The sequence below is a fragment of the Solea senegalensis genome, linkage group LG12 (assembly GCF_019176455.1).
Source record: "Solea senegalensis isolate Sse05_10M linkage group LG12, IFAPA_SoseM_1, whole genome shotgun sequence".
NCBI lineage: Eukaryota > Metazoa > Chordata > Actinopteri > Pleuronectiformes > Soleidae > Solea > Solea senegalensis.
Window position 1 is genome coordinate 10341220 of NC_058032.1, and position 243793 is coordinate 10585012.

The 243793-nt window shown below is 41.3% G+C and overlaps 24 protein-coding genes and 2 pseudogenes across 36 annotated transcripts; 1 reads left to right on the forward strand and 25 right to left on the reverse strand.

The window, feature by feature from the left end:
* Positions 1-27245: 27245 nt before the first annotated feature.
* pcdh11 (protocadherin 11) lies at positions 27246-49700 on the forward strand. Its single transcript, XM_044040312.1, has 4 exons — positions 27246-27969; positions 33830-34410; positions 40872-43379; positions 47689-49700. The coding sequence occupies exons 2-4, from the start codon at positions 33871-33873 to the stop codon at positions 47770-47772; spliced, it is 3132 nt and encodes a 1043-aa protein (XP_043896247.1). The 5' UTR covers positions 27246-27969; positions 33830-33870; the 3' UTR covers positions 47773-49700.
* A 52003-nt stretch (positions 49701-101703) lies between these two features.
* LOC122778183 (protocadherin gamma-C5-like) lies at positions 101704-104514 on the reverse strand. Its single transcript, XM_044039811.1, has one exon. The coding sequence runs from the start codon at positions 104203-104205 to the stop codon at positions 101719-101721; it is 2487 nt and encodes an 828-aa protein (XP_043895746.1). The 5' UTR covers positions 104206-104514; the 3' UTR covers positions 101704-101718.
* A 224-nt stretch (positions 104515-104738) lies between these two features.
* Positions 104739-107757, reverse strand: LOC122778036 (protocadherin gamma-C5-like). Its single transcript, XM_044039587.1, has one exon. It carries the CDS (start codon positions 107364-107366, stop codon positions 104856-104858), a length of 2511 nt encoding a protein of 836 aa, XP_043895522.1. The 5' UTR covers positions 107367-107757; the 3' UTR covers positions 104739-104855.
* Positions 107758-120531: 12774 nt separating this feature from the next.
* On the reverse strand, positions 120532-148514 carry LOC122778039 (protocadherin beta-16-like). Of its 8 annotated transcripts, none has more exons than XM_044039597.1 (2): positions 134266-136282; positions 120532-121966 (listed from the first exon to the last, which is right to left on the reverse strand). In XM_044039597.1, exons 1-2 carry the CDS (start codon positions 135850-135852, stop codon positions 121136-121138), a joined length of 2418 nt encoding a protein of 805 aa, XP_043895532.1. In that variant the 5' UTR covers positions 135853-136282; the 3' UTR covers positions 120532-121135. The 8 variants fall into 8 exon arrangements, with proteins under 8 accessions (XP_043895532.1, XP_043895538.1, XP_043895533.1 ...); XM_044039603.1 differs by lacking the exon at positions 134266-136282 and adding an exon at positions 128117-130277; XM_044039598.1 differs by lacking the exons at positions 120532-121966; positions 134266-136282 and adding exons at positions 123573-124371; positions 146019-148514.
* On the reverse strand, positions 136451-138886 carry LOC122778060 (protocadherin beta-16-like). The gene has a single exon (XM_044039627.1). It carries the CDS (start codon positions 138869-138871, stop codon positions 136466-136468), a length of 2406 nt encoding a protein of 801 aa, XP_043895562.1. The 5' UTR covers positions 138872-138886; the 3' UTR covers positions 136451-136465.
* Positions 142646-145193, reverse strand: LOC122778367 (protocadherin gamma-A2-like). The gene has a single exon (XM_044040171.1). It carries the CDS (start codon positions 145052-145054, stop codon positions 142646-142648), a length of 2409 nt encoding a protein of 802 aa, XP_043896106.1. The 5' UTR covers positions 145055-145193.
* A 1001-nt stretch (positions 148515-149515) lies between the features above and the next one.
* Positions 149516-161561, reverse strand: LOC122778052 (protocadherin beta-16-like). 4 transcript variants are annotated; one of them, XM_044039617.1, is made up of 2 exons: positions 159066-161561; positions 149516-149648 (listed from the first exon to the last, which is right to left on the reverse strand). In XM_044039617.1, exons 1-2 carry the CDS (start codon positions 161391-161393, stop codon positions 149556-149558), a joined length of 2421 nt encoding a protein of 806 aa, XP_043895552.1. In that variant the 5' UTR covers positions 161394-161561; the 3' UTR covers positions 149516-149555. The 4 variants fall into 4 exon arrangements, with proteins under 4 accessions (XP_043895552.1, XP_043895553.1, XP_043895555.1 ...); XM_044039618.1 differs by lacking the exon at positions 149516-149648 and adding an exon at positions 152153-152783; XM_044039620.1 differs by lacking the exon at positions 149516-149648 and adding an exon at positions 152153-152770 and having other exon boundaries at positions 159053-161561.
* LOC122778058 (protocadherin gamma-A2-like) lies at positions 155678-158323 on the reverse strand. Its single transcript, XM_044039626.1, has one exon. It carries the CDS (start codon positions 158099-158101, stop codon positions 155693-155695), a length of 2409 nt encoding a protein of 802 aa, XP_043895561.1. The 5' UTR covers positions 158102-158323; the 3' UTR covers positions 155678-155692.
* A 596-nt stretch (positions 161562-162157) lies between the features above and the next one.
* Positions 162158-178451, reverse strand: LOC122778062 (protocadherin gamma-A5-like). The gene is made up of 2 exons (XM_044039629.1): positions 175905-178451; positions 162158-162624 (listed from the first exon to the last, which is right to left on the reverse strand). Exons 1-2 carry the CDS (start codon positions 178287-178289, stop codon positions 162607-162609), a joined length of 2403 nt encoding a protein of 800 aa, XP_043895564.1. The 5' UTR covers positions 178290-178451; the 3' UTR covers positions 162158-162606.
* LOC122778054 (protocadherin gamma-A2-like) lies at positions 165026-168877 on the reverse strand. Its single transcript, XM_044039622.1, has one exon. The coding sequence runs from the start codon at positions 168215-168217 to the stop codon at positions 165803-165805; it is 2415 nt and encodes an 804-aa protein (XP_043895557.1). The 5' UTR covers positions 168218-168877; the 3' UTR covers positions 165026-165802.
* Positions 168938-171768, reverse strand: LOC122778066 (protocadherin gamma-A5-like). The gene has a single exon (XM_044039633.1). It carries the CDS (start codon positions 171577-171579, stop codon positions 169186-169188), a length of 2394 nt encoding a protein of 797 aa, XP_043895568.1. The 5' UTR covers positions 171580-171768; the 3' UTR covers positions 168938-169185.
* LOC122778065 (protocadherin gamma-A2-like) lies at positions 172555-175869 on the reverse strand. The gene has a single exon (XM_044039632.1). The coding sequence runs from the start codon at positions 174958-174960 to the stop codon at positions 172567-172569; it is 2394 nt and encodes a 797-aa protein (XP_043895567.1). The 5' UTR covers positions 174961-175869; the 3' UTR covers positions 172555-172566.
* A 1819-nt stretch (positions 178452-180270) lies between the features above and the next one.
* LOC122778043 (protocadherin beta-16-like) lies at positions 180271-186444 on the reverse strand. Its single transcript, XM_044039605.1, has 2 exons — positions 183831-186444; positions 180271-180409 (listed from the first exon to the last, which is right to left on the reverse strand). Exons 1-2 carry the CDS (start codon positions 186216-186218, stop codon positions 180356-180358), a joined length of 2442 nt encoding a protein of 813 aa, XP_043895540.1. The 5' UTR covers positions 186219-186444; the 3' UTR covers positions 180271-180355.
* A 2867-nt stretch (positions 186445-189311) lies between these two features.
* On the reverse strand, positions 189312-193084 carry LOC122778034 (protocadherin beta-16-like). The gene is made up of 2 exons (XM_044039585.1): positions 190324-193084; positions 189312-189442 (listed from the first exon to the last, which is right to left on the reverse strand). The coding sequence occupies exons 1-2, from the start codon at positions 192757-192759 to the stop codon at positions 189386-189388; spliced, it is 2493 nt and encodes an 830-aa protein (XP_043895520.1). The 5' UTR covers positions 192760-193084; the 3' UTR covers positions 189312-189385.
* Positions 193085-193490: 406 nt separating this feature from the next.
* On the reverse strand, positions 193491-202690 carry LOC122778044 (protocadherin gamma-A6-like). 3 transcript variants are annotated; one of them, XM_044039608.1, is made up of 2 exons: positions 197595-199640; positions 193491-194255 (listed from the first exon to the last, which is right to left on the reverse strand). In XM_044039608.1, the coding sequence occupies exons 1-2, from the start codon at positions 199281-199283 to the stop codon at positions 193506-193508; spliced, it is 2439 nt and encodes an 812-aa protein (XP_043895543.1). In that variant the 5' UTR covers positions 199284-199640; the 3' UTR covers positions 193491-193505. The 3 variants fall into 3 exon arrangements, with proteins under 3 accessions (XP_043895543.1, XP_043895542.1, XP_043895544.1); XM_044039607.1 differs by lacking the exons at positions 193491-194255; positions 197595-199640 and adding exons at positions 196441-196979; positions 200145-202690; XM_044039609.1 differs by lacking the exon at positions 193491-194255 and having other exon boundaries at positions 196448-199640.
* Positions 202691-203174: 484 nt separating this feature from the next.
* On the reverse strand, positions 203175-205695 carry LOC122778047 (protocadherin gamma-A5-like). Its single transcript, XM_044039612.1, has one exon. It carries the CDS (start codon positions 205645-205647, stop codon positions 203212-203214), a length of 2436 nt encoding a protein of 811 aa, XP_043895547.1. The 5' UTR covers positions 205648-205695; the 3' UTR covers positions 203175-203211.
* Positions 205696-206212: 517 nt separating this feature from the next.
* Positions 206213-209017, reverse strand: LOC122778049 (protocadherin gamma-A10-like). The gene has a single exon (XM_044039614.1). It carries the CDS (start codon positions 208878-208880, stop codon positions 206445-206447), a length of 2436 nt encoding a protein of 811 aa, XP_043895549.1. The 5' UTR covers positions 208881-209017; the 3' UTR covers positions 206213-206444.
* Positions 209018-209620: 603 nt separating this feature from the next.
* Positions 209621-212288, reverse strand: LOC122778041 (annotated as a pseudogene).
* A 617-nt stretch (positions 212289-212905) lies between these two features.
* On the reverse strand, positions 212906-216009 carry LOC122778048 (protocadherin gamma-A10-like). Its single transcript, XM_044039613.1, has one exon. The coding sequence runs from the start codon at positions 215450-215452 to the stop codon at positions 213017-213019; it is 2436 nt and encodes an 811-aa protein (XP_043895548.1). The 5' UTR covers positions 215453-216009; the 3' UTR covers positions 212906-213016.
* Positions 216010-216192: 183 nt separating this feature from the next.
* On the reverse strand, positions 216193-219336 carry LOC122778046 (protocadherin gamma-A10-like). Its single transcript, XM_044039611.1, has one exon. The coding sequence runs from the start codon at positions 218653-218655 to the stop codon at positions 216220-216222; it is 2436 nt and encodes an 811-aa protein (XP_043895546.1). The 5' UTR covers positions 218656-219336; the 3' UTR covers positions 216193-216219.
* Positions 219337-219451: 115 nt separating this feature from the next.
* Positions 219452-222018, reverse strand: LOC122778053 (protocadherin gamma-A10-like). Its single transcript, XM_044039621.1, has one exon. The coding sequence runs from the start codon at positions 221873-221875 to the stop codon at positions 219452-219454; it is 2424 nt and encodes an 807-aa protein (XP_043895556.1). The 5' UTR covers positions 221876-222018.
* A 618-nt stretch (positions 222019-222636) lies between these two features.
* LOC122778057 (protocadherin beta-16-like) lies at positions 222637-227987 on the reverse strand. The gene is made up of 2 exons (XM_044039625.1): positions 225424-227987; positions 222637-222694 (listed from the first exon to the last, which is right to left on the reverse strand). Exons 1-2 carry the CDS (start codon positions 227815-227817, stop codon positions 222680-222682), a joined length of 2409 nt encoding a protein of 802 aa, XP_043895560.1. The 5' UTR covers positions 227818-227987; the 3' UTR covers positions 222637-222679.
* A 969-nt stretch (positions 227988-228956) lies between these two features.
* LOC122778766 (protocadherin beta-15-like) lies at positions 228957-231523 on the reverse strand. The gene has a single exon (XM_044040863.1). It carries the CDS (start codon positions 231444-231446, stop codon positions 228957-228959), a length of 2490 nt encoding a protein of 829 aa, XP_043896798.1. The 5' UTR covers positions 231447-231523.
* Positions 231524-233312: 1789 nt separating this feature from the next.
* Positions 233313-235718, reverse strand: LOC122778767 (protocadherin gamma-A12-like). The gene has a single exon (XM_044040864.1). It carries the CDS (start codon positions 235716-235718, stop codon positions 233313-233315), a length of 2406 nt encoding a protein of 801 aa, XP_043896799.1.
* An 818-nt stretch (positions 235719-236536) lies between these two features.
* On the reverse strand, positions 236537-239131 carry LOC122778768 (annotated as a pseudogene).
* Positions 239132-240708: 1577 nt separating this feature from the next.
* On the reverse strand, positions 240709-243381 carry LOC122778770 (putative protocadherin beta-18). The gene is made up of 2 exons (XM_044040869.1): positions 240900-243381; positions 240709-240785 (listed from the first exon to the last, which is right to left on the reverse strand). The coding sequence occupies exons 1-2, from the start codon at positions 243307-243309 to the stop codon at positions 240709-240711; spliced, it is 2487 nt and encodes an 828-aa protein (XP_043896804.1). The 5' UTR covers positions 243310-243381.
* Positions 243382-243793: the final 412 nt, after the last annotated feature.

Here is a 243793-nt window from a genome sequence, read left to right on the forward strand (position 1 = left end):
ACTTAAATGATGATACCGATAACAAATGCACACACTTTTTTCGGTGTGCGTGTTTGTTTGAAAACTAGGCAGTTGTCTAGGGCTCTGAGTTGGAATTAAAATAAAATAAAATGAAATAAAAACATGTTTTTAGTAACCTAAAAGGTCACTCGGCCAAGAAACCCAACCACATTCTTGCATGAAGTAACCTTTAGAGCATTTCCAGCTGTTTAAAATATGCAACACTTTATTTTGGCACCATATTCTCACAACATATTCCTCACACACATAAGCCCAACAGCACCAATGCAATGTTGCAGCATGGGTCATTACATTAGAATTATCAGATAAAGTAGTCCCATCAGTAGTTTCCATCAGTTCAGGCAGCGGAGTCAGGGTGGGCACTTGTTGCTGTGGAAACCACACAAATCGAGAGGCTCAGAGGATGTGCCAGGAAAGAAAAGTCTTTCATTTCATTTCAATTCAATTTATGGCAATGTAAAAGGATGTGCATATTCAATACAGCATCAGCTGCTTCTCGAGGTTACAGGGCATTTGTCAGAGGCTAAACCATATGTGGATGAGCCATGTCCAGTGCACTCTATACGAGATGTATGCTTAAAAGAACACATAGGTGCGCCTGTCATGTTCTGCAGCCCATTATATCCCATGCTATGTCAATAGTCAGTTTCCTGTAGGGAACGCACTGTTTCATTAGCAAAGAAAGAGATTACAATACATTGGCATCAGAGGCAATATTTTGCTGTGTGTGCTTTTAATTCCTTCAAGATGTACTGTAGCCTTACCACATTAATGTACAAATTGGGTTATCCTTCTTTCAAGGTCCCCAGCCTAAAATTAATATGACATCTTTGGCAAGGAAACCAGAATGGCTTTTAAAAGAATTTAATAAAATCACTGATGAAATTAGCTAATGCCCACTGACATTTTATCCTGAGCATTATAAGAATAACTAAATCGAGTGATCATATTTCTTGTGGCCCCTGATGCTACTGTCTGATAGATTTCAATTCAATTTGAAAAGTGAAAAGTTAGTCTTAAGGTCAGGTGTGGCACCAATGTTTATTCTGAGCCAATGGATTGATAGTGCATGTGAAAGGAAAAAGGAATTTAATAATTTGGGACAATATTCTTTCATAATATTGTTCCTACCGACTTGAAATATTGATAGCAATTAGATTTACTATGTGAATAAAATGATTTGAAATGTGTTGTTTTTATTATGTATTCTCTGTGCACCTGATAAGCACACATGCATATTGACACACACACACACACATGCATATACATCACCTGTAAGCTCTAATTATGGAAGCCCACATAGAGCGCTCCAACAGACAGGAAAAACAGAAAAACCACAAAAGCAAGTCTTTACTTTTATGTCCTTTTTGAAATCTTTCAAACTGGTTGTTGGTAACGTTGAAAGTAAAATTGCCATTAAAATGGCATGAACTGAAGTTGTTTGGTCTCTGAATCCCTCTGAAGAAATCCCGTTAGTGTCTAATGGTCGGAATTGTAGTCCCCTTTTTAAGTGCAGTTCTGCCTCTAATAGATAAATGATGCAGGATTTTTAAAATGTGGTTTATTTATACATTTATCTCCTCCTGATTTTATTATCCAACCATTTTTACACAATTTAATCATTCAAAGGCACTATTTGTGGCGATCGGACTACATAATGTCATGATGACATACTCTCTGTGTATGTAACATACTGATATGATGAATACCATGGCCTGTAAAAATGTGTCTTGGGTGTGTTGTCGTTTTGAGGCACGTCCAAACTAAACTGAAAGCCGCACACACACACACACACACACACACCGAGCACCTTTGCTAGTTTCAGACAGATGCTATTGTCATTTTCCTGAGTAGCACCCACAATGTTGTAAATAGCAAATGCACTTTGGTCCAGCTGAGTGCCCTTGGGCGTTTGGGTTTTAAAATGAGGTGAAGCACAATGCTATCTCGAGGCACTGGAAATCGATTGGGATTTTGATTAAAGAAATCCTTGTTGAATATCAGTGGCACAATATTTGACTGTTATTTTCGGGGGAATAATATTATCAATAAAGTAATATTCTGCACTCTATACAACACTTTACACAAATGCAAATGCGTTTTCTTCACGGAGAAGACTTTTGTTGAACCAGTGGGTAAATACACTCTTATTATACCAATTTACCAACAGCCCCTGGCTTTTAAAGGGCAATGGGAGATGGGGAACTGATGTTTAGTATTGCATGTTACTCCCAACACACAGAATATAGTAATAATAGTATTAACTAGTTGATATTGACATCCCTGCAAATTGCCTCTGCTATGTATTTTAACAAAGAATGATGTGAATACTTTTTCTTCATAAAACTAAAATTGTGGTTAACTCTTCACCCGAGTAACACTTATTTCTTTAGCTTCTAAGTAAAGTATTGAAAGAAAAATAATGTCTCAGTGCCGTCATAAAAGTAGCACCATGAATTATTGACCAATAAGAGCAAATAGCAGCGCTTTGTTTTTTTATTTTTCATTTTCCAAACCAAAAAAAAGGATTAGAAATTGTTATCTATGCAGCAAACCCGGCCACCTGTGGCTTTTAAACAGCAGTTATGCCGTGCGGTGACATTCACGAGAACCAGGAGTGGCAATTCCTTTGAAACACATATTGTAATATAAATGAAAATAAACGAATGAATGAATGAGAGTCAGCAGCCACTCTGACTTTTAACTAACCATCTTAGTTTTTATTGTGTGATCCAGGTGTTATTTCCGGAGAAACTGAGTGTGGTTGGAGTGGTAAAGGAAGTGAATAAAGGATTCCTGGTTCTGCTAATGCCACATCCCTCCACCAGCTTTGCTGTGTATCAGTGTGTCACTGCTTTGTCAGAAGAAACATATGCTGTAACAACATAATCTCCTTGGCAAAGGTGATTCACACGGAATCTTCAGGTGAGCCAAAAGTCAGTTGTGGATACTTGAAGCTTGAAAAGTTCATTTAATGCCATTTTCATTGCCATCTGTGTTGTATCATGGCTACACCTACGCCGTGCTAGATTGAAATCAATTTTTGGTATTTCGGTTGCTTCAATAAATAAAACTTGTAATCTGTTTTTCCAAAAATGTGGGACATACTGTATATGTAATATTTAGCTTTACATCTACTGTATATGGAAAGCACAATCATTCAGGAGCTTATTGTAACAACACTCTGGAACAAGAAAACATCTTATTATCATTATTATTATTATCATTTATAATCATCATCATCATCATCATCATCATCTTTTATGCATTTCCTCTTTTTTAACTTCTTTATTCTCAGTCTGTATCAGTCATCGTTCATCATTTCAACACAATATGAACAGGACTGAGATACAATTCTTAGGTTGTTATTTGAGTTTCTCCATATGCGGCTCAGATTCACTCCTAATTGCCCATCCGCCTGTTCATATTATTAGATGTATATGCTCTCCCTCTGCCCAGTACATGCTTCTCCACTCCAGACCCTGAATTAGAATGAATGTGTTAGGACATATGGGACATGATGGTGTCTATTAGTGCTTGAATTAAGAACTGTATAAAGGAGTGTTTGAGCAGTGGACACAGCGGTTTCTCCATTATTATTCCGCATTATTCATATATCACTCTTTTCCTTTTCCCTGTCCCAATTAATACCACATGTTTCTTGTTTATATACGCAACATTCAGTTCTCAAACGTCTTACAAATCTTAAAAAGAACAACACACTGAATGGAATGATGTGCAGTGGCTGTAGCAGTGAAACCGTTGCAGAACATTGTACATATGTCACAAATATAGTACCCATATGCATCATAGAGCTTGAGGTCATCCTTCATTTAACGCATCTTGGCCTGGTTTCTACAAAAAAAAAACGACTTTCGAATCTGCAGAAAGATAGCAGGTGTGGAGGCCGTGGTAGATTGTGGTAGAGCATCAAATACAAAAAAAAAAAAAAAATGTCACAAAAAAGAGAGAAAAAAAGGAAAAAAAGAAAGAAAAAAGCCTCTGGGCAAATGTGTGTTTTACACAGACTGAGCCTCTGAGTCGCTGCTGGCAAGATTCTCGATAAATGACAGTACTTGGTTGGTTGTTTTAAGACTTTGAGGCAGTTTGCCTTCATCTGACAGGCGCGTATCCCTCTACATGTTCTCAAGAATAGTTTAACTATAAAATCCATTTGCTTCATATTCCGTTTAAGTTTGCTGAGAGATTTTCAATGTTTTAACACCACAGGTAATACTCAATACATTCACTAATAAAGAGACCCGACACTCAACCTCCCCATCTGGTAAAGGTTTGTAACTGAAAAATGCTGAATTATAAATCTAACACTCCAACGGGAACAATTCATTTGCTTTTGACAAATGCCCCCCTGAGGCATTATTTTCATCACCAACTGAGGAACAGATGCCCATGCAAGGCCATCACCATCATGTTTTAGTTGCTTTCCTTAACACCACAAAATCCTGCATAAAAAGACAACACATATGGTGTCATGAAGAATCGCAAATGATGCATGGGACGGCGTGCACAAAACCGAGCCAAATGCAAAAAAAAAAAAAAAATTTAAAAAAATAACAGAAGCTCTTATATGGAATGTGGAGGCAGCAACAGTGACTCTCCGCCACAAAAAAAAAAAACAAACATGGAATCAGTGAGGTATTTTTCCTCAGAGACACTCTCTCTCTGTGCTTCTCTGCTCCTCTGCTTCTGTGTTTCTGTGGACAAACACTAGATTTTATGACCTGGCAAGGGTTCTGCAAATACCCGCTCTCTAGTGACTTACTTAGACCCATGCTGTCTGCAATAAACGCGATAAACAACATCTTGTAGCATGGTAGTATTTGCAACAGCATAGTAGTGTATATGATTTGTACTAATTGGTTGTAATCATAAAAAAAATGTGCAATGATTAAGGGCTCTGGCATATAAACGAGCGTGTGTATTGTGAAAACAAACAAAATGTGAGGTATTGTATATCTCTTCACTTGGTAGTGATTTTATTTTTTTAATTCGACATTTAAAATCATCCTGAGTTAAAAATTGCATATCATTTTAAAAGCAGCCTCATCACTATAGCAACATATTGGTTGGTGAGTCACAGACAGGAGTGATTAGTGAGATTAGTGCGTGCATTCATTTCTACACCATCATAGCTGCATAACTCGCTGACGCCAAATTGAGAATCCATCAGGTTCACAGTGTCTCTCACACTCTAGTCTTGCAGTGGGGATGATGTGCCCTCTCTATCTGCTGTGCTCCTCAGATCTCTATCCTCCTACATGCATATTATGTCCATAAAGCTGACGCACACGCATGAGCGCTCCAGGCTGCCTTTCGCACATCTGTATGCAAATCAGCAGGGAAGGGCTTGGATGTGTATATCGGGCAGACGCACTGTAGTCACTGTCACAGCTGTAGGCGGAGTCCCTAAGGGACTGCTCCACTAGCCACCCTGTAGAAAAGTGCCAGAACACATCTGGATCCCAGCAGGTGCTCTGCAGTCCCATGATAGATGATTGTTTGCTTCTAAGCCTTTGGACTGGTGTTCTGTGAATCTTTGCATTCAGTTTTAGAATACACCTCATGTTTCAGGTATAGGGGGGGGAACGTATAAAAGGAGGAAAATATTTTGGCAATGATAATGTGAATGGGACTGTGATGTCAGTGACAACTGCACGGTGTCTTTTTCTCTTTTTTTTCCCCTCACGATTAAATAATCAAATGTGGCGTGCTGTCGCCCACCATCCATCTATGCACATTATGATACTGTCGTGTCATGAGTTTTGCACCTTTAAGGACAAACTGTAAACTTTGTTTACACTTTTATTGAACGGGGGGGGGGAAAGGACAAAACAAGGATAGCTAAAAGTCATCTTGTCTCATCGTTATTCAGTGCTACCGTGTGCCAATATCTTCAGAGATAAGCAAGGTGCAGAGTGATTGCAAAGCTAACTTTTCATTTAGGGAAGCTCCAGTACTGTAGTGCTTAATTGTGGATGCTCTCCGCAGGATGCCGTGACCTTCGTGTTCCATATTGTGTATCAGCAAAACCATCGAAACGATGTTTGACAATATTATCTGCAAGACACAGTGACAAATGATTGACTCCGGTGTCACACACACTAATTACTTTCTGCGAGAGGAAACGCATACCTCACTGCTGCGGCGAACAATCCACCTTTTCTCCAACTGTGTTAATAAACTCGATGACTGATTATTCTTAGAATTTTAAGGTTATTAGATATTTCATCAGTGTGGTTCTACAGTAACTGTCTGTGTTTAATGTTTTTAAAACAGTATCTATCTATCTATCTATCTATCTATCTATCTATCTATCTATCTATCTATCTATCTATCACAACTTCTCTGCAGACCTCCTGTTTTGTACCGATGTCAGAGACACTGCACCGTAAAGACCTTAGCAGCTACAGGACTACAAGACCCTGGAGCAGCTGGTTTTGGTTCATCTTCACCTCTTGGTGAGACTAGCAATGGACCCGCTGCGGTTCACCTATGAGCCTGGCAATGGGATGGATGATGCTGTCATCTATCTGCAGCAAAGAACTCTTTCTCCTGCAGAAGCCTGGGAGCACGATGAGGATATTTTTCTGATTTATCCAAGTGTTTCACCATCATACAGCCGGCAATGCTGAAGGACAAACTGAAGTATGTCAGAGTGGATCTTCACCTCACATCCTGGATTGTGGATTATCTGACCATGGCTGTCTGCAGGTTAGAGGCCCCACACGGAACAGTCCCGGCTCTGTTCCTCTTCACCCTGTACACTGCAGACTTCGCTCTCAGCTCCCCCTCCTGCCACCAGCAGAAGTTCCCTGACAACTCCGCAATTGTTGGACTCATCACAGGTGAAGAGGACAGGGAGTACAGATTACTAATCCAGGACTCTGTGGACAGGTGTTGTCTCCACATCAATGCTCGGGAAAACTAAGGAACTCTTAGTGGATGTGCAGGCGCTGACACTCCCCCCAAATCAGTGACAGTGACATTGTGACATCTTATAAGCACCTAGATGTTCACCTGAACAATAAATAGGACTGGGCTGACCATGCCGATGCCCTCTACAGGAAGGGTCAGAGCAGACTCTCTCTGTTAAGAAGACTGAGGTCTTTTGGAGTGCAAAGGGCACTCCTCAAGTCTTTCTATGACTCTTTGGTGGTAACAGCCATCTTTTCTTTTTGGAGTGGTCTACTGAGGCAGTGGCATCTCGTTCCTCCCTGCTGCAGTTAGTCTGTACAACAAGCACTGCTCTCCATAGATCACATGAAACTCATCCTATGTTGATCCAATGTTGTACAATTCCACTACTGTTATTCATATAACTGCAATAGCTCATTATGTGCAACCCTAAATATTAAGCTCAAGCTGTACATATATTCTGGTTTCGCACTGTCTGTGCTGAATATAATATAATATAATATAATTGGTGATTTTTGGTTTATATTTAGCAGTGGGGAACCTTCAGGGCCTTCTACACCTTCGAGGCCCAACATTAATTTTGGGCCAAAAAATATGAGTAATAAATAATATATATATATACGTATATATGTGTATATATATATATATATATATATATATATATATATCCGTATATATGTGTATATATATACGTATATATGTATATATATAAAAATCTATGTCATTTAATGTCATTTAATTTAATACAATACGGTTAATAAATGTTCTCTCATCTATGTTCTAAAGTTAAGTTTATTGTAAAGTTCCCATCAGCAATGAAAGGGTTACTGTTCTGAAACATGTTATCCAATCAGAATCGACTTCTCAAATCCCGGAAAAAGCCAAGCTCAGTGTTTTGGTTCGGAGAGTGATGGGCAAACTGTCCAATCACGGTTTGATTTTAAGTGGGCGGGTCAAAAACAAAAGATCGTAGGCCTTCGCGAAGTCCGAATAGCGCAGGTCTAACTGCAGACCACGCCCCCCAGAGTGCTGAGAGAGGTTTAGAGCGCGGTGTTGTGGCTAGCTTGATTTTCACAGAAAAGCTTCAAGTAATAAAAAAATGGAAGTCCAACTCCAGAACTGGAATTATAAGAAAAGGTTATGAAAGTGTAAAGGCATTCCAAGACCGAAAATTCTTATTAGTTGTGCGCACAGCGTACCGGAAGCTGCACAGTGAAAACTACGGGCTGCACTTTGACTTCCCCAGGCTCAAGATTGAACTGACAGTCATGTACAAACTTTGGCAAAGTTTGAGGCAAGGAGCCCATCAGACCTGCTGCACTTTCTGACACTTAACGAAACAGTACTGGACATGATCGCGTGGGAGCTTTGGTACTGATGTCCATAGAGAAAGGACTTCTTTTGGAGCTCAAGTCAACGGACAAACGTTACTACGCTGCCATCGCCCACTTCACAAGGAAAGACCGACGAACGGATTTCGTTTTCATGTAAGGTAGGCCTATGTCACTTTGTTTATAAAAGTGCTGGGGACAATAACCATAGCTGAAGTGTGGTTTGAAAAGTGCTGGGTACTTCATCCGTTTGACGTTTCATTACTATATGCACTGGATTACAGTGTATTGAGTGTCTCTGACACTCCTATTAGGGAAAAGGAAAAAAAAAATAATACATACACATGCAACACTGAGAATGTGCGGAAGAATCCCCTCGCGGGTCCTCTCCCCGGCCACCGGTGGACTGTGCCGCTCGGCGAACGTGAGGGCCGAAACGCGCCGGCCGAGGTGGGATCGCGGAGGGGCCGGGCGCACCGCACTTCATAGTCTTTGTATTACCAGCTTGTGAATTTGAAACTTTATTGTAGTTTGAGGATGCTCATAAACGTATTTCTCAATGTGTGTATGGTTTGTTGTGCGCCGTGATTTCATGGCGCTGTCCATGGTGATGAAATGAGCCTCGGTGTCAGTGTCAGCAGCGTCACGGGGTGACCTCAATTTATATTTCCAGATTTTGGCTGTGTTTGCACTGAGTGTGTTTATTTAACTTCACCTATGCAAACATAATGGTCTACAGTTTTATGAAGTTAGTGTTGGGAATGTGTCTTATCATTGATGTTATGGTCTATTTGTTTACATCCTTGCCATCGTTGTTTAACACTTTCAATTCATCGTGCTCTTTACTGTTTATTTCCTCGGCAATGATGGCTGAGGTGAAGGCCCAACTGTAGTTCTCACGGTTTAGTATTGTTTCTATATTTTAAATATAGAAACTATAATTTCTCCACTGTGGGACTTATAAATACTAAAAATACTATCTTATCTTATCTTATCATATCTTATAATAAAATAACAAAAAAAAATGGATGTCTTTCAAAGTCCCTTGATGAAAACTTTCCTTTCATTCAGACTGTCACACTTTTTGGTTTTTAAATCACATCTACTGTATATCTAAGGACCACCAAACGGATAACTTGGGTTTAAACTTGGTGAGGGTCTGTTCTCTGTGTCTGAGTTATAAAGAAATAATAAAAAAAAGACAGTACAAAAACTGAGAACATACCCAAGTTTGAAAATAGCTAAGTGGATTTTGATTTGAGCTGCACTCTTCCACCTCTTTGTCTGAGAAAAACAGTGTTTGTGCATCTGAATCCTCTCCCCTTCAACTTGTCTGGGCTTTGATTTCTTGACATATTCCCTTGTTGCGTTTTTGCTTCAATGCGCTGTGTTGTCTCCCATCTTCTTGTATCCATCTCCTATCTCATACCACATGTGCTTTCAGGCACCACAAAGGCTCACATCCTGCTTTCCATAAAGATAACACTGTGAGTTAAACAGATGAAGAATAAATGTTCTCTCGGTGGTACGTATTTACCCAGATACACTAAAAGATTGGAAATATTAGCCGCGTAATTTTAAATTCTCAAAAGAAACACACAATCCTCAGTACTGGACATGTGCACAAAGCATTTAAAGTCTTGCCCAAATAAGAGAACACCATGTTCTCGCAAACGCATGTATGTGCATTTGTAAAGCTGCATGACATTTTGGTGTCAGATTGACTGGACGTTCTGAAAATGAATATAGATTGAAGTAAAGAATATTTCTGATGTGCAGGCTGTTTGTTTCACTTATGGGATTTTGGTATTTAAAAAATAATTGTGGATAATGTAAATAGATACATTTAATTTCGGTCCTTTTATTAATTAGAATAAGTCGATGCAAAAATGTATTTTTCTCATATGTGTACATAACATTTTTGTAGTGGTTCTCTGTGATTTTTCTAAGAAGTTTTGTTTTGCATTTCAATATCTATAAAACTTCCTTATTCCTGCACTGTAATCCACGGCTTTAGAAACGTAATCTCTGCTGCAACACACAGATAAAAACAGGCTGTGCTCAGACAGTTTGTATACACTGGGCAAAGGCCACGAGATCCACCTGTCCTTTACCTAAATCTCTGCTGTGGTGGCATTTTTATTTCACTCTGGTAGCTGCAACTTAATTCTAAGTGTTACTGAACTCCTTGTCAGACATTGTGTGTTGATAAATCTCCCAGTTATGCTTAAATCAATACAAGGGGGCAAGATGGTGGGTGAAAAAACCTTTATAATCCTTGCCCTCAGCAATTCTTCGCACGCAGGCCAATTTCAGTCTGGTTTTATCATTTGAACCTGACACTTTGTGGTATCTTGGTTGGACCCAATCCATACTGTTTGATACCACACTTGGCCCACACCCATAAAGTATTCCGATCAAAATTGCTGGAATGTGATTATAATGTCACAGGAAACCATCGTTTGTTTATGCGCTTGTAAGACTTCTACATAAAATATCAATGTGGGATGCAATTGACCAAGTACTAATCAATTTCTACCCACATAAAAAAAATGTTACGGCGCTCAAAATAATGACAGGAAATATGATTACATTCTTAATGTTGATTATTTAATTAAATGGAGACAGATCGTTGCGAAGAAGACATGAGCATGAAAAATGAGCGTGATTTATTGTTTTTGCCGTCACTGCATTCATGCTGGAGCTTTCTTAAGCATCTAGTATGTTTGGTTTTACTTTTCACGCGTGGATGTAGCACTTCTCTAATACACTTTTGTGCTTTTCTTAGTGCCTCATTATTAAGCATCACTTTTGTCACAATAACTAGTGCGGAAGAAAATTACACAGACTATAAATACTCCGGTGAATCATTTCATTTTAGCAGGTAAGATTAATGTTTGTACTAGATTATATAAAGTCCCGCGATCATTGTTCCTTCCTATGCATCCATTATTCTAAATTGGTAAAGGTTTGCAGAGCATCCAGCCACCACATAACCACATTCTTCACAGTTTTGTTGTCAAAGAACTGAAAATGTCTAGTTTACTGTAAAAAACATGGTTGGGTAAGTTTAAGAATAAAAAGAATCCCAGTTTCATTTCATATTGCCTATGCTGAAATAGGCCTTTGAATTATTTTTGAGGGACGCAATAAGAAGATCAGCAGCAAACAAAAGCAGCAGCAGTGGTTGGGCATAAACAATGTTGTTTTACATAAAACAAACTTGTTTTTTTCCTCAACCTGGGTTCTGTGCTTATGAATGGGATGGTGTCAATGAATGGTTATCACAAATGTGTTTGGAACTTGTGGCTGGAGGGGCAACAGTCACAGCCCACAAAGCATCTATTAAACCCGCTACTGTATTTATTTATTTTTTTTCTTTAGCAATAAAAGCCTCATAATGATACAAATGCAAATGCCTTGTTAAACAAGAAGTCAAGAAGAGCTCGTATAAACTTGAAGAGCAAAGGAACACAGCGGAAATCAGAGGAAGGAGAAGTGATGCATGGTTGTTGTAGAGCCCTAGAAACCAGTGGTGTCCCAGTAGGTGCTCTGGCTCTATATATGGCCGCAGAGGAATTTGAGCCTTTTTTTAGATCACAGTTGCCCATTAAGATTACATTTGAGCCACTGCTGCCCACATTAACATATGCGCCAGGTTGAAAAATACAGGAATTCCCCTTAAAATGTAATAAGGTCAGTGAGTCAGGTATGTCATGGGGCTATAAGCCATTCAAATGATCTGCATATAACATGACAGCACTCTTCCATTCGGGGCAGTTGTTATCATGAGCATGCAAACAGAATGTTAGTGTTTGTGGGTTCTTTAGAGGATTCACATGCGCATGTTTTGTGCTCCTCTTCTAGCACACAACACATTCAGTGACAAACAAGGCAACACTTTAAGCACAGGTGTCAGCTTCAGATGAAACTCCATCTCTGTTGCTCTGTTCTCATGCAGATTGTTTACCGTTTGGCAGGCAGGCTTGCGCGTCTTCAAGATGCGATATTGAACATCATTGGGGCATCTTGTTAGGATTTGTCCAATTGAGGCCCACCTCACTGGCTGCAGGAGACAGAAACAATCTTGAAAAGCTCCTCCTAGGCTGCATGAAGCAGCATCAAATGAGTGAAGGGTCAGCACACCGACAGTTTGAGGGAAGCCTCAGGGACATGTATAAAATTGGATCTGCCATTTTCTGAAAAATGTGCTGTTGATTTGATACTTTGCGGGTCCAGGTTTTGTTCCTGAGGACGTCTATAATAGTTGATGAAGACAAATTACAGATGCTTGCCTCTAAAGGAAAAAGAAAGGAAGAGAAAGCAGTTCTCAGGAGAGGTCTCTCTCATCGTCATGCATTCACAGAAGACTCTCCACGTTCGGTGCCCACAGAGAATTAGTGCATTAACACTGAATAGTGTAAAAAAAAAGAAAAGGTTGTTAAAAGGTAATACTAGATATTTTAAGTATTCATAGATTATTTCATGGTCCCGAGACAGTCCGGGCAATGTCTGAACTTGCATCAGTCTTTCCTAAAGCTAGACATCAGAGGCAGAAACCTTGAATTTGTGATGTCACTGGCATGCAAAAGCAAGGGCTGCTGATTTGCGAGTACATCCAGATGCAGCCCTAAAGGGCAAACGTAAGTTGGAGCAATTTAGGACCAGAGGCTGATGTAGGCATGGTTTGGACTATCTAATAAATGACTGCTGCAAATGATAATGGGCATATTTAAGAGAGGTTTTTCTGGTCTGCGAGGCTGTAGATTAAAATTCTTACACTGCGGAGAAGAATGGAAACCTCATATGGGTGCAAAATCGCATGTACAAAGTCAGCATCGCATTCAAAAGAAGACTTCTAACTTTACTGTCCAAGGGCAAAATAATAACACAGTTTGTAGAATTCCACTTTGAAAATCAGAAGCATAAAATTAGTTTGTTAGCTGTTGTGCACAGTTGAGAAGATTTATTTTTTATTTTTTTTTAAATCCTTTAAACCGACCCGTTCCAGGTCGATAAGTGTTAAACTGGAGATAGGTGATACTCAAATGATACCACAAGCTCAGAGTGAGTTTTCCTTCAATAAGGGATTCATAAATGCACACGTCTCTGCTTGTGCGTGACTGTATGTTGTGTCATTTCCAACAATGGTATGTTGTGAGTGAGATTCTGTATTGGAACATAGTGGTGGCTGACAGCCTCGTTGGCATTTTCTATGGTGATTTCCAAGAGCTTACTCTATTAGAATCACAGAGGGTTTCCATCTAGTCCACAGCAGCCTGCATGCAAAAGAAGTGTCCCTGGAGCCTCTGTTTACTAAGCAAGTCGGATTTGCTGCACTCAAACGCAGCCAGGGTGAAGCTGAGCTACCCAGCAGCCCCCCAACCCCCCCCGCCCTTGACACAAACACCCCCATATACCGCACAATACACCCCATGCTTATATCCCCAACCCACCAGTCCTTGAGGCTTTCATTTTGTCCCTCATCCTCAGTCTACTTTTTACCAGAATGTGTTTGAAACTTTCCAGACTGCAGGCTTTTTATGTAAATCTCGTGGCACATAAACGTGAAGTCATGGTTGCAAGTCAAATCCACATCTTAAAAAAAGAAAAAAAAAAAAAAAAAAAAGGGGAGAGAGAGAGAGAGAGAGAGACACTTCAAACAAAATTGTTTAAGTCTCTCAACGACAAAATTGAAGTGTTGTGGCTTTGACAAAATGAACGAGGGACCTCAAGAGCTTGTTAATAAACATTGAACAGAACCCTTTACTGCCCGAGTACAAATATATTTTCCATCTGCTTAAATCGAAAATAAATATGTTTAAGTTATTTCTGCATGTTTGAAGAGCCTGAGCATTTTTTTTTTTTTTTCATGTGCTCTTATAGCGTTCTGTACTTTTGTTTTAGAGACACTTTGATATCCCAAAACAAAATCTCTCACAGTGGGTGAGTGAGAAATTGATAGTTGTCGAGAAACTGCTTCACGATGATAAAGGAAACAAGCCGACGACAGAGAAATGTGTTTATCTCGTCCGCGCAGCTCTTCAGGGAAACTGATGAACTTAGTACAACAATGCAGCACTTCTGCCGATGTTTAAAAAAAAAACCAATGTGCTACATTTTGTTTTACACACACATTTGTTATTTTTATTTTATTTGATTATTTATTTCTTTTTAAATAGAAGCTGTTTTATGTGTGTGACGATGTGAATATTTCAGGCAACAGAGACAAATCCCAGCATGCTGGCTCAAATGAATTCAACATATCACAATAAACTTCATTCATCAGTTCTTCTTGGCAGCCTTGATATTTAGCCTATAAGGCGGAGACACACATTTGGCTGTGTTCTTTTTTTAAACGTTCAGGCTTCTCTGTTTGCCTCGGAAGGTCTGACCTCCCAACACATACAACATATAAACAGTATACTGTTGCGCAACAGGGATGGCAGCGTGCCAAACATGATCAGCGCCTTAAGTGTATTATTCTTATTTTTTTTATTTTTGTCCCTGTTTCTCTTGGTGAGAAAGTAGATGTGCATTTACACAGAGCTGTTCTTTTGGGGTCCACAGTTGGCAGACTGCCACAAACCTGGCATAAAATTGTCATTCTTTTTACCAAAAAGTAAGCTCCAAGATGGTCGTGAGTTAAGCTGTAGTTGGCACTCGCTGTTTGCGCGACACTGTCAACAAGGAAACGATCTTCCCGTCTTTACGATATCCATCTGCTTGATAATTTCTCACTGCACATACGAGGCTGTTTCTCTTTCTGCTTTTGTCTGTCACCAGAACACAGCTGACTCACTGACTGTCACTTCCAACTGCAGCCTCTCCAGACATGAAATCAATACTCGCCATTTTCCTCCTGATGGACACATACTGGGGACAGACAGATTCCCCTTTACCAAGACTGCACTTGATTGAGGCCCACTTAGATTGCTAATGTGACTGATGGACTGACACAGACAGCTCGGCAGGAAGTTAGCGTGTGATCTCTGTGACAATCTTTTTGCTGACAGCAAGGAGGTGTATTCGTACAAAATTGTGCTGTTGTCGTTGACTGTTAAGCGCCGTTTGCTTTGGCGCTGCCTTTCTTTTCAGAGACCCACATCATTTTAATATTGTACCTTTGGTAACGTGAGTTCGACAACGAATAAGTGGACACAACAGCTTGTAAACAGCACCGGTGTTCATTAAAAACAATAACAACGTTTCTATTCACTAAAAAATGAGCATGCGATATTAACCAAAGCATCTGGCAGTGTGGGATGAGGCCACGATTACGATAAGCACGTCTTAAAGTTGTTTGCGCACCACTTTCAAATGTTTTTGAAAAGAGCAGTGGGCTTTGTGAGTATTTGGTTGTGGAAAAAAATACAATATTGTGGGGCGCTCATTTTTTCATCTTTGCACACTTTGTACAATTTTCATGGGTACAAACAAATATTAAAACCACTTGTTTCAGACTTCAGGGGGAAAAAAAAAAACAATCCCTTTGCTAACTTTTATGAGACAATTTTATGTTTTGTCCTTGAATTTTTGCCATGTTTGTCTTTCACACATTCATTTAGCTGCTGTAAAACACACAGAAAAGATTTAATTAAGTGGAGATTAACACAGCAAGGATAATATGAGAATCAAGCCATGTTTACTTTATCATCTGCTCGCCTCTCTATATGGCAATGTGCACACTCAAACTTTCATAACTTACTTCGGGTCAAGGATAACCTTGTCTCACCCTTATGCTGTTTGAAGCTGCCCCTCTCGTCCTGGTACGATATTGACAGGTAATTTTCGGCTTATCTCTAACATCTGCCTCAGCGGCTGCTGCTCTAAAAGTGCACACCAAAGGTGTGTAATCTGCCATTTTTAGATGTAGCTCTCACACAGATTAAATACATCTGTGTGCACAAATGTATTTAATAATGCTTCTTTAATCTTATGCTTTAATAAGTGAGTGAGTTGTGATTGTGGAGTGAAGCTGCAGTGTTATGGTCCTGTTAGTTTCAGCTAGAGATGTAACGATATGAACATTTTGAAAAGTTTTATTTTAAAAAATATATTTTATATTATATGATGATTATTATTATTATTATTTTTGTTATTAATTATCATCTGACTGACTGACACGCGCGCACACACACACACAGGTCCTCACTCTGTCGGATAATAATTAAGTAGCAGCGGTCGTACACAGCATGAAAATAAAATAAAAAACACAGAAACAAACATATTTTGCTCTGCTACGGTACGTGTCGTCTGCACACACTACTCGCTTTCGCTGATAGCGCCCAATAACATGTATTTTTACAGGAGTAACGTTAGGTAACACTTAACTTAGGTTTCCTTTATTGAGAAAATAGGAACGTTTTACAGACAAACCATGACATTTCCCACTATTCCGAAATCCCGTTTTTGTTGACTTACTTTACACTCGCTGAAACGTTGTGGGTGGTGGTCACGGAAGTGTTACCCCCCTTCGCGGAGTTTTTTTTTTTGTCTTCAATTATTTTACCGTCAACATCATTTAAAAATGCAAAATATGCCCAGACTTCTGATCTTGTTTTTTTACTGGGGGGGAAATCTCTGGAGCGCAGGTGGCTTCAGCCGTGTTGTCACAGGACAGTGGAAACTGCGCATGTGCGCCCGCTTCTGAGCGAGTGCCGTTCAGGTGCCGCTGCTTCTTCAGGAAATGAGCAGTATCACTGAGTTTTCCGGTCATCAGTTGCGGTAATCAATCGCGGTTTTAACGATAATTAAAATTTGAAACGGTAGTACTAACCGTCGGGAATTTTACCTCGGTTTATCATCATACCTGTAATCGTTACATCCCTAGTTTCAGCTGTCAGTGACATCGAAAACTAATCCAAAAACAAGGTGACTGGAAAATTTTAATCTGAGAAAAGATCATTGAAAAATACATAAACTTTGAATGGGGAAGAAACAAATGTTTTACTTTTTTTTTTTTTGGCCCATGTACCAGAAAAGGAGAAGGCAAAGTTTATGACCTATACAGCAGCCTGCCACAAGGGGGCTGACCATCTGGCTTCACTTTTGGGAAGCTGTCATGTCATCCATCTTTATATATGGTTCACAGAAGGTACTGAGAATCTTGGGAGATCTAAAACTCAAACCTCAGGCAGTAGAAACAGCCGAAACTCAGACGCATGGACAGCAAACAACAGGGGGCAGAGCAGGAACAAAACAGATGAGCAGACACAGAGTGAGGAGCACAGACTACTTGCACAAAGGGAGGCAGAGATGTTGGGCACAGGTGAAACACATTAGAGCAGGGAACACAGTCATAGAATTGTTTTTTATTTGTACTTTAATCTCATTTTTGCAATTATGTCACTTTTGTCTCCACTCTGTGATATTATCAGTCTGGGACTGGCTGTCCCTCATTGGTAGTCTAATGGGTTTCAGTCATCGTTTAAAGCAAAGACATCCAAACCCATCAGTGATAAGAAGAAGTGCATGCCAACGCATGTGACCCCCCAGCTTTAATAGGCTTCAACTTTGTTTGACTGCTTTTTTTGGTTTTGTCACTCTCATTCATGGGAAGTTAGAGTCGGAGTAATGGTGGCGAGTACCTTCATTTCCCTGCAGTAAATACTGGGCTGTCTGTTCAGTAACCTTCTCTTGTACATCCTTAGCTAGACTGTGTGTCAGCCAAGTTCCTCAGTTGTGTCTTTAATAAATTTGATTTTGCCAATAAACCTGTGTCTTGCACACTCTGTAGAATTGTAACATTGTGTAGAGCCTCTTGCTCCCTGTCCATTCTCAAAATGTAATGTAATGTAATGACATGTCATGAAATAGCGATGGAGACCGAACGTTATTGTTGTTGAAGAGATGAACATCATTCGGACTACTTGTGCTGTGTATTTTCTTTATTTTCTTATGCAGAGTTAAGAGATAATCTACACTGAATGTATAAATTAAATTCTTGTGAGGTGAAAGAGATGCTTCTGCTACAGCAATCAGGTGCTTATTTATCATTGTTTCTCATGGGAGCTGTCCATGAACCTTAACAAAACAATTGTCAGTGCTTTACACAAGAGAAGGACGCGCTCAGGTTGATAAAATATGGACAATACCATTTTCTTCTTTATGTGTTGGACTGGTCAAGGTTGGAGTTGCAGAATTGTGTTTTCTTCTGTTTGCAACGCTGAGACCAAGTGGTTTCTACACCCACATGTCAGACAAGCTATTATCCAACTTGTATGTCTTATATCACGGCTCAAAGTGCCAAGTGTCAATCTTACCCATTGGATTTTACTGTAAGCAAAACCAAGAGAAATACAGGACAGAGCACACACACCATGTACAGTGTAGAACTGGGGTCATTAGAGAATAATGGGCACATTCTAAAGCCCTGATTTAACCTGTACTGATTCAGCTGTACAATTTGAGTCACTTCAATGCATTTCATGTCAAAATTTCTATAGTCAAATGTTGAAAAGGGTACCGAAATAACTCATTCATACTGTCCCAGTTTTTGGCACCCTTGGGTTACCAAGCAGAGTGGCTCTGTTCCTAAAGGGTGGATTACAATACGCTACAATTCATTGACTGGTCGACAGATAGTCATCATTTACGTGTGATGGTAGAGAAAAATGGCAATGTTTTTCCGTGCAGCTTCCAGCTTCACTTCTTCTTGTGATAAAAAACACATGCCAAGAAAAAAAAATGCTGGATGTCCTCCATTCTTGCCCTTTGTGTCGGGTTTTTTTGTCTTTGTGGAATTTATCGGTGAGCTACACTGTGCCACGCTGGCGTGATAGGCTACAGTTACATGGGGATGCAGCTGCATAAGTAGGTTCGTCATTTACAAATACAGCCCTCACACCCCGCGGTAGAAACGCAAGCCAGATCAGGGTGTACCGTTCCAAACTGCACCATGGCAAGTTGAACTGCACCGTATCAGTTGGTGGTAAACGAGGCTTGCGGTATGGTTTAAATGCGGCATCTGCACTCCTAGAACACTGTGTAACTGTGTGCAATTGCAGGAGGAAATGTTTTTATTTACTAAGGCAAGTGTCTATGACTTTCATAAACATGGGGGTAAATAAATGCACTCCTTGCCTAATGGATGCCTAAGTAAATTTAATGATGCCTATTAAAAGGTTTTTTTCTTGAAAATGTTATGCACAGTTTGAATCATTTAACAATCTCCATTCCCGTAAAACACAGATTACTCATGTATTACATCAAAATGCAAGCACTAAGGTTATATTTCCCCCCATCATTTCACTCCACCTCAAATTGAACATTAATCATGGATCATCATTCTGCTCATTTCAGCTTTTCTTCTTCCTTGCGCGAGTGATTTTGTTGCATTGAGTAATCCAACGTTAAAGTGTTATAATAAAGGTAAAATGAGTCCTCTCTTTTATACTCCACCCAAACAAACATTGTAAAATGGCTTAGACTGATGATTAATCATGGTGATTTTCTCTTAACCACTTTGACCGGCAGACGAGCCTTCCTCAGCAGCGCTTTGCTGTTACTTTGAATTTCTGCTCCACCAGTGTGATGTATGAAGTATATGCAAACTGTTAAAATTCTCAATAGGAGAGGGACTGTTATGGCCTAAGTTACAGCTGTGGTATCACTCTCACGATTGGACCAGGTATTGGACTACAGCTTGTTACAGAACCCTTGCTTTTCACATTAACATGAACAATTTGACAGATTTAGACCGTTCTCCAGAGAAAGAGCTAGAATAACAGGTTGCTACAGGTAGAGGCTTCAAAATGGCTATTACAGGCAAATGTTAGTATTTAGGCTGACTTTCCTTGGTACATACTGAACTAATTTCAGGAGACTGTCTTGATGTTTTCTTGAGTAATCATTTGATATATTATACATGACTTACCTTGGCAGGTCCCAGAGTTCCTCTTCAGATTTAGGCTGTCTTATATTTTTTTTCTCTGTCCAAGTGATCCCATACACCCTGAATAATATTCAAGATTTGGTCTCTGTGGAGGCCACTGTCAGTTTTTTAAGCAGTTTTTTTTTTTTTTCTTCTCCAAACCTGCATGAGCAGGGTGCTTGGGAATGTTGATATGCTGAAAAGTAAAACCATACCCAATACAATGCTTTCCAGAAGGAATGGCAGAAAACTATGTAAAACTGTTTGAATACCACATCTTGATGATCAAGTTTGCTTGCTGATTTTCCTTTGTGGGTGACCTTGGTTGATGCTGAATTGTGACTTTATGCCTCTGCAATGTCTGTGATCTTTGGCATTTTAATGGAATACTGTGATTGAAAGCTGGTGTTAAATACAAGTAAGCTTCTAATGAGTTAGACGTGTACAACATGTGTAGGTAAGAGTAATAGATGAATAACATTACCAATGACATTAGGCTCCCATTCCATTTACTTTTTTGTGAGGCCGCTATTGTGCAAATGTAAAGGGAGGTCACAATAAATACTTGGCACAAAATACTTTAATTACTGCATACATATTAGCTGTATTTTTGAGGTATTGTAATAAAGACGTTGAGAAATAATACGATTATATATGGACTTTATAGCATTGCTAGAATTACAAATCTCATGGTTATGAGATTTGAGATTGAGCCCATGAGTTATGCAAAGAACGACACACTTGTGCATGTGTTTTTTAGTTCTATGATTTAGAGTACTTAATTTAAAATTAGCCTAGTTTTACAGATTCTCTCCTGGAGCAAAAGACAATTAAAAGATGGATTTGTTTGTGGAGAGAGCTCAAAATTCAGCGTCTTTGTAATATCAAGGTCAATATGTCTGTTTTTATGCAAGTTTTCACTTGCATAAAATTTTTACTCAAAAACAACTCAAAAACAACCACAAATGGTCTGTCCTTACTCAAGACACACCAAGTACTTGCAGATACAACGACAAAATTAAAAACTATATGGGTAAAATGTAAAATATTTTCTATCTATGTGGAAATGTCCAAGGTAGGATTACCTTGTTTACTGTTCACTGTCAATTCAAATTTATGGATGAACTAAAATGGCAACCAATCCATTACTTATTAGAGTAGTTAAATATAAATCATTTATTTATTTGTTTGGTTTGTTTTTTTAAAAGAAAAGCATATCATGGTGAAGCTGTACATGTCCTTTTTAACATACACAGTTTAGTCTCTCATGTAATTTCACAATTACAAATATGGGTTAGGGTAAAATTAAGAAATAACATGGCATAAAATAAGATAGTGTATAGCGAAGGCATGTGGAATTACTTACAATTTTGTTATTAATATGCCATTTGATCATATCAGGATGTCCTTTCTCAAACCTCAAGGTAGGAGCATGAAGAATCTCAAGAGTGTAAAAGAGATGCCTGCACGCTGCCTTTGCTATGCCATGTCTTTGACAAGGGGCATCCATAGTTTACAAGCCTTGCCTTCAATTTTACTCATCAAACAATGGTTGTGTGCACAGCCCATTCAAGGCAGGAAAAATACAACACAACGTGACAAGAACATCAAGCATTCGGCCATCTGGGAAGGAGGAGTGCCAAATAACGACTCCTCAGTGATTATGGAAGCACAATTCTTTTTCTCTCCTGTCACACCACCAAAAATAGTGGATGTTGAAGAAATAGGTGTGAGCGTTGATCTTATCATGTGCTGCTGCAACTTTGGTCAGATCTTCTTTTCCTGTGAGCGAAAGAGAAACGGTGACATACAAATTGTGACCTTTAGGGGAGAAAAAAACTGCCAGTCCAAAGATGTTGATTGATTTAAAAAGGCTCCTCCCACTCTTAACTCACTTCGATGCAATTTATTTTCCGCTTGCTTTTGTTGCCACCAGGGCCGGTCTAGTTCTTGACCTCACAAAGGGTCGTCATTAAGATTGAAATCTTCACCACATAAATTTTGATTTGAAATCAATTCAGTGACCTTCACTGTGTAAAGGCAAACACATTTTCAAGCCCCTTGCAATTCGAGGCACTGTGTTAAACAAGTGTTGCATATCTTTATTCATCAGGCCTCTGCGAGTCAAATTAAAGAGGTTAAAACTTCATCATGTTATTTTATTTCACTTTTAAAGACACATGCTAACCTATGCAAGGGGGGATTCTGATTAAAGGGTTTTTAATATTGTGAGAATGGATGAATGCACAACTGCCCAAGAATGCAGGGTAGGACTTTATTCAACAGAATGTGCAGTGTAACAGCCAGGCACACTGTTCTTGTCTCACAGAGTTGCCCCAGGCTCCATTTCACAGTAGACAGATGGAGGGAAACGTCACCACACTGTGTACAATTGCATTCATCAAACAACACACAAAGGAGTTATTAAACAGTTGCTTGTTGAGAAAGAGAGAGCCATCTGAGAAAGGAGAATTGAAATGACTCAAATATACATCTTGAAGAGTGAAAAACTGTCATATTGATATCTGGTGATGTTTCTGCTTGTGTTGTGCGCATTTGTATTATTTGGGTTTATTTTGAGCAAAAAAGTGACAGATAAAAGTGAGTAAGTGACACGTCTTTTCTTCTTTTGCACTACAAATCCATCTCCCCACTGGGTTACAGAAAGCAGGTGTGTGATGTGCATGATACAGAGCAAAACTGCAACATACGCCTGCTGTTTTACAATATTCACCCTTTTTTTTAACATAGTTTATAACAAAACCCCAAACAAGCAAGTACAACAGATTATTTCAGTTCTGTAAATGGGTCAGTCTGTCTGTCTGTCTGTCTGTCTATCTATCTATCTATCTATCTATCTATCTATCTATCTCTTTATGACGGAAGCCTATCAATAAGAACTGCAGTTTACTGCAAAATTGTTAGTTTAAAGAACATTATTTCATATATAATACAACTACACTTTAGAAAACTGGTCAAAAAGAACACAGACATTCTAAGAGAAGTAGTCAAATCATTAGTTTACTAAACTGCATCCAACCTTAACCATCACAAATAAATGCCTAACCTGAACCTTATATTAACCCTAACCCTAAAAACCAAGTCTTAAGCCTCAAAAAGGGGTTGAGAGGTGACAAGTGTCCTCACTCCCAATTGATAAGTTGTCGGTCCTCACAAAGACAACCATACAAGAACACACACACACACACACATTTCCCATGGAACATTTGATGGGAACATGTCAACTTACAAAAACAAGGCTGTATTGGCTGTAGTCTAATTGTGTGTCGCAGATGCATGTCACTCAATGTTAGAACATTCATTAGTCTCAAGAGCGCTGTGTTTTGTGATGAATTGTGTCTCATCGTGCTAAAGCCATATACTTCAACTTGGCAGAATATTATTGGCATGTCGTTTTCACAACAAATAAAAAAATCACCTTTTTTAAAAAATATATTTTAGAAAGGCTGTGTCCGGCAACTGCTGACTGACACTAGGAGTTCTTATAGGTCTTAATACTTAATTGGTAAAAAAAAAACAAAAAAACCTCCAATGCTTTCTCCTTGTCCCCATGTCAGTTCAAATAACCCTTTTTTGCTTTTTGAAAAAAAAAAAAAGTATGCATGAATACAAAGCAGAAAGAAGTATTTTTTTAGGGTGAAGCTAAAATACTGTTGGTTCTTCTAAGCACAAATGTAAAGCATATATAAAAAGATAAGTGACACTATTCAAAGCAATAGTTTGATACCAATGACCCTCTGGTGCCTTTATTTTGCGCCACACATGACAGACTGTAATTAGCTTACGCGAAGGCTTTTTCTTCTTACTACCCATTGTGCTCCATAGCCATGCATGCTGAATATTCATACTGTGTGGAAAAAAATCAAATATTTTTCCACTGAGGGTGTACTTTTCTTTCTCTTGGGTCTCTACACCCTTTCTGTGAAATTCTACCTCTGTTGCCAATAAGGTAAAGGCAAATATTGAATTGTCTTCGCTCTGTCCACACCATCTTTCTCAAGTTTTTTTTTTCTTTCTTTCTCCAGAGATCCTTGACAAAGTGTGAGGGTGTGAAAGAGAAGATGGAGGCAATACAGATTTCAACTCACTGTGGTAAATCTCAGTGCTTTTTGAAAGTTTCCATGGACACAAGCCCAACCTGTATAACTGGATGGAAAAGAAAGAAAGAAAGGACAATTCAGCCTCAATGCTTAATACAGGTTTACGCATACGATGGGACAGCAGCTACTCCGTGGTCTCTTTGGACAAGTTATGCTGTTTAAGCTGAAAACATCATACAGACACCACAGAGTGGCATTGAAACTAATGCGATCTAGAAGTCTGAATGTGAATGCACAGCGGCCTTGCAGGAGTTTAGCTCTGCATCCCCTTCCTTTCCATGCACTTGCAGGGCTGTCCCTGGCTGATAAGGTATATCATGTGAATGTTCTCTTGCTGCCAATTATTTCTCTTACATGTGATTCAGGTTAGCATAGTTAGCTTGTAACGGCAATGTTACATATTCTAAACAATGTTTCAGGCCATAAGGGATGTATGCTATGTTTCATGTGACAATGCAAGCAATGTAAACAGACACGACCAGCGACTCCTTCGCTACGTGTGCAGAGCTGGCTCAAGGCAAGGGGGCCCCATGACCCCTAAGGGGTCTTTTTCTTTGTCTTAATTCAAGACTAAAGTCATGTCATTGTCATGGTTACAGTAAATGTGCTGTCTATTTTTATTGACACCATATTCACCTCTTAGTACTGAGCCATTATGAATACTAAGTGAAGACCATTCTTCTGAGATTGCTACGATTAAAGCCAATTTAAGGGTAGGAACATGTCAGGCTGACATTGGGATGATGCAAGCAACACAGCTACAAATGTGCAGAATTTCCCCAGAAGTATTACGTAATTAACTTCTTTATTATTGGTGTGGATAAAGGGTCCCAGAATCAGATGTCACTTCGGGCCCCATGAAGGCTTTGGCCGGCTGTGACCAAAACAGCTAGAATGAAGTAACAGACACATTTTAGAAGTAAGCAGTGAAACCTCCCTGTCCAGCTTAAGCCAATCCTTCCTTTGTCTGCACTTCAACACTCTCTCACTCACTCTGGTTGCACACATACAGGGGTTTTGCTCCTCTTTATGATATATCTTCGGGATGTTGGAAGATTGTCACCGCTGACTCGCTTTCATGTCACGCAAATGGTCCCGCTCAAACTCAAATATTTCGACGAGAAGGAATGAAACGGAAATTCGCGATTTTTGCATTGATACCGTATGCAATCTCATCGCACGGGCACCATATTCAATGTTTTATAACATCCTGCGGGGGCCATATTAAATTACTGAACACATGTCACACAAACCTCTTTAATGCGATGACTGCAGCTGCTGCTCTCTGGCAAGGGGTTTGATGTCAGATGAAGGTGATAATGACAAAAATTAGAAATTCCATGGGGTGTCCTGTGGTGTTATATTTCCTTTATCTCTGACAATATTAATCTTTTCCGCAAAATTTGTTTGAGATAAATTGACACTTACTAACCTGTTTTGGTTCAGCTAGCTTTGCAGCAGCAACAGCTCCTTCCGAACAAAGATGCAGATTCTTACCGACTCACCACAACACATGCCTGCGTACTATTGTCTCTGTACATTGTAGTCTTCTGTACGCAGCTTGTTTGACACCCTCGCTCTGTGGAAGGAATTTCACTTTATTTTCCATTGTATTTTATCCAGTTATGCTGCATGTTTTCAGCTGTAAAGACACTTGACATCGGCCCCCTTTTCATCAGTCTAAATGCAGCCCAAGCATGCACTCTTTAAAAGTGTAGCTTTTACTTTTCTTTTCCTGACAGTCGTCACGATACTTGACAGTGCCGACGAGTAACCTGCGACATGCGTTTGGTTCACCCTGACTGTGACCTGACACAAACACCCAGAGGAGACCACCCCAGAGAACATGTAAGTATTCTGTTTTATGTTATATTCTTTTTTTTTTTATAAGAAACACAATCTGTCATGAGTCTTTTTTTTTTTGTATTTCTTTCTGAGTTTCCTCTTTGTATTTATGAATTGTCCCTTGGGCTGCATATGGCTTGAAGGCTAGAGGTTCTCACCCCTGCTACTTTCCCTTTCTTCGGGGATGAGCAGTGTGACATGAAATAATGTGGAGGGACATGGTGAACAGGTGAAGAATGTTGTTTATGAAACCTTGCCAGAGGCTAAGCTTGTTAAAATGCAAAGTTGCAGCTATTTGTTGTATGAGGTGGTGGCAAGTGGATAGGGGTAATTAACTGTAACATGATCGAGTTGATGGTTTGACCTTTGCGTGTGACCATAACCCTTTATGACCCCAATAAAAGAACCTGTTAGAATCTACTTTATGGCATTTGGAGCGAGACGCTGTAGCAGGAAAGTGACAACTTGGTGATTTGCGATCGGGAAATCAATATGTCACACTGATGCTGGATTACTGAATATCTTATTCATATATCATATATGATTTTAGGAGCAATTTTACTTGTTTAATATCATTTCCCCAAATGTCCGAGGAATCACTTGCTACCGTTTTGTCAAAGTCTTCACAATATTACGCTGAACGACGCTCCGCTCATACGCCACGAGAAATATTGAACACCATTTTATACATGGGTGCTATGGAAACTGTGAACAAACCCATTATCGGGTTAATTTATTTTATCACGCCTGAGATTAGCTTTGCCCTGGCCTGTTGACACTCTCTGGAATGTCTGGGGAATTTGAGCCTCATCATCAATTTTAAGAGTTACTGCTGATGCAGTAAACCTCAACACAGAAACAAGGCTCGGCATTAAAAGTGAACAGTGCCCCCCTGTTGTTTTCAGGCGGATTTCTGGAGCTGTCTGGCTAATGTAAACAGCAGTGGTCCACACATACCCAGCCATTCACCAACGTCTCAGAGAAAGCATCTCGACAACGCAGTGCGGCTTTAAGAGGACCGGGGCTCTTAAATCTGTGCTTGGCTCCTCCTTCCGCCATGATGTCAGTCGGAGGAAGAGCGAGAGGGAGAGAGGTGGGCAGTATTCAGGAACGGAGTTCATACAATACTACTGAGACATCTACAGCTTAGCAGACAGATACGGTGATCCGCCTTTCCCAGCTCCTGTAAGTGATGCTGCACTGAGGCACACTTTGATCTAACTCCACTGAGGGGGGGCGATGCGCTCTGCATCCCTCCATTAGTTTTTTTTGGGGGGAGCGTGCACCACCTCGAATCACACTAAACAAGTTATTTGAAAATGATGTAGGTTTAAGCTTTCGTTCACAATTTTTTGCAGTTCTTGGATGGAAGTTTTACGCACGGGTCAAGGCGCGTTCAAACCACATGTGTCGCGTGGGTGCCGGCGATTTTTTTTCCCCCTCTCCTGGCAAAATAAAGTAGCACGTTTGAGGTAGACTGAAGGGTAGGGAGACAAAGTTTATCAAAAACAAGCTTGGATCAATGCGTTTCTTGCCCCGTGGGATTGCGAGCCCAAGACATCCGAGGAGGAATTACAGCGTCTCCCTTTCAAAGTTGATCGCTGTACATGATTTTTTTCTTCTTCTTCTTTTTTTTTTTTTTTTGCTCACGAGGATGCCGATTTTTTAGCGCATGGATAAGTTTTTATAGTGGATACCATTTTGCTGCTTCTAACGAGGATCGTCTCCCATTTCTTTCCTCTACTTCAGCTTAATTCATGGCACTTCTTTTTTGAAAACCAGTGATGTTTCGACGCGGCGGTACATGCGGCTGATTTGTCCTCCTGTTCGAGCGGAGAAGGTAAGCTTTGGTCTTATTCATCACTTCACTGTTCTATCAAAATGGTTGTTTACTTTCGAGCTCTCTCTCGGAGCGTGTGTGCACCTGACTTGTCTGTCTCCCGAGTGCACACGAGCGCCCAACAATCTTATTTATGTGTGTCGTGTAAAACCAAACTGATTTCCCAGCACCGGCGAGAACCTGAGCTATTTTTCCATCACTGAGGAGTGAGGACAACACAAGCCGGGCGAACATGTAGACATGGCCTACGTGGTACTTGTCTTAATGTGTGCGTTTCGACCATGGATTATGTTGGTGTTCCGCGCGTTCCCTAAAGCGGTTCCAAAGATGTAAGTGGCGGCGCCGCGAACCTGATATAAATACAAATTATCCGTGGACACGGTGCGTCGTGGAGAAGCCGCGTTGTCGCATTACGAATTGACTATGCACCGCGCGGTTGGTCGCGACGTCGGGCATTAATCACTCTAACTGAACACTGATCTCGAGATGGATGGGGCCCCTTTCAAAGACAATCCACCCGTGGGGACTTTAAAGCGCATGTTATTCAGCAGCCAGCTCGGTGCCAGTGTGCGCGGCAACAGTGCGCTCCTGGCGCTAAGGGTCTGCTGTTCCGGACCGTGTAACCTCAGGGGCCATCAGGATCATGATCATCAAAAAATGGATTTATTTGCTATTGGGGGAAAAAAAACAAAAAAACAAAAAAAAAAAACGCTTCAAAAAGTCACGATTCAAAGACTTAGTTGATCAGAGCATCCGTCGCTTTGCCTCCTGTACAATTTAGTACTTGCTCAATATTTTTTTAAGGACTCCCTCAAGGCCAAGCTAATCATCTCAATATTTGATCGACAATTCAATCAAATGGTAACGTGAGCCTCCCCAAGGCGAGCTGTATTTTGGCTGAGGACTGAGACACACGATGAAGCAGTGATTAAAAAGGTGCAGCCTGAGTATTTGTTTAATTTGTCAACGGCAATAAAATCATCTCATCACACACATTCTGAACTCACCAGTATACTTCCTGAACAATTTTGAATTATCCCTCCATGCTGCACCAATAACCTAAAATGTCCCCAATGCCTCTGTGTAGATTTCAGAATATTATTTGCAGAGTGGTGTGTTTCAGAGTCGTAACTTGGAAGTCTGTCAAATGCTGCGATCATTGCCATTTAGATGATATGATGTGACTCAAAGTTGGTGTTATATATTAACAAGTTAAACTCATACAACATGTGTGTGTGTATAATGGTCAAGCATGTCATGAATAAACCTGCTGTGAGAGACCTTTTTTTTACACAGCCGATATTTCTCGGCATGAAATAGTAAGACAAACACAGGTTTTACCATTAATAAGTGAGTCGATTCATTAATTAGGGTTGTGCTGTAAGGGTAGGTCACATCAACATGTAGAAGAACTTTTCCCCCCCCCTCGAAAACTGGTATTTTAAAAGTGCATGCCATTTTAAAATACATTTTTGTCCTCCGTATTTTCCGGACTTGTCTGGACAAATTTGTACAGCATCGCTCAAACAACACATCTGACGGTGGCCTCAGACTTTTTCCACAGTTTTGTTCGTCTGTGAAATAGTTAGAGGTGTAACCTGTAGCCCAGGTGTCAGCAGCGTTGTCTCTTTGCTTTGCTTATTATCTTAAGGTGACATAAACATCTGCCTCCGTGGCATAAACATCTGCTACCCTAGCATGTGCTATAGTTTTAGAGAATATATGACAAACCACAGTGAAATCTCTCAATATTTTCCTGCAGCACAATTTTCACTTGAACCGTGGCTACTTCAGTATATATATATATATATACATATACATATATATATATATGTGTATATGTATATAATTATGTTCCCCTGTATTATTCATAGACAAATATCTGACTTAAGTTATTGTTCTTAATATTTATACATTCAGGCTACAGTTCATTGGTATTCATTATTTATTTTTTATTATTATTAGTTTAGATTAATTGCAGTTTCTCTGAAAATATATTCACCTGTATGAAACCTGTTGCTAAATTCAGAATTGTAATTCAACATGGCATAAGGCACGGCAATTATAATAACTCTATTTAATAGTAGGGTTGCATTTTTATATATGGACTGCCCTCTTGAGGTCGATGGTTACAACATTGTATTTACATTTCTTTATACAGGGAGTGACACATGTTACCCAGCTGCCATTTTCCCACTCCAAAGAATCGGTCATTATTCCAAGTCTGTCAAATAAGTTTAGAAAATTATAGTAATGGAAATATGTGCTGAATTATTAAAACCAAAGACCAAAGAGAAAAGTGTGGTGTTCTTGAATATACATGCAGTATTTGATCTTGAATATACATCTCTAATGAAACTATTATTAACATTGCCATTGCAGACATTCATGTCAAGCATCATTCTTTCACACTTTCTCATTTTCCAGCATGAGGTTGTGTAGTTGTTGTTCAAGATTCCCTTGAGAAAACAAGTTTTATTTTTTCCACTGTGTGAGGAAAATTGTTCTGGCTGTGTTGACTGAAAAGGAACTGATTGATCTTGACAGAATCCTGGTCTGTCAGGCTGTCAGTGATCCTTAAAGCTGTTAAAAGAGAGAAAGCCCAAGACAATCAACTGTATTAAATCCGATGATGCCCTCTTTGAAAAAAAAAAAAAAGAAGAAAAAATCTCTTTGGATGCGGGATAGATAGATAGATAGATAGATAGAGAGATAAAATTTTGAACTCTTAATATCTAAAACGGTCTCCTAATATCTTGAGTCCAAAGTTTCTCTGGAGATCTCTGGAGTAAGGTTTAGTGGTGACGAATGGTGTATGACTCTCCTCTCACGACTCCCCTTCAGCAGATGCAAGGAAAGCATGTCCATCACATTGTCGTGTAAAGTGATCCAGGGCCGCTGCTGTTCCTCTTCACTCTATGTCTCTCAAGAGGGAGGCTTGAGTTTGCCTACTGGATTCAACCTGCTGTCTGGGGCTCAAAATAGCATTTCAGGAGACTAGTGAAATGTAAGCAAAGGAGACACTCTGACTGACACCTTGGATTTCTCTCTCCCTCCCTCTTACTATCCCCCCCCCTCCAGCATAACTCCTTCTATCACCTTGTCTGTCTCTCATAGACAGGTTTATGAAGAGTTTTGACTTGATCAAATGTATGACAAATAACAGAAATTCATCATCAAAAAGAGATGACCCACACTAAAAAAAAAAGACAAGTAAACAAGTTTGGATATCAGTATGTCATTTTATTAGCATTCAAATTTAACGTAGAAAGATAAAAAAAAAAAGGTCTTAATATCTATTTACTATATACATCCTATACACAATTTTGCCCCTATTGACACAGCAGTGTTGACAAAGTTCCCATTCTGTTGCACTTGTAGCGCACTCCTGGATGTGCTTACAGTCAAAAACCATGCAATACCCCCTTGATCCGGTGTAGCATTATTGTCACTTACAAGGGAAAGGAAAATCGAGAATATGCTTTTATTTATTTATTTTTTTTTTCCACTGCGGCGAATCACATCCCATTTAAGGATGTAATTTAAACTTCATTATGCGTTGTGTGAGCTCAGCTGTGGAGTGCCCGGCAATCATCACAGTAAGGCGGTTGCTGCTCACTCTCTACCCTCAGAAAGATGCACACTTCAAAGTAAAGTGTGTCACAGTCACCAATAGGATATCGCGCGTCGTTATTTTGACATGACGGGACCATGCTGCCTGTGCTATGTACAGATTTAATAACCTGCAAAATGATCAATGTCAGCTATATTTTTTCCTCTGCCCAGCTGTCTTTAATGAGTCTCATGTGACTACTTTAGGACATGTGTGAAATGTAATCTTTCTTTATATGCCGCATGAATGCCTTGCGATTGTTGCTTATTCAAAACTGGCCTAATTAAATTCTTATTTTTAATCAATTCCCCTTTGTCAGGAGGCCCAGAAGCTCTAGTGGCTATGAATGGGGTTGCCTTGCCAATTTAGAGGTCCCCTGTAGTGCTGTTTAGGTTGACACATACCTTTTCTACTGGAAATGATTTAAGTCATATAAACGGATGGACATACTGTGTCATAAAGTAGGAAATATCATCATTCCCAAGGAGATATTCATGGTCCCGTGTGACTGCAGGTATGGATGAATTTCCAGCACCAGCTTGTATGATCACTGTCGCACTATTTTGTCATACTTGAAAGGAAATGGACGTTTGATATCAAGGCAGCTGCCTTATGAATACGAACCAATATCTTGAGGAAAATCATATGAGGTTAATAAACACTCGTGGGGCTGGTAGACCTAAACACACAGTGGGGTATGAGCTATGAAATTATATTAGTTGTTAAATATATTGCTCGAGAATACACTTTGGGAGCCAGTTATATTATGAGAAGCAAGCATAGCTGCGCATTGGTAGTTTCGTCCAGATATGTCATTGCACACTCAAATAAATGTGAAGACCAGCAATGTTTTACAGCAAACATCTGCCCAACAAATATATACTTTTCTAATTACACTGCTTTAGCACTGTAATATAAAGGGAAAAAAAAAAGTTCATTAAAACCAGTGCGGTCTGGCCTTGATAGAGAGCAGCGTGATTGTACTTGAAATAATGGAAATCCATTTATTAAAGATTTCCACAAATGGATTAAATAAACAAATAAGTCAACATTAGAGCTAACAAACCCCAGCAAGTGACTCTTGTAATAAATTAGCAAGTAGCCTACCGATCAATTAGCGGAAGGCAGTCAATATTTCATGACAACATACACTGGCAATGAAGGCATTGCAGAGTAGATCTCTCTCGTCGACTTTCAATGACCTACTCGGGTTTAGGCAGTTGGCGTTCTTACCCTTTAGCAAAGTGAAAACAGCAACGTTTAATAAACTGACAGTTAACACAAGGAAACTTGTACATTAGTTATGTCCAGTGATGGCTCATTCATCTTTACTGATTTTCTTTTTAGTGTGTGTTTATCATGGGCATCATTCAGTATGAACTAAGGTGGACGCTGTTCAAATTTGTTGTGGGAGAAAGCACATTAATCAGGATGTAATGAAGTTATGATTAAATTTCACTAATTTGATTGATGGCAGCTCTCATGATAAATAATCGTCGTATTGTTCTGCACCTCCGCCACAGCTGCATACAACAGTGCCCTTATCATTCTGTGTATGTTTATACACACGGGCGTTCCTAAAATGTTTGCAATCCCAATTGTTTACATTCAGAGCAAATGAGGCTCTCCATTAACAGTTGCCGCCAAGCGTTCCAACTGCATGTGTGCGTTGACGCGTGAAGGCGCTGGCGCTCAGGGCTCCGTTATGCTGCTTCCACGTCAGCTGAAGTCTGGATGTGAGGTGCAGTTCACGAGGACACCGTCGCAAAGTATTGACAATAAATAAATCCAATGGGAATGAATCGAGGTTTTTTTTCTCTGTGCCCCGTTTTTTTTTTCAGCCCCATCCACAGTGGTTTTTGAACAAGCTTGCATAGCCAACTATTATATCGCTATTACCAGCAGTGGAATCAACTGCTTTCATATTTCTCAATAAAAGTATGAAACGGTTCATTACTGCCATGAAATGGATTGATGGAATACGTTAACCACTAACCTTTATGTGTCTGCTTGTTCAGTGGATGTCGTACAAGGTTAATTGTGTAAACCCAATGTTAATTTGCTCTCGAAGACATTGGGGGAATCTGGGCTCATCACTAGTTAGGATGAATAGGTCAAGTTGAAAACTCTCCATGAGGAAAGGTAGTACTAATTACAGCAGACCTGGAATGCCATGTAATTTTGTGCACTGACACTGTGTGTTCTCGTTTTCTCTCTTTTTTCTGCCTTGCATCTCCCTTGTGACAGAATTGCTGCAGTACACGTGAAGCTCCCATCCACTCTTGAGTATGGATTTAGCAAGTCAGGCTCATGCGCTGGTGGTCTTACTCACCTGTGTGGTCTTGCTATGCCGGGCCCAGGAGAGGGACTACACAGTTAAGGAGGAGCAGCCAGAGAACGTCCGCATCGGCAACCTGCGGAAGGACCTGGACCTCAATCTAGACCCCACCATTAGGCTGTCCTCACCACTGCAGTTCAAGCCTGTGTACAAGACAGGTGACGTGCCTTTGGTGAGAGTAGAGGCCAACACGGGCGAGATCTTTACCACCAATCACAGAATCGACCGGGAGAAGCTGTGCTCCGGGGTCTTTGCCGAGAAACGCTGCTATTATGAAATCGAGGTGGCCGTGCTGCCTGACGAGATATTCCGACTGGTCAAGATCCGCTTCCTGATTGAGGATGTGAATGACAACGCACCCCTTTTCCAGTCCACTGTAATAAACATCTCGATTCCGGAGAACACGGCAATCAACACTCGATACCCGGTGCCCTCGGCGTTTGACCCTGACGTGGGGATCAATGGGATTCAACATTATGAACTGGTGAAGGTGAGACATCGCTTGCATCTACTTCATGTATGACAATCACATGCGAATGTACACGTGTTATTTTTTTTTCCAACAGATTTAGAACATTTACTATCACAGTTGTGAGGGGATCTGCTTTGGGCTACAGTACTGGACATATTGGAGTCCGTGATCAGTTTAATGATTATTCAAGTGGAGCTTTTATTTATTTATTTGTTAATCTGTTTATTAAGGGGTTTAGAAAAAAACAACACACAACACAAACATAACCCAAATACAGTAACTGCGTTTTAATATAATATACGTAAACTACAACGTCATCTTCTTTAATAACAGTATGACAGAGGCTTGTATATAAACTTTCTTTCTCTCAAGAGCAAAATTCAGTCACCGTTTAAAACTCCCGTACGTCCCGATTTTTTTCATTTTTTATGTGATCTGCTAAAGTGGTAGCTGTCACTGTATAATAAATAGTTAAAAGCACCCATGTATCCAAAGCTGAGTTTCCATGCAACGCCTCTTAAACACTCACTTCACTAAAACGAAGTTAATAAGAGGCTATTACTGTATGTCTACAATATCACATCTAAATAAAAGCCCATCTTGTGCAAATTAATTTAGCCCAATGGTGAGTGAGTGAGTGAGTGAGTGAGTGAGTGAGTAAGTAGATATTGATTTAAAAGCTATGGACCTGAAGTCTTGTAATAATGGAACAAGCCTCATATTGGTAGCATCAACATTTACACGCATATATTCAATCAGCATATGTGTTATTCAAGCACATGGTGCAGCATGTCACATCAGGTCTGAATAGTCATTTTTAATTGCTTCATGGTTTTTAGGTGACGTGATCCAGTTTTCTGGATAACAACTTCATGCTGTCCTGGTATGGCGCTGCTAATTTTGAGTGCATTGAAAATATGGCCTACTTTTTTTGTTAAAGTGGAAAATGACGTACAGGTACATTGTTATGTGCCAGCTATTAATATTTTCACATCTTCCATTTTATTACAAAAAAAAAAGAAAGGGTGTGAAAAGGGAGGTTTTCACAGTAGTTACAGTAAAAACCAGTGGAAAGTGCAGACACAGCATCGTCTTGAATGTCCATTTGCAGCAACAGGTTATATGTGCCGAGCACAGTAATGGGAATGAATATCCTTCTCCATATTACGCTAATAGTAGAGCTAGGGCTGATGCACTATTAAACGGTGCAATATATTGTGATGCCTAATGAATTTGTCCATAAACTCGGAAATGTAGGATAATGTCACGCATTGGTCATTGATAGTCTAGACAAAACCCCAAGCTTTGTGGACGGATTAATATTTGAGGTGACAACATGAACGTGGAATTAAAGTGAGAAATGCAAAAAGTAAACATGTACAGAGAAGATATGGGATTGGTGCAAGACAAGTCTACCGTGGTGTTGTAGACAAAGCAAAATCGCACTGTTAAAAAAAATACAATTGTGGAATAAGACCGTGACCAAAACGGTAAACATTTTTGCTTCTTCACATGTTAGTTAAACAAGTGGTTTGATACCAAAGCGTTTACTTTTATATTCCGTGCAACTACTGGCAAACGGTGACATTCAGCTGCTTTGGTCCCCACTACAGTGTGTGTGGCACAGCTCCTCCAGGGGATACACACACACACACACACACACTTATATGATTTAGTAGAGCTCAAAGCAGGTGAACGTCGCCTCTCCTCATGCCAGAGATCTTCACAAGTCATTTTTTGCAATTCCAACTCAAGTCTCAAGTCTCTGGTTGAAATGAGCATTCTCCCATTCCATCTGTTCTGTCGCTAACACTGCATCGATAATTCTTATGAATTCCAAACGTGCACTGTACTATCACTCATATAGTACAGTATTAAGATTCATCACTTGTAGGTCCACTTGAAAAAAAGACTACTGCAATGAAGAAACACACAATAAATGTTTGTATATTTTGCAAGATTTTGGTTTTAGTGGTATTTTCATCCAACACTGGGCTGTAAAACATCTGTACTAAGTAAACACACCATGGTGCAAACATATGAGGACTGACCTTTCTTATTGTTATTGAACAATAATAAAAAACCTACAGCTATTATATACCTATATAAACACATACTCTGCACAAACACTGACGAACAGCAAATGTTCAGCTGCTTTGGTTCCCACTAAAGCGTATGCACGTATGTGTTCCACTCCCCCAGTGGATACACCCCCAGCTCTCAGAGCAGAGAAGGTTGCTGAATTTTACATGATTTGAAAAACACATTTTTAAACAGTTAATCATTCAAATGTGGCAAGGTGGTTAGCGATGCATTTTCCTGTGGGGTGACAAAGTCAGAAGAGATATTTACACGCACTTTAACATGGGCGCGTAATGAACAGAATCACTGCTGTCTGTGTCTGCCTTGAATAATGATTTGCATTTTTAAAGAGTCCCCCCGTCAAGGCCTCACCAGCGCAATGTTGTGAATTGTTCATGCCTGGAAAATCACCAACCAAATGTTCTGCTCATTATGATGATCATCTGCAATCATTTTTCTTGCCCTTTTCACAATATGCAGCTCCCAAAAATGCTTGCTTAGGCCGGTGCTTGCATTATCCTTTTGTAGGAAATTTCTTTTTAGGCCGTCCTTGGCACAGTGTCTCTTACTCACTTTCCCGCATTATATTCTCATTGTGCCCAAGATTAATTTTCCTTGTGTTCCAGGTTACAACATGAGCAAAGCACAAGGAGAGGCGTTAAAGAAACTAGTCAAATTTTCACCCTGGTATATTTTTTATTTCAGAAGTGCAGGAGAAATTAATCCAAGGTTTAGTGGGGAGGGAATTTGCAAGCATTTCCTTGAATAACTTTTGGCTGTTAAGCCACCTTTGTACTCTCCTGAGAGATTTCTCTCAGCTCTCTGATAATGCTAGTTTGCCCAGTTGTCTTCTGTTGTGCAGAGAACATAGTGCTGAAATTGCTACCAGTGTGGCACGGTGAACCACATTCAATGGGTCTTAAACATACAGAACAAAAAGAAAACTGGTGGCCTACCTTTGGACTTTTCTGTCCCTTTCTAACACTTAGAGCGAGAACAGGTAATTTCCCACAGTTTCACACAGTGCTCCACCACCACATGTAATGGTTGGTAATTACACTTTGAGAGAAACTCTGCCATCAATGCTGTGCAGCGATGTGTTACGTCATCTGAGCCGCAGAGAAGCAGTCAAAGAAATGGCCAAGGTCAGAGAAAGCAATCACATGCATGGATGGAGGAGGATCTCCCATGAAAGCAGATCTGATCACTTTACATATTCACAGGAGATCTCAAAGTCCAACGCGGAAACATGACTGGAAGAGTGAGGAGAGTGTGCGCCTCTGTGCACATGCATCAAGTTACACGTTACAATCGTCCAAATTAAGTCAGCAACTCATCATGTGTGCAGAATAGTGTGGGTTACTGTATTTTGAACTGACAATTTATTCACTCCAATATTTAACAATCAATTGTCCTCCAGTTTATGATCGAATGGGGTGTTCTGTCAGAACTCAAAGTTTGAGCTAGAATCATTTTATTTTTAATCTGGCTCTAACCTTTTTTATCTACTGTATTTATGCCAAATGTATTCAAGTAGTCTTTTCTCAAGTAGCTAGGAAAATATGATTAATGCATTGCTTACTGCCTATAGGCAGAGAATAGGATTTTTTGGGCAGAGAGCTCACTGTCAAGCATTTCCAGCTCTCATTAGCATTCTACTTTGACATATTATCCACTTCTAGGTGTGACAAAAAACACAAACAATTCCCAGCTTCTTTTGTCTTAATTATATGCATGAGATCATGGCCAGGGGCAAAAGTGTGAATGAGAGAGATGGAGGGGAAAAAGTACCAAGAGAAAAAAAAGAATAGAGAGAGAGTTTCTATCAGCATTATAAAGAGCTGCTATAGCTTGTGATGAATAGCTGTCCCCGGTTAGCCTCTTCTATGGGCATCGCCGTGACTGCTTTCTTCCCGATATATTCACAGCCCAATCTCAGTCTCCTCTGAGTTTTAATAAGGTCATCAACTTGACTGAAAGATGCATCCACTGATAATCTGAGGCAGTGTCTTCAAAATGGGGTTCAGAGTCATCTTTCTGTCATCAACAGCCACCCCTGCTTCTGACAGTGTCCCTCAGTCATTTCTTTTTCAATTATCCAACTTTGATTAGATCGTATACCACACACATCCCACGCGCAGTGCCATAATAAACACGGAGGAAACCTTTTGACTATGTAATGTGGAGTGAATGGCGAGTCATCAAAGTTCCTAAAGACACGTACCTGTACTATATTTGTGGTTGAAGAGTGCACACGCTGTTTAGAGATCTGAGTCATCCTCTCTCAGCCTTAGGGTCTCCAGTGAGTGATTCATGCTAGTAGTTGGCCTTTTCTTAGCCTGTCCTAGATTTGATCACAATCCACTAATTCTGTATTCAGGAGGATGCACGGCCTGAGAGATAGCGCTCTTAAACTTATTGAAATGCACTGAGCACTGTCTTGTCAGTTGTAACATTGTGTGAAACCGAGAAAAAGGCATATAGAAAATGCTGGCTCATAAATCACCGTGCAGCATTCTCTTTGACACATCCGAACCCAACATCCCACCATTAACATCACGCTTTGCCAAATATGACTGTGCATATGCTCAGCAACTGTGCGGAATCTGCAAACAACCGAGAATTGAAGAGCTCTGTGCTGATGGAGTAGTGCTTAATAGAAGAGCCCCGAGAATGTTGTATTGGACAGGACACGGTCAAAGTGTCCACAGTGCATCAAAAAAGGCATTTTCTCAACATGTCCTTACATAGTTTTAAATGACATGTCTTTTTATCCCTATATGGGTTTTGCTTGCCACAGGGATCACAAAATAAGGTCTGAGGCATCACTGCTGTGGTGTTGGCTGTTTTAAGTAGTTCTGTCAATCACTGACATGTTGACAACGTTCCCTCTGCAAGCAATTTCTCAGAGTACACAATAATTTACATGCTGCGGTTGCACGTTTCCTTCTGTCGTTTACAACACTATGTTGGCACGCGGAGAGTTCTAGATTCTCAAGCCCACTGAAGACTCTTGTGCTCACATTTTTTTTTTTTTTGTTAAAATGTTCCTCGCTTGAACGAGGTAAACGTATATATCTTAATCTCATTTGATAGCTGTGCCTAGACAGAGTAATCTTTTTCAACATCATGTGCAGCATGAAGCTTATCGCCTTAAATAGGATGCTTTTTCTTGTTTTACCATGAAACTGCTTCTGACTGAAAGAGCTTCAAAGGGTGTCTTTGTTTCATAATGTGCATGCAGCTCATTCATGGGCTTGATCTTCTTATTTCCTCCCCCTACTCTCTCTTTCTCTCTGTTTGTGCCGCGTGTCTCCCTTTCTCTTCCTTCATTTACTTCCCTTCTCTTCTGCTCTGAAATGTGTACACATCCATGCCATATTCTTTCTGAAATTGTAAATATTAGTGCTAGTTTTTCTTGCACGGAAGGCAATTGTTCACAACAGCCACTGCCAGTTCCTCTAGTTTCTATTGAGGATTACTTAAGCATTTGTTTTCATTTTCCCTCAGCTTTACTTTTGGCTAGATTTAGCCTGTTTTGAGGAAAAAGCTGTTTAATAGGCAGGATTTTTCACTCTCCTCTTAATCTATGGTTATCTGGTCTTCCAGTGTATATAAATGGGAGCATTTTAGGATGTCTCTGCCTATAACTGTCTCTTTCCCGGATAATGAAGTTGAATTGTTGCAATGTTGCCTGCCTTGTTTGGATATCAAGCATTAAAAGAGAGTGCTGTTTAGTGTTTTTTAGGGAAATCTGAAGCGAAAACTTGAAGCAAATTAATCCTAATTCCAGTATTCATGCAGTATACAGCCTTTGCAGAATATTTGCACGTTTTAAAATTGCATTTTTTTCTGTTTATAAAGAGCTATTGTGCATTACATCTAGGAAATTAAACCTCTGTAATAAGGTGTTGTTCAGCATTTTTGAAAATGCTTTTGATTTATGACCAAGCTGAGATGAGCAGCGCAAAGCCAAAAACCACCTGCCCTGTTTAAGAATGTCCTGAGCTGTTTAATTTGCTCTTGACATTCATCACCGACTAAAGGCCTGGTCCAGAGAAGGACTGCAAATGAACCTGGGTACCCTTAGGGAAAATCTAGACACACAGTTTTGCTCTCTAAAACTACTAAAAGGCTACAGCCAAGAACAAAATATAAAGGACAGAATTTATTAAGATAGCTTTTGTTGTTGTTCCCTTTTGTCACTTTACATATTCAACTGATTTAGATTGTGGTTATATTGAGAAGGGCTTAATGTTTGTTCTTTAGAGTGTGGAAAAAAAATGAATAAATGGGAAAGTGTAACATGGTGTTTATATGAGTGTCTTTGTAAAATATATTGCATGATGTGCTCAAAACAGAGCCAGGCTAAACAAACCTGTGTTTTGTCTTTGCAGAGTGTCAGTGAGTTTGGCTTAGACATCATTGAGACTCCTGAAGGAGACAAGTGGCCACAGCTTATTGTTCAGCAGAACCTGGATCGTGAGCAGAAGGACACTTTTGTGATGAAGATCAAGGTGGAAGATGGCGGCAACCCTCCCAAGTCCAGCACCGCCATTCTCCAAGTCACCATTTCTGATGTCAACGACAATCGCCCCATCTTTAAGGACAGCGAGCTGGAGGTCACAGTGCCAGAGAATGCACCCACGGGGACGTCGGTCGCTCAGCTTCATGCCACCGACGCAGACCTGGGTTCCAACGCACAGATTCACTTCGCTTTCAGCAACCAGATCTCTGCTGCCATCAAGCGCCACTTTGCCATTGACAGTTCCACAGGACTGATAACTGTGAAGCAGCCACTGGACAGGGAGGTGACTCCTGTTCATAAACTCATCGTCCTGGCCAGCGATGGCAGCTCCACCCCTTCCAGAGCCACAGTGACTGTTAATGTAACAGATGTTAATGACAATGTTCCCTCTATAGACACTCGCTACATTATCAACCTGGTTAATGGGACTGTTCTGCTGTCTGAGAATGCACCTCTTAACACCAAAATAGCCCTAATTACTGTTACTGACAAGGATGCAGATCTCTATGGCAAAGTAGCTTGCTACACCGACCACGATGTTCCATTTCGGTTGAAGCCTGTCTTTAATGATCAGTTCTTATTAGAGACAGCTGCCCCACTAGATTATGAGACGACTCGAGAATATGCAATTAAGATAGTGGCCTCGGATAGGGGGACGCCTCCTTTGAACACTTCAGCTATGGTTTTAATTAAAATCAAGGATGAGAATGACAATGCACCCATTTTCCCCCAGCCAGAAATCCAACTTTCCATACCGGAGAACAATGACCCTTCTACACAGTTAATAAAAATAAGTGCCACAGATGCAGACAGTGGACATAATGCCGAGATTATTTATAGTCTCGGCCCTGACGCACCTGATGGGTTTAACATAGACAGACGGTCAGGAATACTTTCTGTTGGCAAGCGACTGGACAGAGAGAAGCAGGAGAGGTACTCATTCACTGTCATAGCTAGGGACAACGGCTCCACGTCCCTACAGAGCAATGTCACAGTCAGGCTAATCGTCCAGGACCTTAATGACAACAGCCCAGCTTTCACACACCCCGAGTACAACTTCTATGTGCCTGAGAACCTGCCTCTCTATGGAACTGTGGGCTTAATCACAGTTACGGATGCAGATGCAGGAGATAATGCTGTTATAACCTTGTCCATTTTGAACGGGAAAGATAATTTCATCATTGACCCTCAAACTGGTGTGATCAAACCCAATATTACCTTCGATAGGGAGCAGCAAAGCTCCTACACATTTATGGTCAAGGCAATTGACGGAGGACATCCTCCAAGCTCCTCGTATGCCAAGGTCACGATCAACGTGGTCGATGTAAATGACAACCGTCCTGTGTTTGTCATCCCGTCCTCCAATTACTCATATGACCTAGTGCGGACCCCCACTGTCCCTGGTGCTGTGGTCACCAGAGTGTTTGCCATTGACAATGACACTGGTATGAATGCTGAGCTGCAGTACAGTATTCTTAGCAGCATCATCATCACATCGAGGGTCTCCCCGCGAGGTCTCTTTGCCATCGACAAATCAACCGGTAACATAACACTGCAGGAGAAAATAGTAGCAGCTGATCACGGGCTTCATAGGCTTGTAGTCAAGGTGAAGGATCTAGGCCAGCCTGAGTCATTACACGCAATAGCACTTATTCACTTGTTTGTCAATGACACTGTGTCAAATGCTACCTTTATTCAAGAGCAGCTGCGAAAAAGTATGGAGACACCCTTGGACCGTAACATAGGGGACAGCGAGGTAACGCCTCAAGCCAACGGATATGTGATTGTTGTCATAGCTATCATAGCAGGGACCATGACTGTCATCTTAGTGGTATTTGTGACTGCCTTGGTGCGCTGCCGGCAGACACCCAGACACAAGGTGGTGCAGAAGGGCAAGCAGAGTGGTGAGTGGGTGTCGCCCAACCAAGAGAACCGTCAGATCAAGAAGAAGAAGAGGAGAAAGAAGCGATCCCCCAAGAACCTCCTCCTGAACTTTGTGACCATCGATGAGTCCAAGCCTGATAACCCTACCCACGACCATGTTAACGGTACACTGGATCTCCCTGTGGAACTTGAGGAGCAAACCATGGGGAAGTACAACTGGGCCACCACGCCCACCACCTTCAAACCTGACAGCCCAGACTTAGCCAAGCATTACAAGTCAGCGTCCCCTCAACCCACATTTCAAATCAAACCGGAGACGCCAGTGGCCCCAAAGAAACACCACGTGATCCAGGAGCTCCCCTTGGACAACACATTTGTGGTGGGGTGTGACTCACTCTCCAAGTGCTCATCGACTAGCTCCGACCCATACAGTGTCTCAGAGTGCAGCTGTCAGGGGGGATTCAAGACTGCGGGGCAAATCACCACCCGACAGGTAATTCATGACTTCCTTTTTAAACCCACCCACACTAGTCCCCACTCACACTTCCCTTGCTGTCCCATAGTATATGATGTGAAGGGGGAGGGTGGCAGCCTCAAGCCCAGGGGATTTTCCCTCACTGACCACAACCATGTCTACATGAATGCCATTTGTAATTGACAGTGTACTGAAGACTAGCAACACACGCACAGTGAAAGAATGAGATCAATCATTTCTCACAATTAGTAAAGGCAAACCACTCTACTGTTATTAACAGTCAAACAATCATTTTTACAAGCAACCTTGATTGAAGCATAATTTCCAAATTTGTTTCATATTCAAATACTTGGTAAAGCTATCAGTGGAATTTTGATGGCTAGATATTTTAAGCTTCGGTATGAGTGGTTGGTGACCTAAAAGCCTGGGGTAGTGCAGCAATGTTTGAACTCCATACTGATGTATTTGAGGTCAAAGGTGAATTACGCCGTGTGCTAATATATAATTTCACTCACACATTTAAAACTAGCCTTGCAAAAACATAAAATAAATATGACAGCCAGGGTGACAAGGGCTACTCAACTTATCAGGTATATATTTCGGCAGTAAAGGTGTTCAGGGAAAAAAAAACAAACAAACAACAAAACAACAAAACAAAAGTGTTAAAACATGTTAATAAACCATCTCAAGTTCTGTTGCTTCTGTCCTCACAATATTAACTGGCTGCCATGTGCCAGTGATGCTTTGTGGGAGAGAAGCTTGTGTGAATGCCAAGGTACAGCAAAGGGCTCATGATTCCCTACGAGATATGTGCCAAATGCGAAGTGCCCCAATAAATAAAAGCTGGTGAGGGAAATAAATGTAAATCAGAGGTAAGGAGAGGTGGCCTTGCTCATTGCTGACAGCTAGAGCAGAGCGCTGTGGGGAAGACAGAGTACTGCTTTGGGCGGGGGAGGGGGTCACAGGGATCAAGGTGATGCAAAGCCTTGAGACCAATATACTTAAACACCAAGGGAGCAGCAGTCCATAAAAAAAGCTGGCTAGGGCGACGTTGCATTTAGCCCATAAACGCTCCACTTTAATGACCCCAATTATTTTTTATAAACGACGTACACAGACACACATTCCTTACATTCTTGGAATTAGCTCACACAAGAGGACACGTTACGTCTGCGTCCGTCACGTGTTGTAGTTCGAAATAGAGAGGAGGACGTAGAATAGTGTAATCGTTGCATCCTAAAGTGCATGACAGAGTGCATACATGTTGATGTTTGATCCGCTATCACCAGCACAACTGATTAAATCATGGCTGACTAGTCAGCGCACACAATACTAATGTTGTTCTTTTCACTCCGTGTCAGACATCCAGTTGATTTTGCTGGCTTTTGCAACACATTCTTTTACTTTGTCATTCTGTTTGTGGGGCTTGGTTGCAGTGGCTTTCATTTGTGTTACTCTTTTTGATCATACTTATCACGACTGTCATTCATCCGGTTCTGGGTCAATTTCATGATATTGCATCAATAATTGATTTGGTTTGATGAGGTACTTACTTTTGTTTGCGTCTGTAGCCTCATATTGCGCACAGTCTTCCGATCTTTGCTTCATTTCTGCCTCCTTGCTTCAGTTACCTGTCGGCGTGACATCTAGCAAATGTCCAATTTCCTCAGAGCATTTTGGTAAATGACTCTTGATCTAAAGAATTGTGCTTGTGGATAATTTATGAAGACACCCACACAGAGATGCCATTCAATCCCTTAATCCACCTTTTATTTAAAACCCTGGTTTAAAGCTGTGCTCCGCCATGGTATGTTATGCATAAGCCTAGTAGATGTCTTTGCTACAGAAGATTTAATTCATAATGTGTTTGTACGACACACTGACGAGTTGTCACAATGATTTCCCCCCTCTCACTGCTAGTAATTACCCAGAAACACAAAGTCTGCTCAGTCTGGGATCTACAATTCTGAAATAATATCTGTCATATATTTTATGCATTGAGTATTTAAATTGATTTTCACTTATATTGCTAATTAGAGTGGAGTGTTTTGGAATGAGGAATTCAAAATCAATGAATATAGATTAGTAAACATAATTTCCACTAGTAAGTTTTGCAATATCAGGCAATGTCTGTATCTGACAGTTTTGCGCTGTACGTTTATCCGTCGCTATTAAAAGGGTTAGGGGTTATATTTTCATATTTTAGTGTATCTATAATTAATAATTGGATCTACTCATCCACCGTCTCGTCACTGATGTGAAGCTGATAGTACATCAAAAAATGATTTCCCCTTGAGCAACTGACAAGTGATGCCTCCCACTTTAGACATTAGATTTCCCTCTAGTTTTATGTGTGCTTATTTAAAGCATGTGTCTTTGAAAAAAATTGCATGAAGCTTTGCCTGATGAGAGTTGGTGGCTGCAAAGGTTAATTAAATGCACTAAAGGGTTAATCACTCATAATACCGTATGAGTAAAATCACTGTAATTAGGTTTCGAATGAGGGCGATAAGAGAGAAGAAAAAAGGCAGCCGTCCTTTAAGATGATCACTGATGTCAGGTACAATCGTTGGGCGAATCACATTCTCAGGATCGCGGTGATGTGACAATAGTTTTCCAGCCATCCAGTTTTTGAGGCCCATTTATAATCTCACATGCTCGATTCATCTTTACGTCTCTTTAAAGAAAACATCATTTCAACGTCAAAAGAAGAGCACTTTGCAGTTGCTTTCTTTCCCGAGGACGTAGAGAGAAGAGAACTCTTGAATTTGTGCAGATCATTTCAAGTGTGGCTGTTAGAATAAAAGCTGCATTTAGCCTGTCAGTCCCAGCTGTTTGAGTCTCTCTTTCTTGAGCCTAACCTAATACAGGAAGTCCAAAAGCAAAGATCATAGGCAGGTTACTGTGTTTTGCTTTTTTTGTTCTTCACAGTGACAGCCACTGCTTTAGTGCCTCCCTTCCTACACCCTTCCACATGCGTCAAGTAACGGAAACAAAATGATAAACAACAAAAAGCCCGCCCATGGATTATTAATGGGGAGGGTGCACAAGAGGAGGTGATCCTGGCTGAAGGTCACAGGAAATGTTCTCAGGGACCTTACAGATGTAGCTGTTAAAGAGTAAAGCTTGTAAAAGAAATACTTCAGAGACTATTGGTGTGTGTCACCATATGGCTTCATTATACAACAAGAGCCATGTTTGCAAATGAAAACCTCCTCCCATCCCTCCCTTCTCGTCTCAATGTGTACGCATCACATCATTTTCTTTAAACCCACACCCCCATGACATTAGAGGTCAGTCTGTCTCCAGTGATGAGGCACTCTTGTGAGAGAATGTGTTTTGGCCGAGGAAGATCAAACGAGTCTCCACCTGACATCTCTATGAATATGCAGGGCTTAAAAGGGGTAGTACGTTCTCTGTGTCGCACCACAAACGCAAGCAGTCATATTTGATTAAATACCGGTGTTTCTTTTCCTGATTTATGAAGCATTTATGGCGCTGTCATTTTTAAAAACAAAAAATATAATATAATACAAAAGCACTGGATGGGTGATGGCATGGGGCTTGTTTACTAGCCGCCCATGGTGTGATGACAAATTGTTTGTGCTGACTCCTAATGGGTGCACAGACATGGGGTAAAAAGCCATGATTTTAAAACGCTACCAAGATTTGTTAATCAAATAAAATGGCAGAATGAAATCCTAGCAACTTAAATATCATCGTTTCATGGTTTCTTTTCTTTTGTTTTTCCCTCGTTCTATGGTTTTTTGAATCATTGCATCTGTAATCATCATGTGCCTTGCTAATGTAAGCTCTGTATGGTCAGATCTTTGATTCCAATGCTGGCAGACCCTGATAAACCTTCAGAAATGTGATATTCTGTACATATCAGAGGACCCACTGGCAAGGGTCCGAAATAAAGAGTGGGCCTAAATTGAACAAAATGCCTTTTTGAGAGGAAACCAAAGAGTGCTGCACTAGTGTGGTGGGAGACACGGGAAAAAAAAAAAACACAAAAAAAAAAAAAACACAAATTTGAAATTACAATTGGGTAAGATTGCATGCTCTGATAAGTACAGGAAAAAATGCACAAACTTGTGACACCTGTAGCATTCTTCAAGGAAACCTGACAAGATAATGACTTGATTGCCAGCCGTGCCTTGAAGAATGCTTTTGTAATCTTCTACATTCTCTTTAGATACATCTTTTTTTTTTATTTAGTGTTCCAGGTAGCCTCCCAAGGATAAGGCTACAGCTTAGACTGCTCAGGGCTCAATGATATTGTAACGACAATCTCCCTATATCTGTCTGTCTCTCTATATTTCAGGAGATGGCACTGAAAACACCACACTATGGCACACTCTGTGGCACAGGTACAACTCGCTCCCACAGGATTAAAATCAATCTCTAGCTCCCACTACCTTAAGAGAGAAAAAGAGAGAAAGGGGAGAGAAAAGGGCAGAGGGAGGAAAGGAGAAAGGCGATAACTGAAGAGGTGAAACAAGTACTTTACTGTCTCTACAGCCTCAAACCCAACCTCTTCATACAATCCAGAGAAAAGATGAACTTGTGTGGGGGGATGGGGATCTCAGAAAAAGACAGACACGTCATGTTGCCTGCGTGGAATTTGACAAAGTTCCTCCTGTGAGTCTTTTGGAAGTTTGAAATACTTTTGAGTCTCATGCTACTTACCTGTGTCGGTGAGGATGACGCTGTATGCCCCGAACACTCCAGCAGCCTCTCTGTAAAATAGGTGTCAAATACAGTCAGTAGATCTGTAAAGTATGTTTATATGTATGTATGTATATCTATCACAGAGTTGATGGTGTTTATATTTATTGATTCTCTTTCTTTGCCTTGTTTTCAAAACTGCCCGGTGGCCATTTTCATTTCTCAGTTTGACTTTTGTGTCATTCGACGTTGCTCCTTCTGGACTTGCTCGTGGAACTCATGACTTCTAATGTATTTATGCTGCAAGGTCTACGCCGCGTGGGCTTTACATTAGTGCAGTGTACCTTTTTATGTCAACGTTCACCTCTTTCTGTCACACTTTTGAAGCCACTGTTAGTGACGAGTGTGGCTCCTGTAAAGAAACATGCATGGCCCCACAATGTGACCACATTTGTAGTGCTACTGATTGCCATGCCGTTATTACTGGGAGGAATGATAGGACAAGTTTAATACTTTGAGCTTAGCCACAATCACAGGGGACTAACTCCTGGGGTTATAATCAAAAGCTGATTATGTAGGGCAGATTTTCGGAGCACTAAGCCTAACCTTTTGTGCATCGCCTTCAATTCCTAAGTCGGAAGTGATTTAACCTCTAAGATCCATATTAAAATGACTCCAGATGGTAAAAAAAAAAAAAAGAGCACCAATAATCCTCAGGCAGTCTTTAATATGGGCTGGTTGGCGAAAGAAAAAAAAAAAGACTTGATTTTGTGCACTTATTTATGCTATTTTCTTCTTTTTTTTTGAACGCCAAAATGAAAAGGTAATCCAGGCTCCAGTTTAAAAGCAGCAATAAGTTTGACAGAAATGACTGCTTCTTATGTCTTTTGTTCAGAGCATCATTTTTCTTCTCCTTTTTTTTTCTATAATGATAGAATCATCATGGTTTTCAGTATCAATAGAGTCATTTCTACAGTATACACCAGTAATTGGCTTGATGGGTTAGCAGCGTCGTTGTCCGATTGTACTGTTAATTGGTGAGCTAAAGACTGCTTTGATAGGTAAAGCATAAAAGGCATCTGCAGTACATGTAACATGGAATTAGAGTCGTTAAAATGGACATACCCTGTGTTGTCAATTTGAAATGTCCAGATGGACTGGACTAAGACTGTTTCCCGTCTTGTGAGAGACTGTATTTAATCAAATGTTCTGCACAGACCAGGAAACAGACAACATTTTAGATTTCCATGGTCACAGATCAACAGGCTATGTCTAATTTAAAGCTTTTAATTCCATGTGTGTTGCCTCCTTGTGAGACAGGTTGTGATTATTAAAGGAGGTATATCAATGTAATTATGGTATCAAATGTATTCAATACTGAGTAGGAGCCACAGTATTAAGTATACATAGCATCCTAGCACTGTGTAATGATTAGATTTGCCTGATCTTTGGGTAAAGGAAAAAAAAAAAAACTTATACATGGGGAGGGCTTTTTGTCCTTGTACAAGATACAAACAACCTCACTTTTATTAAATGTGAATTACAATATGCACCTTACATGATCTTTGTAATTGACTTTGATTTGCCAGTGTGGAGAAAACTGTAAATGTTTTGTTTATGTATGTGTGCGCTTCTGAAATTTATTAAAGTCTTTTGCATTGTATTGAATATTTTGACGACTCTTATTCATTATTTAAAGCCAAGTTAGTCTGCAACAATTTTTAGTGCAGTAATACCTCATATATATATATATATATATATGTATATATATATATATATATATATATACTGTATTTGCTGTGAGACTGAAACAAAGAAAAACACGTTTTCGACACATGTTGCAGAATAATACTCTGCTTTTCTTAGCTACATATAACTAGCAGCATATGCAATAGGTCAAACAAGCTGTGGCCCCCAAACACATGTGGCTATGTAGGGTTGGACACCGTTAATTGGCTCATTTCAGCCACACAAAACATCTCTTTCAATTGACAACGGTGCAACACATGAATAGGAGAAAGAATTGAGATAATGGTTTATATATACATTGCTCATTAGGAACAGATTACCGATAAAAAGTTATGGAAATTTGGTGGGAGCACATCCTTTGAAGTGTGCAGACATAAAACAGCAGGGCGGAAGCGTTTTCTTTTTTTTTTTTCTTTGGAGCAACACAATTTTCTTCTTTTTTGTACTCTGCGAGAGCTGATAATGATCATTTGATAACAATAACCCCGCTATTATGATGTACAGTAGTGCAAAAAAACAGGGTTTTTTTACACATCTGAGAGGAAGATTGATCTAGAAGGCACAATAACTGCTGCTCTAACATGTTCTTCCGTGTTTATGTGGATTTGATCCAAAAATATGAACTTGAAAGCAATCAAACAAAGCCAAATGAGAGAAAACAGGAAATGTTTAATTGCTCTTCAAAGTTACTTTAGCTTTTTTTTTTTAAACTGAGAGAGAACTAATCCATTCCCTGGGGGAAAGTGTCCTTGGTGATTTGAGGAAAGTGGTGCACAGTCAAGGAGAGCATTCATATACAGTGAGTGCATAAATGTCAGTTTTCTATTAATAGATAAATGTAAACCAGCTAAATGCCTCCTTCCTACTTGAAAACAGAGCTCGGGGTAGATCATAAGGCTCTTGTATCTCTTTGAGCTAGATACATTATGGTTACATTTTTCATGTTCTGCATAATTAGGATATTGAACGGTTTTAAATGAGCCATATATAAATAAAAAAAACATACCTTTAATGAGTCCTAACATCTGCACATGAAGATAGAGTAGGCAATAAATTGATATATATATATATATATATATATATATATATATATATATATATATATATATATATATATATATATATATATGTTTTTGTTTTTTTTCTTTTTTCTTTCCCATCTTTGCGTTGCAAAGATAAAGATGTGAAAAAAAGGAGGAAAGGATGTAGGGGAAGCAGGAGTTCCTGGTCTGGTACTTCTTTTTTTTCCTCATAGAATTGTGCAGTTGTTATGGGTGATTTAGGTCAGCACACATGAAATGCCTTCCCTCAGACTTTTTTGTATCATTCATAAAATGACATTTAAATGTTGTATTACAGTAGGACAACACACTTCATTTGCCAACATATCGATTCATGATTTATGAGGATGCAGCAGCATCAGTTTAATTGAACAGGCCAGAGAGCTAGTAACAGGAAGTAAGTTTGGTCATGCAATGATGTGTCTGCAGATGGATGACTATACAGACCCCCCCACACACAACAGCTTATTTACTGTACGCACACAGCAATTCATTTTTGCTGTGGCGTGAGGCTATCCATATGGCGTTCATTAATTATATTTTCTTTCTTCTTTTTCCTATTCTTTTCATCCTATCTTTCTTGTTTTGCCTAAGGCTTTTTTTTTTCTTTTTTTTCTCAGAAGCGCTTGCAGTTTCCTGTAACATGAAACCTCTGGATGCACTGCAATTATCGAGTACACTTGGTTATCAGTTTCAAAACCACCGAGATCAATTAGAAACCACATATAAAGTTTTCCAGTCTGAAATTAAAAAGTGGGCATGGCTGGTCCAGTGATTTTCCATAACCTTGAGAAAGCAATCAGCACTGCCTCTCCCATGTCATCAGTTTGTTCCCTCTGATATGTGTAACATGAGACCAGAGTATATTCTTTATTTATCACAATGGCATTGTGAGATAGCAAAAGCCTTTTATTATGATTGACATGATGTTAGAAGTCTCTGCTGAGACAGATGTAGAATGACAATGCGTGGAGAGAGATCTTTTTTACTAAACCATTGCTGCAATTGCTTTCTACGCACCTTTAAAATGCTACATGCATTAAGTAATCAGAGCATTATTTAATTTATACAACGTCACTTGAACGTCCATGTGGATTTGTTTCTCCCTGGTTTTATGAGTTGCAAATTTGTGAAGGATTATTTTGGTTTTTCACCATATCTGTGATATTTTAGTGGTGATATTACAACTATAAAGGTGTCATGAACACGGTGCCTATTGGATGTATCTCTATTTTTAATCATGAATATTACAAATGCATGCATTTTCGACTATTAATATTAAGTGAGTCCATGGGGGGCTGTGAGGTGTAGGTCAATTAGCCAACCTCTAGGCACGTTCACAGTATGATGTGAAGTTGTCCCGAAGCAGCACTCACCGTTTTTGCAGGGGCTATTTAAGCTTGTGCTGTGCAGTGGTGCAGGAAACAAGAAGATGCTGTCTTTCTGTTGCACTCCACTCAAGGCAACACTCCACACAATTGCTGCCAAATCTCTGCCAAACTGAATAATTCAATCATCCCCCCCCCCATAGCTGCGGTGGTCTAGCTACCTTTGTGTGTGCAACAATCAAATCAGTGTGCAAGCCTGCCGAGTGGTTCTTTCTGAGACACTGAGTAGCTCTACAGCCCGGAGATTGTTTTCATTGAAAACAATTCTGTTGATTAAACGAGGTGTGACTGTGGAGCGGGGATCTGAGGAACATCGATTGCTTGTACAATTGTTTGTTCCTTGTTAAAAGTGTGATCTAAAGCAGTGTGCAAGGCGCATATGGTTTGCCGGTGTGCACGCAAGGCAGTTACTGTTCCTCCGTCTTCCTTAAAATAACTCAGGTAGAGAAATTCACAGTGATCTTCCATGCTGGATTAATAATACCCTCAGTCACACAAAAAGCTTTTGATATGAAGTTGCTAATACTTTGGCGTGGTTTTGTGAGTGCTTGATTGTTCTGCTCAGTGTTACAAGAGGATAAATCAGCTTTACAAGCATTCTTTGGGAAACACTGCCATCACCCCCTCCCCCCCACCACCTCTTTTAAATAATCACATGGTTGTGACCTTAGTTTTGCCCATGTAGATTTATCACTAATCCATCGGCTGGCAAATACAATGAAGATAAGGCAAAATAGAATTTTGCAAAGTTGTGTTTTTGTGTGTGTGTGTGTTTGAGAGATAGAGACCTAGTAGGTCATTGGTGGTGTCAGAGGTGGAGCGATGTAGCAGTTGTTTGCATTTAAATGTGTCTCTTATTTTACCCTCTTTCAAGCATACAGTGGAAAACCTAACCAGCTATCCATCTATCACGCTGCTCTGGCTAATAAATGCTGTTTTCTAACCTAGCCATGTCCCACTGTGGGTCAGTGTTCAACACTATGGGATGTTGTCCATTTTGTGTAAAGCCGATGTTGTTTTTTCTTGAGGTCTAACACAGTTTAGTTTCCAATGGGCATGATTGAATGTGTTTGAACACTATTGTGCTGTATTAAATGTTCTGTTTGGGAGCATGTTAATAATTTCCTAGACTTTGTCACGACAACAACTGTTTCTGGAAGTGAATAAAGGACACAGTTGTTGCATGTTTGCAAGCAGAAGGTGGCCAGAATAAAAGGCAACAACTTAAGACATTGTCCAAGGACAGCCATGTCTGTGTTCCCCTTAATCCCGGTAATCCTCGTGCAGAATTCTTGATTTGCTTTTGTAAAAGAGATTGGGGGCTGATAAGATACATGCTCGCCTCCTTAGAATAGCTGATAATCTGGTTTGAACAGAGGACTCAGGCGGTATTTAGCCAGCCTTAACATTTGCCTAAGCAGATGGCTACACGCCCCACTGCAGGGTCCAAAAAGAACAGTGGGATGATAATCAATGTTGTATATTTTGCTGCTTGACTCTTTAAGTACTTTCAGCCAGATTACGGTCTTTTGCAGCGGGTAATCGGGAGAGCGCAGACAATTGCCTTTTTCCACCCTGACAGTATTCCCTTACCAATGTGTAAAGAAAGCAATTTAAAGTAGATGCCGACTCTTAATTCCCGATTAGTCCCATTGAATATCCTGTTAAAATGAACTGGACACTGCACTAATCACTGCATTTCAAACACCCCGTGTTCTGGCACAGTGGACAAACCACATCCAGCTCTGAGAGGACATCCCATGAGTGATAACTCCATGCTTGTAAGTACTTGTGTTTGAAGCTCCCTGTTACTTAATGTGATGACACACACACACACACACACACACACACTCTTTGAACCCAGAAATCTACTCCAGGGTAACTGCAACACTCCAGCGCTTGTTTCAGCTCTTGTTTCAGTTAGCTAACCTCTTCTGACTATGCAGATAGAGGCAAGCCCCGCCTCCTCATGTGAAGTGAGAAAACTAAAAATATGTTGATTAAGAACGTAGAAGAGAGTTCAAAACTCATCATTTCAATGTTGTATTCTGTCTTTTTACTGACCATAGCGATGCAATAGCACTGTGTATGTGCAAGGTGTATAAGCGTGACTGCTTATAAGCCATTAAGTCGTTTATATTCGTTATCTAAGCTCACCCTTCTAACATTATAGGCCTCTGGCAATCTTCTCAGCTTGGACTGGACACCTGCAACCAAAGCAGTTTAATAATGAGATTAGTCCATTGGCTAAATACAGTTTTGCGTGGCCTAAGTGGGATTACTGTGTAAAGTGTAGCATGTATAGGGAGCCCCGTTAAACCAAAGTGTGTGGTGCTTCTTCATCTTTCCTTGTGCAGCTTTGTGTTCTGTAACGAGATATTGTGCGTGGCTGTCAGGCTCAATCTGGGCCAGAAACACAAAAGACAAGCAGAGGCCCCAAATGCATCTCGCTCAAACATGCACGCACTAAAAAAGTGAATCCACACATACACAATAACATATTGATTTCCTTTGTGCGATCTCACTCTATCCAGTGACAGGAAAAAAAAAGGGAGATGAAAGTGAATGTTTGGGAAACAAAACTTTTGAATTTGAGGAGAAAAATGCAAATATCCGATTACAGTCAACGCACTGTGTATGAAACCCAGACACCATATAAGATACACTCAAACTGCATTAGCAGCTTGATATATCTGTGTCATTAACGCAGTATTTACAGTGCATTGCTTGGCATTTGTGCTGAGCTTTTCAAGTGCTCCTATTTAGTATTAAAGCGCAGCACAATGTGCATCAAATCGGGACGCATATCAGTGAGAGGTATGCATCAAGCCATTAGCACGGAATAACAAATGGCCAACCACAAAAAGCTGATGCTCGAGAGTGGCTCGGATCTTAACCCGCAGGTTCCGTTATCTCTTTGAGTCAAGACCACATTAACTTGCACGATAACAAACCTCTAAGATTTGGACCTAATCAACCTCTTCTTCATCAGATGCAGCTGTGCTTTATGAAAAAGTTTTAGGGCGAATAACGTGAAATATTTAATATGCAGCAGGTATTGATGTGAAATAGGCTTTTGTTGTTGTATTGTCAGCAATGCACTGAAGGGTTAAGCTGAGCTTGAAACATGGAAGTATAATGTGGAGGAGTCTTTTTAAATAACGTGTGATATTTGCTGATGGCCATTAAGAATTTTTATGCTTGCAATCTTCAGAAAGAACAGCAACTCCTCCTTCGATCAGTCAAGCGGATTGTTATATGTCATTTTTTTTGTGACAGAGGTCTGCGTTGCGTGAGATACAGCTTCATGCCACACATTTAGTGAAAACTGTGTGCTTGTCATACCCCTGATGCCTCTTTTATAACCTTTTGTGGTTATGACTTGGTTACATTTTTTTATATTGACTTAAAAAAATGTACTCTCTTCATTTGCAATTTCCCCCTGAAGAATATTACTTTCTCTAACATTTTTCAAATGAAATCACCAAAACAAGTATTGAACTGCTTTCACAATTACTTTTTCCATCCGACGTGTGAGAGACCATGTAAACAGACTATACGATGGAATTTCCACAATTTTCTCTCCAAATCAGTTTTTCCTCTGCCTCTGCTTTGCGATGATTGGGGTCTCTTGCTTACAGCAAAAGAGAAATAGCCAAGCAAGTAGGTGAATTGTTCACATATTACAAAGAGTTTGCTCTACATTTGAACCTGGGTGCCACACGTATACTGTTTGTGATGGAGCGCACGTGTTCAAGCCCAGAGGTAATGGACAATACTTCAGTGAATTGTGCCGACCTTATGGTATTGTGTGGATGATTGTGTTATGCTCCCCTAGATAATGACTGTGCCCTACTTTGACTTTGAGGCAGTGACCTGAAATAAGGCACACGAGCCTGGATGAACCTGGAAGTGATTAAGGTCACCACCCCCCACCCCCACCCCCCCACAGTGCCTCACATCGAATATGTCCAAATCCTTTGGGAGTCTTTTGTGGGATTCCTCCTCAGTGCAAACATTAGCCATTGATAACTGTTTGAGAAGAGTGTCGGGATGATTAAATGAACCTACGTGAACAGGCGGAGATTTCTTTGGTAGCCTATTGTCCCGGGAGGTGCAAGAACACGTGTTCCCTTCTTTATCGGACATGCGTTCTTTCTGTAAGATTCCTTTTGACCAATAAAAGTGCCACTCTCTAACCAATTACTGGTTGCAACCAGCGTCCACTAATATATGCTCCAAGATGTATTTTTACACTTCAGTCACTTTTCTCTTCCTTATTATAATGGACAAGTATGCAAGACAATCAATAAGTGGTGTACTTGCAATGCACGCGGTCTATATTGCTGTGCACTTGCCAATGACGCTGAATGCACAAAGGGAGAGCCTCTGTGGTCACAGTTCAGTTCAACAACTATCACTGCAGAGGCAGTAGCTCAGTGCAATAAGATGAATAAAGAATTATGCATACACTGGTTCTTTGGGAATATGCAAATGCGTTGCTTAAGTATGCATCACATATAAAGAAAATAAAGGATCAAGTGAGTGCATCAAGATAGATGACGTAACGGTGAATACTGGATTTGTCTCAGATTAAGCTCCGCTCGGGTCATGGCTTGATACATTATTTAACACTGTGACTGAGTTGGCTGGTTCCTAGTACAGGTTTCACTGACATGAGGCATACTCTACATGCCTTAATGCTTGAAGGAAAACAAGGATTACATGAGATCATGTCTGCCTCTTGAGGGTGGGATGCGATGAGTGGATATCTGGCTTGTTTTTGTCTTGGTACTCTGCTGGGGATCAGTACACGTCTCCCTGCCACAGCCATGATGCTCAGATAAAAATGACTCTTCCTCTGGTGTGCATGTAAATCAGAGTGAAGGGATATATAATGAAATAATGAGGTGTGCCTCTGCTTTTTTTCCCTTTCCGAGAGAGGCCGTTGGGACCCACTATTTTTAGACACAACAAAGAGAGTGCCAGGGGTGTCCAGTCTCCCCGGTTAAGTTGTGGAGTTGTATCCACTTGTCAACGTACAAGTGTTTGTCTCATGGTTTGGACACATGCTGGGATGAAATGGAGGGCAGTTTTTTTTTTTTTTTCCCTCAAGACAATGTCACTTAAGCCTCTGTGGGATTCCGTGGAAGTATGTGTTCATGGATGTTCATGATAGATGAGGGATATCACCGATAGGAGCAAGAGAGATGATTTTGAATTATGTTCAGTGCATATTACCTGATGACCACATGCATGGTCACCCTGTAAAATGACCCCTGCTGCCAGCAGGAGATGCGTTGTCACTCAACACCAATGTGGCAGATGAATACTCAGCATGATCCTGGGGTATTTGTCATCTGGTGTTCTCTTACTAATAGGTTTACTGCTGATTAACCAGGTCAGAGAAGGACACCGTGCTCCACACCAGAAGTTAAGAACAGATTTCTTTAAAGAGATCACACGGCAAATCTATACCTCTTAACATAATCCACGAGTCTTAATGTAAATATTCTTATCACTGTACCTTTGACGTTAACTCATAGCAAATCTTATTCCTTTTCTTCATGAGACTCTGTTGTTCCCATCATTTATTGTAAAAACATTATCTCCCACATATTTGATACGTCATTTGACCTTGAACATGTTCATTTGCAGATACAGGGAGACTGGATCTTAGCAAGGTCAGATTATCTGGCATCCTTGATGAAGTGATTTACCTATGCTGGGGCAACTAGAGTTAAAAAAAAATGGGCATACAACTGGTTTCTGTCTAGAGGCAATCTGAGAAGAAAATAAGGCTGTTGAGAGATGGCTAAATGAAACAAGTAGAGCAAAATGAAATTCAAGAGAAAAAGCAGGGAGATGGGGAAGGTGAAGTGAAATTGGTATGTTTGGGGGTGAAACCAGTGAAACACAGAGAATATAATTCAATTAGACTAACTTTGCCGCCTTATACAACTGGAGGATCGGCCTAGCCACTAAAATACATTCAAATTAATGATAAATTGAGGAGTGAGCGGAAAGTGGAAAGTTCGATACATTTTTAAAGCATTATATGTACAAATTGAAAATAGAAATGACAAAGAAATTACAAGATATTAGTTTACCTTAAATTGAAAACTAATTTAATCATGTTACCTATTGAGCAACTAAACTTCTTCAGCTTGGAAACACAGCCGAGGTCTCTGTACGTGAAAAACCATTTCCACAATGTACAATTAGGAAATACAAGGGCTTTACTCCTTTGGCAGGCTGCAAAATTCTTAACTTCAATTTGTAATCCTGTACAGATTCACGAAGGCTTTTGCGGTGGAATAACGTCTCATGAAGAACACACACACAGCCAATTGTTTGTAACCAGATGAATCACAAGCAAATCCTGTGACTGACTTATATCCATTCACAATAAAAATAAGTATTTTATCAATTGTGCTAAACGAGATGTACAATAGGCAGAACAGAGAGCATTGTGTATCTGGGATAATCCCTTAGAAGATTTATCCTGACGTTGCCTTGAGGGGAATAGTGGGAGCAAGACGCTGATCTCATTCCCTCCCTGCTCTGTCTCTCTATCTTTTTCAGGACATAGTGACTATCACAGATCCCGATCAGTCCTGTTTAGATGTATTCTTTTGTGTACTTTGAAATTCCTGTTAATCCGTCAATGGAAGCGATTTAGCTCGAGATTACTGTGATTCAGTGAACAATTCTGATGAAACACTAAACATGTCGGTGGCCCTGAGGCATTTCTCCCGACGCACTTTACAGTATACACGTCTGTACTGTATGTGTGTGTTTGTGTGTTGAGAAAGTTGGTTGTCTTCATCTTATGTGTGGGCGACTCTGAGCGTTACAACACAGTGAGCACTGCCACCGATGGTCTGACAGCCCCTCAGCTTCCCTCAAGCTATGCTCAGGAGTGACTGAAGGCGGTTTGTATTCTAAGTATGAATGGCAGCGTCTCAAAGAGCCTAATTTTTTTTTTAATGCTGTTTTAAACTACAAAACACACCATGTGCAGACTCAGCAATGGGAGACAATGAATGCCAACAGAGTTAGATGATTGGCACTAATTGCAGATTCAGGCCAAATAACATCCAGCAAACTGTGAGCTGATTTATTTTACTGTGGTTTGGGTCATGAACCTGGCGACTTCGTGTATAGGCAGCGCTCAACAAAAAAACACTACAATTTTACAATGCATAATTTCAACTCAAGGTGAGGCGTGTTGCCTGGCAACAAAGCAAACACTGCAGCCTACTTGGACAACATCTGGTTTTGTTTTCTGGGAGCTTTCTGTGCGCGCAATTACTCGAACCAATCGCATGCAAATGCTTGTGTGTCTCCTTGAGTGCTGTCACTAGTTATTACAGCGCGTGCTATTTAGCAAAAGTGCATTTGCAGTTTGAAAAGCATCCCGAGATATTAGTGGCATCTAATTGCATTACCTGGAGGAGACTGATGGCGCCAGTTAAAATGGCTGGCCCCAGTTCAGACTGTGTTGAAGGCAAGTGCTTCTTTACAGGTCATACGTCATGTTTCTGACTGGAATCTTTTGTCGACTAAGTGATTTTCTGACAGCTTTAAGCTTCCCTCGCCTCAACAAATACCCCTATTCCCCAAGCCGTCGTACGTCTTTTCATTAATCCACTTTCATCCATATGAAACTAAAACAATGACAGGATGATAGTGGCAGCTAATGCGGCACATTTTGATTGCAGGGGTCAAATTTGATCCCATTTACCTGGCTCTGAATTGATTCATGCAGTCGTGCTTGTTTATAGTGTAACATGTCCCTCCTCATGAAACCAGTCTAGCCAGCGCTTAAGCCCTTTTATCTTAACATAACCAAATAGCATAGGTCGTTTTTTCATGGTCTTTCACCAGTCCAATACAAAGAGGTTCTTCATGCTCAGGGTTACAAAAAAATTACACTTTAAAATTTACAGAGTCCATAAAAATTAAACCTCATGGGCAGTTCAACGTCATTTTCCTAAAGCCACGGGCAAATCTCAGCGACTGAGAAGACAATAAGGCGAAAACTACCTTACAGGATATGTGTCTATGATTTCCTGTCTCCCACTTCTTGATTTAGTAGACACTGGAGGGATTTTCACCTCACAGTCCCCACATACTCAAGTGAGACTCCCATCTTGGGAATTGCCAGTTTTATTGAGCAAGAAGAGGCAGGGCTCCTCGAAAGACACCTCAGTGTTTTCCATAGAACACTGCAGAGAGAAAGAGGCTAGATATTCTCTTTTTTAATATTAGTAACAGACAGAATAATCATGGAAAATAGACATGTATCCTTGTTGTTTTATTCTTTACTTTTTTTTATATCTTGTCCATCCCCTCTTCTTCTTTGCACCGCTACCCCGCCTACACATTCCTCGTTTCCCTTTACCCCCCTCCCTTACTAATTCCCCAACCTCTAACTCCTTTTTTTTTTTCTGCCTCACTTCCTGTGGCGAGTGAACGCGAGTGTCTATGGGCATTTATAGTCACATTAATATAAGCAAAGGATGTGAGGTAATAAATCGCTTTCTTTCTCCCAATGAGCCATAAGAAGTGGTGATAAAAACAACTTTTCCGTTGTTGTGCACTTTTGTCTTGTGAAGTGAAAAAGAAAAAGAAAGAAAAAAAAAACTGTGTGTTTGATGTTCACATTAGTCTTCAGGGAGTCCCACCTATTGGGACTGTTAACCTTTAGCCGTTCAGCTATAAAGCAAGTGAGTTCCATTAAAATACATAATGCATGAAGTGCCGAGATTGCATGTCATTGATCAGCACTTGAATAAATTGGGTTGAAATCCTATTAACATAACCAGTTACACATAAAGTGAGATGAATAAGTGCAGTATAACACCTGCAGAAATTAGCCACCATCAGCCGCGGTTTTGTGATGGTTGAAGTGGTCAGGCTAACTGAAGGTAATTTAAAAATAAATGGTAATGAACTCTAATTCCAGCTATTTGTTCAATTAAAACATACCCTGCCTTTTGTTGTATTTCTACAGGCATTTTCTTTAGATTTTTCCACAATACACATTTGTGATTTCTTTTATATATACTACACCCTCAAGCCATTAAATACACATCTTATGATGTCTTCAATTTAATAAAAGGAAAACAAAATTACATGTTAGGACACGGCATAACAGTGAATATTCACTCCCATAGTTTTTTGTTTGCTCCGTATCAGTCGAAATCTTTGTTTAACCATTCGCTTAAGTAAGAAAATTGATAGGCGAGACACATTCGTGTTTTGCACCGTGCAGTGTGGACTACGCGGCAGCTCCTCGATTCATAGCGCCGCTCTGCTTCAAGTGCGTGTGTGTGTGGGTAGGAGTGGGGGTGGGTGCATGTCTGTGTTAACAAAGATGACCCCGCTGCCCCCAGTAACCACACTCCACACTTCAGCATAAAGCACGTCCATGCACCCGCCTTTTCAAGCAATGAAGGGCCGCCCAGTCATCCTGACAGGTAGCTTTCTTCTCCCCAAATGTGCTCGTGTCACTACAAGACGTACTCGTATTATTACTAAAACGCCATCATTATTCATGTATGTGTTTCTTTCTTTCTCCACCTCCCCCTCCTTTCTGTATGAGGAATAATTAGGGCAATTAGTTCAGGTGGGTGCCCAGTACAATGTATGTGTTTTTAGATCACATGCAGAGGAGGCACTGTCAGCCGACCCCGGGCAGACTGGGTGATGACTCAAATGAAAGCATGTTTCCTCGCCACCCACCCACCCCGCACCACTTTATTCTTCTGACGTACCCTTACACCCCCCACCTCTACTGTCGTGTCAGCCTCCACACAAGCATATCAGAGAATGCCTGCCAACGGCTGCTGCTCCTTAATGAAATAGTATTGTGATTGTGACTTGCATCTATCACTTGCGCTCCCGTCGCGTTTCATCGCACCATTCAGAGATGACGAGTCCACAGAACTTCAGCACTATTTTTATTGATTCTCAGTGTCAGTGCTTTGCATAATCCACGATTGCTTTAGCAAGTCCACTGCCTTATTGTTTAATATCCTCGGAAATGTGTGTAACGTTAAGTAAATCTCGTGCACAAGCAGAATTTCACTTGCTATACAAATGAATGAGATGCATGCAGGTGTAGAATATTCCCAAAAGATGGCGCGCGGTACGGTTTCTGTGTGTATCATTTATTTCACTGCCGTCTATGGCCTTGCAATGTATGCTCCATTACGGGACGCAGGGGCCCAGACTGCTGACCAATCCCATCTAATGAAAACAAATGCACTGACAGGCCGAAGAAAAGAAATCCACTACACTGCAGTTCACGCGCCCATGTCATTTGGTATGATTGTGAGTGTGGCTGGTTTATGCAGAGAGGCAGGCTTAACAGTCTAAGTGTGTCATTATGTACTGGCAGGGGAAAGGGAAAGCCAAAATGTCCAGTAGTGACTCCACAGTCACAGACAGTAAAGAATAAAGAAAATCTACTGTATCTATTTATCTCTGTTTGTCTGAGAAAGCATTACCATTTCTCCTACTCTTCTTTAGGTGTTCAGTAGAAGCGTCTTTTATACCTTTTTCATCAGCACTCAAATGAGATCAGGACAATTATTTTCAAAGTGCTCCTGCTGATCCAACACCACTTTCAGCTTTAGATTATGCCAAAAATTGAAGACAAACAAGGACATATTTAGTGATCCCAAATCAGCACACCTCCTCTGAGAGGAGTTTGATGAACACGGCTCCAGATTAGATTAGAGGCCTCATGCTGATGAACGTAATCCATCATCGTGTAAGCAGTGGAAATTTATGACAATTTAGATTCAGCGACTGTCATAAGCCTTTAGCTTTTAGTTTCCAGAGTTCCATAACAACAAAGGGAATAAAGAAATAGGGATGAAGGCTCGTGGGGGTAACATGCCTCATGAAACTTGGGGGATTTGGAATTGTGACCATGACAGATGTTGAAAAAAACATGGTCCCTCTATGCTGAAAGTGCCTATTTTTTTCCTATTCGCTGTTTTTTTTTTTCTTTGTTTCACCTTTTGCCTTTCCACTTCAGGCAAAACAAAATGTGTGGTGGTTCCATTTCATCGACTAAGCCCAGAGATGAAACACACATAAAACCACTTTATTCCAGTTTGTGAGACGACTTCTTTGAACTTGAGCCTCCTCGCCACCACGCCTAACCCCCCCATGGTGTAGCAACCGTGTTGCCCAAGAAACAAGTTTGCTTGCAGGGCACCGAGGGAATGAGCTGATCAGCTTTTCAACAGAAATCCTTTTTTTTGTTGTTGTTTTCCTTCTGCATGCCATACATGTTGACAGGTGTGGCAGCTCGTCAACAATGAAATGAGGCCATGTTCCGTGATTAGCGACACAACGCTTCAGATATTCATGTGATGATAATTGTTAATTATGTCAAAAAAAACAAACCCAGACGTGTTATGTTACTATTTCATCGGGGGAACCTTTCACCAAAACAACAACACAAACCAAATGCAGTCACAGAAATGGTTTATGCATGCCGCGCAGGTTGGAACCATGAATTTTAGAAAACCAGTTTATAAGTGGGCGTGTGAATTTAATTGGGGCTGAATCTGCAGGCTTACATGACAGAGGGATGTGGGCAGGGAGGTTTAGCTGCTAATGATGTTTAAGCTTTTTTTTTGGGCTGTAGAATCCCTAATTCCCATTAAGTGACATGAAATGTAATTTGACAGAAAAATAACAATTTAAGTATATTGAATACCCTGTTTTCCCCCTGCAGTGTACTTATGCTGGATATTCATCACAATACCACAATCATTGTGGAAAAGGTTAAGAAACATTTAGTATGGAGCCTGTGGCAGCTCATCTATAAGTGCCCCTAATGCCCCTTTAGTTTCATGTTGTACAGATAAGTTTGACTTTGATGTCTCATTTAGTTATCCAGTCTGTTAGAAGATGTATTTATTCCTTTCGGGTGTCCAGTTTCAAGTGTATGACGAGAAAGTAAGTGTGCACACTTGTTCTGATACATGGTTTAATTGGTGCTTGTTGTGTCGGGGGTGATGTTGTCTATGTTGTGCTGTTTGGACCGTGAAATCACAAGTATTGTGTGTTTCACATTGGGCATCATTTTTAAATGCGTATGTGTGACACCGCCAAGGCAACGCCACTGCATTGCCTAATGATTGGACATATTACATTTCTTATGCTCAGCGGGGTCGCACAGTGGCGTAGTGGTTAGCACTAATACCTGTCCAAACAAGGGCCTTTCTGCGTCACGTTCGCATGTTCTCCCCGTGTGTGCACAGGTTTTTCGCCAGACACTCCGGTTTTCTCCCACGATTAATTAGAAACTCTGAATTTATCGTAGGTGTGAGAGTGGGAATGAATGGATATTTGACTGTGTATGTTGGCCCTGCAATTGATTGATAACCTGTCCAGGGTGCATGTCAATAGGGATTGGCACCAGCAGCCCCTGTGACCCTGAAACGGAGGATGAAGTGGAATGGCGCTCTAAATGACTGATGCTGAGGTTTAAACTATTTGCTGTATCTGTTGATATGTGAGGGTATTGATGTCTACGAGGGGGTATTTTATGTTTATGTTGGGTTTTTCTCTTCTTTCCATTTGCCTAAGAAACAAAAAAACATTTGTGTTGTTAGACTGCTGTCACTCCTGAGCAGAGAATAATTACGCTGGACAACTAGCTACAGAAGACATACTCCACCTCCTTAATTGCTGCATTCTGACAGATGTGCTGACCTTTTTAGTGGAAAAAACAAACAAACCTAAAAGAGCCTCCTAATTCACAACCTAAACAGCAATCACGTATCATATCGGGATAAGTCGCCTGGATGCGATGTTAATAAGTGTCATCTCAAGCATGTCACATACAGTGTCATTTAAAAATAAACCGAGCCACATATCCATTCAAGCACTTCAAAACATGGAGTGCAGATTTTGGATGAACTCTTTGTATGCTGACTGCACAGGCAACAGCTTGACAGTCGGTTTCAAAGAACATCTCAGCACCTGAAGGGAGGTGTGCAAGGCAGGAGAGAATCACAAAAGTGGTTCAGTCATGCACATCACATTTGTTCCTGTATTTATTAATCCCTACTGTACATCTCTGCAACACTTTAAAACAGACTCCGACGAGCTCCCTTTAATTCACAACAAAGTCCTCACTTGACTGTTTGACAAAATGAGAAATAGACAACTGTCTATATAAATAAATACACTTCTTATTATGCAGAACCAGGAAACATTAGCATTCTTCCCAGCAATGGGTGTTGCTGGTTTCACATCGGGTTAAGTGATGGAGAGAGTGAAGACAACCTAACACTGAAATAATGTTATTTAATCTACATGTTTGGTCTTATGTCGGCATTTAAACCTGATTGCATTACCTCTATCGATAATGACGTGAAGGGACCTGTCTGAGACCTTTATTTTACTATATATTGTGCGGGGGAGTTTGTATGCAATTCAAAAAATATGTCACGCCGTCTCGTAACGTGTTCCTGTGAGTCATATTTATCATGTTTATTGTATGTCACATTAAAACTTAATTAACGCTCCATCCACCGCGATGAGAGGTGTGACATGCGTCGAATCCGCGCCGCAGGTAGCGCTCCGTGGAGCACAACATGCTAAAATCACACTCATTTAAATAATTGACATGATACGTGCCGCGTTGAATACATAATTAAATAAATAAATAAATAAATAAATAAATAACTAAATAAATAAATAGCTCCCCTGGATCATAGCTCGAGCTCCTCATTAAAATGCAGGCCGGGAAACTGTGCGCGCGTCAGAAACGAAAGTCAAGTGAAGCAATTGCAATTATTTCAGCGGCAAGGAAGACTGTCGGAAGGGTTGGGGGGCTTAACAGAAGGAAACGAGGAAGGAGGTGCTGACTATCTACAGGTGCCTCTGATTAAGGGTAATCTGAGCAGTCCTCCCCTTTATTTTCTCTCCAACGAGTCCCGCTGCCCCTGGGTGCCTTGAGCTCCTCGGCTGCCTGGCGTAATGAGCTCCACAGCCATATAGGGAATGCCCTGCAGGACAGTCCCTACAGAGATATAATGAGCATTCCAGTGTACCAACTCATGCTCCACACCAAGTGGTCCCACAAGTCTGCCTCTCCTCAGACATGGGTGGGCACAACTTATTGGCCAGTCCTTCCACAGCCACCCGCCACTTGAACTCCCCCTTTTGAGGAAATATCATCCGCTTTGGGCTCACCGTGAAGTCCCGCCGCATGCGCGCGTGGTGGGCCCACAGCACACAGCTTGGCATCAATCACTTTGCATTGAAAGTAAGGCCAGAGGCAGGGGTGGCAATAGGGGATGGAGTCGCGGCAAGGATAGAGGAGAGGACAACAGGGATGGCGTGTGCTAGGTGAAGAGCGAGGGCAGATGAAGGAGATGGAGGTAGAAGTAAAAAAAAAAAAAAAAAAAAGGTAAATGATGGTTGAAGGATGGAGAGAGGGTGAGGTAACTGACAGACAGAGTCAGTGTGGGAGAAGGAGTAAAAGATAAATGAGAGCACTGCAGAGTTTGGGGGTTGGTGAAAGAGAGAGAGAGAGGGGGTATAACAAGGTCTGTGCAGGAAGGTGGGTAATGAGGGGAGGGTCCAAGAGACCATGAGTGCAAGGTGGAGAGAGAGAGAGAGAGAGAGAGAGAGAGAGGCTCTTTTGCCAAACAGCAATCTCTCCTTTGGTGCTGGTGTGGATCTGTGTGTTTAAGAAACTGCACTGCTGTGCTTTTGCTCTCTTAAACAACCAGGAGGTGGGTGAGAGGATCGACAGGCCTGACCACAGAGCAGGGCTTTGAAGCTGCCTCATGCTGCGAGAAACTGTATTGGATTTAGAAAGACTGCCTTTCAGAAAAGAAAAAAGGGTCGGCGAATGCAATAGAATGAAAGACAAAAAAAAAAAAAAAAATGCAGAACAAAAATAAAGAAAGAAAAGCATCCATACTGTAAGCTGGAAATGTCTCATACATTCATACATGATCGTTTCCTCATTTACATTTTTCACCCTTTAAAAGATTAGCATAACAATTAATATTTTCCATGAGCTCTTCTACAGATAGAAAGATAGAGATCAGAAGCGTGGTGTAGCATTCATTAGGATTATTCACCATCATTAACTGAACAAATGCCACGGTTAGGGATGAGTCCATCTGTTTCTCTTTTGCATTGGAAAGGGAAAACATGAAGGAACATTTTTACATGGATTTTACATGTCAATGTTGTTTAATTATTGTGTTAAAATCAGTTGATTCTGTACTGCTTTATTCTATCGCAGCACTGCAGCAGCTGTTGCAGTCATATTCCTTTTTGTGTTTTTTTTTCTCTCTCTCTCTCTTGAATCTTGTAAACTTAAATGTTTAGCTGCTTGGATCAGCAGTTGCACCTATAGACAGAAAATAATACATTTTTCATTCTATGAAGAAATACATGAGGGATACAGTACGGTGTGGTGTGCAGCATTATGCATTGATACACAATAGACATACACATACAGTACAAGGGAAGTGTTTTGCACTACAATAGCAGAAAGGATTAGTGTGGTGGTTATTGAGCAGCATGTGTCTTAATTTAATTGTTGTTTAATTCAAATACTGTAACATCCCATTGCTCTTCTTCAATAGGTCCTTCATGGGGCCAACAACCTGGATTATGGATTAAATTAACATTTCAATTTCAGTCACAGATTTCAAAAGAAAGTATCAGAACATGTGACTGGAACTTTTTTTTTTCATATACATTTGTCACATAAATCAAGCCTATATCAGAAATACAAGGGTATCAAACGAGGGAAAAAAACATGAGTTGTAGCTCGACTACACGTTACGTGGGTCAGGGTTAACAGAGACAACTCTTCCATCTTCATTTAGAGCGAAACTTCCTCAAAATTCAAGTTGTGCTAAAGCGAAAACTATTACTATAGCATCGGATATGCGACCCTTAGACCTTTAGATTTAAGCATTTACTGTAACATTCATAGAGTTAATAACATTACAATGACATTATGTCAGCCATGACACCATGTAGACAATCGAAATAGGATTTAAAACAATGAAATGAGTTATCATGATGATCCTGGACTAAACTAAACCAAGTCTAAAAAAGGCAGACCCATCTGCAGTGCAAGAGAGAGAGAAAAAAAGATTGGAAATCGAATTGTGACCTTACAATTGAAAATCAAATCAAGGATTTGGAGAATCGGGACACCCCTAATATATATATATATATATATATATATATATATATATATATATATATATATGTATATATATATATATATACATATACAAAAATGTTATCCCATGTCCTATTTCAATGTCAAAGGAATATACTATATTAAAACCCTGTAGACTGAGAATGAAATTCAGTGGCATCATTACTTGTTTTCACATGTGCCACTTGGCTTCAGTGCAGCACAAACAGAGAGGACACCAACAAAGCGCTGCCCACAGCCACAGTTGACCTTCGGCGTTCTGATCTCTTAATGTGTTTCCCTGTGTTGGTGCTGATAAAACCTTTTTCTTGCCGCCGTCCAAATCTATGAAGCCTTTCCAAAGACGCGGGTAATGTGGAGTGTGGGACACAAATATCCTCCATCCATTCCCTGGTCATAACTTCTGCCTCTGCTCTCATTAGCTCTAATAGGTGTCTAAAAGATCCTCTTTGTCCTCTCTCAGTTTAGGGAATATGGGGCTAAAGCTAGTTGACGCTAAAGCATTTAACACTATATTTTCATAATTCTAAAATGTCTATGAGATGCCACGTGGAGGGGGATTGTTTGTTATTCATGTGGCTTAGGAGTAGCAATTTTTGTTCATTAAAAAAATAGTTAAAAAAACTTAAATGTCCTCCTAAAGTTAAGTTCAGTTTAAAAACTGTAGCCTATATGGTGGCTTACTTAATTATTTTTGCACTGCATCATGGCATATGTGTGATTTTCTTCCTTAAAACAGCTATATATATGCATATTTTTTGCAGTTGCCGTAAGAGTTGTTTACTTATCAATCTAGCACAAACGCTGCAAGTTCAGCATCAAACCCCATTCCTTTTCTTGCCAAGAGCTGACTCCAGCAGCGAAAAGCAACAGCAAAGTTAAGTAGCACTGCTCAGAGGGTGTATTATAACCTCTCGAGTTGTAAACACAACGATGACTGAAGCTCTTGGCAAGCGACCATCTCCACCACCCGCTCTCAGCAAGGAACCATGTTCAATGGATGAGAGAACGGACATATAGCATCGTTATGAGATCCTTGCCATGAATTATGAATTCATATATAATGGGTGTTCTGTGTGCTGAAAGCTGTATTCATGTGAATGACAGTTTAAATTCCGTGCATATGAATATCATTGCGTAACTGTATTGGACTGAATTGAATTTCTATATTTATTTTTGGAGGACGACAAAAGTGTGAGACTTTTCAAGGGAAAAAAAAACATCATCAGCATCGCCAACCAATGAATCCACAAACCACTATGAATGGTATAATGTAATTTCCAAAGACATGAATGTCTTTGGAATGAAAGTTTATGGTGTTCATCTTTTATTAATTCTACATTTGGCTCATTTCCTGTGTTTATCATATTTCATTTAAGTTTCATTTCCTGTGACACTGATTATGTTTAATTCAATACCTGTATAGCTAATGATGTTATTCCATAATCAGACAAGTATGGTGATGTTCCTTACCTCCTGCCTTGCTCCTGCATTTCACACTGGGCTTCAGCAGCCAACACTGCTTGGACAGAATAACTCTCCACTGAGGTTTTAACGCAACCAATGCGATTAATTCTGCTTGCATAGCATAGCAGTCTTTGAAAACAATTTGTATTGCTAAAACCCCAACCTGCCCACACATCCTAGCTCATGTGTGGCCATAAGTCCCCAGACTGGGGATCTGGTTGAGGCCTCTATGCCTGCTAGTAGTTTGGAACACATGCCTGGCACCACCAATACCGTGGGGAGAATGGCACACAGCTGGTTTGATTGGGCTCTGGCTTTAATCGCCCGTGTCTCTGCCATCAGCGCTCAAGGAGCAGTCACACACATGTTGACTGTGCTCATACAAGGGAAACTGATTGGAGCCTTCCATATTCATTCCCAATCAAACGCTGAACCTCGCTCAGACAGATGAAAGGCTGGTGTTGTTTTGTGAGATTGTTATCAACATCTAACAAGAAGACTTAAGCTAGACATCCCGCAAGCTACGACGACTGTCCATTCAAAGACAAATGGACGTTTATTTTCACACCGTGTGGCCGACGACGGTCCATGCACTAAAAATCTTGTCCTGTGATAACGCATTAGCCATACCTTGATCTCAAACAAAAGACTGAAACATAAACACGGAGGTGTCTGATGTCGAGCACCATTGAGATTAGACTGCTAATCAAAGCAGAGCAGCTGTAATTTCACAGAACTTGATTACCCATTGACCAGATTACGTTACCCTCTTTTTTCCCTCTAATGCCATAGAAGCAACAAAATCAACGCTACCCTAATATCAGTCATTATAAATGTGCCAAAAACTAAGTAAAATGACCATGGAGATGGTATCTATTTGAGTTGATCAAAAATAGCCCAATAAGCAAATCAGTGATATCACATATTCAGTATATTAAAGCCTTTGCTCACTAAATACATTTGTAAATTAGTTTCTGATGAGGGACCACACGATGGGTGTAGTGGTTAACACTCTTGCCTTTGCAGTAAGAAGGTCAGAACAAGGTCCTTTCTGCATGGAGCATATTCTCCCCGTGTGTGTGGGTTTTCTCTTGGTTCTCCGGTTTTCTCCCACAGTCCAAAAACATTAGGCAAATTGGACACTCTAAATGTGTGAATGGTTGGTTGTCTCTATGTGGCCCTGTGATGGACTGGCAACCTGTCCAGGGTGTACCCCGCCTTTCGCCTTATGTCAGTTGGGACTGGCACCAGCGCCCCCCTGTGACCCTCATGTAGAAGATGGGCGAGTGAGTGTTTCTCATGAACTTGCCTGCTAAATGGCATCCAATCATTGAAATGAGGGCATTAATGGCGGCTGAAGTGACTTTTAAAGGATATCAACAGAGAACAAGTTCTGTGGATTTAAAAAAAAAAATAATTGAAAAAGAAAAATGCTTAGCCTCATTTCAGTCTAATTGTGTCTTTGTATAGAAAGCAGATTTGCACACTCTCTCATTCATGCACACACTGATATATTCAACCATGCACAAACACTCATGTGGATACACACAGACACAGAGAGACCTCTCTGAAATCTTTCTAACACACACATGGGCATGCTCATGCATGATAAGTTTACACACAAAATACACAAACGGGCACAAATGCAATGCACAAACACAAAACAAAATATCCCTACAAAGTAGATGAGCTCCATTCTGTGTCGAATTGAAAGCATCTGCAAAGCCAGTTCCTCTCGGCCGTGGAGGCGTGCATCAGCCGGCAGAAGCCCGTGTTTGGTGTCCCAGGGAGGCTCGCGTAACACTTGGCCTGCTCCCTTGCCACTGCCTGGATCAGAGAGGCCCTCTGCTATCATCACGGCGCTGGCAGCGGCACAGCTAGGCTTAGAATGACAAATTGGTTAGAGGGAGTGAGTGATGAGAGCAGGCCAAGAAATATCATTTGAAGAAAGAAATGTTTTCCGGGGTTGTGACAAGCATGCCACATTATACGGTCAAGTGTACAAGTCTGACTCCCGCCATGCAGATTGATCCAGATCCCAAAGACACTTAAACAAAGTAAGGCGCTCTCAACGAGACAATGCCAAAGTATAAATCTTATAAAGGCACCCGAACTATTACTGGATAAAAGAGATTTTCAGCAGACACTGTCTCATCTCAAGACCTCCTCTCCTGACTATGTCAGCATCAATGATTTTGCAATGGTTGCTTTGGAGCGCATGTTTTAGAAACTATTCGCAACTTGAAGAACACCCATGCATATCAAACTTAATCCAAAGAGGCTTATCTCAGGTACATTTATTCATTTGAGACCATCTTTGTCTTTACAAAACGGTCATTTTCACTCATAAGAAATTTATAAACTGAAAATATTCAAATCCCCATATGTAATTTACAGCCAGATTAATAAATAAGTTACATTTTGTGCATTTTTGGATCTCGACATGCCGTGTTTCTCAGAGGCCACGTGTGAAAAGAAAAAAATAAAATAAATAACAACAACAATAACACATCAAGTCCAGGAGGTCATGGGTTGTTCTGTGTGCGACTTGTGTTGTTTGAAGACACGATGAGCATCCCTGATGCAACGGCGTTTGGTGAACCGCTAAATATGCAACGCATGAACTGTGATACACAGCAGCTCTCAATTTGAAATAGCATCAGTGTGTGAAATGTTCTTGTCTCCCTTCTCTGTAGGTATCAGTTTCCTGAAAACATAGGCTTTGAATGCAAATTCATTGCAGTTGCCGGCAATAAAAAAAAAACTATATAAAGCTTCCTTGATAAATTTCAGATTACCATAAGCCTGTGTGTGCTAGTAAACTCTTCTAGTAAATCAACAGTGATATTGCACGTGTTAAAACAATCTGTATCATCAATACAGTTGAACATTAAAGCACATCAAATGAAAACAACCACACCATACTGTCTGAAATAGTCAGCCAGAGCAAGAAATGCAGTATTGAACCACTTATAGATTTTGTGCCCCCCCACTGGCCCTGTGACATTTTGCAGAAAGCATACAGCTTTAAAATAATCTATACTATCAATCCAAAAGACACAGACATTTATATTTGGATTCAAGTAAAGAGGGAATATTAAAAGACAAAATCTTAATTTTCTTTATTTTTTTGCCATTCTCAGTAGGAAGTAGACCTATGTGGCCCTGCTGCATTAAGACTGAGCTTGTTCTGAACACAACAGCTTTGTAAGTTGTAATTACAATGTTTTTCTGCAGGCATGTTGGCACCTTGGTCAAAGGCAAGCTCCTGTGTGCCTCCAGCACTCCCTCTCATGTAAATTAGGCCCCCTTCCCTTGCCAAAGCAATCATGACATTGCACTGGTTCAATGCTAGGTCTGCAAATAAGCCATGTCAGAACCACACACAAAAAGACACCGGATGTAACCTCTGTTGGATTCCCTCCCTCAGCACACTGCGGAGCAGCACCACTTGGCATCTCTAGAATTTGTTTTGAAGTAGTTGAGTATTTTACTTTTGTTGTCAAATTGCTTTGCAAATGAGGCCTATCCTGGCACTATTTCAAAGAGTTTGTGCTATATGTGCAGCTTCCTCCAGGCATTAGTTTCTGAACCTTCATCGCTCTGTATGCATATGCACAGTCGTGCACTAAGCTCGCATGGAAGACGAGATAAACATACCAAACAGGGCAAAGGACGGGAGGCAGCGTGCTTATGTTTTGTCTGCCTCACTACGTTGTTGCTGCGGTCGTCAGCTTGACTGACGCGCTCGATCAAACAACATGACAGGTAGACAGTCGGAACGCCTTGTAGGTTTTCATCTATTAGAATGATATTCAATCATTTCTTGATGGGCTTTCTTTGCCCGAAACCACGCCTTTTATGATGCAAGGTTTGAGTGTCATTCACACTGAAATGTTTTGTTGGTTGAAGTCGCATCACAATAATTGTCTTGATTTGCCTAGATTTCGTCTTTGCAGTGACATTAATAGGGGGTGATGGCACAATGAGGATGACAATTTCTTCTTTTTTTTTCAGCCACAGACATCCTGGCACAAACCGACGCAATTCTTGGTCTGGACATTATGAAAAATGCATAGCTTTGTGATTCAAGTGAGGCACGTATTGTGTATCCCTTTGATTGCATGTCCAAGTCAGCCGCTAAACGGCAATTATGCAGTGATTGAAAAAATAGCCCAAGGCTCAAAATATGATAATGAACAGCAGCAGAGAGCACATATAGCCATGTCTTCATTGCTGTTGTATACTCACAACATTTGCATGAGTTCGAAACTGCTCAGTGAGAAAAGCACATGAGAGTCATTTCCCGCATCTGACAAATACTCCTATTATTCAAGTCATTAAACGTGTTGATCAGCAGCACTTATGTATGTCACCTCTGAAAAGCGCCACGATCACGATCTCCGTCATCACCGCATTACAAATATATGTGTTTTATGCTCGTTACGTTCTCCTTTTTCATTCCCTGTCAAGAGATCTTCTCACACTGCAGAGAACCATCAAGCAGGGGGAAATCCATGGAGAGGGATAGAGACAGAAGGAAGTAAAAAGAGAATATATTCGGTGCTATGTGCTGCAGATCAAAAACATGGCAGTCACATGATCAAAGGCATTTGATAATCCTTGAACTACATTTCTCTTTTAATCCTCTAGTGAGAGAAATATATTTTATTGGGCGCACCAATGTCAGAGTGGCAAACGGGGCTAGAAAAGCAGTATCTGGCTGCATGAAATGCAGTTTACTTAGAGTATAGCGTGGCACTTTTGAGGGATCCTAAAAAGACGACAGCATAAAGCCTCCTTATGTGTGTGGAGAATGGAGGCTGAGCTGATGGGGGCTAGAATGTGCCACAAGTCCCTGTCCACTCAGCACTGAATCGCTCTCTTGTTCTCTTCATGGCGCTTGTTGGGGAAGTTGGCTTGTTGAATGTGACCAGACTGCTATATAGTACATCCATGGGGTTTCGGTCCTATCGTTATTAAAGAGCGTTGCCTTCCACTTTGAGATTATTTCTTCATTTCCCGCTCAGATTTTGCAATGCCTCCCCTGTGCTCGCTCTCAAATAGCCCCTGTGGTAGCACAAATATGTTCCCCCAGGTATGAAATTGACCAATGAAATCACTGCCTCATGAGTCCATTTACTTTAACATCTTTTAAGTTGCCACTGTTTAACTTGATTCATCCTCTCCAGGGCCTCATTATATGTATTTTACTGGTTTTCTTCTAGAACGTTTGGAGTTAATACACCCAATGCCCAGTTTTTGTTATGCTCTAATCACTACATAGGGGTACAACTGTAGCCCTTCATAGACTTGTGTCTGACTGTGTCTTTATTGAGCCTCAGAGGGGAACATCCGTTTAATTTATTGACATACTATATGATGTTAATAGTAAAATTAACACCAGTGTAAAAATGCCTTTATACAATTGATGCATGAAACATTCTTACCTCAATATTAATGACACCTTATAATTAGAACTCTTTACACTTTACAGATCATATCAGTTTCTGGGTAAAGGCAAGACTTGGACTGAAGGGGTAAAACCACAGCAGACATAAGTGTTGCCAAATCAGTATGTCTCCAACAAATCAGACAAAGAAACATCATGTTTCACTTATCAGAAAATACATTTGGTTACATAGCATACCGCAGTCTTTTCTGGGCCTCGTCAAGTTTCAGTAACCTCCCCAAAAGACAAAAACGTCAATATGTGGTGTAATCCAAGGACCTCTGTCACAAGCCTTGTCAATACTGTTTCCCTATCAGATGTAAAATGTCCCAGACCAAAGGTGAGTTGAAAAATGACAGGCTCTTTTTTCCCCCCACCCTCTTTTATATGTTTTGCTATCCATCATTTCTTTCCTATCATCATCATCATCACATTTGTGTTCCGTTTAATCACAAATATGAGTTATTGCTCACGTTGTTTCTGCGCTCATTAAACTTTAATGATCGGCATTACCGTTTGCATTTGTGAATTACGCTGTATCGTGTGACAAAGGGACAGAACATGCATGCACAATGAAGTCAGTGATTTGTTCTACTCAAAGACTTGAACAAAATAGCAGCAAAAATAAAATAGAACAACATTAATTATAGCCGGGGGAGCTCTTGTATTGTGTTTGTGTGTCCCAGAGAGCGAGCAGGGTTTAGATTATCTATGGTGCGTATCAAGCTTGAACATTATACATTATTATACATGTAAATATTTATTTCTTTATTATCATAAGAAAACATCCCATTTTCTTGGTAAATCTGTTGACACAGATTTGTTTTCACTTCACTAAATGTTTTGATTTGAGGTTTTTAATCTTTCCACTTTCTTGTGTCTCACTTCTTGGCATAATATGCAAAATCATCTTCATAGCATAGCTCATGTTATAATTAGCCAGACCAAGAGTTGCTCTTTGTTGTGTTGTATACACAGCGGAAATAAAGTCAATATTATGACCGTAATTACATCATAAATCACAAGTCATAAGTTGTGACAGCGCCATCGAGAACCGTGGCCGCGTTGTTCTCCCCTATGGAAACAATGCCATCAACATAAACGCACATTTTGCGTGCTCGCACACAGAACACACATGACAGCAAATTATATCCCTGTCCCCAAAGAAAGTAGTTCATACATATTGGTCACATCAATTAAGATATGATGATTATATACTCGATCTGTAGGGAAAATTGCATCTACGAATTCCATCATCTCATCAAGACCCATTTATGCATCAATATTTCATGTCGCAGCGTTTATGCTACAGTGAATGCTGGGCCTCTTTTCTTTTCTTTTTTTTTTTGGGCGAGGTGTTCTCCTTCTGCCATGAAATATAGATGTTAAGAGTCTGGAGAGTTCAGTGTCTCATCTGTCCTGGTGATACCATAAGGCAGCCATTAATTGTGTCAGGGAGCATCAGACTTACCACCGGCACATAATTGGATGTGAGGACATAACTGAAGGCACCTGCTTGGAAATGAACACGGCCTTCCCAGGAGGGAGCCCCATCGTAGTTTACCAAGAAGTTTTCTACCTCCCTGCTGTGTTTGCCTCACCCATGGCTGTTTTGATTTGTCACTAAGGTCAACTCAAGATGGTGTCTTGATTCCCTTTTTTTTTTTGTTTTTGTAAATGGAAGAATTGTGAGTATGCAAATGCTTTGGATCTTTGCATAATCACAAGCAGTGCAACCATCTGTTGTTGGCTTGTTGACATACCTTGTGTGTCCTTTTTAATGGTGTTTTCTTGTTTCTGAGTGATGTATTGGTGCATTAACAACGTGGTAATCATTTAACTACAAAACAAAACAAAAAAGCCCCCCACACAATCAGACATGTACACACAAGTCCCAACATATGGTCAGTGAAATCTTCTGACAAAGAGGGATTTATAATCTTTGCAGATGCAGACATGGAAGGGAGAAACTGGATGACCAAAACAAAACTCATCACGGCATACCCTCCCATGTTGTTAGATATTGTCCCACGGAAGATTTAAAATATGACTAAACACCGAAGCTGTGGTTTTTGGATTAGTGGTCAGCAAAGATGGTGGTGGTTGAGTGCGGCACTTAACCCCCTTATTACAAAATTGCTAATGGCACAGACCAGGAAATAAGCTGCAACTTCTGTCACAGAACATTTGCTGGAAGACTTTCCTCTCCTGAAAACCTGATCCTGATAATGTGTTTTTGTTTGCAGAATCTGAGCCAGACGCCGGAGACGTCTTTTAACCCAGCGCCCCCCATGTGTCCTCATAAGGTAAGCTCATAAGTTTGTTTTCATCATGTCGACGAACAACATTATGTGAAATAATTGCAGATCATTTAAGCTTTTCATGGTGTTCTTAAGGTTGTTTTTGTTTTGCTGAGAAAATGCATATTCGTAAATTAGCGCTGTATGATGTCAAGTCCTGCCTCATTTGATTACATTTCACTTTTCAATTCACCATATGTTTTTTTTTCAGAGCATATGCAAGTCAATGCATCAATGAATCCAAAATGGAAATATTTAAATCTCTGAAAGAAGTTTTCTTTTAATTGTTTTCTTTGTGTCCCTGCTCTCTGTGTCTCACTCAGTTCTGCTATGATTCAATATTCATTTGACATGAGGTGAGAAGGGCAGATTTATTCAATGCTAATTAGTCCCGTACATGCACAGTAAAAGACATCGGTTTCTCTGATGCTCTCAAGTCATCTCCATATTCTGAAGTAACTCTCCCCTCTAACCCCTGCATGCCTTTTGCAAAATGTGATAATGTGCTAGGGAGTGAAATTCACACAATTTCAGTTCACTTAGCACCAAACGTGTCAAAAATGCCCTTTTCTGGATGAATGGCTGGTGTGATGGAGAGTGCCTTATTGCAAAAGTGAACCTTAGTGAAAGGAGTGCAGTGGAAGGAAGCTGTCAGACAGCCTGTCATAAACTGTTCCAAGCCCAACACCACTCTACATTTCTAATGCACCAAAAGTTATCCACAATGACTTTGGTGACACTGAAAGCTGTAGACGGTAGTTGGGACAGTAATTAATAATAAAATATAACACTCCGCCCCCAACTCTCGTGTCAAAGCCAATCAGCCTTTGTTCGTTGGACTGTCAATGCAAAAGTGCACTGTGTGACTTTGACCCCTATAACCTTAGATACCCTTAATCACAGATTAGTTCACAATAGGATGTTGCAGACGTTTTTAGTCACTGCGTGTCTCTTTAAATCGTGTAATTTATGGCTGCCACATTTCCGCCTTATTCTCTGACTCTCTGATTCACTGCACTTCCACACAGCTGATCAGTGCTGATGTAACGGGGAACACCATGGGTTTGCAGATCATGTTATTCACGTTTTAGCTGTTAGCAGCGGAACATAATCTCCCTCTAGTCAGCTCACATTAGTTTTCATGATCCGCACCACCCCAATATGTGCAGCGAATGCATTGGGCCAGCTGGGGTAATTTAGTATGTCAGTCAGCTCAGGAGGCTGGTAAAATGAGTAAATGGCTGAATGTGATTTATATGAAAAGAATATTCTGATTATAATGGCTCTTAGAATAGAATATCCTCTGTCTTTTTACACTTCTCTTCATCTGCATTGTGCACATCCCCCAGACAGATAGTGCAATGAACAGAGGGCTTTTAAACTGACTGCTCTGTGATTATATTAAGAGTGTGAGAGCGAGGAAAGAGAGGGGAGGGAGGAGATTGGGTGCCCAGGCACTAAGTATATATAATTGCTTCTTGACACATTGGCCAAATTCTGCAGTGCCAGGATCTGAGCGAAGATGATTAACGGCTGTCCGAGTGGGTGGGCACTGCAGGTTGTTTAGGGCCTTTGGTTTCCATAGTAATCCTACTCTTAAGGCCATATATTGCATACTGGAAATCCCAAAGGTCCACACATTGTTAAACCACAATTATTACTCACATGGTGAGAGCATTGTCTGTCCAAAGCAAACTCTCTTATTCACCCACCAAGCAGCTTTTCTCTCTTTTTTCTCTTTATTTTTCCTCTATCCTTTCTTAAATTGTCCCCTTTTTGCTGGCAAGGAGACAAAGGGTGAAATCCTTGTATTCTGTGAATAATTGATGAGTGGGCTCACCTCAGAGCGTGATTACAGTACAGCAGTCAGGGTAAGAGGTGAGGGCAGGATCACATTTCTGACACTTAGCTTTAGGTGGTAGAAAATGTGTGTGTGTTTTTCCGTCAGAATGTACCTCATGAATAAGAGCAGTTCATTATTGCACTACAAGACAGGAATTAATGTGAACAAAGATGTGAGTAGTGTGTACACATGCATATTTATGTTAGGAACATTATGTAGAAATGTGTTCCGCAGGTGGCAAATAACAACTTTTAATATATTTTTGTAAAGCACATTTATTCAATATTATTAATATATATATATATATATATATTTGGTTGTGGGCTCTTTAATATTGTGTAGAGTGGATGTTGTTCTGCATGTGTACATGTGCATGCATGCCTAAGTACAAGTATGTCATGAACAATGCAACCTAGTGAGGTGACAGATGGAGAGGGCAATGGGTGGGGGTGGGGATCAAGGACCTCTGATCATATGTGGCCTGCACTTTATGTTTTTTTTTTTGTTTTTTTTCTCTCAGCTCTGAAATTGCTAAGATAAACCTAAACTATTAAACTCCAGGTTGCCATTTCACAGCCTTATATTCCATGTCGAATACTTATTTAAAGATTGAACGACACCATGCCTCTTGGAGCACATTTTACCTTCTGAAGTTCAACTAGAAAACAATTGCAAACACATTGCCACAGGTAAAAACCCAAAGATATCAATCAGATTTATTTATTTGATTCATTTAATAAACTAAGGAATGCTACGGAATAAGTAAATCTTAATGATGTATAACAAAAGAAAACCCCTCCGGCATCCAAACAAGAGGCTGGTCATGCAGCAATTAAGTGTAGTTAAAGGCATCGAGCAGAGTGTGGGTGTTTAGCGAGGCATCTTTCCTGGAAATGTGCTTTCACATGCACATGGTTGCATATGCAAGAGCACAGGCACACACATTCACTCACTCTGCCCTTCTCACATAAATATACACACGTTGTGTTTGAGGTAAATGTGATCAGAGAAGACAAGCAGCGACAACCGACGGCTCCATCAGGTTGCCCCGGGTTGCAATGATGGCCATCATCAAACAAGTAATCCTTTGTGACTGAAAAAAAAGACAACCCAAAAGGTCATTTGTGACCTCTGGGACCAGTAGTGTGCAGCATCTGTCACTACCAAACACCACATGTCTGTGTCAAATGGCAAAAGGTATATGCAGCGGAGCCAGCCTGCCGCGTTGTAAAGGCAAGGGGCTTACGTCCACGTAGGTAGCATCACTGTCACATTTGCACAAACAGGGCTCCACAGTTTCCTGGTTTATATACAGAATAACCCACATGCCATGTTGTATACGAGGTTTAAATATGGTTTAATAACTTCAAGGACTGATCACAGTATGGCTTATATTTTTCAATACAATTCCAGTACTTTTAAAGGCCACATGTGGATGTCGTTTGTCAGGGAAATGCAATCTTTATCCAATGCAAATAGTAGAGTATGTTCTATCCTTTCAGATAACATATTTATCAAAACATTAGGGATGAGAGATTATATTGTAAGCATTCTGCATGTCATTCAATAAGTTCACTGTGCAACACTCCTCCTATAACATTTTACGGTTATGAAATAATCCTCACAGGAACCTCTACAACAAATGGCCCCAATATTTGATATAAGACAAACCCCTTGTCACACAACTCCCACAGCAAGGGTTAATGGCCTGAGAAATTCAGGGAAAATTGATGAGGGAATGTCGGTGCTCCCTCTCAGTCAGCTCCCCGTGCTCATATGTCTGCATCAGAGCACACCTCCACGTGGAACAAATCAATAATATTCCATTTCTAACCAACTTCTCCTTTTCTGAATGGCGCAATCTAATCTTCATGGACACCGTAACAAATTGGATATCCTGACAGCTGCATTAGCAAAGCAAAACACAAACGTGTTATGATGGGATACGACATGGGGTGTTCCGTAAAAAGAAAAAAGATAGATATTTACACATATCCTGACTGCTGTATGTAGAAATTGCACAACTGAATAAACTTTCATTCAGAATTCTCTCAAAGTGGAAATGAGGCAGATATGTGTAGTATTTCCCACGTCTCCTACACGGCTTTCTCTCCCTCCCTCTCTCTCTTCTTCACACTTGCTGTCCTTTCCTCTCACTTGCCACAGCCTATCATTCCACTACACCCAGCTAAACCAATCAGGGATTTGAGGGCCTCACTTTCAATCAATTACCACCCAAATCAGAGCAGAGGCCTTTGATATAGAATCATTTGTCAAATCAGTGCAGATGGCTGGGGGCAGGTACCCCTGTGCCATGGGCCACATCCACAAGGAAATCTCTGCTTGAGGTGGGCTCCCCGCATGTTCCCCAACCTATTAATGCAAAGTCACTGTGTGCTCCAGGACTGCAGTCCAGCTGCCTGGGCCCCTGCATCACTAATGCATAAGCATCTTAACCCTGACCAGTGAATATTATCAGGTAATGATCAAAACTTTATTTTTTTGCAGACTTTAGTTGCTCTTACTTGATCTGTTTGCACAAAATGTGCACTTTCAAAATGCAATATAGCGAATTCCCTGCTGCAACAGTGACAGAAAACCCAGCCGTACCCATTAGGAATCCTGCCATCAAAAACGCACTCATGTAAAAGAAATAGTATAAACATAGTAGGTACACTATAAGGAGTGGCTATCACAGTGGCATGTGTGATAATAGGTGCATGCGTGGGTGCTAACTGCGTGTGAATTCCATTTTTTTTCACATCATAATTAATGAAATGCTACTGCAGATCAACATCAAGCAAGTGTACATATTACATGGAAATTAAAGATAGGTGAGTGACAGATATAATATAAATGATGCTGTCAACAACTAAGTACCTTGTGAAGAAAAGTATTCTGAGATATAAAAAAAAGCAAGAAACAACGCAAAAGTAATTATTATTGCACATGAATGTATTTGTAAAATGCTTATATCGGCGCCGTTAAGTGTAAATGAACTGCACACAATGGTTAAATGTTGCAGCTAAATTTGGAGCCGTATATATGTTCTACATGTTGACATCTACTGTGTCACAATGTACAGTGTGTTGTACTGCTGTGGAAATGTCACCCATAACAATTCTTCCCTGCCTCTATGTTCTAGTGCATGATAACTCTGTGAATAGTGACAATGTTTGTCTTAAATTCATTTTAAAGGCTTAGGAGAAAAACTGTTTCCTGCTGCTGAGTTAGTGTTGGAGATGTTATACCTTAAGTCTGGCAAACACTGAACTATTTGATCCAAATTAAAGAGAGAAAAGTGAATTGCTTGCATGTCAGTACTGTGAATGCATGAAATATAGTCCTTGCACTGCAATTCATTAGGGTTTCTCGTGTGGATTTTTCTTTCTTTCTTTTTTTTTGATGCATCCAATATACTGTGGCGTCGGTTCCATTTCACAGCAATTACCAAACCCAGCCTCACGTTTTAGGTCAAGGTCTGTTATATTTATATTATTTCTATATTTTTATTTATTGAATTCATTTATTTATTTAATTTGCTCGGGCTCTGCTGCTCTGTGGAATTCGTTTACTGATCATTATTGATTTGCTGACATTACAAAGAGTACTTATAGTGCTTATTTTATTTATTTATTTTTTGTTTTGTCTGAATGAAAGACAGTCAGGAATAAAGCTTTTAGAGTTAGCTTTTCACATACAGTATGTACTCAAGTGCATTCAATACAGCAGGTAACCAGTAGTATGTGTGTGTTATCTTAATTTGAAAGTCATGTGCATTATCTTAGCGTTAAAACTCTTATGAGGTTTAAAAACTCTGAACCACACAGTTTCCAAGACATGGGATCAATGCTAAGGATAAACTTTTGTGTTCCACATTTCTCACCCGAAATCACCCGAAAGGAAACTTAACAAAATGTTAATGTTGCTAATTCTAATGCAGAATGAGACACACCCATATAACATGTTTCAGCAAAGGTGGCAAAAACTAATTGATATAGTCGTCAGGTATTTGAAGGTGCAGGGACTGGTGTCATCTGTGCATATATTGGCAAATCAGCATGTTTTAACTGGCTGCATTTAACAGTGTTACAGAGTATTTTTCTTTTCTTTTTTTTTCGCAATTTGGCGAATTACCAGTCAAGCATTTCTAACACTTGGACAATAAGTAAATTATTTTCACTGCCATTGATTTTCCTGGCCATGCTGTTGACATGTAATTGTTTGCCATTAGCAGAAAATTGTGCCGTTAGATTTCCATGTTTAATGACTTAAACAAAGCCTTTGAGGCATCATTAGTTTGCACAATGATGCAGCCCGAAAGAGATTGTCTTTGTAAAAGATCTTCAAAGTTAAGGCAAACAGAACTTGTGTCCTCAGGTGATCTGGCCTGTCAAAACCAGAATACAATCACAAATAAGTTGGTGTACATATATATGTATATATATATATATATATATATATATGTGTGTGTGTGTACATGTATACACATATAAATGTTCCAAAACCCAAAAGCTTCAATTTATAGAGCATTAATCATAAAATGTGTGGGATTCATGGTTACGCCTTAGTTGTGGAAGAGCTTCTTTTAATGATTTTATTCATGAGTAAAATATTATTCAGTGCCTTCATATTTCAATGATGCGTCCTGGGCTCTTATTTTTTCTTTTTCCTGCAAACTATTATAAATCAATGCCGTGCTGTGGGACGACATGAATACCAGCCCTCAGTTCTCTGCGTAAGTTGTCTGTGGTGTTTGATACACATTATTTTAGAACCTCTTTTCAGATCAGTGTGGCAAAACTCTGTCAGAATATAAAGGTGCCCAAATTAGAAATGAAAAAAAAAAATAAAAAATCTCCCAAACCTCCCAAGGAATCAGTGACTGCAAGCACACTAACTCAAACAACCTGAGGGGACAGTTGATATCTGCAAACACACCTAAAGCCCCATTTTGGAACATATTCTTCAGCAAGCTGCACTCATCTGTTCTCCGTTTTCTCCACATTTATAGACATCATATAAGCTGAATGCTGCTCAAACTGCATTTTTTAATTCGGGATACATAGGTGTTATTTTAACGCCACACGTGCACACATTGGTTGTATTCAGCACAAATGTGTCTTGTCAAGAATACATTGTGATTTTAGAGCTGCTTTTAACTCTAAAAAGAGAGAACATGGTGAAAAAGGTCAAAAGAACAGTGGTGCTGCCACCCACATCTTCCTGTGCAATTACTGAGGCACAAAGACTGTTAATTAATATGCAAAGTCTCTATAACTAACGTGCAATATTTTGTTCTCACTGCATGTGCAATGTTTATTTTTTCATGATACCTTACACAATTTCACTTGTTACTTTTATAAGTGTGTTGCCGCTTGGTTAATACGCTGCTGAGCTCTAATTCAGACATTTGCTCCTTGGTTCTTTTTTAGAGTCCATTTTAAGATTTTACTTTTTGATTTTAAAGCCATTAACGGCGAGATTTTTTAACGATAATGTGATAATGAGTTTTCGTCAGCGGCTACTGTCTGGCCCCAGGTCAAGACACAAACGGTGGGGTGACTGTTCCTTTAGAACAGGATTTGTGTTCCATCACTGACCAGGGAGTTTTTAAAAGTAAACTCAAATCAAAACACATTTATTTACAATGACTTTTAAAATCCACGAGCAGGGTGACACTTTCCCTCTGTTCTTAATTGTACATTTTCTAATTGTATTCATTTGTATTTTGGTTTCCTCACTGTTTAATTGAGTACTCCTGATAATTTGTTGAGTGTTTTTTTAATTATTCCTTCTTTGTTGAAGCACCTTGCGTACCTTGCAGATATTGTAAAGTGCTACATAAATAAACATCGATTGATTGAGTAAACAATGACGATAAATATCTACTAGTACGTGCACCGACGGCTGGACATTGTGCTGCAATTGTGCAGAGGTGCTGTATTTACTGTGTCCTGGATAATGCATTGCAACAGAGTGAGCATGTCAATTATGTCTCTAATGTGATGGATGCAGAACTGGGAAAATCCAAGCGTTTCAAAAAAGCCAGTAAATATTAACCTTGTAGATCAGGCGGTAGCTTCTTCTTCCCACCATATTTAATGTGCAGCAAACACAAACACAGTGCTTGGCTGCAGCAGAATATATATATATATATATATATATATATATATATATATATATGTACATCATGTATAGCCTCCTGCATACTGCAGCTCGGCACCACCCCTCACCTGACCCAGACAATCTCCCACTGCATGTGTCATATGCAAGGTAAACTCTGGAATGAGAATGTCTTGTCTCAATGCACTCCATCGTCAGTCGGCTTTGTAAACTACTCTGTATTTTGTACATCATTGCCAAAAGACTGTTCAGACAACAGTCAATGCCATCTTGTTATTTTGCTAAGGATTGCCACTAAGAAAAGACACAATTCCATGACACCGATTTGAAGATCTGTGAAATGCCTCTATTACTTTAGACACACATTTAAAATAATAATAAGGCAGTTTAGCAGTGATTACAAGCATGCAAACTCTTCAGGCAAGAGCATGCTGCATTACTCAGGATGTGTTTTCTTTCTCACCCTCTTCCTTTGCATATTTCACACCGGTGTAGTCTTTGGAGACGTAAGTCATACTGAGAGAATTTGAGAAAAAGCACCAGATGACCTTATTATGTGTACCATCCAGTAGCAATATTGCCTTTATTTGTCATTATTACCATCCGCCATTGCTGTGAGAGGGGGAGGAATATCAATTCAAGGAGAACCTCTGACAAAATGTCATGTGAGAAACATCCCTGCCCCTCTGAGTGGGTGGATATGTCTGTATTTGACTGCTTATGGATATTCAGTGGAAGAGTACTGAGCATGTCTTATTGTAATAAGGCATTTACCAATGCAGAGTAGCACTATGCGTAGTGAGAACATATGTTATTGCTCTTCACTGTGGCCAGAGAAACAGCAAGAGGTTTGGGGAAAAGCAAATGGGGCTGGCCTCCCGCTGCACATATTTGTCGTCTACAAAGATATTATTATGACTGCTGCTCAGTGGTGGAAGAGGAGGAAAAATTACCCCGGCAGTGAGGAGAAGGTTGGTTTTGGTGCTGGTGATGGACCCCAGTTGGTTGAGGCAGACTGTGAAAGAGAGACAGCTCTGTGCTCAGTGGCATTTGAATCACATCAATGACACACTTTTAACAGACTGTGCTGCCAGAAAAACTGACATCAACATATTTGAGGAGGACATGCATGAAGTAAATGGGGACGTGATTGTGAGCCTTTGTCTCTGCACTTCATCAATGTTTTACCCAGACTTTTTCTTTGAGCTGGCAGTAAGAGAAACAGGTCCTCAATAGTACAATATGTGTAATAACCCGGGCTGTATGTTATACATAGCATTTAAAATTGTTCATAAATAGTAAAGATTGGTAAGGTCGAACCTGCAGTTTAATTTTTTATCTTGTATATATGTATATATATATATATATACCATTTTTATATAATTTCCTGCAAACCAAGAGGGTGAATAACCATCTTGCCCAGCTCTCACATCCATATGTATTACCTGAGAAAATATTCATGGCGTTGACATTGGTCTCACTGGAGAAAGTGGTAAAAGTAATGTCTCTTCCTGAATATTGACTGTGTTTACTGTTAATATTTCATTGGTCCCAGCAGTGTTCAAAGTACTTATTTTGCCCTCTGTGCATTGGATGTTACTGGCATTAACCATCCCTGTCTCTGCATACGCAGTGACCAATATGTGTGTATATACTGTATATATATAAATATAACCCTAACCCTACACACTACAGCTTTAAACTAGACTCTTTAAGGACAATCAAATGCAAAATATACTGTATTTTGATTTTTCTAAAGGAGGAAGTTTTCTTTTTTTATTCTGAGATACAGTCGTATTTGTGAGACAGGCAGAGGCGATGACACAACTGTTTGATTTACAACCAGCAGTAAATGTTGTCCACACATTCCAGTTTTCCCTCATAAATGTGATCTCTAAATGTATGCATTGATTTATGCATCGCGATCGGATTACATAAAGCCTACACATGCAGTCTTATTGAAGTGTTAGAGCTATCAACACTGCAGTATAATGTTTTAATACTGAAATATTAATATCGCGTATACACTGTAAATATCACGGCACAGCACAGTTTTTTTTTTTTCTTTTTTCAGAATCTTCTTTGAGAAATCCACATGGTTGTGAATGCACTTTAAGACTGAGGTGAAATCAGCTGAATGACATAACGGCGAACCACTTGGCTCTCAGCTGCATGTTTAAATTCAAGTCAGAAGCCCTTCGTTTCCAGGCGCTCCTTTCCATGAATGATCTGCGAATCATTAATCTGCATCATCATAGTGCTTCTGTGTTTGTCAGTGAATGACAATGATCCGGGCTCTTCGCTTCAAACACGAGCCTGTGGTACAGTATGTCATTGCACATCACAATCTTTGGACAATGCCTCTGCCAGTCTCAATGAAAGAACTGTCAGGCTTTTCAGTGGAAGAAGATCCATGCACACTATTAGGAAATCGTGATAAATTGAAGTTTTGACACATCAAGGGGCTGCCCATTCTTTTTTCCAGCATGTTCTCTCTTTGACAGTACACTTAATGGTCACTTCATTATTCGCACCTTCTCGGTAATGCAGCAGCCTCTGCCTTCAAGACAATGACTAAATCCATTGTGAGTCTTTTCGCAAGCGGAGAAGACAACCAACGAGCTGTCCAGTTAAACCTGGCAGCTTCTGGCATCTGTCGTCATCCTATCAAACACTTCCCCCCGTTTTTACTTGGCTGATTTTGATCCAAGGTGTCCTAATCAGTACAACCAGCATACTTTGACAGCTGGAGGGTGCCCACTGGACAAAATGTTGATTTAAAATATTGCAGAAGCTTGGGTAGAGATTCAATCCACCATTAAAACTAGAACTCTGAGAAACAAGGACATATCAACTCTCATAAATGATGCAGATGATCACAATTTTATGTGAACATCAGCAGCAAAGGGGCTTGTATTCTAAAAGCCACAGCCTACTTTAAAGATTACTCCAGTGCTTTTTTCAACCCTGGTTGAAATGATCAATACATAGATGTAAACCAAGTTTAATCATATACAAAGTGGCATTGAAACTACGTAAATGCAACTTTCTTCCCCCGGATGGGTAAAGCCAAGGTTTTTTGTCTTTTCTTTTCTGCAGCTAAACTATGACAGTACACATTAGACAAATTCAAATGCTTTTTTTTAATGTTGCGAGGCAAACATACTGAATCACGTACTCTCTTCCTGTATCCTTGAGGTTTATCCTTGAGCTAGCAGCAACATCTAATCAGTGCAGCCAATCTCCCCTGCTTGTAGCCGCACTTTAACAGAACCAAATCGCACCAAAAACATATGGACTATAACATAGTATATAAAGGCTGATAATGAGTGCTGCAGCTGGGACTTTGTTGTGTCCCATCAAAGAATATATCTGCTTTGTCTAGCTGGGGCCAAACAGGACAACACATTTTGTGTTTATAATGTGTTCACTTTATAGGTCTGGATATTGTTATGCATTTAAAATGTCATCATCATCACGTGTGACAGCTGCACCTGATGTTCTTTTACCCAACAAGAATGTTTCTCAAAATGACTCATGTTTTATTATTGGTCGACCGCTAGGGGTCATAGTAATGGGAAAAAGGAGGAAGTCAAGAGATTTATTATAGAGACCAACAAGGTCTTTAGTTTGTTTTGCAAGACTGGTCGACAAAAAACACGGGGTTGACACAGGATACTTTGTTTTCCCCCATTTGAAACCAATTGTCATATAGTTCTCGTGTTTATGGCCGTTTTGCACATTTGTCATTGTAACCATGAAACAGAAAGTCCTCTAACCTTTAGATAATTAACCCAGTATGAACCTTTCCACGAAATTAACCATGATTTAAAGTTGGCCAAGCCTTGTCTGTTCATTAAGTTTACCCTTGTGTTTGTGATGGTGACAACACAGGTTTAAGGCTGACACCGTCGGTGTACCATGGAGATATCCCTCTGTGTCACATAAGAGTGGAAAGGGGTAAATCACTTGAAGTCATTTAGATTGGAGTGGCACAAACAAGTTGCAGTGTGGTTGTATGTTGTCACAGTTTAGACAAACCCAAAGCAAAAAAAGAAAAGAAAAGAAAAACAATTGTTTGGTAAAGCCTGGCTACACGGTGGGGTAGTGGCTAGCCCTATATCCTCCCAGCAATTTCTGTATGGAGTTTGGATTCTTCTGGGTACTCTTGTGTACCCTGCCTTTTCACCCTATGTCAGTTGGGATTGGCTCCAGCTCCCCTGTGACCCTCATGTGGATGACAGAGATTGTTTTGCAGGAAATAACCCAATGACTGCCAGACCTTTGAGTCTTCATGGGTTTTTTTTGCCTCTAAAAAATAAAACCAGTATTGTTGCTGACCACTGGCGCCCTTTATTTTTTACAGAGTACTGATTTTCAACTATGTTGCCCTTTTATTTTTAGCACAATAATGTATCATTACCTCCTCAAGATAGTTCCTGGAAATTACATCAATGATCTGCACACTCTCCAGACCACAGCCGTATAAAACACAATGAGGGACATTGGGGACAGTGTGATGTTCACAGCACTCGCACCACTGCGAAACTGCAAAAACTACGCTGTCAAGTGAGTGTAGATCAAAATGTAATGTAATATTTCTGCCACCTTGTTGAATCGATGCTTCACACAAAGGTTGTTTCTGAGGGTCGAATATGGCCCGCACAGTATAACCAAGGCGTGCTCCATAATACATTGTCAACGAGTATATTTACAGCACGGCTAAAGAACTGCACTTTAGTCTGATACCTCCGGTTCAAATATCCTTCCTGGCGTCTTAGTATAGATGCCGTGACATCCTGATTTTGCATAGCAGTAAAGATTAATGTAGCTCTTAGAGGCTGCCACTTTCAAAACAGCTTCCCTTTTTCCCTTGGTGCAGGCTGGCGCAAAAGGAGGTGAGCAGGCAATGAGTGATGTGGGTAAAGGAAGCCACACTCTTCCTGAGCTGTAGTCAACCTCCAATATTTTGTCATGTATCTTCACTTAGAAAAGTGTGTGCAACCTTCTTAACATCACTTCTGAATCAAGATCGGTTTGATGCTGTTTGATGTCACCATGTCTTGTCTTCAAATGGCACTGCATTTTTGTCCCCTTTTTCTATCGTCATCTTTTGGCGTATGAATGATCAGTTGTAAGTGATAATTATTGAGTTATATGTCACAGCATTGTGAAGGATGTCCTTCAACCCACGTCCGCTTCCAAGGGACAGCTTGACAAAACTCACTTTGAATTTGGTTGAAAGCATGTCTAATTGAATTTTGATACGTAATTAAATCAAGCAATAAATCAGCCTAGATCCCACTGCAACTGACAATTCAACACTCCTGAGCGCCACGAGCTAATTATGATGAAGTTATTATCCCAGCCAAAGGGAGTAGTACTATGAAGCTCCTTCTGCATCGTCTAGAATGTGTTCAACTAGAATTTGCTCAACCTTGAGGAAAGGACATCTCTCATATTAAGGATCCACAAGATCCGATAAATGTCACTTGCTCAGTTGGTAACGTATCCATGTTGAAACATTGTCCCACTTTAACTGAGGTGATTACTCGGAGCATTCATAGCAGTGACTCTCTTGTATGCATAAGCACACCAAGCCAGAAATTGTCTGCTGTGATATAAGTCACCAATTACCGATGCTAGTCATTTCTGTCAATAATCCCTCGATGTGTAGGAAGTGGCTATATTGATTTAACATGGATTCAGAACACCATCCTCATCATGTGGTTCCAAGTCTCATACGCTTAATCAATTACACCCCTGAGATTTAAGTATGCTTTAGATGGCACTGTGCATGTAATCTCAAGAAATAAGGTGTTAAATTAAGTCTAATTATAACTTTGCAGCTATGTGTCATATCGTACTCATTTAATACCTTCACTAAGAATACAAATTGGTGTGTCAGTCAAGACGGGCACTGGGTCTTAATTCCAAGTTGTAAAAAATTCAGAAGGTAGTTACGACTGCCACATGATCCTTGTGAACAGATATGTTGAAACTAACTCAACTACTTTTAATCATCAGACTGCATGGAAATGGGAAACATTTGACAAACGCATAAGTAAATGAGAAATGGCAAATTTCTCCCCAACTTCCCAGATGATATGAGATCTACTGTATGGTTTTCATGAGTCAATTTTCTGTTACAATTACTGGAATGGCCTCCTACTGTATAATTTGATGAGCAAAGAGAACAGTGGTGAAGTTTTTTAATTATTATGCCACTTGGGGATTCTGTCGAATTGACACAGAGAGGGAGGGGGGTCCACACTACAGCTGCCTTCCCCCTTTCTATTTTTTTTTCCTCTTTCCCCACAATCCACCTAATTTATCAGACCAAATGGAACAGCAAAAGGTTATAGTGTGGAGTAATTAACAGCAGCTAGCCTAATGAAATCAGGAGGGGCTACTACACTGGGATAATCAATACCTCACTAAGAGTGAAGCAAGGTGTGGAGGAGGGGTTGTCCAGGGAGAACACAGAGATACGGACCACTTAATAATAATAAGCTGATGAAAAGGCAACATGTTGTCCGCTTGTAAATCAAACTTGGTTCGAACACATGGTGACATTATTGCTGTCTAGTAATTGTGTTAGTGGAAAGTTGCTCCTTGTGCACACTCGAGAAGTGTGCAGGATTTACACCAATGTGTGGTTTGCAAAGAGGGTTTCCCTTTATTGAATGTCAATAAATTCATCAATACACTTTGGACAACTGAACACCGGTGCAGAGGGAAATGGGAATTCTATTTATCTATAGCTTCACTTAAGTATATTGAAGACTTTATTAGCCCCTTTTGATGAGGAGGTGTTTTGTTTGCAACAGTTTCATCACACTGTCCAAGACACGGTCTGTTTGCCAGAAATATAAGGGATGTATACGATACACATATTATGTGAACTCTGCCCACTGACTCTGGGTTGAGATGCTTGCGTCTCTTGCGCCTGCACACATGAGCATATGGTATTCACTTCCAAGTTTTCTACTGTGGATGTTTTCACTACACAAGCATATGCCTGCATGTGTGCAATTGTGACACGACCTCCTGACAAAGCATTCATTGCTTTACTATTGATGGATGAGGGCACATTAATCTCATGTGGATGGCCACTTGGTAGCAGGCCACATGCTTTTCTTACTTTCCTACCCTCTCCAAACAAGTTAATCCATAGACCGCGATGCTATGCTGACATTTATGGAATACAGAGCAACACAGACAAGTCCATCTTGACCATTATTTTCACCAACTTCTTCCACAGAGACTAGTTAAATTGAAATGGAGCACTTTGGTGAGCCTCACCAATGAACCCAGTGTCAGAGTCATAACAAATGTGAAATACGCAAGGGTGAGCTTTGGCAGCTCGAGAGACTGTGGCTATGGTTGGCATGCTTCCTGTATCTTTGCCCCACTGGCTGTCCCTCGCCACATTCAAAAGGTATTTACATTACAAAATATATTACTTTATCGGAGGTTGCAGAGACAGGAGCAGCATATCTTATCAGAGTTAAACTATTAGGAACACAAGGGCCCAGGAGATGTAGAGTTTAACTTTCAGAGTTCAGATATATACTAAATGCAGTATAACTAGTGGAATATTGTAGCTTTAAGTACAATTGAATGTCTATTCTGTTTCTTGCAAGCTGACTTCAGTATCATCAAGTTCACGGGAACATGTCTCATCAAATAAACATACAAACATGATTTTTTTTTTGGCAATGTGTTTTGCGTGCTCTTAGTTATTATTACACATGGGTTGTCCAGATACAATGGTAGTACCTCGTGTCCTTTGTGTTTTCATTTATTTAGAGGTTGTATCTTGGTTGTGAATAATCAATAACCAGTAATTATTCATTTGCTATGATACATACTTCTGAACATAAGTTTTTGCTTGTTCCAGAAAAAAAGATTGCAAGGGAACTTTGTTATAGATGCAAGGTTAATAATCCCCTAAGAGCAAGGCCGTTACAGTAATGATTAAATATCTAGTTCTCTAGTAGATGCAACTGGAATAGTAGTTAAGATTCACCTTTATACTCTAAATGTAAATGTATATGGACAGAGGGAGGTAGATTAACTAGCCTTGTGTACAAAAGATGATGGAAAACTAGCCTATTAATATCCATGATATGTCCACAGTGAGATTTCTTTCTTCCTTCCTCCTGCACACTACAGGCTTCGTTTTAACTGAGGATGTAATTTTAGCTACCCTCCAGTCACCTACGCACAGCGAGAAAGAACTCTTACCCTCTGAATATGCCTTTGGATTACAACCCTACCCTTCTATCTCTGCGCCAACCTGCCACGACACTGCTTGGAGGGAGAGGTTACTGCAGCACTTCAACCTGCCTCCAGTTCAAAAAGGAGCTCAGCCCTACGTGAAACCAAAATATCGTTCTGTAGTTTACGCGTTGCTTCATGTACCACGCTACAATATGTAATACACTGTGTCTTCCCTCACTACATTTACGGTTTATTGCAGCCACCATGTCTAATCATCGGGATACATTTGGATACAGAAACAGAGCATAATAATGGCTGGCATTTTTAATCAATTATTTATCCAATATTTTAATGATTAGAGTGCCTGGGGTGATCAAAGGCTTGGTTCGAGCTCTGCTGCCTTTGCTCGCTAAGACATCCTTCTGTACTTTGATGTGGTTCACCAACAAATGCACTTATCTTAAGCATAACTCTCTCCTGTGCTTGAATGTGGGTGCTTTGAAACAGCTAGTTTGAGCGGCATACGGGCACAAAGAAGGTCACTGACCAATCCATACTGAGCACAAAAAAAAAAAAAGGACACAACCCCCTCGTTTGTATGTCTACTACAATCAAACGTACAACTGCGATGTCGGATATCATCTACGTGTGAGACAACATAGGTCACCTTGCTCACATCCCTCATGTACATTATCATATATTTAATTGGTTGTCAAGGTATCTAATTTGAGGTTTGTGTCACAAGATGTTGAATAAAACATTACGTGGAGAAGAAACAACTGCCTTATGGCAGCCACAAGTTAAATCCTGCTTTAAATGACCAGTCAGTGGATGCAAATTAGTTGCTGCTCAAACACGCCTGCCTTGTGTTGGTGTGCTCAAAAATGCAAAAGGGGAGAAAAAATAGGTTAGCGCTACGGCAGCAGTATCAGTCTGACAGTGACAGGTGAAGTATACAGTTGTAGAACAGTATAAGTTAACTTATGCATAATATAATATTATCTATCTTACTGACTTGCTTATATTTCAAGGAAATTAGATAAAGTAGCGGTTCTCTACATGAATGAAGACACAACAAACACAACACATGTTAGATAATTGTGTACAGATGTTTTTCATATTGTTTTTTTTTTTGATTCAGGTACTTGTCCACCATAAAGACTTCTTCTGTTGTAGATGAATACTTTGCTCTTGCTAAATCAGTGTCCCTGGGTGAGCAATTAGGGCGGGATAATCTGTTGACTTGAACTTGTTTCCCGTTCATTGTTTTACTGTTCCACCCTGGTAGTCCTCTCTGCTGCTCCTCTAAGTGGCTCCTCACTGCCAGAATTCTTCCCATTTTCTTTGCAAATCAAGTCATGTACTAAGATTATTATACACAGAACAAAGAAAACAAAATCGGTGATTAAAAATTAAATACTCTTATCTCTCTGAGAGTTATCTCAGTCCCCAGAGAGAGGATGCTGTTTTGCAGGCTTACGGGTGTCTTTTGTTCCCAATTTAGAAGCTTGTCACTGTTTATTGTTAATTTTTGATGCATCATTTGATATTCTGTTCAGTTTCTTCCCTGACATGCAGAGAAAACCTCTTTATCAAAGTGTCAGTTGTATGGCTTGCGTTGTCAGGGTGTCAAGTTTGCCCTATTATTTACATTTCTGTGGCGAGGGTGTGTACTCTGCAGCCTGGTTTTGATGGTGTGCCAGCAGAGCTCGGAAATGTGCTGTACAAACTGTGTCTGAGTAAAAAAAGAAAAGAAAAATCTATATGTTCTTCAATCTTAAATGCAACTTAATCGAAAAGACATTTAAACTCCAAAATCCACAAAGTTGTCAATGGTGAACTCTGACTGACTTTAAAAAGTTATTCTGACGTGCGGATGTGAAATGACTGTTGTTCTGTCCTTGCAGGAGGCCTGTCAACTTGGCAAGATAACGTCTGTGAGTGTAAGTCTTATTCAGTTCTTTGCTTGCTCTTGCATGCACATGAACATCATACATGTCACTTTCACATGTTTGATTCTGTGGAACAAATTAAGTGTTTAAGATATTGGAAATCATGCAACCATAAGGATTATGAAAACCTTGCAAGATCCAACCAGATAAAACATTATGTGCGTGAACCCAAAGCGATACAAACAAATAGCACACAAGTGAGGCAAATCCTTTAGCCATCCTTACTTTTCACATTTCTGTAAGATGCAATGAGACTGAGTGCATGAATTATAAGGGCTCGTTGTGTGTAATAAAAGAGAAAAAGAACAGAAAACCTTTCTTTATTTAGGAGCTTAATTAAACTCTGTTGAACAGCTTCAGAATGTAACTACTATAGCACTGCTGTTGGAAGGTTCCCTTCATTCACAGTTTTACTCTGTTGGATATTATATTTTATGCCACGTCATCAATGGCGCACATGCACTTTGAAAAAAAAAAGAAAAAAGAAGCACATTAAAGTGAAAATTAAATGAAATAAGAGCCCCACGTCCAGCGTGGCTCAGCAAAACTCCTGATAAAATTTACTGTGTTCTATTCAATATACAGAACTTATCCTGTCAGGCTATTGCTCACACTTAAAGGGCTATACTCATAGAATCTGAACATTCTTTACCATGCACGCTCACTCCAAAAGCAATAGGGTTATGCCTATAGCCTACTGGCAGAATGTGGATCTACAATGCATAAATAATGTAACACTTGTAGAATATCACTGACAAATTGTGAGAGTGGTTTTAAGGTGCTTGAGGTGTGTTTGTTCACATTGTATCTTAACTCAAATCTCAAATAATGCATCTGCTATGAAATCCAGGAAATCAGTTGTTGGTTTTGTCCTAATTGTACATTTCCCAAAATGGTTTTAATTTGTTTTAATGTAGATGTGCAGTTTAGCACTAATATTGTATGTGAGTTACTTACAGTATTTAGCTATTGTACTAGTTACATTTACTGTACGTAGGTTTAACATAGCTGGTGTTGCAGCGAGTCAGCTAATGACTCAATAACATATGAATGTGATAAAGATTCATTAGATCACCCACTAATCTCTCAACCCACTTGCTATTATCACCTCCCTCTAGCATGTTCCTGCTAACTCTCCATCTCACACACAGTGGCATATTCACCTCACACATCAAAGGCTGCTCTAGAACAGAATGTCCACAAAGACAGGAAACACGCACAATGTAACAATGTGACTGTTGCACAACGTCTCTCTTCGCTTTTTTTTTTTGCTAATTTTCTCTCAATCTTCTTTCTTGCAACTTGACAAATCAGCATCTCCTCTGATCAGATTCGTGCAGGTCTAGATTTGCTCACGGGTTCATCCGAAATGGCACACCCGATCTCCCCCTGATTCACTCCTAAGTGGTTCTCGTTTATAACTCAAAATGAGGCAGTTGTCAGCTCAGTCCTTCTCACTTGGCCTTACTTTATTTTTTTAGCTATTCCTCGAGAGCGGTTGCTGGATAAAACGTATACAATTATAAAATAGACATTTGCCAAGGTATTCCAAAGGGCAAGGAGGAAGCTACTTAGCCTCCCCTCATCTCAGCCTGTTATCATTCCAAGAGTGTCACATACTGCGGCGCTGTCACGTCCCTCGGCATCGCCTTACAGGCGCACAGGGTATCCTTCCGCGTCTGAATGAGAAGCACTGGGCCGCACATTTAGATGCTCAGAGCAGCTGCCGTAAGAGTCCATCCACACTTGTGAGCATCAAGCCGGTATACTAAGCAGTGACTGGCAAGGAAAACATATACTGTTATTTATAATGATGTATGATTTATTATTGATAGTGGAAATGTAAAAGTAAAAGTATGTTTGAGTGTGAGGTAACAGTAAATATCCACTAAGCCTAACCTGGATATTTATCCTAATTTATCCAGTCCTTTTCGTGGCCCTAACTTTACGCTCAGTCCTGGTCCCCCTATCCTGGTCCCTAACCCAAACCACATACTCTTACTTTTATACTGTCGCTCTGCTCTGAGCATCTAAATGTGGCACCAGTGGGTTTGCAGTGGAGTCAATTGAAAGCCTGGTGCATCTCATTCAGACACGGAAGGGTACCTTTTGCCGACGCCGAGGGATGTGACAGAGCGGCGCTATAAGGATGGGTTGCTCGTCTCCCCTTATATTTTCTAAATATAAGGGTCCTCTAATCTGGTAACCACTGAATCCAACCCCATCTGCCTATTTTCTGGGTGGTTACCAAACTGGGTTGGGGGGTTGGATTTGTTGGCCTGTTGTACGGTAGAACTTGGCATGCATCTCTCCTGCTCATTTTATCTCTGTGTAAATACTTCTCAAGGCAGTGTTTTATCTGGCTGAACGGGCTTTGTTTGGTCTTGATATCTCTTACTGCAGCTTGTCTTTGCTTTATGGATTTCTGGCAGCTTCTTTAAATATGTGATAAAGCTTAGCAAAGCACTCACCTTGACTCCTCGGTGAATGTTTGTTTTTGTTTGTCACGTTTGTTTTCCCAGCGTTAATGTTTTATTCACATGTCATTTCCACCTTTATTTATTTATTTATTTAATGCACATTATTGGCATTTAATAGTAATTAGTATTGTAGCTAAACAACTTAGTGTTGAGTGTATCGTGAAATCAAATTACGGCTTTCTTAACATCTGGCACCAACTTGAATGGGCTTGAATAAACGGAAGCCTAAAATTAAGACACTCCCTTATGCAAAATGATTATGTTCTAATTGTCACGGACAGCTGTTTGTTCTAATAGATTCTGGATGCCATTGTTGGAGCAAGTTTCCAATAATTAGAATCATGTGGAGAGGAAGCATGCTTTGTTGTAGAGCTGCCAACCCTCTGTAAGTGGGCTTTCTCTTTTGCTGGAACCTGGACCTTGCTTTTGCGTGCATCCTGCTGTAATTTAAGAAACAGCTGCCAACGCTGTTTGAGAACAAGTAGATATTTACACTATACAAGCGTGGGCAAACGTGGCAGATAGAACAATATGATTTTGCCAATGAGGTTCCGTCTCTCCGTTGGCTTAGCAGATGAATAAAATCATAGGAAAATAAAAAATGTTCACTGAACTTTAGAAACACACCTCATTGTTTGGGAGCAGAACAGCACGCCGTAAAGGCCAAATTAATTTTAATCTGCAGTATTTATGTATGTGGTTCAGCGTGTGAACATGCACCGCACTATTTGCTTTTGCTAATAGCAACAAGGGCAAAGAAAAGCTTCCATCTCTGAGTTATTTTTCTCGGCAGCTGAAGGTTTCTTTGGCTCCTTGCCTCATTTCATCTGTCTTTTTCTCACTACTTTGTCTTCTTTTCTTACTAGTGTGTGTGTGTGTGCGCATACACACAAACAGAGTGATTTGTGCCCTCAGGATCTTGATGAATCAAGTAAATAGAATATGTAACTAGCTTATTTCACAATCACTGCATTGAAAACCACTCAGTTGTGCTTTTGGGGTGCTAATTGTGTGGATTTAGGTTAGTCTGCCCTCTCTGATAGTTTTTAAATGAAGCTTTTGTGCACTTGGTTTTTGGCAGTTTCTCCTTCATTAGTGCCAGACTTTATTTCACTCCCTCTCTCCCTGCTCTATTTTCCTACCCTTATCTAATCTTATCAAGCAACAATAAGTCCTTTATCTATGCAATATAGTGGATAAAGAAAAATATGTTTGCAGATACACATTACCTCCTCCTGAGCTTGAAGAGCATGTGTTAATGATGTTTTTAATTCAGGACTTGCATATTGGTTTTGTTGCTGTGAAGAGCAAAATCAAGATAGTCATTTTGGCACCAGTTGCAGTTGCTCTTGGAGAGAAAAAAAAGAAAATCTTATCAATTTGAATAATGAGGGGAATAAAATTCCCTGCAATAACCAAAGCTGAGGGCGTAATTATTGTTGTGTATTTTACACTCCTATACAGTACGATGCAGTGTGATGTTACAAAAAGAATCATAAAGACATAAATTCAAGCCACCATTTTCACCTCAACATCAGATCATCAGATTTTTCTTTTTCCCTTTTTGTTGAACTCGCTGGAATAGATATGAAGAGCAAAAGAATAAAAAATGAAGATTGAAATCAGCAGTGTCTACAAAATACCCACTGTCCATCACAGTATGAATGACTGCAACACTGAGCTTTATTGAGAGGAATTGCTACCATGTTGGCTGACATCAACGTATACAAAACAGAAAGGTCACAACATGAACTTCCATGATCCTCGGGAGAAATCAAAGAGACTTGAACCTTTTAGAAAGAGATGCACACAGGCCTGCGATCCCTTACACTGAGAAATCAAAGTGTCCACGTACATGTCTACTTCTTGTGTGTCTAAAATGGGTGAGAAGGAAAACTAGGACATAACCTGCTAATACACGCTCCATCTAGTATCGAGTTGAGAAGCCTCAGCTGTAAATCTCACCGTCGGTTTAATATCTAGAGAAGTAATCCACTAGACTCGGGTTATGAGGTCACTATTTCAATTAGTCTCACTGGTGACAGGATTCAATGATGGCATGTTTTCCAAATAAAATCAGGTAAAGATGATTGATGCAGTACCGAACAGGTAATAACAACACTTGATATGATTAGGCAAGGATTTCCCTCATAAATACTTCCTCACAGTACTCACTCACCCACGAACAAGCACCGCTGTCACCACTCACTGATGACATTATTAATCTTTGTTTGTGAGTGGTGGAGCAAGAAAAATAAGGATACATTAATACCAAACTGCATGCATGCTTGGAATGATAGTGAGTTAAAAAAACATTTCTCCCTGGGTTACATAAAAGCATGCAATATTTATTATTTTACTGACTAAACTTTCACCCAAATAATGACGATATAACAAAAACATCCTATTTAGTGCCTGCTGCTGCAAGGCATTCTATTGCGCCTTCAGCGCAAGCATCTATTGTAATACTACAGCGCATATTCTGCTTAATATTAATATTCTCCCATTTTTCGCCACGGACGACATACTATACTATGACTTTTTTTGGTGATTTTGGACGACATACTTTACTATGACTTTTTAGACCAATTTTGGACGACATACTATACTATGACTTTTTGACCGACATTATTATGACTTTTGATATTTTGACGACATACTATACTATGACTTTTTTGAGTGATTTTGGACGACATACTATACTATGACTTTTTTTGAGAGGATTTTGGACGACATACCTTACTATGACTTTTCTTGGTGATTTTGGACGACATACTAATAGTATGTCGTCCAAAATCAGTCGAAAAAGTCATAGTATAGTATGTGGTCCAAAATATGTCAAAAAACTCATAGTATGGTATGTCGTCCAAAATCAGTCAAAAATCTCATAGTATAGTATGTTGTCCAAAATTTGAAAAAAAAGTGAAAAAAGGTGTGAACTGACCATTGACCTTCGAACATCTTCACATTATCAAATCCGGCCCTCATTAAGAATAGTCTGAAAACCCCAAGCTTCAAGTTTTAAAGGTTCAATCTAACCAAAATCGACAGCAAGAAGCAGGCACGATCGAAATTTCGCAGCAGAATTTTCTGGTTGTTGGTTTTGACAGCATCTAATTGTCGCTGTCCGCTGCCGTAGTGCTGAATCGTATGTTTAACACTGAGTTGTTTTATTGCTGTTTCCAACATTTGTGAAATATTAATGCATTCCATTTGGCCTTTTCCCAGTTAAAATAATATATCATGAGACAATGAGAAAGGTCTGTGACACTTGACAACAATGATGAAAATATATGTAGATAGATTTGTTTCGACATACTTTCATGAAACACTCCACACCACGCATATATCAAACTGCATGGGCTTTAGCAAAAGCAGAACATTTATTTTTCAGTATTGGAATTCATCTCATTTGCCTACCTGCTGGCTCTCAAAGGTCCAGGTGCTGTCAGGTAAAGATGCATCCAGGACACTGATCACCTCCTTAAAGTCAGTGGTGCTGCTGGGCTTAATCAAAGTGAAATCACTGTACTCTGACATTGGAGACATACAGGACCTGAAGGAGTGACTCTGAGACAACATGTCTCCTCCCAGCACCTCCACGTACTTTATGGGTCCATCAGCGTTGAGCTGAATCTGCAGGTTTCTGTTGGGGTTCTTGTAATCATCACAGTCGCTCCGTCTCATGCAGCAACTACCGCTGCTTCTGCTGTTCCTGATGCATTTAACCGCTAAGATGAGAAAAGTCAACAGAGACAGCACGGACACCGAGGCCAGAGAGAGAATCAGATAAAGGGCGATTCTCCCGTTTTTCTTGCTGGGCTCTGCTACCTTCTGTCGCAGGTCTAAGATGGGCTCATGGAGACCGTCCTCCAGCAGGATGGACACCGTGACGGTGGAGGACTGGGCCGGTTCCCCGTCGTCTCTGATCTCTATAAGCAGCCTCTGAGAGGAGTCGTCCTGCTCGGACACAGCGCGTTTAGTCCTCACCTCCCCTGTGTACAGGTTGACAGTGAACAGAGACGCGTCTGTGGCCTCCGTCAGTTTGTAGGAGATCCAGGCGTTATGGCCCGAGTCAGCGTCCACAGCTGTCACCTTGGTAACCAGGTGACCCGCTTTAGCGGGACGGGGCATCCTCTGATGAGAGAGGGAGCCCATTGCAGCGGAGGAGGGGTAAATAACAGCGGGTGCGTTGTCGTTCTGGTCCAGGATAAAAACATGGACAGTAGCGTTGCTGCTGAGAGACGGAGAGCCCTGATCCTTTGCCAGAACCTGAATCTGAAACACCTTGAGTTTCTCATAGTCAAACGAGTGCATGCTGTAGATGCTTCCGTTATCTGAGTTAATGTAAACATACGATGAGACAGAAACGTCCTGCACTTTAGAGTCCAGTATAGAGTAAGAGATTTTAGCATTTTCTCCAAAATCCAGGTCAGAGGCTGATACTGAGTATAGTATAGATCCTGGAACTCCATTCTCTTTTAAATATACATTATAGGAGGACTGAGTGAATACAGGAGGGTTGTCATTCACATCAGTGATAATGACAGGTATGATTGTCTGACTTGATAGAGGAGGAGAGCCCGAATCAGTGGCTGTGATCTCAATGTTTAATTCAGAGACACTTTCTCGGTCTAGAATACCACTAGTAACTAGTGCGTAATTTTGGTTAAACGAGGGTCTTAGTGAAAATCGAGATTTCTTTTGGAGCTGTAATGTTACTTTACCGTTATCGCCAGAGTCCAGATCTCGGGCACTGATCAGAGCTACTACAGTGCCATCGGGTGCATTTTCGGGCACTGGCTTTGGGTGAGAGGTGACTATTATTTCGGGAGCATTATCATTCACATCTAACACCTCAACGTGGACAGTGCAGTGTCCCTCCATTCTCGGACTTCCTTTGTCTTTCGCACATATGTCTATTTCATAATTTGGAGTTAATTCGAAGTCTAGTTTTCCCTGGAGAGATATTGTCCCTGATACACTATCAACATTAAAGATAGAGAGAACAGATTCTGATGTGTGCGCTCCAAAAGTATATTCTATTTCTCCATTTAGACCATCATCCATATCCGTCGCTTTTGTCTGTACTATCATTGCACCCTCTACAGCATTCTCGTTAATAGAAACCTTATACAGGGGTTTCTCAAAAGCTGGGACGTTATCGTTGATATCGAGGACATTAATAGATATTTGAGAGGTTCCTGATCTCAGTGGGTTACCCCCATCTAAAGCTGTCAACAAAAGCTTATGAACAGCTTTTTTCTCTCGATCTAATATTTTTGCTAAAACCAATTCAGGAACTTTTCTTCCACCTGCAACTTCTTTAATTCGAATATTAAAACATTCGTCTTTACTGAGCGTGTATGATTTCAACGAATTACTGCCAACATCGGGGTCTATGGCGCTTTCTAAAGGGAATCGAACCCCTACAACTGTGGACTCCGCAATATCTAACGTGACATCATTTGATGGGAATTTCGGCGAATTGTCATTGATGTCTAATATTTCAACCTCAACACGAAAAAGTTGCAATGGATCTTCAATTACAACCTGCAGAGGCAAAACACAGCTCGCGCTTTGTCCACATAAAACCTCTCTGTCTATTCTGTCATTCACCACCAGCTCGCCCTTCCCCGCATCCACAGTGAAATACTGCTTATCAGCCTCAGAGGCGACACGCAGTTTACGGTCAAAAATCTCAGAAAGTCCTAAATCAAGATCTTTGGCCAGATTTCCTACCACATAGCCCTGCTTCAGTTCCTCTGGGATGCTATAACGCGTCTGTCCGTGTATTATACTCCACAAGAGGAAGAAAATATGCCACCAAAGCGCCTGCCACCTCCAGTCTCTGTATCCCATTCTCGTTGTCATCCTTCGTCTGCTACAACACATACAATCCAACCGAAATGGTGTGTAGAAAAATCCTGAACTCGATCATCGCAGTCTTTATTCCAGTTGAGCATTTTAACGTATTGCTGAGCATGGCTGTAAACTCAAACGTGTAGATTTCATATTCTATATTCAAGAGCTCATTGCTCCGTCTTCTGTCTCTTTGCAGTCTATTCGTGTTATAATGCCGAGCCTGCATGGGGGCAGGGACTAGATTTCTTTGTACAGCTCTGAATCCTATTGGTGCAGAGCATCCATTTACACCATCCAATGATAGAAGGGCAAATCAACAGTCTTAAAGACACAGCATTCATTTGTTTGTGACGCTTCACCTCAAAAAGACAAATATTATGACAGGAGTGGGGCGTAAATATGTAAGAATAAGTACATACATATATATATATATATATATATATATATATATATATATATATATATATATATATATATACATATATATGAATGTATAGATTTAATGAAACAAAAGAATAACAAACTAACGGACAAACACACCCACTGAGCCGTAAACAGCCCTTCTTCACCCAGCGTCGCTGTCCACTAACATGGTGCTGAAATACTAGGAATGGGTGACTGTCAGATGTGTTGGATGAAAATAATGTGACAGAATATTTCTTGTAATCAACAGGATGTGTTCATTTCTCAATGACATAGATGAGTAGTTGTTTTCTGCTCACCTGCTGGCTCTCAAAGGTCCAGGTGCTGTCAGGTAAAGACGCATCCAGGACACTGATCACCTCCTTAAAGTCAGTGGTGCTGCTGGGCTTAATCAAAGTGAAATCACTGTACTCTGACATAGGAGACATACAGGACCTGAAGGAGTGACTCTGAGACAACATGTCTCCTCCCAGCACCTCCACGTACTTTATGGGTCCATCAGAGTTGAGCTGAATCTGCAGGTTTCTGTTGGGGTTCTTGTAATCATCACAGTCGCTCCGTCTCATGCAGCAACTACTGCTGCTTCTGTTGTTCCTGATGCATTTAACCGCTAAGATGAGAAAAGTCAACAGAGACAGCACGGACACCGAGGCCAGAGAGAGAATCAGATAAAGGGCGATTCTCCCGTTTTTCTTGCTGGGCTCTGCTACCTTCTGTCGCAGGTCTAAGATGGGCTCATGGAGACCGTCCTCCAGCAGGATGGACACCGTGACGGTGGAGGACTGGGCCGGTTCCCCGTCGTCTCTGATCTCTATAAGCAGCCTCTGAGAGGAGTCGTCCTGATCGGACACAGCACGTTTAGTCCTCACCTCCCCTGTGTACAGGTTGACAGTGAACAGAGACGCGTCTGTAGCCTCCGTCAGTTTGTAGGAGATCCAGGCGTTATGGCCCGAGTCAGCGTCCACAGCTGTCACCTTGGTAACCAGGTGACCCGCTTTAGCGAAGCGGGGCATCCTCTGATGAGAGAGGGAGCCCATGGCAGCGGAGGAAGGGTAAATAACAGCGGGTGCGTTGTCGTTCTGATCCAGGATAAAAACATGGACAGTAACGTTGCTGCTGAGAGACGGAAAGCCCTGATCCTTTGCCTGAACCTGAATCTGAAACACCTTGAGTTTCTCATAGTCAAACGAGTGCATGCTGTAGATGCTTCCGTTATCTGAGTTAATGTAAACATACGATGAGACAGAAACGTCCTGCACTTTAGAGTCCAGTATAGAGTAAGAGATTTTAGCATTTTCTCCAAAATCCAGGTCAGAGGCTGATACTGAGTACAGGATTTTACCAGGAGGATGGTTCTCCTTTACATAGACGACATAAGAAGGCAGGGAGAAAACTGGTGGGTTGTCATTTACATCTAATAATTCAACGAGTATTATCTTTTCACTCATTAATACAGGTTTTCCAGAATCAACGGCACTTATCTTGACACTATATTGGTGATTATTTTCACGGTCAAGTGGCCCATTCGTTACTAATGAATAATGGTTTGAGACCGACGGATTTAACTTGAAGGGGAACTTTGACGACAAAGTTAAAGTAACCTTGCCGTTGTCACCTGAATCAGGGTCTTTTGCGCTTAATAACGCAATAACTGTACCGACTGCAGAATCTTCTGGAACAGGTGTTGTTAATGACGTCACAATTATTTCAGGAATATTATCATTGATGTCCACTACTTTAATTTCGACGCCACAATGTCCGTCCATTTTAGGGTTGCCTTTGTCCATTGCTATTACATCAAATCTGTGCACAGAGTTTGTTTCATGGTCTAACGCTCCCTTGACTACAATAATCCCAGTAGAAGATTCAATATCAAATAATGATAAAATAATATCTGTAGTTTGTTCTGCAAAAAAATATTCAATTACTCCATTCAGTCCTTCGTCTGCATCTGTGGCCTTAACCTGCAATACTTCCGTTCCTGGTATTGCCACCTCACTGACATTTGCCTCATATATCTGCCTCTCAAATTGTGGGGCATTATCATTATTGTCAAGCACTATAACTGTTATTTCAGATGTTCCTGAGCGCACAGGGTCTCCGCCGTCAACAGCGGTCAGAATAAGATTATGCACAGGCAGCTTTTCCCGATCCAGAGGTTTTTCGAGAACTAGTTCAGGGATTTTCCTTCCATCTTTATGGTTTTTAACAGTCAGTTTGAAATTGTCGTTCTTACTAATGAGGTATGAGCGCACAGAATTAGCACCTACATCTGGGTCGTGTGCATTTTCTAAAGGAAATCGCGCGCCAGGATTCACCAGCTCTGCAATTTTCAACACTTTTCCTTTAGTAAGAAAGTCAGGCGAATTATCGTTTGTATCCTGTATATCAATTTCGACTCTGTGCAGCTGCAGGGGGTTATCTATTACTAGTTCTAAAGGCAACAGACATGACGGTCTTTGTCCACACAGTTCCTCCCTGTCTATCCTATCAATGACCACCAGTTCTCCCTTCCCCAAGTCAACACTGAAATACTGTCTACCAGCTTCCGACGTTATCCGCAATTTACGTCTATACAATTCAGATACAACCAAACCCAAATCTTTGGCGAGATTTCCTACCACGGTGCCCTGTTTCACTTCCTCCGGGATGCTGTAGCGAGTCTGTCCATCTATTGTACTCCACAACAGAGAGAAATTGTGCCACCATAAAAAAATCTGCCATGCAGACAGTTTGTTCCACATCATTCCTCGTTGCATTAATCCCATATTTCAATGATTTAGCCGAAAATATGTATACTCCAATGTAAGGGCGTCCTCATCATTCTTTGTGTCTGCATTATTCCTCCTCTATTGTGCAGAGCGTTGCAATGATTACAACGCTGAAGCTACTCGGTGAGACTGAGTAGATCTCTTTGTACAGCTCTGGATGTCATTGGTGGAGAGAGTACACTTGGTCCCACCAATCACAGTACAGTGAACATGAACACTACCAGTGACGTAAATATGGTAATCCACATGAAAATATAATCTGGTTTCAGTTATTTAAACAAAACAAAAAAAATAACACAAAACAACAACATTGTTTGCTATTCCTTAGAGGTAATTTGCCATCTAATAAAACGGATTTAAGATTGTGAACATGAGGAGAATATAAAAGTATTATTATTGATACTTAAATTAAATTATTATAGCATGAGTTTTAAAACACAACATAGAGACTATCCTAAATTATAAATACAAACCAATGAATAATGAGTGAAACTAATGAATACCATTTATTTATTTACTTCTCATCTGTTCAATAGAGGCTTCACAGATAAATATAATACAATAAACAACATTTTATTTTAAATAGAGAAGGCATTACTTAGCCATGCTTTTATTGGTATAGGAACAGTTTCCTAAATTCATAAACTATAATTATTATTAGATTAATGCTCTGTCTTCATTCATGTGTCATCTCGCCTGATGTGTGAACCTACATGCACACACACACACCTTTGTGGCTGACAAGGCTCTTCGTTGCCTTCCTGTGGCCAGAGAAAGCCAGTGCAGCCTGAGCACGTTATGACGTGGCTTTTAACAAGCCTCAGAGAAATGACTCTGGCTGCAGCGAACGTAAAATACCCGTATGGAGGTTTGTAGAACAAATGGAAAGGGAGGGGGAGCCCAGATGGCTCTCGTTCTCTCCATTGCTGCCTCATTCGCTCTCATACACACAACAGAATGTACCACAGTATCCACCACAACATGTACATTTAAGCGACACATTTGCCTGTATTACATGTTCCTCAGATCATTCTAAAACATATGCACTGCAATCATGCAATATCTGTATGCCAACATTTAAAATTCAAAACTATAAATTCAGTTCTGAACTGTAAGACTAATTTAATTACTTCATTTAATTGATATGAAAAGCAAGCGCAAAAAACATCTACTATATTTGCTAAAGTCGTGTGCTATGAATGGGGATAGGTGACAGAAGGAGATGCAGCCAGAGAGGCTGCCAGAGAGGCTTAGCGAGAGACCGGGAGGGGAAGGGCGCAGGATCTGCTTTCAGCACCACGGAGGTGGACAGCGCCATCCAGGCGGCCAACTGCTGCCTCTGCATATTGCAGGAGAAAACAGCAGTTCTTACAGGCTCACACTGAAAACAGCAGGCAGCTTACAAAGTAAAAGTCATCAGTGCTGTTTTATGAAGGAATACAGGACTGCAGCCTTTCAGAACACATGACATATCTTAACCTTATGTTAAGGGGAAGGAATTGTAACATTCACAGATGTTTGATAATGATTCTGTCAGCCAGTGCTTATCCATTACATCCATATTTATTGATTTATTTTTTTTTGCAAATAGTGCTGGGATGCTTTCAAAATTCAGAACATTCAGAACTTTACTGATACCTTAGTGACCTCATCTCACAGTCAGAGGAAACATTATCACTGTGACACTGTACCAACACAAACCTGCAGCTGCACAATCTGAATCCACCAGGTGTCAGTCTCAACAATGTGCTTCATACTGAAAATACTGCACATGTACATGACAATGCAATAACTCCATGTTTTCATACTTGGTGCATACTTCATAATACTAAGTGACTTGAAATAATTGTGTGAATATGAAGAGTTTACAGTATCACATCAGAGTTTGTTGTCACTATTATATGAGATTATTGTGTGATAAATCAGTTGTGTGGTATATTACAGTATGTTAGGCTGTGATTTTTAAAGCTGCAGTGTGCAATGTTAGTTTTGTCTCTAATACCGCAGCAGTGTCTTGATGTCGTTCAACAAGCATTTCTGATATTTTGTCGGTGTTGCATCGCTGAAGGTTACTATAAAGCAAACACGTCTGTGTTCAGCAAAATAAAGATGAACTACTCTTTGATGCATGATTGCTCAGTTCAATTAAAAACGGTTTTGATTTTTTTTAAATAACATCCACGGATGTTAAACATTATTGAATGTTTCTTTACACTGTTTTACTTTGTGATGCAGAGTTAAATGACATGATAACTGTTTTATTTAATGACTGAAATGTCATGCTCTCTGTTTACCTGTATAACATATACATTGACCATGGGCTGTAATGTAATACACAATGCTGGACAGTATATTTACTGCAACTAAATTCTGGTCTTGCTGGTCCCTGCTAGTATTTAAACCTTGTAAGCATGGTAGTAGGGATAACCACCTGTGTGTAAGTGTAATGACATACCTTTTCAGCAACCTGAAAAAAGTACATGTACAAAGAAGCTAAACTTCTCACTCAAAATATTCTCAATATGAAGCTGTCATTCAGAAAGATTAACTTGTCATGTTTCACCCGGACAGTTGATAGTGACTGCAATGAGAGTAGCACCTGAAATCCTCCATCTTCATATTTTGAGAATTAGGGCATGCACATGGTCTCTCATGATTTGCTCTCAACAAATGCCTCATCATCAAAGCCTCATAGATGGAAGAAGGAAGGCATGTTGATACATGTGTGAGTGCAAATATGATTCACTGCTTTACTCAGAGCCAGCTTGTGATGTTCGCACACCATAAAATGAGTCAGTGCTAAAGTCTGTGTTTGGATTCTCTCACTGTAGAGCGTGATATTCAGTTGTCAGTGAATCAGTAATCTGTACTTCTGATCAGTTTGCGTGACTGTAAGTGTGACATTCATGTTCAAAATGTGGATGAAAACTAGTTCTTACCTTATGAGTCAAGATTCAACATGAGGCAGGGACAAAACAAGAACAGCAGCAGACATGGAGGGAGGAGGAGCGTCACATGAAAGAGAAATGGGAGAGAGAAACATGTCAGTTAGACTGGTGGTCAGAAAACAACAGTCTGGCTTTGGGAAGTACAGCAACCAAACATACTTACCACGAGTTTCACATCAATCATTGTCAATGCACAAAATGTGTCATTTCGCTTTATTTGAATGTTAATAAATTAACATTACATAAACAGTCTGCTGTGTGTGTGTAAGGCATGTGAGTGTGTGTTTGTGAATAGATAGATAGATAGATATATACATAGATAGATAGATAGATAGATAGATAGATAGATAGATAGATAGATACACAGACAGACAGATAGATGGGCTCGTGGGACATTTTGTGAAAAGGATCATTCTGAACAACAATAATAAAAAGCTAAATGCTAAAAGTAGTCCATGAAGCCGATAATGACTGGGAGAGACGGGCATAACAGATCATTGTTACAGACCACTGTATGTTGCTTTAACGGAAACATATGGAAATAATAATAATAAGAACAAAAATAAAGTTAGAAAAAAAAATAAAAATCACAATAATCTGCATTAATTGATAAATGAATAATGTTTGCCACACACCTCTCAAATGTTCCTTCCAAGAGACACACACTTTGTAACACTGCAGCCACTTCAGACTAAGACACAACACTGCACTGCTGCAAATCAGTACCCTCATAGTGACAGCAGAGGGCCTCAAGGCGATGGCCACAGACAAATGCATTTATTAATGAGACTCTTTGCTCTGTGACCCAGTGTCTGCCACAGCTGATGCCTCTTTGTGAAAGCAAATTAAGGCTTTGACAAAGCAAAATATTACCTGCTTTTAGATTGTTGTATGGCATTTTAAATGAAAAATATACACAGCATATTTTGTATTCATGTAAATAAATGAAGTTTAAATAATAAAGTAAGATCATTGCCCTAAAACAGGCATATAAATTGAACAAGTCACTCTGTATAGGAAGGAACAAAGATACAAACAAAGAATCACAGAGACACAGTTTCTTTCTAATCATATAAGAGAGAAAGAAAAAAGGAATTTAATAAGACATGTAAGTCTTGTTGATATAGTCACTGTGGACATTCTTGCTGAAACAAGGGAAGGTGAAAACAAACAGCACAGCACTGATGTGAAAAAAATATATCAAGCCGCCATGATCTCCCCTCCCCCCTCCCTTCTCTCTATCATCAGCACCCCAGGTTTTAGGCTGCTGCACCAATTTCTCTCAAACAGGGGTGCTTCCTGTCCACACAGTAGCAAGAAATACATGGAACCTTCAGTAACTAGAGGCTGCCTCGATTGCTGCCTCGATTGCTGAACCCCTGTGGCTCAATGAAAATGGTACAGCCCTGCCAGTGAGTCAGCTTGTTGCTATGGTAACACATCCTACCTCTTACTTACATCCCACCCAGCTTCCTGGCAAATGAGGCAAAAAAAAAAAAGAGCTACAAAAACAACATGGATGACAAAGAAGAAGACAGAGGACAAACGCAGAAATTATATTGTATTAATTATATCATTTTGAATAAACCTTCAAAATGATTCCATGTTCTATAAATCCAACACATGTTTAACAATATTACAGAAGCTCCTGGCAAATGGTGTAGAAATAATAGATAGGTGATGTTTCATCTCATCGTGAATATGGGGACTTTATCAGAGACGGAATGATGTCATGTGACTTTTAATGTCTTTTTATAGACAGAACAAAATGCCCTGTACTGAGCTATCATCTCCCTTTCTCTCCATCTATTCACTCTGCAGCAGAGTGGTGCAGCTGGAGAGGGGGAGGGGAGGGATGCAGAAAATGAGAACAGGATGAGGAGAGGAGGACTAGTGAAAAATCAAGAGAGACTCCAGGTTCACACACAGTTAACCACAGTGACAATCTTTTGCAGGGTCATTGTAATAACAAAATAAGGATCTAATAATTAGCAAAAACATTATATTCCACAATAACATGTAAGCCATAACATGCAGCTACATGAAATAGTATAATAATAACAATGCCACTCAGCTACAAAGCCAGACATACAGCGACATTCAGCCTTGTCCTGGATCTACATGTATACATGCTGAATTAAAAATACACTTTGATAAAGCCTATGACGACATTCATCACAGTCTTTATCAGATTGACACAACTTGGCCATTGCCCTAGTTTACACTGTTCTAGGTAATCCCTATTCTAATCCCTCCCAGAATCACTGCGGACTATAATAGTTCCACCTCCAGGACGCCGATATACATCAAAAGACATCCGCTGTAGACTTACAGTGTGTCTGGTTTATCTGAATTCTTGCAAATGAAACTCCTTGTACATTGCAGCATCTGTCCTGTCATCTCATTTGTCTGATGCACATAACATTCAAGTTAGCACTGCTAACTAAAGGGTGATCAAAATCCCACTTTCATATTAGTCGTATGAGTGTGCTGGAGAAACAATCCTTTAAGGCATGAAAAACAACTTTACAATGCATGAAATATTCATATTAGATCCTTAAATCCATCTCTACAACTGACTGGACCAGCATATCTATTCTGGTGTCCATGTCCTGACACCCCAGAGACAGTCACACCCCCTAACCAGCTGCTTTCACCTATTTACAATAGCTGTTATCAGTAAACATGTAATACTGTCTATGAAGACATTAACCTCCTCTTACTCTTTTTTTTTTAAATTTTCTTCGTTGTGAAATTTCAGCAGAATGGAATGCAGGATTATAAAAAGCAACAAAAACAGCAGTCGTGTATGAAACACATGCCCCAGGAGTCATCAGCTGAAAAGAGAGGTGCAAAAGCTATATACATATTCATTTTTTTCTGTTAATATCATGCCAAGTGTTAGAGGGCATTAAATATCTTCTGTGGAAATGAAGTCTCACCCAAGGGTCCCTGAATACCACAAAGGTTTATTGTTTAAAGTCTGGCCAGAGCCCGCCACTTTCACACAGTGTACAGTGTGTTGATGTGCCACATCATCGGCATACACATGAATACACAGCTGCTCAACAGACAGCTGGGCTGAGATACTTAAACCAGAGCTCAGGTCTGTGCACCAGAAGCTTGTGCGGGTGATTATAGTTTTGTGCTCTGTAAGAAGTTTGATCAACTACTGATGGGGATATTTATAAGATCTAACAGTGTCCATGACACATTCAAGGGAGACTACAAAGACAGAAAGATAAAACAGCAACATGCTGGAAAGATGCAGCACATAGATTAACCCTGGCTTTCTCAAAACTGGAGTGGAACACTAATTCATGCTGCTGGTAAATCCTGTGTTTACGATGAAACATATCTTCTGTGGAAAAGGTCTATTATGCCAGATTTATTCACAACATGCCTGAACATTGCATGCACATATTGTATGCACCTTTAGCCACATCATTCCAATCCAAATGCCAATGATCACAGAAACTGACAGACATAAAAACAACAAAGCTGGAGGAGCCCGAAGACATGTGGACACTGTAAAAAAAAAACACTGAAATGTGTACCCGTTTGCACACTCTTTCTGTCAGTTTGACCCCAATGGAGGCACTGCAGGTCAGATTTTATGGTGCTCTGTAAAACTGTTCACCACTATAAATTTGAGGAAATTAGACATGATAGTTTAAATGCAGCCGAAAAGAGGCAAAGTGGGCACAGATGTGGGGTGATAATTATGACAGGCTGCTTCCAGTGGGTACAGGGGTTAAAACACTTAAACTGCTTTGAAGTTCGTTAACTATGTTTCTTGTTTGTTTTCACATGCACACACGCTGAGCACCATGTGGACTTCACTGCTAACACACACACATACCTCTGAGTGATTGAACCAGGCATACAAGAAAACTGCCGTCACCTCTGAAACTATACAAAACACACACAGTAAATGTACTGTAGACCGTCCTCAGCCACAGCATACAAGCATTTAGTTGTCACACATGGACATAGATAGTTTAAATGAAGATTGATTTCCACAAATCGAAAGACAAATATCTGTTATGTCTTATTACCCATCAACATTTAATAGAGGGAGGTGCACATCATGCAGCTTTCTTAACAACAAGCAGTTTGAAATGAGTATCTGTTATCAGACATTCACACCATTTTTACCAAACAACAAAGGGTGACAATAAATATCATGTAAACCATCACAGGGGGCGAATCCCACGGGAAATCACATCAGCAGGATGGACGTTACAGATCTGCTATTGTAAGAGACATACAGGCTGAAGATGAGCAGCACGGTGTGTTAGAGTGTGTGTGTGTGTTGCAGAGGGCATGGTTCACCTGGGAGTGGGCGTGTGCACGGTGCGGAAGTGTGTGTGCGTAAAGGTGGGCACTCACCGGTGACGCAGAGAGAGAGAGAGAGAGTCAGGGTTGGGAGTAGCCGTAATTTTTGTTGACCGCTACCGCTACTCATTCATTCATTTATCACCCTTTTTTCCTGTTTAATCCGCCAGTCTCATTTTTATGTTTATCCATCCTTGCTGCGCTGTTTTGTTACAATAAATGCACCTAAGCATATTTGGATCTCAGCGTATCTTTATCATAATCTACTATAGCGCGTTACAAATCTACGTACCTGAGGACCCAAACCTCATAGACTCTCAGCGGCTAAAAGGTTTGTGTTTGGAAGCCGCAACATTTGTCAACAAAAAATCTTGGCGTTTAATGAAAATCATCAAGCCGCATCAAAGAACCAAGTCGTCCCGCACCGACTAGCCCGAGAACAAAGGAGCCACAGCTAAGTGCCACACCACGCCAAACATTTACCTGGGAACAGGTAGGCCTGAACCTGTTAATGTTTGTGGATTAAGGAATCCGCTTCGATTGGAATGCATTGAGTCAAATGAGGACAATGTATTAAATGGATACGCTGGTTGCATTGGCGCATTGATGGTGGCGCATATTCTCCGTGCTTTAATGGATTGTGATGTCGGGACTTTGTGGCATGTGGCGGCTGATGTTGTTTAAAGACCTACTGCTTGTTGAAATGCTTGGATCGAATCCGCTCTGTCAATGAATTTAAATACCACGTCTATGGATGGATTTGAATACGCTCTTGAATGAAATGTGATTGTGTTGTTTCATACAAAAATACAATCTAACGAAAATGAGTCAAATAAACGCTGATGCTGAATGTTCAAACATGGAACGTGAAAAGAGGGAAATCAAACTGACGGCCAAAGCAATGGAAAATAAAATTGAACGGTCGCAGCATGAGCGCAAAGGTGCCGTTAATAAAATCAAAGAGCTTATTCCGCAAATAAAAACGCACATGAAATCAAAAGAAAATGTAACTGAAATCCCCTCACAACTGAATAACTTGAATGCACTGTGTAAAAAGGCCACTGACCTGCACAACGAAGTATTGCAACTTCTTCCTGATGATGAACATAAAAAACAAAAAGAGTGGTTTTCTAGCATTATGGATTACAGTGATGCATTCAAGGAACAAGTGGAAAAATGGATAAAGGAAAATCCGCATGAAAACTCAAATGAATTACCACTACAGACAAATACTTCTGAGCAACCAACAAAGGAAATAAATTATGCAGAACAAATTCCTGTCGAAAAAAGTAAGGATTTGTCTGTTGCTGACCCTCCAGTATCTGTTTCCACTGGACAAGATCCTCAGGATGAACTACAGCCCTGTGACAGCATCTCAAATGCAACCAAGAAATCACGCTCACATCATTCCTCATCCTTGGCTTCACGCTCATCTGCTCGCTTAAAAACTGAAACAAATCTTGCAATTTTGGCAATAAAACAAAAGGCATTAAAGGAAAAACATGCATTGGATGAAGAGGAGTTAAAGCTACGCAAAAGAAGAGAACAGCTTTTACTGGAGAATGAAATCACTGAGGAAATGGCAAAACTAAGTGTTATAAAATCACAAAGCAGTGTTGGCAGTAAATCAAAGTCAAAGGTTTCAGATGGGATGAACTCATACTATGAAAAGACATGCTCAAAACAACAACTTAACAAAAATGCTATGGAATTTGTCCCATCACTGCCAGTTAAACTAAAATCCAACGCAATTGAAACCACACAGACAGTTGTGAAGCCTAAAGTCACTCACTTACCTGACATAAAACATCTCCCAGGTCCTTCTTACATGCTCCAACGTTATCTAACCATTCCTGAAGATCCTGTGACCAATGTTACACAAACTGATGCATCACAAAATGACAGTGTGCTGGACATAATGAGAAAACAAAATGAAATTTCAACATTCTTGATGCAACAACAATGCCTCTCAGCACTCCCAAAAAGGGAAATTCCCATTTTCGATGGTAACCCACTCAAATACCATTCGTTTATTAAAGCATTTGAAAATGGAGTTGAGCGAAACACCAGTAACAACTGTGACAGACTCTACTTCCTTGAACAATACACCAAAGGGCATGCAAAGGGACTAGTGAGGAGCTGTCAGCACATTGAGTCGAGTAGAGGATATGTGAAGGCGAAGGCTCTATTGAAAGAGCACTATGGCAATGAGCAAAAGGTGGCAGCAGCATACATGGAGAGAGCTTTGTCATGGCCCACTATTAAAACAGAAGATGTGAAAGCCCTCCAGGAGTACAGCCTCTTTCTGCGTGGATGCTGCAACGCTTTGGAGGATGTGCAGTATTTAAGTGATCTGGACACACCCACAAACATGGTGGAAATCATTAAAAAACTGCCGTACAAACTCCGAGACCGCTGGAGGTGCGACGCATGTGACCTGCAGGAAAGGTACAATAGGAGAGCAAGGTTTGTGGATATTGCCAACTTTGTTGAAAAACAGGTAAAAATCTTGACAGACCCTGTGTTTGGAAACATTCAGGACACTGTTATAACAACTAAACAAATGAAACACAAACCTCCCCCTCGCTCCAGCATCAGAGGAACCAGCTTCGCTACCACAGTGAATCGTGTGGAGAGAACAGCTCAACCTGTGAAAGCTACATACATAAAACCACCAGCCAAGAAGATCTGTCCCTGCTGCACCGGAGGACACACATTGGATGTGTGTGCGCGGTTGGAAAAAATGGCACACAAAGAGAAAATTGACTTCCTGAAGGAAAATGGTGCTTGTTTTCGCTGCCTGTGTATAGGACACATAAGCAAAAATTGCCAAAGGAAGATTTCCTGCTCAAAGTGTGGCCTAAGACATCCAACTGTGCTCCATAAGGATAGTGTGGCAACGGCAGAACCAGCTGAGAGAAGCATCCAGGTTACAGTGGACGACACCTTGGTTTCCAGTGGGCTTACAGGGGCTGGTGAGATGGATTGCAAGCTTCCTATCGTGCCGATCCAAGTGAAGGCGAAGAAGGGCAATAAAATCATTCTGACATACGCCTTTTTGGACCAGGGAAGTACTGCGGTGTTCTGTACTGAGAGTCTGAAGCAGAAGCTCAATCTGTCTGGGAAGAGAGCCAACATTCTTCTCAGGACCATGGGGCAGGAGAAGGTGGTCAGTAGCTACATTGTGCCAGAGCTGGAGGTGGCAGCACTTGAAGATGACAGCTTCATTGAGTTGCCAAAAGCGTATACTCAGTTGTCAATGCCAGTCCACAAAGCAAACATACCCACAAATAAGGATCTGACAAGGTGGCCATATTTAAAACACATCTCCTTACCACAGATTGAGGCTGGAATTGAGTTGCTGATTGGAACGAATGTTCCACGAGCCATGGAACCGCTGGAAGTTATCCGCAGTGAGCACAATGGACCCTACGCTATAAGGACGGCGCTGGGCTGGACGGTAAATGGACCACTGACAGGAAACGGTGGAGAGGCCAATTACTGTGAGCAGCCAGTAACTGTGAACCGTGTGTCCATTGTAAATTTGGATGAACTGTGGCAACAGCAATTTAAGATGGACTTTCCAGAATCTGCTGTGGAGGAACAAGTGGGTCTGTCCAGGGAAGATCTGAGGTTCATGGACATGGTCACAAAGTCAGCCAAACATGTCAATGGTCACTACCAGGTCGCCCTGCCTTTGAAAAATCCAAACGTCAGCATGCCAAATAACAGGAAAGTGGTGGAACAGCGTCAAACCCATCTGAAGAGGAGGCTCCAGAGGGATCCAGTGTTTTACAGGGAGTATAACACCTTTTTTAACGATCTACTTGGTAAAGGTTATGCTGAAAAGGTTCCTGATGCAGAGCTGGAAAGAAGTGATGGCAGGGTCTGGTACATACCGCACCATGGTGTCTACCACCCGACAAAGGGAAAGCTCAGAGTTGTTTTTGATTGTGGTGCCAGTTACAAAGGACAATCTCTGAATGAAGAGCTGTTGCAAGGGCCCGATCTAACCAGCTCACTGATTGGAGTTGTGACCAGGTTCAGGAGGGAACCTGTGGTCATCATATCTGATCTGTTCTGGAAGCGCTGGACAAAGGAGTACCTGCCTCTGTTACAGGAACGACAGAGATGGACTGGAGTCCAGAGAAACCTTGTCGCAGGAGATCTAGTTTTGCTAATGGACAGTACTGCACCTCGTAATTCTTGGATTATGGGACGTGTCTTGCAAACTTTTCCAGATCGCAAGGGATTTGTGCGTCAAATTCGGATTAAGACAAGAACCAGTTGCTTGGACAGACCCATATCCAAGGTGTGTTTGTTGCTGGAGAAGGAGGAGGCAGCATGAGGACGTTGCTGACCTCTATATGGACTTTGTGTTTTCGGACGTCAGATGGACTTTGCACTAATCGGTCATGACGCCCAGAAGAAGGACTATTCGTTGTAATGACTTCATGGACTTGAGCAATTTATTAGACATTTTTGCATTATCATTGAAATTGATATGATGATTTATTATGTCTCCTATTGTGTTTTGAAATGTGAATTATTATGTGAGACCTAATAATTAGGGGCTGGTGTGTAAGAGACATACAGGCTGAAGATGAGCAGCACGGTGTGTTAGAGTGTGTGTGTGTGTTGCAGAGGGCGTGGTTCACCTGGGAGTGGGCGTGTGCACGGTGCGGAAGTGTGTGTGCGTAAAGGTGGGCACTCACCGGTGACGCAGAGAGAGAGAGAGAGTCAGGGTTGGGAGTAGCCGTAATTTTTGTTGACCGCTACCGCTACTCATTCATTCATTTATCACCCTTTTTTCCTGTTTAATCCGCCAGTCTCATTTTTATGTTTATCCATCCTTGCTGCGCTGTTTGTTACAATAAATGCACCTAAGCATATTTGGATCTCAGCGTATCTTTATCATAATCTACTATAGCGCGTTACAAATCTACGTACCTGAGGACCCAAACCTCATAGACTCTCAGCGGCTAAAAGGTTTGTGTTTGGAAGCCGCAACAGCTATATTCTTCTGTGAACACACATTTAGCCTCTGCCCTAATTTCCTTGCCATTGGTTATACAATGTATGTTGCCGTGTTTCCCTCTCCCTCCCCCTTTCTTCTCTTCCATTCCTTGACATTTTATCACAACAATTCACTCTCCCCGAGTACCTAACAACGCAGCCAGCAGCCTGGTATAACTGTCTTACGTGTACCACCTCTTGTAGCCCTATACTTGGATAGACAAAGGGAGCTGCAGATCAAAATGGCTGCCTTGCATCACCAGCACAAACTCTGCACAGGGATGCTGGAGACTGTGCGAGTGAACACGTGCCTTTTCCCCTCCCCCACTGCCTCACACTCTGCTCCTGCCTCACATCACTGCTGCCTGTTCTCAATCTCTCCAGCATCAGTAACAGTTTCCTCCCATCACATTTGAGACTCGTTTCCCATAATATTTTGTCATCCTTTGCATTTAATGAATTGATTTTTCATCCACCACCTTTGTTACATATTGCCTGCATCTGTCTCTGCTCATTTCCTCTGTATCTGAAGCCAGTAGAAAGCACAATGTTGTGAAAGGAACTAGGTCACAGAAGACGTAGCACACGACAAGGCTACATGTGGCAAAGCTTCAGCAGTCATGAGGTCAAGGTTGTATTTCTTTGATCTCTCACCTCTACAGGTCACGACATTATTACATTTCAGTTTATTAAACCGGAAAGGGTTGTAAACAGAAGAAACCAAATATATTGTTACTTGATTAAAATGGTGTATCAGTGTAAAATTTTGAATACTATTGCCAGCAGCACTGATATATATGTATATATAAAACAAGCTATATATCAAGTAGTAAAAAGCAAAATTAGAATATCTGATCTAATAAAAAGAAGCATCACACAAACAAATCGTCTCCACAATAACCGACAGTTTTGCATTAATTGGACATTATGGAGGCTTACATGGGTCTTAAAAAAGTAGATTAAACCCCTCACTGTCTATAATACACTCTATACTGTACATCATTCATGCTCTGCACTTCACCCTTTTTATCACAATAAAAATATGCCATTGTGCTATAAACAACAACAATCATGATTTATAATAGTCAGGGTCACACAATCAAGGTTTTCATTTAGAGTCTCTGACGTGTTTTACTCTTCGAACTATGCAGTTTGCTGTGAAAAAAAGAGTCACTATATTTCACCCATTTTCAAACCTTGCAAACACACAACAATAGTATTCACACATTTTCAAAACTCATAAGAAACTGTAGGGACCCTGTCTTCAAAAAATGATCAAATCTGGATGAGGAGATTAAGAGTTTATTTCGCATTAACGAAAAACTCTCCCACTTAGAATACCAATGCCAAGGAGGTGAGCCCAGATCAAAAGTCCAAATGAGCAATAAGAGTGAGCAGTAGATGAACTGAAACATCCTCACGTTCAAACACACAAGCCAACATAAAGACATGGGAACACGGGTTTTATGGAAGCGAGAAACGTGCTGCTCTCACCTCAACGAACATATGCTCTGAGTGTGTTTTATGTCTTGGAACTGTCCTGGCAGCACAATGATCGACATTCAGGGTGCTCTCACTGAAGGGATGGGGGGACTTCAGATCACTCTTCCGGGAGTCGGTCGTTCCGTATACCTCATAACTCAAGGCCTGCTTCAAAGTGCCAGTGCCTCCTACGTCTGCGTAAAGGGGCGGGTAATACGGAATAACAGGAAGATTCCCATTGGATTGGTAAAACATGCGCTCGCGTCTCCATCTGTAGATTTTCACTGAGATAATAACCACTAAACACGTGATGAAGAGGAAGGAAACTACAGCCAGAGCCAACACTAAGTAAAAAGTCAGGTTGTCATTGTACTCCTTGTCGTGCGTAAAGTCAGTGAACTCCGACATCACTTCAGAGAAACTGTCCGCCACCGCCACGTTAACAATGACTGTAGCTGAACGAGAGGGCTGTCCGTTGTCCTCCACTATAACAGTCAGTTTTTGGTTAACAGGATCTTTATCAGTCACTTGGCGGATAGTTCTTATTTCTCCATTCTGTAAGCCCACTTCAAACAGCGCCCTGTCTGTGGCTTTCTGGAGTTTATAGGAGAGCCAGGCATTCTGTCCAGAGTCCACATCAACAGCCACCACTTTAGAGACCAGATAGCCCACATCTGCTGAACGAGGCACCATCTCACCCACCACGGAGCCACCAGTCTGGACTGGGTAAAGAACCTGAGGGGGGTTGTCGTTCTGGTCCTGGATCAGTATTTTCACAGTCACATTACTACTGAGTGGAGGAGAACCTCCATCCTGAGCTTTGACGTGAATATGAAACTCTTTTGTTTGCTCATAGTCGAAAGAGCGCACTGCAAGTATCTCTCCACTCTGTGCATTCACTGAAAAATACGCCGAGGCTGACCTCCCATTCAGCTGGCTATCTTCAAGGAAGTATGAAATGCGCGCATTGTTCCCCGAGTCTTGGTCACTGGCTTTGACAGACAGGAGTGACATGCCAGGTGGATTATTTTCAGGGATGAAAGCATTCACTAATGATTGTGGGAACACTGGGGCGTGGTCGTTTACGTCTGACAGTCTTAAATGAATGGTCTTATTTGTGGAGAAAGGTGGTGAGCCATCGTCAGTTGCTGTTATTGTTATATTATATTCTGGCATAATTTCCCGGTCTAATACATCGTCCGACATCAGGCTATAAAAATTAGTCGATGATGATTTGATTTTGAAAGGTAAATCTCTGGTAATGAAACACTTAATCTGCCCATTTCTACCCGAGTCCAGGTCTTTAATATTGAGCATGGCTATAACAGTATCTGGAGCCGAATCCTCCGGTATTGGATTAGAGAGGGAAATGATGCTTATGACAGGGGCATTGTCATTTTGGTCTGTCACTTCAATTAGCAGCTTGCTCGTGTCTGCCAACCCTCCTTTGTCCGTAGCTTCAATATCTATTTCATAGTTTTTCGCTTTTTCGTAATCTAAGACACTGATTACTGTTATTTCCCCGGTATGAGTATCAATTTTGAACAGGGATGCTGCAGCATCGGTGTGATGGGAGAACGAATACATTACTTCTTCGTTTGCTCCTTTATCATCATCTGTTGCAGTGACTCTTAAAACAACAGTGCCCTTTGATGCGTTTTCAGGAACCGATGCTCTGTAAACAGACTGACTGAATACTGGAGCATTGTCATTTGCATCTAAAACAACGACATTTATTTTGACAGATCCAGATTTTTGAGGATTTCCACCGTCAAATGCTGTCAGTGATAATGTATGTTCCTCTTGTTTTTCTCTGTCGAGTGATGTGTGAAGAACCATTTCAATGTATTTTGTTCCGTCAGAGCGAGAAACAACATTCAATTTGAAATTATCTGGAGGGTTAAGCTTGTATGTTTGAATTGTGTTGTGCGCAACGTCGGGATCTTTGGCACTGTGAAGTGAATAGCGAGCGCCTGGTGAGGCAGATTCACTAACCTGGAAATTGTATTCTTTTTTCGAAAAGAAAGGGGCATTATCGTTAATATCTGTAATCTCTACATCAATACGATGCAACTCCATTGGATTGTCTAAGATAATTTGGAAATGAAGAGAGCAGGGAGACAGTTGCTGGCACAATTCCTCTCTGTCTATCCGTTTCGCCACAACCAAAGTCCCCATTTCTGCATTTAGACCAATGTACTCACTGCCGTCCTCGGTAAATATCCTAGCCCGCCCAGATCTCAGCCTCTTAACTTCCAAGCCAAGGTCCTGAATGATATTTCCGACAACGGAGCCTGTCGCCATTTCCTCGGGTACAGAGTAACGGACCTGTCCGCAAACCATTTCTGCGACACACACGATGAGAAGCAGCAGCCTCCAGACGAATGATGTTTTTCCATCCACACAACAAAGAACGCCCATCATGAACAGAGCTCTCGCAAAAACGACTGAAAAAACAAAATCGCAGTGTCGAGACCGGACCACACCTGTGACTGCTTGTGGAGAGAAATATGCTTTGTCGGGCTACATTTCCGATGAAAAAAATGAAGGTCTAACGCATGAGACATTCGAAGGAGGATTTCAGTCCAGGGAGGGGACTTACTTTACTCATACTAACCAACAGCGGCACCTAGGGACGTAAAGACATATTACAGCAGCTAAACTATTCATACGGACCTACAGATGTTTACAAACTACACAATATACCGTGGTCTGTTTCACGAAGACTTAACCACTGGATAATTGTCAAGTTTAGTCTAAATTCGCTGCATTGCCATCGTCAAACATAATCTTATGTTCACAGGACAGTTAAATACACACACGATCAGAAAACAAAAAAGTAATTTGGAAATGTGATGTGCAAGTGAAAGATGTAAATTAAATGAGGTAAGAAACCAGTTTGAACTGAAGAGTCAACTGTGAAAATGTCATTTCTGAATAAAGATTAATGTCGCTCTCCGTGGTCCTGAAATCAGCACTGAATTACGGTGAAAATGTTTTAATTTATTTCTCACACGTTGTATTCAGATTAGTAAATGTGGTCGTTGTTCTATATTGCACTGAAGCTAGTTGTCCCTCACTTGTTAGTCAAGATGAGTGTGATGTGAATAGTTAATGAGAACAGATAGCTAGAACATTCTAACCTCTAGAGGAGAGTCTGGTTCATCCAAGATGTTCTTTTCACTCTGTATCCGCTGCATCGTCCCTGTAGAACTGGGGTCCATTATCAGCACGTTCTGACTACCAGCTCTGCCAAACTTACAGTCACTCTTTCTGGAGTCAGTCGTCCTGCACACCTCGTAATTGTACACGTGTTGGAGAGTCCCTGTTCCACCCAAAGTGTCTGAGTAACGTGGTGGATAATATGGAATCACGGGGAGATTGGAGTGATACAGGACACGAGACTGTCTCCATCTGTAGATTTTCACTGAAATAATAACCACTAAACACGTGATGAAGAGGAAGGAAACTACAGCCAGAGCCAACACTAAGTAAAAAGTCAGGTTGTCATTGTACTCCTTGTCCTGTTTAAAGTCAGTGAACTCCGACATCACTTCAGAGAAGCTGTCCGCCACCGCCACGTTAACAACGACTGTAGCTGAACGAGAGGGCTGTCCGTTGTCCTCCACTATAACAGTAAGTTTTTGATTTACAGGATCTTTATCAGTCACTTGGCGGATAGTTCTTATTTCTCCATTCTGTAAGCCCACTTCAAACAGCGCCCTGTCTGTGGCTTTCTGGAGTTTATAGGAGAGCCAGGCATTCTGTCCAGAGTCCACATCAACAGCCACCACTTTAGAGACCAGATAGCCCACATCTGCTGAACGAGGCACCATCTCACCCACCACAGAGCCACCAGTCTGGACTGGGTAAAGAACCTGAGGAGGGTTGTCGTTCTGGTCCTGGATCAGGATTGTCACAGTCACATTACTACTGAGTGGAGGAGAACCTCCATCCTGAGCTTTGACGCTGAAGTGGAAATGTTTGATCTGCTCGTAGTCAAAAGAGCGCATTGCTTGTATGACTCCACTATCAGCACTAACGGACACATATGAGGAGACTGGCACTCCGTTAACAGAGGAGTCCTCCAGTATGTAAGAAACACGGGCATTCTGGTTCCAGTCAGCGTCTCTGGCTTTCACTGTGAATATAGAGAGACCTGGTGTGTTGTTTTCTACAATGTAGGCCTCATATGAGCTCCTCTCAAAGACAGGCGCGTTGTCATTTACATCAGAGATCTGTAAGGTGAGAGTGACGCTGCTGGAGAGAGAGGGCACGCCCTCATCAGAGCACATCACTGTTATATTATACTCAGATGTCATCTCTCTGTCTAATTCACTATCTGTTACTAAACTATAGAAATCATTGTTTGTTGACTTCATAACAAAAGGAATATTATTATTCAAAGTACAGTGGACTTTGCCATTCTCACCCGAATCAGCGTCCTTAATATTTATCATCGTCACAACAGTACCAGGCTTGGCATTTTCTGATATCACGTTTGATTTTGACATTATATAGATATCGGGTTCATTGTCATTCATGTCAGTGACGTCTATCATCACTTTACAGGAGTCTACTAGCCCTCCATCATCACTTGCACGGACGTTTATTTGAAAAGTCCGAGCTTTTTCATAATCAATATTTCCTTTTAGACCAATTTCACCACTTTCATCATTCATTTCAAATACCCCACGGGCATTATCTGATATGCTTGAAATCGAATACGTTATTTTGCCATTATTTCCATCATCTGCATCTGATGCAGCAACTCTAATAACAACTGTACCTATTGGAGAATTCTCTTTAATTGATGCTTTATAAACGGGCTGTGTAAAAACAGGAGCATTGTCATTAGCGTCTAAAACTGTGATTAGAATCTGCATCGTTCCTGTCATCTGCGGCTCTCCCCCATCCACCGCCGTCAGAACCAAAGACAATTGTTCATGCTTTTCTCTATCAAGTGGTTTCTCTAAAACCATTTCAACATTTTTCGTCCCATCTGCTTGATCGTGTAGTTTAATGATGAAATTATTCCTCGGCTCGAGTTTATACGTTTGCAGTCCATTTGAGCCCACATCAGGATCGATGGCACGATCCAATATAAATTTAGCTCCGCTTGCAGCTGATTCACTGATTTTAAATCTGACTTCGTTCTTTTCGAAGGATGGAGGGTTATCGTTAACATCCGTGATTTCAATAGTTACGCTGTAAAATTCCATCGGGTTGTCTAAGATGATCTGAAAATGCAAAGCACAAGGCGTCGTCTGTCCACAGAGCGCTTCTCTGTCGATTCTGTTTTTGATGAGGAGGACTCCTCTTTCATTATTCAGCTCAATGTATTCCTCACTGTCTGGGGTAAATATGCGAGCTTTACCAGATTTAAGTCTTTTAACATCCAAACCAAAATCCTTTGCCATGTTTCCAACGAGCGAACCTCTGGGCATTTCCTCGGGAATGGAATAGCTGACCTGCCCGAGCGCCGAGCCGAGAGAGAGAACCAACAAAAGCAGCAGTACTTGCCCTCGCATTGTTCCGTCGGACATTGTCATCGTTTGAAGCATCAACACCTTCTGGACCTTAATCCTGCTCAATTTAAACGTCAACGCGGATTTGTATTCCCAGCATATGCTTGTATGTCCTGTATCTCCTGTGAATTCCAGACGGCGCGTGTTTGCTTTCGTCTATTTCTCGCTCTAAAATAAAGACGTAATGGGAGGTACAAAGAGTCAGTGGCAAATCTGATACAAACTAGCCAACAGCGGCACCACGAGTGCATCAAGTCAAATTACAGCTGAAATGAGCAGAGTGGGGATGTTCCAGTTATACAACAACCATAAAGACAACTTTTGAGGGGAAAATGACATATATATGTAAGATTTTAAGCAGACATGGTAAAACAAATACATAGCAATACGTAGACCTGTGTCTCTCTCCAAGGTGCTGAAACCAGGACTTACAATGTGGTACGTTTTCACCTCATTGTCCACGTTCTTTCTAATCAACACCATTATTATACTATTGTTCAAACTGTCAAAACAGATTGCACCTTACTTCTAGGTCACACTAGATTAAAAAGTGTTTGCCAGGTGAGGAATGCATTAAAAATAGTGACTTCAACGTGGGAATATGTAGCTAGAAAATTCAAACCTCTAGTGGAGAGTCTGGTTCATCCAGGATGCTCTTTTCACTCTGCATCCGTTGCATCGTCGCTGTAGAACTGGGGTCCATTATCAGCACGTTCTGACTACCAGCTCTGCCGAACTTACAGTCACTCTTTCTGGAGTCAGTCGTCCTGCACACCTCGTAATTGTACACGTGTTGGAGAGTCCCTGTTCCACCCAAAGTGTCCGAGTAACGTGGTGGATAATATGGAATCACAGGGAGATTGGAGTGATACAGGACGCGAGACTGTCTCCATCTGTATATTTTCACTGAGATAATAACCACTAAACACGTGATGAAGAGAAAGGAAACTACAGCCAGAGCCAACACTAAGTAAAAAGTCAGGTTGTCATTGTATTCCTTGTCCTGTTTAAAGTCCGTGAACTCCGACAACACTTCAGAGAAGCTGTCCGCCACCGCCACGTTAACAATGACTGTAGCTGAACGAGAGGGCTGTCCGTTGTCCTCCACTATAACAGTCAGTTTTTGGTTAACTGGATCTTTATCAGTCACTTGGCGGATAGTTCTTATTTCTCCATTCTGTAAGCCCACTTCAAACAGCGCCCTGTCTGTGGCTTTCTGGAGTTTATAGGAGAGCCAGGCATTCTGTCCAGAGTCCACATCAACAGCCACCACTTTAGAGACCAGATAGCCCACATCTGCTGAACGAGGCACCATCTCACCCACCACAGAGCCACCAGTCTGGACCGGGTACAGAACCTGTGGAGGGTTGTCGTTCTGGTCCTGGATCAGTATTTTCACAGTCACATTACTACTGAGTGGAGGAGAACCTCCATCCTGAGCTTTGACGCAGAAGTGGAAATCTTTGATCTGCTCGTAGTCAAAAGAGCGCACTGCATGTATGACTCCACTATCAGCACTAACGGACACATATGAGGAGACTGGCACTCCGTTAACAGAGGAGTCTTCCAGTATGTAAGAAACACGGGCATTCTGGTTCCAGTCAGCGTCTCTGGCTTTCACTGTGAATATAGAGAGACCTGGTGTGTTGTTTTCTACAATGTAGGCCTCATATGAGCTCCTCTCAAAGACAGGCGCGTTGTCATTCACATCAGAGATCTGTAAGGTGAGAGTGACGCTGCTGGAGAGGGAGGGCACTCCCTCATCAGAACACGTCACTGTTATATTGTACTCTGAGGCTTTCTCTCTGTCTAATTCACTGTCTGTCATGAGACTGTAGAATTTATCTGATGTTGACTTTAAGATGAAATTGTTATTGTCATCAATGGAACAATGCACTTTCCCATTTTCAGCAGAATCTGCATCTTCCACATTAATCATTGTCACAACAGTGTTAGATTTTGCGTCTTCCGATATCACATTTGATTTGGACATTATGTGGATATCAGGGCGGTTGTCATTAATATCTAATATGTCGACTAATAGTTTGCAAGAACCAGTCAGACCACCGTGATCAATAGCGCGAATATTAACCTCAAAACTTCTCGACTTCTCATAATCAAGTGTTCCGGTTAATGAGACATCTCCTGTTTCCTTGTTTATTTCAAACATACCAGGAGTATATTCGAGCATATTTGAAATAGAATATGTTATTTTACTATTAGATCCGTAATCTGCGTCGGTTGCAGTGACACTCACAACCACCGTCCCTACTGCTGCATTTTCTTTTACAGAGGCTTTATAGACAGACTGAATGAAAACAGGAGCATTGTCATTGGCGTCTAAAACGGTTATGTGAATCTGCATCGTTCCTGTCATTTGCGGTTGGCCACCATCAATCGCAGTCAGAACTAAATGTAGGTGTTCATTTTTTTCTCTGTCCAGCGGTGAATTCAAAACCATCTCGACATTTTTCCTACCGTTTCCTTGATTGTTTATTTTAAGAGAAAACATATCAGTGGGTTTCAAGACATAGGTTTTTAATCCATTTTCACCCACATCAAGATCAGTCGCTCTGTCTAAAGTAAATATAGTGCCACTAAGCGCAGACTCGCTAATATTAAAATGAGCTTCGCTCGTCATGAAAGTCGGAGGGTTATCATTTATGTCCGTGATTTCAACAGTAACACTGAAGAATTCCATTGGATTTTCTAATAAAATCTGAAAATGCAAAGCGCAGGGCGTCGATGGTCCACAGAGCGCTTCTCTGTCTATTCGCTCTTTAATAAGGAGTACTCCCTTTTCTCTGTGTAGCTCGATGTATGCTGTGGTGTCTCTTGTGAAAACGCGAGCCTTTCCAGATTGTAGTCTTTTGACATCTAAACCCAAATCCTGACCGATGTTGCCAACAAAAGAGCCTTTGGGCATTTCCTCAGGAATGGCGTAGCTGACCTGGCCAAGCACTGGGTTGAAGGAGAGGACCGACATAAACAGCAGTACTTGCCACTTCATTGTTAATGTCCGTCGTCGTCTTTGCGGGAAATCTTTGTGTAAACCTTCCACTCGCCCTTTACATTTGCATATCCGGAATCTTCTATTACATCCCAGTCTTAATCCACCGAGAGAAAACAAAACAAATACAGTATTCCCGTTAAAACGTCCGCGTTTGATTAGATCGTCCTGTGTGTTTCGTGGTATCACCCGGACTGGCTCTTTCTCAAATATACAGCGATGACGGGAGGAACCGTCACATAGCTGCTGCAAAACTGATACACATTGGTCAACAGCGTCCCTCAGAGTTCGAAGTCAACATTACATGAAACATGTTTGCACAAACTCTGAGTGAAGGTGGACAGACATAAATAAATCCCTGTAAAATGACTTGAGTAAGTGTTACTTTCTAGACACTATGGTGCGGATATTAAACACAACTCATACCAGAGAGCGCTAGGACGATGATGTTGAAAAAACATATTAACGTTTGAAGCATTCAAAACTGAGCATGGGAGAAGCACCTGAAAATTAGATCGAAAGCAGTGCCGCTGTCCTTGGTGCTGATTGCCGGTCCGCAGATCATTATTAACGGCAAGGTTTAACAACTTCACACATTGCAGGTTAAACATATTTTAGCAATATACTATAAACATTAACCCCACATAACCCACCTCTAGAGGGGAGTCTGGTTCATCCAGGATACTCTTTTCACTCTGTATCCGCTGCATCGTCGCTGTAGAACTGGGGTCCATTATCAGCACGTTCTGACTACCAGCTCTGCCGAACTTACAGTCACTCTTTCTGGAGTCAGTCGTCCTGCACACCTCGTAATTGTACACGTGTTGGAGAGTCCCTGTCCCCCCCAAAGTGTCCGAGTAACGTGGTGGATAATATGGAATAACAGGGAGATTGGAGTGATACAGGACGCGAGACTGTCTCCATCTGTAGATTTTCACTGAGATAATAACCACTAAACACGTGATGAAGAGGAAGGAAACTACAGCCAGAGCCAACACTAAGTAAAAAGTCAGGTTGTCATTGTACTCCTTGTCCTGTTTAAAGTCAGTGAACTCCGATAGCACTTCAGAGAAGCTGTCCGCCACCGCCACGTTAACAATGACTGTAGCTGAACGAGAGGGCTGTCCGTTGTCCTCCACTATGACAGTCAGTTTTTGATTGACAGGATCTTTATCAGTCACTTGGCGGATAGTTCTTATTTCTCCATTCTGTAAGCCCACTTCAAACAGCGCCCTGTCTGTGGCTTTCTGGAGTTTATAGGAGAGCCAGGCATTCTGTCCAGAGTCCACATCAACAGCCACCACTTTAGAGACCAGATAGCCCACATCTGCTGAACGAGGCACCATCTCACCCACCACAGAGCCACCAGTCTGCACTGGGTACAGAACCTGTGGAGGGTTATCGTTCTGGTCCTGGATCAGTATTTTCACAGTCACATTACTACTGAGTGGAGGAGAACCTCCATCCTGAGCTTTGACGCGGAAGTGGAAATCTTTGATCTGCTCGTAGTCAAAAGAGCGCACTGCATGTATGACTCCACTATCAGCACTAACGGACACATATGAGGAGACTGGCACTCCGTTAACAGAGGAGTCCTCCAGTATGTAAGAAACACGGGCATTCTGGTTCCAGTCAGCGTCTCTGGCTTTCACTGTGAATATAGAGAGACCTGGTGTGTTGTTTTCTACAATGTAGGCCTCATATGAGCTCCTCTCAAAGACAGGCGCGTTGTCATTCACATCAGAGATCTGTAAGGTGAGAGTGACGCTGCTGGAGAGGGAGGGCACTCCCTCATCAGAGCACGTCACTGTAATATTATACTCAGAGGCTCTCTCTCTGTCTAATTCACTGTCTGTTACTAGACTATAGAAATTAGTTGACGTCGATTTCAGTAAGAATGGGATATTATCATTTATTAAACACTGAACTTTGCCGTTTTCACCCGAATCTGGGTCTTGAATATTGATCATTGTGACCACTGTATTGGGCTCCGCATTCTCTGATATCATAGTTGACTTTGACATTATTTTAATCGTTGGTTCGTTGTCATTTATGTCACCAACATCCACAGTCACTTTGCAAGAATCTGTTAACCCGCCATTATCTCTCGCGCGTACATTGATCTGAAAATGTTTTTTCTTTTCATAATCCAAAGGACCAACCAGTCTAACCTCTCCGTTGTCCTCATTTACCTCAAACACATGTCTTACGTCACCCAGAGTATTTGTGATTGAATAATATATTTTACCATGTAAACCCTGATCAGCATCCGAAGCACTAACAGTAGTCACAATCGTGTCTTTTGCAGCATTTTCAGCTACTGTAGCTTTGTATATTTTCTGTGTAAAAACCGGAGCATTATCATTGACATCTAGCACAGTGATGAATATTTGCATTGTTCCTGACAGCCGTGGTGCTCCTCCATCTACAGCCGTTAACACCAAAGATATACGCTCATTTTTCTCTCTGTCCAGTGGTTTTTGTAAGACCATTTCGACATTTTTTGTACCATCTGCTTGGCTGTGCAGGTTGAGTAAAAAATTATCACTTAAATTCAGTGTGTAACTCTGAAGACTATTTGTACCGACATCTAAATCGACGGCTCTTTCCAAATCAAATTTTGCCCCTACAACTGCAGACTCGCTAATTACGAATTTTATTTCATTCTTTTCGAAGGTCGGCGCGTTATCGTTAATATCTGTAATTTCAACTGTTACACTGTAAAACTCCATCGGATTTTGTAAAACGATCTGAAAATGTACAGCACACGGTGTCGTGTCGCCACACAACGCCTCTCTGTCTATTCTCTCTTTGATAAGGAGGACTCCTCTGTCATTGTTCAGCTCGATGTACTCTTTGCTATCACCAGAATAAACATGAGCGTTGCCCAACTTCAGACGTTTGACGTCCAAACCTAAATCCTGCCCGAGATTACCGACCAAAGAGCCCTTAGCCATTTCCTCCGAAATGGAATAGGTAACCTGTGCGATGACTGACCGAAGACAGACGATCGAAATGAAACAGAGTACTTGCCGTCTCATTGTTTGAAATTATGTTGGCGAGAAAAAAACAATAACCTCACAACATCCGTTAGGAGTATTCCACAAGCCCAAAAATACAAAATGATAAGTGGTCCACAAATTGTGAAAAATAAAGATAGTCCCGGTTCGTAATTCTGTCACTCTGCGGTGAAGAAAATGCAGTCTGTGTCTGTCCTTTCTACTGAATACATCGAAACGAAGAGGCGGAACTGCTGTAAATATGCGTCAGCTGCAACAGACAGGCAACAGCGGCCCGCTGAGTTCAGAAAGCAAAACTGCAAAGAAAACTATAACATACACAGTAGATGTGGGAAAACAGACAGAATAATGTATAAAAGCTGGGATTTAATGGTCGCACTATCCTGACTGCAGGTGTATTAAATAAAATACAGGAGGAATGAGTATAGAATATAAATACATTTAAAGATATGTTATCTGTGAAAGTGTCAATGCCAATATTCGGACACGAACGCACACAGTGCTGCTCTCCAGGGTGCTGAAAAGGAAGGACCCAAACTGATTTCTTTAAATGGGCCAAAATTTGAGTGAATGATGGAAATAATTTTAGCTGCTAATGTAAGGGGAATTAAATGAAAACAACACAGGAGAGAGGGAAAGGGAACATATACCATGCTCATATTATTTAATTGTGCCTGACACATTAAAACAACTTATTCTCAAACTGCAAGCAAAACAGTTTATAAAACTAAACAACAAATGACCAACCTCTAGAGGAGAGTCTGGTTCATCCAGGATGCTCTTTTCAGTCTGCATCCGCTGCATCGTCGAACTGGGGTCCATTATCAGCACGTTCTGACTACCAGCTCTGCCGAACTTACAGTCACTCTTTCTGGAGTCAGTCGTCCTGCACACCTCGTAATTGTACACGTGTTGGAGAGTCCCTGATCCACCCAAAGTGTCCGAGTAACGTGGTGGATAATATGGAATCACAGGGAGATTGGAGTGATACAGGACGCGAGACTGTCTCCATCTGTATATTTTCACTGAGATAATAACCACTAAACACGTGATGAAGAGGAAGGAAACTACAGCCAGAGCCAACACTAAGTAAAAAGTCAGGTTGTCATTGTACTCCTTGTCCTGTGAAAAGTCAGTGAACTCCGACATCACTTCAGAGAAGCTGTCCGCCACCGCCACGTTAACAATGACTGTAGCTGAACGAGAGGGCTGTCCGTTGTCCTCCACTATAACAGTCAGTTTTTGATTGACAGGATCTTTATCAGTCACTTGGCGGATAGTTCTTATTTCTCCATTCTGTAAGCCCACTTCAAACAGCGCCCTGTCTGTGGCTTTCTGGAGTTTATAGGAGAGCCAGGCATTCTGTCCAGAGTCCACATCAACAGCCACCACTTTAGAGACCAGATAGCCCACATCTGCTGAACGAGGCACCATCTCACCCACCACAGAGCCACCAGTCTGGACTGGATACAGAACCTGAGGGGGGTTATCGTTCTGGTCCTGGATCAGTATCTTCACAGTCACATTACTACTGAGTGGAGGAGAACCTCCATCCTGAGCTTTGACGCGGAAGTGGAAATCTTTGATCTGCTCGTAGTCAAAAGAGCGCACTGCATGTATGACTCCACTATCAGCACTAACGGACACATATGAGGAGACTGGCACTCCGTTAACAGAGGAGTCCTCCAGTATGTAAGAAACACGGGCATTCTGGTTCCAGTCAGCGTCTCTGGCTTTCACTGTGAATATAGAGAGACCTGGTGTGTTGTTTTCTACAATGTAGGCCTCATATAAGCTCCTCTCAAAGACAGGCGCGTTGTCATTCACATCAGAGATGTGTAAGGTCAGAGTGACGCTGCTGGAGAGGGAGGGCACTCCCTCATCAGAGCACGTCACTGTTATATTATACTCAGAGGCTCTCTCTCTGTCTAATTCACTATTTGTTACAATGCTATATAAATTACCGGCTGTAGAAGTTATATCGAATGGTATGTTTTTATTAATAACACACATGACCTTTCCATTTTCTTCAGAATCAGGATCATTTACGCTCATTACAGCTAATACGGTGTTAAGACGTGAGTCTTCGCCAACTGAATTTGATGATGAAATCATATTTATCACAGGACTGTTGTCATTAATATCACCTACTTCAATGCTGACCTTGCATGAATCTGATAAACCCCCTCTGTCAACTGCTTCTATGTCAATTTCATAATTTCTGGCTTTCTCGAAGTCAATAGGTCCATTTAACAAAACGTGACCGTCTTCCGTGATGTGGAATAAATTTAAAGCGTCTATATTACCAATTATATAACTAACTTCTCCATTTGAGCCTTTGTCCGCGTCAGAGGCACTCACTTTGGTAATGACTGTTCCTTTGATTGAATTTTCTTCGACACTTGCTTTGTATACTGTCTGCGTAAACACAGGAGCATTGTCATTAACGTCTAAGACTGTGATATGAATCTGCATTGTCCCAGACCGTTGCGGTTCGCCCCCATCTACGGCGGTCAACCATAATGATGCAAACTCCTGCTTCTCTCGATCCAGATGTTTCTGTAAAATCATCTCTACCTTCTTAACACCATTAGATTGACTATGTAATTTCAGTATAAAATGATCAGTGGGCTTCAGTGTATAGCTCTGAAGACCATTCAGCCCGATATCGAGATCTACTGCCTTTTCTAGCATGAATTTAGATCCTATGACTGCGGACTCGCTGATTTCAATGTTTTTTTCGTCCTTTTGAAATGCGGGAGCGTTGTCATTGATATCGATTATTTCGACAGTAATCGGAAATATTTCTATCGGGTTTTCCAAGGCAATCTGAAAATGCAAAGCGCAAGGCGTTGTCTGGCCACAGAGAGCTTCGCGGTCTATTCTCTCCTTGATGATGAGGAGTCCCCTTTCCTTGTTCAGCTGAATGCACTCCGCACTGTCTCCTGTGTGAATGCGAGCTTTTCGCGCTTGCAGTTTTTTAACATCCAGACCTAAATCTTGTGCTATGTTACCAACGATTGAGCCTTTGGCCATTTCCTCTGGGATAGAATAGCTGACCTGGCCGAGCACTAAACTGAGACAGAGGAGCCAGAAAAACATCAGTACTTGCCGTATCATTGTTCTTTCATACATCCCCATCGAAAAAACAAACAAAAGAATCCCCTCCTTTGGATTTCAGCGTTACTGGTGCAAACCAAAACCACAGGAGCGTCAGTTTAATCAACAACTGACAGTGAAAATGCTCCAGCTTGATATTCCACGTTTAGCGATTCCTCCACCGTCGACTGAGCGTTCATGTTCCGGCGTTACTTACTCTTGTGAGAGGACTAGAGATGTCCTTGTGTAAATATACGATTTTAAAATCCAAGAAGGTGGTCAACAGCGGCCCACTGAGTTCAAAACACGAAACTACAGGAGTAAAACAAAATATAAGGGAACAACGTGAAAGCCTTAGAATAAAGGACAATCCAAGAGACACAACTGTTTCTCACTGCAAACATTAAGTGGTTATAAACAACAAAACGTTGGTGCAACAATATTTGTTCAAATTTAGATAGGAATAAATAGAAAAAAAGATAGTGGGAGAGGGAGGGAGAAAGAGAGAGAGAGGAGGAGTGTGCGAGAGAGAGAAACCGACAAATGGAAAGACACAGAAAGAGACGGATAAGTGCAGGTTTAACTTTCGCTGTCCAAGGTACTGAAATTGTGTCGACTAAACATCACCTTTGAATATGAAAAGCATGCGTTTGAATTAGATAACTGCAAGTCTAACCTCTAGAGGAGAGTCTGGTTCATCCAGGATGCTCTTTTCACTCTGTATCCGCTGCATCGTCGCTGTAGAACTGGGGTCCATTATCAGCACGTTCTGACTACCAGCTCTGCCGAACTTACAGTCACTCTTTCTGGAGTCAGTCGTCCTGCACACCTCGTAATTGTACACGTGTTGGAGAGTCCCTGTTCCACCCAAAGTGTCCGAGTAACGTGGTGGATAATATGGAATCACAGGGAGATTGGAGTGATACAGGACGCGAGACTGTCTCCATCTGTAGATTTTCACTGAGATAATAACCACTAAACACGTGATGAAGAGGAAGGAAACTACAGCCAGAGCCAACACTAAGTAAAAAGTCAGGTTGTCATTGTACTCCTTGTCCTGTTTAAAGTCAGTGAACTCCGACATCACTTCAGAGAAGCTGTCCGCCACCGCCACGTTAACAATGACTGTAGCTGAACGAGAGGGCTGTCCGTTGTCCTCCACTATAACAGTCAGTTTTTGATTGACAGGATCTTTATCAGTCACTTGGCGGATAGTTCTTATTTCTCCATTCTGTAAGCCCACTTCAAACAGCGCCCTGTCTGCGGCTTTCTGGAGTTTATAGGAGAGCCAGGCATTCTGTCCAGAGTCCACATCAACAGCCACCACTTTAGAGACCAGATAGCCCACATCTGCTGAACGAGGCACCATCTCACCCACCACAGAGCCACCAGTCTGGACTGGGTACAGCACCTGAGGTGGGTTGTCGTTCTGGTCCTGGATCAGTATTTTCACAGTCACATTACTACTGAGTGGAGGAGAACCTCCATCCTGAGCTTTTACGCGGAAGTGAAAGTCTTTGATCTGCTCGTAGTCAAAAGAGCGCACTGCATGTATGACTCCACTATCAGCACTAACGGACACATATGAGGAGACTGGCACTCCGTTAACAGAGGAGTCCTCCAGTATGTAAGAAACACGGGCATTCTGGTTCCAGTCAGCGTCTATGGCTTTCACTGTGAATATAGAGAGACCTGGTGTGTTGTTTTCTACAATGTAGGCCTCATATGAGCTCCTCTCAAACACAGGCGCGTTGTCATTCACATCAGAGATCTGTAAGGTGAGAGTGACGCTGCTGGAGAGAGAGGGCACTCCCTCATCAGAGCACGTCACGGTAATAGTATACTCAGAGGCTCTCTCTCTGTCTAATTCACTATTTGTTAGTATGCTATAGAAATTATTCGAGGTAAACTTAATTTCAAATGGCAGGTTTTCATTTATCACACAATTGACTTTCCCATTGTTTTCAGAATCTGGGTCATTTACACTCATTAAAGCTACTACTGTATTTTGGGCTGAAGACTCCGGTATTGAGCCTGATGTGGATATCATATTTACTACAGGACTATTATCATTCACGTCAATTACGTCAATAATTATCTTACTGGAGTCCGAGAGTCCACCTTGATCAACGGCCTCTATATCGACGTGATAGTGTTTTTCTTTTTCGTAGTCTATTGTACCATCTAGTATCACCTCACCTTGACTATTAATGTGAAATAATTTTGAAACCGTGTCCATGCTATTCCCAATTACGTAGGTCACTTTTCCATTTGAGCCTTTGTCTGCATCAGAAGCACTGACCACAGTGACGACGGTTCCGTTTACGGAGTTTTCAGTAATGGTTGCTTTGTAAACGGGTTTACTAAAAACTGGTGCATTGTCGTTGGCATCCAACACAGTCACATGAATCAGCATTGTTCCAGTCATTTGTGGTTCTCCTCCATCCTCCGCGGTCAAAACTAACGATATGTGTTCCAGCTCCTCTCGGTCCAAGGGTTTTTGTAAAATCATCTCTACCTTTTTGCTCCCATCTGACTGAGAATGAAGTTTAAGCAAAAAATGATCGCTCGGCTTTAGACTGTATGTCTGAAGTCCATTCTTTTCAATATCGGGATCAAACGCTTTCTCTAGCAAGAACTTGGAGCCGATGACTGCAGACTCGCTTATTTCAAATCTTCTTTCCTCCTTTTGGAATACCGGGGCGTTGTCGTTAATGTCGGTTATTTCTACAGTGACTGGGAATAACTCTAATGGGTTTTCTAGAGTAATTTGAAAATGCAAAGCACAAGGCGTTGTCTGTCTGCACAGCGACTCGCGGTCAATCTTTCCTTTGACAAGGAGGACTCCCCTTTCTCTGTTGAGCTCAATATACTGAGCACTGTCTCCGGTATAAATACGAGCTTTACCCGACTTCAGTCGTCTGGGGTCTAAACCTAAATCTTGTACTACGTTAGAGACCAGAGATCCTTTCATCATTTCCTCCGGAATCGAGTAAGTAACCTGTCCGTTCACAGGGCTCAGGCAGAAAATGGAGATAAACAACAGTACTTGCCGCTTCATTGTTCGCTCTGACGCTTCTTTTGCACAGCAGATAGAGCGTGTTATTCCGTTTCGAGTACGATCCCACTAATTGTAAAAAAAAGTGAAGAGAAAAATAGACGAAAACCAAACAAAGAAAAATAGCAATCCGACTGAAGAGAACTATAAATGGCACTGATCGCCGAAATGTACATTCTCCATCTGAGCGTGTGCCTCAGCATTATGCCAGAACGATGACCGGGGAGGATCTGTTACAAAAGCAACTCTCCACTTCAACACGCTGGGCAACAGCGGCCCAATGAGTTCAAATTGCGAAGGTGCATGGGAAAAGAAACAGCATTATCATTCAAATTAGTATGCTACAATAAGAGAAAAATTACTACCACAAATAGCCTATATGCAAAATATGTGAATATAATATTTATAATTTAAGTCTGATTACCCTAATTCTTGGTTATTTTATGTGTGTATACAGTACATATATATATATGTGTGTGTATGTGCGTGTGTGCAATAATTTACACGGATGCCAGAAGCTACAACAGACCAGGGAAACACATTCAAGGTAGAGTGGAAAAGGAAAACAAAGAAAAAAAACGTGGTTTTACTGTCGCTGTCCTTGGTGCTGAATGTATACCGGCTTGACTGCTTTCAACAACTTATGGGTCTCACACTGCGCAAAAACTCTTATAGAGCTTAACTCTCAACCTCCAGAGCAGAGTCTGATAAATCGTAAACAAGGGACACTTAAAATAATTTCGATTAACAAACCTCTAGAGGAGAGTCTGGTTCATCCAAGATGTTCTTTTCACTCTGCATCCGCTGCATCGTCGCTGTAGAACTGGGGTCCATTATCAGCACGTTCTGACTACCAGCTCTGCCGAACTTACAGTCACTCTTTCTGGAGTCAGTCGTCCTGCACACCTCGTAATTGTACACGTGTTGGAGAGTCCCTGTCCCACCCAAAGTGTCTGAGTAACGCGGTGGATAATATGGAATCACAGGGAGATTGGAGTGATACAGGACGCGAGACTGTCTCCATCTGTAGATTTTCACTGAGATAATAACCACTAAACACGTGATGAAGAGGAAGGAAACTACAGCCAGAGCCAACACTAAGTAAAAAGTCAGGTTGTCATTGTACTCCTTGTCCTGTTTAAAGTCAGTGAACTCCGACATCACTTCAGAGAAGCTGTCCGCCACCGCCACGTTAACAATGACTGTAGCTGAACGAGAGGGCTGTCCGTTGTCCTCCACTATGACTGTCAGTTTTTGATTCACAGGATCTTTATCAGTCACTTGGCGGATAGTTCTTATTTCTCCATTCTGTAAGCCCACTTCAAACAGCGCCCTGTCTGTCGCTTTCTGGAGTTTATAGGAGAGCCAGGCATTCTGTCCAGAGTCCACATCAACAGCCACCACTTTAGAGACCAGATAGCCCACATCTGCTGAACGAGGCACCATCTCACCCACCACAGAGCCACCAGTCTGGACTGGGTACAGAACCTGAGGGGGGTTATCGTTCTGGTCCTGGATCAGTATCTTCACAGTCACATTACTACTGAGTGGAGGAGAACCTCCATCCTGAGCTTTGACGCTGAAGTGGAAATGTTTGATCTGCTCGTAGTCAAAAGAGCGCACTGCATGTATGACTCCACTATCAGCACTAACGGACACATATGAGGAGACTGGCACTCCGTTAACAGAGGAGTCCTCCAGTATGTAAGAAACACGGGCATTCTGGTTCCAGTCAGCGTCTCTGGCTTTCACTGTGAATATAGAGAGACCTGGTGTGTTGTTTTCTACAATGTAGGCCTCATATGAGCTCCTCTCAAAGACAGGCGCGTTGTCATTCACATCAGAGATGTGTAAGTTGAGAGTGACGCTGCTGGAGAGGGAGGGCACGCCCTCATCAGAACACGTCACTGTTATATTATATTGGGACGCGGCCTCTCTGTCCAAAGCTACCTCTGTAACTATACTATAAAACCCATTCATTGTGTTTTGTATTTTAAAAGGAATGTCATCATTAATATGACACTTCACCTCTCCATTTCTGTCAGAGTCCGGGTCATTTACGCTTAGCATAGCAGTAACAGTATTGTCAAGAGAGTCTTCTAAAATGGTGTCCGATTTGGATAATATTTTTATCTGAGGACTGTTGTCATTAACATCAATAATATCTACCAATATTTTACTGGAATCAGACAGTCCACCATTATCTATAGCCTCGATGTCAATTTGGAAGAGTTTAGCTTTTTCATAATCGATTTCACCGATCAAAATAACCTTTCCAGTATTTCTGTCAATGTGAAACAGATCAGATAAACGCCGCTTGCTGTTTGATATTGCGTATGATATTTCTCCATTGGAGCCTCCATCTTTGTCAGACGCACTAACAGTAAGAACACTCGTTCCCTTTGGTGCATTTTCAGTTATTGTTGCTTTGTATAGTGACTTGGTGAAGACCGGAGCGTTGTCGTTTGCATCTAAGACATTAACTGTGATCTGCATTGTCCCTGACATACGCGGCTGTCCGCCATCTAGAGCAGTTAATAACAGTGATATTTGCTCCTGCTGCTCTCGATCTAATGGCTTCTGTAGAACCATTTCGACCTTTTTACTCCCGTCTGCTTGATTCTCTAGTTTCAATGCGAAGTTGTTTGTTGGTTTAAGTGAATAGCTTTGCAGGCCATTTTCACCAATATCAGCGTCGATGGCTTTCTCCAGGACAAATTTAGAGCCAATAACAGCAGACTCGCTGATTTCAAAACGTTTCTCGCTTGAAGCAAAGCTGGGTGCGTTGTCATTCATATCAGTGATTTCTATCGTTATGCGAAACAGTTCCATCGGATTTTCCACTATCATTTGTAAATGTAAAGCGCAGGGCGTCGTCTCACCACACAAAGTCTCTCTGTCTATCCTCTCTTTGATCAGGAGGACACCTCTGTCTCTGTTCAGCTCGACATATTCTGCACTGTCTCCCGAATGAATACGAGCTCTCCCCGATTTGAGTCTTTTCAGATCTACACCTAAATCCTGAGCTACATTGCAGACTAAGGAGCCTTTCTCCATTTCTTCGGGAATCGAGTAGCTGACCTGCCCGAACACCACGGTAGCACACGTAATCAGGATGAACAATAGCACTTGCCGTCTCATCATTTTCTGCGAGTATTCCTGAGTCATATGAAAACACAGCGATCCATACAAATATCCGTAAATTGTCCGAAATAACTCCAAGAAATCAGAAGCAAAAATCTCCGCTTTTCATGTCCACTAACAATTGTCTATATGCAGAGGGTTGGAGTCTGTTGTATTGTCGAACGTTACACAGTCAAAGGGGGAGGTACAGTTCCAAGCCCTGTCAAAGACTGCCACACTCTGGCCAATAGCGGCCCTTTCTGTTCAATACACCAAACAGCAAAAAAGGGGACAGAGATGATATGATGAAGTTGCAATAGAAAAACAGACCATTCGATTAATTATCATAATTATCATAATCACTATTATTATTAGTATAATTACTATTATATTTATTGTTATTATTATCTTTATTGTTATTAGTGCTTGTAGTGGTAGGATAACGTCCGTGATGATTGTGTAAGCACTAAGAATTACTGGTTGCGAATTCAATGAGGATGAACTGAGATGATGAAGAGTGAAACAAATCATTTCAGACAAACAAAGTCTTATAACTATTTGCCCACAGTCATACCATAATAATTATATTAATATCTATTTGCCCACAGTCATACCATAATAATTATATTAATATTCCAAAAACACAAAGATTTTTTATAAACACTGAATTCCAACCTCTAGTGGAGAGTCTGGTTCATCCAGGATGCTCTTTTCACTCTGTATCCGCTGCATCGTCGCTGTAGAACTGGGGTCCATTATCAGCACATTCTGACTACCAGCTCTGCCGAACTTACAGTCACTCTTTCTGGAGTCAGTCGTCCTGCACACCTCGTAATTGTACACGTGTTGGAGAGTCCCTGTTCCACCCAAAGTGTCTGAGTAACGTGGTGGATAATATGGAATCACAGGGAGATTGGAGTGATACAGGACGCGAGACTGTCTCCACCTGTAGATTTTCACTGAGATAATAACCACTAAACACGTGATGAAGAGGAAGGAAACTACAGCCAGAGCCAACACTAAGTAAAAAGTCAGGTTGTCATTGTACTCCTTGTCCTGTTTAAAGTCAGTGAACTCCGACAGCACTTCAGAGAAGCTGTCCGCCACCGCCACGTTAACAATGACTGTAGCTGAATGAGACGGCTGTCCGTTGTCCTCCACTATAACAGTCAGTTTTTGGTTAACAGGATCTTTATCAGTCACTTGGCGGATAGTTCTTATTTCTCCATTCTGTAAGCCCACTTCAAACAGCGCCCTGTCTGTGGCTTTCTGGAGTTTATAGGAGAGCCAGGCATTCTGTCCAGAGTCCACATCAACAGCCACCACTTTAGAGACCAGATAGCCCACATCTGCTGAACGAGGCACCATCTCACCCACCACAGAGCCACCAGTCTGTACTGGATAAAGAACCTGAGGAGGGTTGTCGTTCTGGTCCTGGATCAGTATCTTCACAGTCACATTACTACTGAGTGGAGGAGAACCTCCATCCTGAGCTTTGACGCTGAAGTGGAAATCTTTGATCTGCTCGTAGTCAAACGAGCGCACTGCATGTATGACTCCACTATCAGCACTAACGGACACATATGAGGAGACTGGCACTCCATTAACAGAGGAGTCCTCCAGTATGTAAGAAACACGGGCATTCTGGTTCCAGTCAGCGTCTCTGGCTTTCACTGTGAATATAGAGAGACCTGGTGTGTTGTTTTCTACAATGTAGGCCTCATATGAGCTCCTCTCAAAGACAGGCGCGTTGTCATTCACATCAGAGATCTGTAAGGTGAGAGTGACGCTGCTGGAGAGGGAGGGCACTCCCTCATCAGAGCACGTCACTGTTATGTTGTATCGAGCAGCGAGTTCTCTGTCTAGAGCGATCTCTGTAATTAAAGTATAAAACCCACTTAATGTTGTCTGTATTTTGAAGGGAATATTACTTTCAATGTTGCACTCTACTTTCCCATTATTCTCTGAATCTGGATCGCTTATGCTTAGCATTGCAATAACAGTGTTTGGTGGCGAGTCCTCAAGTATGGATTCAGATTTAGAAACAATGTTTATATGAGGATTATTGTCATTTATATCAATGACATCAACTATGACCTTAGTGGAATCAGAGAGCCCCCCGCTGTCAATAACTTCAATATCGATCTGATAAGCGTTTGCTTTCTCATAATCTATTTCTCCTATGAGAATGATTTCACCACTTTTCGAGTCAATTTTAAACAGTTCATTTAAAAGACGTTTGCTAGGAGCTATCAGATACGATACTTCTCCGTTTGAGCCAATGTCTTTATCAGATGCACTTACAGTCGTTATACTGGTGCCCTTTGGAGAATTTTCCAGTATTTTTGCTCTGTACAGCGGTTTAGCGAATGTAGGTGCATTGTCATTCGCATCTAGTACGCTAATGAATATCTGCATCGTCCCCGACATTTGTGGCTCCCCTCCATCTAAAGCAGTCAGTAACAGTGAAATATAATTCTGTTTTTCTCGATCTAGTGACTTCTGCAGCACCAACTCTGCCTTTTTATTTCCATCTGCCTGATTTTCTAGTTTTAATACAAAGTTATCCACCGGAGTGAGTGAGTATTGCTGTAAGCCATTCGTCCCAATATCCGAATCAATTGCTTTCTCTAACATAAATTTCGATCCTATAACAGCGGACTCACTAATTTCAAAACGCTTCTCTGCGTTTGTAAAACTGGGAGCATTGTCGTTTATATCGGTAATCTCCACAGTAACACGAAACAACTCCATTGGATTTTCCAGAATTAACTGGAAATGTAAAGCACAAGGCGTCATCTCTCCGCATAGAGCCTCTCTGTCTATTCTCTCTTGGATAAGGAGTACTCCCCTTTCTTTATTCAGCCCGATGTATTCTGCACTGCCTCCCGTGTAGACACGAGCTTTACCAGATCGTATTCTTTTAAGATCCAATCCTAAATCATGAGCGATGTTCCCGACGACTGAGCCTTTGGCCATTTCTTCGGGAATCGAGTAACTGACCTGCCCGATCACGTAGCCGAGGCATAGAGCCGAAAGAAACAACAGTACTTGCCGTCTCATTGTTCTGTCCGACAACAGTCCGTTTCTTAATCCAACAAATGAAAATATCTCCCCTTGTAGTCAATGCGCACTTAATCAGCAAATGTAAAAAACGAAAGATGTGCGAAATCCAAAAAAAGAAAGCTACATAATATCACATTTCCACGCAGTGCTGCTTATAAGCACGGACTGTACATGTCTGCCTTTCTCTGATTGTGTCCAACAAATCGACTCGAAGGGGCAGGGCATGACAGAAAAAAAAAGAAGAAAAACAACATCTAGATACATCGCAACTCGCTTGCCAACAGCGACCCTTTGAGTTGACAGAACAAATTACACATACTACAAAAGAATATATGTTCAGAGCAAAGTAACACTGTTCAAACGAAAATAAAACCAGAGTAAATGTGACCGTCGATTAAATATTGTAATGCTTCTAACACACTGAGATTATGACTTTTAATACGTGTTTTAAGAGCCTGCTTGGATACTAAAATTACAGATGAGTTGACTTTATTCATTCAAAGCTAATACGAAAAAAGATAAAGGCAATACGCACAATGGGGAGATGTTGCTGTCCATGGTGCTGAACCAAAACAATGTAAAACGCTGGCTTTTAAACCTGGTCTAGCATCCTACTCAAATCAACAAATCAGTGCAACAATACCATGAGCTCGGTAAGAATAGAATTGTAATGTGTCTGTTAAAAGTGTACACGTGAAACGTACTCACTACTTAAGGCATTATGTAATGAATATAACGTCAAGCGGAAGTGCATCGAGGATTTGAGAGAGCGAGAGAAAGAGATAGGAAAGAACAAGGAACATGCACTGCCTCTGTCCATGGTCCTGATATTTGTGAGCAGTGAGCAGACACAAACACGTGAATCTGATAAGAACAATTCGTTTTTTCTAACCTCTAGAGGGGAGTCTGGTTCATCCAGGATGCTCTTTTCGCTCCGCTGCATCGTCCCTGTAGAACTGGGGTCCATTATCAGCACGTTCTGACTACCAGCTCTGCCGAACTTACAGTCACTCTTTCTGGAGTCAGTCGTCCTGCACACCTCGTAATTGTACACGTGTTGGAGAGTTCCTGTCCCCCCCAAAGTGTCCGAGTAACGTGGTGGATAATATGGAATCACAGGGAGATTGGAGTGATACAGGACACGAGACTGTCTCCATCTGTAGATTTTCACTGAGATAATAACCACTAAACACGTGATGAAGAGGAAGGAAACTACAGCCAGAGCCAACACTAAGTAAAAAGTCAGGTTGTCATTGTACTCCTTGTCCTGTTTAAAGTCAGTGAACTCCGACATCACTTCAGAGAAGCTGTCCGCCACCGCCACGTTAACAATGACTGTAGCTGAACGAGAGGGCTGTCCGTTGTCCTCCACTATAACAGTCAGTTTTTGATTGACAGGATCTTTATCAGTCACTTGCCGGATGGTTCTTATTTCTCCATTCTGTAAGCCCACTTCAAACAGCGCCCTGTCTGTGGCTTTCTGGAGTTTATAGGAGAGCCAGGCATTCTGTCCAGAGTCCACATCAACAGCCACCACTTTAGAGACCAGATAGCCCACATCTGCTGAACGAGGCACCATCTCACCCACCACAGAGCCACCAGTCTGTACTGGGTACAGAACCTGAGGGGGGTTGTCGTTCTGATCCTGGATCAGTATCTTCACAGTCACATTACTACTGAGTGGAGGAGAACCTCCATCCTGAGCTTTGACGCAGAAGTGGAAATCTTTGATCTGCTCGTAGTCAAAAGAGCGCACTGCATGTATGACTCCACTATCAGCACTAACGGACACATATGAGGAGACTGGCACTCCGTTAACAGAGGAGTCCTCCAGTATGTAAGAAACACGGGCATTCTGGTTCCAGTCAGCGTCTCTGGCTTTCACTGTGAATATAGAGAGACCTGGTGTGTTGTTTTCTACAATGTAGGCCTCATATGAGCTCCTCTCAAAGACAGGCGCGTTGTCATTCACATCAGAGATGTGTAAGTTGAGAGTGACGCTGCTGGAGAGGGAGGGCACTCCCTCATCAGAGCACGTCACTGTTATATTATACTCAGAGGCTCTCTCTCTGTCTAATTCACTGTCGGTTACTAAACTAAAGAATTTTTTCGACGTTGTTTTCATCTGAAAGGGCACGTGTTCGTCGATATTACATGCAACTTTTCCATTTTCTCCAGAGTCAGGATCTTGAACATTAAATATAGTCACTACAGTTCCCACGTTCGAATTTTCTGAGATCGAATTTGTTCTAGACATTATGTTAATAGACGGAGGATTGTCGTTCGTATCAGTCACGTCAACTATAATCTTACATGATTCTGTTAGTCCTCCATCATCACTAGCTTGTACGTGTATTTCATAGTGCTTTGCCTTTTCATAATCCAGGATTTGAGTTAAAGATACCACACCACTATCTTCGTCAATTCTAAACATAACGGGTACATCATCCAACGTATTTGTTATCGAATATGTCACTTTTCCATTGGAACCTTCATCTGCATCTAGAGCACTAACGGTCGCCAAAACTGTGCCCTTTGAAGCAGTCTCCATTATAACAACCTTATATACTTCCTGTGTAAATACTGGGGCATTATCGTTGGCGTCTAGCACTGAAATGTGTATCTGCATTGTTCCCGACAGCTGAGGATCACCGCCATCAGTGGCAGTGAGCGTTAACGAGAGGTGCTGTTGAGTCTCTCTGTCTAGTTGTTTTTGCAAAACCATTTCCACCTTTTTGCTGCCATCTTGCTGATTTTGCAGTTTCAAATGAAAGTTATCTGTAGGTTTTAACGCATAACTCTGCAGCCCGTTTACACCGACGTCAAGATCCATAGCTCTTTCAAGCACAAATTTCGCTCCAATCACAGCCGACTCACTAATCCTGAATTTCATCTCTTGCTTTTTGAAGCTGGGTGCATTATCGTTAATGTCATTAATTTCGACTGTAACGGTGAAAAATTCAATCGGGTCCTCCAATGTAATCTGAAGATGTAAAGCACAAGGTGTAGTCTGCCCGCATAGCGCCTCTCTGTCGATCCTCTCTTTCACAAGCAGAACTCCTCTGTCTTTATTCAGCTCAATGTAGGCTGCGTTGTCCTCCGTATAGATGCGAGCTTTACCCGACCTCAGCCTTTTTAAGTCGACCCCTAAATCTTGCGCGATGTTACCAACGAGAGATCCTTTTGACATTTCCTCGGGAATGGAATATGTGACCTGGCCAAACACGGAGCCGAGAAAAAGCATCAAGGCAAACAACAGTACTTGCCGTCTCATTGTTCTATTCCACATGTGATCATCGACGAGTCCTGTAGATGAAAAGATTGTTGTAGTCCGAAGCAAACACGTACTTCTGAATTGTTGGAGACGAAAATATATCCGTGTTTCTCGTATTCGAAATAACTGAATAACAGTGCCAAAATGTCCGGGCTTCTTCGACGACGCCTGTGTGCTGTATGTGTCTCTTTCTCTGCTTAATATCACAAAATGAAGGAGAAGGCTCTACGCTGGTCAACAGCGGCCCTGAGAGTCCAAACACCTGCACTGCAGGAAACTACAATGCAGTAGCATGTTCAATATGAAGAAACAACCCGAAATGCAGTTTTTACAAAACTAATAGGCCAGGTCGCGCCTCCTTTTCTAATTTCAAGACCACACAAAATGAAATGTGTAGTATCAATGCATTATTTAAAAACCTCTTTCCACATATGATGATTCAATGAGGTCTAGAATAAAAACAGTCATTAGACGATCATTCAGGAGATCAATAGATTTCCAGCTGGAAAATCAATTACACAAACAAGTTTGATGAAACTTAATCACAACAAAGGTGAACAAAGAAGCGATTTGTCACAATATGGACGTACACATATTCTAATATCATTTGATTTATGTCCTCAGAATTCACTACGAAATTAAAAAAGGTGTATGTCGATTATTTTCAATGTAACACATACATTGACGGCAATTCAAAGTGACTCAATAAACATTTAAAACGGTTTAAGTTTGTGCTTTAGAAAAAAAAACAACACATTTCTTTAGACATCATCAGAGCAACAACTCAGTGACTTTATTCAGCCACAATATGTAAACATAATCACGTGAAAAGCACAGCAAATCTCAGTAAGGCAATAGCTCTCAAGTTGCGTGTCACTAAGCGATGATCACCAATCCGTAATGCAGACAACATGAAGCAATCCACTCCACCCGGTATTTTGATAAAATGTATTTGTTGACTGGTTGAGTATTTGTTAATAAGTCATACGGGATACATGGAAACAATAAGCACGTGTAAAAAAATATTAAAAAGCACACTGATAGAGAGGATGTTTTTTTTTTTCTGAAATGTGCAACGCAAGCATGCCTTTGACGGAGAAAACCTGCATACGACTTCAGATATGTTTTAACAACCCAACACATCCTTGAAAATTGTTAAACACAAAATATAAATACCTGCCAAAAATAAAAAGTACCATCAAAAGTGTAATGCAACATTTTGTGTCATTCAAGGAGACGAACCTCTAGAGGAGAGTCTGGCTCATCCAGGATGTTCTTTTCACTCTGTATCCGCTGCATCGTCCCTGTAGAACTGGGGTCCATTATCAGCACGTTCTGACTACCAGCTCTGCCGAACTTACAGTCACTCTTTCTGGAGTCAGTCGTCCTGCACACCTCGTAATTGTACACGTGTTGGAGAGTCCCTGTCCCCCCCAAAGTGTCCGAGTAACGTGGTGGATAATATGGAATAACAGGGAGATTGGAGTGATACAGGACGCGAGACTGTCTCCATCTGTAGATTTTCACTGAGATAATAACCACTAAACACGTGATGAAGAGGAAGGAAACTACAGCCAGAGCCAACACTAAGTAAAAAGTCAGGTTGTCATTGTACTCCTTGTCCTGTTTAAAGTCAGTGAACTCCGACATCACTTCAGAGAAGCTGTCCGCCACCGCCACGTTAACAATGACTGTAGCTGAACGAGAGGGCTGTCCGTTGTCCTCCACTATAACAGTCAGTTTTTGATTGACAGGATCTTTATCAGTCACTTGGCGGATAGTTCTTATTTCTCCATTCTGTAAGCCCACTTCAAACAGCGCCCTGTCTGTGGCTTTCTGGAGTTTATAGGAGAGCCAGGCATTCTGTCCAGAGTCCACATCAACAGCCACCACTTTAGAGACCAGATAGCCCACATCTGCTGAACGAGGCACCATCTCACCCATTACAGAGCCACCAGTCTGGACTGGGTACAGCACCTGAGGGGGGTTGTCGTTCTGGTCCTGGATCAGTATCTTCACAGTCACATTACTACTGAGTGGAGGAGAACCTCCATCCTGAGCTTTTACGCGGAAGTGAAAGTCTTTGATCTGCTCGTAGTCAAAAGAGCGCACTGCATGTATGACTCCACTATCAGCACTAACGGACACATACGAGGAGACTGGCACTCCGTTAACAGAGGAGTCCTCCAGTATGTAAGAAACACGGGCATTCTGGTTCCAGTCAGCGTCTCTGGCTTTCACTGTGAATATAGAGAGACCTGGTGTGTTGTTTTCTACAATGTAGGCCTCATATGAGCTCCTCTCAAACACAGGCGCGTTGTCATTCACATCAGAGATCTGTAAGGTGAGAGTGACGCTGCTGGAGAGAGAGGGCACTCCCTCATCAGAGCACGTCACGGTAATAGTATACTCAGAGGCTCTCTCTCTGTCTAATTCACTATTTGTTAGTATGCTATAGAAATTATTCGAGGTAAACTTAATTTCAAATGGCAGGTTTTCATTTATCACACAATTGACTTTCCCATTGTTTTCAGAATCTGGGTCATTTACACTCATTAAAGCTACTACTGTATTTTGGGCTGAAGATTCCGGTATTGAGCCTGATGTGGATATCATATTTACTACAGGACTATTATCATTCACGTCAATTACGTCAATAATTATCTTACTGGAGTCCGAGAGTCCACCTTGATCAACGGCCTCTATATCGACGTGATAGTGTTTTTCTTTTTCGTAGTCTATTGTACCATCTAGTATCACCTCACCCTGACTATTAATGTGAAATAATTTTGAAACCGTGTCCATGCTATTCCCAATTACGTAGGTCACTTTTCCATTTGAGCCTTTGTCTGCATCAGAAGCACTGACCACAGTGACGACGGTTCCGTTTACGGAGTTTTCAGTAATGGTTGCTTTGTAAACGGGTTTACTAAAAACTGGGGCATTGTCGTTTATATCCAACACAGTTACACGAATCTGCATTGTTCCAGTCATTTGTGGTTCTCCTCCATCCTCCGCGGTCAAAACTAACGATATGTGTTCCTGCTCCTCTCGGTCCAAGGGTTTTTGTAAAATCATCTCTACCTTTTTGCTCCCATCTGACTGAGAATGAAGTTTAAGCAAAAAATGATCGCTCGGCTTTAGACTGTATGTCTGAAGTCCATTCTTTTCAATATCGGGATCAAACGCTTTCTCTAGCAAGAACTTGGAGCCGATGACTGCAGACTCGCTTATTTCAAATCTTCTTTCCTCCTTTTGGAATACCGGGGCGTTGTCGTTAATGTCGGTTATTTCTACAGTGACTGGGAATAACTCTAATGGGTTTTCTAGAGTAATTTGAAAATGCAAAGCACAAGGCGTTGTCTGTCTGCACAGCGACTCGCGGTCAATCTTTTCTTTGACAAGGAGGACTCCCCTTTCTCTGTTGAGCTCAATATACTGAGCACTGTCTCCGGTATAAATACGAGCTTTACCCGACTTCAGTCGTCTGGGGTCTAAACCTAAATCTTGTACTACGTTAGAGACCAGAGATCCTTTCATCATTTCCTCCGGAATCGAGTAAGTAACCTGTCCGTTCACAGGGCTCAGGCAGAAAATGGAGATAAACAACAGTACTTGCCGCTTCATTGTTCGCTCTGACGCTTCTTTTGCACAGCAGATAGAGCGTGTTATTCCGTTTCGAGTACGATCCCACTAATTGTAAAAAAAAGTGAAGAGAAAAATAGACGAAAACCAAACAAAGAAAAATAGCAATCCGACTGAAGAGAACTATAAATGGCACTTATCGCCGAAATGTACATTCTCCATCTGAGCGTGTGCCTCAGCATTATGCCAGAACGATGACCGGGGAGGATCTGTTACAAAAGCAACTCTCCACTTCAACACGCTGGGCAACAGCGGCCCAATGAGTTCAAATTGCGAAGGTGCATGGGAAAAGAAACAGCATTATCATTCAAATTAGTATGCTAGAATAAGAGAAAAATTACTACCACAAATAGCCTATATGCAAAATATGTGAATATAATATTTATAATTTAAGTCTGATTACCCTAATTCTTGGTTATTTTATGTGTGTATACAGTACATATATATATATGTGTGTGTATGTGCGTGTGTGCAATAATTTACACGGATGCCAGAAGCTACAACAGACCAGGGAAACACATTCAAGGTAGAGTGGAAAAGGAAAACAAAGAAAAAAAACGTGGTTTTACTGTCGCTGTCCTTGGTGCTGAATGTATACCGGCTTGACTGCTTTCAACAACTTATGGGTCTCACACTGCGCAAAAACTCTTATAGAGCTTAACTCTCAACCTCCAGAGCAGAGTCTGATAAATCGTAAACAAGGGACACTTAAAATAATTTCGATTAACAAACCTCTAGAGGAGAGTCTGGTTCATCCAAGATGTTCTTTTCACTCTGCATCCGCTGCATCGTCGCTGTAGAACTGGGGTCCATTATCAGCACGTTCTGACTACCAGCTCTGCCGAACTTACAGTCACTCTTTCTGGAGTCAGTCGTCCTGCACACCTCGTAATTGTACACGTGTTGGAGAGTCCCTGTCCCACCCAAAGTGTCTGAGTAACGCGGTGGATAATATGGAATCACAGGGAGATTGGAGTGATACAGGACGCGAGACTGTCTCCATCTGTAGATTTTCACTGAGATAATAACCACTAAACACGTGATGAAGAGGAAGGAAACTACAGCCAGAGCCAACACTAAGTAAAAAGTCAGGTTGTCATTGTACTCCTTGTCCTGTTTAAAGTCAGTGAACTCCGACATCACTTCAGAGAAGCTGTCCGCCACCGCCACGTTAACAATGACTGTAGCTGAACGAGAGGGCTGTCCGTTGTCCTCCACTATGACTGTCAGTTTTTGATTCACAGCATCTTTATCAGTCACTTGGCGGATAGTTCTTATTTCTCCATTCTGTAAGCCCACTTCAAACAGCGCCCTGTCTGTCGCTTTCTGGAGTTTATAGGAGAGCCAGGCATTCTGTCCAGAGTCCACATCAACAGCCACCACTTTAGAGACCAGATAGCCCACATCTGCTGAACGAGGCACCATCTCACCCACCACAGAGCCACCAGTCTGGACTGGGTACAGAACCTGAGGGGGGTTGTCGTTCTGGTCCTGGATCAGTATTTTCACAGTCACATTACTACTGAGTGGAGGAGAACCTCCATCCTGAGCTTTGACGCTGAAGTGGAAATGTTTGATCTGCTCGTAGTCAAAAGAGCGCACTGCATGTATGACTCCACTATCAGCACTAACGGACACATATGAGGAGACTGGCACTCCGTTAACAGAGGAGTCCTCCAGTATGTAAGAAACACGGGCATTCTGGTTCCAGTCAGCGTCTCTGGCTTTCACTGTGAATATAGAGAGACCTGGTGTGTTGTTTTCTACAATGTAGGCCTCATATGAGCTCCTCTCAAAGACAGGCGCGTTGTCATTCACATCAGAGATGTGTAAGGTGAGAGTGACGCTGCTGGAGAGGGAGGGCACTCCCTCATCAGAGCACGTCACTGTTATATTATATTGGGACGCGGCCTCTCTGTCCAAAGCTACCTCTGTAACTATACTATAAAACCCATTCATTGTGTTTTGTATTTTAAAAGGAATGTCATCATTAATATGACACTTCACCTCTCCATTTCTGTCAGAGTCCGGGTCATTTACGCTTAGCATAGCAGTAACAGTATTGTCAAGAGAGTCTTCTAAAATGGTGTCCGATTTGGATAGTATTTTTATCTGAGGACTGTTGTCATTAACATCAATAATATCTACCAATATTTTACTGGAATCAGACAGTCCACCATTATCTATAGCCTCGATGTCAATTTGGAAGAGTTTAGCTTTTTCATAATCGATTTCACCGATCAAAATAACCTTTCCAGTATTTCTGTCAATGTGAAACAGATCAGATAAACGCCGCTTGCTGTTTGATATTGCGTATGATATTTCTCCATTGGAGCCTCCATCTTTGTCAGACGCACTAACAATAAGAACACTCGTTCCCTTTGGTGCATTTTCAGTTATTGTTGCTTTGTATAGTGACTTGGTGAAGACCGGAGCGTTGTCGTTTGCATCTAAGACATTAACTGTGATCTGCATTGTCCCTGACATACGTGGCTGTCCGCCATCTAGAGCAGTTAATAACAGTGATATTTGCTCCTGCTGCTCTCGATCTAATGGCTTCTGTAGAACCATTTCGACCTTTTTACTCCCGTCTGCTTGATTCTCTAGTTTCAATGCGAAGTTGTTTGTTGGTTTAAGCGAATAGCTTTGCAGGCCATTTTCACCAATATCAGCGTCGATGGCTTTTTCCAGGACAAATTTAGAGCCAATAACAGTAGACTCGCTGATTTCAAAACGTTTCTCGCTTGAAGCAAAGCTGGGTGCGTTGTCATTCATATCAGTGATTTCTATCGTTATGCGAAACAGTTCCATCGGATTTTCCACTATCATTTGTAAATGTAAAGCGCAGGGCGTCGTCTCACCACACAAAGTCTCTCTGTCTATCCTCTCTTTGATCAGGAGGACACCTCTGTCTCTGTTCAGCTCGACATATTCTGCACTGTCTCCCGAATGAATACGAGCTCTCCCCGATTTGAGTCTTTTCAGATCTACACCTAAATCCTGAGCTACATTGCAGACTAAGGAGCCTTTCTCCATTTCTTCGGGAATCGAGTAGCTGACCTGCCCGAACACCACGGTAGCACACGTAATCAGGATGAACAATAGCACTTGCCGTCTCATAATTTTCTGCGAGTATTCCTGAGTCATATGAAAACACAGCGATCCATACAAATATCCGTAAATTGTCCGAAATAACTCCAAGAAATCAGAAGCAAAAATCTCCGCTTTTCATGTCCACTAACAATTGTCTATATGCAGAGGGTTGGAGTCTGTTGTATTGTCGAACGTTACACAGTCAAAGGGGGAGGTACAGTTCCAAGCCCTGTCAAAGACTGCCACACTCTGGCCAATAGCGGCCCTTTCTGTTCAATACACCAAACAGCAAAAAAGGGGACAGAGATGATATGATGAAGTTGCTATAGAAAAACAGACCATTCGATTAATTATCATAATTATCATAATCACTATTATTATTAGTATAATTACTATTATATTTATTGTTATTATTATCTTTATTGTTATTAGTGCTTGTAGTGGTAGGATAACGTCCGTGATGATTGTGTAATCACTAAGAATTACTGGTTGCGAATTCAATGAGGATGAACTGAGATGATGAAGAGTGAAACAAATAATTTCAGACAAACAAAGTCTTATATCTATTTGCCCACAGTCATACCATAATAATTATATTAATATTCCAAAAACACAAAGATTTTTTATAAACACTGAATTCCAACCTCTAGTGGAGAGTCTGGTTCATCCAGGATGCTCTTTTCACTCTGTATCCGCTGCATCGTCGCTGTAGAACTGGGGTCCATTATTAGCACGTTCTGACTACCAGCTCTGCCGAACTTACAGTCACTCTTTCTGGAGTCAGTCGTCCTGCACACCTCGTAATTGTACACGTGTTGGAGAGTCCCTGTTCCACCCAAAGTGTCTGAGTAACGTGGTGGATAATATGGAATCACAGGGAGATTGGAGTGATACAGGACACGAGACTGTCTCCATCTGTAGATTTTCACTGAGATAATAACCACTAAACACGTGATGAAGAGGAAGGAAACTACAGCCAGAGCCAACACTAAGTAAAAAGTCAGGTTGTCATTGTACTCCTTGTCCTGTTTAAAGTCAGTGAACTCCGACAGCACTTCAGAGAAGCTGTCCGCCACCGCCACGTTAACAATGACTGTAGCTGAACGAGAGGGCTGTCCGTTGTCCTCCACTATAACAGTCAGTTTTTGATTGACAGGATCTTTATCAGTCACTTGGCGGATAGTTCTTATTTCTCCATTCTGTAAGCCCACTTCAAACAGCGCCCTGTCTGTGGCTTTCTGGAGTTTATAGGAGAGCCAGGCATTCTGTCCAGAGTCCACATCAACAGCCACCACTTTAGAGACCAGATAGCCCACATCTGCTGAACGAGGCACCATCTCACCCACCACAGAGCCACCAGTCTGGACTGGGTAAAGAACCTGAGGAGGGTTATCGTTCTGGTCCTGGATCAGTATTTTCACAGTCACATTACTACTGAGTGGAGGAGAACCTCCATCCTGAGCTTTGACGTGGACGTGGAAATCTTTGATCTGCTCGTAGTCAAAAGAGCGCACTGCATGTATGACTCCACTATCAGCACTAACGGACACATATGAGGAGACTGGCACTCCATTAACAGAGGAGTCCTCCAGTATGTAAGAAACACGTGCATTCTGGTTCCAGTCAGCGTCTCTGGCTTTCACTGTGAATATAGAGAGACCTGGTGTGTTGTTTTCTACAATGTAGGCCTCATATGAGCTCCTTTCAAAGACAGGCGCGTTGTCATTCACATCAGAGATCTGTAAGGTGAGAGTGACGCTGCTGGAGAGGGAGGGCACGCCCTCATCATTGCACGTCACTGTTATGTTGTATCGAGCAGCGAGCTCTCTGTCTAGAGCGATCTCTGTAATTAAAGTATAAAACCCACTTAATGTTGTCTGTATTTTGAAGGGAATATTACTGTCAATGTTGCACTCTACTTTCCCATTATTCTCTGAATCTGGATCGCTTATGCTTAGCATTGCAATAACAGTGTTTGGTGGTGAGTCCTCAAGTATGGATTCAGATTTAGAAACAATGTTTATATGAGGATTATTGTCATTTATATCAATGACATCAACTATGACCTTAGTGGAATCAGAGAGCCCCCCGCTGTCAATAACTTCAATATCGATCTGATAAGCGTTTGCTTTCTCATAATCTATTTCTCCGATGAGAATGATTTCACCACTTTTCGAGTCAATTTTAAACAGTTCATTTAAAAGACGTTTGCTAGGAGCTATCAGATACGATACTTCTCCGTTTGAGCCAATGTCTTTATCAGATGCACTTACAGTCGTTATACTGGTGCCTTTAGGAGAATTTTCCAGTATTTTTGCTCTGTACAGCGGTTTAGCGAATGTCGGTGCATTGTCATTCACATCTAGTACGCTAATGAATATCTGCATCGTCCCCGACATTTGTGGCTCCCCTCCATCTAAAGCAGTCAGTAACAGTGAAATATAATTCTGTTTTTCTCGATCTAGTGGCTTCTGCAGCACCAACTCTGCCTTTTTATTTCCATCTGCCTGATTTTCTAGTTTTAATACAAAGTTATCCACCGGAGTGAGTGAGTATTGCTGTAAGCCATTCGTCCCAATATCCGAATCAATTGCTTTCTCTAACATAAATTTCGATCCTATAACAGCGGACTCACTAATTTCAAAACGCTTCTCTGCGTTTGTAAAACTGGGAGCATTGTCGTTTATATCGGTAATCTCCACAGTAACACGAAACAACTCCATTGGATTTTCCAGAATTAACTGGAAATGTAAAGCACAAGGCGTCATCTCTCCGCATAGAGCCTCTCTGTCTATTCTCTCTTGGATAAGGAGTACTCCCCTTTCTTTATTCAGCCCGATGTATTCTGCACTGCCTCCCGTGTAGACACGAGCTTTACCAGATCGTATTCTTTTAAGATCCAATCCTAAATCATGAGCGATGTTCCCGACGACTGATCCTTTGGCCATTTCTTCGGGAATCGAGTAACTGACCTGCCCGATCACGTAGCCGAGGCATAGAGCCGAAAGAAACAACAGTACTTGCCGTCTCATTGTTCTGTCCGACAACAGTCCGTTTCTTAATCCAACAAATGAAAATATCTCCCCTTGTAGTCAATGCGCACTTAATCAGCAAATGTAAAAAACGAAAGATGTGCGAAATCCAAAAAAAGAAAGCTACATAATATCACATTTCCACGCAGTGCTGCTTGTAAGCACGGACTGTACATGTCTGCCTTTCTCTGATTGTGTCCAACAAATCGACTCGAAGGGGCAGGGCATGACAGAAAAAAAAAGAAGAAAAACAACATCTAGATGCATCGCAACTCGCTTGCCAACAGCGACACTTTGAGTTGACAGAACAAATTACACATACTACAAAAGAATATATGTTCAGAGCAAAGTAACACTGTTCAAACGAAAATAAAACCAGAGTAAATGTGACCGTCGATTAAATATTGTAATGCTTCTAACACACTGAGATTATGACTTTTAATACGTGTTTTAAGAGCCTGCTTGGATACTAAAATTACAGATGAGTTGACTTTATTCATTCAAAGCTAATACGAAAAAAGATAAAGGCAATACGCACAATGGGGAGATGTTGCTGTCCATGGTGCTGAACCAAAACAATGTAAAACGCTGGCTTTTAAACCTGGTCTAGCATCCTACTCAAATCAACAAATCAGTGCAACAATACCATGAGCTCGGTAAGAATAGAATTATAATGTGTCTGTTAAAAGTGTACACGTGAAACGTACTCACTACTTAAGGCATTATGTAATGAATATAACGTCAAGCGGAAGTGCATCGATGATTTGAGAGAGCGAGAGAGAGAGATAGGAAAGAAAAAGGAACATGCACTGCCTCTGTCCATGGTCCTGATATTTGTGAGCAGTGAGCAGACACAAACACGTGAATCTGATAAGAACAATTCGTTTTTTCTAACCTCTAGAGGGGAGTCTGGTTCATCCAGGATGCTCTTTTCACTCCGCTGCATCGTCCCTGTAGAACTGGGGTCCATTATCAGCACGTTCTGACTACCAGCTCTGCCGAACTTACAGTCACTCTTTCTGGAGTCAGTCGTCCTGCACACCTCGTAATTGTACACGTGTTGGAGAGTCCCTGTTCCACCCAAAGTGTCCGAGTAACGTGGTGGATAATATGGAATCACAGGGAGATTGGAGTGATACAGGACGCGAGACTGTCTCCATCTGTAGATTTTCACTGAGATAATAACCACTAAACACGTGATGAAGAGGAAGGAAACTACAGCCAGAGCCAACACTAAGTAAAACGTCAGGTTGTCATTGTACTCCTTGTCCTGTTTAAAGTCAGTGAACTCCGACATCACTTCAGAGAAGCTGTCCGCCACCGCCACGTTAACAATGACTGTAGCTGAACGAGAGGGCTGTCCGTTGTCCTCCACTATAACAGTCAGTTTTTGATTGACAGGATCTTTATCAGTCACTTGCCGGATGGTTCTTATTTCTCCATTCTGTAAGCCCACTTCAAACAGCGCCCTGTCTGTGGCTTTCTGGAGTTTATAGGAGAGCCAGGCATTCTGTCCAGAGTCCACATCAACAGCCACCACTTTAGAGACCAGATAGCCCACATCTGCTGAACGAGGCACCATCTCACCCACCACAGAGCCACCAGTCTGTACTGGGTACAGAACCTGAGGGGGGTTGTCGTTCTGATCCTGGATCAGTATTTTCACCGTTACATTACTACTGAGTGGAGGAGAACCTCCATCCTGAGCTTTGACGCGGAAGTGGAAATCTTTGATCTGCTCGTAGTCAAAAGAGCGCACTGCATGTATGACTCCACTATCAGCACTAACGGACACATATGAGGAGACTGGCACTCCGTTAACAGAGGAGTCCTCCAGTATGTAAGAAACACGGGCATTCTGGTTCCAGTCAGCGTCTCTGGCTTTCACTGTGAATATAGAGAGACCTGGTGTGTTGTTTTCTACAATGTAGGCCTCATATGAGCTCCTCTCAAAGGCAGGCGCGTTGTCATTCACATCAGAGATCTGTAAGGTGAGAGTGACGCTGCTGGAGAGGGAGGGCACTCCCTCATCAGAGCACGTCACTGTTATATTATACTCAGAGGCTCTCTCTCTGTCTAATTCACTGTCGGTTACTAAACTAAAGAATTTTTTCGACGTTGTTTTCATCTGAAAGGGCACGTGTTCGTCGATATTACATGCAACTTTTCCATTTTCCCCAGAGTCAGGATCTTGAACATTAAATATAGTCACTACAGTTCCCACGTTCGAATTTTCTGAGATCGAATTTGTTCTAGACATTATGTTAATAGACGGAGGATTGTCGTTCGTATCAGTCACGTCAACTATAATCTTACATGATTCTGTTAGTCCTCCATCATCACTAGCTTGTACGTGTATTTCATAGTGCTTTGCCTTTTCATAATCCAGGATTTGAGTTAAAGATACCACACCACTATCTTCGTCAATTCTAAACATAACGGGTACATCATCCAACGTATTTGTTATCGAATATGTAACTTTTCCATTGGAACCTTCATCTGCATCTAGAGCACTAACGGTCGCCAAAACTGTGCCCTTTGAAGCAGTCTCCATTATAACAACCTTATATACTTCCTGTGTAAATACTGGGGCATTATCGTTGACGTCTAGCACTGAAATGTGTATCTGCATTGTTCCCGACAGCTGAGGATCACCGCCATCAGTGGCAGTGAGCGTTAACGAGAGGTGCTGTTGCGTCTCTCTGTCTAGTTGTTTTTGCAAAACCATTTCCACCTTTTTGCTGCCATCTTGCTGATTTTGCAGTTTCAAATGAAAGTTATCTGTAGGTTTTAACGCATAACTCTGCAGCCCGTTTACACCGACGTCAAGATCCATAGCTCTTTCAAGCACAAATTTCGCTCCAATCACAGCCGACTCACTAATCCTGAATTTCATCTCTTGCTTTTTGAAGCTGGGTGCATTATCGTTAATGTCATTAATTTCGACTGTAACGGTGAAAAATTCAATCGGGTCCTCCAATGTTATCTGAAGATGTAAAGCACAAGGTGTAGTCTGCCCGCATAGCGCCTCTCTGTCGATCCTCTCTTTCACAAGCAGAACTCCTCTGTCTTTATTCAGCTCAATGTAGGCTGCGTTGTCCTCCGTATAGATGCGAGCTTTACCCGACCTCAGCCTTTTTAAGTCGACCCCTAAATCTTGCGCGATGTTACCAACGAGAGATCCTTTTGACATTTCCTCGGGAATGGAATATGTGACCTGGCCAAACACGGAGCCGAGAAAAAGCATCAAGGCAAACAACAGTACTTGCCGTCTCATTGTTCTATTCCACATGTGATCATCGACGAGTCCTGTAGATGAAAAGATTGTTGTAGTCCGAAGCAAACACGTACTTCTGAATTGTTGGAGACGAAAATATATCCGTGTTTCTCGTATTCGAAATAACTGAATAACAGTGCCAAAATGTCCGGGCTTCTTCGACGACGCCTGTGTGCTGTATGTGTCTCTTTCTCTGCTTAATATCACAAAATGAAGGAGAAGGCTCTACGCTGGTCAACAGCGGCCCTGAGAGTCCAAACACCTGCACTGCAGGAAACTACAATGCAGTAGCATGTTCAATATGAAGAAACAACCCGAAATGCAGTTTTTACAAAACTAATAGGCCAGGTCGCGCCTCCTTTTCTAATTTCCAGACCACACAAAATGAAATGTGTAGTATCAATGCATTATTTAAAAACCTCTTTCCACATATGATGATTCAATGAGGTCTAGAATAAAAACAGTCATTAGACGATCATTCAGGAGATCAATAGATTTCCAGCTGGAAAATCAATTACACAAACAAGTTTGATGAAACTTAATCACAACAAAGGTGAACAAAGAAGCGATTTGTCACAATATGGACGTACACATATTCTAATATCATTTGATTTATGTCCTCAGAATTCACTACGAAATTAAAAAAGGTGTATGTCGATTATTTTCAATGTAACACATACATTGACGGCAATTCAAAGTGACTCAATAAACATTTAAAACGGTTTACGTTTGTGCTTTAGAAAAAAAAACAACACATTTCTTTAGACATCATCAGAGCAACAACTCAGTGACTTTATTCAGCCACAATATGTAAACATAATCACGTGAAAAGCACAGCAAATCTCAGTAAGGCAATAGCTCTCAAGTTGCGTGTCACTAAGCGATGATCACCAATCCGTAATGCAGACAACATGAAGCAATCCACTCCACCCGGTATTTTGATAAAATGTATTTGTTGACTGGTTGAGTATTTGTTAATAAGTCATACGGGATACATGGAAACAATAAGCACGTGTAAAAAAATATTAAAAAGCACACTGATAGAGAGGATGGTTTTTTTTTTTTTCTGAAATGTGCAACGCAAGCATGCCTTTGACGGAGAAAACCTGCATACGACTTCATATGTTTTAACAACCCAACACATCCTTGAAAATTGGTGTTAAACACAAAATATAAATACCTGCCAAAAATCAAAAGTACCATCAAAAGTGTAATGCAACATTTTGTGTCATTCAAGGAGACGAACCTCTAGAGGAGAGTCTGGTTCATCCAGGATGTTCTTTTCACTCTGTATCCGCTGCATCGTCCCTGTAGAACTGGGGTCCATTATCAGCACGTTGTGACTACCAGCTCTGCCGAACTTACAGTCACTCTTTCTGGAGTCAGTCGTCCTGCACACCTCGTAATTGTACACGTGTTGGAGAGTCCCTGTGCCGCCCAAAGTGTCTGAGTAACGTGGTGGATAATATGGAATCACAGGGAGATTGGAGTGATACAGGACACGAGACTGTCTCCATCTGTAGATTTTCACTGAGATAATAACCACTAAACACGTGATGAAGAGGAAGGAAACTACAGCCAGAGCCAACACTAAGTAAAAAGTCAGGTTGTCATTGTACTCCTTGTCCTGTTTAAAGTCAGTGAACTCCGACATCACTTCAGAGAAGCTGTCCGCAACAGCCACGTTAACAATGACTGTAGCTGAACGAGAGGGCTGTCCGTTGTCCTCCACTATAACGGTCAGTTTTTGATTGACAGGATCTTTATCAGTCACTTGGCGGATAGTTCTTATTTCTCCATTCTGTAAGCCCACTTCAAACAGCGCCCTGTCTGTGGCTTTCTGGAGTTTATAGGAGAGCCAGGCATTCTGTCCAGAGTCCACATCAACAGCCACCACTTTAGAGACCAGATAGCCCACATCTGCTGAACGAGGCACCATCTCACCCACCACAGAGCCACCAGTCTGCACTGGGTACAGAACCTGAGGGGGGTTGTCGTTCTGGTCCTGGATCAGTATTTTCACAGTCACATTACTACTGAGTGGAGGAGAACCTCCATCCTGAGCCTTGACGCGGAAGTGGAAATTTTTGATCTGCTCGTAGTCAAAAGAGCGCACTGCATGTATGACTCCACTATCAGCACTAACGGACACATATGAGGAGACTGGCACTCCGTTAACAGAGGAGTCCTCCAGTATGTAAGAAACACGGGCATTCTGGTTCCAGTCAGCGTCTCTGGCTTTCACTGTGAATATAGAGAGACCTGGTGTGTTGTTTTCTACAATGTAGGCCTCATATGAGCTCCTCTCAAAGACAGGCGCGTTGTCATTCACATCAGATATCTGTAAGGTGAGAGTGACGCTGCTGGAGAGGGAGGGCACTCCCTCATCAGAACACGTCACTGTTATATTATACTCTGAGGCTCTCTCTCTGTCTAATTCACTGTCTGTAACTAAACTATAGAAACCATTCGATGTGTTTTCAATAATAAGCGGTAAACTGTCACCAAGAAAACATTTAACCGCTCCGTTATTATCCGAGTCAGCATCATGCACGTTCATCACCGCGACAACTGTCTTTAACATAGAATTTTCCGGTATAGATTGGGTAGTTGACATCATATCTATTACTGGAGCATTGTCGTTGACGTCAATAATGTCAAATATTATTTTGCATGAGTCGGTGAGTCCACCTTGATCTCTTGCTTTTACCTGCAGCTGATAATGTTTTGATGTTTCGTAATCTAATGTTCCAATCAAACGAATCTCTCCGTTTGTACCATGTATTTCAAATAAATCCAATATTCCTTCAGTGTTACTTGATAAAGAGTATGTTAATAAAGCGTTTGTTCCTTGATCTAGATCTGTAGCAGCCACGGTCAGTAATGAAGTTCCCTTCGAAGTATTTTCAGCTAAACTGGCTTTGTATGTCGTCTGCGTAAACACTGGAGCATTATCATTTACATCTAATACAGTTATATGAATTTGCACTGTCCCAGACAGTTGGGGTTCACCTCCATCGAAGGCACTTAATGTTAAAGTCAGATGTTCTTGTTTCTCACGATCAAGGGGTTTCTCCAAGACCATCTCTACCTCCCTTTCTCCTGCACCGTCACTGAGCTTTAAAACGAAGTTGTTTGTTGGGTTAAGGGAGTAGCGCTTGAGTCCGTTCATTCCAACATCAAAATCGAATGCTTTTTCTAATACAAATCGGGCTCCTCTGACAGCCGACTCGCTTATCTCAAACAACATATTATTCATTTTGAATGCAGGCGCATTGTCGTTTATATCTGTTATTTCAACGGTAACACGATAGAACTCGATGGGATTTTCCAAAATTATTTGAAAATGTAAAGCGCACGGAGTCGTCTGTTTGCATAACGCCTCCCTGTCTATTCTCTCTTTGATGAGAAGGACGCCCTTCTCTTTATTCAGCTCGATGTACTCAGCACTGTTTCCAACATGCAAACGAGCTTTCCCTGTTTTTAAACGTTTTAAATCTAGACCTAAATCTTGTGCGATATTTCCGACCAGTGAGCCCCTTGACATTTCCTCGGGGATAGAATAGCTGACCTGCCCAAGCACGAAAGACAGAGAGAGCAACGAGAAAAACAATAGCACTTGCCGTTTCATTGTTTCGTTCGACGATTTTCAACCATCACAGAAAATTAGAAAGCAATCCAAAGAAACACAATATTCCACACAGGGCAACGCTAAAATAAAAACCAGAGGCAATGGATGCCGATAAAAAAAAATACGTCCACCACCTTGGTCGAGAGTGCACTGTTCGTGGTACCTCAGATTGTGTATTGTACTGACCTCGCTTCCTACTCATCTAAATGATCTGGGAGGTGCTGCTGAGATCTGCAATGAAGCTATCACACACTGGCCAACAGCGTCGCTAAGAGTGCACAACACGAAATTACACCATGCAGCTGCTTCAAAAGGACAAGTCATTGTATATTCAGACCTCATTTCGATGTCATTTCACAGTCATAAAATATATGTTCTTATTCCGAAAATTGTTTACATCACAAGACGTAACAACACATAAAATCTTAAAAGGAGGAAGGGAGAGTCTAAAGAAGGCCACTGTATGTAATTAAACGCGTAAGTGCATCACCGCTGCCAAGACACGTTAAAGGAAATATATTGAAAAAATCCAGACAAAGGAGAACAAAGTAACACCCATAGAAACACACATGCACGCGCACTCCCAATTAACGGCTTGCATTGAAGAGTTAGTCACTATGAAGAAGACAATGAGAAAAAAGAGTGGTGTCGACAACAATCCTGCGTCAACCTGTGAAGGGGATCTTGTAGCGCTGTCCTTGGTGCTGAACTATTAACTAAATCTTAGAAGTTCAGCTGCAACGATTAACACAGAGTGATTTTTCTTTGATATATTTCTACCCCAAACGAAACATTATAGCGTTTGAATTGTAAAAGGCCTCACCTCTAGAGGAGAGTCTGGTTCATCCAAGATGTTCTTTTCACTCTGCATCCGCTGCATCGTCGCTGTAGAACTGGGGTCCATTATCAGCACGTTCTGACTACCAGCTCTGCCGAACTTACAGTCACTCTTTCTGGAGTCAGTCGTCCTGCACACCTCGTAATTGTACACGTGTTGGAGAGTCCCTGTCCCACCCAAAGTGTCTGAGTAACGTGGTGGATAATATGGAATCACGGGGAGATTGGAGTGATACAGGACACGAGACTGTCTCCATCTGTAGATTTTCACTGAGATAATAACCACTAAACACGTGATGAAGAGGAAGGAAACTACAGCCAGAGCCAACACTAAGTAAAAAGTCAGGTTGTCATTGTACTCCTTGTCCTGTTTAAAGTCAGTGAACTCCGACATCACTTCAGAGAAGCTGTCCGCCACCGCCACGTTAACAATGACTGTAGCTGAACGAGAGGGCTGTCCGTTGTCCTCCACTATAACAGTCAGTTTTTGATTGACGGGATCTTTATCAGTCACTTGGCGGATAGTTCTTATTTCTCCATTCTGTAAGCCCACTTCAAACAGCGCCCTGTCTGTGGCTTTCTGGAGTTTATAGGAGAGCCAGGCATTCTGTCCAGAGTCCACATCAACAGCCACCACTTTAGAGACCAGATAGCCCACATCTGCTGAACGAGGCACCATCTCACCCACCACAGAACCACCCGTCTGGACTGGGTACAGAACCTGAGGGGGGTTGTCGTTCTGGTCCTGGATCAGTACTTTCACAGTCACATTACTGCTGAGTGGAGGAGAACCTCCATCTTGGGCTTTGACGAGGAAGTGGAAATCTTTGATCTGCTCGTAGTCAAAAGAGCGCACTGCATGTATGACTCCACTATCAGCACTAACTGACACATATGAGGAGACTGGCACTCCGTTAACAGAGGAGTCCTCCAGTATGTAAGAAACACGGGCATTCTGGTTCCAGTCAGGGTCTCTGGCTTTCACTGTGAATATAGAGAGACCTGGTGTGTTGTTTTCTACAATGTAGGCCTCATATAAGCTCCTCTCAAAGACAGGCGCGTTGTCATTCACATCAGAGATCTGTAAGGTGAGAGTGACGCTGCTGGAGAGGGAGGGCACTCCCTCATCAGAACACGTCACTGTTATATTATACTCTGAGGCTCTCTCTCTGTCTAATTCACTGTCTGTGACTAAACTATAGAAATTATTAGTTGATGTTTGCAAAATGAATGGCACGTTTTCGTCGATAAAACATTGAACTTTTCCATTTTCTCCAGAATCCCTGTCCTCAATGTTGATCATTGTAACGACCGTATTAACTTTGGCATCCTCTGAAATAACGTTTGACTTTGACATTATATTAATTTCAGGCTTGTTGTCATTTACATCTTGTACATCGACAATTAATTTGCAAGTCTCTGTAAGTCCTCCGTGGTCAGTAGCCAATACATTTATTTCGAAGTTTCTTGACTTCTCGAAGTCAATATTTGCAATTAAGATAATTTCCCCGTTTTCCTGATTTACCTCAAACATTTTCCTTATGTTTTCCAATCTATTTGCAATTGAATATGTTATTTTAGCATTAGAGCCTTGATCAGCATCGGTGGCAGTAACAGTGGCCACAACTGTCCCTTTAGGTGAATTCTCAGTAACTGTAGCCTTGTATGTAGACTGTGTAAAAACAGGGGCATTATCATTTATGTCTAATACTGTAATAACAATCAGCATTGTTCCTGACATCTGCGGTTCTCCTCCATCTACAGCTGTTAACACGAGAGATATCTGCTCTTCCTCCTCTCTGTCTAGAGGTTTCTGTAGCACCATCTCTACATTTTTGTTTCCATCAGCGTTATTGTGTACTTTGAGAGCAAAATTATCTGTTGGTTTTATTTCGTATTTATGAACTCCATTAATTCCTACATCAAGATCCACAGCCCTTTCCAGTAGAAATTTCGCTCCTGAAATGGCTGACTCGCTAATTTTAAAGGTAATTTCTCTTTGTTCAAATGTCGGTGCATTGTCATTGACATCTGTGATCTGGACTGTAACACTGTAAAATTCCATCGGATTCTCTAAAAGTATCTGAAAATGTAAAGCACAAAGCGTCGTCTCTGTACACAGCGCCTCCCTGTCGATTCTTTCTTTGACGAGGAGGACTCCTCTTTCTCTGTTCAGCTCGATGTACTCGTCGGTGTTCCTCGTATAGATTTTAGCTTTACCCGATATCAAACGCTTTATCTCCAAACCCAGATCTTGTGCTATATTTCCCACCAGAGATCCTTTTGTCATTTCCTCGGGAATCGTGTAGCTGATCTGACCGACCACCGAGTGGAGAACATGGAGACAGATAAACAGTACTTGCCGATTCATTGTTCAATCCGCCTTTTCCTCTGTGACGCTGCACAGTCTGATAATATTCCACAAAACAGATCACTCTTAGACTCCAATGACAAACTCTAAATCATCAACAATATAAACAATCTGGAAGCAATAATTTCGGGTGAAAATCTCTCTTTCAGTATATATCCACAACAGCGATTGTCCGTTTGTTGCCCGTCGTGTTCTCTCTGAATGATGTCGACGTTACATGGGAGGTGCTGCTGCAGCCCAGTTCTAAGTCATCAACACTGTGGTCAACAGCGTCACTAAGAGTTCATACTATAACACTACACAATACCAACGACAATCAAAGTGGGGGAAATGAATGTAAAACCAATGGACATTTAGGTTCAAAAAACAAACATATTTCACTCAGATTATTCAAACTGCTGCATCTAGATATGTATCAGGTCGAGATAACATTTATCAAAACATGAGGTTGTCAGAATGGATACAAGGGGTAAAACAGTTACATTTGACTGGAAGGCAGAGCCATAGCAAACAATGTTTACCACAAACGCACAGTGGAGAACATAACTGGGTAATCATCGACAAACAAGACACTCCAGAGAAACAAAACCTCCACCACAAGTTGATCAAGTGCCAAGTCCATGTCCACTTTGACTGTATCTCTTAATTCCTGCTGTTACGACGTTTATATTGTAATTGAGCGATATAATCACACACAGAGCACACAGTGCAGTACAGGATAATGGCTACAATATAAGAGGCTACAATATCTTAAGAGGAGAGCCTGATTCATCCAGGATGATATTCATTCAAAAACAAATATCGGGAGCTTTGACATAATAAAGTTTGGTGAACCTCAAAGAATTACAGAATCTCTTAATTGAACTGCGGGTTTTGGGTTGCTGTCCAAGGTGCTGGAATTTGAACATGAAATCGAGCAGTGTGCTACATATAATGGATTAACATGTAATCATTGGAAGGAAAACTGTTTAACTAACCTCTAGAGGAGAATCTGGTTCATCCAGGATGTTCTTTTCACTCTGTATCCGCTGCATCGTCGCTGTAGAACTGGGGTCCATTATCAGCACGTTCTGACTACCAGCTCTGCCGAACTTACAGTCACTCTTTCTGGAGTCAGTTGTCCTGCACACCTCGTAATTGTACACGTGTTGCAGAGTCCCTGTTCCACCCAAAGTGTCTGAGTAACGGGGTGGATAATATGGAATCACAGGGAGATTGGAGTGATACAGGACACGAGACTGTCTCCATCTGTAGATTTTCACTGAGATAATAACCACTAAACACGTGATGAAGAGGAAGGAAACTACAGCCAGAGCCAACACTAAGTAAAAAGTCAGGTTGTCATTGTACTCCTTGTCCTGTTTAAAGTCAGTGAACTCCGACATCACTTCAGAGAAGCTGTCCGCCACCGCCACGTTAACAATGACTGTAGCTGAACGAGAGGGCTGTCCGTTGTCCTCCACTATAACAGTCAGTTTTTGATTGACAGGATCTTTATCAGTCACTTGCCGGATGGTTCTTATTTCTCCATTCTGTAAGCCCACTTCAAACAGTGCCCTGTCTGTGGCTTTCTGGAGTTTATAGGAGAGCCAGGCATTCTGTCCAGAGTCCACATCAACAGCCACCACTTTAGAGACCAGATAGCCCACATCTGCTGAACGAGGCACCATCTCACCCACCACAGAGCCACCAGTCTGGACTGGATACAGAACCTGAGGGGGGTTGTCGTTCTGGTCCTGGATCAATATCTTCACAGTCACATTACTACTGAGTGGAGGAGAACCTCCATCTTGAGCTTTGACGCGGAAGTGGAAATATTTGATCTGCTCGTAGTCAAAAGAGCGCACTGCATGTATGACTCCACTATCAGCACTAACGGACACATATGAGGAGACTGGCACTCCGTTAACAGAGGAGTCCTCCAGTATGTAAGAAACACGGGCATTCTGGTTCCAGTCAACGTCTCTGGCTTTCACTGTGAATATAGAGAGACCTGGTGTGTTGTTTTCTACAATGTAGGCCTCATATGAGCTCCTCTCAAAGACAGGCGCGTTGTCATTCACATCAGAGATCTGTAAGGTGAGAGTGACGCTGCTGGAGAGGGAGGGCACTCCCTCATCAGAGCACGTCACTGTTATATTATACTCTGAGGCTCTCTCTCTGTCTAATTCACTGTCTGTTACTAAACTATAGAAATTACTTGTCGATGTTTGCAAAAGAAATGGCACGTTTTCGTTGATAAAACATTGAACTTTTCCATTTTCACTAGAATCCCTGTCCTCGATGTTAATCATTGTAACGACTGTCTTCACTTTGGCATCCTCTGAAATAACGTTTGACTTTGACATGATGTTAATTTCTGGCTTGTTGTCATTCATATCCTGTACATCAATAATTAATTTACATGAATCAGTCAACCCTCCCTCGTCAGTAGCACGTATATTTATTTGAAAGTGTCTCGACCTTTCGAAGTCAATGTTTGACATTAAGATAATTTCCCCGTTTTCCTGATTTACCTCAAACATTTTCCTTATGTTTTCCAACGTGTTTATTATTGAATATGTTATTTTACCGTTAGAGCCTTGATCTGCATCTGTGGCAGTAACAGTGGCCACAACTGTTCCTTTAGGTGAATTCTCAGTAACTGTAGCCTTGTATGTAGACTGTGTAAAAACAGGTGCGTTATCATTAGCGTCTAAAACTGTAATAACAATCAGCATTGTTCCTGACATCTGCGGCTCTCCTCCATCTACAGCTGTTAACACCAGAGATATCTGCTCCTGCTTCTCTCTGTCTAAAGGTTTCTGCAGCACCATCTCTACATTTTTGTTTCCATCAGCGTTATTTTGTAATTTGAGAGCGAAATTATCTGTTGGTTTTAATTCATATTTATGAACTCCATTAATTCCTACATCAAGATCAACAGCTCCTTCCAGCTCAAATTTCACCCCTGTAATCGCTGACTCGCTAATTTTAAATGCTATTCTTCTTTGTTCAAATGTCGGTGCATTGTCATTGACATCTGTGATCTGGACTGTAACACTGTAAAATTCCATCGGATTCTCTAAAAGAATCTGAAAATGTAAAGCACAAATCGTCGTCTCTGTACACAGCGCCTCCCTGTCGATTCTTTCTTTGACGAGGAGGACTCCTCTTTCTCTGTTCAGCTCGATGTACTCGTCGGTGTTCCTCGTATAGATTTTAGCTTTACCCGATATCAAACGCTTTATCTCCAAACCCAAATCTTGTGCTATATTTCCCACCAGAGATCCTTTGGTCATTTCCTCGGGAATCGTGTAGCTGATCTGACCGACCACCGAGTGGAGAACATGGAGACAGATAAACAGTACTTGCCGATTCATTGTTCAATCCGCCTTTTCCTCTGTGACGCTGCACAGTCTGATACAATTCCTCAAAACAGACCAGTCTTAGACTCCAATGACAAACTCTAAATCATCAACAATATAAAGAATCTGGAAGCAATAATTTCGGGTGAAAATCTCCTTTTTAGTAAATATCCACAACAGCGATCGTCCGTTTGTTGCCTGTCGTGTTCTCTCTGAATGATGTCGACGTTACATGGGAGGTGCTGCTGCAGCCCAGTTCTAAGTCATCAACACTGTGGTCAACAGCGTCCCTAAGAGTTCATACTATAACACTACACAATACCAACGACAATCAAAGTGGAGGAAGTGAATGTAAAACCAATGGACATTTAGGTTTTTTAAAAAAACATATTTCACTCAGATTATTCAAACTGCTGCAACAGTTAAATTTGACTGGAAGGGCAGAGCCATAGCAAACAATGTTTACCTCAAACGCACAGTGGAAAATATAACTGGGTAATCTTCGACAAACAAGACACTCCAGAGAAACAAAACCTCCACAACAAGTTGATCAAGTGCCAAGTCCATGTCCACTTTGACTGTATCTCTTAATTCCTGCTTTTACGACGTTTATATTGTAATTGAGCGATATAATCACACACAGAGCACACAGTGCAGTACAGGATAATGGCTACAATATATTAGAAAATAAAACCTTTGTATGATAGACATTGTTCTCACGATCCATCGCGTTTTACATGAAAAAAATAGTTGTTTAACAGAGCACTAAGTTATTCTGACCTTACGGGGAGAGCCTGATTCATCCAGGATGATATTCATTCAAAAACAAATATCGGGAGTTTTGACATAATAAAGTGTGGTCAACCTCAAAAAATTACAGAATCTCTTGATTGGAATGTGGTTCTTGGGTTGCTGTCCAAGGTGCTGGAATTTGAGGAAGGACACCCAGCAGCTATCTACAATGAATGATGCATGTACTCAAGTGGGGGAAAAAAAAACTGTTCAACCAACCTCGAGAGGAGAGTCTGGTTCATCCAGGATGCTCTTTTCACTCTGTATCCGCTGCATCGTCCCTGTAGAACTGGGGTCCATTATCAGCACGTTCTGACTACCAGCTCTGCCGAACTTACAGTCACTCTTTCTGGAGTCAGTCGTCCTGCACACCTCGTAATTGTACACATGTTGGAGAGTCCCTGTCCCCCCCAAAGTGTCTGAGTAACGCGGTGGATAATATGGAATCACAGGGAGATTGGAGTGATACAGGAAACGAGACTGTCTCCATCTGTAGATTTTCACTGAAATAATAACCACTAAACACGTGATGAAGAGGAAGGAAACTACAGCCAGAGCCAACACTAAGTAAAAAGTCAGGTTGTCATTGTACTCCTTGTCCTGTTTAAAGTCAGTGAACTCTGAGAGCACTTCAGAGAAGCTGTCCGCCACCGCCACGTTAACAATGACTGTAGCTGAACGAGAGGGCTGTCCGTTGTCCTCCACTATAACAGTCAGTTTTTGATTGACAGGATCTTTATCAGTCACTTGGCGGATAGTTCTTATTTCTCCATTCTGTAAGCCAACTTCAAACAGCGCCCTGTCTGTGGCTTTCTGGAGTTTATAGGAGAGCCAGGCATTCTGTCCAGAGTCCACATCAACAGCCACCACTTTAGAGACCAGATAGCCCACATCTGCTGAACGAGGCACCATCTCACCCACCACAGAGCCACCAGTCTGGACTGGATACAGAATCTGAGGGGGGTTGTCGTTCTGGTCCTGGATCAGTATTTTCACAGTCACATTACTACTGAGTGGAGGAGAACCTCCATCCTGAGCTTTGACGCGGAAGTGGAAATCTTTGATCTGCTCGTAGTCAAAAGAGCGCACTGCATGTATGACTCCACTATCAGCACTAACGGACACATATGAGGAGACTGGCACTCCGTTAACAGAGGAGTCCTCCAGTATGTAAGAAACACGGGCATTCTGGTTCCAGTCAGCGTCTCTGGCTTTCACTGTGAATATAGAGAGACCTGGTGTGTTGTTTTCTACAATGTAGGCCTCATATGAGCTCCTCTCAAAGACAGGCGCGTTGTCATTCACATCAGATATCTGTAAGGTGAGAGTGACGCTGCTGGAGAGGGAGGGCACTCCCTCATCAGAACACGTCACTGTTATATTATACTCTGAGGCTCTCTCTCTGTCTAATTCACTGTCTGTTACTAAACTATAGAAATTATTAGTTGATGTTTGCAAAACGAATGGCACGTTTTCGTTGATAAAACATTGAACTTTGCCATGTTCTCCAGAATCCCTGTCCTCAATGTTTATCATAGTAACGACTGTATTTACTTTGGCATCCTCTGAAATAACGTTTGATTTTGACATGATATTAATTTCCGGGTTGTTGTCATTTACATCTTGTACATCGACACTTAATTTGCAAGAATCTGTAAGTCCTCCGTGGTCACTAGCCAACAAATTTATTTCGAAGTTTCTTGACTTCTCGAAATCAATATTTGCAATTAAGATAATTTCCCCTTTTTCCTGATTTACCTCAAACATTTTCCTTATGTTTTCCAACGTGTTTATAATTGAATATGTTATTTTACCATACGAGCCTTGATCTGCATCTGTGGCAGTAACAGTGGCCACAACTGTTCCTTTAGGTGAATTCTCAGTAACTGTAGCCTTGTATGTAGACTGTGTAAAAACAGGGGCGTTATCATTAGCGTCTAAAACTGTAATAACAATCAGCATTGTTCCTGACATCTGCGGCTCTCCTCCATCTACAGCTGTTAACACCAGAGATATCTGCTCCTGCTTCTCTCTGTCTAAAGGTTTCTGTAGCACCATCTCAACATTTTTGTTTCCATCAGCGTTATTGTGTACTTTGAGAGCAAAATTATCTGTTGGTTTTAATTCATATTTATGAACTCCATTAATTCCTACATCAAGATCCACAGCCCTTTCAAGTTGAAATTTCGCCCCTGTAATTGCTGACTCGCTAATTTTGAATTTCCTTTCTCTTTGTTCAAATGTCGGTGCATTATCATTGACATCTGTGATCTGCACTGTAACACTGTAAAATTCCATCGGATTCTCTAAAAGGATCTGAAAATGTAAAGCACAAATCGTCGTCTCTGTACACAGCGCCTCCCTGTCGATTCTTTCTTTGACGAGGAGGACTCCTCTTTCTCTGTTCAGCTCGATGTACTCGTCGGTGTTCCTCGTATAGATTTTAGCTTTACCCGATATCAAACGCTTTATCTCCAAACCCAGATCTTGTGCTATATTTCCCACCAGAGATCCTTTGGTCATTTCCTCGGGAATCGTGTAGCTGATCTGACCGACCACCGAGTGGAGAACATGGAGACAGATAAACAGTACTTGCCGATTCATTGTTCAATCCGCCTTTTCCTCTGTGACACTGCACAGTCTGGTAATATTCCACAAAACAGATCAGTCTTAGACTCCAGTCGCAAATATTAGATCATCATTCATATAAATAATCTGGAAGCAATACTTTCGGGTGAAAATCTCCTTTTCAGTATATATCCACAACAGTGATCGTCCGTTTTTTTGCCCGTCGTGTTCTCTCTGAATGATGTCGACGTTACATGGGAGGTGCTGCTTCAGCCCATTTCTAAGTCATCAACATTGTGGTCAACAGCGTCCCTAAGAGTTCATACTATAAAACTACACAATACCAACAAAAATCAAAGTGGAGGAAGTGAATGTAAACCCAATAGACATTCAGGTTTTTGTTTGAAAAAAAACCCAAACATTTAAATCAGATTATTGAATTTGCTGCATGTATAGATTACATTTGTCAAATATTAAGGCAGTCAGAATTCAAACAAATTTTACATGTCAAACAAAATTGCATACATTTAAGTTTGACAGGAATGGCAGAACCATAGCAAACAATGTTTACCACACAGTGGAAACTAGATAATCTTGACAAACAAGAGACTCTGAGGAAAGAACAAGTAGAGAAATTGCCAAATCAATGTCCAATTTCTCTGCATCTCTTATTTCCTACTGTTATGACATGTATATGGTAGTTGAGCGATACAAGCACCCACAAAGCACAAAGTGCAGTCCACGATAATGGCTATAAAATATTTGAAAATAATAATTCTGACATTTAGATGAGACTCTGGTTCATCCAGGTCTTTTACATAATAAAGTATGGTGAACGTCAAACAATTACAAAATCTCTTGATTGGAATGTGGTTCTAGAGTTGCTGTCCAAGGTGCTGGAATTTGAGGAATGACACCCATCAGCTATCTATAATGAATGATGCATGTAATCATGTAGTAAACAAAACTGTTCGACCAACCTCTAGAGGAGAGTCTGGTTCATCCAGGATGTTCTTTTCACTCTGTATCCGCTGCATCGTCCCTGTAGAACTGGGGTCCATTATCAGCACGTTCTGACTACCAGCTCTGCCGAACTTACAGTCACTCTTTCTGGAGTCAGTCGTCCTGCACACCTCGTAATTGTACACGTGTTGCAGAGTCCCTGTTCCACCCAAAGTGTCTGAGTAACGTGGTGGATAATATGGAATCACAGGGAGATTGGAGTGATACAGGACACGAGACTGTCTCCATCTGTAGATTTTCACTGAGATAATAACCACTAAACACGTGATGAAAAGGAAGGAAACTACAGCCAGAGCCAACACTAAGTAAAAAGTCAGGTTGTCATTGTACTCCTTGTCCTGTTTAAAGTCAGTGAACTCCGACATCACTTCAGAGAAGCTGTCCGCCACCGCCACGTTAACAATGACTGTAGCTGAACGAGAGGGCTGTCCGTTGTCCTCCACTATGACTGTCAGTTTTTGATTCACAGCATCTTTATCAGTCACTTGGCGGATAGTTCTTATTTCTCCATTCTGTAAGCCCACTTCAAACAGCGCCCTGTCTGTGGCTTTCTGGAGTTTATAGGAGAGCCAGGCATTCTGTCCAGAGTCCACATCAACAGCCACCACTTTAGAGACCAGATAGCCCACATCTGCTGAACGAGGCACCATCTCACCCACCACAGAGCCACCAGTCTGGACTGGGTACAGAACCTGAGGGGGGTTGTCGTTCTGATCCTGGATCAGTATCTTCACAGTCACATTACTACTGAGTGGAGGAGAACCTCCATCCTGAGCTTTGACGCAGAAGTGGAAATCTTTGATCTGCTCGTAGTCAAAAGAGCGCACTGCATGTATGACTCCACTATCAGCACTAACGGACACATATGAGGAGACTGGCACTCCGTTAACAGAGGAGTCCTCCAGTATGTAAGAAACACGGGCATTCTGGTTCCAGTCAGCGTCTCTGGCTTTCACTGTGAATACAGAGAGACCTGGTGTGTTGTTTTCTACAATGTAGGCCTCATATGAGCTCCTCTCAAAGACAGGCGCGTTGTCATTCACATCAGAGATCTGTAAGGTGAGAGTGACGCTGCTGGAGAGGGAGGGCACTCCCTCATCAGAGCACGTCACTGTTATATTATACTCTGAGGCTCTCTCTCTGTCTAATTCACTGTCTGTTACTAAACTATAGAAATTATTAGTTGATGTTTGCAAAACGAATGGCACGTTTTCGTTGATAAAACATTGAACTTTGCCATTTTCTCCAGAATCCCTATCCTCAATGTTTATCATAGTAACGACTGTATTTACTTTGGCATCCTCTGAAATAACGTTTGATTTTGACATGATATTAATTTCCGGGTTGTTGTCATTTACATCTTGTACATCGACAATTAATTTGCATGAATCGGTGAATCCTCCATCGTCAGTAGCACGCAGATTTATTTGGAAGTTTCTTGACTTCTCGAAGTCAATATTTGTCATTAAGATAATTTCCCCCTTTTCCTGATTTACCTCAAACATTTTCCTTATGTTTTCCAACGTGTTTATAATTGAATATGTTATTTTACCGTTAGAACCTTGATCTGCATCTGTGGCAGTAACAGTGGCCACAACTGTTCCTTTAGGTGAATTCTCAGTAACTGTAGCCTTGTATGTAGACTGTGTAAAAACAGGTGCGTTATCATTAGCGTCTAAAACTGTGATAACAATCAGCATTGTTCCTGACATCTGCGGCTCTCCTCCATCTACAGCTGTTAACACCAGATATATCTGCTCCTGCTTCTCTCTGTCTAAAGGTTTCTGTAGCACCATCTCAACATTTTTGTTTCCATCCGGGTTATTGTGTACTTTGAGAGCAAAATTATCTGTTGGTTTTAATTCGTATTTATGAACTCCATTAATTCCTACATCAAGATCCACAGCCCTTTCCAGCTCAAATTTTGCCCCCGTAATCGCTGCTTCGCTAATTTTGAATTGCATTTCTCTTTGTTCAAATGTCGGTGCATTATCATTGACATCTGTGATCTGGACTGTAACACGGTAAAATTCCATCGGATTCTCTAAAAGTATCTGAAAATGTAAAGCACAAAGCGTCGTCTCTGTACACAGCGCCTCCCTGTCGATTCTTTCTTTGACGAGGAGGACTCCTCTTTCTCTGTTCAGCTCGATGTACTCGTCGGTTTTCCTCGTATAGATTTTAGCTTTACCCGATATCAAACGCTTTATCTCCAAACCCAGATCTTGTGCTATATTTCCCACCAGAGATCCTTTGGTCATTTCCTCTGGAATCGTGTAGCTGATCTGACCGACCACCGAGTGGAGAACATGGAGACAGATAAACAGTACTTGCCGATTCATTGTTCAATCCGCCTTTTCCTCTGTGACGCTGCACAGTCTGATAATATTCCTCAAAACAGACCACTCTTAGACTCCAATGACAAACTCTGAATCATCATTCATATAAAGAAGCTGGAGGAGATTATTTCGGGTGAAAATCTCTCTTTCAGTGATTATCCACAACCGTGATCGTCCGTTTGTTCCCCGTCGTTTTCTCTCTGAATGACGTCGACGTTATATGGGAGGTGCTGCTGCAGCCCAGTTCTAAGTCATCAACACTGTGGTCAACAGCGTCCCTAAGAGTTCATAGTATAAAACTACACAACACCAATGAAAATCAAACTGGAGGAAGTGAATGTAAACCCACACTTTTTTTTAACATGTGCACTTTAGTCAGACTATTTAAACCACTGCAAGCAGATATGCCATAAGGCCCAGTTTCGATTGATCGCATATCCAGTTTGTTATAAATCATACAAACAGCATTCAAAAAAGAACAATAGAGCAGTAAGGTTTACTGGAATGACATGATCATAGAAAACTATGTTTTCTAAAAGTAGCTTATCCATTTCAGAATAAATTCCTGAATCAATCTTAGATATTTAAATGTTCAACTCCAATAGGCTGAATCACTGTCCTCATCTTGTGTTCGATATTCTCCAGATTCTAAACTTTTCTTCTTCTCCTTTGTGTCCCCTATATGAATAATAGTAATGATAAATGCAGGGAGGTGCTGCTACAACTCACTCCCAGCCACCAACACTCTGGTCAACAGCGGCCCTACGAGATGAAATGTATCACTGCATATAATCATCATGAATTACTCTACCAAATGTCAGTTAGAAAGGTTTAGCAATACATTTACTCAAGGCGAAAGCCATCATATCCTGGTCATAGTGGTCGTTGCTTCAGAGCAGTTTACAGTTTTACTTACTCAAGTTAGTTTGAATCTCTAGTGACAACAATGTTGTATCCATAGACACATGAGCTATAACTAACTGAAAGCATGAACGACAAGTGTTTGTTTCCAAAAAAGTTAAAAAAAACCAAAGACGTTGGATGAAAGGACACTGAAAAATGTAAACGAGGACAAGCAAAAACGTGGAGTCATAAATGTCGCTATCCGAGGTGCTGAAACGCTAGATATAACACAGGGACCATCATATTGTTTCGTTGGTTGAGAGGAAAATGCATTGCAAGATCAAATCAAATTGCCAATGAAAGAAAGTGACGATTTGAGCAAGGTGTTCACACAAGGCAAAATAAAAGTATGAAAATTCAATACAGTCACCATTTTCTACAACATATAAAGCAATGACATTTGCACTGTTAAAAAGTAGAGAAAAGTCGAGGTGGGCTAATGCTGTTGAGGTATGATCTTATAAATGTACACAGTCTCAAAATTGAAATGTGATTGTGGTTCTGTTCATGATACTGGAAATGGAGGGATCACAGCCAACAGTTTGCCATCTACGTAGGTTGAGGCATTTAATCAAAGGTTCTACCTACCTCTGTAGAGTCACAGTGTTCAAACGAAAATAAAACCTGATTAAATGTGGCCATTGATTTGATATTTGAATGTTCCTAACACACTGAAATAATCACTTGTAACACCTGTATTTTGGAACATGTTTGCATGCTGGAATTACAGATGAGTTGGCTTTATCATTTACAGCTAATGTAAATAAAAGAGATTAGGGCAATACGGAAAATAAATTCACAATGCATTCACTAGTGTCAGCGATGGCACGTATTACGCTCCATGGTGCTGAACAGAAACACTACATGGTGGTATTCATACCTGGTCAATAATTCTACTGGAAGCAACAAATCAGTGCAACGATTGTATGACATTGACAAGAATAGAATTAAAATTTGTGAGTGTTAAAATTGTAGATGGGAAATGTACACAATACTTAATGAACTAAACTGTACCCACAGCATCTACTCAAAAAGTGGTTCACAGTTTAGGAAAATGACAATTATAATGTGGAGGGATGGTGCGATAAGGATTCTCTTTTCAAACTATTAGAGAAAGATATGACATAACAAAGAAACTGTACTGCCTCTGTCCAAGGTCCTGAGATTCAGTGGTCACAGACAGAAACAGTGAATTGGGATTGAGAAAAATGTTTCCTAACCTCAAGAGGAGAGTCTGGTTCATCCAGGATGCTCTTTTCACTCTGTATCCGCTGCATCGTCCCTGTAGAACTGGGGTCCATTATCAGCACGTTCTGACTACCAGCTCTGCCGAACTTACAGTCACTCTTTCTGGAGTCAGTTGTCCTGCACACCTCGTAATTGTACACGTGTTGCAGAGTCCCTGTTCCACCCAAAGTGTCTGAGTAACGGGGTGGATAATATGGAATCACAGGGAGATTGGAGTGATACAGGACACGAGACTGTCTCCATCTGTAGATTTTCACTGAGATAATAACCACTAAACACGTGATGAAGAGGAAGGAAACTACAGCCAGAGCCAACACTAAGTAAAAAGTCAGGTTGCCATTGTACTCCTTGTCCTGTGAAAAGTCAGTGAACTCCGATAGCACTTCAGAGAAGCTGTCCGCCACCGCCACGTTAACAATGACTGTAGCTGAACGAGAGGGCTGTCCGTTGTCCTCCACTATAACAGTCAGTTTTTGATTGACATGATCTTTATCAGTCACTTGGCGGATAGTTCTTATTTCTCCATTCTGTAAGCCTACTTCAAACAGCGCCCTGTCTGTGGCTTTCTGGAGTTTATAGGAGAGCCAGGCATTCTGTCCAGAGTCCACATCAACAGCCACCACTTTAGAGACCAGATAGCCCACATCTGCTGAACGAGGCACCATCTCACCCACCATAGAGCCTCCAGTCTGGAGTGGGTACAGAACCTGAGGGGGGTTATCGTTCTGGTCCTGGATCAGTATTTTCACAGTCACATTACTACTGAGTGGAGGAGAACCTCCATCCTGAGCTTTGACGCGGAAGTGGAAATCTTTGATCTGCTCGTAGTCAAAAGAGCGCACTGCATGTATGACTCCACTATCAGCACTAACGGACACATAAGAGGAGACTGGCACTCCGTTAACAGAGGAGTCCTCCAGTATGTAAGAAACACGGGCATTCTGGTTCCAGTCAGCGTCTCTGGCTTTCACTGTGAATATAGAGAGACCTGGTGTGTTGTTTTCTACAATGTAGGCCTCATATGAGCTCCTCTCAAAGACAGGCGCGTTGTCATTCACATCAGAGATCTGTAAGGTGAGAGTGACGCTGCTGGAGAGGGAGGGCACTCCCTCATCAGAGCACGTCACCGTTATATTATACTCTGAGGCTCTCTCTCTGTCTAATTCACTGTCTGTGACTAAACTATAGAAATTGTTTGTTGATGTTTGCAAAATAAATGGTACAGTTTCGCTAATAAAACATTGAACTTTGCCATTTTCTCCAGAATCCCTGTCCTCGATGTTTATCATTGTAACGACTGTATTAAGCTTGGCATCCTCCGAAATTACATTTGACTTTGACATTATGTTAATTTCAGGCTTGTTGTCATTTACATCTTGTACTTCCACAATTAATTCACAAGAATCCGTAAATCCTCCGTCATCACTGGCAAGGAAGTTGATTTGATAAGTTCTAGACTCCTCAAAGTCAACGTTTCCGATTAAAGAGACTTTCCCGTTTTCGTCATTTACTTCAAAAACGACGATGTCATTCTTTAATGTATTTGCGATTGAATATGTTATTTTACTATTGGTGCCCAGATCTGCATCTGTGGCAGTAACAGTGGCCACAACTGTTCCTTTAGGTGAATTCTCAGTAACTGTAGCCTTGTATGTAGACTGTGTAAAAACAGGGGCGTTATCATTAGCGTCTAAAACTGTAATAACAATCAGCATTGTTCCTGACATCTGCGGCTCTCCTCCATCTACAGCTGTTAACACAAGGGATATCTGCTCTTCCTTCTCTCTGTCTAAAGGTTTCTGGAGCACCATCTCAACATTTTGGTTTCCAGAAGCGTTATTTTGCACTTTGAGTGCAAAGTTGTCTGTTGGTTTTAATTCGTATCTTTTCAGATCGTTGATTCCTACATCAAGATCCACAGCGCTTGCCAGCAAAAATTTTGCACCTGTGATCGCCGACTCGCTAATTTTGAAATTAATTTCACTTCTTTTGAAGGTCGGAGCATTATCGTTAATATCAATAATCTGCACAGTTACCGTGTAAAATTCCATTGGATTCTCTAAAATGATCTGAAAATGTAAAGCGCATGGCGTCGTCTGTCTGCAGAGCGCCTCCCTGTCGATTCTTTCTTTGACGAGGAGGACTCCCCTGTCTCTGTTTAGCTCGATGTACTCACCAGTTTCACGGGTATAAATCCGAGCTTTACCAGATGCCAAACGTTTGTTTTGTAAACCCAAATCTTGTGCTATATTACCCACTAGAGATCCTTTGGCCATTTCCTCTGGTATTGTGTAGCTGATTTGCCCAAAGACGCAGCCGATAAAAAGAAGAGAGAAAAACAACAGCGACTGTTCCTCCATTGTTCCATCCGAGTGTAATCCCAGTGATGTTAAAAAATCAGTGTGATTTATTTTAGAAAATTAAATCCGTTTCAGAGTCAGTCTTCCAATTTGAAAGAGTAAAATCCAACAGACTGGACAATTTTCCCCTTTTCATAAGATAGTCTACAGAGTCCGAGTGTTTCTTCTTTCATGTCCTGTCCTCTCTGATTATGTCGAGGGTACATGGGAGGTGCTGCTACAACCCACTCCCAGTTATCAACACTCTGGTCAACAGCGGCCCTTAGAGTGCAATGTGCATTACTGCAGAAATCCATTATGAATTACTTCACTGTGTGACTATGAGCACAGTTTGACTTCAAATATGACCAATGTGACAAACACATCATGACCAAAGTGGTCGCAGCTTGAAAGCAGTTAATGGCTCTGCTTGTCACTTTAATTTGAATTTATTGCTACAACGTGCGGAGTCTCTGAACCACATTCGAGCGCAGGTATGAAAATAAATCCATGGAGATTACGAGGGAACAAAATAAACTCCACAGTAAAATGATGAAAAAAATGATCGCTATCCGAGGTGCTGATACGATAAAGGCTTGCACAACTAACACCATATAAGTTACTACAGGTAACACGGTGAAGAAAAATAAATGCTATTGTCAGTGACGTTTATAAAATACACACATACGAGTTAAGCAGTATCTAGCAAAAAGGTTCAATATGTTCAAAAAAGGATATTTAATATGGAAAGCAAATTAGGAATTAATATTGATACGTGTCTCACACCAGTGGCATGTGTGTCTCTCTCAGTAAGATAATGAAAAAATAAATGTATGACAAAACCAATAAAATAGATATGATACCACCAGTATGTCTTTACAAATAGTAATGTAGGGTACAACCGTTTACAAGTAAAGCAATATGTCTGGAAAAACAGTGTGTGTTGTCTTATTTAATGTCAGGTATATATATTTGGTGATGTTGTCCACCACTTGCCATCATCTGAACACTGGAAGTCAATATATTACAGAGGGCAAAAACCTACATGACTAACCTCAAGAGGAGAGTCTGGTTCATCCAGGATGCTCTTTTCACTCTGTATCCTCTGCATCGTTGCTGTAGAACTGGGGTCCATGATCAGCACGTTCTGACTACCAGCTCTGCCGAACTTACAGTCACTCTTTCTGGAGTCAGTCGTCCTGCACACCTCGTAATTGTACACGTGTTGGAGAGTCCCTGTCGCCCCCAAAGTGTCTGAGTAACGCGGTGGATAATATGGAATCACAGGGAGATTGGAGTGATACAGGACACGAGACTGTCTCCATCTGTAGATTTTCACTGAGATAATAACCACTAAACACGTGATGAAGAGGAAGGAAACTACAGCCAGAGCCAACACTAAGTAAAAAGTCAGGTTGTCATTGTACTCCTTGTCCTGTTTAAAGTCAGTGAACTCCGACAGCACTTCAGAGAAGCTGTCCGCCACCGCCACGTTAACAATGACTGTAACTGAACGAGAGGGCTGTCCGTTGTCCTCCACTATAACAGTCAGTTTTTGGTTAACAGGATCTTTATCAGTCACTTGGCGGATAGTTCTTATTTCTCCATTCTGTAAGCCCACTTCAAACAGCGCCCTGTCTGTGGCTTTCTGGAGTTTATAGGAGAGCCAGGCATTCTGTCCAGAGTCCACATCAACAGCCACCACTTTAGAGACCAGATAGCCCACATCTGCTGAACGAGGCACCATCTCACCCACCACAGAGCCACCAGTCTGTACTGGATAAAGAACCTGAGGAGGGTTGTCGTTCTGGTCCTGGATCAGTATCTTCACAGTCACATTACTACTGAGTGGAGGAGAACCTCCATCCTGAGCTTTGACGCTGAAGTGGAAATCTTTGATCTGCTCGTAGTCAAACGAGCGCACTGCATGTATGACTCCACTATCAGCACTAACGGACACATATGAGGAGACTGGCACTCCATTAACAGAGGAGTCCTCCAGTATGTAAGAAACACGGGCATTCTGGTTCCAGTCAGCGTCTCTGGCTTTCACTGTGAATATAGAGAGACCTGGTGTGTTGTTTTCTACAATGTAGGCCTCATATGAGCTCCTCTCAAAGACAGGCGCGTTGTCATTCACATCAGAGATCTGTAAGGTGAGAGTGACGCTGCTGGAGAGGGAGGGCACTCCCTCATCAGAGCACGTCACTGTTATGTTGTATCGAGCAGCGAGTTCTCTGTCTAGAGCGATCTCTGTAATTAAAGTATAAAACCCACTTAATGTTGTCTGTATTTTGAAGGGAATATTACTTTCAATGTTGCACTCTACTTTCCCATTATTCTCTGAATCTGGATCGCTTATGCTTAGCATTGCAATAACAGTGTTTGGTGGCGAGTCCTCAAGTATGGATTCAGATTTAGAAACAATGTTTATATGAGGATTATTGTCATTTATATCAATGACATCAACTATGACCTTAGTGGAATCAGAGAGCCCCCCGCTGTCAATAACTTCAATATCGATCTGATAAGCGTTTGCTTTCTCATAATCTATTTCTCCTATGAGAATGATTTCACCACTTTTCGAGTCAATTTTAAACAGTTCATTTAAAAGACGTTTGCTAGGAGCTATCAGATACGATACTTCTCCGTTTGAGCCAATGTCTTTATCAGATGCACTTACAGTCGTTATACTGGTGCCCTTTGGAGAATTTTCCAGTATTTTTGCTCTGTACAGCGGTTTAGCGAATGTAGGTGCATTGTCATTCGCATCTAGTACGCTAATGAATATCTGCATCGTCCCCGACATTTGTGGCTCCCCTCCATCTAAAGCAGTCAGTAACAGTGAAATATAATTCTGTTTTTCTCGATCTAGTGACTTCTGCAGCACCAACTCTGCCTTTTTATTTCCATCTGCCTGATTTTCTAGTTTTAATACAAAGTTATCCACCGGAGTGAGTGAGTATTGCTGTAAGCCATTCGTCCCAATATCCGAATCAATTGCTTTCTCTAACATAAATTTCGATCCTATAACAGCGGACTCACTAATTTCAAAACGCTTCTCTGCGTTTGTAAAACTGGGAGCATTGTCGTTTATATCGGTAATCTCCACAGTAACACGAAACAACTCCATTGGATTTTCCAGAATTAACTGGAAATGTAAAGCACAAGGCGTCATCTCTCCGCATAGAGCCTCTCTGTCTATTCTCTCTTGGATAAGGAGTACTCCCCTTTCTTTATTCAGCCCGATGTATTCTGCACTGCCTCCCGTGTAGACACGAGCTTTACCAGATCGTATTCTTTTAAGATCCAATCCTAAATCATGAGCGATGTTCCCGACGACTGATCCTTTGGCCATTTCTTCGGGAATCGAGTAACTGACCTGCCCGATCACGTAGCCGAGGCATAGAGCCGAAAGAAACAACAGTACTTGCCGTCTCATTGTTCTGTCCGACAACAGTCCGTTTCTTAATCCAACAAATGAAAATATCTCCCCTTGTAGTCAATGCGCACTTAATCAGCAAATGTAAAAAACGAAAGATGTGCGAAATCCAAAAAAAGAAAGCTACATAATATCACATTTCCACGCAGTGCTGCTTGTAAGCACGGACTGTACATGTCTGCCTTTCTCTGATTGTGTCCAACAAATCGACTCGAAGGGGCAGGGCATGACAGAAAAAAAAAGAAGAAAAACAACATCTAGATGCATCGCAACTCGCTTGCCAACAGCGACACTTTGAGTTGACAGAACAAATTACACATACTACAAAAGAATATATGTTCAGAGCAAAGTAACACTGTTCAAACGAAAATAAAACCAGAGTAAATGTGACCGTCGATTAAATATTGTAATGCTTCTAACACACTGAGATTATGACTTTTAATACGTGTTTTAAGAGCCTGCTTGGATACTAAAATTACAGATGAGTTGACTTTATTCATTCAAAGCTAATACGAAAAAAGATAAAGGCAATACGCACAATGGGGAGATGTTGCTGTCCATGGTGCTGAACCAAAACAATGTAAAACGCTGGCTTTTAAACCTGGTCTAGCATCCTACTCAAATCAACAAATCAGTGCAACAATACCATGAGCTCGGTAAGAATAGAATTATAATGTGTCTGTTAAAAGTGTACACGTGAAACGTACTCACTACTTAAGGCATTATGTAATGAATATAACGTCAAGCGGAAGTGCATCGATGATTTGAGAGAGCGAGAGAGAGAGATAGGAAAGAAAAAGGAACATGCACTGCCTCTGTCCATGGTCCTGATATTTGTGAGCAGTGAGCAGACACAAACACGTGAATCTGATAAGAACAATTCGTTTTTTCTAACCTCTAGAGGGGAGTCTGGTTCATCCAGGATGCTCTTTTCACTCCGCTGCATCGTCCCTGTAGAACTGGGGTCCATTATCAGCACGTTCTGACTACCAGCTCTGCCGAACTTACAGTCACTCTTTCTGGAGTCAGTCGTCCTGCACACCTCGTAATTGTACACGTGTTGGAGAGTCCCTGTTCCACCCAAAGTGTCTGAGTAACGTGGTGGATAATATGGAATCACAGGGAGATTGGAGTGATACAGGACGCGAGACTGTCTCCATCTGTAGATTTTCACTGAGATAATAACGACTAAACACGTGATGAAGAGGAAGGAAACTACAGCCAGAGCCAACACTAAATAAAAAGTCAGGTTGTCATTGTACTCCTTGTCCTGTTTAAAGTCAGTGAACTCCGACATCACTTCAGAGAAGCTGTCCGCCACCGCCACGTTAACAATGACTGTAGCTGAACGAGAGGGCTGTCCGTTGTCCTCCACTATAACAGTCAGTTTTTGATTGACAGGATCTTTATCAGTCACTTGGCGGATAGTTCTTATTTCTCCATTCTGTAAGCCCACTTCAAACAGCGCCCTGTCTGTGGCTTTCTGGAGTTTATAGGAGAGCCAGGCATTCTGTCCAGAGTCCACATCAACAGCCACCACTTTAGAGACCAGATAGCCCACATCTGCTGAACGAGGCACCATCTCACCCACCACAGAGCCACCAGTCTGGACTGGGTACAGGACCTGAGGAGGGTTGTCGTTCTGGTCCTGGATTAGTATTTTCACAGTCACATTACTACTGAGCGGAGGAGAACCTCCATCCTGAGCTTTGCAAATGAAAACAATCTGCTTGATCTGTTCATAATCAAATGAGCGCACTGCATGTATGACTCCGGTTTCAGAATTAATAGACACATATGAAGAAACTGGGCTGCCACTAACACGCGTGTCCTCCAGAAAATACGATATTCTTGCGTTTTGATTCCAGTCAGAATCTCGGGCGCTCACTGTGAATATTGACATACCGGGGGCATTATTTTCAGTGACGTAGGCACAATAATTTGGCTTTGTAAAGAGTGGAGAATTATCGTTTACATCCGCTATTTTTAAGTGTATATCTGTTTTAGTAGAAAGTGGAGGTGATCCTGAATCGGAGGCAGTAATGGTTATGTTGTACTCTGGTTTAGATTCACGATCAAATGGTGCATCTGAAAGCAAATTATAGTAATTAGTCAAAGAGGACTGGATTTTGAAGGGGAGATTAGGATCTAAAGAACATGTTATCAGACCATTTTTTTCAGAATCTGCATCTTTAACATTAAAAACAGCCAAAGTCGTGCCTGGAGGGACATCCTCTGAAATCAGACTGCTCAATGACATAATATTTATAACAGGCGCATTATCGTTTATGTCAATGACCTCGATGGTTACTTTGGCTGCGTCACTTAGTCCACCGTGGTCTTTGGCAATGACTCGTATTTCATACTTTTTCTCTTTTTCGAAATCAATACTATTCGCAACTGTTATTATGCCGGAAAGACTGTCAATGTCAAATATTTCCGCAGATTTTCCATTTAAGCTCGAAAAAGTATACGTAACCAAGCCATAAGCGCCACTATCGGCATCTGACGCATTCACAGTAGTTACATACGTGCCTATGACTGCGTTTTCTCTCACAGAGGCCGTGTAAAGAGACTGATTAAATACAGGGGGATTATCATTGGCATCGAGAACAGTGATCTCTATATTTACTGTACCAGATCGCTGTGGAGTTCCACCGTCAACTGCAACCAGCTTTAAAGAGAGATGCGGATTGGACTCTCTGTCTAATGGCTTTTGCAAAATCATTACGGCGATTTTGATTCCGTCTGCGTTCGATTGTTGCTTCAAAACGAAATTTTCATTTGGTGATAAAACATAATTCTGCAGACTGTTGAGCACTGCGTCCGGGTCATATGCGGTCTCTAAATCGAAATGCGATCCCATTGTTGCTGATTCACTGATATCTAAATGAATTAGCTTGTTTTTAAAAGTTGGCGCATGGTCATTAACATCTAAAATTTCTACCATTACCCTGTGAAGCTCGATTGGATTTTCTAAAATCATTTCAAAGCTAAAACTGCAGGGCATCACGTCTCCACAGAGCTCTTCTCGGTCTATTCTCTCATTCACGACGAGAATCCCTTTGTCTGGTTTCAGCTCAGCGTGCTGGCTGTTTTCTCCGGTCACGATACGGGCGCGTCCAGAACGAAGCCTTTTCAGATCCAATCCAAGGTCTTGTGCTACATTACCGATAAGGGAGCCTTTCTTCATCTCCTCCGGTATTGAATAACGAATTTGGCCACTGGTGGTGGAAAAAATGAAGACAAAAAACAACAGTTTCCGTGTAAATGTCAACCACGACAGCCATTTTTCGCATCGATGCTGATGTATTCCCATGTCCTTAAGAGGAAAATCCTTATTGTAAAGTAGATTCAATTCTTCAGTCAAGAAGACACGAGCTATGTGTATAACAGCCCAAATATGTTGCATACAAAAGGGCCAAAGATAAAAAAAACGTTTCAGAGTGACTGAATCCCTTCTAGCGCCTCCTTCTATGAGGACATCGTTCTATCCCCTCGCCTTTCTCTCCTCTAACACAGTAGTTAAAGCACTACTCTCCATTTTATTGATCAACAGCGTCCCTTAGAGTCTGAAAGGAGGAATAGACAGCAATTTTCTTCCATGTGCTTCACTGTGTGGATCATCACGATAAGAATACAATTGTTATAGCCAAAAAACTATACTAAACCAAGTTGTGATATCAAACAACACTCCACACTTAAATACAAAGTCTAAATATTACTACGTACAAGGAATGTTCAAGCGTAGTAACTCTAGGAGACATATGGCTAATGAGGGATTTTCATTTTCACTATTAAGCATCATTGCAATGGGCGTAAAAGGATACACACTGGAAAAGGACGTCCATTTGTTTAACTTCAAACACTACATTTTTAATATATTTTGGTTAAATAATATGCACAATGCCAGATAATAGCACTTGGTCTCTGAGAATAGCAATAGGATGTTTTTAAAGTTGTGGATATGAGTGGTATGAATACCGTGGTAGTAAATGTTGCACAGCTGGGGAGCTGTCCCTGGTGCTGAATTCACAGCGTCCCACAGCTCGGTCAATTTGAGAAGGCAATAGCGACAGTAATAAAACGCCACAATTAAACCCACCTCTAGAGGAGAGTCCGGTTCATCCAAGATGCTCTTTTCACTCTGTATCCGCTGCATCGTTCCTGTAGAACTGGGGTCCATTATCAGCACGTTCTGACTACCAGCTCTGCCGAACTTACAGTCACTCTTTCTGGAGTCAGTCGTCCTGCACACCTCGTAATTGTACACGTGTTGCAGAGTCCCTGTGCCGCCCAAAGTGTCTGAGTAACGTGGTGGATAATATGGAATCACAGGGAGATTGGAGTGATACAGGACGCGAGACTGTCTCCATCTGTAGATTTTCACTGAGATAATAACCACTAAACACGTGATGAAGAGGAAGGAAACTACAGCCAGAGCCAACACTAAGTAAAAAGTCAGGTTGTCATTGTACTCCTTGTCCTGTGAAAAGTCAGTGAACTCTGAGAGCACTTCAGAGAAGCTGTCCGCCACCGCCACGTTAACAATGACTGTAGCTGAACGAGAGGGCTGTCCGTTGTCCTCCACTATGACAGAGAGTTTTTGGTTGACAGGATCTTTATCAGTCACTTGGCGGATAGTTCTTATTTCTCCATTCTGTAAGCCCACTTCAAACAGCGCCCTGTCTGTGACTTTCTGGAGTTTATAGGAGAGCCAGGCATTCTGTCCAGAGTCCACATCAACAGCCACCACTTTAGAGACCAGATAGCCCACATCTGCTGAACGAGGCACCATCTCACCCACCACAGAGCCACCAGTCTGGACTGGGTACAGAACCTGAGGAGGGTTGTCGTTCTGGTCCTCGATCAGGATTGTCACAGTCACATTACTACTGAGTGGAGGAGAACCTCCATCCTGAGCTTTGACTACTAACTTAAGTTGTTTAATTTGTTCATAATCAAAAGAGCGCACTGCATGAATAGCTCCAGTGTCGCTGTTTATAGAGACGTAAGACGAGGTTGGATTGCCACTGCTCTGTGTTTCTTCAAGAGAGTATGAAATCCTCGCATTTTGATTCCAGTCAATGTCCCGTGCTTTAACGGAAAATATGGATAGTCCTGGGGAATTGTTTTCTGCAACGCGAGCAACGTAGCTAGTTTGTTCAAATAATGGAGCATTATCATTGACATCAGATATTCTTAAACGCAGTATCGTTGTGGTTGATAGGGGTGGCGATCCAGAATCAGCAGCCCTTACAGTTATGTTATACTCTGGTACAACTTCTCTATCAAAAGGTGCATCGGTTAACAGTGCATAGTAGTTAGTTAATGTTGATTTTATTCTAAATGGGAGGCTTCTGTCTGTTGTACAAATAACCTGACCATTTTGTTCCGAGTCTGCGTCAACCACATTTATTATTGCGACAGTGGTGCCTGGGGGAGAATCCTCCGGCACCGGGCTGGAGAATGACATCACATTTATGACAGGTGCGTTATCATTAACGTCTATAATCTCTATAAGCACCTTGCTTGAATCGGTCAGTCCTCCCTGATCCATAGCTTCGATCATAATTTCATATTTTTTATCCTTTTCATAATCAACTAGCCCTGTAAGAGTTACCGTTCCCGTAATTTCATCTAAATTAAATATTTTGGCCAGTTTCTCTTCCATATTTGAAAATCTATATGTGACGAGACCGTTTGATCCACTGTCTGCATCACTAGCATTTAGTGTCGTGATATAGGTGCCTTTAAATGAATCTTCAGAGACAGCGGCCCTGTAGAGAGACTGATTAAAAACAGGAGGATTATCATTAGCATCAAGCACTATTATATCTATATTAACGGTACCAGATCGATGTGGCGTTCCACCGTCAGTGGCGATGAGCTTCAGTGATATTCTTGGCTCGCTTTCTCTGTCTAATGATTTCTGTAAAATCATCTCGGCATATTTTCGACCATCTGGATTCGAGTGTTGCTTTAAGCCAAATATGTCATTAGCAGATAATATGTATTTCTGTAAACCGTTAATACCCACATCTGCGTCTCCCGCACTGGCTAATAAGAAGCGCGACCCCAGTGTGGCTGACTCGCTAATTTCGAATACAATGTTGTCCTTTCTAAATGTAGGGGAATTGTCATTTATGTCCGTTATTTCCACTGTTATACGATGCAATTCCATCGGATTCTCTAAAATCACCTCGAAGCTGAAGCTGCACGGTGTCACGTCTCCACAAAGCTGCTCACGGTCTATCCTCTCGTTCACGACCAAAATGCCTTTGTCTGTTTTGAGCTCGGTGTACTGGATGCTTTGTCCGGTCACGATACGGGCGCGGCCAGAACGGAGTCTGTACACATCCAAACCAAGATCTTGGGCTACGTTACCAATAACTGACCCCCTTTTCAGCTCCTCTGGAATTGTGTACCTGATTTGACTAAACACGATGTGACTGAGACACAACAGGAAAAACAGAAACGACATACCCGACCTGCAGTTCAGACGCCATTTTAAGCTTGTGGGAGAATTTTGAAACGCCATTGCACAAACAAGAAAAGGTTATAGCAATAGCCTGCTGTGTAGGGTCCACAAAGAAACAGCAATCCTTTGACACTAAAATCCTAGCTCCGCCACAAATGTTGTAGTCCAGGTAGTGAAGCGCAACTTGATTTATCTCCCATCTAAACGGAAACGTTGGGCTCTGCCTTCTTTGAGTCAAATTTGGATATTTCTTTCACTGGCCAACAGCGTCCCTTACTGTCCAAAGCTTGAATATCATCAACACAGGCAGAAGACACAAACATATTTCCGTGCACGTTGGGGGTTATTGGGGGAAAAAGCCACATAAAGCAGTGCATCAGACTAACACAAGTATGTGTTTTTACTCATATCTCCTTAAACGACAAACAACACGTATCTGTCACTTGAAAAACAGAGTAACAACAAAAATGTACTTTGCAACCTTATATTAGACCAAAACAATTAAACGCCGTGGAAACTCATTCATTCATCCAGCCATTCATTTGTCCATTGATCCAACAATGGTGTTTTAAAATCGAAAAATTATAACAATACTACACCATGCTTCAGGGTGCTGCAGTTTGGATGATTCATCCTATTGCAGGATTTCAAAATTGAGTACAATATTTGATGTCAAACAACTGGAGCTGTCCATATGCTGAGGTTCTGAAAATGACTCACAAGGGGATACACACAAATCAGTGGCGCATCTGAAAAGGCACAACATCAACACTTATACTAAATAATAATATTATTATGGGTGAATATCAATACATCAAATGCCTCACCTCTAGAGGAGAATCTGGTTCATCCAGGATACTGTTTTCCCTGTGTATCTTCTGCATCGTCCCTGTGGGGTCCATTATCAGCACGTTCTGACTACCAGCTCTGCCGAACTTACAGTCACTCTTTCTGGAGTCAGTTGTCCTGCACACCTCGTAATTGTACACGTGTTGGAGAGTCCCTGTTCCCCCCAAAGTGTCTGAGTAACGTGGTGGATAATATGGAATCACAGGGAGATTGGAGTGATACAGGACGCGAGACTGTCTCCATCTGTAGATTTTCACTGAGATAATAACCACTAAACACGTGATGAAGAGGAAGGAAACTACAGCCAGAGCCAACACTAAGTAAAAAGTCAGGTTGTCATTGTACTCCTTGTCCTGTTTAAAGTCAGTGAACTCCGACAGCACTTCAGAGAAGCTGTCCGCCACCGCCACGTTAACAATGACTGTAGCTGAACGAGAGGGCTGTCCGTTGTCCTCCACTATAACAGTCAGTTTTTGATTCACCGGATCTTTATCAGTCACTTGGCGGATAGTTCTTATTTCTCCATTCTGTAAGCCCACTTCAAACAGCGCCCTGTCTGTGGCTTTCTGGAGTTTATAGGAGAGCCAGGCATTCTGTCCAGAGTCCACATCAACAGCCACCACTTTGGAGACCAGATAGCCCACATCTGCTGAACGAGGCACCATCTCACCCACCACAGAGCCACCAGTCTGGACTGGGTACAGAACCTGAGGGGGGTTGTCGTTCTGGTCCTGAATATTTAATTTCACTGTCGTATTACTGCTTAAAGATGGAGAACCCCCATCCTGCCCTTTTATTAAAAAGATTATAGTTTTAATTTGCTCAAAGTCAAAAGACCGAATTGCGTGTATAATTCCACTTTCTGCGTTAACAGATATATATGTGGATATGGCGTTACCATTTAACTGAGCATCAATGAGCAAATAAGACACACGTGCATTCTGTCCTGAATCTGAGTCGTGTGCTTTCACGGAAAACACAGACAAACCCGGTGAGTTATTTTCCATGACATTAGCTTCATAATAACTTTTTTCAAATACAGGGGCATTATCATTGACGTCGGAAATTCGAAGTGTTATAGTTTTGTTAGTTGAGAGGGCTGGGCTTCCCTCATCCACAGCTGTGAAAGTGATGTTGTATTCAGGGTTACTCTCCCTGTCGAGACTGCCAGTTGTTACCAGGGTATAATAATTCTTTAAAGATGAATGAATTGTGAACGGGATATTTCCGTTGACTCTGCAGTCCACTTTGCCATATTTGCCTGAATCTAGATCTTTGACGTTTATAATTGCGACAGTAGTTTCACTCGGGGAATCCTCAGCTATCACGTTAGAGAACGAGGTTAGTGTTATTATAGGTACATTGTCATTCACGTCTGTCACTTCAATTATTACATTCGTTGATGTGCTTTGTCCGCCTTGATCTTTTGCCTGAACGCCGATCTCATATACTTTATGCTCTTCATAATCAATCACGCCGTTTACAGTCAAATCGCCACTATTTTCATCCAGAAGAAAAAGTTCAGCAACATTACTAGGCATGCGATTAAAGTGATATGTTACACGACCGTTCATTCCTTCATCTGCATCTGTCGCGCTTATTCGCGCCACTAATGTTCCTTTGGGGACATTTTCTTTTACAGACGCCTTGAAAATTGACTGCGCAAAAACTGGAGCATTGTCATTTGTGTCTCGGACATTTACGGTTATTTTTAGTCTACCTGATCTCTGTGGTTCACCCCCGTCCACAGCAGTTAGTGTGAGAAGCAGCCTCTCTTCTTTCTCGCGATCTAAAGCGCCAGAAAGATACAACTGCGCGTATTTATGACCATTTGGGCTGGACAAGACTTTAATATTAAAATGCGTTGTTGGGTGTAAGGTATAGCCATGTAAAGCGTTGATGTCATCATCTGTGTCGGTGGCACTCACTTGTAATATCTCGGTCCCTGGAAGAGCAGATTCAACCACTTCGACATGCATTTCTTTCTCGTGAAAAACCGGTGCATTATCATTAACATCCAAAACTTCAACTACAACGCTATGTAGCTGCATTGGATTCGTCATAATCAATTCAAAATTCAAGCTACAGGGCGATGTCTGTCCACAGAGCTGCTCCCTATCTATCCTTTCTCCCACGACCAGGAATCCTTTGTCTCCATCGAGACGAATGTACTCGCTGCTATCATCGCTAACGATTCTGGCACCACCTGATTTGAGTCTTTTAGCGTCGATCCCCAGATCTTCAGCCACATTTCCGACAAAAGAGCCTTTCCTCATCTCCTCGGGCACAGAGTAGCGGATCTGGCAGGCTACAGCCTCAATGAGAAAAACAAGGACGAAGGCCCGTACCTGCCTTGTGATCGTGGGTCCACAGCTGATAAAATACATATTGCCGAATCAATGTACACAAATCCACATTAAAAAGGGTCGCAATAGACTTCCTCTTGTATTCCTTGTGTTGATGCGTCTATAATCCACAGTGTGACAACGAATACATCAGCCTAAAGCTCACGGATATAAATAAGGACCTATTGCCGTGCACTCCGTCATATACTGAGAGAAGGACTGTTGGTGTAGCTGCATTTGAAAATAAGCTTCATGTGTGTTGTAAAGACCAACAGCGGCCCTCAGAGTCTGACATGAAAATAACAAGAGTCTTTCTGTGACGCTGTGAACAACCCAATCAGAGTTAGTATTTAGAAAGACATATTTATGCATTTATTTTTCTAATTTGTAGTGTGTTTTTAAATTAATTTTGCATATGATGTGCCCCATAGCACATAGTCTTAATTAAAATCGTACACTAACGGCAACAAATAATTGAAATTGAAATTTATGGAGACAACAATGATTGTTTTTCACACAAAAATATTGCAGAACGGGGTCGAGAAGGCTTAATCTTTTACATGAGCAGAGGGTTATAGAGAAAAATAAAAAGTTAAATGAAAATGTTGCCACTATAGCGCGAGGATGTGCTGTTTTCTAAGACGAACTCCTGCCCCCTAAAATATTGGTGCTATCACAGTTTAGAAGTTATGTTAACTTCAAACTGAGCATGCGATGTAATACATTGGACAGTGGAGAAAAGTCTGACAGAGTGGAAGGGCAAAATGGAGCACAACCACAAGACGTGTAAACAGAAAAAGCAGCGTTTAAACGGCTCCTGAACTCAATTTCAATTATTATGCGGTCAACTAGATATAATAAACAATACATTTCAGAAGACGCCCACTGTACACAATTAGACAAGCTATTAAAATCTCAAAAACACTACCAAACATGTGAATGAGAACTTATAAATCAATAACAAACCTCTAGAGGAGAATCTGGTTCATCCAGGATGCTCTTTTCACTCTGCATCCTCTGCATCGTCCCTGTAGAACTGGGGTCCATTATCAGCACGTTCTGACTACCAGCTCTGCCGAACTTACAGTCACTCTTTCTGGAGTCAGTCGTCCTGCACACCTCGTAATTGTACACGTGTTGGAGAGTCCCTGTACCCCCCAACGTGTCTGAGTAACGTGGTGGATAATATGGAATCACAGGGAGATTGGAGTGATACAGGACACGAGACTGTCTCCATCTGTAGATTTTCACTGAGATAATAACCACTAAACACGTGATGAAGAGGAAGGAAACTACAGCCAGAGCCAACACTAAGTAAAAAGTCAGGTTGTCATTGTACTCCTTGTCCTGTTTAAAGTCAGTGAACTCCGACATCACTTCAGAGAAGCTGTCCGCCACCGCCACGTTAACAATGACTGTAGCTGAACGAGAGGGCTGTCCGTTGTCCTCCACTATAACAGTCAGTTTTTGATTCACCGGATCTTTATCAGTCACTTGGCGGATAGTTCTTATTTCTCCATTCTGTAAGCCCACTTCAAACAGCGCCCTGTCTGTGGCTTTCTGGAGTTTATAGGAGAGCCAGGCATTCTGTCCAGAGTCCACATCAACAGCCACCACTTTAGAGACCAGATAGCCCACATCTGCTGAACGAGGCACCATCTCACCCACCACAGAGCCACCAGTCTGGACCGGGTACAGAACCTGAGGTGGGTTGTCGTTCTGGTCCTGGATCAGTATTCTAACCGTAGTCACCGAACTCAGAGGAGGAGACCCAGCATCTCGCGCTGTTACATTAAATTCAAACCATTTTAATTGCTCATAATCGAACGACCTCACTGCATGGATGGCACCAGTTTCCGAATTTATTGATACTAGAGACGACAATGCTACCCCATTAATCTCTTTTTCCTCCAGCAAGTAAGAAACTCGAGCGTTTTGGCCCCAGTCTGCATCATGGGCATTGAGAGTGAACACAGAAAATCCAGGAGAATTATTTTCTGGTATTGTGTTACTGTATTCTGATTTATCAAATGTTGGTGGGCTGTCATTCACGTCAGATACTTTAACATTGATGTTTTTAGTGCTAGACAGAGGCGGGGAGCCTCGGTCAGCGACAGTTATTGTGATGTTATATTCTGAGACACTTTCTCTGTCTAAGACATTCTCGGTTACTATGGAGTAATATCCGGTTAATGAAGACTCAATGTTGAAAGGTACGTCAGAGTTAATGGAGCAACTGACAATACCGTTAACATCAGAGTCTTCGTCATCTACATTAACAACAGCTATTGTCGTACCAGGGGGTGAATCCTCGGATATCGAGTTTGAAAATGACATAAGTTGTATTGTTGGCACGTTGTCATTTTCATCAATTATTTGAATAATAACTTTGCACGTGTCTGTATATCCCCCATGGTCACTTGCCTGCACATTTAACTGATACGTTTTAGATTTTTCAAAATCGAGTTTACCTGCAACTTTAATCTCTCCAGTTTTAACGTTGACTTCAAAAAGCTGTTTCGCTTCTCTTGCAACGTGCGCTATGGAATACGTCACTTCGCCATTTACTCCTTTATCTTCATCATTTGCACTAACAGCGGTTACCACCGTTCCTTCAGCAGAATTCTCATTGACATCCGCTTTATAAACAGGCTGGCTACAAACTGGCGCGTTATCGTTAGCGTCGAGTACAGTTATATGAATACGCACTGTTCCTGATCTACGTGGCTCGCCGCCATCTGCAGCTATAAGCACAAGTGTGTGCGTCTCCTCTTTCTCTCGGTCCAACGGGTTTTGTAAAATCATTTCGACAAACCTGCCTCCGTCAGGCTGGCTGTGAACTTCCAATTTGAAATTATCGGAGGGTTTGAGCGTGTATTTTTGAATGTCATTGATCCCAACATCGGAGTCGTCTGCACTCTCCAAAGAGAAACGAGTCCCTGTTGCAGCATTTTCAACTATTTTCAAATTGACTGTATCTTTCGGAAATATGGGGCTGTTGTCATTAATATCTGTAACCTCGACTGTTACACGATAAAGCTGGATTGGATTTTCTAAAATCAGCTCGAAACTAAAGCTACATGGCGTCGTCTTTCCACAAAGCTCTTCTCGGTTGATTCGCTCTTTGATGACGAGGGTGCCTTTGTCTCGATTTAAATCAACATAGTGTTGACTTCCTTTCGTAATAACTCGAGCTTTACCTGATACGAGTCTCGCCACATCCAAGCCTAAATCTTTAGCAATATTTCCAACAAAAGATCCTTCAGCCTGCTCCTCCGGTATTGAGTACCGAGCCTGTCCAGTCACCGAGCTCAGCTGGGAAAGACAAAGAATGACAACCACTGCCTGCCATCGGCCTCTGCAAGCGCTTTTCCACATAAATGTCATCATAAATCCAAAAGGTACAGACGCAGAGTAATTCCTTCAAGGAAAATTAAAGCTCAATAAATCCACAATTGTGTTTTTCTCAGCAGATATACTCCACACTTTAAAGCACCACAGACGAGAGCGTCTTCATTCCAAGCAGTAAAACGACGACTGGAGTTAAAGGGGTGGATCACTGCACTGCAACCGTGGAGAGCTAACTCAGTGATGTATCAACAGCGGCGCTCAGAGCCCATGCACGGTAATGTATCTGGTCTGCATATTATTAGGTACAGTATGGATGTTTTATTACACTGGATCAATATATGAAACATATTCTAATCAATAAAATAACACAAGGTAGAAAATGAGGTTTTCGAATTTTATGATATCATATATTCTTTAAAATCTCAACTTGGATACTTGGGTGAAATATTTGCATGTTGAAAACAGGATAACATTCTGACAACTGGAAACGGGATGCGAGGTGTGTGTGTGTGGGGGCTGGGAAGGGTAGTAAATGAGGCAAATGTTCAAAACATCACAGTTGCTTACTGCGAATATTTAAATTCTGAATTTATGTTCGAAAGTACGACAAGAATATGAATAGCTTATCTTGTGCAACACAAAAAAAGTTTCTGAGAGTGAAGCCAATGCCCATTCAGCACCATGGACAGCAACACCAAAAACCCCACGACAAATACAAATACACACATTGCTCTCAAAACAAAGACGAATTATGAATACAAAAACAAATTAAAAAATATGACTTACCAAAGTTGACATTTGAGAGCAGTTGCCTAACAGTTGTTTTTCTATCTGTGGGGTATCAATTCCAGCTCCTTCCACGCTCACCAAACTTTGACTCGTCGGCTGAAAATATTTCATGTCACTCTTTCTGGAGTCAGTCGTCCTGCACACCTCGTAATTGTACACGTGCTGAAGAGTCCCTGTTCCACCCAACGTGTCTGAGTAACGTGGTGGATAATATGGAATCACAGGGAGATTGGAGTGATACAGGACACGAGACTGTCTCCATCTGTAGATTTTCACTGAGATAATAACCACTAAACACGTGATGAAGAGGAAGGAAACTACAGCCAGAGCCAACACTAAGTAAAAAGTCAGGTTGTCATTGTACTCCTTGTCCTGTTTAAAGTCAGTGAACTCTGAGAGCACTTCAGAGAAGCTGTCCGCCACCGCCACGTTAACAATGACTGTAGCTGAACGAGAGGGCTGTCCGTTGTCCTCCACTATAACAGTCAGTTTTTGATTGACAGGATCTTTATCAGTCACTTGGCGGATAGTTCTTATTTCTCCATTCTGTAAGCCTACTTCAAACAGCGCCCTGTCTGTGGCTTTCTGGAGTTTATAGGAGAGCCAGGCATTCTGTCCAGAGTCCACATCAACAGCCACCACTTTAGAGACCAGATAGCCCACATCTGCTGAACGAGGCACCATCTCACCCACCACTGAGCCACCAGTCTGGACTGGGTACAGAACCTGTGGAGGGTTGTCGTTCTGGTCTTGGATCAGTATTTTCACAGTCACGTTACTGCTGAGTGGAGGAGAACCTCCATCCTGAGCTTTGACGACGAAAACCAGATATTTAATTTGCTCATAATCAAACGAGCGAACTGCATGTATCACTCCATTTTCTGCATTTACAGAAACATAACTAGAAACTAGAGAACCACCGATATTACCATCCTCAAGAATATAAGAAATGCGAGCGTTTTGGTTTTCATCAGGATCTTTAGCCACGAGCTTCAGAACAGAAACACCAGGAGAATTATTCTCTGCAATAAACGCATTGTAAACACCTTGTGTAAACACAGGAGCATTATCGTTCACATCAGATACCTTTAAATGAAAGGTTCTTTTTGTTGAAAGAGGAGGAATTCCTGCATCTGTCGCAACAACAGTGATGTTATAGTCTGAGACACTTTCACGATCTAATACAGTGTCTGTTACTAACGTGTAGTAATTTCTTACATTAGATTGTATTTTAAAAGGTGCGTTTCCTTCTATTCTACAAGTTACTTGTCCATTATCACCTGAATCGAGATCTTTTACATTTATGATGCCCAGAGTTGTTCCAGGAGGAGAATCCTCTGACACAGGACTAGTGAACGACGTGACACTTATCGTCGGGGCGTTATCATTCACATCACTTACTTCTATTATCACTTTAGCCTCATCTCTTAAACCCCCGTGATCTTTTGCATCGATTCTTAATTCGTACTTTTTGTCCCTTTCATAATCAATCAAATCCGTCACTGAAATTACTCCTGTTGTTTTATCTATTACAAACAAATTACCAAAACCACTCCTTGAATCCGAAAAATGATACGTTATTAGACTGTTTGACCCAAAATCAGCGTCACTAGCATTAACAGTTGTCACGTACGTACCTTTGGGTGAATTTTCCATGACAGTAGCTTTGTAAACAGACTGATTAAATACAGGTGCATTATCATTGGCATCAAGAACAGTAACATCTATATTTACTGTGCCAGATCGCTGAGGAGTTCCTCCATCTACTGCTATGAGCTTTAGAGTCAGGTGAGGATTTGTCTCTCTGTCTAATGGCTTCTGAAGCACCATCGCTGCGTATTTCTTTCCATCTGCATTAGAACTTTGTTTCAAAACGAAATTATCATTCTCGGTTAAAAAATATTCCCTGAGTCCATTAACACCTACATCTGGGTCCTCTGCACTCGAAAGTGAAAAACGAGAGCCAACATTTGCCGATTCGCTGATTTCAAAATTGATGCTATTGCTGTCAAATGTGGGTGAATGATCATTTATGTCTGTTACTTCAATTGTAATTTGATGCAGCTCCATAGGGTTTTCTAAAATCACCTCAAAGCTGAAACTACACGGTGTTACGTCTCCACAAAGCTGCTCTCGGTCTATTCTCTCATTCACCACTAAAATCCCTTTGTCTGTCTTCAGCTCGGTGTACTGGATGTTTTCTCCGGTTATGATACGGGCCCGACCAGAACGAAGCCTTTTCGTATCCAAACCAAGATCCTGTGCAACATTACCGATGAGGGAGCCTTTCTTCATCTCCTCTGGGATTGAATATCGGATGTGTCCGCTGACCATACTACTGAAATAAAAGAGGAGGACCAGAAGCTGCAATTGTCCGCAGCCAAAGCGCCATTTTACGCAGCGTATTCCAAATCCCATTGTAGAAGAAAACACAAAATATTTACTGAATTGTCGAAATAATCCAAGCAAAGACTGTGGAAAAACAAGTATTAAAACTATATCCACAGAAAGGTAGCATTGACTTCACTGTAAAGATGTCGGTTAGAGCGACTTTTCCCCTCCAATGTCAGCTTATATTATGTAGTGTGCCTCCACTTCTCTCATGAGCGACAGGGGAAAGGGAGGGGACTCTGTGTCGATGATTTAAATTGTGTTGGATTGACCAACAGCGTCCCTTACTGTTTAAAATCAGTAACACAGTGGTTACATCTGGAGAGCGGTATTCAATTTAAGAGTTTAAAAAAAATAAAATGAAACAAAATATAACACAACATAATTTCACACGGTCTTTCTCTGTTCTGCACGCAATTTGTTTCAAAATAAACTCAACTACCACTTTTAATAAATGTGGTACATTGACTAGAAGACATATGTCACAAAAACACAATAATACAATGGTTCGGGAAAGGCAAAAACAAATACACTGGGATAGTAGCGATTTGAGAATTTAGGGGTTTCATTGTTATTCTCAGAAAAACTAATCTGTGTTAAATCAAATCAAAAACTTACAGTACTAATCGCACATTGAGCTACTATGTAGATTAAACGTAACTCCAGAAACAAACAATCTGAGCAAAGACAAACGCTGTCCGTGGTGCTGAAAATGAGGCCATGAAGTGCAGCAATTTACAATAAAAAAACAAAATACAATCACGGTAAAGTGTTAAGAGTGCATCAATTAACTGACCTCTAGTGGAGAGTCTGGTTCATCCAGGATGCTCTTTTCACTCTGCATCCGCTGCATCGTCCCTGTGGAACTGGGGTCCATTATGAGCACGTTCTGACTACCAGCTCTGCCGAACTTACAGTCACTCTTTCTGGAGTCAGTCGTCCTGCACACCTCGTAATTGTACACGTGTTGGAGAGTCCCTGTCCCCCCCAAAGTGTCTGAGTAACGTGGTGGATAATATGGAATCACAGGGAGATTGGAGTGATACAGGACACGAGACTGTCTCCATCTGTAGATTTTCACTGAGATAATAACCACTAAACACGTGATGAAGAGGAAGGAAACTACAGCCAGAGCCAACACTAAGTAAAAAGTCAGGTTGATGTTGTACTCCTTGTCGTGCGTAAAGTCAGTGAACTCCGACAGCACTTCAGAGAAGCTGTCCGCCACCGCCACGTTAACAATGACTGTAGCTGAACGAGAGGGCTGTCCGTTGTCCTCCACTATAACTGTCAGTTTTTGGTTGACAGGATCTTTATCAGTCACTTGGCGGATAGTTCTTATTTCTCCATTCTGTAAGCCCACTTCAAACAGCGCCCTGTCTGTGGCTTTCTGGAGTTTATAGGAGAGCCAGGCATTCTGTCCAGAGTCCACATCAACAGCCACCACTTTAGAGACCAGATAGCCCACATCTGCTGAACGAGGCACCATCTCACCCACCACAGAGCCACCAGTCTGGACTGGGTACAGAACCTGAGGGGGGTTGTCGTTCTGGTCTTGGATCAGTATTTTCACAGTCACATTACTGCTGAATGGAGGAGAACCTCCATCCTGAGCTTTGACGATGAAAACCAGATCTTTAATTTGCTCATAATCAAAAGAACGAACTGCATGTATCACTCCATTTTCTGCATTTACAGAAACATAACTAGAAACTAGAGAACCACCGATATTACCATCCTCCAGAATATAGGAAATGCGAGCGTTTTGGTTTTCATCAGGATCTTTAGCCACAAGCTTCAGAACAGAAACACCAGGAGAATTATTCTCTGCAATGAACGCATTGTAAACACCTTGTGAAAACACAGGAGCATTATCGTTCACATCAGACACCTTTAAATAAAATGTTCTTTTTGTTGACAGAGGAGGAATTCCTGCATCTGTCGCAACAACAGTGATGTTGTAGTCTGACACACTTTCACGATCTAATACAGTGTCCGTTAATAAAGTGTAGTAATTTCTTACATTAGATTTGATTTTAAAAGGTGCGTTTTGTTCTATTCTACATGTTACTTGTCCATTATCACCTGAATCGAGATCTTTTACATTTATGATGCCAAGAGTTGTTCCAGGAGGAGAATCCTCTGACACAGGACTAGTGAATGACATGACACTAATAGTCGGGGCGTTGTCATTCACATCACTTACATCTATTATGACTTTACCCTCATCTGTTAAACCTCCTTGATCTTTTGCATCGATTCTCAATTCGTACTTTTTGTCCTTTTCATAATCAATCAAATCCGTCACTGAAATGACTCCAGTTGTTTCATCTATTGCAAACAAATTACCAAAACCACTCCTTGAATCTGAAAAATGATACGTTATTAGACTATTTGAGCCAGAATCAGCGTCAGTCGCATTAACAGTTGTTACGTACGTACCTTTGGGTGAATTTTCAATGACAGTTGCTTTGTAAACAGACTGATTAAATACAGGTGCATTATCATTGACATCAAGAACAGTGACATCTATATTTACTGTGCCAGATCTCTGTGGAGTTCCTCCATCTACTGCTGTGAGCTTTAGAGTCAGGTGAGGATTTGTCTCTCTGTCTAATGGCTTCTGAAGCACCATCGCTGCGTATTTCTTTCCATCTGCATTAGAACTTTGTTTTAAAACGAAGTTATCATTCTCGGTTAAAACATATTCCCTGAGTCCATTAACACCTACATCTGGGTCCTCTGCTCTCGTCAGTGAAAAACGAGAGCCAACATTTGCCGTTTCACTAATTTCAAAATGGATGCTTTTGCTGTCAAATGTGGGCGAATGATCATTAATGTCTGTTACTTCAATAGTAATTTGATGCAGCTCCATAGGGTTTTCTAAAATCACCTCAAAGCTGAAACTACACGGTGTTACGTCTCCACAAAGCTGCTCTCGGTCTATTCTCTCGTTCACCACTAAAATCCCTTTGTCTGTCTTCAGCTCGGTGTACTGGATGTTTTCTCCGGTTATGATACGGGCCCGACCAGAACGAAGCCTTTTCGTATCCAAACCAAGATCCTGTGCAACATTGCCGATGAGGGAGCCTTTCTTCATCTCTTCTGGGATTGAATATCGGATGTGTCCGCTGACTATACAACAGAAGTAAAAAACGAGGAACAGGAGATGCAATTGTCCGCAACCAAAGCGCCATTTTACACAGCGTATTCCAAATCCCATTGTAGAAGAAAACACGAAATGTGAACCGAACGAATGGTCGAAATAATCCAAGCCAAGAGAACTAAAACAAGTATTAAATGATATCCACAGAAAAGTAGCAGTGACTTCACTATATAGATGTCGGTTAGAGCGACTATTCCCCTCCAATGTCAGCCTGCATAATGTACTGTGTCTCCGCTTCTCTCGTGAGCGACAGGGGAAAGGGAGGGGACTCTGTGTCGATATTTTAAATTGTGTTGGATTGACCAACAGCGTCCCTTACTGTCTAAAATCAGTAACACAATGGTTACATCTGGAACGCTGTAAACAATTTAAGAGGTATAAAACATTAAATGAAACAAAATAGAACACACCATTTTTTCACACGGTCTTTCTATGTTCTGCACGCAAATATTTCCAAAATATACTCATCTGCCACTTATAAGATAAATGCAGTACATTTACTAGAACACGTATGTCACAAAACCACACAAAATAATAAAATGGTTCGGGAAAGGCTGAAACAAATACCCTAACCACTAACCCTGAAATGAATGGACTATAATAGTAGTGATTTGAGAATTGAGGAGCTTCATTGAGATTCTCAGAAAAAATATTCGGTATCAAAACAAATCAAAAACAGAAGGACAAATCCCACATTAAGCAACAATGGATATTTGAAACTAACTACAGAGAAAACAATCTGAGCAAGCGATGCAAAGTAAAACGCTGTCCGTGGTGCTGAAAAACAGGTCATGACGAGCAGGAATTTACAATAAAAACAAATGTTTCACGGTCAAGAGTCGAGAGTACATCACTTAACTAACCTCTAGAGGAGAGTGTGGCTCATCCAGGATGCTCTTTTCACTCTGTATCCGCTGCATCGTCCCTGTAGAACTGGGGTCCATAATCAGCACGTTCTGACTACCAGCTCTGCCGAACTTACAGTCACTCTTTCTGGAGTCAGTCGTCCTGCACACCTCGTAATTGTACACGTGTTGGAGAGTCCCTGACCCCCCCAAAGTGTCTGAGTAACGTGGTGGATAATATGGAATCACAGGGAGATTGGAGTGATACAGGACGCGAGACTGTCTCCATCTGTAGATTTTCACTGAGATAATAACCACTAAACACGTGATGAAGAGGAAGGAAACTACAGCCAGAGCCAACACTAAGTAAAAAGTCAGGTTGTCATTGTACTCCTTGTCCTGTTTAAAGTCAGTGAACTCCGAAATCACTTCAGAGAAGCTGTCCGCCACCGCCACGTTAACAATGACTGTAGCTGAACGAGAAGGTTGCCCGTTGTCCTCCACTATAACAGTCAGTTTTTGATTGACAGGATCTTTATCAGTCACTTGGCGGATAGTTCTTATTTCTCCATTCTGTAAGCCCACTTCAAACAGCGCCCTGTCTGTGGCTTTCTGGAGTTTATAGGACAGCCAGGCATTCTGTCCAGAGTCCACATCAACAGCCACAACTTTAGAGACCAGATAGCCCAAATCTGCTGAACGAGGCACCATCTCACCCACCACAGAGCCACCAGTCTGTACTGGGTAAAGAACCTGAGGGGGGTTATCGTTCTTGTCCTGGATCAGTATTTTCACAGTCACATTACTACTGAGTGGAGGAGAACCTCCATCCTGAGCTTTGACGACGAAAACCAGATCTTTAATTTGCTCATAATCAAACGAACGCACTGCATGTATCACTCCATTTTCTGCATTTACAGAAACATAACTAGAAACTAGAGAACCGCCGATATTACCATCCTCCAGAATATAAGAAACGCGAGCGTTTTGGTTTTCATCAGGATCTTTAGCCACGAGCTTCAGAACAGAAACACCAGGAGAATTATTCTCTGCTATAAACGCATTGTAAACACCTTGTGAAAACACAGGAGCATTATCGTTCACATCAGAGACCTTTAAATGAAAGGTTCTCTTCGTTGACAGAGGAGGAATTCCTGCATCTGTTGCAATAACAGTGATGTTATAGTCTGAGACACTTTCACGATCTAATAAAGTGTCTGTTACTAACGTGTAGTAATTTCTCACATTAGATTGGATTTTAAAAGGTGCGTTTCCTTCTATTCTACAAGTAAAATGTCCATTATCACCTGAATCGAGATCTTTTACATTTATGATGCTAATAGTTGTACGAGGAGGAGAATCCTCTGACACAGGACTAGTGAATGACATGACACTAATAGTGGGGGCGTTGTCATTCACATCACTTACTTCTATTATGACTTTACTCGTATCTGTCAAACCTCCTTGATCTTTTGCATCTATTCTAAATTCGTATTTTTTGTCTTTTTCACAATCAATTACACCTGTTATTGAAATCACACCAGTTTTTTCATCAATCGTGAATAAATCAGTCAGACCACTGTTAAGATCTGAGAAATAATATGTAACAACACAGTTTGGCCCAAAATCAGCGTCAGTAGCATTAACAGTTGTCACATAAGTGCCTTTAGGTGAATTTTCCATGACAGTAGCTTTGTAAACAGACTGATTAAATACAGGTGCATTATCATTGGCATCAAGAACAGTAACATCTATATTTACTGTGCCAGATCTCTGCGGTGTTCCTCCATCTACTGCTATGAGCTTTAGAGTCAGGTGAGGATTTGTCTCTCTGTCTAGTTGTTTCTGAAGCACCATCTCTGCGTATTTCTTTCCATCTGCATTGGAACTTTGTTTTAATACGAAATTATCATTTTCGGTTAGAAAATATTCCCTGAGTCCATTAACACCTACATCTGGGTCCTCTGCACTCGTCAGTGAAAAACGAGAACCAACATTTGCAGATTCGCTGATTTCAAAACTGATGCTATTCCTTTTAAACGTGGGAGAATGATCATTGATGTCTGTTACTTCAATTGTAATTTGATGCAGCTCCATAGGGTTTTCTAAAATCACCTCAAAGCTGAAACTACACGGTGTTATGTCTCCACAAAGCTGCTCTCGGTCTATTCTCTCATTCACCACTAAAATCCCTTTGTCTGTCTTCAGCTCGGTGTACTGGATGTTTTCTCCGGTTATGATACGGGCCCGACCAGAACGAAGCCTTTTCGTATCCAAACCAAGATCCTGTGCAACATTACCGATGAGCGAGGTTTTCTTCATCTCCTCTGGAATTGAATATCGGATGTGTCCGCTGACCATACAAGTGAAATAAAAAACGAGGACCATAAGCTGCAATTGTCCGCAGCCAAAGCGCCATTTTACGCAGCGTATTCCAAATCCCATTGTAGAAGAAAACACGAAATATGAACCGAATGAATGGTCGAAATAATCCAAGCCAAGAGAACTGTGGCAAAACGAGTATTAAATGATAACCAGAGAAAAGTAGCAGTGACTTCACTATATAGATGTCGGTTAAAGCGACTTTTCCCCTCCAACGTCCGCCTACATAATGTACTGTGACTCCGCTTCTCTCCTGGAAGACGGGGGATAGGGAGGGGACTTTGTGTCGATGATTTCAATTGTGTTGGATTGACCAACAGCGTCCCTTACTGTCTAAAATCAGTAACACAGTGGTTACATCTGGAACGCTGTATACAATTTAAGAGGTTTAAAAAATTAAATGAAACAAAATAGAACACAACATTATTTCACACGGTCTTTCTCTGTTCTGCACGCAAATATTTCCAAAATATACTCAACTACCACTTGTAAGATAAATGCAGTACATTGACTAGAACACATATGTTACAAAACCACAAAAATAATGAAATGGTTCGGGAAAGGCTGAAACAAATGAACTATGATAGTAGTGATTTGAGAATTGAGGAGTTTCATTGAGAATCTGAGAAAAAATATTCTGTGTCAAACCAAATCGAAAACAGAAGGACAAATCCCACATTAAGCAACAATGGATATTTAAATGTAACAACAGAGAAAACAATCTGAGTATGCGATGTCAAACACTGTCCGTGGTGCTGAAAAATGAGACCATGATGTGAAGTAATTTACAATCAAAACAATCAAAATCACGGTCATGAGTCGAGAGTACATCACTTAACTAACCTCTATTGGAGAGTCTAGTTCATCCAGGATGCTCTTTTCACTCTGTATCCGCTGCATCGTCCCTGTAGAACTGGGGTCCATTATCAGCACGTTCTGACTACCAGCTCTGCCGAACTTACAGTCACTCTTTCTGGAGTCAGTCGTCCTGCACACCTCGTAATTGTACACGTGTTGGAGAGTCCCTGTCCACCCAAAGTGTCTGAGTAACGTGGTGGATAATATGGAATCACAGGGAGATTGGAGTGATACAGGACACGAGACTGTCTCCATCTGTAGATTTTCACTGAGATAATAACCACTAAACACGTGATGAAGAGGAAGGAAACTACAGCCAGAGCCAACACTAAGTAAAAAGTCAGGTTGTCATTGTACTCCTTGTCCTGTTTAAAGTCAGTGAACTCCGACATCACTTCAGAGAAGCTGTCCGCCACCGCCACGTTAACAATGACTGTAGCTGAACGAGAGGGCTGTCCGTTGTCCTCCACTATAACAGTCAGTTTTTGATTGACAGGATCTTTATCAGTCATTTGGCGGATAGTTCTTATTTCTCCATTCTGTAAGACCACTTCAAACAGCGCCCTGTCTGTGGCTTTCTGGAGTTTATAGGAGAGCCAGGCATTCTGTCCAGAGTCCACATCAACAGCCACCACTTTAGAGACCAGATAGCCCACATCTGCTGAACGAGGCACCATCTCACCCACCACAGAGCCACCAGTATGGACTGGGTACAGAACCTGAGGGGGGTTGTCGTTCTGGTCTTGGATCAGTATTTTCACAGTCACATTACTACTGAGTGGAGGAGAACCTCCATCCTGAGCTTTGACCACCAACTCAATCTGTTTCATTTGCTCATAATCGAAGGGGCGAACCGCACTAAGAACTCCCGTTTCAGGGTTTAAGGACACGTAAGAAGAGACTGGGCTTCCATTAACCTGACTATCTTCTAGAAGATACGAGATTCTGGCGTTTTGATTCCAGTCAGAGTCTCTCGCACAGACAGCAAATATCGAAGCTCCAGGAGAATTATTCTCTGTGATGTGAGCGGAGTAGCCGTTTTTGTCAAATAGGGGTGCATTGTCATTTACGTCAGATATTTTCAAATGCAATTGTGTTGTGCTCAAAAGGGGAGGAGACCCCAAATCCGTAGCTGTTATTGTTATGTTATATTCTGACACGGATTCTCGATCAAAATTTTGATCTGAGATTAAATTATAGTAGTTCGTTAAAGATGACTCGATTTTAAATGGGAGATTGTCGTCAATTGAACATTTTATTCGCCCATTTTTCTCAGAGTCTGCATCTTTAATATTCAAAATAGCCACGGTTGTTCCAGGGGGTGCATCCTCAGATACCGGACTCAAAAACGACATAATATTTATAACTGGGGCGTTGTCATTCACATCAATGACCTCGAATATAACCTTACTTGTCCCAGTCAAACCACCCTGATCTTTTGCCTCGACCCTTACCTCATATTTTTTGTCTTTCTCGTAATCTATTTCTCCAGAAACAGAAATTGTGCCCTTGTGTTCATCAATATTGAAAATATCTGCTCTACTTCCTTTCATCCGAGACAAACTGTAAAAGACAACTCCATTTGAACCACCGTCAGCATCTGTGGCATTTACTGTTAGTATATGAGTGCCTTTGATTGTGCTTTCCATCACAGACGCTTTATACACTGACTGATTAAAAACTGGAACATTGTCATTGGCATCTAGTACAGTGACATCTATATTAATTGTACCCGATCTCTGTGGTGTTCCTCCGTCCACTGCTATTAATTTCAAAGACAAACGGGCATGCTGTTCTCTATCTAAAGGCTTCTGAAGCACCATTTCAACATATTTGCTTCCGTCTGGATTTGCATGTTGCTTCAAAATAAAATTGTCGTTTGGCGACAAAACATAATTCTGCAACGCGTTCTGTCCCACATCAAGATCCTCCGCACTCTGCAGTGGAAACAGCACCCCGACAGCCGCTGATTCACTTATTTCCAAACGGATAGGGTTGTCTTTGTTTTGGAAAACAGGAGCGTGATCGTTTATATCCAAAACCTCGACAGTTATTCGGTGCAATTCCATCGGATTTTCTAAAATCACTTCAAAGCTGAAACTGCAAGGTGTTATGTCTCCACAAAGCTGCTCTCGATCTATTCTCTCGTTTACGACGAGAATCCCTTTGTCTGTCTTCAGCTCGGCGTAATGGACGTTTTCTGCAGTCACGATACGGGCTCGCCCAAAGCGGAGCCTTCTCAGATCCAAACCCAGATCTTGCGCCACATTACCAATGACGGAACCTTTCTTCATCTCTTCTGGAATAGAATAACGAATCTGCCCATCTACCATTTTAACAATGTGAAGCAGCAGCATAAGCAGTCCTATTTGTCGTGGCAGTGCATGAAACAAACGCCGTCTCAGGGATAAGTGAGATAAAGATCTTCGAGGTGCCATTTGAAAATAAAGACTCCAAAAGGTTTTTCTTTACGAAAATATCGGATCAATATCACGGCGAAGTTTGTTCCGATTGATTGGTGTCTTCCAGTTTACGTGCAAATCAGTGAGACTGTGCTCACCGAAAACCTTCATGAAGGGAAAAAAACAGGCAGCCTTCTTCTGTCATTCAGGGGAAGGATTAAATGACGACACAACAGAGAAAACTATTCACTGCCCAACAGCGTCGCTTAGAGTCCAAAACGAGACAAGACCACAGTAAAATAAGACTCTAGAATGAATACAATACATCTCTGTAGCGACCACAACATGACGGAATATAGCATATGTTTAGAAATAAAAACATATTTAACATCCGTATGTGTGTGCAATAACAATAGCTATTTAGTGTATGGCAACTTCTGATAAATAAAGGGAAACAGTCTCACAATTTTGCAAGAAGTGCATTTGATCATGTGTAAAAGTATAGTAGTAGTAAAAGGAGTCGTAATGGTACCAAATGACAACAGACACCAGTGTCTCCGCGCGAAGCCAAACTTTAGCACCATGGACAGAGGCAGAGCTGCACAACCGACAGTCAATACAAGATGCGAGACTTTCCCCATTTTCACCGAGACGATAACCACTACAAACGGGATGAAGAGCAAATTAATAATATTATTAATAGGTTAGCAGGTAGTTTATAACAACTAAGTAGCATAAAAGCCATGTACAGATAAAATGCTGAATTTCCACATTATTAGCTCTAATAAGGAAACTGACACAATTCTGAAATTGTAAATGCCATCGCAGTTGACAGGCTCTTAAAAAGCAAGGTTAAGGTGCTGTCCGTGTTGATTATACGAAGCCACAAAGTTGAACAGTTTCTCACCATAACAGGTAAAGGTAAGCAAAGAGTGGTCTTTAACTAACCTCTAGAGGAGAGTCTGGTTCATCCAGGATGTTCTTTTCACGCTGTATCCGCTGCATCGTCCCTGTAGAACTGGGGTCCATTATGAGCACGTTCTGACTGCCAGCTCTGCCGAACTTACAGTCACTCTTTCTGGAGTCAGTCGTCCTGCACACCTCGTAATTGTACACGTGTTGGAGAGTCCCTGTGCCCCCCAAAGTGTCCGAGTAACGTGGTGGATAATATGGAATCACAGGGAGATTGGAGTGATACAGGACACGAGACTGTCTCCATCTGTAGATTTTCACTGAGATAATAACCACTAAACACGTGATGAAGAGGAAGGAAACTACAGCCAGAGCTAACACTAAGTAAAAAGTCAGGTTGTCATTGTACTCCTTGTCCTGTTTAAAGTCAGTGAACTCTGAGAGCACTTCAGAGAAGCTGTCCGCCACCGCCACGTTAACAATGACTGTAGCTGAACGAGAGGGCTGTCCGTTGTCCTCCACTATAACAGTCAGTTTTTGATTGACAGGATCTTTATCAGTCACTTGGCGGATAGTTCTTATTTCTCCATTCTGTAAGCCTACTTCAAACAGCGCCCTGTCTGTGGCTTTCTGGAGTTTATAGGAGAGCCAGGCATTCTGTCCAGAGTCCACATCAACAGCCACCACTTTAGAGACCAGATAGCCCACATCTGCTGAACGAGGCACCATCTCACCCACCACAGAGCCACCAGTCTGGACTGGGTACAGAACCTGAGGGGGGTTGTCGTTCTGGTCTTGGATCAGTATTTTCACAGTCACATTACTACTGAGTGGAGGAGAACCTCCATCCTGAGCTTTGACGACGAAAACCAGATCTTTAATTTGCTCATAATCAAAGGAAAGAACTGCATGTATCACTCCATTTTCTGCATTTACAGAAACATAACTAGAAACAAGAGAACCACTGATATTACCATCCTCCAGAAAATAAGAAATGCGAGAGTTTTGGTTTTCATCAGGATCTTTAGCCACGAGCTTCAGAACAGAAACATGAGGAGAATTATTCTCTGCAACAAACGCATTGTAAACACCTTGTGAAAACACAGGAGCATTATCGTTCACATCAGAGACCTTTAAATGAAAGGTTCTTTTTGTTGACAGAGGAGGAATTCCTGCATCTGTCGCAACAACAGTGATGTTATAGTCTGAGACACGTTCACGATCTAATACAGTGTCTGTTACTAACGTGTAGTAATTTCTTACATTAGATTGTATTTTAAAAGGTGCGTCTCCTTCTATTTTACATGTTACTTGTCCGTTATCACCTGAATCGAGGTCTTTTACATTTATGATGCCAAGAGTTGTTCCAGGAGGAGAATCCTCTGACACAGGACTAGTGAATGACATGACACTAATAGTGGGGGCGTTGTCATTCACATCATTTACTTCTATGATCACTTTACCCTCATCTGTTAAACCCCCATGATCTTTTGCATCGATTCGCAATTCGTATTTTCTGTCTTTTTCATAATCAATGAAATCTGTCAGTGAAATGATTCCAGTTTGTTCATCTATTGCAAACAAATGATCAAAACCACTACCGAGGTCTGAAAAATGATATGTTATTAGACTGTTTGACCCAAAATCAGCGTCACTAGCATTAACAGTTGTCACGTACGTACCTTTGGGTGAATTTTCCATGACAGTTGCTTTGTAAACAGACTGATTAAATACAGGTGCATTATCATTAGCATCAAGAACAGTAACATCTATATTTACTGTGCCAGATCTCTGTGGAGTTCCTCCATCTACTGCTATGAGCTTTAGAGTCAGATGAGGATTTGTCTCTCTGTCTAATGGCTTCTGAAGCACCATCGCTGCGTATTTCTTTCCATCTGCATTAGAGCTTTGTTTTAACACGAAATTATCATTCTCGGTTAAAACATATTCTCTTAGTCCATTAACACCAACATCTGGGTCCTCTGCACTCGTCAGTGAAAAACGAGAGCCAACATTTGCAGATTCGCTGATTTCAAAACTGATGATATTCCTTTTAAACGTGGGCGAATGATCATTTATGTCTGTTACTTCAATAGTAATTTGATGCAGCTCCATAGGGTTTTCTAAAATCACCTCAAAGCTGAAACTACACGGTGTTACGTCTCCACAAAGCTGCTCTCGGTCTATTCTCTCATTCACCACTAAAATCCCTTTGTCTGTCTTCAGCTCGGTGTATTGGATATTTTCTCCGGTTATGATACGAGCCCGACCAGAACGAAGCCTTTTCGTATCCAAACCAAGATCCTGTGCAACATTACCGATGAGGGAGCCTTTCTTCATCTCCTCTGGAATTGAATATCGGATGTGTCCACTGACCATACTACTGAAATAAAAAAGGAGGACCAGTATCTGTAATTGTCCGCAGCCAAAGCGCCATTTTACGCACAGTATTCCAATTCCCATTGTAGAAGAAAAAACGAAATATGTACTAGATGGTCAAAATAATCCAAGCAAAAATACTTATAGTGTGAAAAACAAGTATTAAACAATATCCACGGATAAGTAGCAGTGACTTCACTGTAAAGATGTCGGTTAGAGCGAATTTTCCCCTTCAATGTCAGCCTATATAATGTAGTGTGTCTCCGCTTCTCCCATGAGCGACAGGGGAATGGGAGGGGACTTTGTGTCGATGTTTTCAATAGTGTTGGATTGACCAACAGCGTCCCTTACTGTCTAAAATCAGTAACACAGTGGTTACATCTGGAGAGCTGTATACAATTTAAGAGTTTTAAAAAGGGTAATTTAATAAAAATGAATACCACATTATTTCACACGGCCTTCTATGTTGTGCAAGAAGTTATTTCAAAAATATAGTCAACTGCAAGTTATAAGATAAATGTAATACATTGACTGGAACACATGTCACAAATTACAAACAACAATAAATTGGTTCGGGAAAGGATGAAACAAATAAACTAGGATAGTAGTGATTTGAGAATTGAGGGGTTTCATTGTGATTCTCAGAAAAAAAATAATTTTGTATCAAAACAAATCAAAAACAGAAGGACAAATCCCAGATTAAGCAAGAATGGATATTTGAAACTAACTACAGAGAAAACAATCTGAGCAAGCGATGCAAAGTAAAACGCTGTCCGTGGTGCTGAAAAATGAGACCATGGTGTGAAGTAATTTACAATCAAAATCACGGTCCTGAGTCGAGAGTACATCACTTAACTAACCTCTATTGGAGAGTCTAGTTCATCCAGGATGCTCTTTTCACTCTGTATCCGCTGCATCGTCCCTGTAGAACTGGGGTCCATTATCAGCACGTTCTGACTACCAGCTCTGCCGAACTTACAGTCACTCTTTCTGGAGTCAGTCGTCCTGCACACCTCGTAATTGTACACGTGTTGGAGAGTCCCTGTTCCACCCAAAGTGTCCGAGTAACGTGGTGGATAATATGGAATCACAGGGAGATTGGAGTGATACAGGACGCGAGACTGTCTCCATCTGTAGATTTTCACTGAGATAATAACCACTAAACACGTGATGAAGAGGAAGGAAACTACAGCCAGAGCCAACACTAAGTAAAAAGTCAGGTTGTCATTGTACTCCTTGTCCTGTTTAAAGTCAGTGAACTCCGACATCACTTCAGAGAAGCTGTCCGCCACCGCCACGTTAACAATGACTGTAGCTGAACGAGAGGGCTGTCCGTTGTCCTCCACTATAACAGTCAGTTTTTGATTGACAGGATCTTTATCAGTCACTTGGCGGATAGTTCTTATTTCTCCATTCTGTAAGCCCACTTCAAACAGCGCCCTGTCTGTGGCTTTCTGGAGTTTATAGGAGAGCCAGGCATTCTGTCCAGAGTCCACATCAACAGCCACCACTTTAGAGACCAGATAGCCCACATCTGCTGAACGAGGCACCATCTCACCCACCATAGAGCCACCAGTCTGGACTGGGTACAGAACCTGAGGGGGGTTGTCGTTCTGGTCCTGGATCAGTATTTTCACAGTCACATTACTGCTGAGTGGAGGAGAACCTCCATCCTGAGCTTTGACGACAAAAACCAGATCTTTAATTTGCTCATAATCAAACGTACGAACTGCATGTATCACTCCATTTTCTGCATTTACAGAAACATAATTAGAAACTAGAGAACCACCGATATTACCATCCTCCAGAATATAAGAAATGCGAGCGTTTTGGTTTTCATCAGGATCTTTAGCCAAAAGCTTCAGAACAGAAACACCAGGAGAATTATTCTCTGCTATAAACGCATTGTAAACACCTTGTGAAAACACAGGAGCATTATCGTTCACGTCAGAGACCTTTAAATTAAATGTTCTTTTTGTTGACAGTGGAGGAATTCCTGCATCTGTCGCAACAACAGTGATGTTATAGTCTGAGACACTTTCACGATCTAATACAGTGTCTGTTACTAACGTGTAGTAATTTCTCACATTAGATTTGACTTTAAAAGGAGCGGTTCCTTCTATTTTACACGTTACTTGTCCGTTATCACCTGAATCGAGGTCTTTTACATTTATGATGCCAAGAGTTGTTCCAAGAGGAGAATCCTCTGACACAGGACTAGTGAATGACATTACACTAATAGTAGGGGCGTTGTCATTCACATCACTCACTTCGATAATCACTTTACCCGCATCTGTCAAACCTCCTTGGTCTTTTGCATCGATTCTAAATTCGTATTTCTTGTCCTTTTCATAATCAATCGAACCCGTTGTTGATATTATGCCAGTTTTTTCATCGACTGTAAATAAATTACCAAAACCACTCCTGGGATCCGAAAAATGATATGTTATTAGACTGTTTGACCCAAAATCAGCGTCACTAGCATTAACAGTTGTTACGTACGTACCTTTAGGTGAATTTTCCATGACAGTAGCTTTGTAAACAGACTGATTAAATACAGGTGCATTATCATTGGCATCAAGAACAGTAACGTCTATATTTACTGTGCCAGATCGCTGAGGATTTCCTCCGTCTACTGCTACGAGCTTTATAGTTAGGTGAGGATTTGTCTCTCTGTCTAATGGCTTCTGAAGCACCATCTCAGCATATTTCTTTCCTTCACCATTAGAACTTTGTTTTAATACGAAATTATCATTATCGGTTAAAAAATATTCCCTGAGTCCATTAACACCCACATCTGGGTCATCGGCACTCGAAAGTGAAAAACGAGAGCCAACGTTTGCCGATTCGCTAATTTCGAAACTATTGCTATTTCTTTCGAATGTGGGCGAATGATCATTAATGTCTGTTACTTCAATAGTAATTTGATGCAGCTCCATAGGGTTTTCTAAAATGACCTCAAAGCTGAAACTACATGGCGTTACGTCTCCACAAAGCTGCTCTCGGTCTATTCTCTCATTCACCACTAAAATCCCTTTGTCTGTCTTCAGCTCGGTGTACTGGATGTTTTCTCCGGTTATGATACGGGCCCGACCAGAACGAAGCCTTTTCGTATCCAAACCAAGATCCTGTGCAACATTACCGATGAGGGAGCCTTTCTTCATCTCCTCTGGGATTGAATATCGGATGTGTCCGCTGACCATACAACAGAAATGAAAAACGAGGACCAGGAGATGCAATTGTCCGCAGCCAAAACGCCATTTTACGCACCGTATTCCAAACTCCATTGTAGAAGAAAATACGAAATGTGCCCTGAATGGTCGAAATAATCCAAACAATGACAGTTATTATGGGAAAAAAACAAGCGTTGAACGATATCCACAGGAACGTAGCAGTGCCTTCACCGTAAAGATGTCGGTTAGAGCAACTATCCCCCTCCAATGTCAGCCTATATATTGTACGGCGTCTCCTCTTCTCTCATGACCGACAGGGGAAAGGGAGGGGACTTTGATTCCATGATTTAAGTTGTCTTAGATTGACCAACAGCGTCCCTTACTGTCTAAAATATGTAACACATTGGTTACTTGAGCAGAATTGAATTCAATTTGAGAGTTTAAAGAAAAGCTGAAAAAATATAATAAAATGAAACAACTCAGAGCACATTATTTCACACGGTCTATATATGTTGTGCACGCAGTTATTTCCAAAATAAAACTGCCAGTTATAAGATAAATACAGTATATTGACTTGGACATATACTCCATAACCACAGCAATAATATCATGATTTGGGAAAGGCTGAAACAAATACACTACCATTGTAGTGATTTGAGAATTGAGGGGTTTCATTTTGATTCTCAGAGAAACTACTTTGTGTCACATCAAATCAAAAACAGAGGTGCAAATCCCACATTAAGCAACAAACGGAGGTTTAAACGTAAATACAGTGAGGAAAAAACTAAGCAAGCGATGCAAAGTAAAACGCTGTCCGTGGTGCTGAAAATGAGGCCATGACGAGCAGCAATTTACAATCAAAACAAGTAAAAACGAAAAAAATCACAGCAAAGAGTGGAGAGTACATAACTTAACTAACCTCTAGAGGAGAGTCTGGCTCATCCAGGATGCTCTTTTCACTCTGCATCCGCTGCATCGTTCCTGTAGAACTGGGGTCCATTATCAGCACGTTCTGACTACCAGCTCTGCCGAACTTACAGTCACTCTTTCTGGAGTCAGTCGTCCTGCACACCTCGTAATTGTACACGTGTTGGAGAGTCCCTGTTCCCCCCAAAGTGTCTGAGTAGCGTGGTGGATAATATGGAATCACAGGGAGATTGGAGTGATACAGGACGCGAGACTGTCTCCATCTGTAGATTTTCACTGAGATAATAACCACTAAACACGTGATGAAGAGGAAGGAAACTACAGCCAGAGCCAACACTAAGTAAAAAGTCAGGTTGTCATTGTACTCCTTGTCCTGCGTAAAGTCAGTGAACTCCGACAGCACTTCAGAGAAGCTGTCCGCCACCGCCACGTTAACAATGACTGTAGCTGAACGAGAGGGCTGTCCGTTGTCCTCCACTACAACAGTCAGTTTTTGATTGACAGGATCTTTATCAGTCACTTGCCGGATGGTTCTTATTTCTCCATTCTGTAAGCCCACTTCAAACAGCGCCCTGTCTGTGGCTTTCTGGAGTTTATAGGAGAGCCAGGCATTCTGTCCGGAGTCCACATCAACAGCCACCACTTTAGAGACCAGATAGCCCACATCTGCTGAACGAGGCACCATCTCACCCACCACAGAGCCACCAGTCTGGACTGGGTACAGAACCTGAGGTGGGTTGTCGTTCTGATCCTGGACACGAACAATAACTGTTGTGTTACTACTCAATGGTGGCGACCCTCCATCTTGTGCTTTAACTCGCATCTTATATTCTTTAGTTTGTTCATAGTCAAATGATCGCAAGGCCTGAATCACGCCACTTTCCGCATTTATTGAGAAATATGAAGAAACCGGATTTCCATTAATCTCACTGTCAATAATAAAATATGATATGCGTGCGTTTTGGTCCTGATCTGGATCGGTTGCATGGATCTGCAACAAAGCTACACCAGGAGAATTGTTCTCCATTAACAACGTGCTGTAAACACTCTGACTGAAAGCCGGTACGTTGTCATTGACATCAGTTACGTCTAAAACCACAGTTTTACTGCTCGTTAATGCGGGTGAGCCCTCATCTGTGGCAGTAAGTGTGATATTGTACTTGGAACGGTTTTCTCGGTCGAGGTTTTTCTCCGTGACCAGCGTGTAATAGCTTCTAAGTGATGATTTGATTTTGAAAGGGAGATTTCCGTCTATATTTAAATGAACCTGTCCATTTTTACCAGAATCTTTATCTTGTACGCTGATCAATGCAACAACAGTTCCAAGAGCAGAATCCTCTGAAATCTTACCCGAATAGGAAGCCAATGTAATTACTGGACTATGATCATTCACATCTGCTACCTCAATAACCAATTTACTGGCGCCAACAACACCCCATGGATCTTTTGCTTGAAGGTTTATTTCGTAATATGGTGAAACCTCGTAATCAATGTCACCGGTGAGTTTAACCTCTCCTGTGTATGTGTCTATTTCGAAGGGACACGGGGAATCCTCCTCCAGATGGGTGAAAAAATAAGTAACGTTGCCATTGTAACCTTGATCCGCATCAACAGCACTAACTCTCGCAATAACGGTGCCTCGCAAAACATTTTCCAAGACAGATGCTTTGTATAAAGACTGCGTAAACACGGGTGCGTTATCGTTTGCGTCCAGAACTGTGACGTGAATCTTCACGGTCCCTGATCTCTGCGGCTCGCCACCATCCACAGCCATTAATATGAGCGTATGTTTGCTTTGCTCCTCGCGGTCCAAAGCACTCTGAAGCACCATTTCAGCATATTTACTTCCATCTACTCGAGTGTGTTGCTTAAGAACAAAGTGATCATTTGCTTTTAGAGAGTAACTCTGCAGTGAGTTTATTCCTACGTCAGGATCAGCTGCGCTATCGAGCAAGAATACAGTACCCGTGGGCGTCGATTCACTAATGTCCAAATTAATTTCCTTTTTCGGAAAAACAGGAGCATGGTCATTTACATCCTGTATTTCGATCGTAATAGAAAACAATTCAAGCGGGTCTTCGAGGACAATTTCTATACTAAAGCTACACGGAGATTTCTTGGCGCATAATTTTTCTCTGTCAATTCTTTCGTTCACAACAATATGGCCTTTGTTCTGGTTCAGCACGACATACTGGCTATCGTCGTCAATAACAAGTCGAGCCCGACCAGAAACCAACCTTTTCACATCCAAGCCTAGATCTTTTGCAACGTCTCCGACGAACAGCCCTTTCCTCATCTCCTCTGGGACCGAATAACGGATTTGTCCATTCACGGTGGCAACAATAGCAAGTAGCAAAATGGAGACTCTCCTGTCCAGTAAAGTGCCTTGGCTTTCCGCTGTATCCATCTCTTCTCCTTTACATTAGATCCAAAAGAATGAAGCGTTGAATCTCGCAGGCAATATGTATTTTATTAGAAATGTGGTAATCTGTCAAATCCATATAATCCAAAGCCAACGACCTAAACTAAAGCCTTGTTGGATATAAACGCACAGCCATCGCCTACTTGCTTTAAAAACGGAAGGTGACTTTGTCTCTGCATAAGGCTTGGGCAAACAGTTTCCCTAGACAACAGCACCACCATCAGTGACTAACTTGAACAACACCAGTGAAGGGCTTGGGGCTAATGCTCCACTCTGTCTCTGCCCTTAGGTAAAGCTTCAGATAATATGTAATTTTAAATTACATAAACAATTGATGGATGGATAGATGGATAATCCCCTTTCTCTTGACCCAATCTAACTGACCTACATTTGAGCAGAGGAATTCACATCTATACACACACACACACACGCACACGCACACAGACACACACACACACAGCTACTACCATTCTCCACATAGATCTGCACATAGATCTTAGGTTATGACTGAAGAGCAGCAGCTCTTAACACTTAAAGTTGAATCACATAGTACACAGCATTAAGTAAAGTGCAACCTCATTCTTGCAAGAATAAGAAAAATGTAAAAATGCCACATGTTGGATAACTGTCTGTGTTACCAGAGATGAAGAGGGAAATAAATGATGACTAGAGAGAATAAATGACAGGTGTGCATTCAGTGTCAACTGTTTGGTGTTGATAAGGTTGTAACACCAACATAACAGGGTAAGGTAAGCAGTGTACTTTGTGAGATGTAAAGAAAAAGGGTAATTAAAACTCTCTTACCTATTTGATCCAGTTGCAGGTTCCATTAAGAGAGTACGATAAAGAAAGGGAGAGAGAAAAAAAGAACTTAGTTAGAGTGCATTTGGTGACTCATTACCAACTCTGCTGGAAGAAACCATGGCATCACATTTCAAAGAATGATTGGAACAATACTTAATTTAGCTGGTTAAAACAAATCACCCACTTCATAGCACACACAAAACAAAGTTAAAACAGACTTGACACTTCTATAAACATTTATAAATGTCAAAGTTTATCAATGTCCCACTGCCTATTTTGAGTTTGTAAACAAAAGATACTATTCAAATACACTAATGTCAACAGTTAAAAGCTGGTGAAGTAATTCTCCAATGCTTTAACTACATTGTTATGAACCAAATCAGGTAAAAAATGAACCCTTATTTGGATATTAACTGTACACAGGACTATGCATAACCCTAATAATAATTCATTAAAAAAGCATTATGAAGCTGCAATTGTTTCACTAAGACACTGAAAAAGTGTGTTTTGGCAATCTATGTTCTTTTTAGTTGTATACTTATATATAGTATAATATATATATATATATATACATATATATATATATATATATATATATATATATATATATATATACTAATATATAATATAATATAAATAATAATTTTCTAAGTAAACAAGCTCTGTGCATCAGGTCTCACTATTGCAGTCTTCTATTATATATGTATATATATATATATATATATATATATATATATATATATATAATATAATATAAATAATAATTTTCTAAGTAAACAAGCTCTGTGCATCAGGTCTCACTATTGCCTAGTCTTCTATTCAAACTTTTTCTCATGCCTGTTGCACCATGGAAATGTTATTTTGTAAAACATAACAGCATTATTATTATCGTTGTCACTAATGCTACTACAACTACTACTTTGGCTATAAATAGGTTATCACAGGATATTCACTATATTCCAGAAGGTATAATGTTAAGATCACATGTTAAAGGTCAAGATCCTGAAAACTGATTCTCGATGAATCTCTGGAAGAACATAACGTACTTCTCCGTTGTAATAATAATACAAACAAAAAGCGGCTATTTGAATTTTACTCACATGTTAAACATGAATTCAGAAACACATGTGCTGGCGAAATAATCAGAGACATATACGGTATGTTAGTATGGAAGTGAATATCCTGCTCTAATGCAACGTTTCTCTGCTACTCCAGCATAGTTTTACACACAGACACATGCACACACACTTCATCCCAATCATCCTGTTCCACTGACACAGATAGTGTGACGCCAGCATCCATAAGCCAGACATTATTAAAGAGCGTCTCCAAGAGACTGAAAGGATAATTGCAACTCAGGAAAACAAGGCCAAAGTCAGGTTATGCTCATGTAATATTCCACCAGTGGAATAAGACCAAAGTTTGAGGAATTAAAACAGGTTAACACCTAGTGCAATCCTTTATTATGCAACACATTTGCCCTGTTTTTTTTTTCCTTTTAAATACATCCGCACTGGTACTATTTTGCATTGGATTATATATAAAAAAATATATTGGCTATTACAATAAATATGCACATACTCTCTCTCAGGTCACCACTTCCTTCAGCATATACTTGCCGTGAACGTTTTTCTGAAAATAGGTGGGTCTGCAGATTTCATGTTAAGGTTTCTCTCTGTGGTTATTCTTCAGAAGTTTAGATATGATCAGCCTTTAAAGATGCTTGTTGGCGAGGATGAAATATACTATACATTCTCCTGCACACTGTTGCCAAGTTACTTTTCCTTCAATGCATTGAGATAGTTTAATCTCTTAGTTAAATAATGTCATTCTTATTTTCTAAAAACATACCCACATTGCCTAATGTTTCCACGAAAACACTTCACTTTACTTCTTCATTACAGGTTAAAATATGCGAGGTAAAGATTCTGATGGTATTTGTAAATGTTTGAGTATTTAACAGTATAATAAGCACTACAATAAATAATGTAAGAGTGGTAATGTATATAATAATTGTTTATTATTGTTATTATAATAATATTTTACTATCATTAATAATACTACTAATAATGACACTCAAAAACGTATACTTACACAAAAGTTTGGTTTCAGGAATATAAATATTATGATCTCAAAACTGGCTGGTAACTTTACAGTAAAGACAAATGCGTTTTTAAAACATAAAAATTCCAGAAAAGGCCTATTTATTCATGGTTGTCTTGATGTGCATATGTGCAAAAAGACGATGATTAAAGTTATGCATGAAAGAAAAGGACAAAGAAAAAGACAAATAAAAAGAAAAACCTTCCCATATAACTAATAAAAAGAAAAAAAAGATAATTGAGAGAAATCAAAAGGAAAAAAACACTCTTCAGCACCATGGACAGGGACCCAGCAGACATAACGATCTCTCTTTATCTATTTATCTGCGTGCGTGTGTGTGTGTGTGTGTGTGTGTGTGTGTGCGTGCAAGTGAAAGAGAGACATCTGGGACAGGTGATATTAGGATACAAGATGCTATCAATCGTGATGAGCCAAATGTACATGTCAAAACAATTTGCATAAAGCTTAGATGTCTTAGACGTGTTTTGAATAAACAGACAAATGGACAGAAAAGTGCTATGACGCAGCCAAAACAATTATTACGCACAAAGTTAAATATCAAATGTGACAAACAATATTTAACAGAAGTTTGTAGATACTGTAAAGGGTACCATTTGTATTCATACCTCTGAACAACCTTCCAAGTCTCCAAACACCTCAGCAAAGTCACTGGGACTTTTCCTCAGAGTCTGGTCAGCAGGCAGTGTGTTGTCATTGTAAGATGTCACAAACTTAAAGTCACTCGTTCTGGAACCTGTTGTCAGGTAGGCGTCATAATTGTAAGTGCTGCGTAAAGTTCCTGTGCCGTCAACATCTGCGTAATTGGGAGGGAGATAAGCGCTGGGGATGGCGACTGCTCCGTCAAACAACAGTCTGGGCTTTCTCCTGCGACAAAACCTGACACCCAGGATGATGATGATGAAGGTCAGGAAAAAGGTGGACACAGAGACAAGGGCGATGATCAGATAAGAAGTCAGTTTGGAATTCTTCTCATCATAAGAAATGTCCTTCAATTCTGTCACTTCAGCCAAGTTATCAGAAATAATTAAATACATGGAGCAGGTGGCAGAGAGAGAGGGCTGTCCGTTATCTTTCACCGCCACAATAAGGTTCTGTTTCATGCTGTCAGATTCAGAAATGTCCCGCTGTGTCCTGATCTCTCCACTGTGGACATCAATAGAAAAAAGTCCCGGGTCAGTGGATGTAACTATATGATAGGACAGCCAGGCGTTCTGTCCGGAGTCCGCGTCCACTGCTATCACTTTGGATACCAGAGAGCCTCCGTGTGCAGCTTTGGGGACCAGCTCAGTCATGAAGGAGTTGCCCTCGAGGGCGGGATACAGTATCTGAGGAGAGTTGTCGTTTACATCAGATATGAAGACACTGACGGTCACGTTACTGCTGAGCGGAGGAGAACCGTTGTCTCTGGCCATCACCTGGACTTTAAAGTTCCTCAACTGTTCATAATCAAACGATCTCACAGCGTGGATCACCCCCGTGTCTCCGTTCACTGATACATAGGAGGACACCGGGGCACCGTTCACCTCACCAGGTAACAGAGAATAAATCACTGTACCGTTTTGTCTCCAGTCGGGGTCTCGAGCAGTAACGGAACATAAAGTGGAGCCAGGTTTGTTATTTTCAGTCACATATGCGCTGTAGGACTGTTCCTCAAACACAGGTGGGTTGTCGTTGATGTCAGCTACAGATAACTGAACAGTTTTAGAGGAGGACAGAGGTGGAGAGCCCTCGTCAGTGGCACTGATTGTAATGTTGTAATCAGACACTAGTTCACGGTCCAGTTGTCCTGTTGTCACCAGAGAATAATAGTTTTTAATAGAAGGAACTAACTTAAAAGGGACATTTTGCTGAATGGAGCAGTGGACCTGTTTGTTATTCTCTGAGTCTTTGTCCTGCACGTTAACGATGCCCACCTCTGTACCAGGTGACACGTTCTCAGGTATGGGATTACTCAGAGATTTCAAGTATATAACTGGAGCGTTATCATTCAAATCGGTAATTTCAATAATTAACGTTGCATAAGAAACTAACCCTAGACCGTCTTTAGCACTGATCTGCATTTCATAAGATGACACTTTCTCATAATCAACAGCTCCAGCGATTCGTACCTCTCCCGTTTTAGGGTGTAAAGAAAACACGTTGCTATCTTCGTCTGAAACGTGGTCAAATGCATAAGTAATTTCACTGTTTAAACCATCGTCGGCATCAGTTGCACTCACAGTGATTACTAATATATCAATAGGACAGTTCTCAGGTAGAGTAGCCTCAAAGACGGTCTGGCTAAACACTGGTGCATTATCATTAGCATCCAGCACAGTGACGTGTATGACTACAGTGCCTGATCTCTGAGGAGAACCGCCATCAAATGCAGTAAGTAACATGGTAATCTCTTTTTTGTCCTCTCTGTCTAATTCTTTGTCTAAGACCAACTCACAGTATTTTCGTCCACCTGCTTTCGTGTTGACATTGAGTTTAAAATGTTCATTTTGCTGAAGTGAGTAGCCCTGCACAGCATTTTCTCCGATGTCTCCATCATGCGCTTCTCCCAAAAGAAATCGCGCATCCTTGTCTGCAGATTCCCTAATTTCAATCACAAGTGAATCTTCTTTAAACTGCGGGGAGTTATCATTAATATCCTGAACACGGATATTAATACGGTGCAACTCCAGCGGATTTTCCAGCACAAGTTCCTGCTTCAGAACGCACGAGGCTTTTTTCGCACAAAGCCCTTCCCTGTCAATCCTTTCTTGTACAACCAGGTCTCCAGTATTTAAATTTACACTGCAGTACTTGACACCGTTATCCTCCGTATCAATACGAGCGTTCCGAGCGGACAAGACGCCTAAGTCAAGTCCCAGGTCCTTTGCAATATTTCCGATAACAGATCCACGTTTCATCTCCTCTGGAAAAGAATAGCTGACGTCTCCATTCACGGGATGAGAACCGAGAAAAAATAAAGCAAGGCCGTAGATGTGCAACAAAAATGTACTGTATGCCATCGTTCATGAGAGAAAGGCCTATGTTGCTACAAGCGAGTCAAAAAAGTTCAAATGAATGATTCAATTCAATAGATACAATCCTTAAAATGCGGTCATATCACTGCGTTTAGTACAAAAGCAAAATCGGGCTTCGAATGCGTCGACACTGAAGGGTGGAGAATGGCATGCCTTGTTGTTTTTTGGTACACACTGACACCATGAGTATTTGTGAAGGTATGGCAGTGCGATGTGTTTTAAAAATATCACAATGCACCCATTAAAAAAAATAATAAACAAAATACACAAATGAAGGAATGAATGAATACATTTTAAAAAAATCATAGCTCTATTATTTTAGTTTTGCCAAGCTGTCAAACGGAATGCCTGCCCTTTAACATATGAACAAAAAAAAACATTTTTTAACATTAAACAACTCCAAAATGTTGGCCCCATGATTTCAAATATGCAGCAGTCAAATTGTACACAAGGACTAAACAAGGAAATCTTTCTTTTTAAATTGCTATCATATAATAATTAATCTATTTCCCAATGTCACATGCAAGAAAACACTAAATTATCTAACACTCTGTTCTTTACCTTGTAGTTTCATAGATTTCCAGCATGTACAGTATAGCATGCAGATCAAGGAAACATTTGCCTCACTATCACTAAGTGTATATTTTGTGTGATTACACTGGAATTCAATACATTGTACAAGTAACTGGTATAGGCTTCTTGATGTCATGCATGTATTTTGACAAGAAAGAGGGGAAATAAATATGAGGAACATTCACCTCTCCCAATTACTAAAACAAAATGCACGAATGATGCAATCAGCCACGAAGCAATAGACTGGTCTTTTTATATTCTATGTTGTTGATAATATATAATGTCCAAATGTGGCATATTCAGGGAAGCCTGACAACACGTCTAACAAAGCTAAATAAAACACGGAAGACAATTTATTTTAATCAAAGAATAGAAACAAAAGCCAGGCTTTGACAGAAAAAAAAAAACTAAACAAGCACGTCTTGGACCAAACCTGTAGAATGCATGTGACAGCAGCTTATAAAAATCCTTAAAACTTGATGCATCATTAAAACAATCAAAGTTCAGCACGAAGGACGGGTGAGGAAATAGCGTAAAGTTATTTTCATCAATTATGTCATGGCAATGGAAAGTGTCCCTGCCACAGGAGAAGCATCACCATCTCCAAACAAACAATCCAAAGATAAGCACTTTTGACATGAAGCGTAAAAGGCTCCTACCTCTAAGTCTTCAAATGGATCAACAAAGTCACTGGGACTTTTCCTCAGAGTCTGGTCAGCAGGCAGTGTGTTGTCATTGTAAGATGTCACAAACTTAAAGTCACTGGTTCTAGAGCCTGTTGTCAGGTAGGCGTCATAATTGTAATTGCTGCGTAAAGTTCCTGTGCCGTCAACATCTGCGTAATTAGGAGGGAGATAAGCGCTGGGGATGGCGACTGCTCCGTCAAACAACAGTCTGGGCTTTCTCCTGCGACAAAACCTCACACCCATGATGATGATGATGAAGGTCAAGAAAAAAGTGGACACAGAGACAAGGGCGATGATCAGATAAGAGGTCAGTTTGGAATGCTTCTCATCATAAGAAATGTCCTTCAGTTCTGTCACCTCAGCCAAGTTATCAGAAATAATTAAATACATGGAGCAGGTGGCAGAGAGAGAGGGCTGTCCGTTATCTTTCACCGCCACAATAAGGTTCTGTTTCATGCTGTCAGATTCAGAAATGTCCCGCTGTGTCCTGATTTCTCCACTGTGGACATCAATAGTGAAAAGTCCAGGGTCAGTGGATGTAACTATATGATAGGACAGCCAGGCGTTCTGTCCGGAGTCCGCGTCCACTGCTATCACTTTGGACACCAAAGAGCCTCCGTGTGCAGCTTTGGGGACCAGCTCAGTCATGAAGGAGTTGCCCTCGAGGGCGGGATACAGTATTTGAGGAGAGTTGTCGTTCACATCAGATATGAAGACACTGACGGTCACGTTACTGCTGAGTGGAGGAGAACCGTTGTCTCTGGCCATCACCTGGACTTTAAAGTTCCTCAACTGTTCATAATCAAACGACCTCACAGCGTGGATCACCCCCGTGTCTCCGTTCACTGATACATAGGAGGACACCGGGGCACCGTTCACCTCACCAGTTAACAGAGAATAAATCACTGTACCGTTTTGTCTCCAGTCGGGGTCTCGAGCAGTAACGGAACATAAAGTGGAGCCAGGTTTGTTATTTTCAGTCACATATGCGCTGTAGGACTGTTCCTCAAACACAGGTGGGTTGTCGTTGATGTCAGCTACAGATAACTGAATAGTTTTAGAGGAGGACAGAGGTGGAGAGCCCTCGTCAGTGGCACTGATTGTAATGTTGTAATCAGACTCTAGTTCACGGTCCAGTTGTCCTGTGGTCACCAGAGAATAATAGTTTTTAATAGAAGGAACTAACTTAAAGGGGACATTTTGCTGAATCGAGCAGTGGACTTGTTTATTATATTCAGAGTCTCTGTCCTGCACGTTAATGAGGCCCACCTCTGTACCAGGTGTTACGTTCTCGGGTATTGGGTTGTACACCGACTTCAATGATATCACTGGAGCATTGTCATTCACATCAGTGATATCTATAATCACTTTAGCTTCTGAAGAGAGCCCATAACCATCTTTGGCTTCAACAAACACTTCGTATTTGTGTCCCTCTTCATAATCTATGTCACCTGTCACACTGATCTCTCCCGTTTTCTCATCCAGTGAAAAAATCTTTCTTGATTTATCAGACAGTCGACTGAATTCATAAGTGACCTCTCCATTAACACCTTCGTCTATATCTGATGCACTTACAGTCATAATTTTGGTTTTCATGGGTGAGTTTTCTGGTATTGTGGCTGTATATACGGCCTCAGTAAACACTGGGGCGTTATCGTTAGCATCAAGTACAATGACATGTATGATTACAGTCCCGGATCTCTGAGGAGAACCACCATCCACAGCCGTGAGCAATAATTTCATTTCCTGTTGATCCTCTCGGTCTAACTCCTGTTTTAAAACCAACTCACCATATTTCCTACCAGCACTTGTCGTCTGAATTCCGAACACAAAGTGAGGGTTTTGTTCTAAAATGTAGCTTTCAACAGAATTCTTGCCTATGTCTGCATCGTGGGCTGCATTCACGCGATACTTGGCTCCTCTCATGGTTGACTCTGTGATTTCCAGCTTCACTGTATCCTTCGGGAAAAGCGGTGCATTGTCGTTTATGTCCTGTACCTGCAGAGACAGCCGGTGTAACTCCAATGGATTCTCTAATAGCAGATCGAATTTAAAAACACACGAAGGATTTTCTCCACAATGCTCCTCTCTGTCGATTCGCTCTGCAACCAATAAATCTCCACTTTGAAGGTTAATTTCGCAATATTTCCCGTCGTTTCCCTCCATGTCAACACGCGCTTTGCGATGAGACAGTCTGTCCACCCCCAGCTTGAGATCTTTAGCAATATTTCCAATAACAGATCCGCGCTTCAGCTCCTCCTGTACAGAATAGCTCAGATCTCCGTGTGCGTACAGCACCATGACAAAGAAAAAGACAAATCCGCAGCCTGGAAAAATACACAGTCTGTCCATCATCCTAAAACAATGTCTTGTGTGATAATTTCCAATGTTTAAACGACGGTATTCGATCCGTGTATCTGCCTTATGATGAATTTGTCGATTTTGTTGAAGGCGGTATTAGGGTGGCCGATCCCAATAATGGAGGCTGTGCAAAGCAGACTCAACAAAAGACTCCATTGCTGGTATATACTGACACCGTGAGTTTAGATTAAACATAGCAGTTTTACAGAGGTGATGTGACTCTTCATGACTTGAATATTTAAATAAATAAACCCTTCAATGTGATAAAGGGGACTGTATCTAGGCATTCTATATATCTACTTATTTTCCTTTTATCATAGTGGTCTGCAGAATAGGGCGTCTCCTTCCAAAACAGTCTACCTCTAGCCTTTATTAGCGATACCACCAAAACGGCATTCACTAAATGTAAATATCTGACAGTAGCTGAAAGCTAAAAAACGCAACAAATATATATATATATATATATATGTGTGTGTGTGTGTGTGTGTGTGACATAATACTCTGCCTCCAACTTCAACTGAAAAGCACTTTTTTGAACAGGACAAAATGTAATCAGGGTCATATGTTGCATATAAACAAAAGAAAGAGCAGAAGGACAGTCTAAAATTCCCACTAAATAGTTAAACAAAAACGTTTTTAGATATAAAACCAAGTTTGAGAACGAAGATAATGGGGACAATATCATTATAAACAAACTATTAAAAAAATTAACTTGCTATAGATGCGCATGAAGCCAACAAATACTGTAGTCTCACTGACAACAATACAACTGATGCCAATGTCAATGCAGTTTCCCTTATTCTAATTTCTACTTCACCACAAAGTAAAACTCAAAGTCATAGCAGCTGATGTCAATTGTCACACAGCTCAATCAATACTGGCAAATTAAAAAGTAATATGGAATGTTTGAAAGGTGGACAATAGAATAAATTTGAAGTCGTCCATAAAAATAAAGGAGTATCTGCAAACTTCAGCACCATGGACAGATACCAAATGTAAAAGTTGAAGCAATTTGGCAAATACAGACAGAGAGATCCATGGTGGCTTCCATGGGGTTGATATACAGTATGTAAAGCTAAAACAAATTAATATGACAAAGGTCAAAGCTTGACACGACACAAACGATAGAGAGCATATGTCATCAAACTTAAGCATCAGTCTTGAAATGCATCACCAAAGTCAGTGGGACTTTTGCTCAGTACGGTCTGCAGCACGCAGTGTGTTGGCAGTGAGAGATGTCGAGGATATCCTGTTATCAGGTAAGTATCATAATCATGAAGTTCCAGTTCAAGGTCAGTATAATTAGGAGTGAGATAAGCGGAATGAATGGGCTCTCTCTAACAAAACATTCTCTACCTCGAGCTTCATCAATAGACAACTCTGACGGCAGAACTCACAGGAGTAATGTACCATTTATATTTGGTATTAAAGATGAGGGTGATGTAATTCCTCATAAAATAATAAATACAGTAAAAAAAAAGTGTAAAATAAGTGAAATGCCACTGATTTTCAAATCATTACCAATTTTAAATGAAATTTTTGTTTGGTTTCTCATTCATAAAAAGCAAAACTTACAATTAATGCGGTGGATGTTAATTGTCAAAGGGCAAATATTTTATCATACAAGACAAAGGGATGAAGTGAAAAGTTATTTGAAATAGCGTACACCGCAGCAGTGACCGCAGTTCAGAACCAAGGACAGAGACAAAACGTAATGAACAGACACTGGACACGTGCAAACGAAGAAAACAATCCAAATGTTGATGTTTATCATGCTAAATACTTGTTTAAACAAAACAAAGCAATGTGTGAAGCAGCAGACACATCACCTTAACCATGAAGTGCAAACAAATGTTTACATCAACCAAAGATGATACATGTTCCTACCTCGAGAGAAGAATCACAATCTCCAAACACATCAGCAAAGTCACTGGGACTTTTCCTCAGAGTCTGGTCAGCAGGCAGTGTGTTGTCATTGTAAGATGTCACAAACTTAAAGTCACTCGTTCTAGAACCTGTTGTCAGGTAGGCGTCATAATTGTAAGTGCTGCGTAAAGTTCCTGTGCCGTCAACATCTGCGTAATTAGGAGGGAGATAAGCGCTGGGGATGGCGACTGCTCCGTCAAACAACAGTCTGGGCTTTCTCCTGCGACAAAACCTCACACCCATGATGATGATGATGAAGGTCAGGAAAAAAGTGGACACAGACACCAGTGCGACGATCAGATAAGATGTCAGTTTGGAATTCTTCTCATCATAAGAAATGTCCTTCAGTTCTGTCACCTCAGCCAAGTTATCAGAAATAATTAAATACATGGAGCAGGTGGCAGAGAGAGAGGGCTGTCCGTTATCTTTCACCGCAACAATAAGATTCTGTTTCATGCTGTCAGACTCTGAAATGTCCCGCTGTGTCCTGATCTCTCCACTGTGGACACCTATAGTGAAAAGTCCCGGGTCAGTGGATGTAACTATACGATAGGAGAGCCAGGCGTTCTGTCCGGAGTCCGCGTCCACTGCTATCACTTTGGACACCAGAGAGCCTCCGTGTGCAGCTTTGGGGACCAGCTCAGTCATGAAGGAGTTGCCCTCGAGGGCGGGATACAGTATCTGAGGAGAGTTGTCGTTCACATCAGATATGAAGACACTGACGGTCACGTTACTGCTGAGTGGAGGAGAACCGTTGTCTCTGGCCATCCCCTGGACTTTGAAGTTCCTCAACTGTTCATAATCAAACGATCTCACAGAGTGGATCACCCCCGTGTCTCCGTTCACTGACACATAGGAGGACACCGGGGCACCGTTCACCTCACCAGGTAACAGAGAATAAATCACTGTACCGTTTTGTCTCCAGTCGGGGTCTCGAGCAGTAACGGAACATAAAGTGGAGCCAGGTTTGTTATTTTCAGTCACATATGCGCTGTAGGACTGTTCCTCAAACACAGGTGGGTTGTCGTTGATGTCAGCTACAGATAACTGAACAGTTTTAGAGGAGGACAGAGGTGGAGAGCCCTCGTCAGTGGCACTGATTGTAATGTTGTAATCAGACACTAGTTCACGGTCCAATTGTCCTGTTGTCACCAGAGAATAATAGTTTTTAATAGAAGGAACTAACTTAAAGGGGACATTTTGCTGAATGGTGCAACGAACCTGTCTGTTTTTCTCTGAATCTCTGTCCTGCACGTTAATGATTCCCACCTCTGTACCAGGTGTCACGTTCTCGGGTATGGGGTTAGTCAGTGATTTCAGATATATGACTGGAGCGTTATCATTTATATCAGATATAGCAATGATTACTTTGGCAAAAGAGGTTAAGCCCAAACCATCTTTTGCAGTGACACGCAGTTCAAACGATGATGCCGTTTCAAAATCGACAGGTGCCATTAATTTGATATCACCTGTTTTATGATCTATATTAAACACCGACCGTAAATCCTCCGTAATGTGTCCAAAATCGTATGCAACTTCTCCATTGATTCCCTCGTCTGCATCCGTAGCACTCACTGTTAGCACAACAGTACCCAGTGGAGCGTTTTCAGGCAGACTGGCTTTAAAAACAGTCTGGCTAAAAGCTGGGACGTTATCGTTCGCATCCAGCACAGTAATATGAATGACCGCAGTACCTGACCTTTGAGGAGAACCCCCATCCACAGCTGCCAGTAGTAGATTGATTTCTTTCAAATGTTCACGGTCTAGTTCTTTGTTTAGCACAAGTTCCACAGAATTTGCTGCAACGCCCAGAATAAAATGATCATTCCTTTGCAGATTGTACGTCTGAACCGAGTATTTGCCTATATCTGCATCATGTGCTTCTTCTATAGGAAAACGGGCACCTTTTGCTGCGGATTCACTTATATCTATATGGATCAGTTCTGTATTAAATTGCGGAGGGTTATCGTTTATATCCTGGACATGCAGATTGATTCGATGCAGTTCTAGTGGATTCTCTAACATGAGCTCTTGTTTTAAAGCGCAAGATGCTTTGTCTCCACACAGGCCTTCTCTGTCAATCCTTTCGGCAACAATAAGATCCCCGTTCCGGTTTATGTCACAGAAACGCTTGTCGCTTCCATCAGTATCAATGCGAGCCTTTCTTGCGGATAGTGTACCTGTATCAAGGCCCAAGTCTTTGGCGATATTTCCAATCAATGACCCACGTCTCATCTCCTCCGGAAAAGAATAGCTTACATCTCCATTTGCAAAACGCAAAGAAAGCAGCAGCAATGCAACGGCACAGCTTCGTGACGTAAACCAAGCAACAGCTGCCATCATGATCATCTGAAGAAATAATCGTTTCCAAGTGAACGCACATAAAAACAATCAGAACTTAAGATTTAAAACAAAGTCGATATGATAAAAGAGCGAGTCCGTCTACCTCTCAACTGCAATGCTTGAAGCCAAACTAATGGTCGACAGCAGTGGGTGGATACTGACATATACTGGCACACTATTAGCCTACAGCTGGTGGACAGCGACCTCTTGAGTATAGTCTACATACTGGATTATGTCTGATTGCAGGATGTGTGCATGTACAAACTGAAAAGGTGTGGGGAAATTACAAATATATGCCAGCGCTTTAAAAAGGAATGCTGCAGAAGAAAAGTTTGGGACGTGTAAAGATGACCGAACATTATAAGCAACATAACAAAAAACAAATATGACCTGTACACCTCTGAATATAATGATAAATTGACGTGGAGAAGAAAAAAAAAGATCGCTAAGAAAGTGACAAAATGTTTGCTGTAAAACCGAAGGTCCCAACAATAACCACAACACAACTTGAATTGCAACTTAAACCAACATTTAAGGAATAGACCATGAGTTAAAAACGAACCAAAATCCTTAAGACCTAGAACTGATGACGAAAACATTGCAATAATTGTAAAAGCATCTTCAAATGTGTGTATATCTCTTTTGATAATGTTTCTAAGACCGAAATGTAGTTAAAATCAGGACATTTGTATGACAAATGTGTATATATATATATATATATATATATATATATATATATATAGCATATATATATATATATGTGTACCAAAAATAAACGTAGTCATCCATTATTTTAAAGCAGTCACAAATCTACCTCAAACGACTGATGTCTCAGGAGAAGTACCTTCAAACACATCAGCAAAGTCACTGGGACTTTTCCTCAGAGTCTGGTCAGCAGGCAGTGTGTTGTCATTGTAAGATGTCACAAACTTAAAGTCACTCGTTCTAGAACCTGTTGTCAGGTAGGCGTCATAATTGTAATTGCTGCGTAAAGTTCCTGTGCCGTCAACATCTGCGTAATTAGGAGGGAGATAAGCGCTGGGGATGGCGACTGCTCCGTCAAACAACAGTCTGGGCTTTCTCCTGCGACAAAACCTCACACCCATGATGATGATGATGAAGGTCAAGAAAAAAGTGGACACAGAGACAAGGGCGATGATCAGATAAGAAGTCATTTTGGAATCTTCTCATCATAAGAAATGTCCTTCAGTTCTGTCACCTCAGCCAAGTTATCAGAAATAATTAAATACATGGAGCAGGTGGCAGAGAGAGAGGGCTGTCCGTTATCTTTCACCGCCACAATAAGGTTCTGTTTCATGCTGTCAGATTCAGAAATGTCCCGCTGTGTCCTGATTTCTCCACTGTGGACACCTATAGTGAAAAGTCCGGGGTCAGTGGATGTAACTATACGATAGGACAGCCAGGCGTTCTGTCCAGAGTCCGCGTCCACTGCTATCACTTTGGACACCAGAGAGCCTCCGTGTGCAGCTTTGGGGACCAGCTCAGTCATGAAGGAGTTGCCCTCGAGGGCGGGATACAGTATCTGAGGAGAGTTGTCGTTCACATCAGATATGAAGACACTGACGGTCACGTTACTTCCGAGTGGAGGAGAACCGTTGTCTCTGGCCATCACCTGAACTTTAAAGCTCCTCAACTGTTCATAATCAAACGATCTCACAGCGTGGATCATCCCCGTGTCTCCGTTCACTGACACATAGGAGGACACCGGGGCACCGGCACCAGGTAACAGAGAATAAATCACTGTACCGTTTTGTCTCCAGTCACCAGTAACGGAACATAAAGTGGAGCCAGAGTTATTTTCAGTCACATATGCGCTGTAGGACTGTTCCTCAAACACAGGTGGGTTGTCGTTGATGTCAGCTACAGATAACTGAACAGTTTTCGGGGGTCTCGAGCAGTAACGGAACATAAAGTGGAGCCAGGTTTGTTATTTTCAGTCACATATGCGCTGTAGGACTGTTCCTCAAACACAGGTGGGTTGTCGTTGATGTCAGCTACAGATAACTGAACAGTTTTAGAGGAGGACAGAGGTGGAGAGCCCTCGTCAGTGGCACTGATTGTAATGTTGTAATCAGACTCTAGTTCACGGTCCAGTTGTCCTGTGGTCACCAGAGAATAATAGTTTTTAATAGAAGGAACTAACTTAAAGGGGACATTTTGCTGAATCGAGCAGTGGACTTGTTTATTATATTCAGAGTCTCTGTCCTGCACGTTAATGAGGCCCACCTCTGTACCAGGTGTTACGTTCTCGGGTATTGGGTTGTACACCGACTTCAATGATATCACTGGAGCATTGTCATTCACATCAGTGATATCTATAATCACTTTAGCTTCTGAAGAGAGCCCATAACCATCTTTGGCTTCAACAAACACTTCGTATTTGTGTCCCTCTTCATAATCTATGTCACCTGTCACACTGATCTCTCCCGTTTTCTCATCCAGTGAAAAAATCTTTCTTGATTTATCAGACAGTCGACTGAATTCATAAGTGACCTCTCCATTAACACCTTCGTCTATATCTGATGCACTTACAGTCATAATTTTGGTTTTCATGGGTGAGTTTTCTGGTATTGTGGCTGTATATACGGCCTCAGTAAACACTGGGGCGTTATCGTTAGCATCAAGTACAATGACATGTATGATTACAGTCCCGGATCTCTGAGGAGAACCACCATCCACAGCCGTGAGCAATAATTTCATTTCCTGTTGATCCTCTCGGTCTAACTCCTGTTTTAAAACCAACTCACCATATTTCCTACCAGCACTTGTCGTCTGAATTCCGAACACAAAGTGAGGGTTTTGTTCTAAAATGTAGCTTTCAACAGAATTCTTGCCTATGTCTGCATCGTGGGCTGCATTCACGCGATACTTGGCTCCTCTCATGGTTGACTCTGTGATTTCCAGCTTCACTGTATCCTTCGGGAAAAGCGGTGCATTGTCGTTTATGTCCTGTACCTGCAGAGACAGCCGGTGTAACTCCAATGGATTCTCTAATAGCAGATCGAATTTAAAAACACACGAAGGATTTTCTCCACAATGCTCCTCTCTGTCGATTCGCTCTGCAACCAATAAATCTCCACTTTGAAGGTTAATTTCGCAATATTTCCCGTCGTTTCCCTCCATGTCAACACGCGCTTTGCGATGAGACAGTCTGTCCACCCCCAGCTTGAGATCTTTAGCAATATTTCCAATAACAGATCCGCGCTTCAGCTCCTCCTGTACAGAATAGCTCAGATCTCCGTGTGCGTACAGCACCATGACAAAGAAAAAGACAAATCCGCAGCCTGGAAAAATACACAGTCTGTCCATCATCCTAAAACAATGTCTTGTGTGATAATTTCCAATGTTTAAACGACGGTATTCGATCCGTGTATCTGCCTTATGATGAATTTGTCGATTTTGTTGAAGGCGGTATTAGGGTGGCCGATCCCAATAATGGAGGCTGTGCAAAGCAGACTCAACAAAAGACTCCATTGCTGGTATATACTGACACCGTGAGTTTAGATTAAACATAGCAGTTTTACAGAGGTGATGTGACTCTTCATGACTTGAATATTTAAATAAATAAACCCTTCAATGTGATAAAGGGGACTGTATCTAGGCATTCTATATATCTACTTATTTTCCTTTTATCATAGTGGTCTGCAGAATAGGGCGTCTCCTTCCAAAACAGTCTACCTCTAGCCTTTATTAGCGATACCACCAAAACGGCATTCACTAAATGTAAATATCTGACAGTAGCTGAAAGCTAAAAAACGCAACAAATATATATATATATATATATATGTGTGTGTGTGTGTGTGTGTGTGACATAATACTCTGCCTCCAACTTCAACTGAAAAGCACTTTTTTGAACAGGACAAAATGTAATCAGGGTCATATGTTGCATATAAACAAAAGAAAGAGCAGAAGGACAGTCTAAAATTCCCACTAAATAGTTAAACAAAAACGTTTTTAGATATAAAACCAAGTTTGAGAACGAAGATAATGGGGACAATATCATTATAAACAAACTATTAAAAAAATTAACTTGCTATAGATGCGCATGAAGCCAACAAATACTGTAGTCTCACTGACAACAATACAACTGATGCCAATGTCAATGCAGTTTCCCTTATTCTAATTTCTACTTCACCACAAAGTAAAACTCAAAGTCATAGCAGCTGATGTCAATTGTCACACAGCTCAATCAATACTGGCAAATTAAAAAGTAATATGGAATGTTTGAAAGGTGGACAATAGAATAAATTTGAAGTCGTCCATAAAAATAAAGGAGTATCTGCAAACTTCAGCACCATGGACAGATACCAAATGTAAAAGTTGAAGCAATTTGGCAAATACAGACAGAGAGATCCATGGTGGCTTCCATGGGGTTGATATACAGTATGTAAAGCTAAAACAAATTAATATGACAAAGGTCAAAGCTTGACACGACACAAACGATAGAGAGCATATGTCATCAAACTTAAGCATCAGTCTTGAAATGCATCACCAAAGTCAGTGGGACTTTTGCTCAGTACGGTCTGCAGCACGCAGTGTGTTGGCAGTGAGAGATGTCGAGGATATCCTGTTATCAGGTAAGTATCATAATCATGAAGTTCCAGTTCAAGGTCAGTATAATTAGGAGTGAGATAAGCGGAATGAATGGGCTCTCTCTAACAAAACATTCTCTACCTCGAGCTTCATCAATAGACAACTCTGACGGCAGAACTCACAGGAGTAATGTACCATTTATATTTGGTATTAAAGATGAGGGTGATGTAATTCCTCATAAAATAATAAATACAGTAAAAAAAAAGTGTAAAATAAGTGAAATGCCACTGATTTTCAAATCATTACCAATTTTAAATGAAATTTTTGTTTGGTTTCTCATTCATAAAAAGCAAAACTTACAATTAATGCGGTGGATGTTAATTGTCAAAGGGCAAATATTTTATCATACAAGACAAAGGGATGAAGTGAAAAGTTATTTGAAATAGCGTACACCGCAGCAGTGACCGCAGTTCAGAACCAAGGACAGAGACAAAACGTAATGAACAGACACTGGACACGTGCAAACGAAGAAAACAATCCAAATGTTGATGTTTATCATGCACTTGTTTGCAATGTGTGAAAGCAGACACATCACCTTAACCAGAAGTGCAAACAAATGTTTACATCCAAAGATGATACATGTTCCTACCTCGAGAGAAGAATCACAATCTCCAAACACATCAGCAAAGTCACTGGGACTTTTCCTCAGAGTCTGGTCAGCAGGCAGTGTGTTGTCATTGTAAGATGTCACAAACTTAAAGTCACTCGTTCTAGAACCTGTTGTCAGATAGGCGTCATAATTGTAAGTGCTGCGTAAAGTTCCTGTGCCGTCAACATCTGCGTAATTAGGAGGGAGATAAGCGCTGGGGATGGCGACTGCTCCGTCAAACAACATCCTGGGCTTTCCCCTGCGACAAAACCTCACACCCAGGATGATGATGATGAAGGTCAGGAAAAAAGTGGACACAGACACCAGTGCAATGATAAGATAAGAGGTCAGTTTGGAATTCTTCTCATCAGAAGAAATGTCCTTCAGTTCTGTCACCTCAGCCAAGTTATCAGAAATAATTAAATACATGGAGCAGGTGGCAGAGAGAGAGGGCTGTCCGTTATCTTTCACCGCCACAATAAGGTTCTGTTTCATGCTGTCAGATTCAGAAATGTCCCGCTGTGTCCTGATCTCTCCACTGTGGACACCTATAGTGAAAAGTCCTGGGTCAGTGGATGTAACTATATGATAGGACAGCCAGGCGTTCTGTCCGGAGTCCGCGTCCACTGCTATCACTTTGGACACCAGAGAGCCTCCGTGTGCAGCTTTGGGGACCAGCTCAGTCATGAAGGAGTTGCCCTCGAGGGCGGGATACAGTATCTGAGGAGAGTTGTCGTTCACATCAGATATGAAGACACTGACGGTCACGTTACTGCTGAGTGGAGGAGAACCGTTGTCTCTGGCCATCACCTGGACTTTAAAGTTCCTCAACTGTTCATAATCAAACGATCTCACAGCGTGGATCACCCCCGTGTCTCCGTTCACTGACACATAGGAGGACACCGGGGCACCGTTCACCTCGCCAGGTAACAGAGAATAAATCACTGTACCGTTTTGTCTCCAGTCGGGGTCTCGAGCAGTAACGGAACATAAAGTGGAGCCAGGTTTGTTATTTTCAGTCACATATGCGCTGTAGGACTGTTCCTCAAACACAGGTGGGTTGTCGTTGATGTCAGCTACAGATAACTGAATAGTTTTAGAGGAGGACAGAGGTGGAGAGCCCTCGTCAGTGGCACTGATTGTAATGTTGTAATCAGACTCTAGTTCACGGTCCAGTTGTCCTGTGGTCACCAGAGAATAATAGTTTTTAATAGAAGGAACTAACTTAAAGGGGACATTTTGCTGAATCGAGCAGTGGACCTGTTTGTTTGTCTCAGAGTCTCTGTCTTGTACGTTAATGATGCCCACCTCTGTACCAGGTGACGCGTTCTCAGGTATGGGGTTTGTCAGTGATTTGAGATAAATAACTGGAGCATTGTCATTCAGATCAGTAACATCTATCATAACTTTAGCATATGATGTTAGTCCTAAACCATCTTTAGCTTGCACTCTCATTTCAACAAAACTAATTTCTTCAAAATCAATCAAACTATTTACTGTAATTCTCCCAGTTTTGGAATCGATAGAAAACACATTTATCTCATCGTCAGAGACGTGACCAAACTGATATGTCACATCTCCATTCACTCCTTCATCTGCATCAGTAGCACTGACAGTAATCACTACAGTATCAGGAGGAGAGTTTTCAGGCAGACTGGCTTTATAAACGGCCTGGCTAAACACTGGGGCGTTATCATTAGCATCCAGCACAGTGACGTGTATGACTACGGTACCTGATCTCTGAGGAGAACCACCATCCAAAGCTGTCAGAAGCAAATTCATCTCTCTTTGTTTCTCTCGGTCAAGTTTATTCTCTAAGACAAGCTCAACTTTGTTACTATCAACAGCGAGAATAAAATTGTCATTCTTTTGTAGGCTATATCTTTGAACCGCATTTTGACCTATATCTGCGTCATGGGCCTCCTCAATGGAGAAGCGAGTTCCCTTCTCAGCTGACTCTCTTATTTCCATTTCAATGGAATTATCTCTGAATTTAGGTGAATTGTCGTTTACATCTTGAATATGGAGACTGACACGATGAAGCTCCAACGGGTTTTCTAACACCAGATCTACTTTCAAAACGCACGACGGTTTCTTGCCACAAAGGCTTTCTCTGTCAATTCTCTCTGATGTGATCAAATCTCCGGTGCTAAGATTCATTTCACAGTACCGCTTTTGTGTCCCCTCAACATCAGCACGCGCATTTCGGAAAGACAATGTCCTCAAATCAATACTGAGATCCTTCGCTACATTTCCAATAACATATCCTCGTTTCAGTTCTTCGGGAATGGAATAACTCAGGTCCCCATGAACGACGTGCAGCATCAAAATAAAATAAACGAAGCAGAAAATCAGAGGATGCGCTGAAAATCCTTTGTCTCCCATCCTCAAACAAAACGGATCCTCAAGGTTGATCAGTTTCACAATCGAGGCGAAACGATTACTTAATCCAAAAAGAGTAAAACAAACCCAACACTACACCAACGTGTGCAAAGAACATGCCTACGGATACAACAGATTATCTGGAAAAGAAAAAAAATTCAACTATGAATGCGGGACTGGGTGGAGTGGTGATTGCACATTTTCTGTCAACCGACAGCGACACCATGAGTACATTTTCATCTTCACACGTGTATGCTTGGAAACATTTAACACAACGACCAAAGAGCTACTCCTAGCCTCAGTACATCACCAGTTAATTATGTGACAATGAAAAGCCTTAATGAAACTGATAACACGAAGAATAAAGATTACAAAATACATATTTTGGTTTCAGGGCTTGCTCAAAAACAATCCATCATGATGACGTCTATGTCTACAAAGGTTTAAGATCAATAATGATAGCACATAATAGAGTATGCAGACTATT

Coding starts and splice junctions, on each gene's coding strand:
- LOC122778043 (XM_044039605.1), bottom strand. CDS start 186,218: ATGAGACGGCAAGTACTGTTGTTTCTTTCGGCTCTATGCCTCGGCTAC. Junction 180,410..183,830: donor AACCAGACTCTCCTCTTGAG/GTTAGTCATGTA, acceptor TCTCCTCTTGAG/GTTAGGAAACATTTTTCTCA.
- LOC122778766 (XM_044040863.1), bottom strand. CDS start 231,446: ATGATGGACAGACTGTGTATTTTTCCAGGCTGCGGATTTGTCTTTTTC.
- LOC122778770 (XM_044040869.1), bottom strand. CDS start 243,309: ATGGGAGACAAAGGATTTTCAGCGCATCCTCTGATTTTCTGCTTCGTT. Junction 240,786..240,899: donor AACATGTATCATCTTTGGAT/GTAAACATTTGT, acceptor GCACGTGTCCAG/TGTCTGTTCATTACGTTTTG.
- LOC122778058 (XM_044039626.1), bottom strand. CDS start 158,101: ATGAGACGGCAAGTACTGTTGTTTCTTTCGGCTCTATGCCTCGGCTAC.
- LOC122778057 (XM_044039625.1), bottom strand. CDS start 227,817: ATGGCATACAGTACATTTTTGTTGCACATCTACGGCCTTGCTTTATTT.
- LOC122778066 (XM_044039633.1), bottom strand. CDS start 171,579: ATGAATCGGCAAGTACTGTTTATCTGTCTCCATGTTCTCCACTCGGTG.
- LOC122778767 (XM_044040864.1), bottom strand. CDS start 235,718: ATGGCAGCTGTTGCTTGGTTTACGTCACGAAGCTGTGCCGTTGCATTG.
- LOC122778053 (XM_044039621.1), bottom strand. CDS start 221,875: ATGGATACAGCGGAAAGCCAAGGCACTTTACTGGACAGGAGAGTCTCC.
- pcdh11 (XM_044040312.1), top strand. CDS start 33,871: ATGGATTTAGCAAGTCAGGCTCATGCGCTGGTGGTCTTACTCACCTGT. Junction 34,411..40,871: donor AACATTATGAACTGGTGAAG/GTGAGACATCGC, acceptor TTGTCTTTGCAG/AGTGTCAGTGAGTTTGGCTT. Junction 43,380..47,688: donor GGCAAATCACCACCCGACAG/GTAATTCATGAC, acceptor TCTATATTTCAG/GAGATGGCACTGAAAACACC.
- LOC122778367 (XM_044040171.1), bottom strand. CDS start 145,054: ATGAGACGGCAAGTACTGTTGTTTCTTTCGGCTCTATGCCTCGGCTAC.
- LOC122778060 (XM_044039627.1), bottom strand. CDS start 138,871: ATGAAGCGGCAAGTACTGTTGTTTATCTCCATTTTCTGCCTGAGCCCT.
- LOC122778044 (XM_044039608.1), bottom strand. CDS start 199,283: ATGATGACATTTATGTGGAAAAGCGCTTGCAGAGGCCGATGGCAGGCA. Junction 194,256..197,594: donor AGAACGACAACCCACCTCAG/GTTCTGTACCCG, acceptor AACCCCCCTCAG/GTTCTGTACCCAGTCCAGAC.
- LOC122778039 (XM_044039596.1), bottom strand. CDS start 142,036: ATGACTCAGGAATACTCGCAGAAAATGATGAGACGGCAAGTGCTATTG.
- LOC122778183 (XM_044039811.1), bottom strand. CDS start 104,205: ATGTGTTGTAGCAGACGAAGGATGACAACGAGAATGGGATACAGAGAC.
- LOC122778062 (XM_044039629.1), bottom strand. CDS start 178,289: ATGAATCGGCAAGTACTGTTTATCTGTCTCCATGTTCTCCACTCGGTG.
- LOC122778046 (XM_044039611.1), bottom strand. CDS start 218,655: ATGGAGTTTGGAATACGGTGCGTAAAATGGCGTTTTGGCTGCGGACAA.
- LOC122778036 (XM_044039587.1), bottom strand. CDS start 107,366: ATGGGATTAATGCAACGAGGAATGATGTGGAACAAACTGTCTGCATGG.
- LOC122778048 (XM_044039613.1), bottom strand. CDS start 215,452: ATGGGAATTGGAATACTGTGCGTAAAATGGCGCTTTGGCTGCGGACAA.
- LOC122778049 (XM_044039614.1), bottom strand. CDS start 208,880: ATGGGATTTGGAATACGCTGCGTAAAATGGCGCTTTGGCTGCGGACAA.
- LOC122778054 (XM_044039622.1), bottom strand. CDS start 168,217: ATGAATCGGCAAGTACTGTTTATCTGTCTCCATGTTCTCCACTCGGTG.
- LOC122778047 (XM_044039612.1), bottom strand. CDS start 205,647: ATGGGATTTGGAATACGCTGTGTAAAATGGCGCTTTGGTTGCGGACAA.
- LOC122778034 (XM_044039585.1), bottom strand. CDS start 192,759: ATGGCGTTTCAAAATTCTCCCACAAGCTTAAAATGGCGTCTGAACTGC. Junction 189,443..190,323: donor AACCGGACTCTCCTCTAGAG/GTGGGTTTAATT, acceptor TTCCACCACCAG/TGGCCAAATTCGTTATTCAA.
- LOC122778052 (XM_044039616.1), bottom strand. CDS start 155,123: ATGACTCAGGAATACTCGCAGAAAATTATGAGACGGCAAGTGCTATTG.
- LOC122778065 (XM_044039632.1), bottom strand. CDS start 174,960: ATGAATCGGCAAGTACTGTTTATCTGTCTCCATGTTCTCCACTCGGTG.